Source organism: Brienomyrus brachyistius, chromosome 1, assembly GCF_023856365.1.
Source record: "Brienomyrus brachyistius isolate T26 chromosome 1, BBRACH_0.4, whole genome shotgun sequence".
NCBI classification, from domain to species: Eukaryota; Metazoa; Chordata; class Actinopteri; order Osteoglossiformes; family Mormyridae; genus Brienomyrus; species Brienomyrus brachyistius.
Window position 1 is genome coordinate 26,165,349 of NC_064533.1, and position 258,092 is coordinate 26,423,440.

Consider the following 258,092-nt stretch of genomic DNA (forward strand, 5'->3'; position numbering starts at 1 on the left):
CTTTGATTAATGCCTTAGCTCAGTAGTTTATGAAAGACCCTCTAATTAAAACCATAAAAATTATCTCTGAAGTTATTAGTCACGGTTGAGGTACACATTTATGATCTTTTATATTGTAGTATTTTTATTTTTAATCTTTGGCATATTTGTGTGCTGCTGTCTGTCTGTGTAATAACCCGTAAATGGGCGTTGTTACTTTGTGCATTAAGTAACAGTGAAATGCTATTGGTCAGTTTCATAATCGCTTTCCACTGCCTTAAGATTTCAATGCACCAACAATGCACTGGACTCATTTGCTATTGACGTGGGTGCTGGACAGGAAAATCACAACTACATCACGCTTGGCACTGGGTGTAAAATATGGCCCACTGTATTTTTAATAACATATCTAATCAGAGGTAATGATTCTGACAAATGAAAGAATTAAAGTTTATTATTATGATTATTATTATTAGAGAGAAAGAAACACTACATATGTACATTAGATTTCATTAGATTTTTTACATCTAAATTATTTATCCCTAAATGGAAGATGAAATAATAGCTAGCATTGAAATATATATGATCCATTTCTATCTCTATTTAAAATTTCCATAATTTCTCATGAAAACCTCAAGTTCATGTTTTACGTAAATGTTACATCAGATCACAGGATAATTACTGGTATTTAAATTACAGAAGTTTCCATTACGATAGTTGGAGCTCACTGTGAATTTATGAATGATGGTGAATATCAGTACTTTAAGGTTATGAATTATGACTGGTGTTCAACCACAGTGATGCAAAAAAGGCAGGACCAGAGCTGTCAAGATTAGAGAGTGCAGCTGGTCTGTAGCATCCATCCATTTTCTAAAAGTGCTTATTCAGTGCTGGGCTGCAGTAGAGGCCTGGACTCCATCCCAGGAAGCATAAGGCATGAGGCAAGGGATGCTCTGGACAGGACATCGGCTCATAACAGGGCGCACATACATAATTTAGAGACACAAATGCTTCCAAAGCATGTCTTTGATGTCTTTTGAGTATGGGAGGGAACCCACATGATCACAAGGAGAACATAAGCAGCAAGCTAGACAGATGCAGAGTCGCTATCCACTGAGCCAGGACATACAAAGGGGTGTATCCTACGATCCCATCCTGACTCAAAACAACATACTTTCATCTTAATTAGTTACATAGAATTATAAAATAGCGATGTATAGTATCATATGATCATTTTAAAATATTCACCATTGTGTAAATTGTTCAACAATAAAACTAAAGATTACTTAATCACAAGTGTGAGGATTGTAAAGTCATTTCCTAGAAACTCAATCTCTCTCTCAGGAAAATAAAAATCATCCGTCATCTTCCAACAACTTATCCAGCATTGGGTCACGGAGAAACATAAATCAATGTATAAAACATGCATCCATTTTTATGTGCACATGTGCAGTTTTCTTGAGCATCAACACCAAACAGTATTTACAGTGAGTGTTATGTAACCACCCTAGGCTGTGCAGGACCACAGATTTCGGTTGTGTCTTTGACGTTCCTCGCAATAGTTAAAGTCTGCTATAATCGTTTTTCTTAGTATTTCATTAATATTCCATAATATTCTGTTTCTCAGGATTCTATTTATGTACTGCATATTTTTTTTGTTCACACTATGGGAACTGTCTTTGCACCTTGTCTGTGTTGCACCGGGTTTATCTGTGCTCTCTGTACCCTGCACACAAGATTTTCCCTCTGGGATCGATAAAGTTCATCCAATTCTAATCTAAATCAATCTACTTCTATGTCTTATCAAAATGGGCAAGAATGCAATTTGACTTTAGAAATTTATTGTTGGTGTTTGGTGCGATAAAGAGATAGATATAACTCTAAATAGCAACACTGATCACTGGTTAGATCAGCTGTCTTTTTTACAGTGTGAGCTACTTTAACAGGGAAATTAATCTGGGGACCTACAGAGTCGTTACAGTATCTTCTGCAGAACAGAGAATGGGGGATGGGAGGTGGGATCTTGGAATGTCTTGGCAATCGGCCTGTTGTTTACGATCAACTAATTGGCGCCCAGTCAATTAGCTGAATCTTCCAGCCAAAATGGCATAAGAGTACCTGACAGTAGCAGATACTAGTGGGACTGGTACACCAGCTAGGTAAATTTGCTAACTATCATTAATGAAGAATACCGTACCACCGCAGAAAAACATGGATAAGGACACTGAAACCTGATATTCTTTACCAGATCTTGATGCAGGATGCAAGAAAACTGGACATTATAATACACTGAAGCTTTCATAAAATATTTTAACAGTCTATGTCATTACAACGTAACTCAATGGGGTCAAATATTAGCATCGAAGTGATGAAAAATGCAAAAATGAACATCCCTTTACATTTCCAGAATGACACACATTACAGTACATACTCTCACCTTAGTAACATTTTTAAATGTATCTTTTACTGCTCTAAGTATGAGGAATATTCCATGTCTTGTTCAAAGCACCACACAATAGGAGTGGCCATTTCTTGGCCCAGAGAGGCCAAGGCCATCTCAAAGGCTGCGTGGGTTTCAGTGTGTAGTGGCCAAGGTACGGCCCACAGATCTGTATGCCTGATGCTTCCAGAGGGCTGAGTTCGGCCAAACTCCAGGCTCAGAGGTACGGCCCACAGATCTGTATGCCTGATGTTTCCAGAGGGCTCAGAGGTACGGCATACCCTGCTGAACACAGACCTAGCATCTGCACCAGCGGGTCACCTAGCATTCAGTAAACCAAGCTGAACAGGTACACGTTACAACTAGCCAAAGCTACTTTCACAAAAGCTTTCAGAATCAATTTAAATGTGTTAAATTATAAACAAATCATTGACAACCAATACACTCAGTATCCACTTTGTAAGGTACCTCTATACAGGATCAGATAGGAGTGCTTTTTCTCAGCAGAATCTCGGTTGGAGAGATTGTATACTCAAGTTGGAGAGTTGTGCATTCACAGGTATCCTATTTCCTGTTACCGTTAACGAGTCTGGCTGTTCTCCTCCGACCTCATTAACAAGGTGTTTTCAAAGAAAGCGGCGTGAAAATCACACAGCCTGGCTGCTGCAGTGCTTAGCCACACAATAGCGAGCAGGTGTACCTAATGCACAGGCCACTGAGTGCATGTCTGCATATTCATAAATAAACGTAATACAAAAAATCTCAAAATGCAATGAACACCTTTGGAACGACATCATTTTACATTTGGCATGTAAAGTTTCTCCCTCCAAAGAGTTCACCTATTCCAAAGAAATAAGGGCTCCCTTATGAGAAGTACAGCATTCCTGCACCAAAAAAAGACCATACTGGCTAATTTCCATGGCAAATATTTAATTTCCTATAATAATGCAAATGCATGTGGCTTCAGACATAAAAAAAAACTTAATTCAATGACCTTGTACTTCTGTAGGCATCTTTCATTGTTATGATTTCATATGCAATGCATTTGTTACAGTATACAGATAATCTGGGTGGATTGTGGAGTATATTATTTGACATTCTGTAACACCATAAACATAAACAACATCTATGTGAATCGATCCCCATATCTGATCAGCGATCAATGTAATTCTCTTTGGTCTTCCATTCTGTTCACCTGAATCTGCAAATTAACGATGCAGAAAAAAGTGAATGTAACAGTAGAATGAGTTGGAATGGGAAGAGACAGCAATGTTTCTTGCAGCCTAAAAGCTGTGCCCTTTACAAAACGAAACATTTTATGTTACGTGTACCGTAGTACAAACCTGCACCTCTCAGAAACTAAAGCAAGCTGCTTCTTATCATAGTCTCAAGTCTGTTTCATCGCTACATAGAATTACCTGGCAATATTTACTTCAATATTTTATTAAAATAAAAAAAAAACAACCTAAATCCCTGTAAAGTCTGGATTCATTTCCACACACAGTGCATGTTACCTCTAGTAAGCATCTCAGTGCATTTGTTAAATGTGTTCATCACATTCAGGCAGATTCCTTAACATGGCTTAAAAAAACACACACAACTATTTAAGCAGATGGGCCTTGAACGGGTAAAACGAAGCTATACACATTTTAAAAACACACTTCCACATTAAAGTTAAGCCTCCTTTTAGTGGAGATTTCTCACAGACTTCAGTGGATTAATTTCTGTGTAGAAATGAGAAAATACCCCTAGAAAATGAACAGGAGAACCACTCTGAACACAGTCTGCCTTCAAACTATGTGACTATTAAGCAATTGAATAGATACCTATTCATTAAGGCTTATAAAAAGAAAGAGAACGACGAAACAAAGAACATAAACCACGAGACCAGAGCAGGACAGCTGTAGTCGTGACCCTTGTGCAGTCTCCTAATTCAGAAAACCAGGTGTAGTAGGACTAGTTAGGTAGCAACACCCCCAAGTCCCTGCAGATGGATGAGCTTTTCATGAACGGTGCGCCGCAGGTGAAGCGATTCTATAGTAGGGACGTTTCTTCCCATACAGCAAAACATAAAAACTGACCTGGGAACCAACTTGGGTTTTACAAATTCCCCTCCCCCAACTGCTCAGTCCCACACTTGTGTAAAGTAAAGTAAAAAAAAAAAAAAAAAAAGGTCCATTCACAAGATAAGAGAAATGAAATCGAACAAATATCTAAATAACAACAGGAGGCAGGCTGACAATAGATCTAATCATATAAAAAGATTTTCAAGTATCGTGTCGCTAAACCTCAGACTGAAATGGCTCCCTGAGTTAATCTACTTTCTTGTCCATGGTGCTCTTGTTGGTTTCCTCTGTTGTGTCCAGCAACGCGGGCCTTCCCTGGCCCTCGTCCTCTTCATCCTCCTCGTCCTCGTCTTCTTCATCCCGCTTGAGATCCTCGGTGCCGTCATCGGCCGCAGAGGCGGTGCAGAGGACGTAGCACATGAGGCTGATGACAGCCATGGGAAGCCCAAACAGGAAGCAGCCCAGGATGGGGGAACTATGGAACACAGACTGAAGAAGGAGGAAGAGAAGAGATCTATGCCCCAAACAATACTACTTATACAAACCTCACATTACACTATAAAGCTATACTACAAATATATACTATATGTAAAAGTTAATGAGGGTGGGTGACCTATCTTTGAGTGTTAACCTGGATATATCAGCTAATGACTGGTGATGTTTAATGCTTTTAGGGTGGGACCCCACAGACTGATATTCCCCACTTTTAGGTAACACCTTGGGGGTGTGGCTTTGAATTAAGAAGTAGCCCTGATTGGGCACTGTCCTGACAACCCATCAGGTATCTATTCATTAACTATGATAAGTAGATTGGTTTGTCTTTATAAACAACTGATTGCACTACTGAAAACACACATTATTGATGGCCTGGTGCTGAAAAAGAACGTAAGCAGTTAGAGTTTGGACTCAATCTTCATTATTTCAGTTGTACTGCACTATCAATGAAGCAAAGGTATCAATCATCTGAGAAGGCGGAGTGCTCTCTGAAACTGCGGCCACCTTTACAGCGAACTCTACGCACTACAGGAAGCTCATGATAAAAGCAACTAGGTAACAACAAAAAAAGGGCAGAGAATGTGCAACTGTGCCTTCGTGTCAGACGTAATTTTTCCCATGCGGACGAATCTCACAGCATGTTGTTCACATACCTGCACAGTGGATTTGGCATCGTACGCTAGTCTCTTTACTCTCTGAATCACTCCATCTCCCCCGTGTCCCTGTTCAGAACAAAGGTTTGTGTTACACATTTGTAAAAACTTCTCAAAATGCTGCGCAGCACACAGTGAGCCTGTTAAATGTCCCTTCATATTTTCATGGTAAATTTACTTCTACCAGAAAAACATCCACAGCGAATCAGGAATATGCGACCGTACAGTGTACTGCGAATGCTGCCAGACAAACACGTTTCCGTGTCATAAATTCACCAGGCTAATGGTTTTGTCATAGCATTTAATTCTGAAATGAGCTTCCAGTGAAATGAACCTTCTACATCCGTAGGCCCAGGACAGAACTGAAAATAAACCATAGCTCAGGATAGAAACTAACAGTTATTGACAACGTTACTGTAACCTTGCAGCACACTTATGACACCTTGAATCAATGGCAGAAATCCGGGAAGATGTTACTTATACATAACTGCAGTACACTGTACTGTAAGTCAAAATCCATTACATTAATGCTTATCGAAAATCACCGCCACTGCTCATTAGATAGGCAGTTACAGAAAAGGGGATGGACTGATGGATGGATGGATGCCGACCTCAGCAGTCCCATCCAGCACACTGTTGATGAAGTGGAGCAGCTCCTCCAGTGTGCTGACAGGCTTCTTGGGGAGGAAGTACTGCTCACTGGTGGCATTCAGCATGATGATGGAGGGAACCGAGATCTCACTGGCCAATAGGAAAATACAGGCTAATCATTAACCATTCCACCATTCTATTATAAGCATTGCTTATTTAATACATTTTTCACAGAAACTGATTTAAGTACAAATTCAAATGGATTTGATTCATAGATTAATTTGATAGGCAAATGAGAGCTGGACACAGACTCACCCCATAATAAGGCTGTTAATATACTCGTTACCATCCATGTGTCCAAACTGAACATCCCTGGAAAAGAAAAGCCCCATTTAATTACAGGTAACCCCTGAAAGGAGCATGGACATAGACAGAACCAAATAACTGTGAGAAAGTTCTGTTTGACAGTTATCAGCCTGGGAATCCAGCAGTATGAAGTGACTGATTTAGCTAAATAAATAGTGTAGATACTGAGACTTATTCATGATTCACACCAGAGAAATATAGTTACTATACTAATTTGAAACCTAAGACTTTCAATACAGCTAATATTTACTTAGCCAATCTCACATTTACATAAATTTTAACTTCTTATTCTTGTCACCATTTAAGTCATTGTAAAATACCGCACGATAGTTACAAGGCCGCTGGATTGCTAAAGGTGCCATTTGCATGCCTAGAATTATGTACTACACATTTTGCAAGACAAACAAAACCACGTTATTATAATCCACTTTAAATGAACACAGGCGTTCCACAGAAAGCCACCACTGCCAAACTGCAGCTTTATGTACCGTATCTCCAGGCATAACTCAAAGGACCCAGAAAACCAAAAAAAGCTGTAAATCAGAATTACAGTGTGCGTCTGTACGTTTGCCAGCATCGAGACCAGCAAACTTCAGATATTCTGAGCAGGTCTTTGATTGCACTTTCATGCAAGTAGCCAATCTGCGAATTTACTTTCTGCAGAGCTCACTTGGTACTGGAACCAAAGAGCTCTTTCCTTTATCACGATTAAATCAGTGATCCAAAACCAAAAACAAATTATACTCAGTTCAGTAGTAAACAATTTATTTTGTATCATATCTTGTTCTTTTTACTGCATTATTCTGTAAAATGAGGTGTTATAGGAGCCCATCTGTCATGTTATTGCAGAAATACCAGCAGTATATTTTTGGCTGGATTTCAACATGTGAAACACACTCTATTGCAAAGACAAGAACATGACCTTGGACAGGTGAAATACTACCTGTTTCAGAAGTTATAAGCTTACATTTAGAATATGAATGGGGGTGGAGGTATTCCTTAACTGCGCTATAAATTTCTCTCTATATTTAATGGCATGCTACCGTTCAAGATCGGGAACGACATTACAGTGAATGCTGTTATCACTACCCCCATCATTTGAAGAGAGCTACCCTAGGGTAGGTCACATGGAAAATATACCATATTGCGGCTCTTCATGCCCCTGCGCAGTCAGGAATCACCTTAAACACAGTGTTCACCCTGCCATCCCTCCACGGATTGTTTAAATAAATAGAGAGACTCTAATGGTAGACATTCTGACACATCAGGTGTGTGACATGCAGGTGACATTCCCTGCAATGGTGGACAGTTTGTAAATCTCTGACATCCAGGAAATTTGGACAGAGCACCCAGTTCTGAGAGCTGTGTTTCAGGTATATGGCAATCATGGGGGGGGGGGGGGGGGGTCCAGGCTTTGGATCTCAGATGGGAAGCTTCAGTAAGGCCAGGTTCCTGAAACACAGCTCTCCGAATTGGGCGGTCTGTCCAAGTTTCCTGGGTGTCAGGAAATGTGCATCACCAAACATCACATACTTAAGTCTGACACAAGCGTGTCAACGGTGTGATCTACAGGCAGTGCTGCAACAAATATTCAAGATATTCAAAAAAAAGTTTAATAGCAAATAAAGATTTGAGAATTTCATACGCAGTTCATATTCTGACCATAACATGGCTCCAGTATAGCTCTTCTCGCAATTAACACACACAAAACATAGTAAGTAAACATAAAAGATGGCAGGTACGAGTCAAGATGGTCCTCGAGAAGATCCGATACGCTCCATAGCATGGGAGCAATTTCAAAATGTCGGTAAGGGTATTATTGTGCAAATAAACAAATATTCAAGAAAAAAATAATCAGCCAAATATACAAATATTAAAATATCCCCAAATTGCAGCCCAGTCTTCTCTTTGCACTGGGTAAACTGGCCAGATGACACAATAGAGGACAAACTGGGCAACAGTGGCAGACCCTTCAATGTGGCTGTAATACCTTATTTCAGCTGAACTGTGGACTTCAGCAGTGCAACTACAATACTTCAATCTAGAATGCTTGCTGTGTGATTCTATTACATCACAATTTACTCATATTTTAAAAACTTAAAATACAGGCACCAACACTGTTCATCTGATGTTCAAACTCTATATATAATTAAACACAAGCAGGGAGAACATAAAAAGACAGTGTTTCTTTTCAAAGCCCTTTTCATGTGTCTGCTCCAGAGAAGAGCCCATTTAAAAAAAATAATTATGCCAATACTTCGTTGTGACCTAGTTGGCAGTACTGAAAATGGTAGGCAGCAAGATCATTAAAACTGAAAATGTTCCAGACTGATGTATAAAGACCGTATCCCTAGCAGGTCAATCAGAAAACAATCAGTGAGACTCACCTGTTGTAATGATCTCGGTATTCAGTTGCTACTCTTTGAACCAGATTCTTTAACCTTTTAATGGAAAATGGATCAATTAAAAATAAAACAACCGAGGCTATAATGAATTGGTATCCATCAAGCAGCTCTGTTCCTGTAGATATCGTAAATTCTAATAGCTTTTTTTGCAAATTGAAAACAAGAGTGAAATCTGAAGGAACCTATTACCTGATGCTGTCTTCAGTTGGGTTCTTCTCATCAATGATCACTATTGCCACCAACTTGCCTGTCGTAAAACGTTTGACTTAAAACAATCAACGTAATGTCAAAACTATTTATGATTATGACAATACAGTACCACTGTTATCTTCTTTATTACTCCGCTAATAAATTACCATATTGATAAAAATTGTCCATTCAATCTGAGCATCTATTAGAATGCTACACAACTTAATATTTACAAAACTAACGGGTTTTGACATCGAGTTTATTAAAACTATAGCTGTTGCCAAAACAGCGGACTGTGGACTTAGCCGTAAGGTTTTGGACCCTGTCACCACAATCTAGAAATGTCTCAAATGGACCCACATGGAATAATTGCCCAGTTACCCAAAGTATAGTGTGCAGGACAGCCAGGCAGGAAACAGCTGACTGAATGAACTTTATTACCCATAATTATTCCCTCATTCCAGTGAATATTAGGCTCCATTACTGCAGCATTATGGAATAAAGCAACCCACAGTCGATGCTCTCCTGTGTCCCTACTCTCTGGTCTGCTTGGAACTCTTGCCCAATCCATACCTTTAATCTTACCATTGGGCACAGTGATGGAAGTGCAGCTTCCCTTTATAAGCTCATGAAAAACATAACATCAGGTGTTGGTGTGATTGATGGGGTTACTAGTTACAACAATAACAACCAAAGCTAAACATTTATGAATTAGGCCTCATCGCACGACATTTAAGCACCAGACTCAAGTCGTTGGCAGTTTTCCAACTTGTCCATCAACACAAACTTGGCAGACGCACCGAACGCCGTCCTGAAGTTCATCAAGTTCTTACAAGGGCCTAAGCCAGCCCACGACAGTATGAGACTGGGCTCAAAGGCTTCCTTTGCACAGTACTGGACGAGCTCCTTCGACTGTAAGGTGTGTAGCTGTGTTGGCATGTCAGTGCAGCCGAAGTACCTGTATCTCCAAGATCATAGAGGGTGTATCCATCGATGGGCAGGTAACTCAGAAAGCGCTCCCTGGATACCCAGGATGAGAGGCTCCCATCCGCATATTCTGAGAAAAGGAGATGCACCAATATCTGAACTTATTACCATAGGAACACAGAAGACCCAAGCGAAAAACTTCACAGATTCACCGTAAGTCAGCAAATCATCAAAGACCCCAAACAGACCACACGTGGCATACGAAACTTACAGGAACCACAACTAGTACATACTGTAGATATTTTTAAATATACATATGTATATATGCATACGTAGACATACACGCACACTCTTCATTCTGGGTATGCAATTACTCTCAACCACAGTCTTGTGTCTTCCCTCAAGATGGAAAATGTTCACGAAAAGTTTAACCCTAGGATAAATAAGCAGAACAGAGCACCAAAATGTTCTACAATTTTAGAATACATGAATAGTCAAAGAAACCACACTTGACCAAAATGTTCAAACCATACAACAGGAAGAGTCTACATTCTCCAGTCTGGGGGGGAGGGGAGAGAAAAAAAAAAAATATATAAAAAAAAAAAAAAAATTCACTGGGCTAGATGTGCTTGGTTTTCATGTCGCAACCTGCTTCAGAGACACGTTTACTTGTAAACATTAGGCTACTGGCAAATTTAACATTTCCATTGAGAAGCACTGTAACAAGCAACTGCTTGACAGCAAGCCTCCGTAGAAGTCATTTACTGCGGTTATAAAGTACACATGAATCTATGCTAAACATAACCAGTCACCAAAAAGGCCCAGGGCAGACTACTGTAATCCACTCTGGTGCATTTCCAACACTGACCCCTGTCCAACTCACACAAGTTTCACCGCGTCATTGCCGGGAACAAGCTACAGATCACAACCATAGACACAATTACCAAATTCATGCACTGAACTGTCAGCAGGATATTACCATTCAGGCTATGGTAACTACCCTTGTTTACTGACAAACAATTATCATCTGAAACAACTTAAGATGTTGGCAAAAATCTGATTCAATAAGACTAATTATGTTTTATTCATCCTTTATTTTATTTATCCTTCATTTTACCAGGAAGATTCCACTGAGATACAATCTCTTCTTCCAGGAAGTCCAGGCCAAGATGACAGTAAATAAGAAAAATAAAAGTTTCATATACATACATACAGAGATGATTAATATGAACACAGACGAAAACACATATAAATACTCAAACTATACATAGAATAAAATTAATTAATATAAAACAATGGCACTGTTCTTTAAGCTCAAAGTTTAAAAGGTTTTTAAACACATTCAGAGAAGGCAAGGAGTTTAAATATATTTTCTAATATGTTCCACTCATGTGGTGCATAACAACAAAAGCGGATTTCCTCAGTTTTGTTGCGCGTGGTTGGAGGCTGAAGGAGAAGTTTCACTGATGAGCGGGTGCTGTATGTATTACTGGGGAGTGTCAGAAAAGTACATATGTACTGAGGTGATTTGCCCATTAAAACCTTTGCAATAAAAACCAGTCAATGCATTTTCCTTCTAAGATGTAATGATGTCCACTCCACCATCTCATATAGCTTACAGTGATGTGTTCTTGCTGTTGCACCAGATATAAACCTCAATGCTGCATGATATATAACATCTACTGTAGTTTCTTCAAATAAGATGAAGGTGCATGCATATATATTACATCTCCATAATCTAATACTGATAAGAAGGTGCTCTGTACTAGTCTTTTTCTAGCAATGAAGGAAAAACATTTCTTTAAATGTAAATAGAAGCCTAGTTTTGGCCGAAGTTTTTTTTTTAACAAGCTCTTTATATGGACTCCAAAAGATAATGTGTTGTCAAGCCAGATACCGAGATATTTGTAAGACGACACCCTCTCTAGATGAGTGCCATCTAGTGTTAACACAGAATAATCAAGGGCAGAACATGAATGTGTAAATACCATAAATTTAGTTTTCTTGGCATTTAACACCAGTTTTAACTTGATGAGAGACATCTGTAATAAAATTAAAATCAGACAGTAATGAATCTATTGTTTCTCACAGTGACAAAGCAGTGGTGTGAAGAACTGCGTCATCAGTATATGATTGTATTTTTGCTGGTTCTAATCATAAACTAATATTGTTTATATAAATAGAGAATAAAGCAGGCCCTAAAATAGAACCTTGAAGCACACCAGTTTTTGCTATTTGTGAGGTAGAGTTATAGTTATCTACAGCTACACACTGTGTTCTCCCAATCAAGTACTTGGAGAACCAATTCAATACAGTGTCACTAAATCATATACTCTGTAATCTTTGCAGAAGATGAGCATGATCAACAGTGTCAGATGCTTTTGTTAGATCTATAAAAAGAGCAGCGCATGATTTTTTTGTTATCCAAAGCAGTAATTATATGATTTGTAACAGAAGTTATTGCAGTTATGGTACTATGGCCCTGTCTAAAACCAGACTGGGTATGACATTAAATATTATCATCAGATAAAAATGGAAGGACAATGGCTGACTTCCAGGAGCTAGGGATTAACCCACTACAGAGACTGCGATTAAAAACAGAGGCAATAGGACCGGCAATCAGATCTGCCGCTGTCTCATCTGGACCAGCAGCCTTTTTGCAATCCAGGTTTCATAAGGCATTGCGAACTTGGGAGGCAGGAATCATAGAAAAGTAAAGGTTCACAGAACAATTGGAATTGATAACTGCACTATACACAGAATCTACTGGAAGACTGGATTGAGTAATTATTCCTAAACGTCGACCGGTAAACTCATTAAAACCACAAACATATAGACGGATAAGACGCAAAAACACCTGAGCTGCCATCTTGGATTTTTACCAACATCGAGACATGAACCAGCATCATTCAACATCTATTTCCCAAACAGAAGCTACCTGATAAGGCTGACGGTGTGTGGCACAGTGGGTTAGATCGTGCCTGTGATCGGAAGGTTGCTGGTACAAATACCAGGGCCCCTGGGCATGGCCCTTAACCCCCAATTGCCCTAATTGTGCTGGAGGCTGGTTGACACCCGTGCTGTGACCCCACTCCAGACTTGCCCTAACCTCATTGGCTCTCACTGGGCGCCATGGAATGCCAGATATGGCAAGGAAAAAGGCCATTTCCGGAAGGAGATCAATAAAATATCACTATTGTACTCTAAAAAAAAATGTGCTTTTCTATTTTATTGGCAGCTCAAATTATGAAGCAAGCAATGGATTTTGTTAAGATAATTCAATCTGGTATTGTGGTTCTATACTATGACAAGAAAAGCATTCAGCAGAACCATGCACTTCTTCATCCTCCACCAAACTCTCAGATGGTTACCTGAAACCTGACAGCATTGACACCGGGAAAATCAGCTCCTCCCCCAAAACCACGCTGAGAAAGACATCAGGCCAAGCTCTGAACAGAAAAAAACCTAAACCCACAGAAAGGGATTATTTTACTCTATGAAACTGATTCCCTGAAGGGCTGATCTCCAGCTACCTGTCTACAGCCAGGACACAGTTCTGGGATAAGCAGGAATACTACTACCCAGCTGATGGGTTTAAATCCAGGGCGTTGGTCGGGGCAAGACACCCCAAGAAAGCTACTTCTTTGGGATTATAAAACAGGTTCAGAAATACACAGAAATAAACCCAGGAATGGCAGGACAACAGAAACACATGCAGAGTCATCTGACGGAGAGGGGAACATGAGCAGGATACGCAAACTTCACGAATGGGGAGAAGCAGTTGGATTTGAACCCATAACCCGGAGGGTATGAGGATGCTGCCGCATGTTTGGTGTTTGTGGAGTGAAAATAAGCGGGAAGGAGAAATAGCAAAGAGGAACTGCCCATAAAAAGTACCACTAAGGAACTCAACATAATTCCAGAACAGACTACAGCAAAAGTTGTTAAATTTCTCTCATCCACAAACATTTTATATACTATATATACACATATATACATATATACATATATATATATATATATATATATATATATATATGTATGTATATGTGTGTGTGTGTGTGTGTGTGTGTGTTTCATTATTATTATTATCATCATTTCATCTTACTTTCCCTGTGTTAACAGGAAAAGATGCAATCTCGAAAGACAACTGTTTAACTGTTACAGCATTAGCACAGTCCAACAAAGTTTAATATTAATACAAAGTCTAATATTATAATATTTCATTTAAACAAGGTTATCACTTGGATTCATTTCATACCCACACAACAATTAGACTTTCTTCCTGGGTGCTCTCTCTCTACAGATATGAGATAAACGGCAGAGCTTCGCCGTTGAGTCACTGAGCTCGCTCTAATTATCCTAATGAACTGCCCTGCCCACAATGAGTTTGATTTATGACTGTGAAATGATATCCTGCTTTTCCCACTATATGTTTTTTATCTTCGAAAAGTGCGCCTTAGGGGGCCCCAGTCATCAAAAGAGAGGGGGGGGGGGCAGTATGATCATGTGAGAAAATAATATACAAAACTGGATCATTATTACTACCACCTGAGGCTTCCACTGTGCAAATCTACCAACGATGCAGACACATATACTCAGTGTCATCTATTAGGGACCTCGACGTAGTAACAGGTAGGTCCCCCTCCTATCCACAGAACCACTTCAGGGGTTCACGAGCTGTGCACTCAGATAAGCTTTTCTGCACAGCACTTTCGTACCGAGCTATTATTTTTGCACTTGTGACCTTCCTGTTAGCTTTAACAAGTCTGGCCATTCTCCACTGACCTCCCTCATTAACAAGGCGTTTTCAGCTACAGAACTGCTGATGACTGATGTTCTTTTGTCAGTCACCCCATTCTCTGTCAACTCGTGACACTCTAGTGTGTGAAAATCCCAGGAATGTGGCTGCTTCCAAAATGCTGGAAGCACCAGGTCAGCAACAATTATCACACCATATTTAAACCCACTTAGACTACATGTTCTAAAGTTTAGCCGCAAAGGAAGTGAACCCCATGACCCCATTCTGTGTGCTGTACATATTCACACATGGAGCAGGCTGTTTGTGTTAATGAGCAGGGGGACCTGACACACTGCCCACTTGGTGTTCATTGGTTATTAGCTACAGATGCGAGGGCCAGTACTTTTCTCGTATTGTCATATTGAAGCACCTTAATTTGTATTTGTGTTGTGTGTCCGATCTGTATTTACTAGTGGATAGAAGGTTATGCAGAGTATGATTTTCATCGTTTAGTGTAATTAACCATGTACTGCGTGTACGACTCTCGACTGTAAATACATAGAAATGACATTAGTTATACAGCAAGAAATGAACACACACATCCCACAAGAAACTGAGACCATGAATTTGTGGATGGTGAGCGACCAGCCCATAAAGTTTAACTTTAAATGCAGAAAATGCCAGCTGACCTTAAAGTAGTGTGGGGTCGACCGCATCTAAAATTGTCTTTGCAGCATTTTTCAATTCCTGCCCATTTTCATGGTAGCTGTTCACAGAAGGTGCCTAGGAATATTGGAATATGGCCATTGTGTCATCGAGGACTGTAGGACACTTTTTTTCCCCACACAGTCTAAAGATTTCTTTGCAACCACAGAGCTTCCTGACTCACTGTTTCAGACACAGCTTCCTCGCCGGTGCAACACAGAGACTTGCATGCATGCAGGGCAGATACGAATCTTAGAGACTTAGTATGAAACTGACTCACAGGGCAGGATCCTTGCTAGTTATACATCTACTTATATGTTGGGTTAGTATGGGTTAACTGGGTTCACAGCATGCAAGCAGCCAGGGCTATATGTATGGCAAAAGCTAAGCTATGCATAAAATTTCATTTATTATTAAAAAATAACCCGAGAAGGTCAAAACTTAAATCCAAAATTCAGAAATGAAGAGGTTACCCAACCGTTATAAGAATAAGCTGTTTCACACTGGCTTTTGTTAGAAATCTGGACTTTAGTAAAAATATCTTGAACAGAATTAAATCAGTGACCAAGGGCACTGACATGTGGGGCATACAGAGTCATCTTCACTGTAACTGGGCGGAACAGGAGAGACATCCAGTGTACTGATGTACGAAAGCCAAACAAAGAATCTTGAATCATCACAGTAAAAAAAAAAAAAAAAACACAAGAAATTTTCTATTGTCTATACAGACCAGTCTGTATCTTCCCAGCCCGCCTTGGACTGTCAATGCAACCACGCTTCTCAGCTGATGGCACTAATCAGACTGCAATGCCACACGGGGCAGCTCCATGTCCATGGAAATCCACTCATTACCCTGTGGAGTACGTCTTTAACATGACAGAACAGTCAAGCCCTTACAGGATGTGGGAATTTCGCAACTGCCACGCGGTCAGCCGCAGCTCAGAACAGTTGTTCTGGTCTAGTGAAAGAAATAAAACGCTTATATAGACGCGATCAAACAGGGAGGAGAAAAACGTGTTCGACATTTCCATGCCGTTAAGCTGAGATGGCCGCTTCTCTTTGTTGAATGCACTGAAAGCAGGAGTCTTGACAGGCATAACCCCAAACTGGATGGTCATGCCGGAGGAACGAACCACGCGTCCCCGGTAACACTGCTGAAGCGCACCGCAGTCGGGAACCTAGATAGACTGAGATTTCACACCATTCATGTAGAGCTGTCACAATTACTCAAACTCGATTACTCAATTATTAAGAAGTATCGATTTAAAATTTTCCTTCTCAATTATTCGTGGAGGACGGGAGATGGCGCATACTGGATGAAGGTGAAAATAATCAGTTGTGTGGAAACATTTCACATTAAAAGTGAATGAAAATGCAATTGCCTGTCAGTATTGCAAAGAATAACTTAAATAAATATCACCACAGCACGACTGCAATGCAAGTACATCTTTGTAACCTTGTATTATTGGGTAAGTCAGTCATAGACATGTGCCATTTAACCTCTCGGAGTAGCCTAGCCTGTCTTTGTCATTCATCACTTTGACTTTAAATCACTTTGCTTAATTCACTTTCCACGGTTCCTCTATGTCAAAATAATCACTCCTAAAATAAAGGTTAGCCGTAACTTAGCTGCATCTTACATAATACAGTACATATAAATCATATATTATTTTTTGTGAACATACTGTGCGTTTTCAAATATGGTTCAATCGTACTGATGTTTTTGCAGTATTTAAGAGTTGAAAATGAACTATATAGCCAAGTAGAACTTATTATCTACCAACATAGTATGTCAAATAAGTTGGTGGAGTTGTCGTTAGTTGTGCTAACAGATACAAAACAGTCCCGATAAAATCACTCACACTTGCTCAATACTGTCTCTATCAAATATAACGTATTTCCATACAGTGGAAGAAAAATTATGGTTATGGTTCGCTTTCATCCTCTTTGTTATTTTTCTTTAATTTCTCACCAACGCATTGCATTATGAATAATTATGAATGATGAGAATGATTACGATTGTCTTGGAGAGATGCAGGAGCTCATGCAAAAGCGGTAAACTTCAGACTGATTTTGTTTTGTTTAACATGTACTAAATAATGCTGAAACACAACAATCGTTCTTGCGCAGTTTTGTGTCCTATGACGACCAAAAATGCTGTACAGTGGTCACTCATTATATCACGGTTCAGCTATCGCGCTCCCGCTATTTCGCAGAATTTTCACCTACCCGTCACAGTTCTCTGCGTATCACGTAACTTGCTTGTGGTCTGATTGTTTTCGTTTTGTCTTAAGCCCTAAGATGGTTCCCAAGCGTCCTGTATGTTCTAAGCCTTCCGGTACTAGTGAGCCTAAGCGCCAGTGGAAGACCTTGACCATTCAGGAGAAAGTAAAACTCTTGGATACGCTTCGGGAAGGAAAGCGTTACGCGGACGTCGGTTGCCATTATTAAAATGTTCTTAATTTTAAATATTTCATCACATATACAGAGAGAGAGAGAGAGAGAGAGAGAGAGAGAGAGAGAGATATGCAAATATTATATACAGTACAGGCCAAAAGTTTGGACACACCTTATTCAATATGTTGTCTTTATTTTCATGACCATTTACATTTTTATATTCTAGTTTCTTCAAAATAGCCACCCTTTGCTCTGATTACTGCTTTGCACACTCTTGGCATTCTCTCGATGAGCTTCAAGAGGTAGTCACCTGAAATGGTTTTCCAACAGTCTTGAAGGAGTTCCCAGAGGTGTTTAGCAAGGGTGCAAAGCAGTAATCAGAGCAAAGGGTGGCTATTTTGAAGAAACTAGAATATAAAACATGTTTTCAGTTATGTCACCTTTTTTTAAGTACATAACTCCACATGTGTTCATTCATAGTTTTGATGCCTTCAGTGAGAATCTACCAATGTAAATGGTCATGAAAATAAAAACAACACATTGAATGAGAAGGTGTGTTTTGGCCTGTACTGTGTGTGTGTGTATATATATATATATAAATATAAATCCTGGTTTATATATATATATATATAAAAACATATTTTAATGTTATTCATGTTCACATATGTGTGCTGTTTTAATAAGTTTACATGCGTTTAAAGTGTGTGGGAGGGAAGCTTTAAGGCTTATACTATAAAAAAAATGTTTATTTATATGGTCTTTCTATACTGTGGAATTTCACCTATTGCTGATGGGTCTGGAACGCATCTTCCGCGATAGGCAGGGGTTCACTGCAGTGCAATTTATTCATGGTTTGAACCCAACAGACTATTGAGGTCCGTGCGATATCACAATTGCATGCCCACAAAATGCCATGTCAATATTAACGCCACACATTGTGCAAGCCGAGTACCAAGAGTGGCACAGTGGTGCAACAGGTCATGCTGCCACTGCACATCCTGTGTGTGAAGCTTGCATGTTCACCCATGTGGGCGTGGCTTTTAAGCAGATTCTGCAGTTTCCCCCCACTGTCCAAAAACATGCAACTTCAGTGCCTAAACTGACCATATGTGTGACCCTGCAATAGTTGGTTGGTTGTAAACGATTACTCAATGAATTGTCTGAATAAATTAGTAGATTACGCAATTACTGATATAATCCATGGTGACCACCCTACATCAAGTACATAGGGCAATATTCATGGCGAAAGTTTATGTATGTTAATCCATATACAAAAAAAATTAATTATAAAAACTAGTAATAACCTGAGAAATAAGAAGTTAAAACACATAGACGGCAATAAAAATAAAATTCTAAAGAAGGTGCTTTACATTTTGTTAAATTTTATAACTGCCAGGAAGCTAAAGAACAAAGAGCAGTGTTTTACCATGGTTTTACCCTTCATATCATGCATATCATCTTGTCTTTATATTTGTGATAAAGATGCTATGAATATTCACATTTGTAGAAAGACCAACAGATCACAGAACTAGAACAGGCTCAGCGTTACACCAGCACATAAATGATAACTACACTTCAAGCCGAGTGATTTCGGCTTAAAATAACAGCTAAAAATATCCTACCCACTTTTCTAATGAAGCAGTATTTAAAAATGCATTTCACCAATAATACCCTGGGGGAGGGGGAGGTACAGTACAGGGAAACACAAACCTCCAGGGACAGACCGCAGGTCCGTAAACATTGTGCAAACTGCAAGCTGGCATCTTGTAAGTGACTGGAGACTCACCATCGTACACAAAGTGGCCCCCATCTTTAAAGACCAGAACAGCAGGTACCTCGTTCAAAGTCACTGTCTGGGAGGAAAACATTATAAATTATATTATATAAACATACCAACCAAAATACAAAAACACAAATTTTACTTTTTTGACTGCATTCACAGATTTTTATAAAAACTGAGCTTATCCAAATAGGGACCTCAGAAGATGTCCCCAAAAGGAGGGAAATTTCAGGTTTTACTACACTTTGGGGACAATTAGGTCCTCAAAAGTGATCTATGCAAACACACACACACACAAATACACACACAGTCACAGAAAAATATGAAATCACTCTATATTTTTAAATCCTGGTTTAATCATAATTCTGCAGGCAGAAGGCAACGCTGAGCAGCAGGTTGCTTCCAGGTTCAAAATGTCTAAGACAGCAGTAGAGAAGAATAAGGTGAAGACTGGGAACAATCAGAATCCAGCCAGGTAAAGGGTGGAAGTGACATTTTAATGCCAGAGATGAATTGGGTACTGGTGTTAAAGCAGCTGAGAACCACAGACCTACAGCACACGTACTGCCAGAGAACACAACTGGAGTGTAAGTAAATACACAGGACAAAAACTTAAAAACACCACACAATGTTTGAATTCAGTTTCAATATATTATTTATTCCAGAATTCCTGCCTTAGACGGCAGACTGCACAGAGAGATCTGCGTGTGTCATAACTGTTGGTTCTGCAGACACAGGCATACCTCAGGAAGGATGTCCTCCAAGGCTGAGAAGAAGTAGGTGTGCACAATCAGCTCTGAGGCCATTTCCGTGTACTTGTCCTAAAAATACATGAGGCCAATTGAATTAGATTCCACCCAGTAGCCATAAGACTCTACACTGAGTCTTGTACATTCTGCTCATGCTATTTTTATATTTCTGGTTAATGTATGTATATATATTGGAAATTTACTTTGGGATGAAATCCATCCATCCATCCATACATCAGGGATTGGCCCCATCCCACAGAAGAAATCAAGGCTGCAAACACTTTTCATATTTTGAAAGAATAAATTAAGGTGAATCACCATTTTAAGGTGGGGGCTAGATATGATTTTTGTTTTTTTTTCAGCTGATTTCAGGCAAAATGACTAATTACACACTTAAGTTAAAAACTAATGAACATAGCCCAATTAGAAAATGTTTTACTTTAAGGTTTTCTTCATTAGGACATCATTAGGCCCGTCGGGCCATAGACCTCATCGGTCATTACCGTAACAAGAAACATTACAACCCAGATTAAAACCATCCACAAAGCGGTAGTCTTTGCATCGGCATGCCTATACAGAACCTTCTAGAAACCAGACCTATGTGATACCTTGAGAGGTGACACCCCTCCGACGTAGACAAATAGGACATCATGTCTTCTCAGGACATGTTCAAACATCTGCTTGCTTGGTAGAGATCGGACGACTGGGCTGGATGGAGTAAAACAGACCTCAGCGTTAGAAGAGGCACAGGAAATCTGGACGTGTACTGCTGGTGCCACCCTGTGGTCTCTTCCAGGAAAAGCAGAAGAGTTGGATAATAAACTAGAGGTCTTTGGCTGTAAAATTACAGATGCTTCTCTACTTACAAACTTTCAACTTCAACATACTAATGAAGAGGACTAAGTCCAAACTGTGTTCCTTGGGCTCCCGTTTCCTGTCTGCAACATCAATTTTTTTTTCTGCGCTCCAATTCCGGTAGTATGACTTCTGGCCGCTACTCTCATACTCTCGTTAGCATCGTCAAAATATTATTTCTCATCATCATCATGTCAGTTAACTGACTCTTTTTTGATAATGAAATAATGATGATGATAAGATGATGTTGCAGAGCAAAATTATATCGCAGGCTCTAAATGTTATATTTTGTCGAGATATTACATAATGCATTGTTATTACATAATGCATTATTTCAGATGAGTAACAACATGTGATAATACCACATTATGTGATGAAAATTTGTCATGTTTTGTCAAGTTATTACATAATGTGTTGCTATAAGTCACTACCTTCGTTAGCAACCATTCGTAAATAGGATGGTAAAAAAAAAAAAAAATTCTGACCAATGTGCACTATTACAACATTTTTTTTACACCCAACAACAACACACAACGTTATGAGTGTAACATTGAAGCGTACAAAAATTTTATATGAATGAAACTGCAGCAACCAGTGATTTGCAGCCCAATGTGCAGTCGCAGTTATACCTATGTTACAATGATTTTCACTTAGTGAGCATTTCGCTTAACGACCTGGTCATTGAATCGGAACTTGGTTGCTAAATGAGGAGAGGGTGTAGTTACATATGTAGGGATACATCTTAAGAAAGCCTTCCTTTAGAGAAAAAAGAATCTTAGATAAATTCCAGTGAATGAGGAGACACAAACGTAGCTCATCAACCTCAAACACTATCCACTAAATTTCCATTTAAATGAATAATACATATTTGTCCACCTATCCCACTTCCAACTACTAATCCAGGAGACTGGGATAGGCAGTAGGCTCACTGTACAAACAGCCGAGGACACAAGCCAAGAAGAGATGCATACATTGGCTGTTCAGCAAAAGCATTTCTCTATCGAGCTAATCATAGCAGACTATTTCATTTTTATTTTTTTAATTATTGAGATTTCAAACTGAATTTGAGTGCATGCCCTTTCCTTGATGAACAAGGGTGCAATGACGGTTTAAATTTGTGCATAATTCTGTAATACTGCTGATGTGCAAAATTATAAGCTTGTCTATAATAATTCTTAAATAGCGATAATTTGTGAAAATTCACAGAGCTTGAAAAGCCTGCTGAGGTTTTGGTCCTGTCTAGCAGTAAAATTTCACACCCTTTCTGTTCGTTCATATGTAGAGCTCTCCTTCAACATTAACCTGCCCCCCTGAAACAGCAGAACTTGTTAAAACCACTTGTTAACCGCTACTGCCATATTTAAGCTGCCTCTGCTGAAATAACAGATAAGACATTTGTTGAATTAGGTAACAAAAAACTACAAGATAAAAGTGAAGGAGAAAGAGGATACGGAAAGGAATGATACATCCTGAAGGTCAGGTGACGTCTGAGATGGTAGATCAGAAGTAAGGAGACGTCTTTACCCTGCCAGCCTGTTGGCGAACTCAATAATGGCATCTTTAGTTCTGGGCCCTTTGTAGTTGTAGGATGCTTCCCCCTTTATTCTAGGTGAGAAAATAAGAGAAAATCAGGCACCTGGATGAACAAAATTAGTACTAAATGTATTCTTGACACATTACGGTTTCACCGGAGCCATAGATTGCACATCATTTCCGTTCACATGAACACTATCAAAACGAATGACATGGGGGAAAAAATAATAATAATCATCTGGACCATGCTGTTTATGGATAATTTAACGGCGTTTGCAGCCAGAGAGTTGACTCAGAAGACATTCATATAAAATTAAATGACCTTTCCCTTCATGAAGAAGCAGAGAACATAATGAAGAAACGAATTAACGTAATCGGGATCTCAGGGGGAAAAAGAAAGACGGTGGCAATGCACAAAGCACACTTCGAAAAGTGACAGGAATGCAGTTACATCACACCATTTCTCAAGGTTACATCCATATACAAAAAACACCTAACAAACAGAGAACGTAGACAGTCTCCGTCCTCTAAGGCTTTGTTACAAATCTGTCCCAGGGTGCTACTACATTAGTAGGCTGGTTTTCAGTGGACTGTGCTGGGATACTAGGCAGGATTATCTTAAGAAGATAATCTTAAATCAGTATATACTGCCCTCTATCAGCAATATATGTAATGTATAGTGTATAAATAAACAGTAGTAAAAGTTAGAAAAATAACAACATCAGCCACATGTTAAACAATACAACCTAAATGTGAATTTAGGTTATAAACGGACACCGGGAGAAGTAAATAATCTATGCAACAAAAACATAAGGTCAAGAAAAAATTAGGTCTAGGAGCCTAAAAGTAAACAAAACATAGTATTTGTAAACACAAACAACATTAGTTTGTCTTAATGCCAGCCTGGTCCCCCCTGAGCAAATAACATTAGCAGTTCAGTCCCTTAGCAACAAAGCTCAGAGGTGATTATCTCAAGCGGCAGACTGATTCGAGAAATCTACCGGGAGTTGGACAAACAGGCTGACGAAAAAAAAGATCCCTGGACTGAGACATTAACACAGTACCACATTCTGATAGAAAAATCTTTAAAGGTGTTTGAGCATTGCTCAGTAGCTCCCAAGTATGACACAATGACAGTAAAGCATCACATCTGCTGTTGTTAATGGGTATTATGCCAAACAAAAATAAATTTTATTGATACTTACAGTTTTATTGTGGGGTAACCTCTCACTCCAAAATCTGAAGCAACACCTATGAAATATTCAAATACTGTTTATTTGAAATTAATGTAAATATAGGTTGAAAGTCAGTAATGTATAAACAGTCTTCTTAATTCAGATGGTGTTACAGAATACTGGTAGATTTGCCTGTATACATGTATTTTAAAACAGTTCATCAAATCCCTGTAAATGCATGTTTCTGATCAAGACCCAGTGGATCACGGACCTTGAGTGACCATCCATAGCTCCCAAACATTCTTGTAAATCATGTAAAAGAACAGATCCATGTAAATGGATCTCAAATGTGTAACATTAATGATATCCAAACTGATTGTGTGAGACATATACTGCCTGGCAATCTATGACTGATTTAATAGTCTTTCATATTTCATATTGCACATAGTTTTTCCCCGTTGATTCTTAAAAAAGTCTAGGTCCCATGCATTGCCGAAAATCATTAGCCAGTCAGTAAAGATAAGGAAATGAGCACCACACTAATTTTCCATCACTGAGCCCTGCAGAGCGCTTAGAGAGGTCTGTGACCAAACCCTAAGCTGTCTCAATGCATTTAATTGAGTTATCATAAAGCTGAGACAGTCATCTAGGTAACTTATCAACCATGGATCTCAGTACTCAAGATCAGGAGAAGCAAACCCCTCAAAGTGAAAAAGTGCAGAGAACCAATTTCTACAAGTATTAACAACGTAGGAGTGCGAGATGCTGTTCCGGTCACAGACGGTTTACCTGTGAACGCGGTGGCGTCCATCTTTCCTACTCGTACCGGCGACCCGGACCGTTTCAGCTCTGCCCCGACGTCATGCCACACCGGCTCCAGCTTTTTACAGTAACCGCACCATGGTGCGTAGAACTGGAAGACACACTCCCTCAGATCAGGCAATACAACCACCGTCTACCCCTCAGAGTCACCTAACTCTTCGTTTCTGATTTATGCAGTCAGAATTCAATCTATTAACTGTATACTGCTTTTTTAACAGTTGTATATTTCATGAGATTTGAGCTTGCCTATATAGACAGTGCCGTACAATAGTTGCTGCAGAAATGTACTGTAATGTATGGCATTGTGACCATCCCAGCTTCTCCCAGTCTCATTCTCACACCTAAACATCAAAGCAATCGTCTTATTCTGACATACACGCAATTAGATGCAAGACCTCTCTGTTGGATTGGAACTCAGTCATAAGTCTGTAACAGTTTGTATTATTAAAATACAACTATTTGACCTGAACTATGCTGCCCTACAAAGGCAAAACGCAGTGACTATGCTGACACTGGAAATGAGAAAAACAGTGCTTTACCTTGGTTTTAGTGCCGAATTTGTAATTACTGTAATTTTCACACTTTGTTTTCTTCAAAACCGAGACCTTCCCTTATTGGAGGCTGTGGCATCTTTAGCAAAAGCATCCAGGGTTTTTCCTGGGTCTGTGGACAGGGCTGTTTCCAAATCTTCACTCTTTGGAGATCTCCACTCTTTGGAGATTTGGAAACAGCCCTGTCCACAGACCCAGGAATAAACCCTGGATGCTTTTGCTAAAGATGCCACAGCCTCCAGTAAGGGAAGGTCTGAACAGCCCGGCTAGGCGATAGTGGAAGTGGGGTTTGCACAACTTCAAATGCAGACGGTCATTAGTGTGTGCACATGGAGTACTTACATCCACCAACCAAACGTCGTCGTTTTTTATATCTTTGAACCTGAGGAAACAAAACATTTAAACCTGAGTAATACTGAGTAATACTGAGAAACTGAAGAACTTCCATTCACATTGCTTATAATGACAGATGCTCTGTATATAAAATGCTGGTACAAAATATAGGTAGTTTAATGTTCCTAATGTCTCAGAGGCAGCATAGAAACATTTGGACTTTAATTATATGGATTAGATTGCAAATCACATAAGTCATGAGTCGCATGAAGCACAACGGTTATGAACATACACAGGAAAGAAACAAATTAATTAAGAAAAACTTTCAGCAAGAGTGGTAATGTTCATAACTTCCTGCATAAATGAAATACACTAATAATGGTATAATACCAACAGAGACATGACAGAAGTGATGACAAAAACAGGAATTCACATTACTTTGCAAAACACAAAAATGTCGGCCATTAGCCCAGCGTCACTTACGTGCCAGCGAGTTCTTCGACAAATGCAAATACGGCTGTACTCAGCAAGCATACTGTAATAAGAAAGTGAAACATGGGAAACCCGCGTCAATTTCAAGTCACCAGCAATGGTAGCGATGTTACTGCTGTCACCATCTGTGCGGCCGGCTCACACTACAAACGCTCAGAGGCGAGCAAAGCAAAGCCCAGAAACAGCACGGCAATTAGATGGCACGCTTGCAAATGAGGAAAGTGAAGGTTTATTAGGGACCTACCTATGGAAAACAGAAATGCTTTCCCGCCTGCCATCTTTTCGGCTTGCGCTGCAGGGCAGGAAGCGCAGCCGTCAAGGGACGCTGCACTGCGCGTGCGCGCACCGTCGAGAAGCCCCACGTGACAGAGGAGGTGACGCTACGGCCGCCAGCCCAAAGGGCTCGTGTGCTCAGTGAAGCCATGGCCAATTAAGGCAGGGATGAAAACTTTCCACTTACATGGTGGGCAGCATTGTGTCTAAATCGTATTAAAAAAAGTGTGTTTGATGACTAGATTTATACACACTGCTTGGCTAAAAAATTCACAATATGAATTTAAATCGGCAAGAATTTAACAGCCGACTATTCAATCATTATTACAGCTCAGTAACGTTATGTAGCAATAAAATTAAATCAGCTGAGTACCTGAATCTACTGAATGTCCAGGTTATCCTATCAATTGATTTTTTTCTTCCGGGAATATTCCAGGACAATAATGCCAAGATTCATCGCTCTTGAATTGTCAAAGAGTGGTTCAGGGAGTATGAGGAATCAATTTCACACTTGAATCGATCCTGACTTTAAGCCCATTGAAAGTCTTTAAGATGTACTGAAGAAGACTTTACGGAGTGGTTCAACTCACCTATCATCAATACCAGAACTCGACGAGAAATGAATGCAAATCTGAATGAAAAAAAATGTTGAGATATTACATACTGTAAGCATGTGGAAACAATGCATTGACGAATGTACACCATCATCAAAGCTAAAGGCAGTCCAAGGAAATATTAAAGTATGTGACTTTTTTTTTTGGCCAGGCAGTGCATAATTAACTACTTCAATTTACTGTTTACATTTAACTAGAATTGATAGAAATTTAATGGCTAGATGTTTTCATTGAGTTTCAAAAAGAAGCTCAAAACAAGTTCATTACGCTAAATGACATTTAAGATATGCCAAATGACTGTTGTAGTCAGAGAGACAAAATGGAAACCTGCGATATGACCCTGAATGCTTTTCTCGCTTTAGAGTCTATTCCCACACGACACGTTGTCATTTGTGACGGATTCCACATTTGTCAGCTACCACCACAACAAAAAGTGAAACGGAGTTACCAGAACCATGAATGTCAAATTCGCAGATCTGGAGAAGAGACTATAATTTCACCGATTTATGTATTCAAGGGCCTCAGTAAAGTGCCACACCCCCCTGAATCTGCCTCAGTATCCATGCCCCTTCTGCACCACTGGTACCCATTTCTCATGTCTGCAGGATGGTCGTGAGACTGCAGACAGTTATCCTTTTAAGGATGAAGAAGAAGATAGCCTGCAGGGGTCAGTTTGGTGGAACTTTTCCTCGTCGTTCGCATTCATGCATTAAAGATGTGCTCAGTGACTCAGTCCGTGTTTGTCAAATGCATACATTGTCCTGCTTGGAATCCCTTCATAGCCTCCATGGTATTGGCAGACAGTGTTTTAGTTGGTAGTGTGTCTTGCATTTTGCATGGTGGCAATACTGTATCTCCACATCTCCAGAGTTGGGGTTTGAAGTTTCACTGCATGTGAGAATTTGCATGTCCCTCCTGGGTCTATACAGATTGCCTGTGTATTCTTTTTTTCTCCTAGAGTCCAGTTAGATGAATTCGCACCTCCATATTGCTCATAGTCTGACTCTGTGATAGACTGGCATCCCATTCAATGTATCCCTTGTCTTGGGCCCTAAATATCCTGGGTTAGGCTCCAGGCCCAGGCTGAACTGGATTACAATTTGATCCTGGACCTTGGGATTCCCAATGGTACCACAATAAATTTTGCTGACCCGTGAATTGATCCAGGGGTAATTTTTCCAGACCACTGGGAAAATACCCAGTATGCCAGATGGCCAGTGTAGTCCTGCTCCAGCTCACTGTGACCCTTTAGTAGTAGTTATAAAAGAATTATATTTTATCAATATCAGTCATTTGAAGTGTTTTGAAAGATGCAATTGAATGTTTAAAATATGAAAATCACCATGTAGCTATCTGCACACTGCATTAGTAGGATGACGCCCTAATCCATGTCAGGAGTGACACTGTAAGCTACGACGGGGTTTGAAAGCTACCATTTTAACCATTTCAAATAAAAGTACCCAGATTTCACTTAAGGACTGAGTTCTTGCTGTGTACTGATTGGTCAGTCTCCTATAATCACGCATGTGTCACTAATGTTACTGTGATGAATCTTTCAATCAAGGAAACAAACCAGTATGCACTGAACTGAACTTTTTAGCCAAGCACAGGAACCCTTCAGTTTTAAAGTCGTTTGTAAAACCTGAAATAGCTCATAGGGTCCCAGATATGGATTGGGTGGTTACCCTCTGTACTAGTCTCCCTTTTTTCGTATGGAGCGGTTTTACCACAAGATGGCAGTGTTGCAGCACATTATGAAGTTCTGCTTAAGACCTCTACAGACTACGCAGTTATGCGATCCAGTGAAGTGACCACCTTCCCCTGAACGGAAATGTTTGTGCAGTGCTTCAGATCGTCGGTATTCCTATCCTAAAGTTAGAACTGAAAATTCCACTGTATTTTTACAAAGCCACAGAAGAAGAAATGTAATGCTTAAACAACCAAAGGGGGTTTTATTATAAATTTAGGGCGTTACACATTATAGCATTTGAAAAAGGGACTCAGTATTATAAAGCATTTTATACATGACAGTTCTCAAATATCATTAAAAAAATTCCCATAGTACAAAATATAACGAATGTTGCAATGGTGACTAGGATTGATTTTGTGGTTCATTTAATTTCATTTTCCTCACAAAAATGTAATATGTACTTTGCACATAATTCTGATGATACTGTACATAAAAACAGCAATATTAGCTTGGTATGCTTGTAAATACTGTATCTAGGAAAAAATAAATAGGACGCTTCACATTACAATACATTAAATTAAATGCTAAAAATAATTTTTAACTTGTAATACTGGTAAGTTTCTTTGTGGTCCAGTCTTCCAGAAGATTATGACTGGATCACCCATAGGGACTAGTTATTCTGTCTGGTCTTCGACATGATTGGCTACAAAAAGCAGACAATATGGCAGATTACATGTTAGAGGCTCCGGTACAACTGAGAAATCCACTAGTGGCTAAAGTCCATTCACCATTTGTATGTTTCTCGTATTCGACGGTTCAAGAAATATAGAGCAATTACTCCTGGTTAGACGTTCTCAAATACGCTTTAATGATCTCCACCCTCGGTAAACTGCTCTGTCCAGTTTGTTGCCCGAGAGGAATGAAAAAGCAGGGAGCATCGGGCTGAATAATTTCGCGCACTGAAAAAGAGCAGCCCTTTCTCACGGGTAAGTGAAAGACATGACCGCTTTACTAAACAGAGCCACTGAGAGTGTGCAATCGAGCTCCACCGCCAAGTTTCTAGAGGCATAGTATCCAGGCCTCTGGATGCTGAGAAACAGGTAAGCATTTTGCTGCGATTCGCAAAACAAGCTAGCACCGCTCAGCTGAAAGTACGCTCTGACCAGTGAGCTAGTGTTTAATCCACAGCCATAAACGTTGTGCAAATTAAATAGCTAATGGTTTGTTGAAAGAAAAAGTCAAAAGTCATGCAGTCATTCTGGGTTCAGCCATGAGATCTGGCCAAGGGACTATCGAGACATGGAACCTTACGGTTAACGTTATATTATAGCTACCTCAACACTATCTACTCAAATGCCTGCTTCCGCTGTCTAAGTTCCATTTAATGCTTTCAGTCTTAGAGAAAGTAAAACAATATTTAGCCATCTATACAGCTGCTTGCCACACAGTCTAGCTAACAGCCCATGCCGTGTTTCTTTTATAGACAAAGAAATGGTCTGTCTTTTGAGACACAGAGCATGCTAAGCACTCCTACACCCCGACCGCCAACATCTTTTCCTGGGTCCTTCCTTACACAGAAGTTTCGCTTACAAAGGCATCAGCAAAGGCTTCGTTCCCATTCTATTCCCCTGACAAGCAGTGGCGGCTTTTTCAAAGACTGCAACATTCCCTTAAATGCTAATTGGGTTAATTAAACAAAGCGGCAGCAACTGCTGGACACACCAGAGATTAGCGGTGTGCTTTCCACTTCTCCTAATGCAAAAGACCTTTGTAAGAGATAACCTAGAAATTAGGTCATTCCCCTTAGAGTAAACATGAATGAATGATCTAATCTGCTTCTTCTGTAATTGTGCAAGAGTCGAGCTGGTTTAGAAAACCACACAAATTGGTTTCTGCCAGAAAACATTTACATGTAATACTAGCAGGTCCAGTTATATTTGGGTATGGTCTTCAGTATCCTGTCCATCTCATTAATGATTCTGTCTCAATGGATCATTTAGATTTCTGTCTCTCATGAATAAAAATGACAGGAACGACAAATGATGATACTGCGTCTAGGAGGACATTTGAGGTGAAGAAGCACCGCTGGTAGACGTAGTCAAAGGCCGCCGATATGATGTTGGTACTATCCGGGAAGAGTAAGTAAAGGATCCATTGAACCTTTGATTTTATGCACATACACCCATAGTAGGCAAGAAAAGTCTTGATTGAAGGTTGAAGTGCTGGTAGATACATCCATAATCCCAGCTTCAGCATTCATCCTTGAGGGTGCCAGCAGTCGCCCCTGGAGCGATCTTGAGTTGGACTCCATACAAGAAGATAAACACACAACCACGGTAGGGTTAGGCACATATGGAACTCAAAGCACCATATCCATGTTAGGCACGAGGAGAATCAGGCAAGAAGGAACCCCAGTTCAGCCCCTCCAAAGTAGTTCTGTTGTCAGTCATCCTGGGTCTCTCTCCATAAGATCAAGGCACATCTAAGCAGAGCTTGAAATGTTGACTCCAATTATGGGAAAGAGCAGACCGGTGTGCAACAGGTGTGTGTCTGAGGGGGCAAGGTCATCCGTATGTGCAACATGTCACTCCAGGATGTCCGTCTCAAAGGGAACTAGGTGGTAATAAGACAAGTTGGTGACATAAGCCTGTGTGTCGTCATCATTGCCACTGTGGTCAGGCTCAGAGGCCGGGAAGTCCCCACCATTCTCAGACCTGGATGAAGGAAGATACCGGCAATGATCATCCTGTCTACATCTGTTATTCAAAATAATTTTACTTTGTACCATCTCACTAGAGTTTTAAAGAAAATTGGGATGGTATTTTTCATAAACCCTGTCTGTTCTTAGCACTCCTGCTCTAAAACAGTTGAGGACATTAAACCGATCCTAAATACTAATAACAGCCACACACAGAACAGAATGCACAGTATGTTAAAAATACTTGTTATGACCTGACCATCGCGACACAAGTACCTTTCCTCTAAATAACTTCTTGTTTATTGGCGCCATGTACTGTAAATGTAACATATTCCCAAAGCTGCTTATCAGTTAGCACAGAAGCACTTTTTCAGTTTCATTGACTAAAGGGGGGATGAACTTTTAGGATCAGGCTTGCTGACCTGTCTTAGCTTTACAAATATTTATTGCAGATGTATTATGCCAGTTAATGAGCATGGGTTTGTAGTTAAGGTGCAGATTCTAAGAAGGATCGTCTTTAGGTTAAAGTCAAAGTTAAGACCATGCAGTGTCCTGTTTCACCTATTTTCAGGACCCTGAATGCAGTCTGACCTGTCACAAACATCTGTGTCACAAACATCCCCTTCGTCAGCCTATAAAGCAGGGGCAATAGTAGGATCTTTAGGGGGCTCAGCCCTAAGTAGGGTTCTTATTTTCAATCTGGGGCAGGGGCATCCATGACATTTTGTACGAAATGTTTACAAAAAAAAAACAGGATAACCGCTAAATCAATTTTGAAAACAACTTTTTCTGGGGGGGCTGAGAAAAAAAATAAGGTGGCTGTAGCCTCCCCAGACAGGGTTTAGAATCGCCTATGCTTTAAACTCCAAATAAATGCTTTCATCAGCAGAGAATGGAGCAGGTCCTCGTTAACAGTACATAAAGTTTCTGTGGTGTCCAATCAAAATTCACTTTTTTTAAGTAAATTTCAGTATGGCATACTACAAAAATGAGTGTATTTATACTTCAGCTATGCCACAAAAAGATAAAGATGTCGGACAAACTCACACATTTGTGACCCATCACCATGAAATTTTGTCAATTTCACCCATAAGACTCATTTCGTGGTGATGGGTCACATTTTACAATGCCTTTATTATGACGCCATTCATGCAGATAATTCAGGTGCAAATTATTGTAAGGGTTCACAACCCCTTTCCCACAACTGTATAATTGGATTAGGACACAGATGGCACTTAAATAACACCAGAGTCTTGAGAAAATCCTAATGCTTACGGAGACTCACCGATGGTCTGCCGTCTCTGCAAACAGCTGCCTCTCTCTGTCGCGATGGAGACTCTGATCATACAGAATGGTCTCCGTGTTGGCGAGACAAAACCCATTAGACCTCATGATCTCTAAAGAAAAGTGCAAGTTATTTCATCTGCAAGAAATGAACTATAATAATCCATGAAAAAGAGAAACCACAACATCATCAATCTATACAATTACAATCCTAATGCATTACTATCATTATGCATTCCTACATATTTTTGAAATAATGGAAATAGTTAATTTGGTAACACTTTACATTATGGGGCATAACTCAGTTACCATAGAAGGACATTTCAATGAACATATCATGAACAAATGAAGCCTACTTGAGTTAAAAGATGCGTCACGATTCACTGATGATAAACAAACATGAGATCAGTATTTCTTCTGTTATTCATTACATGTCCCTTCACTAGTTCCTTAGAAGTTCCTTCAGTAGTTCACAAAGGTTTACAGAATTAACAGATACAGTAACAAATATAGTAACTGCTTGGGATAAAAGATGCTTCATGATTCATTAATGATAAACAAACATGCAATCTGCATTTATCTTGTGTTATTCATGACTTGTTCCTTCAGTAGTTCACAAAGGTTTACATAATTTACAGGTATAGTAACAAATACAGTAACTGCTTGAGATAAAACATCACGATTCATTAATGATTCATTAAAATAAGTTTAGTATGTGACTAGGAATTAGTCTGTGGTTAATTAATGCATAAATAATAGCATAATGTTGTTATTTGTGCCCCGTCAAGTAAAGTATTACTGTAAATTTAATTAAATATTTAATAACTGATTTAATTGCAAAAACTTTACTACTAGAACAATTTTAGCATCAAACCAGCTCTCCAGATGCCAGAGTATTTAAAGTATAAACTATCATTTCAATGATCATGTGCTTACACTATTTCGTAAGTTATGCAATTTGAAAAATAATGTTTGCCAATAATCAGGGCACCAGATAACAGGAACTAGGTTTGTAAGCAGAAAGTTTAAAGTAGAAAACCCAAAAAGCTCTATATGCTTTGGGGAAGTACATGATCTTTAACAAAATTACAAGCTATGGTTCGTTAAGCACGCTCTGAGAAAATCATTTAGCTGCATTATAAATGCTATGCATGTTGGCTCAGTGGGTAGCACTGCTGCCTCAAACCTACAGGACTGGGGTTGAACTCTCCCTGCTGTGAGCGTGTGGAGTCTGCATGAGTTCTGCATGCTGTGCTGGTTTCATCTGGGTACTCCTTTTATCTCCCACAGTCCAAAGGCATGCAGTGTCTACTGGTGTCACATACTGTACACCCATAATAGGCAAGAAAAGTCCTGATTGAAGGTTGTCTCTAAATTGTAATACTGTCTTTGTATGAAGCAAAACTGAATCTGCAGGTACTTTTGCCGCATCATGAAAAAGACACATGGCAACATGTGGCTGCATACCAGATATGTTAACTGTGCTTGGAAAGCAGGGCTGGATCTTGTGCACATTGTCGTTCCTCAGTACCTGGTCCAGTGGAGACCGCTCAAAGAAGGTCAACACGACCTCTGACCTGGAATACTGCGTGTCACAGGAAGCATGTCTTAGTTATCGGGGGGGGGGGGGGGGGCAACATCACAACATGACAGAGATGTGTATGCATGCGTGTGGCTGCAGGGGACAGCGTTTCCATGGTGACCGCACTCATCCTAGGACACACCTTCCAGGGCATGTTGATAGTATTCTTCAGTAGCCTCTCTACTTCATTCAGCTTTGTCTCTATGTCACTGGCCTCGTTAATCTTCACAAGCCCTAGAGAGATGTAAAATTATAGCTTCAACAACACACTGCTTGCTCATAGTCCCAAAGGCCCATACTGGACATTAGGTAGGGAAACCCCATCATTTACTAGGGGTAATTTGAATAAAAACAACAAAATCCATATGTTTCTGTTCATTACTCCCTAGCCTCAGCCTAATGATGACAGATGTTCTCAGACTCCCAAAGTCATTAAACTTTAACAAATATATATACAGTATTTACCTAGCATAAGTGTAGTTATAATGCAGCATTACACTGTGTAATAATGCTTCAATTGGTGTGAACCACATCCTACTGTAAATATGGTCTTCAAACTAGGTGAGGACACCTATATAAACATGCTGGGAGCTGATCTGAAACTTCAGCCCAGGAGTCAACTCTACTATTGATCCAGCCTACCGGAAACAGGAAGTAACATCACTCTACATAGCCATAGGATTTAAACCAGCAAAACAGCTTATATCTCAAATAGCATATAAATCACATAAACAGACATGTAAATCAATAAAAAGTAATATACACTAAGTGCAGTATTAATTGATTCTACATTTGCATCATTAAAAAAAAATAATATTTCAAAAAGCATACACCAAAGTTATTAGAACTTTATTCCAAAATCATTTTGTTGGTAGATTTCTTGTTATGCTATTTTGCTGTAGCGATGATTAATCACAGAATTTTAGCCCTAATTCCTGAGACCTCGGTACAGTCAGGTTAAGGTTTTCTACATAAAATGCTGTGCTTTTAAAAGTCTTGGGCAGTGAAATGAAACTGTCACGATCGGGGAAGCAGGAACAGGGAGTCGCAGGATTACAAACAGGGGGTTTATTTGGAATCAATCCGATACAGGACAACGAGACACGTAACGTCAACGACAGGAGTGGGGAAACAAACTCTGATGTGGACTTAAATACACTGAACTAATCGGAAAAAACGCAAAACAACTGGTGAACACGGGGAATCCACACGGGGTAGAAGAGGGGGCGTGGCCACACGGGGTAGAAGAGGGGGCGTGGCCACACGGGGTAGAAGAGGGGGCGTGGTCACACGGGGTAGAAGAGGGGGCGTGGCCACACGGGGTAGAAGAGGGGGCGTGGCGCACGGGAGGATCGGACGAGTGGGGCATGACAGAAATGTTTCAATGATCTTCATGTTGGCATGAAGATCAGTCCAAAGACATGCTGAGGCTAATTGGAGTTGCTAAATTGCCCGTAGGAGTGCATGTGTGTGTGAATGGTGTGTGAGTGTGCCCTGCGATGGGCTGGCACCCCCATCCTGGGTTGTTCCCTGCCTCATGCCCATTGCTTCTGGGATACGCTCTGCAACCCCCGCGACCCAGTAGGATAAGCGGTTTGGAAAATGGATGGATGGATGGATGGATGGATGTCTGTCAAAGTATGTCAGCTTAGCCATTTCAAAACCTCTCCGAAAAACACCACGGTATTTTCACTTACCATCCTATACACCCACTTATTTTCTGATTGTGCCATTATTCCCCGTTGTTTGGCTAATCAAAATCTCATTGACTTAACTAATTAAGTTAAGTAATAAAATGAGCTGGTGGTGAAATTGAATGAATGTATGGAATGCCTGAGGTGCCCCCTGAGGAGAGGTTTGGGATCTGAAGCTGTGTACTTCTAGCTATCCAAACAGAATTCAGTGACTTTCGGAGAACCATTTTTTATTGTTTTACTTATGTGTCGTATTGTATATATGCAAGATTGTATCATCCGCGATGGAGCTAATCAATGAGTAAAACTGCAACAAAGCACAGGAAATGAACACAGCCCCATGTTATTAGGGTTGTGTATGAGCTGTAGGGCATAAGGTAGGAACAACAGATGGAAAACAGGATAAAGAACGATCTCTGGCCATGATGCATGACACCTGCCAAAAACAACAATTTCATGATGACATCACAGTCAAGCCAGGTCAGAGAATGAACTGCCATGCTGTGATGTTTATTCAACATTGATGTCAACTCACTGATTTTGAGAACAGATGATTAGATTAAGGTCATAATCGTACAATTAAAAAAAAACATATAAATATCTTACTAATGGGAATGTTATATTGGCTAATAACTACATTCCTATTGTGTGTTCACTGTGCATTAAAGTAATTTCAACCGAATACAATAAGCTTTCAGATTTAATATGGGTCATGGAGTTCGGAACTGAAGAAACAAATTACACGTCAAGCTAAATTGAAAACACGCCTGCGTGTTACAGCTGCGATCCATCATGGAATCCAGCCCGGTTTCCGTTGGCATATCTGCACGTCAGCTTTTAAATGTGACTTGTAAAGTGAAAGACAGAGAATAGCAACTCTGCCTGAAGTGGGAAGGGAGGTAATTTGGGACAAAAGAGTCTGAATCAAGAGCATCTGAGTGCAATGATGACCAGTGCAATGATGCCTGCTGTATTAAACTAAAATCTGGAAAAGACACCAGACTCTTTGTAAAATTTTCCATCTGCAGGCCTATCGCCTCCCTTTATTGCCAAGGTACTTGGAAAGAGTCCTACCAATCAGTAACAGGAACTCACAAGACGTTTTTAAAAATATCCTTCAGGTTTTATATTTTTAGGCAGCAGTGAGGCTGCCCTTGCGCAAGATTTCTCAGACCCTGGTTCTCCTTCAGTCCTCATTCTTCTCAGTCTCTCAGCAAAGCACATTTACACTAGTGTTTCCCAATTTGTTCTTCATGGACCCGCAGATGCTCCACATTTTTCCTCCCAGACAGTCCACTTTTTGGAGCAAAAATGGCAGAGAGCTAACGGGGAGCAAAAACATGGCCCCTCTGTGGGTCCCTGAGAATCGGGTTGGGAAACACTGCTTTGGACTATAATATCCTCTTGAGAAGATTAATATTTCTAAAATGAACACAACTTACTGTCTATTGGAGAATTCCGGTCAGATGTCATTTGTCACCTGCAGTGCCCATTCTGTTAATCTACATGCCACCTCTGAGACAGAACCAAGAAAGGACTGCCACTTGGAAAAGGTCTAGAGCCGGACTGATGCAACTTCCTTGCTGAACTGTGACAAAACAGAAGCCATGTTACTTCTCACAGCTGAATCGCCATGCTCTTTCGCATTCTACCTCATCTCAAGTTTGATGCCTCTCATAGGTTTTCTGATCAAATTTCAAACATTTTCACTTATAAAGATTTTCCATAATAAATCCTTGATTCTGAAACCTTATTTATGAAATTGTTTCACCGTGTATCGACTACGGTACGGCTCTTTCCTGTGGCGTCGCCATGTACTCATATCGCTATAATCACAATTACAACGGCTTCCCATCTAACAGAGAATAGACCATTAAGTGCTCATACTGGCAAGGGACCCACTCATCTTACCAGTCTCCTTTCTCCTCAAACTTGCACATGTCCTTCTAATTCCAAAACCAAACCATACACTATGGGCAATTGTACATTTATGATCTTTACCAAATGAATTGTTTTGCATTTATTTAGCTTTTGTCTAAAGTAATGCACAAATGAGAATCAGAGAGCAATTGAGGTCCCTTGCTCAAGAGGCCAAAAATGACATCACTCTACCAGCCACAGGGTTTAAACCAGCAACTATCCCACCATGGACATGAGTCCTATCATGCATAAAACTCACTGCATCTTTGGAACCGCTTTAAAAAATATCTTCTAGGTGAGTCTATTAATTGTAGCAATTCCAGTGGATTCGCCATTATTGGGAAGCAATATGATATTCTGATAATGAAAAGAAATATAGAAATCGATGCATTTGCTAAAGTGTTATAGCAATGCACACACAGAGAACCATTGATTCCAGTATGAAATCTATTTAAAATCTGCTTTTAACTTTCCCCCAGTCTGCGTCCTCCCTCTTCCCTATTTCCTCCGTACAAACCTCTGACCTAATCTTTCAGAGCTGCTTATCCAATACAGGGTCGCAGTGAGCCCAGGGCCAAAATCAAGGAAACACGGGGCAGGAGACAATCGACACCCTGCAAAAGACTCATTTAAGGGCAGAATTCTCAGGTACGCAGGTGAGAGTCATACTGTTCTGTATTATGAAAATGAGCCTATGACCTGTATACTGATACCAGCTCAACACACTATGAATCAAACACTTATGCAACTCCTCCCTTTTGGTTGTACCGTGAAACAGCTTCTTGTTTAAACAAAGAAAATTTAGGCAGGAATACAGTCTGTGGCAGTGGAAGGCATCCAATACAGGTCATGGAGAGCCGTGAACTGTGACAGATTTTCATTAACCCGCCTTTTCAGCCACAGCATCGGAGGAGGAAAGTCTTTGTACACGTTCGCGGCAAACTGATTGCAAGCTACTGTTCAGCTGGCATCCGAGGGCATAACGGCCATATTGTTCTCCGCACTGCTTCCATCTATATTGTTCTGAATTTTCAGAGAAAGGCCTACTGTTTACCAACTAGCCTATCCCGCAAATGCTGATTAATGGTTTCTGAGGCGTGCGTATGTGGTCATTGCATACATAAGTGTTTCCCAATCCAGTCCTTGGAGACCCACAGTTGGCCCATGTTTTTGCTCCCTCTGAGGTCCCTACCAGACAGTTTATGCGAGCTGGGAGGAAGCAAAAACGTGAACTGTCTGCGGATCCCCGAGGATTGTATTGGGAGACACTGGCATAGAAGAAAAATGAGGTTGGCTAACGAAACTCGGCGCATTCAGTGTTCAGGGTTACTGTACGAAGGCTGTACCGCTATCGTTCAAGGCCGTATTGCTTGCTCATGAGCAAACTCCGTCCACAGAAGTCATAATTAATAGGACTTATACTTAAGCTGTGAATTAACAGCAAGTATTTCAGTCAATCAGGGTAATCCACAGCAATCCAGGATCATCACCCAGATCTAGCTGCATTGACTGTCCTGGGCTACAGCTGAGGGTCCTGGCATTATCAGTGCCGAAAAATGTAATAGTCACACTTATTAATTCTGGCCAATGTCTGATACTCTCCCCTGATTGGTGGATAATTAGCATATTATTGTGGGATTTTCTTTCTCAGTACTAGTAGCAGTGTGGTGTGGTGTGGTGTGGCGTGGCGTGGCTAGCCATGTCAGCCTAAGGCCCCCAGAGAAGTTAATCTGTCCCTGTCTAGCAGGTCAGTCATGATTCTCTCATTCCCTCTACTGACACGAATCTGTGCGATATACTGTACTTCCTAAGCCTTGCCCTGGCTTCTCTCCCATAGTGGTGCCATTGTTCATTTCCTCCAGATTGACTCATGTCCAATCCCAACAGCACCTCACTTCTTCAAGAATGACACAGCAGTAAGTCCCAACCTGGCGAAGACATTGTGCCCAAATCAAACTTCTTCCCAGCAATGAATCAGGCCTAAACGGGAAGTGCATTTCAGGGCAGAATTGCTGAGTGCTTGACTAGGCTCAATAAAGCTTAACTGACCCATTTTACATAATTGACAATATAACAAGAGCAGTTATATCAGTTTGGTTCAAATCATCATGTGACATTACAAAACCCAATAGAGCAACTTCTGGCAGCTCGACCTGCCGTGTTTCCCAGAAAATAAGACAGTGTCTTATATTGCTCTAAAACAGGTTAGGGCTTATTTTCAGGTGATGTTTTATTTTCCCATGAACGACAAACTACAGTACATTTACCGATATTCATGAACAAAATTCCACATTTATTCAAATACAGACATCATGCCATCTTCTAACCGTACATTTCCATGTAAAACATCTAAAGGTATATTTATTCATGAACAAAGATCTACTGTGTATACATTTACTCAAATATAGTCATCATGTCATCTTCTTCGGGAACATCATCGTAAATCTCCAAGCTCCAAATTCCATCCTGAATATCTCAGCTTTTTCTTTTTGCACTCATCTTGTCTGGGGGTAAAAATATTATTTCCCGTTTCCTGTTTACATATAATCGCATCTCATTCTAGTTACCATACAATCCATGGGATAGTAACTAGGGCTTAATTTTGGAGTAGGGCTTATGTTACGAGCAACCAGAACAATCATGCTAGGGTTTATTTTCCGGGAAACACGGTATATACAGTATATTCAAATAAATCAAAACGTTAAATTCTTTGGGAAAACAAACAAAAAAAGACAAGAATACAGAAAAAACATACATTTAAAAAGCCCTTTTTTTATAATTGACTTATATAATTAACATATCGCTGTCATCAATCTCCAAAAATGAATATCCAGATGGGAAAATTATTATAACATGACATCTGAAAATGCTTTAGTCAAATTTGCTTCAGGAATTTAGGGATCTGGCAGTAATCACCTCAAGGTAACAGTCGCTTTTTGCTGCCGTGGCGAATGGTAGCAGTTAGTCCACTCTCCATTAGAGAGTAACCCTAAAGGGAGAGCAATTACGCTTGTTTACACAGCTTCCCCATGTAATCTCACTGCCCGTCCAGTAATTACAGGACACATGGGGAGCACAATGAAAGCTGAAATAAAGGTGCTGAATGTTCAGATGCCCACATACCCACCAAAGGCGCTGGCGGGAAAGCGAACACCGGGGCCCCCTACAGGAATCAACAGCACGTGTTCTTAATGCAGCCCATTTGCTATCATCCACTGATGCCACGAGTCTGAATATAACCTGAATCTAAGCTGGTAATCGCTGCACGGCACAGGAGGGGAAACCAAGCAACCGACATCCAATAACCTCCAGGCAAAACGCCTAGCGTGCTAATTACTGCCTCTAATGGCCTTTTCCTGTTCTGCTAAAGAGATCTTCTCCAACTGATACAGAGCACCGATTCCGTCTGGTCATGCTCCTTAAGACCCCTCCCCCACCCTGGGCTCAGTCTAAGTTTACACCCATCTATGAGTCTGCATCCACGCCTGGCTCCCAAGCTGCGGGGGCTACCACCAAAAAGGCAAGGGGCGGTTAAATTTAGGATGTCGGATTTCTTCTTCGGGATGATGTGTCATGCTTTCCGCGTGAGCCCCCAGACGCCGTATCTCCTTGTTGTCCTGTTCTCATGGCACTGAGCAGAAACAAGAATGGACCCTCCGCCATATATACTGTATTATGGCTCAAATATACATTTATACACACACACACACTCCTCAAAGCTAATAACAGGTCTTGTGTGGGTAATAATATGGATGGGTATAAACCATAAAACTGCTCTTGTGTGGGTTATAATAATTGTGCACATAAATTTCAGATGAATGCATATTAAAAGAGAAAAATGTAATTAAAACCCACAATTAAACCCATATTAACCGTATTGTAATAAAGACTCAAAATAAAATCTTAATGTATTTACAGACTACTGTAATTCAAGACAACGTCCGGGGAGCACACTTTTACCATTACAAAATTATCTCAGGGTCTGTTTACAGAAACGGTTCAGATCACAAGTTTTACTGCTTGAAACAGCAACATTCTGGCTACAAGGACCGTAGATAAGTAGTTGACACTCAGATGGCCTCACTAACCCCCTTAACAGGCCTCATGCTGGTCAAGCATTTACATTTTATTTACTTAGCAGAAGCTTTTATCCAAAGCGACAAACACCTTTGAGAAAACAGGGTCAGACAGTCCATTGAGCAATTCAGGTTATGGGTCTTGCTCTAGGGCTAAACAGTGACATCACTCCGCAGACCCTGGGATTTGAACCGATAACCTTCCAATCACAGGCACAGCACCCTAATTGGCCGAGCCACACACATCCCAAGAACACAGAGCCATGCAAGCAGAACAGAAACTAGACAAGAGCTTCCTCACATTAGCCTCCTAACCCCGCCCCATGTTCAAAGAGTATTTTGGAACTCAGGCAGAAAGCGGCACTCTGCCTCTGCCATACCAGGCAGCTTTGCAAATCAGCTTCTCCTGACAAAACTTGCTAGGTGCCTCTCAAGCTGCTAAGTGTGTCTGCAGGGGCAGTGAGCAGCTGGTGCTGGCAGAACTGACCGCCATGAATGCAGCTGCCCCAGTGTCCGATCAAGGCCCATGAAGTAAGCCCCAAAGAGCCAGAGTACCCCCCCACCCCAACCCACCCCACCCCACCCCACAACAGAAACCCCCTGATAAGAGAATTCCAGTGTCACATGGAGTACTGCAATCCTCTATCTGCAAAAACTGTGTCACTGATGTGAAACAATGCTGTCACAATCCCAGTACAATACTTGCCGTCACATTTAAATTGGCCAGACTGGCTATAACATGCTCTTACTGGTGAAGAACCGGACACGTCCTCACTGGTTAAATATATCAGACTTGCAATTCATCACACCCAACTGGCCTCAAGAGCTGCTGTAACTTGTTTAACTAAAATATCTTTTTTTAAAACAGCCAGAAAACAGGGATTCATTTGGTACCTCTACTAATTTTTAATGCATGTTTTTTGCGGAAACCTAGGAAGGCTGGATGGAAGGCCAGTCCATCACAGGACACACGACATTCAGAGACACACCAGGAGCTTTTGAACTTATGGAAGGACGTGAGAAAATCCAGTGAAAGCCCTCAGACAAACTTTGGAATCAAACCAACAACACAACCCACAGTGTTGTTACACAGAGTCACTAAATATTAAGATGATGTCATAAACAGAGAGTCGTGTTCAAAGAGTCAACATATCTTATTATGATGTTGTCAATATGTTAATTCAATTGACTTAATCTGACAACAATTCGCCAATGGGACAACGAAGAGACTCTTTCTCCCACTACATTTACAATCATAAAAAGGAAACAATGTTAATTGTGCTGACAACCACTTAAAAATTCAACATTAAGAATTAGAACTAGTTATCTAATTAGACTTAAGCTGCATTAAGATGGTACTTGTTTAACTAAAATGTTTATGCAAATAAACATTAAAAACCCAAGTAGCTACAGAACAAGCCAGAATATCACCATCACATATCTGCAGGATGATAAGCACTTATTTTAAATGAATTTGCTTATCTAAATGTTTTATTCAGTTGTCTACATAACAAGATGATGTGTTGATTCCGTTTAAACAAGAATGCGATGGACGTATCTTTATAATTAGGGCGATAATAATGATTCTTTATTAAATGATCTTTCCAAAAAAATGGGGAAACTACGAGTTTTCCCTTTTTTACGGGATCTTGATTTTTCGTCAACACTGCAAGCACATGACTGATCGTAACGTTTTGTTTACATGCTGATTTACAATGGAACGAGGAGCGTGATTTTGGTCCAAAGAACATAACGTAGTGCAAATCTGGTAAATCTGATGTGGACATTCAAACAGTTAAATACTAAGAGAAACGTAAAGTATTGACTTGGTACTTTTTCCGGCAAACACATATTTTTGACTGACACTTCATCGTAAAGTGCGGAAATCTCAGCTTGGTCTCGGTCGATCTGTAGAAACATATACTTGGGGGACTTTATATGCCGCAGACAGTTTAAAATTTCTTTTTCTTTCAAAATTTGCCCATGGCAAAGTACAGACCTTCTATGAGGGGTGATTTTGAGAGTTGTTTTCTGTCCTCCGGGAAAGACTCCTCCAGCTTTTTCAACAGCCTGCCCAGATCAGAGTAACTCCGGTGCAAGTATAAAATGTTCCTATCTGACCACTCTGTCCGGATCTCGAAGAAGTCCTCCTCTTCCCCTCGCCGGCCGACGATCAGGCGCCGGATCCCGTTCACCCAGCAGTCCTTCACGTACATATTCACCAGCGAGGTGCCCTCAAACACGGCCGATGCCATGCCTGGACATTCAGTCCAGCATCATGATGCACCCCACCCCCTTGTAAAATGCCCTGGTGTCAGAAACGCCCCCCGGGACATTTACCCAGGACTCAGGTCCGAAAGCCCGTAAGCAAGGGCTGATCTCCAGCGTGCATAGCGAGAACCCCCCCCCCCCCAGAGGCGAGCAGGCATGCGGATGCGCAGAGCTCCTCACGGACTTCCGACGCCACGCTGTTACATTGTGAAACGTTAACGATCAGCCCAAGAAGGACGCAATATTAAAACGTGGCGCTGACGAGCACTGGGACAAAAAAAAATAAAATCGGGCCAAAAATGTACGAATTTGAGGTTTTTTTTTGCACATTTAAAGTAACGAGAATTCCAATTAATTTAACTTAATTATGTTATCAGCTCTCTGCAGTACAAATTCGAATAATAATATGCAATTCCGGGTGATTTAATCGGGCTTCAAAATATTGACTTACGTGGTTAATGAGCTTTTCTGGGTATAAGTGTTATTTGCACTATAAAAACAACGTATTTTCCTTGAGTGGTAATCCAGTGCGACGTTGTACCGTATCTCGATCCTGCCCTGTCCTGATGCATCCAAAACTGGATGCCACTATTTCAGAGCAAGGCATGTTCCGCGTTATATTAGTGTTACTGGCTACTTTCTAATTTTAAATGACGTAAAAAAATATTTCATCGTTTATTTGGTCCTAGTGTAGTTTTTATCAAGTTGTGAGCATGGCTTGATTACGATCATACAAGATCGAGAGCATCAAATGGTAAAGTCTGGTAGCGTTCTGAAGCCGTGATTTGTCTAATGTGACCTGGACTCACTCCAGCCGCTTCACTGGCATCAGGGTGCGACCTGGTGAGTCATGTCTTTCGACATATTCCGGTCTATGTAAGTCGATGCTTACTCATTTTTTCTAAATCATTCCACTTCCTCCAGAAGTACTCCACTCCACTACTCCATCCTTACAAAAGTCCCCCTGCCACCCCCTCCCCTTCTTAAAAAAATAATAATCATCTTTATAGTTAGTTTTATTAGATGTGCATTGTGGATAATTTCTCTGTATAAACATTTGAGTAATAAATGTTAAATATCTTAGATTATTCAGAAAACCATCCACATTTCATTACTGCTTATCCAGCAATAAAGGAGATTCTAGGATTTTTTTTTTAAGGTGGGGATGTAAGGGGGGCCATAATTCATTCATAAGGACCAACGTTATTTTTACCCAATGATATGTTTTACTTCCGCTAATGACAGGGTTGGGGGTCTCCAGGGACCAATCAGCTTTCAGCTGGGGCTTCGCCCCTCTATACGTTCCTGTCTAATAATGGATTGTGGTGAATCTTGAGCTTATTTCAGTATGCACAGACCATAGGGCATGAGACTTATGGATGGGGTGCCAGTTTGCCAACCTGGCACACATACAGACACACGTCCACAAAACTGCATGTTACTGGAGTGTGTGGACAATATGCAAGTAGCTCCAGTGTGGAGCAGAAATCAAACCTATGGCCCTGATACAGTAATTCAGCTACAGTATGGTCTGTATGGTTGTAGCTCACTTATGTTGTTCAAGAGTAACACTCTACTTATTTCTCAGTTACGCTGTTTATACATGTTGAAGAGAATTTTATGGTGCATTATGACTACCCAGTATGTAAGTTAAATCCTTAAGTAAACAGACGGGTTTACACAATGAAGGTCTCAGGCTATTATGGGCCTGAAATTCAGAGAATAGGGGGCACTTTTGCCAGGAGTAAATTTCATTTGCAGGTCTTTTGAGGATCTGAAAACATCACAATTCCAAACCTTGTGCATATATCGTCTATATTACGTATGGTTCCATAAAGGAATTAGAATTATCTATCTATCTATCTATCTATCTATCTATCTATCTATCTATCTATCTATCTGTGTACACTCACACATAGTGATTTTTAGCCACTAGCTATTGCTACTCATGGTTAGTCAATGCTGGTCCCACAGTTACAGAGTAAAAGCTCATTCAAATGGTTTCTACAGTATGGTCAATTCTCAAGTATTCCCTCTGCTGTGTAAAAAAAAATAAAAAATCTGAAAAATGACCACCCAGGGAATGACAGCTTTAAGGACGCAGAGTGATCATCATGCGGGGAAGAAGCAGGGCCCCTTCCTCTCTCTGCATCTTCGTTCACAATTCATTCTGCTTTTTCAAGATCCCTTTTAATACAACCCTTACATTTGTAACCTTCTTCGCATTGGCTGCCTGTATTTTTTATTCCCATAACCTGCATAGCGTGTCTTCTTTCTTATTAATGATCATGTTTAATTTAATAGCATCCACATTTACCTTTCGCATTGTCAATATCCTTCGGTAACCTCGGCTTATGTCAATACATACAGAAATATAATTCATTCCAGTAAAGGTAATAGAAGCCGACCTTGAACTTACTTTGGACCATTGTTTCTGTAAGTGGATTTATTTATGTATTTGGATCATCGGATACAAATAGTAACAATTCATTGTATTGCAGTCTACATGTAAATAGCCTGTTTGTAAAAAGCACTCAAATCTTTGCATTCACTCATTTCTGGCATTAGACAGTCGCTTCCACCCTTTACCTGACTGGTTTCTGGTCGTTCCCAGTGTCTCCTGCTTCACCTTATTCTTCTGTACTGCTGTCTTAGAAATTTTGAACCTGGAAGCAGGCTGCTGCTCAGAGTAGCCTTCTGCCTGCAGTACCAGGATTTAAAAATGCACATTTATTTAAAAATCTGAGTGGTCTCTTCATTTTTTTCCATATAAAAACCTTTTCCATATAAAGCCACATACACACAAAGATGCCTGCTGGGGAACCTTGATATGCAGTATCTGCCGCAGGACCTGGAATGCCCTTCCCGTGTTCAACATAAAACACGCATAAATCCTTACACGTATCAACACCAGTCCCTTTGAATTTAATAAATCTTCGCCATAGGTGTACAGGTGCATCCACTTGCCTGTATCATTTTTAAGCATCATCCTATAAAATAAGAAGATGCAATTTCATATGATGGATCATCGTGATATAAAAAGTCAGATCCGCCGCAGATTATGCGTAGTATGCAAATTTTGCACGACTTGCCAATATACCGTGGGTTTCAGAGCCTATAAATCAAGTGCTGAAGTACATTTATTTGGTGCTGCGGATCTGTCGTAACTCCAGCATTATACACACTGCATCCGTCTCTACATTGATCATACCAGCAAAGAACTATTACATATGTATGAGAGGAACAGATAAAAGCTGACATAACATTGCATCAACCTATTCCAGGAAATATGATTACACTGGGAGGCTGGTGAAGCTGGAGGCTGGGATAAGAAGGTAACAGGAAGTACTCTTTGGTTCACTCATGTAGATTTATGCTGTGAAAACATTGTATGGTGATTAAACGACACTATTTCATTAGAATGCTATAGTGGATGCGATTCAAGCCAGATACTGTATGAGATATAAACACCCTAATAAATGGAGGGAACTGAGCTTTTCATGCGAGGCAGAATGAAAAATGAATTCAATCAGGTCCAGAGGGGATTTGGTGCTTTTCCATTTTAAAAGATTACTAACAGTAAAAACATGTGCACACAACAGTTTAACAGTTTGTGAATTTCTCAGCAATGAGCAGCCAAGATGAGGCTGAGTATGGGAAATCAGCAAGCAAGCACTATATAAAACGATACCTGCCCAAAATGAAAGTGAACATAACCCTGCACCATTCAGCTATGTGGGCAGGATGCGCAGCAGGGCATTAATATCTAATTGGCACAAGAGCTTCTTGGTAGACAAATGAGTGATGAAATCAGAGAACGCATTAAGATGCTGTAGCACATCTACAAAGTGCAAAGACAGTAACTACACTGACACTGGCTCACTGACCTGGGACACTCATGTTGATTGTCTCTGCAGCCGACTACAGCAACGGCTGCATTTCTTGCGGCGACTCGAGGTAGGGATCCGAAGCTTATTGTACTCTTTTATCAGGCAGCATTTGAGAGCCTAAGTAGATAGTCATCACAACTTGGTTTGCTAACCTCTCTGTGCTACTGAATCTGTTTTTTATTATTAGTGTTATTTTATTATTTTATTTGAATGCTTTTTCAGACATGCTTTTCCCCCGTAGCTGTCTTAATCTGTTTTATGGAATGTGTGCTTTGTGTCTGGTGCAGTGTGGCTGGAAGCTTAAGCCAGATTTCCTGCATTGTGGAATAAAGATAAAGTGAATCTTGAATCTTGACACAAACTGAGAAAGGGGGCATATTGCCTTGGTTTCAGTGTGGATTTTGTAGCTATTTTAAAACAATTATAGTTGACACAAGATATTTTGACAGAGTTTGTGACAAAAAGCCTAGGCCTAAGAGACCTGATTTGGGTCATAAAACACGATAAGTTAAGCTATTTCAGTGTTTGGCCTTTGTATGACAGTTTATTGGATACATACTTTTACCTTCAAACAAATTTAAATTCGAGTTTGCAATTACTGGTTTTGTCAAGTTCCCATCCATCCATCCATTATCCTCCGCTTATCCGGGGTCGGGTCGCGGGGGCAGCAGTCTCAGCAGGGAAGCCCAGGTCCCAGGTCAGTTTTGTCAAGTTATTAGTCATAAACAATCTCTTATGATCATTTTTGCTGCAGGATTATTGTCTCTGTCTTACAGGTTACGGGACTCAGGTAACCAGTTTAACTAGCAAAGAGGAACAGAAATAAAAAGTTTACAGCTCATAGACTCAATACCCTGAATTTATTGGCCTTGTAAGAGACCATAACACACAAGGCACATGTGCAAGATAATAGAATTATTTAATTCTTTGTTATGTTACCTGTCGTGATCTTTTCGGCACACCTCTCACCTACACAGTCAGTCAGGGTTCTTTTAAATTTACTGTCGTAACCTTTTTTTTCCTCAGTAATGAACTGACTTCCAGAAAACTTCTCAACAAGCAATAGTCTTTTCACAGTGGAAATTCCCAGTGTTGCCAGTTTGTCATTGACTCGGTAATGGGAGGACAGAGCATCAGAGTGGGATGTTTGCCTTATGGAGTCTATTCCCTGAAATAGAAAACCTCTGAGTATTTACCACAAGTGTGTAATCAGTTCTTCTTGCCTAACTGGTGAGCAATTATACTGAAAATGATTTACAGTTTTCTACGATTTTTACTGCAGTTTTTATTTACTGGATTCAGGTAGGTGCATTGTTCTGTTGAACTACAGTATGCCTGTCCTTCACCTTAAACCAGATAACGTCATGTTAGATGTCCTTTTTCTAATTGATTATTGTAAGAGCCTTGTTTACATATATTGTATTAAAATGCAGAACAGGGAGATTATAGCACTTTTTTAGGGTAGAGGCGAAGGAGGGGGCATCATTTATACAGAGGGGCTAACCTTACCATTAGCCAAGCAGTTTATTGCTGGGGCTCTTGTCCCTGTGGCCTGCTCCAGTATGCAGCCCTGATGCAGAATGAATTCAGATGAATGATTGATTTATGCCAGGTGTGTAAGACTCTGTGAACGTCTTGAGGTATTGGGTCTGGTGTGAGACTCTGCCCTAGCAGATCTATAGCATGACTCCAATCTTAAATTATGAAGGAACTGTTACCTGTTTTTTCTTTCTCACAGCCCAAGAGGTCTTTATCTACAGAAGGAAAGAGATGAAAAACAAAGGCTGGCTTACAAGGGCTCAGGCTGCTTCCTCATGTCTTCTTCTGAGCAAAAGAAGAAAGTTGTGAATACCTGAAGCTCAGGTGCGTCGGCTTGCGGGAGCCCGGCTGCTCTCCAGGGTGCTGTACACCTCTCCATGCCATTGTTGAGTGGATGTCATTGGAAACTCCTAAGCTCGTTTTGTCACACCTTGAACCCATCGTCTTGTAAGTCCCTTATCATTCATATCATGTCAGGTGATTATTGATTCACACACACACACACACACACACACACACACACCCGCAAAGCTCTGCAGAGTTCAGTGCAGTGTTCCGGAAGGATAATTGCAGGCGAACTTCCCTCCCACCAGGAAACCTACAGGAACCGGTGTCTGAGGAAAGCGGGGAGGATCATCAAAGACTCAAGTCACCCCAGTCACAAACTGTTTAAACTACTTCCGTCAGGCAGGAGGTATTGCAGTATCCGGCCCCGAACCAGCAGGCTGAGGGGCAGCTTTTTCCATCAGGCCATCAGACTGCTGAACACTGACCACTAGTACTTCATAGACACATCATTGACACTTTTTCGACACTTTGACAATTTATGCTCTCCATACTGCACTTACTTGCCTTTTTTGCACAACATTCATCTATGGATACCAGTGTACCAGTAATGTAATGTGACAATAAAACTGATCGACTGATTGATTGATTGATTGACTGATTGATTGACACACACGCACACACACAAATTAGATAGATAGATAGATCGATCGATAGATCGATAGATCGATAGATCGATAGATAGATAGATAGATAGATAGATAGATAGATAGATAGATAGATAGATAGATAGATAGATAGATAGATAGATAGATAGATCCAGTTTATGTTTAGTTTTTGCTAAATTACCATTCTAGGCAAGACACCATCTAAAATGTAAGAACAGAAAAACAAAATTTCCCAAGTAATGGTACAGTAATACCAGAAGATGACTCCAGGGGTGCTGTAGGGTCATGGACACTCTGCCAGCTTCAGACAGCCCTTCAACACGTAGAACTATAAAAGTATACAACATAATGGGGGACCAAGGTGACATTTGGTCAGGCTGCTCAGAATTTCTTGCTACGCCCTTGGACAACACCATAAATTTTAGGTCATCGGAGATGTATAAAGGGTTATCAGCAGCAGGCAGTGCTTGAAGTGGCAAAAAGACAGGTCACTATACTACCTTTGTTATTCAGTACCTACAGATTATCAGGTGCTAATACTCTGAGGTGAAAAATGAAGAGGTGCCCATACTGTGTACTGATGGAAACCGGCTCACTTCAAATACCGGCAGCAACACTGTTAAAATGCCTATAGTATTTCTGCCATTGTCTGAAGCTTGAGGAATTCTGGAATGCCAAAGAACAGTAAGTGGGGGCTAAGAGCCTCTTTGGGCGGTCAGCGATTTCCAGCTGCATGCGGTGCTTTACTGCAAGTTAGAATGACAAACATTTTTCATTCACCAATTCTGGCTTGGACGGTGATGAGAAACTGAACATCGACCAAGAAGGAGTATGAGAAACATCAATATGGCTTGGAAATGGGACACTGGAGAGCTTACAGAGAATGCTGCAGAAGCTGCTATCAATCAACAAAATTTGTTCCATTCTGTGTTCCATTTCAGGGTACATAGTGTGTCGTAATGCAGGCCTGTAAAGGTTTTATCATAGAAGTACTGAAAGTTTTTGTTGAAGACTTGAACTAAAGAGGATTTTGTTCAACCACACTCAACCTTGAAAGTACCATGTATATTCTAAAATTTTAGGTTATGGGTTTTGTTGATAAATAAATACATACAAAGTACATTTTCTGTATTCAGTCCAGTACAGGACAGTGGGGCATTTGGACAATTTCAGTGTTCTTGGACTGAATCTGCACTGTTGCTGTGAATTTAGACAGCATCTGTATCAATGAAATATAAACTAGTGAGTTGCTGCAGGCGGTAAGGTCGGATAATTTATAATTGTTAAACTTAGTCACAGACAATAGACAGGGGTACCAGGAAAACTTATTCCTCAAGGTGAGGAGGAGCCTTCACAAAACGTCTGAAGTGACGCACATGTGGACACAGTCACATTTGCTCTTTGGACTGACAATCAGGACATGGCCTCGTTGGAAGCGCCTCGCTGGAAGTACCGATGACCAATCAGATAAAGTGGGCAGGCAACCAGTGGCATGATGGGAGTTGCTTAAATGCTGTTGGATTAAAGTAGACTTTAGTTTGTGTTATATGTGAGTCAACCACAATATGATTATTTTGCATTTTACTGATTCATGACTGTCATGAATCTGAAGATGTATTGATTTCATATGCACTTTTGTTATAGAAATAGCAACATATTCTTAATAACTGTGTCTTTCAAACGTCAATAGACGTAAATTGTGTTCCATCATGGGAACATTTTGTTGAACACAATGCTGTGCAAAAGTTTTAGGCAGTCAAGGAAACTGATGTTTAAATGATCTCCATATAGGAATAAAACTGTGAATGTGTATCAACTTAGCCATTTCAAAACTTCTCCTAAAGTCACATCAGTATTTGCAGCAACCATCCAATGTGTTTTGTGGCTTAATCACAGACACACCATGTTTGAACAATTGACACCTCATTATGTCATTTAACCAATTAAGTTAATTAACTAAGCGAGCTAGTGGTGATATTTAAGAAATACATACAGAATAGCTGGGGTGCCCCTAAGGAGAGGTTTAGGAACCAAGAGTGTGTTCATCTAGGCATCCCACAAGATATCAGTGACGTGTGTGTGTGTGTGTGTCTGTGTGTCTTTTCCTGAGCAAATAGTCACTTACTTCACAGATAAATAGCTTTAAACATTTTCTTTGGCTGCCTAAGAGTTTTGCACAGTACTGTATATCCGATAATTACTGTATAAATATTTAATTTCCCATTTCATTCCATGGCTCAGTGTTGCCACAAACCCTTATACTATAAAGGCAGGAGCCAATGGCAGTGTTATATGCTAATTTGAACGGTTTTGTTTTAATGTTTTCATTTCCATGTTTTATTTTAGCATAATGTCCTTTTTAGTACGTTTAAGTGCTTAATATTTGTCCATTCAATGTATGCAGGTGTAGGATCTACCTCCAGCAATATATCTTAAAATAGCAGAGTTTTACTGAGCTGTGCATGGTGTGGTTTGCTAGCCCTGGTGTGGTATAAAATAGAATAGTAATGCAAATTAGAGAAATATCTCCAATCAAAACCATAGAAAACTATCTAGTGTTCTGACAAAAGTGTAAAATATGTAATTAAGGAAATTCGCACATCTGTTATATGAAAGATTCATATGAGCTACAGCAAACAGGAGTATTAAGTCTTAATTTCTCCCCTTGTGCATAATTTACCTGTGTATTAAGACATACTCCATTTTGGTGAGAACAGCAGTAAAATAGAAAGAATTAGCAGTTAGTGGTGTATTTATATATGGAGATTTAGGGAAGCGATTCTGTGGAATCCCTCAGAATGGCTGTCACATCCATTGACTGGGGGGAGACCGAGTTCTACAGAAGCAGGATGGTGTACTGAGGGTGCAGTGAAAGAATCTCGGGGGGTGGGGAGGGGTGGGGGGGCAGAACAAGCGATCTTCAGAGGAAGGGCAGTGTGGGACCATGGAGGTTCGTGGGAGTTTCATAGAAATAAAAAGCAAACTGAAAGAGAAACTTGAATGTTCAACAGGGCCATGACAATCATAAGAATGGCTCAAAATATACATCCTTGGTCTAGCTGCATTTTATGGGAAGAGCACAAAAGGAAGATAAGCCCTCATTCAGGACTGACATATCGCCATTTACTCAAAGAAAAAGTCGTTCACAGACAGCATTTGTGCGAATTTTATTGGAGTTTCAGGACCCCATTAACACAATACAACCCGAAACAGAACTTTATATCCACAGTTCATTCATGTACCAGATTCTTCAGACTTCTAAATGAGGTAAACTTTCCTTGACATATTTAGGCCCACTTTGTGATACCAGCCCTCTCTCCAGCTTAGGATCCTGTTCATAGATACTTTGCCAAAGAGCACGCTGGGTGAACACACACGTTAGCCTAGCGACGCGCTGCATAGCTTCCACATTCCGCACTCCAGTGTCAATAAGGAGCTGATGAGCCAGGAATAACACAATGCTCAACACAGAGGGAGTGGTTCTCTAATTCAGTAACCAGACTATGGGTTGGCTTCTGTAGTGAAGTCAGCGTCTGCTGGAGAAAGGCTTGCACTGAAGACTCTATATGAAGGTCATACAGAGGACGGACGTGAACTTGTAATCAACAGTGGATTCTGGGACCTAATCCTCCCCTTGCAAATGGTTTTTATTTACAGTGCAAATAAATGAAAAAGACCAGAATCTTGCGACATATTTCTAAGCATAAAACCTTCCATCCATTTCCATACAGTAGATAGTCATTGTATTTCCATTTAAATATTTTGCAGATGCTTTTATCCAAAGTGATTAAGAGAACAAGCTCAGCCAGTCCCTGGAGCCATTGGAAGGTAAGGGCTTTACGTTGAAACCACCCAGCTGGCCCTAGGATTTGAACTGCTGACCTTCCAATCACAGGCTCAGCATCCTGCACCGCTGAGCCACACATGAGAAACACTCTAAACTCGAGATAGTATAAGCATTCCATTGCGTAATAAATATGTTTCCATGAAACTTTTATACATTGTAACCTCTGCCGTGCAGTGAGATTGCCCTTTGCATGGAATACCAGGGACATAGCTCAGTGAGCAGCATCTCACACTTCCCACATTCCACACTCTGTTGTGTTTGAATCCAGTCCTATTTCCGTATTCTTCCCATGCCTTTGCAATGGTTTCCTCCCACTGGGCTGCTAATGACACACGGTGCTAAATTTCCCCTAGCATGCGATCAGACACGTAAGCAAGTATCTTTCTGTCTACGGTGTGCACAATATTATAGCCTATACAGTGGTGGCATCATGGGAAATACCAGGGAGGCCTAGCCCCACCTCCCTCTAATGTGCCCCCCAAGAATAATCATCTAAATATGCTAAAAAAGATTAGCCTATTAGCCTGTGCCAACTGTGAAGACAGACTGATTCTAACGCTGGCACTGACCCTATGCCCCATGAGGCAGCGCCGCCAAGATTCAGAGTCTTTTTTGGTTGGGTGGGTCTTAAATATGAATGGAGATCAGACTGCACTTAAATAAACCTTAAAATGTTACCTCCAGTGAGTCTGCAGATTTTGTGTGGAGTAAATAGTAACAAGTCTCCTGTACCATATCAAGGTGTCATCTACATTAAATGTGACCGTGACCAAGGTCTGATCTCATTTGAATTTAAAAGTAAAATTATTACTTAACCCAATTAGGTAGATACTCACATTTTATGAGCCCAGCCCCCCAAAAATAATTGGGATGCAAAATTTACCACCAACAGCGCGATTCCCCCACAAACTGAATTAATGGATTTGAGAAATCTTACTTTATGTTGTTGCTTCTTACTCACTTTCAGGGAAATGCTTTGACAGTGCTGCCCTCTGGTGGCTGACAGGTGAAATTGTACATAAAATTTAGGTTAAGCAGAACAGACACCATCTGCACAAAAGTATTGGGATACACCTCTCAATCATTGAATTCAGATGTATCATTCAGATCCATTGCCACGGGAGTATAAAATGAAGCACCCAGCCATGCAGTCAGGTTTACAAACATTTCTGAAAGAATGGGTCGCTCTGAAGAGCTTATTGAATTCACGTGTTGAGGTGCATGGTGCATAAAAGTTGCCAATGCTCTGTTGACTGCAGAGTTCCAAACTTCCTCTGGCATTAACTCCAGCACAAAAACTGTGTATCAGGAGCTTCATGGAATGGGCTTCCATGGCCAAGCAGCTAAATGCAAGCTTCATATCACCAAGCACAATGCCGAGCATCAGATGGAGCGGTATAAAGCACACTGCCACTGGACTCTGAAGCAGTGGAAATGTCTTCTATTGAGTGATGAATCAGGCTTCTCTCTCTGACAGTCTGATGGATGAGTCTGGGTTTGGCGGATGGCAGGAGAATGTTACCTGTCTGACTGCACTGAGCCAAATGTAAAGTTTGGTGGAGGAGGGATAATGGTGTGGGGATGTTTTTCAGGGGCTGGGTTAGGCCCCTTAGTTCCAGTGAAGGTAACTCTTAATGCTTCAGCATACCAAGACATTTCGGACAATTCTATGCTTCAAACTCTGTGGGAACAATTTGGGGAAGGACCTTTTCCATTCCAATATTATTGTCCCAGAGCACAAAGCAAGGACCATTAAAAGATGATTGCATGAGTTTGGTCTGGAAGGACTTGACTGGCCATTACAGAACCATCAACATCAACCTCATCAAACACTTTTGGGATGAGCTAGAATGGAAATTGTGAGCCAGGCCTTCACATACAATATCAGTGCCTGACCTCACAAATGTTCTTCTGGCTGAATGGGCAAATATTCCCACAGACACACTCCCAAATCTTGTGGAAAGCCTTCACAGAAAAGTGGCAGCTATTATAATTGCAAAGGGGGGAACCAACTCCATATTGATGCCTATGGATTTAGAGTGGGATGTCATAAAAGTTCCTGTAGGTGTAATGGCCAGGTGTCCCTATACTGTTGCCCATACAGTGTGTTAAGCACATGTACCACAGGAGCCTAACCCAGCTATGATTTAAGTAAGTCTGAATGACTATATGACTGTTATTCATGGGGACATGCTGTTGACTGGCCTGGTACATTATAGTATTAGGTTACACTCTGATTTCAGTTACGTCTCTTGAAGAGTGTCATAAGCATTCTGTGTGCCCTAATTTTTCATTTCAAGGACTACATATACACAAAATAAGAGTTATAATAAGAGGTAAAGATGGCTTCTAGTGAAATCACATTGTTTTCTATCCTGGTTCACATGCACCAAGAGATCCAGAATTTGAGGACTTTAAAGTTTGAACTTCAGGAAAAATAAGCATAGCTTGCGTGTTACTGGTGACACCACCTGTAACATATATCCCATGTTTTTAGATGCTTCCATTCCAAGTACACAACAGAGATACAGGATTCTGTTTCATACTTTATCCTTAAGATAGGGGGACTTATACGCTGCATGTAAGTCATCCTATGCAAAATTTGCAGTGTTCACCTTGAGTTATTGAGGTTCTAACATTTCTCAGAATTGCTGCACCCATTTACAACACTAAACACTTACACCCATTGCAGTATATTTAGCTGACACTTCTGTCCAAAGCAACTTGTAACTGACAGCAAAGTCAGTCAGTCCCTGGAGGAACTGGGAGGTAAGGGCCTTGCTCAAGGGCCTAACGATGAAATCACTTTGCAGCATCTGGGATTTGACCTTGTGGTCACAGACCCAGCAAGCCGACCCATTGAGCCACACGCTGCCCCCCACTAGGCTTCAAAAGCAGGAGGAAAGTACCCCCAACCATTCCGAAATGTTCTGCTGTGTCAGGGATTTAGATTATCTACCCAGAGGTTTGTTGTAGAGACAGTCTTCTAGTACAAAGACTCTGCAGCCTCTTTTGAAGTGGAGTCTACCAGCAGAGGTCCACTAAGGGAGCCCAACTTGCGCTATGGAAGCTCCTGCTCCTTACGTATCCTGCATCACTGAATATTGACCCCTCAGCTCACTTCATTTCAGGTTAGTGCACTACAGGAAATCAATCATCTTCAAGGCCTCCCTCCCATCCGGCCTTCTTCTCCCTAAAAATGTTTCACCCTCACTTAGAGGGGAGTCACGCAAACCCACACCTGCATTCTCTGCACTTCCTGGCCTTTGCACTCAATATACATAAATAAACCATACATTTCTGCCTAGAGTTGCACCTTCATTCAAACAAGGCAGGTAAAAAGCAACTGCTGATGAAAGAGGGAGCAGGTCATGAACTGAAGTTAAAAAAAATCAGCTATCCTACAAACGCAAAGGAAAAACCTCCTAACCAAAGCTGTAAAACTGAAAAGTAGGATCCTAATGAGCCTTAATTAATGGGTGTGTCTTGCTTTTAGTGGGAAATGCTGGTCTGTCTTTTTCGTGGCCTCCTGCTTCCACAGCATTGAGAAAAAGTGAATTGAGTTGCCCCCACGTGGCTGGGCAGACCCAAAAGAGAAGAACGGACAATCCTAGAAAATACAGCACAATTCTTGAACTTTGCTCTGCTGCAGAAAACCTTCTCAACCTTCCTCTTTGTGTTTATCCCTCCAGATCTCCACAACTCTCTCACTGCTAATGATTTCACATTCAGCTTTGAAAGGAAAGAGGATAAAAGCAAGCAAGTTCTCCCAACTTGCTTCCCCTGATGGTTCTCGAGCCTCCAGAAGTGCATCATTCTCAGCCTTTCTGCTTCTAACATGAAGACCTTCAAATTTCTACAACCTTTTGTTTTATTCCAAAAGATTTGGTCCCAACCTTCTTATTCACCTCTTTCCTAAACTCTTCCTTGAATACCAGCCCCGATCCCACAGATTAAAAACAAACAAAAGATATACCTCTATAAAAAGTCACCCCGAACCCCAGTGATGTGAAATGTCAGAGCACTTTTCCTTAGTTTCTCCAAGATACCAGAACTTGCTGTCTTCAATCACTCCTCAAACTTCCTTTCTCACGTTGAACTCCTGGACTGATGTCAATCAGGATTCAAAGCCCAGGCCTCCACTGAAACGGCCCCCTTGCTGACTATGAACTCTCCACTCTGCTGGAGCATCTTCCACCATCCTTATTCTTCTGCTCTTGTCTGCTGCGTATGGCACTGTCAGCCACTAGGTTCTCCTGACAGCCTTGACAAAGGTGGGCGCAGATGCTGCACTCCGCTGCTTGGATGCAAACCTCTCGAGCTGGTCCCACATGGAAGCCTGGAAGATCTCCCTTTTGGCGCCATGAGACATAAGTCCCATAAACTGAATGCGCTTCCATATTCTATATACTGAACTCCCAAAAGAAACTATAGATTATTTTAGAAGAAATAATATTTTTTTTTGACTTATCTGTTTATTAAGATATTTTTTTAAATCAGCTGTTTAAGATCCATGTGTAAGTTTACTTGTTTGACTTTGGGGGATTTTGATTGGGCAAAAGGGGCAAAACAGGAAGCAGGAAGTAGGAAGTTTTAGTTGATGATGGTGTTCTACGATAACACACATCACAAATAAACGATTCAAAATCCCCATTTGAATCCCCGACTGATTACCTGGAAGACATTCCATCCACTTTTTATATGAACCCACAGCTCATAGTCTCATGAATAAATCATTTTGCTTCTACACTTCTCCAAGCAGCTGCAAACTAATTTGATATTCAATAATTCACCTCAACAATTATTGGGATTGTACACACCTCCCTGAGAAATAAAATTTGTGATGTTATTAAAACTGTTATTATAAAAAAAAAAAATTCTGGGAACCTTGGCAACATCCTTGATGACATCTTCAACTTCTGTTTTCATAGACCATTTCCATTCCTATGCTGCCTTTGTGCATAACATCCAAGGTATGTGCCCCTGCTCTGCGACACGCCGTCTACCCATCTCATGGCGGAACCATGACCGTCTCTCGGCTTCACTACTGCAGCTTCCTCGTAGCTACAGTGTACTGCCAGCTTATGTCGATCCACAGCCATATCAAGTTCAAAACCTTAGTGCTGGCATACAGGGCTAACAAAGGGACTGTGCTCTACGTACCCAGTCCTTCAGCATGTCTGACAGCTCCCCATCGAAAAGACTAGATGCCTGCCTTCGACAGTGGCTAGTCGGTGGTGGAACGAGCTTCCCCAACACATAAAAATGTAGAGTCCTTTGCCCTCTTCAAGAAAACTCAACACTTTGTATTGCAGTTTCTCAGAAACATCCAGAGTACCCAGTCTTTCCAACTTTGGAACTGTATGTGTTTTTATATGCCAATTTTTAGGTAGAATATCTGTGTTAATGACATAGAATGACATAGAGATATTTAGTTATGACTCTCTCTGCAATCAAAACTTGTAAAGCATAACGTATACATAATTTGTAATTATCTGTTTTAAGTGTTTATATATCTACTCAGACGGCTGCCCTTGTAACCCAAACTCAAATAAGCAGTGGAGAATGGGTGGATAGTTTCTTTTTTTAATTTTATACTACCTGTTTCAAATAAAAGTTGTTAATTCATATTAGATTTATTGGGAATCAATTAAACAAACACAAAGATGGAAATCATTATAACTACAATTGGGATTTGCATTAGTGCTTGAGGAGACAATGTCTACAAATGTCAGAAAGCATATTAAGTAGTATTTGCATGAACATTATGACTTCAAAAGTACATGTCTGGTCTATGAAGGAAGGTACTGAGATGGCAAGAATGTTGGCTTGTTTTAATTTTGATTTTGATTGCCATACACCAAAGGTTCAATAGTCATCTGGTAATCTAATCACTACGACTAATACGAAGCTACCACAATGGAGCCACAATCGTTCCTGCTAATCATATCACACGAGCATAGTCACCAGTGGAAACCTATGGAAGCCACTGCAGAATCCTAAGGCGAGAGGCTGTTGCGAGAATGTTGTTGACGTGACGGGGGTGCAGTGAAGGGGGACAGCAAGCAGAGAAGGGTTTGAGGGGGCAGCAGAGGTTTTTTTAGAACTACAACCGTAACATCTGAGGCATTTCCTACTTTCTCACATAACTCACAAACCCGTCAAGAGGTCATTTCATGGCTAAGAGATTTTCTGAATTGTGTGACAATATGTTCCAAGGAAACTCTATTCTTTTAGTGATTAAATTAGTATAATCCTCCATTTCATACTTTGTCTGCTTTGTTTTCAATTACTTGATCATTAATCTAAGAGCTTTACCCTATATATCTGTACAACTTTAGTTAATATAACTCCCCTAAATGACCTGCAAAATTATGGCATCCTTCTTCATGCTGTGCCTAATGTTGCCTGGGATACAGTTTAGGATTCTAGGCTCACCTTGACCCTCTACCCCGAAGATCGATGGATAATGACTTAATCTGACCAAACCATTTAGCATCAGTGACATGTGTAAAACATTTTTAGTTGCTCTGGATATCACGTGTCAGTAATCCTTCATGAACCCCTTGGTGAAAATAAATCCCGTCTATAAAACCTCTCCTGCTGGCGTGTAGTTGTTCAACAACAATAGTAGAGAGCTGGATTGATGCAATAAATAATCCGACACCCATAGCAAGCAAACTAATGCATAGTCATAGTCAAATGAGACTCAGATTCTTAATTCCCCCCCTCTCCCAACCTCTGACACTCAAGGCCTGAGCTGGATCTACATTTTTAGGGGCCCTACGTAACATTTTACTTGGGAGTCCCCCCTACCAAGAAAACCAATGATCATTTCATTTCCTCCGCAACGCAGGTAAATCAGAGGCCCAAAGCAACTGCCAATTCTGTCTGCAGCTGGAATTGGCCAGTAATAATATATATATTTTCCATGACTTTTGCGCCCATTGTGCCGACGGGGCCCTAAGCAGCTGCCTAGATCGCCTGTGCCTTGACTTTGCCATATTTATCATAGCACTTTTCACCTTGTTTTTAATCTATTTAATCATTTAGTTTTTAATAGTAGAACCTGATTATTCCTTCTGTTTCTGTTTTTAAACGTTCACATGGGGGAACCAGGCAAGAATTCCAATGAACTTGTATATGTGTCCATGTGCAAATAACAAATCAAATTGTAACTCGATTGAAATTCAAACAGTGACATCATTACACAACAAACAATGTAGCTGGTCATGCGTCACACAGCATCATACTGTTAACATCCCAGAGTTGATCACCACTCCAACATTCCACTGAGACGTTTGAAGACCCAGGTAGGAAACAGAACATTCAGCGTTCCAGTCCAACTATACGGCCTTCAGGGGTCAACAGTGACTTGAGAGCACCTAGTAATAAATACTCAGTAGTATGAAGTAATGAAATGTTCTGAAAATGGTGCTTGCAGTGCTCAGTCACCAAACCAAGTGTCATGGACCATGGCAGAGTTGGGGCGATGGCAAGGCATTAAACAGACCACAAGGGCTCAAAGTCAAAAACGGGATAAACAAAGACTAACTACAAATGGTGCAGGGAAAATAAGGGGTGGGCGGGCAGGCTACAAAATAACATAACATTTAACATCAGCAACAAACATCAAAAAATGAACCACTGGGGAACTGAATTGAAGCGGGGACTTAAATACTAACGGGTAATGAGACTAACACCAGACAGGTGAGACTAATTAACAAGGACTAGCAAAACAGGAAACAGGTGAAACTAATAAACTAAAACATGAAACGCAAACTAGGGAACAGAATCTAACAGTAGGAATAAGAGACAGGTAAAAACACAATCAAAGGAACAAGGGCAAAAAACCAAAAACATAAATATAAATGAAAACACAGGGACCAGAAAACATACAACTGAAACACAAGGGAACAAAATTTACAAAAACAGAGGAAATTGGATTTGAACACGTGACAAAGGGATTTTGAGGCAGCTGCATGAGCCACATCGAGCCACGTGGCTGACAGGGCACTGGGGAAAACACAAAGGCTAACAGGAGGGACAGGATGGCCAGCGACACCTGCTGGCCAAAATGGAAAGGCACACGAAAGACTGGGACAACAGGACCTGACCCTGACATCAAGACTTGCACACGTTTCTTTTAGGGAGACTAAGCATTAAACAAGACCTTCATGGATCCTCTTCTCCACGGGCGATGCGTGAAGTTTCAATCGTTCGATTATTTATAATTTTCTTTCATGAATAACGATGATGGAAGACACCAAGGCAGTTTAAAATGTGGGTAAAAATTTATAAGGAGCAGTACTGCTCACATGTTTCCTAAGAAATGAAATACAACAAAGCAGTTGGATTTAATTGGAAAGGAACATTCATTTGCAAGTGCAGAATTTTTTGTCAAATGTACCAGGTAAAATTTAAAAGGTGTATACAAAATTAATATATAAGGAAATTAACTTGTGTATACAGATTTTAGTGCATTGTGATTATATTAGTAATGCCCATATTGATTTTTATCTTAAGCATAAATGTCTAATAAAACTAAATATTAGGTGTTATACAAATTCACTGTGGTCAATTAGCGTTTAGAGCCTGAAAAAAAAACATTGGGTGCATTCCCCAGCCTAAATAGTATGACCAGGAACTCATAGTGCCCCATGGTTGCATGAAAAGCTGTTTTCCATTCAACATTTTCCTGTGTCTATCCATCCATTTTCTTATACTATTCAGTTTCGCGGGAAGTCTGGAGCCTATCCCAGGGGTTATGGGCATAAGGCAGGAAACAACCCAGGATGGGGTGCCAACCCATTGCAGGGCACACAGGCACAACTAAAGGGCAATTCGGTAACACCAATTAGCCTCAGCATGTTTTTGGACTAAAGGAGGAAACCGAAGAACCTGGTGTAAACCCCACAATGACATGGGGAGAACATGGCAACTCACATGGCACTCTGGTAGAGACTCAAACCCAGGCCCCAGAGGTGTGAGTACTAACCACTGCACCACCGTGCCACTCACCTGTGGCCATAGCAAGTTACATTCATTGCATAAATTAGGGGTAAATAAAGCATAGTTCTTTACAGTGTGGGTTCAGTAGTGGCTGGGATATTTGCATATATTCCAGAAAGTTATGAAGAGTGGTCAGATGAATTGCAATTAATTGCAAAGTCCCTCTTTGCCATGAAAATGAACTTAATCACAAAAAACTTATTTCCACTGCATTTCAGCCCTGCAAGAAAAGGACCTGCTGACATCATTGCAGTGATTCTCTTGTTAACACAGGTGAGAGTGTTGAGGCAAGAGAAGGCTGGAAATCACTCTGTCATGCTGATTGAGTTAGAATAGCAGACCAGATGCTTTAAAAGGAGGGTGATGCTTGAAATCATTGTTCTTCCTTTGTTGACCATGGTTACCTGCAAGGAAACATGTGCAGCCATTATTACTTTGCACAAAAACGGCTTCACAGGCCAGGATTTTGCTGCTAATAAGATGACACCTAAATCAACCATTTATTGGATCAACGAGAACTTCAAGGAGAGAGGTTCACTTGTTGTGAAGAAGGCTTCAGGGCTCCCAAGAAAGTCCCGCAAGCACCAGGACCATCACCTATAGTTGATTTAGCTGCAGGATTGAGGCACCACCAGTGCAAAGCTTGCTCAGGAATGGCAGCAGGCAGGTGTGAGTGCATCTGCACGCACAGTGAGGTAAAGACTTCTGGATGATGGACTGGTGTCAAGATTCAAGATTCTTTAATTGTCACATACATAGTTATGCAAAGAACAACACGCAGTGAAATGCATCCCTTTTTTCCTTATATTCTGGTCAATACGGTACTTATCTTAATATCTGCACTGCATGTTTGTCACTTTGGACAAACGTGTCTGCTAAATAAATACATGTAAATGTTAAATGCTAGAAAGAAGGGCAGCAAAGAAGCCACTTCTCTCCAAGAAAAACATCAGGGACAGACTGATATTCTGCAAAAGGTACAGGGATTGTTCTGCTGAGGACTGGAAGTCATTTTCTGTGATTAGTCCCCTTTCCGATTGTTTGGGGCATCAGGAAAAAAGATTGTCCTGAGAAGAAAAGGTGAGCGCTACCATCAGTCTTGTGTCATGCCAGTAGTAAAGCATCCTGAGACCATTCATGTGTGGGGTTGCTTCTCAGACAAGGCAGTGGGCTCACTCACAATTTTGCCTAAGAAAACAGCCATGAATAAAGAATGGTACCAAAACATGAGAAGAGCAACTTCTCCCAACCATCCAAGAGCAGTTTGATGAACAATGCCTTTTCCTGCATGATGGAGCACCGTGCCATAAGGCAAAAGTGATAACTAAGTTGCTCGGGGAACAAAACATCGACATTTTGGGTACATGGCCAGGAAACTTCCCAGCCCTTAATCCCATTTAGAACTTGTGGTCAATCCTCAAGAGGCCGGTGGACAAACAAAAACCCACAAATTCTGACAAACTCCAGGCATTGATTATGCAAGAATGGACTGCCTTTAGTCAAGATTTGCACCAGAAGTTGACTGACAGCATGCCAGGGTGAATTGCAAAGGTCTTGAAAAAGAAAAGCCAACGCAAAAAATATTATGCAAATAATTTTTGCATAAACTTAATATGATTGTCAATAAAAGCCTTTGACACTTATGAAATGCTTGTAATTATACTTCAGTATATCATAGAAACATTTGACAAAAAGATCTACAAACCCTAAAGCAGCATACTTTGTGAAAACCAGTACTTGTGTCACTCTAAAATCTTTTGGCCACGGTTGTACAACACGAGGGCACCATCCTTTACGCATTAATGCCTCAAATGAAAAATGTATTCTCTCCACCAGTGCCTCCCACAGCAGATGGATAGTTGGACAACCCTCCATGCTATGAGCTCCAAGAAATAGCCCAAGAAATGTGTATGTGTGTGTGTGTGTGTGGGGGGGGTATTCATCCAGAGCCTGCGCAGACCCAATATTATTATGTTTGTTCTGGGTCACAGTTACAGTAACATTCGAGGTTCAGAGCTCTGACTTGCAGTCACACTGGGGCAGTGATATTAGTGACCTGCCCAGGAAACAAAGAGCCCCAGAACATTGCTGAACTGGAATTCCACATTACTTTGCAACAGCAGTCTGTGGGGCTTTCAGCAGAACCCAAATCCACAAACACTATATAAAGGCACTTAAGTTCTCCCAGGGAACCTCAACCAGCTGAAGAACCCCAGAGAAGAAGGGGAGCAGAATACCTTCTCCCAAAGGCCTCCATTTTCCCTTTACCCTAACCGTTAGATTATGTATAACTTTTACATGTATTTATTTAGCAGGCACTGTTGTCCAAAGTGACAGACATGCAATGCAGATAGTACCGTATTGACCATAGTTTTTTTTTTTCCAGAAAAATTGCATCTAGAAACCCGGGTTCATCTTATATTCACGGACTAGAACTTTAATACCATTATGTACATACAACTGTAGATGGTGTAAATTATCTGCCTCCTGTCTATAGGTGGCCCCATACTTCAAGCACATTTGATGGAACTGACGTCATGCAACGTCGTATGAGCAGTGATCCCACCCACTCCAGGACTGATTATGCAGTTACTAGCACTCATTGCACCGCACTATGCAGTGTTACTGTGAATGTCGAGTAAGTTGTTGTTGTCCCTGTTGCTACTTTTACAACAATAGTGAACAACTTTAATTTTGAAAAAGAGCAAAGAGAGCAACTTTGATTTTAAAAAACTGTCATCACCTTTATTAAAATCACTCCACCGCTTGCCAGAATACGGTTGTTTTTTTGCACTCTTTATGTGGGTCTGCTGCACCGAAAGCATTCGGCACCCTCTAGTGTTGTAGAGTTTACACACCCTTTCCTCCTCTAAATGAGACATTTGCTTTTTGGGATCTTTCCTGTTTAATCCTCTTATCATCATGCACTGCTTTTAACATCGGTTGCTTGTCAACACTGAGAGAACTTATATGTTCTTGTAAAAAAAAAAATTCTTTATTAAAATAAAGTTCCATAAACTTTTTTCCAAAAATAGTTGCCAAAATGTATGTGTGTGTGTGTGTGTGTGTGTGTGTGTGTGTGTGTGAGAGAGAGAGAGAGGGGGGGGGGTCATCTAATAATAGGGGTCATCTAATATTCCGGTCAAAATGCTCTCAGACTTCCTACAATACGAACACTGGCCCAAGTCCAGCTGAAATGTGTTCTCTTAGCTAGTCATCCGTGTGGGAACCTGGGAACGTCCCCAACATTACAGGCAGAACAGGAAGTCACACAACTACAGTCTGATTAGGGGGCCTCTGAGACCAAGGCTTGCCCTCCATGCTAGGAAGTAATAAGACTCCAAAACTTTACAGTCACGCTCTTCACCAGACCTGTGCCAAATAACTGACAAGTCACAATGGTTCATGCTGACCATGATCAGGTTCCACTGTAGAATCTAGGAAGGCGTAGTAAATATGTGGATGCATATTTAGAATTTTTAGCAGCTACCAAATAACTCAAAACAAAATTCTTAATATTTAATTGACAAGAAAATTATTTAACATTTTAATTTCTAAAAAAGAAACTCTTATGCTGCATACAATAAATGTGCTCAAGCAATCATATTGTATGATAAATGGTTAATTGTTTAGTGAAGACCTGTATTGCAAATTGTTTCCCCATTAACCTACCAATCAATTCTAGGTCCTGGCACACTATGCTTAATTGTGTCACTTTTAGCTGTGCCGTAAGGGTATTGATGCTTTTTGTTTTCTAAATGAGCCTCACACCTCCTGCACTGATGTCAGTGTTTCTCTCTGTTTTCTTGATCCAAATGAACTCAATGGAGGTGCATGAAGAATCATAGCAAAGATGTGGGAAGACACATGAAAGCTGGCCTCTCCTGCAAGCAGCAGCTGTTCCTGACCATGAGGTCTCTTAAGCAACACATCAACTTGTGCGCCAGCACAACATCATACCGACGTCTTACTGTGTCCAACGCACCTGTCGCAGTGGGGCTCACGGTTTCCACCTGCGTACAACAGAGGTGAATCCATATATTTCACAGTCAGGTCAACTGAAGGAACTATATGTGGCTTGGTCTAGCATCCGGGTTGCTAAAACTAATGAAGACATGCTTCCATCCAGAGGCACCATGTCAGCAGGGTTGACTAAAACTCCAATGATCTAACATCAAAGATGTAACAGTATGTTACAAAATGCTTTATGTTTTTTCTTTCTCTAGCTAGGTTATTCAATATAGGATAAGGGTAGCAAATATGGGCCCATCCCAGGAAGTACCAGCTGCACTGCGGACTAAACACCTGTCCATCACAGGGTACCCAGGCAGAAAATTTCTGTTTACCTAAATCCATGGGACCATGGGAAACGCATACAAACTTAGACACACAAAGCCTGGGTAGGAGTCAGAGCTGGAGGTGTAAGAATCCAAGAACCCTCTTCCATTCTTTTTTCCAGTTAAAAGATTATCCTCTCCTGGAGCCGACACCTTATCGTGGTGGAGGGGTTTGCGTGTTCCAGTGATCTCAGGAGCTATGTTGTCTGGGGCTTTATACCCCTGGTAGGGTCACCCAAGGGAAACAGGTCCTGGGTGAGGAACCAGACGAAGTGCGGCTCAGAAGACCCCTCATGACGAATACAATTTTGGACTGGGGGTGGGGCTCGATGGTGAGCGCCTGGTGGCCAGGCCTACGCCCATGGGGCCTGGTCGGGCACAGCCCGAACAAGGCATGTGGGTCCCCCCTCCAATGGGAGGGGCCATAGGGGTCGGGTGCGATGTGATCTGGGCGGCGGCCAAAGGCAGGGACCTTGGCGGTCCAATCCTCAGCTGCAGAAGCTAGCTCTAGGGACATGGAATGTCACCTCTCTGATGGGGAAGGAGCCTGAGCTGGTGCACGAGGTTGTGAAGTTCAGGCTAGATATAGTCAGACTCACCTCGACGCACGGCTTGGGCTCTGGAACCAGTCTCCTTGAGGGGGGTTGGACCGTTTTCCACTCTGGAGTTGCCCACGGGGAGAGGCGCCGAGCGGGCGTGGGCATACATATTGCCACCAGGCTGGGTGCCTGTACATTGGGGTTTACCGCAGTGGACGAGAGGGTAGCCTCCCTTCGCCTTCGGGTGGGGGGACGGGTCCTGGCTGTTGTTTGTGCTTATGCGCCAAACGGCAGTTCAGAATACCCACCCTTTTTGGAGTCCATGGAAGGGGTGTTGGAGAGCTCTCCTCCTGGGGACTCTCTTGTTCTGCTGGGGGACTTCAATGCTCACGTGGGCAATGACAGTGAGACCTGGAGGGGTGTAATTGGGAGGAATGGCCCCCCCGATCTGAACCCGAGTGGTGTTTTGTTATTGGACTTCTGTGCTCATCACGGATTGTCCATAATAAACACCATGTTCAAGCACAAGGGTGTCCATATGTGCACTTGGCACCAGGACACCCTAGGCCGCAGTTCGATGACTTTGTTATCGTGTCGTCGGACTTGCGGCCGCATGTCTTGGACACTCGGGTGAAGAGAGGGGCGGAGCTGTCAACCGATCACTACCTGGTGGTGGGTTGGCTCCGCTGGTGGGGGAGGAAGCCGGCCAAGTCTGGCAGGCCCAAGCGTATAGTGAGGGTCTGCTGGGAACATCTGGCGGAATCCCCTGTCAGGGAGAGTTTCATCTCCTACCTCCGGCAGAACTTCTCCCATATCCCGGGGGAGGCAGGGGACATTGAGTCCGAATGGGCCATGTTCCGTGCCTCCATTGTGGAGGCAGCTGACCGGAGCTGCGGCCGTAAGGTGGTCGGTGCCTGTCGCGGCGGTAATCCCCGAACCTGCTGGTGGACAGCGGTGGTAAGGGATGCCGTCAAGCTGAAGAAGGAGTCCTATCGGGCCTTTTTGGTCTGTGGGATTCCAGACGCAGCTGACAGCTACCGGCAGGCCAAGCGGGATGCGGCTTTGGTGGTTGCTGAGGCAAAAACTCAGGTGTGGGAGGAGTTTGGTGAGGCCATGGAGAACGACTTCCGGACAGCTTCGAGGAGATTCTGGTCCACCATCCGGCGGCTCAGGACGGGAAAGTGGTGCAGCATCAACACTATTTATGGTGGGGATGGTGCGCTGCTGACCTCAACTCAGGACGTTTTGGGTCGGTGGAAATAATACTTCGAAGACCTCCTCAATCCCACCGACACGCCTTCCGACATGGAAGCAGAGTGTGGGGACTTGGGGGTGAACTCGCCTATCTCTGGGGTGGAGGTCGCTGAGGTGGTCAAAAAGCTCCTCGGTGGCCGGGCCCCGGGGGTGGATGAAATTCGCCCAGAGTTCCTCAAGGCTCTGGATGCTGCGGGGCTGTCCTGGTTGACACGCATCTGAGGCATCTAGTGGACATCGGGGGCAGTGCCTCTGGACTGGCAGACCGGGGTGGTGGTCCCCCTCTTTAAGAAGGGGGACCGGAGGGTGTGCTCCAACTACAGGGGAATCACACTCCTCAGCCTCCCTAGCAAGGTCTATTCGGGGGTCCTGGAGAGGAGGGTCCACCGGATTGTCGAACCTCGGATTCAGGAGGAGCAGTGTGGTTTTCGCCCTGGCCGTGGAACAGTGGACCAGCTCTATACTCTCAGCAGGGTTTTGGAGGGTTCATGGGAGTTTGCCCGACCAGTCTACATGTGTTTTGTGGACTTGGAGAAGGCATTTGACCGTGTCCCTCAGGGAGTCCTGTGGGGAGTGCTCTGGGAGTATGGGGCATCCTTTTAAGGGCGGTTCGGTCCCTGTATGACCGGTGCCAGAGTTTGGTCCGCATGGGCGGCAATAAGTCGGACTCGTTTCCGGTGAGGGTTGGACTCCGTCAGGGCTGCCCTTTGTCACCGATTCTGTTCATAGCTTTTATGGACAGAATTTCTAGGCGCAGCCAGGGCGTTGAGGGTGTCCGGTTCGTTGACCTCAGGATTAGGTCTCTGCTTTTTGCAGATGATGTGGTTCTGTTGGCATCATCGGACCGTGACCTTCAGCTCTCACTGGAGCAGTTCGCAGCCGAGTGTGAAGCAGCTGGGATGATAATCAGCACCTCCAAATCCGAGACCATGGTTCTCAGCTGGAAAAGGCTAGAATGCTCTCTCCGGGTTGGGGATAGGGTCCTCCCCCAAGTGGAGGAGTTTAAGTATCTTGGGATCTTGTTCACAATTGGGGGAACGATGGAACGGGAGATCGACAGGCGGATCGGTGCGGCGTCAGCAGTCATGCAGTTCCTACCCTCACCTATGGTCATGAGCTATGGGTAGTGACCGAAAGAACAAGATCGCGGGTGCAAGCGGCCGAAATGAGTTTCCTCCACAGGGTGGCTGGGCTCTCCCTTAGAGATAGGGTGAGGAGCTCAGTCATTCGGGAGGGACTCAGAGTAGAGCCGCTGCTCCTCCGCATCGAGAGGAGCCAGATGAGGTGGCTCGGGCATCTGATCAGGATGCCTCCGGGACGCCTCCCTGGGGAGGTATTCCGGGCATGTCCCACTGGGAGGAGGCCCCGGGGAAGACCCAGGACACGCTGGAGACACTATGTCTCTCGGCTGGCCTGGGAACGCCTCGGGATCCCCCCAGAGGAGCTGGATGAAGTGGCCGGGGAGAGGGAAGTCTGGGCCTCCCTGCTGAGACTGCTGCCCCCGCGACCCGACCCCGGATTAAGCGGAAGATGATGGATGGATGGATGGATGGATGGATGGATGGATGGATGGATGGATGGATGGAAAAGATTATTAATTATGAGTTACATGGGAAAGGTCTTAGTTCTTAACTGACCTGAGTTTTGGGGATTTCAATTATTAAATGATTTAAAAAAAATGTCAGTCCCCCTCGTTTGCCTTGTGTGGAATCCCAATGTTTTCAGCTGTTTCTAGTCTTGTTAATAGCTGTTGTGCGTTTAACTCAGCGTCAGAGTATGTTTCCCTAGTCCGATCATTAATGTCTTGACATCGTTTTCGTGGTCCCGAGTGTGGCTTCCCAAATTAAACTCTGATTTCCCAGTTCCTGTGCTGCTTCCCCGCTCCGTAACCCAGGACAGTCAGTACCACTTACTATATGAATTGTTACCTTCATTTTAGTATATTACAAAATTACTTCAATTGTATATTTAGATATCAATAGAATTGTTTTTGTTGTTTTATTTTTTTTTATGCCTGTAATCAATGGTCTCAATCAAACAGCAAGAATAATATTTTATTATAATGTCAGTTTTATTAAAAATGTATCTTTCATTGTGTTTAAATATTCAGCAAAGTTTAAGTCATTTTCAGTGTAAATCTTTTGTTCAGGTTTTCCTCTAATTTCCATAATTAGATAAACAGCAGTTAAAAGAGACAGATGTTTGTTCTTGAGTAAAATGTTTGTTTCCTTTGTACTTCTCCTTCCCATTATAAAGACCTTAATATCATCCATTCAGCCAATTCAGCCACAAAATTAATATTTTTGTATACATGACAAGGAGAAGTATGGAAATCCACTCGATACCAGGTGACACACAGGTTGACAACGTACTTGTCAATCACAAGCAAACTGAATGTGATTGAGCACATAGCTGAAATGATGAATAACACGCCTTTCCCAGCTCACCGCTGCTACCGTGACAGAATGATGTGCAAATTAAATTAATATATCTATATGTAATCGGGCTGGTTGTGGGGACATCGAACGATTAAATGGTTTTGTGACTTGAGAGACTAGAACATCGGAAATTCATATAAGAGAACAGTTTTAAAATGGTGTCTATTGAGGTTGAAGACTTGTAATTTTGAAGAAAGAATAACTGACTCTTCATCAATAACTACTATATTTAATATATCCTCGCAACAAACTTGGAGTAGGCCCCAGGAAGGACCGGGCCCAGCAATCTCATTGTAATAACCAAAAAAGTCGTCATCAATCAGTAAATCAGCAACACAAGTCGACGGCGACATCTTCTACCGTCAATAGAGTGAACCTCTTCCTCCCAAGTATGGCAAAGCACACTGGATACCGCGGCGAATCAGTAGCTCCCCAGATTATTTTCCTTAAACAAGATGCCTACAATGTAATAAAGCTTTGAGACCACTTACCTGGAAGAACATGTCAACTCCACATGGAAAGCTAGGGACTGCAATCAAACCTTGAAACTCTGTGGCTTCAATGCCACCCCCCCTCCTCCTCCCAGATCATCTGCCAGCACATCCAGGTCTCCCTTGTGACCCCCCTCCCTTCTAAAGTGTCCATCAAATACTCATCTGCAGCAACATCTGAGACAATGCGGTTATGTCTCTGAGGTGAATGTGACAATTGTATGAAGCAGTCATTGGTTTGGTAACTGATTAGCTGTGTATTGTTCTCCCAGCACAGCCCTCCTCAAGACAATAAGATGCCATATTTATCAACATAAAGTCTAATCAGCATTATTGTTAATTATACAATGCAAATTCTATAAAACCCACAAGCTTGCACAACGTACAGTCATCGATCCTTGTCTCCTGACAAGTTGCATAGTCATCACCGCTGAATCTGTCATAGCTGTCAGATCCTCTACATAAACGCTGTGTGGTGAATAAGCTGCAGCCGCTACCCTGGTCTTTGAAAGTCTTCTTAGCCAACTTTGAGTCCAAACTCATTATGGGCGGATATCATGCCCTCTCTTCCCGACGGCGACACGTTGTACGCTGAATTTTCCGAGGACGTGATCCTTAGCCGCTCATGTGTGTGACCTCTTTCATGATGTTGTACAGCTCCAGTGTCTTAACTAACACAGAATATCAGGGTGGAATTTCGAAAGTAAGCTCAATAAACCCCCTCCCTTCAAGCATGACTCATTCTTCCCGTGTTGTTTATAAAAAGAGCAACATTCAGAAATTGCAGATTTATGAATAGAACCTTAGTAAATTCCGTTTGGATCCAGAGATAATGTTCTGCATTTCCCCTTTAATTGTAAAATATACCTACTGGAATTGATGTAATTTATGGTTTTCAATGGGAAAAATCTGTGGTTTTAGATGCTTTTAAAGGTTCTTTAAACAGTGTTTGCCAAATATGGCCTAAGAAATGGGCAAAAGGAGAATGTTTATGGGGAATTATTTACATCATGAGGGATGAGGAAACATACATTTAATGAGGAACATACATTAATGAGTTCATTTAAATTAATGAGGAAACATACATTTCACCATTGAACAGATTTGTATATCAACATATTGTCACTCATATCTAATCAATTACAGCATGCGTCTTGAGCGACTTTGATCGTTGATGTTCTAATTGTTAATGGTTTAGAACAAACAGCCTCTCTTATTTATGGCAAATCACGTTATGTCAATGTAAATGTATTACAAATAAAAACATATGATGGTACCCAATGGAAGTATGGAAAATTTCCCCTAATTGTTCCTGAGGGCTGTTTTTGTCTTCTGTGGGTCCTTCTGGATTAATGTGAGTTTTTTTCTTGTTTTTTGTGTGAAAAAACAGCCGTACAAAAACACCTACAGTATCTGCACTGGGATCAGCCCCAGATGTACCTGGTAGACTGTAGCCAATGAGAGATAATGCTGGCATTTGGGAACGCTGGGGTCGAGATCAGAGGTCACTGTTTATAAATGGACCTCAAGGCTGTGCATCGTGGACTGTTCCCCTGGAGAACGACAGTGGGCTGGGGGTGGGAGTCAAAAGGCGATGCCAGGCACTGATGTCTGACTGACAAGTGCCTCCGCTCTGTTCCCGAGCCACGGAGCACCGTGGTCCCTCAGAGGGGGCTGAGAAGAGCCCTTGATGCTTCTCCTCTGCCTCTGATGATCCACACTGTCGAAGAGCGAGAGAGGGAAAGAAAGGGCGGCAGAAGGGGGGAGAGAAGGAGAGAGAGAGAGGCGCCCTTTGAAGCAAGCGTTCTTTCCCTGAAACATCTGCATCCTGGCCCTTCAAAGGCACACAGCCCCCTTCACCTGTCCAGTCAGAACAATTTATTGGATTTCTTTCTTCTTCCACCATCAGATCTTTCAACGGGAGCCTTTGGAGATGCCGGCGTTTCCTCTGCTCTGAATGTGATGAGCGGCCTGTACCGCATTTAAAGGCATTACTCTTTTCGGAAATGTTCTACCGCCACCGGGACTTTCCAGGGAACAGCGGAACTTCGGAATTCAACACAGAACTCTGACCCATAATGCAATGGGGACTGAAGGGCACCAGAGTAAGCTGCCACGGAAAGCGACTTATTTTATCTTTCACCATATCCCAGCTAATGAACCACAATAGAAGTGCATTTACACAAAATACTGAAAACATTTGTTCTTCCATTTTCAGTGTATTCAATTAATTTAAACCAACTTCAAATATAACCCTTTAAACTGTTGCTCACAGTTGCTACCATATTTATATTTATATTTCGTTTGTGCTGTACATTAGGAAAATGTACATTATTCACCTATATTTACGTGGTGAGTGATAATGTCACAATTAGTGATCCAACAAAAGACCCATTTCATTCGTACATACTGCACTTCTTTAGACAATAAGAAAATATACTCCTTTTAAATAGTGACAGAGTGCTACTGACATTTTTTTGTGTATATAGCTTATCGTAATATGCTCAAAAGACTTACTATAAACAGTAAATGTTCTTTTTCCTTTCATCAATTTGAAAACCTGGTGAAACCATGAAGAAAGGAGACAAAGACAGTCCTACACGCTCCATAGATGGGAGAAGGGTGTGATTATTATGTGGGCATGTTGGCAGCTGTACTGTAGTTCAACTTTATAAAATCCCGCGGCTTGTGTAACTGACAGTCACTTACAAGCACGTCACAACGTTAATGGATGCCATTAAACATCAAGATGCTGCTCCAGTTCCTGCAAAATAACCGAATAAAATACTACCAGGCATTTCATAATAAGAGCTTCAGTTCAGCTTTCCCTTGTAGCCAATAGTCACAAATTTGTTTGCAGCAGCACTGCTTATGATTAATGGCGAGCAGCAGAATTTAATTGGATATTCGATTAAAAATCATCGTGCACCCATAATTATACAAATGTAATTGTTGTGTCAATTTCTGTTAGTTTTGTTGTTTTTTTTAAAGGAAATTACAGTGAAATGTAATAATTTCCTGTTTATAATAAGTTTATTGTGGCAGAATCTTTCGCTAATCAGTCTCTCTTTTAGTCATAAAGTAATAAAAATGAACATTTGTGTGTTTAATTCTCTGGCATCTGTAATGTGACCACAGGCTGTTCGTTAAGACACAACTCACATTTTTGTAAAGCAAAAGACTTGTGGGAATCTTTTGTAGGTTATACTTTAGAAAAAGGAGAGAGTGGTTCAGTATAAATATCAGTGTATTGAAATGTTTTTTCGTTAAACAATGGACGATACGGATCACATGCCTTTGGTAACTATGGCAGAAAAACACTGGTTAACCGCAGAGCGACTGTGAAAGGCTCCGCAAGCTGAATGCCTGAGGAGGAAAGTGGGACTTTTTAAAATCACAAGCCAATTCTCCACTCAATGGATACAAAACATGCCTTATTCAGTTCTGTTGGGCATCACCTGGTGAGAAATACAATGAAAGCGTTAACATTTCAGAATGGAATTGCATTTTAAGCTTAGAAAGTTGCTATGCCCGTGTCTTAACAGTAGAGGGTGACAACTCATAGCGTTTGTCACATTTATGTTTAGCACCTAAATGATTATTGTATAGCAGTAACAGGCCGTGGGTTTTTCTCGGTGTACTCAGATGGTAGAACAACGAACTGAACTCAGATAAGGCTTTGATGCAGAGTAGGTGCTTTATTACTGTAGTCACTTTGGTGCGGTTTGCAGGAAATATTTGTTTGTTTGTAAATAACCAACGGTGGGCTTTTCCCATTATAACTTATTTGGACCTAAACTTATAATGTGTCAGACGTATTATTATTAGTAGCATTATTATTATTATTAGTAGCATTATTAGTATTATTCTTTCCTTCAATTGGTTTGCCAAATGGTGCTGATATTCCCATAAGAAATGCAAAGACCGCATGTTTTTTTTTAACGTTTTCTTCTTTTCTTTTGAACCACAGACAACATGAATCAAGACTTCAAGTACAACTTCAATTTTTTTTTTTATTAAAATCATACAAATTCTCTTGTCTGTTATAAAAGAGCTAAGTGGTTCTGCTGGTAAATGTTTGTGTAATGCGTTCCTGCTACAGAGTCACTTCTGCCCGAACTAAGACTAAAAGTCACGGGGTCCCAACTATAAAAGTCATTGCCCACCCCACCCCCTCGCCCCCCCCCCCCTTTCCCAATACTTCTTTAGGTCTCTGCCAAACCTAAAGACAGCAGAACTTATTTACACATTTAAAAAACAAAGACAAGAAATGCAATAACTTTAAATCAGAACTTTCGAAAACAAAACCTAAAAAAGCAAGTATTTTTACATATTTAACCACAATAATTTACCAACAGATTGACAATCCATTTGCTTTTTTTTACACAGTTACTGTTGTCTATCATTTTTGAAATTTTGCACCGTTTAACACTTTAGAGGTTTGGCAGTGTTTATCCTCTCAGACACCGTACACAGCAATAAGGCACAATACCTTATAACTATCTCACTCCTTTCTTCAGGGAACACTTTTTCAAATAACACACAGAATTCTAAGTACAATTAAAGCAAAAAAAAATCAGTACCTAATCTTTTTGATTAACATAAAGCTTCAAAAATAATACAATAGTAGTACAAGTATGATTTTTTTTTAACAGAATTTCATGCCAGTACTTGATTTAACCCCCTTACAGCTACATCCAAACAAATTCTGAAGACTCAGTACTTAAGTTGGGTGTTTTGTGTTCACTCACAGTAATGCAAAGGAGGTATTCATAAGAAACACAATTTGGATGATTTCTAACTAACGTCATACAATTTTACAGCACTCCTCTACAAGTCAAGAACTGAAAATATTACAGAAGGTTAACTGTGGAATCAACAAAATCTCAACGTGTAGACACGTCATTGCATTTTCCGTCATTGAAATGCTGTTTAACATACATAATAAATGTATGAATATATATATATATTTTTGCTTTCTGTTTCCTTAAGGGAAATCCCATTTAAACATATTGCAGAATTGCAATATATTAAGAGTGATCTGTACATGACTCTTCAAATTTCTTAACTGTTTTATTTTTTGTAATTAGGTGAACACACATGAATAGTCTTTTAAGCAAGCCTTCAGCGCTTCAAGATGGTTAGAACCAGAATTATAAGACAAGAAAGAAAATATAATGTAAAAGTGTAGTTATATATATGATTTTCCCCAAGAATGTAGAAAAGCATTATATACATGTAGATAGCTATACAGACTGTTAAAGTCTTTAAAGCATGCATTAATGTTTGATGTTGTGACGCGTTTGCAAAACTGGTGAGTGTATAATGGTCCTGTGTTTCTTGGACTTCATTCCCAAACTGAACATTTAGAAGACGGCATCACTCGGAAGACGCGATAAAATCAAACCGACCGTTCCGAAACAGGAAGCGCGGTAAACAATAACGCCAATAAAGAATATATAGTGCAGATCATTCTCTGGGGTCCCAGTTGAATGTAAGCAAACCCGTTTTTTTTTAACCTGTTTACCCGAAGTTTTCTGGACAGATACACATGGAGTTTTCACCCTTGGTCGATTGTGCCCTTGGCGGGTGCACTGCACGTGGATTACATGTTTCTATTTGAGTTTGATTAGCACATGCATTTACACCAACAGTTTACAAGAAAACAAAAGCACAGAATACTGAATGAAACGGATGGGTAGAAGACCTAAGCCCCTCCCCAACGTCATTATGATGAAACTATACAAAAGAAGGGCTTCAAAAATAGCCTTCATTCCAGAAAAGGAATATATAAGTGTAATACATCCCTGTCTCTCAGGGATGAGATGAGTACAAAATAAAATGTGTTTCAGTCTCAGTTCCTAGGTTTATATGTCAAAAGTCCTTTTTTGTTTCTTTTGTCCATTTGCCCACAGGACAGAACAGCTATTGCATGACGGCCAGGAATTTACTCTCCTCCGCGAGTGTGGTCAGGAGGGAGCTCATGTCCCCGATAGCCATGTTGTTGTGGCCAGTGGGCAAGCCGTGGAATGCCATGGAAGCATGCGGCGTCGTGAGCCTAGATGAGTTCCGAGAGAGGTTTTGCAGGACTCCGGAGCCGATGAACCCGGAAACCAGGCTGTCCTGGTCGTACCCATCATCCAGGATGGCTTCAAAGTCCAGCAGCATGTTGTCCAGGATATCGGATCCACTACCCACTGTGCTGGTCACCTGATCCTCCCCTGGGGAGGGCAGAGCTGGGCCACCTGTAGATGCCGGCTCACCAGCCATCGTCTCCAGAAGACAGTGGTCCTCGGGGATGGGGAAGGGTGGCACCTTGAGTTCCGCCGGGTCGAAGCACAGTCGATTATCCTCAAGGCCTTGCTCCAGGAAGCCGGACTGCTGCTGCACCTTGGAACAGGAGTTTGCCTCAAGGTTTTCTGGAGCCTCCAGCTTCAGCCGCGACACCTGGGTGGAGAGCGAGCCGTTTGCTCCACTCCCATTCACCATGCACTGTTGCTGGCAAAGGGCGGCACTGCTGTCACTCAAAGTGCTGCTGTAGTGCTGCAGCTGTGGCAGTTGTCTGGTGGAACCTGCATCCTCATTTAGTGGCTTATGGGCAGAGTGGATCTGGGAGGGGAGATTGATCCCTGTTGCTTGTAAGAGGCCGTCTTGCCGACTTGCAGGATGTTTCTCCTGCAAGGCAGCTTGTGCTTTGATGTACGGTTGCGGACCTTGACAGACCTGCTGTGTGGCTCCCAAAAGGCTGTGGGAAACCTTGGTCTGGATGTAGCCATATGGAAGGCCATTCTTGAGCATCTCTGGGTAGGACATGGAAGATATGTCCACCTTGCTCATGCTTACTCTGCCCGCTTGCCCCTGACCTGCCTTCATAGGTCGTCTAAGAGGTACACCCATCTCAATGCTGTTTGTATCCTGGAAGTCGGTTTGCTGCAGAGGATAAGCATCTTGATGGTCGCCGGAGCCACCTAACGGCTGTTGTTGCTGCTGCTGGACCATCATGTTACCGAACACTCTAAACTGATGGTTGCTGGCAGGCTGCTCTGATGGTGGCCAGCAGGCACACCTCTGCTGCGGTTTCGCTGGGGACCTGTCTGTGCTCCCTGAGCTGACCTCATTCCATTGGATGGGCATCCCATCACTGCCATCTACTGTCTCCCTCTGTCTTGGGCTTGGGTAAGGCGAACCCTGCGATAGGCCAGAAACTTTTTGGTGCCCGGGAAACTGAGGATCCAGGGAGTAGTCACTGAAGCCACCTTCCTGGCCATCGAACACTCCCACTCGCTCTTGAGAGCTGAGATACTGCACCAGGTCATCTGGGAACACGTCCTCATCGCTCAGGTGGAGGCCCCGGACGTCTTCTTCCATGGCTAGGGCCTCCAGCGCCTGGTTCTCACTGATGCTGGGTGGGCACGGAGACGGGCGACCATGCCGCGGATTTCCATCCAAGCCAGTGTAGCTTGGCAGGCTAGCATTCCGAGCCCCCATCCCTGGGAACTGGGGGCTGCCGAGGTTGGGCAGGGGACGTACGTTGTTGAGGCTATTGAAGCGCTGGACCCGGGGCAGGCTCAAGGGCTCCAAGGGCTGAGTCCGCACAGGGTCACTGGCCCTCCGCTCTCCATTTCCTGGGACCTCCTGGGGGAAGTAGCTTCTGCGGCCGTATCCCGCGCACCCCCCGCCGTAGCCGTTGGTGGCACCATCGCTGCGCCGGCACGGTGACACCAGCGGGGGCAGTGTATGGTGGCCTCCTTCCGGAAAGTCACCTATCAAGGCCACGCAGGTTTTCAGGCTCATCCTCTCCATACTGGGCAGAGGGGTGGGGGGCGGTCCACCTGTAGCAGCTGCGTACCTCGCCTTCAGGCGGTAGTGCTGGGCAGGGGTGAGGCTGAGAAGCCCCCCCAGACCCCCCCCAGGGCTAGTGCCGCTCCACAGCCCACCACTTCCTCCGCCTCCACACTGACTGGCCTCGCTGGAGCGCCGTGATGCGTCAGTGGAGATGGGATCGTAGGAATCAGTGGCGCTGAGGTTGTGGCGCCGCCGACGAGGACCCGTCTCGCCCTGCGAGGCCTGGCTGGAGCGGCGGCTAGAGAAGCACGGCGACGCGCCGGAAGAGCGGCGGCTGGAGCTCAGGTAGGCTGAGCTAGTGGCACTGCCCCCGCTGTCACGCCGGTCCTTCAGCAGGCTCAGCATGGTCAGCTCACCGTCGGGTAGCTCTGGGCGCAGGGGCGCCCCCCCACTTCGGCCGAGATATAAGCCTGAAAGACAAGAGGCGAGAGGGTCTCTGATTACTACAGCGCAGCAACCCTGAGGCCTTTAGCAGACCAGCTGAAGAGCATATTTCCAAAACTCAGTCTATTCTTTGTTTTTGAGATGAGGCCACCAATGATGCTGTAGAAATTTGTTCTTTAATTAGCATAATTAAAATTAAGGCTAAGATTAAAGGGGGACCATATTTTTGCTCTGGCTACTCCATGACGTGAATTGTCTGCCTCTTCACACCTGGGAGGTATTCCATAAAGCATTATTTTTTCCATTAGCCAGATAACGTAAGGCAAATGTAAGGATTGTCCAATAGGAATATTGCTTACCTCTCCTAGCATTGGACAGTTTCCATGTTTGATTTAAGTTATCCAGCTAAGTGAGAAATGCAGCTTTGTGGAACATCCCCCAGGTCCTACCTTGGATACTTTCTTATCCAAACTGAAAACCCACCTCTTCTCCCTTGATTTTAAATCTGACTGATGGTGCGATCAACCTATTTATTGTTGATGTTAATAGTATATGTTTTTATGTCTAGCATGTTTCTTGTGTTTTACAGTTTTTCTTCTGTGCGGTACATTTATAAACCCGGCTAATTGAGATGAATTTCGGGAAGATATTCAAGGAAATTGCTCGCCATTCGACTTGCCTTATGGTAAGCGTGCCTGTGGTGAGCTTACCGTTTCCTATGATGGGAGGGAGCACCGGGCCTGTGGGCGGCGGCGAGGGGGAGTGCGGGACGACGCGGGGCAGGGTGCCATTGACCTGCTTGAGCCTCTCCATTTTAACGCGCTCCATCCAGCGCAGCGGACGGCCAGCGGCACGGCAGGACTGCAGCGCCACTGCAGGGGAGCCACCGGCAGACACAGTGGAGTCCACGATGGGGGCCTCGTCATCCTCCTCCAGCTCCTCCTCCTCGTCATCCTCGTCCTCCCCGGCCCCGCCTCCTCCGTCCTCATGGACGGCGGCGCCACCCCGGCTCACAGCAAGCTGGACGGGACCGCGGGAATGGGCGCGGAGGGGGGGCTGGTCACCGCCGCATGTAGACTGACCGCCAGGGCTTGACTGAGACGCCTGTAGTGGAGGGATTGGGAAAGAAATCAATACCAGGATACCAGCCACATCCCCTCAGCATGTCACCCACCCCCTCCCAAAGGACAGCCTCACAGCACAAGAAGGATGATGAGTCAGGCATGAAGGCATGGATATGGCAAAGCAACAGGTGATAATTTTCTTACAGTATTAAGAGTGATTTTTTTTTTCCCAAATAAGACAGAAAATGCGTTATGCATTTTAATGACAATAAATTTTAGTAGTGAGTAATTGTGAAGCTACTTGCTTCATAATTTAATCTCAAAAATAAAGAAGGAACTACCTCCTATCTCTCAATGGACCAGCCAGTTGTAGATGCCAGTGATATTTTACAAAAGGCAATGTGCTTGATGGGTTCAGATAGGGTCAGAAACTTCGAGCTCAAAGGTCCAGATAACCAAAAACAGCGTTCAGAAACAGTTATTAAATCCTCCAAATGTTATGGAATGGAGTTCCGGGAGTTCAGAAAATCCAGATTGATTCAGAAGTAATGTCTGAAACAGTTTGCAATTCGACCTCGTTCAGACGACAAACATCCCAAGGCCCGAGAAACATGGCAGCCACAATGAGATCAATCTGGATTAGGCCAAACTCTACAGCCCTCATCACAGAGAGCAGGCAAAGCCATTTGTGCTGTCATCAAAGGAGACGAGGGCCAAACAATGACTTCTTTTCAGGCCAGATGCCAACTAATTGGGTTTTTTACTAAATTAAGATCAGCACTGATGAATAGAGAGGCCTGTTCTGTCACCCTAAACAGTGCTCTCCTTCACAATGCGCTGAACAAACCTTTGTCCGTCATCCGTTATTCCACGGCATGCCGCCCCAATGGCACCCCACCCATTTCTACTTTGAAATGGGGGGGTGGGGGGGGTAGGCTGTGAGGGGGGTTCAGGACCACTATAAGACAAAATGGACCAGCCATAAGAAAGGTTTTGCTATGATAGTGTATCGTGACACGTAGGGGGCCTCTTCAAGAGTCATTTGTCACTTTGAAGGCTAGACTCGGTACCTTGGGATCAGCTGATTTCCTCCCATGAACCTCTCATGTAATGAGCATGGCTGACCACCCGCCAACCCCCCCCCCCCCCCCCCCCTTTTACCTATGACCATGATTCAGAACGGGCTTTGCTGAGATGCTTTGGAGTACTGGCAGCAAAGATCTTAAGCCAAGAGAGAGATGCGGTGGATGGGAACATGGATGAGTGAGACATATGGGGGAAAAGAGAGACACCCTCCTCACCTGATTACCCACTGTCCTTGGGAAATGAGAGCGAGTAATGCACGAGGCATTGGGTAGAAGAAACATTCAGTTATTAAGAAGGTTCGAGGCTAAGCAGTCACGTGACGTTTGGATTCAGCAATGTTGCCACCTTCATGCAGGTGGCTATCGGGGTTGTGAGGGGTGTGGGTGGTATGGGGGGGCATAAAATCTAAACTAAACAAACAGTCTAAAAAATACAGTTTATTTGTAGATTTCAAATCGCAACACTTAATCAGTAACCAGTATCGTTTGTCTCACTTAAAGATAATGTTTTTGTTTTTGAAGACATGGCATTATTTCTGGCTATTGATAATAAAGTCTCGGTTGGCATTGAATTATTCATATTTTTCTCTGTCATTGTTCACTACTGGATTCTTGATGATGCTCTATAAATTAATGATGCCCACTCCCCAGTTCCATGACCCAGGCTCGGGGTTATGCTGAAACCAGACATCGAACCTCGGCTAAACATACAAGTCGATGTATAATAACAACTGTGTCCAAACCGAAAGGGGTTACGGACTCATTACCACCGGGGCACGAGTGCACATACCATGGGCTTCTCGGTTTTTATGGACTTGACCTGAAGGCACTCATCCTGCTTGAGGGAACGCCCGTATTCCCGCTGCTCTGGGTAGCCCCCTGGGCCTGGCTGCTGGGGTTCCCTGGGCTGGGCTGGGGGCCGGGGATGCGCGTCGCCACGCTGCTTCTTAGTGACGTGAGCCTCAGGCCCATGCACGGTCTTTACGTGCTTGCGTAGCGAGCTGGGGTCCGTGTAGCGCTTGGTGCAGCCCGGGATCTTGCAGACATATGGTTTCTACAGGGGGAAGGGAAGGTTGGGGAGGGGGGGTGGATGAGAGCTGATTTACTTACAGTTAAGCAACACCCAGTAGCACGGTTTTGGACTAACTGAGAAAACACATGCAACTCACAGGGAGAATATTCACAATATTGCACAGTAAGGGAGGCAGGTATTATAAGCATACTCTGGAACTGCAGGCTAGTGTTTGTCTGTATGTATCACTTAGCACGTGCTGAATGTTTGATGTAAAGGGAACAGGCACTTTGACGAGCATCTAAATGGGCCTTCAACATGTATCCTTTGTCTACACTCAACAAAATCGGGCAGGGAGTCTACAGACCTCATTAGAGTGCGTGCGGTTCTGGTGCTTGGCCCGGTCTGAGGCGTTGGAGAAGGCCTTGTTGCAGCCTTCATGCTCACAGACGTACGGCTTCTCGCCCGTGTGCGAGCGCAGATGGGTCTTCAGGTTCTCCAGGCGTGAATAGGCCTTGGTGCAGCCTTCAAACTGCAGGAAAGGGCGGAACACACACGGCGGGTAAGTTGGCTCCACCCCACACAGAGAACAGAACACAGGGTCAGCATCTATCACCACTCAGAACATACACTTGTTGGCCACTAACAGTCCCTACACTACAAATTGCACGTTCCTTACTCAGGAGATGCTGAAGCATATTATACTAACCAGCTAGCTAGCTACAGTACAATCTTCTGACTCTACTCACTAGCTATTTATTTAGTTTTTGAAACATCTGAGGGCGGGGGGAGGGGAACCCTCAGAAGCAACAAACCCACCCCTGATGGAAGATTCGTGCAATTTCTAGAAATCTGCCAAGCTGAAGACGCAAAACTCGTGCAGCTGAGAAACTAAATTAAATGTCAGCTTCTCTGGTTTGGTTTACACTCATGCTGACGAATGACACCACAGGCTATGGAAATCGCTCAGCACGACAGGCGGCAAGGAAAGCTTCAAAATCAATATGTCTTCTCATCGATTTTCACTGTGTTGTATCTACAAGAAAAGACGAGCATGATTTGGGCCCATTTCTACATAGGTATCCATCTTTAGAGGATGGACACACATCCCACTTCAGGCTGGAAGGAGCTTCTGTTTTGCTTTCATGCGCGAGGCCAAAGGGGCACCGGCCCCTGCTGAAAGCTGATTGGCCCTTTCACTTGTCATTCACTAATTCACGACATTTCATTGGCTAATGACAACGTTGTCCCCTCTGTATGAATCATGGCCCCTCTTTGCTTTGCAGGCCTGATCAGCCTGAATCTGATCTAGGATCAGGCGGCGGGCGCACTCTCACCGTGCACTTGTGTGGCTTCTCGCCCGTGTGCCTCCGCATGTGCACCACCAGCATGTACTGGGCCTTGAAGGGCTTCTGCTCCCGCGAACACTCCTCCCAGCGGCACACAAACTCCTTCTTCTCCCCGTGGATGTGGTCGTTGTTGATGTGCTGCAAGAGGGGGGCGGCAGCTCAGGTCAGGACCCGAAACTAGCCTCAGATGGACCCCCAAAAACATTCTGGCAACTCTGACAGGCAATGTGGTCTCTCTGGGTACTGTGTGGGCCTGTTAGATTTCAGCAGAATGGTGGGTCATGTGACCAAAGTCAGCTCAGATTCACAATACAAAAAATGATTAGTAATATATTTGACAGAGTGTTAAAGAGATGACAAACCATCCTAGTTGTATAGGAATAATGATGGTCTAAGATGGGAAAGTTAGGTGACCCAGCCCCTGTAATCCCTATAAAGAGAGGACCCATCCAGAGTAATGTCCTGTTACTCTGAACCCTGACACTATGCCACATTGTTTCTGTTTGTTGTGGTTTTCCAACCAATCCCTTGGGCGTATTTTACATCCCGATGAACCATATACTTTGATAATTGATGTAATTACATAAAGTTACCACAAGAGGGCCTTCAGAGACGCCGAAGGAAAACTATGGAATTAAAAAAAACACACAATGGGTCTGAAGGCCCGCGCACATAATAAGGCAAGAAATCTCAGTCTGAGAAATCTGACGGGCCTCATGACCCTGAGCAGGATCAGTGGTTAGAAGATGGATGGAGGAATGGATGGATGGAGGTCTGACGGACCTTTCCACACTTGAAAGGTTGATGATACATGGGAGGGACTTTATCTTTTCTCAAACCAGAAAAAAAGACAACACCAGTCAAATGGTTGCATCTGTGTAAAGTCTGTATAATATTCCTCCCGTACGAACTGCTCAAAACTCAGCAGAGATAGATGAGTGCGGCAGACCGAGGAAGACTTTGCCACCATAGAGTCATAAGGTGTGTTTTATATTAAGGGTCAATGCACGAAAAGCTGTCCATTGTATGTTTCTAAATGCATGGTTGTGGAGGCAAAGGACCTGCCAATGCACAGCAAAGTGCTTTTAAAAATGTAAAATGTGTGGCTAGGAATGCAGTAATCCGCTTCTACCACAGTTAAGACGTTTGCCTTACACAGTTGTTCCTAAAGACATTATTTTCACATTTACATTTATTCCCCCAATGACCAAACATTTCTGTTTAGTTTCCGTTAAATTTAAATTGTGTTGTATGTCTGGAATTTTAAGTGATATTAGTTAATTAAAGATTATAATAGAACAATAATTTTACTACTGTGATTTGCCTGGCTGGCAATATTTGTGAGGTTACAGAGAATTTAAAAAGCACCCTTCTGACCAATCATATTTGAGAATTCATCAGTACTGTGGTATAACAGGGTTTAATGCTTCAATATAGCTTTAATATAATTAAATAAATGTGGACTATATGCTAGTTTGCTTTTCCAGATCATTTCCTGTTGGCCGGAATGAAATCTTTCCTCAGGATTCTCCATAATTAACAAATCCTCAAGGCGTTTCCGAGAGCATGGCACTGAGCAAATTTGACAAAGCCACAAACACGAATGCCCTCCGTCGTCTCCTTCTCCCACAGCTGTCACTCTTTCCACCCTCCTTTCATTTGACCAAACAAAGCAGCAACGTTGGAGAGGAACAGAGCAAGAACCGGCAGTTACCCGATCTCAGATATAACCCCGTCGTTTCCAATTGGCTGCCACCCTGCCCTTGACAAGCACTGACAGTTGTGCTGCTGCGGCAACTTCCAGTTGGAGGTGTTAAGGGGCAGCCAGGGGGATAGGGAGCATGTGAGGAGGGTTAGGGTGGGGATAAGGGACAAACAACTGTCCCAATAACATCTCTCACTGGTCTTTTACATTACTCCCTCACTTCTTCTCTAGATAAAACGCTGACTAGCAAAGGGGTTAATGGGTAATGCTGGCAGGTGTGTTTATGGGTGGAGGGTTCGGGGAGGGGGGTGAGGGTTCCCCGGGGGGGGGATGAGAGGGCGAAAAGGATGAACATAGACAGAATCCCCCGCGGGACATAGTCAACATCTGGCCAGAAAGTCTACTGTGCCCGAAAGTGTCGTTCGTAGAGCAATCTGAACACAAAGAAAACAGACACGATATCCTGAATCGACAGGAATGTGTATTATTGTATTTTTGTTTGGGAGGGGCAAGAGAGAAAGAGGACATTCCATTCCCTGTCCCTCTTCGTGCCATCACGCCACAGGGATAGCAGTTCCAGGCCTCCCCGTGGAAAACGAGCACTCCTATTGGTCAGGTCTGACTGCTGGGTGTTCAGGCTAATCAGTGGATCCGACATGCTCTGCCATCAGGGCACATACAATTCACTTATTATGGGATGGGAACGTGTCATGCGGTGTTTGTGGGGATGATCCTTAATCATATCTCAAGTAACCTGGGCTTTATATATCCTGAGTTATTATGTTTGCTATTTGCACTAGAGCATGTACATTTGAAAGCTTCTTTTCATATATTCCATCATGCTCTCCTTTGAGACACACGCACAGTTGAGAGTGAAGCCTGGGGTGCAAGTGCTGAGTCAGCCGCTGTGCTTTGGGGTGGGGGGTGTCAAGGGCCTTGTTAAAGGACCCAAAAGACGTGTGACTATTCAGCCGAGGGATTCAAACCAGCAACCTTCTGATCACCGACACAGTGGCCTATCATACTGAGCCACATACCACAGTATAATATGTGTGTGTATATATATATACATAGTTAGAAACATTTCCTTGAATAAATTCAATTATATATATATATATATATATATATATATATATATATATATATGTGTGTGTGTGTGTGTGTGTGTGTGTGTGTGTGTGTGTGTGTGTGTGTGTGAACAATCTTTTAATGTACTCCTCCACCATCACACTTTAGCTACACAAAGCACCAAAAAATGAGGGCACCTCTCCCTATACGCTAATGCCGGTCAGTAAGGAAAAGTCCTGAAACAGGTGCTGTCCTGACCCACAGAGCGTAAGACCTGAATCTGCACGCTCCCCTCCTCTCCCCCCATGGACACAGGCTCTTTGTTATCACCCCACCTAGATCTTATTATCTCCAAATGCACCCCCCAACAAATCGATGGTGATGACCCCACACTCTCTAAAAGCGCTGGTCTCTCAGAGGGAGTCCTCCCTCTCTCTCTCCCTCTCACTCTGGGATTCCCTGTGGCGCACATGGCCCAGGAGACACCGGTGCTGGTGCTTGTTCTGCCCACATGCTTTACCTTGGGCAGTGATACGGAGCACCAGGTCATGTACGAATGCACACATGAATGGATGCAGCCTGCATACACTGATCGGGCTACTCATGCAAGGGTGCATATAATGCGGTAAAATGATGTGTTCAGGACACACACACACACACACACACACACACACATACACACACACAGGCACATTTCAGGCTGTACATGCACCCATGTTTGATGTATTGCCTTATTTAACTATTTAGCAATTTTTTCGCCTTATCTCCTTCTTATTATTTTCTCACATCCTCTCCTTATCGAACATTTTTTTTCCTTAAAATACCCCCCCCCCCACACACACACACAGACACACACATTCAAATGCACATTGCATGGGGTGGGGTGGGGGGTAGGCCTGTTTACACGGCAACTCCACAAAAGCCGCAGGACCCTAGAACAACGTTTAGCTTTATCAAGCAGCAACTAATAAAGCACATCCCCCTTTGTGATGTCAATCGCTGAAGTGTTCTGTACAAGAAAGAGGAAGAATAGACTGATGGGGGGGAAAGGTTGGGGGCGGGGGACTGGCGGCTGGCAAGGGGGAGGTGGCGTGGGGGGGGGGGTGCAGAGGCTGTGTGGGGGTGGGGGTGTCTGGAACTGGCATGTGTAATTCAGCAAAGCCTTTTCATCTTGGAATAAGATACTCCAGACAGATAACGCCTAATCCTTCCCCCGATCAAAAAAAATCTGCATTTTACCAATTAAAACGCCCGCCAGAAGCAAAGGGAGGGTGGTGGTGGGGGGGGCAATTCTAGACTTTGCCCAAGTTTATCTCCCTACAACATGAGGGAGGGATACAGTCATAGCTTTGTTTTATATTTTTCTGGTAGCGAGGGGTGGGGGTGGGGGGGCACCATTTTATCTCCCTCCAGGAGTGGGGGGGGGGGGTTACTGCACAGCATAGCCTTAGCAGGTCGCACCGGAATGGCGTGGGGGCATTACACGGTAGCAATGGCCGCCCATGGAGGTGCCGAACTCAATGTGGTGCTTATATCTATCACCCACCCCGAGACAGCTACGGTAGAAAGAAAAATACAAAAAATAGAAGTGGCAGGGCCAGAGGGGGAAGCAAAGCAGATATAAAAAAAATTAAATAAACGAACAAACGAACAAAAAAAAAAAAGAAAAACTGACAGGCGCCCCCTTTTTGCCAACTGGGTAGAAAAGATAAGTGAGTTAAATTGTGAAGATATGATTCTTATCTTATCGGCCGAACCAAAAGCATTAAATATGAACGATAAAGGAACACTTCTCAGTGTCGGGGAAAGGCCTGCCTTTGACACTGAAAAAGAACCTTCTAGAAGCACGGCAGGATCCGGGTTCAAACAGGCTGTTCATGGAGACCCCCCATTTTAGCCTTCCTTTTATAAACACTTTGCTTTGTGATTACTTCAAGACCAAAGATATCAGTTAAAATTTATTTTGAATGAGGAGCACTTGTTTTATTTTTTTATATATTTTGTATTTAGTATAACTGAACTCCACATGTATTTATGTTATATATTTCTATTCAATTCTGTTCCATAAATACAGAATTATAGCACGATATTCATTTTCAGACCATAAACGTTAAATCTCTGATCTGCTGTTATGTGCTTGTTTTATTTCTCCTTTCACCACTGGTCTAGTTTGAAATGAGCAGAAGAGGCTGATACATTTGTTTAACCATTTAATATATGGAAATTTGCCCCCACACTGAATATCTTTGAAGAGAACCACTGTGGTCCCAATACGGCATTTATCCTATTACTGGGGACCACAGAGATAAGACCGTTTTCACTCCGCACGGGCAAATTAGAGAGGAGAGCCTCTGTGGGTGAATATTTCTATAAGCATGTCAACCGTATCAGCGTGAGGATATAAAAAGGAAAAATAAAACAATGACAAAAAGAATATATACATATACACTTAGAGGCACACAGTAGGGCCGTGGATCCCCTGGCAGATTCAGGGGGGTCTGCACTTGTGATCCGGAATATGTAGAATTATAAAAATTATATAATAGAGGTGGGGGGGGGGGGGACGGACAATGGCCACCTGGTCTTAAAAATCAGTGCAGATGAGGGACACGGAAGCCTGACCCCCAGCAGGAGCTGACTTTCCCCTTCCCATCGGCCCAACCCCCCTTGCTCATTTTGGGGTTGTCTGGGTGGGTTGGGGGCGGGCAGTGAGGCCCCCCGGCGGAAACAAGGGCAAGAAGTTGTCAAGATTTCCCAACCTTTCAGCGAAGCCCTTCAAAATGCGGACGGCAGCCTATTCCACGGCGGGGATATCAATTATAGATAGGGGGAGAGGCGGCCGGCGGCGGATCGGGGTGTCAGGCGGCAGATAGACAGCCGTGGAGAGCCTGGGATCTTTCCATCAGATGTGTGGGAATGGGGTGGGCGTGGGGGGGGGTGTGCTGATGGGATAGACGCAGTTAAAAGGAAGGGCTGGGGATCGCTTAAATACATTCCCAGAAGTCGCAGTCAGGAAGTCTTCACCAACCGGGCACCCTTTTATGGACCGTCCTGCCATAATATGTATAAGATCTCATCCACACAAACATCTCTGGGTTCAAAAAACTACAGGCCGTTTGGCTCCAATCCTGAATCATTGAGGGAATATCAGTTAAATCTAAAACTTAAGAACAGAAATGTTGGGTCGTCTACACAAGTTTCAAAATGATCAAATGAATGTGAAAGTCTTACACAGAAAAATCAGTGATAAACCCAAGATTGCTGCTTTCTCCATAAGGGCCGAAAACTCACTGGATTTACGGACATCGGATTTACTGGACGGCGATAACATTGGATTCCAGAAGCGTTGCTTGACAGCAAATAATCAGTAAGCAACACTGCCCCGATGCATGCACAATGAGCCGGAAATCAGCAGCTATCAAAAGCCGGCCAGTAGTGGTTAGATGGAAATGAGGACAAGTGATTTTTCCTTTAGTTACAGGCCCCATTTTTCTAATTCAATGAAAATTCCTTAGCGTTGAACATCAAGTTGGGATGTAACTTTTTTGATGCTGAGTTAGCGTTTCACTTTTTAAAAAAAATTCTTTTTAAGCTTTACTTTAGTTTTATTAGCTAGTAAAAAAATGTTGACTGGTAACCCTATGTCGAGCTCTGCTTTATAGATTGAAGGTTTGATCCAAGTTTCTTCCAATCTTATTCTATCTAAGAGTTCAATCCCGCTGTAACAGCCAAATGAAACAGATGCAGACCCCAAATCAGATGAAGCATGGTGTGCATATCAACATTGGCAGAATTTTTACATTAACTAACTAAACTCTGCTGAACACCTCATCAACTGCCCGTAGCATAACAGGACCAAAGATGGCTAACTATGGAGAGCATATAGGTGAGGGATATCATAAACTTCCACGAGGTTCCCTGAGGCGTTAACCCACCAGCTAACTCTGCAGCCAAATGCAGTGTCGTGCTACATGCTTCAACGTAGCGTAAGAATTTTAATGTCATAGCAAAACTTCACACACCATCACAGTAAATAGGTAAGAAATACTGGCACGTTTCCAGAAGTCACCATCAAGTATGATGTATATGTCCTGCAAAATGTATTAATGTGTCCCATTAGGTGAAACGAAAATTCTAAATTGTTCGTGCTGAGAATCACACCGCACGTCATATGCTGAGGGCACGTGAGTGTGAATTCCCAGTTAGCAGAGGTAGCCCTTCTGGCTAAACCGCTTCACCCGTAGCTGGTAGACGAGGACGTAACATGATCCTACGGAGGGGCGGAAGGGCAAAGCACGGGGTCAGCCTGGTCAGGCGTGAGAGCTTGGGTCAGCCACCTGGGGGGGACCTGGCGGGAAGCCGGTCGGGGTGGGTGGGGGGGTTGCTGATACCCAGGAGCCTGGCCGCTTTGCTAGCAGCTTCCAACAAAGGAAATTACAGTCCTCTCAGCGGGTGGGGGGGGGGGGGGGACCGCCGGAGAACTGAGCAGCGACTCCATAGATTAACTGTGCCCCAATGGCCCAAGGAGAAAGCTCTCTGGATCGAGAAGAATCAGAGCCTTCAGATGAACCCCCTCAGCAACAAGCGTTAGTGGCTGAATAAGAGATTATTTCACTCCCTTTTATCACTCGTCAAACCTCTCGGAAAACTCTTTCCTAGTTTTTCAGCTTTGGTCCTGTGTTCACCTTCTGGATAATTCCTATTCTGCCCATGAACCCAAAAAAGCATTAAATAAAGGTGCATAATAAATATTGCAATGGATGCATTCAATATGCATTCCAACAAAGGCATTGTGCTGTGCCATGACGAGAGATACAACAGTGCGGCACTGAAGATTCTAGGTTTAGTCAACTAAAAAATCCATACATTTTCTGTATCTGCTTGTCATGTAACCACTGTTACGTTTAAAACGTAAACTAATAGAAAAAGATCTTTTGAAGACTAGACAGCTGCAGAAGATAACATTTCATGTGCTAAATATCCCTAAATTTGTAGATGCGTCCAATCAGCAACTCAAGTTTATTAGAACAGCTGATAATTGTGTTTGGATATCCAACAATCTATACATACATCGATCTGCTATCCTTACCATTTGACCAGAGCTATGTCACACACAAACATACTTCTTGAGATGAGGTGTGACAGAAACTTGAGTACCAAGATGTTCTAAGAGTTCTGACTTTGTAGCCCAACATGTAACATGACTCAGATGCCACGAAAGCACTATGATCTCATGAAGTTTCTGGGCTAAGCTGAAGACGTCATCTACATGTATCTGCATGTGATGGGCCTTGATTGACTCTGACGGTGTCGTCCCCTGTACAGCATCACCACGATGTATGGGCGGTCCTCACTTAGGGCGTAATGCCATCGTCCTCGCGTCTTATCAGACCAACAAATCAGAACACCGGAGGAAATCCTATACTCTCCATTGGCTATTTTTAAAAAGAACCTGTAAGTATCAGGAATAAATTCCATTTGAGGTTATTCTCTTCTGAGTGTATGTGTTCAGGAACTTGTACACGCACTTCCATGCATGACCAAACATGTTAAAATAAATAAATTTAAAAAAATAATAAATTCTTTATTTGTTTAATTGTTATTTTTGCCGACCCCACCTTCTCCACAGTTTGGGGGTCATAGCAGAGGGTCAGCTAATGTGTGGCACCCCCAGAGTTGGGGGTTGAGGACCTTGTTCAACGGCCCATGGACATGTGACTTTCCTGCTGAAGGTGGGGCTTGAACCGGTGACCTTCTGATCACAGGCACAGAGACTTAGCCCGGGTACACAGGGGCACACAAAGACATGGCTGGACCCCAGAAAAATTCTACCGAATGGCCCCCCCATTTCTCCAGACCAAAGCTACCATTATCTATGCTCATGCACTCAAGGGCTCCCCCTAGTGTTCCCCTTTCTTCCCCCATATGGGTGTAGATGCACTCAGGTGAGCGCAGACCTGTACAAACTCACATGCACCAGCTGCTCCTGGGTATCAAACTCCCTACAGCACCCCTCCCAGTGGCAGTTGGTCTCGTAGACCACCTCGGGCTCCTGCTTCCCCTCCTCCTTATCACCCTCCTCCTTCACCAGGGTCACTCCCTCCGTCTGCTCCTAAAACATCAAGACACAATCAAGTCAACTCAAGTGGGCTGTATTGCCATACCATCCATATACACATATGCAGTCACATGACATAGCCTCACCCCCCACCCTTGGACCATAGTACAACTTACAGACAGCAAGTTATGAGGGAGGGTTTTCACAGTATTTAAAGTGCAAAACATAGGCAAATTTGAAACAGGGGGGCGGGACACTTGTGTTTATATACATAGTGCTATGTTTACGTACGCGAATAAAAATATATAGTAGCTCATACAGATATTAGCTAAAAATGAAGAATGTGTTATGCCGGGACAGTAGGGCGGGGGGGCTACACAGGAGTTCAAAGCAACAGAGGAAAGAGTTCCCAGGAGAAACCTCCCAGACAGGAATCCCCAGGACTTTACAAGCTAGCTATCCAATACATTCAATCCTTAATTTAACTCCCTTATTCTTTATTTACGACTTTTACCCAAACAATCTTTACACGTTTTCCTACAGGGGGACCTGCGCTAAAGCTTCCCTCGTTAAAAATGTGAAGGGGGGATTCCGACAACCGACAAACTGTTTCTGATCATCCCCACCATCAACACACCGGAGGAACATTCCGACACGATACCGATTCGAAAAAAAAAAAAAAAAAAAAAAAAAGATACCCAGAGCTCCATTTGCCAAAAATACGAAATCGTTTTTATCAACATTCCAACGTGTATGACCCTAATCCCTTGACGGGAAGAGAAAGATGCAGTTGTTTAAAGGAAAAAAAAAAACGGGCATGGCCTACTGGAATTAAGATGCCTTTCAGAGACCTCTGAGTCCCAGTAAACTCTGGCCTTGTGTTAAACCTGATCCGTGCCCACGAGAGGCCCGGGGATTTAAGGAATCTCCTTCCCCTTCCATCTGCTGGTTGTTCCATTATCCCAAGCGTATTTCACTGTCAACTTAAAATGTCTGGGGTGCCGGGGAAGGGGGGAGGAGGAGGAGGAGGAGGAGGAGGAGGAGGAGGAGGAGGAGGCTTCCCCTGCATTCACAGCTGTGATTCATAAAAGTCCTCCCTCGGTTGAGCGGAAAAGTGGATGTCAGCGCGGGACAGGGCTGGCTGTTCAGGGACATGTACCAGTTTGCGGCTCCGTGCCGTGGCCATGGGAACATAATCCCAAACTGGGCTCTTTTATTTGAACTCACTAGGGCTGAAGCATGCAGAAACGCGTACGCATGCTGTCACATACACGCAGAGTCACGCAGCTATAATTGCAAGCTGCCAGCTGTGTGCAAGTCCAGCAGACACTCACAAATGAGGACAGTTTTTCTCAATAAGTACAAGCCCTGCATTTCCGTCAGGGAGCGTACCCCCCTCCCCACCCCCCACAGCAGGGGCCTCCCCCTGCCGAAAAGTAAGATGTTCACGGGCTGTCCCATACATTTGTTTCACATTAGCGTGGCATGCCATGTGGCTACAAAGGTCGTGGAACGCATGACTACAAGGTATTTGGGGAGGGGGGGGGCAGACTTGAAAATGGTGGGGAGGAGTGGGGGGGGGGGCAGACCCATCCAGAAGAATGCTGGCGGGCAGCTGCTCCTCCATACGGACGTGGTCACACGGACATGCTAAGCCCTTTAGCAACACATATTGCCTGACTGCTTTTATTTCTGCGTTACTTGGTAAGTTTTAACAAAACCCTACTTTCAGAGACTTTGAAAACAGTGAAACTCTTTAGAAGCTGTATTCTCACTGAACGGCACAATTAAAGGGTAAATCAATAGTCTGGCAGAACATGGGACAAATGAAAACTTGTATGTGTGTGCGTGTGTGTGTGTGTCTACCAATTGTCCCTCACAATGTAATAAAAGCCTGTTATTTTGCCAAAGATCTGTGAATGCAATCAAAAAAGGAAAAAAGCCAGAAGTCTCGTAGTTTTTTAGTTACTTATGGGTAAAGGTTAGGGCTGGGTGGGGGGTTAAGGTCGTCATGTTGGGATTAAGAGTTTTCCCCATAGGAATGAATGGAGAGTCCCCACAAAGATATAATTACATACCTATGTGTGTGCTTTGACCTCAGGAGGAACACTTAAAGTAACTAAGTGTGTGTGTGGGGGGAGGGGGGTAACTTCTGGGGGGGCCCAGGGGGCTTCTGGGGGGCTGGGGCTGGCATCCTCACCTGTACGCTCCCCCCCCCAGGACTGGGCGGCTCCTCGTTCGGCTTGATCCTGGAGCGCTTGTGATGCATGGGGTCTCCGGTGCTGCTCACGGCCGACTCGCTGGTGGGTTTGCTCTGCGAGAGTCACACATGGCGAGTTGCAATCACTGCAGCCGCACTGCATAGTGTGACATGACCTTCTCACGCTGTCAGACGCTGTGTCGTCACTGCTGTTACATTTCACTGTTACATCAGACATCACATCTGTCGCAATCAGACTTAACTTTATTGGCCAGGTACCCCTGCATGTACTAGGAATTTGTCTTGGCAATATAGGTTCATACATTCACAAACAACATAGAACATAAATTAAGTAAAATAATACAAGAAAGAGAAATAACATAGTCAGTAAATCGACATTTACAAAATGAGAAGTTTAAGTCCAACTAGAGTTTAAATTCTTCATAATCACTGTTATATTATAGGAAAAAAAATCCCAATAGCTGGATATATGAACAAGAGCTACCAAAATGCAGACATTCCTCAACACTGAGATCATTAAGGTGAAAATAGTTTTGATTCAATTTAATGATATCAATTACAGGATATAATAATAATAAATAATAATTAAATAATAATAATAATAATAATAATTAAATTATTATTATTTATTATTATTATTATTATTATTATTATAGTTTTGATTCAATTTAATGATATCAATTACAGGATATGAGATTTAAATAATTATATTAAACATCGTTGCACCGCAAAGAACATATCAGTTGAAAGTGGCAGTCAAAATTTATACCACACTTTTGTCTTATGATATTTGAAAACCACTTTATATGGCGTAACTGGCCAATAGGCAGGGATTGACATAACTGGTATGCAAGCACATTCACTTTTAAAATGACATGTGCGGCAATCGATTGTTGAATGCGTACGTATTTTATGTGCATTTGCGCCGATATGACAAGAAATTATCGTGCATTTTAACCTCTATACCACGAATGAAGTACGAATTAGCATATAAAGGTCAAAATGCATAATAATTTCTTGCCATATGAGCGCAAATGCACATAAAATACATGCGCATTCACACTGTTACAACAACCGATGCCGGAACATAAATCGCTTTTAAATGTGAATGCGTACTTATGTACCAGTTACGTCAATCCCTGCCAATAGGATATGAAATAATTAAGGAGCTATGCTTGAGGTTAAGAGTTTTCCGTTTTAAGTCCCCCAAGTGGACCTAAAGAAGGCCTGATGTTTCCCGGTCACGTCCTGCAGTAGCTGAGCTGAATATGGCAGGGCTGTCGACAGAGAGGCAGAATTTAATAATGCAACTCCTTTGCTCACACAAATCCTTGCTTTACTAACACGACTCCTTTACTAACACGACCCCATAGCTAATGCTCCATCTTTATCAACGTTACTCCTTTGCTAATGTAACTCCTTTATTAATACGACTCCTAATATTGCAACTCCTTGGGTAACATTACTCCTTTTCTAATGCGACTTCTTTCCTGATGCAACTGCTGTATTCTGTAGTTCCCCCAATAATGGAACTCCAAACAACAGCTGACTAAAGCAACGTTTTGACTGGTGTTTTGGCCTCAGATTTGAACCCTCTACCGCAGAGATTGAAATGCTAACTCAGACTCAGCTTCAGCAACAATAGCGGCAACTATTAGCATGCTAGTAATTAAATGCAAACTTTACAAGGGGAGTACTGGGAATTTAACACACCTCACGCTTAATCTGCATAAATCTAAAAACCAATCCAAGAACTGTAAAAAGATGAACTACCCTGAACACAGCAGGACTGCTTGCTGTGAGTGCCGTGCGGTTCAACCACCAGATCAATTTAGTGAAGTCTAGGAATCGAACCGAGGGACGTCAGGGGCATATGGAAAAAAATAAAAAACGTTTCATTTTCCGCACGAGTATATTTTCATCCGAGGGCCGCTTCTTTGGGAGCGTGTCGCTCCCCTGGAACTCCCTGGCTTGGAGGGAAAACTCCCCACAGCCGGCCAAGATATCCAAGAAGAGAAAAATCCCCCAGGGAGAGTTTTGGGGCAAAAGAAAATAAATGTCTGGAAGAAGTAAAGTGATTTCTTGGCCTCTCATTGTGCTTCGCCTGCCAAACAGCAGTCAGGGAGCAGAGCATCCTCATCTCTTCCAAACATTTACTTGCAGTGCTATTTCAGTCTGGCAGCCAAAAAATGCACACGTCCACCTCTGACGCAACTCTCAAGCGGACAACATTGTTGGAAGACACATTCTGTCACTACGGTGACCCTTGCAGCCTCTGATCAGCAATACCTGCGACCGTGGTTTATAATTTTACACCTTTCCCAAAGCCGGATATTTACCGAAGCAGTTGATATAAGAAGTTGAGACCTGGATCGGTGACAATTTTGTTGACTAGTACCACATCCCTAACTGGCAAACTAGAAAACCAAGTAAAAGGTCCCCAGAAGTCAATGTACTGTCTGGACAAATACAAAGACCTCACACTGATAATTAAGCAGGGTCTTGCTTAAATCCATGCATGCATCTTCTAACCAATTATCTCATTATCCACACTGAGCCTGGAGCCTGTCCCAGGTGGCAGAAAGGGAGAGAGGAGACACCCGGGACAGGATGCCGGCCCATCACAGGGTACATATTCGCACACAAGAAGGGAAATTTCAGTTTGGAAAGTGCACAAGAACAGGAATATCATTTGAACACACAAATCTGGAACAATGCTAAACGTGCTGTTCGTTAGTGTGGCAGTCGGCATAATCTGGTAACGTTTATTCTTCGTTGATTTCAAGGATGGCCGACAGTAACATGTGGCATGAATCCCCCACAGTCTATCTTTAAGATGAGTGTTCAGGTGTTTCAATTAATTTCTTTAATTATACTTTTATCCCCAAGAAATTGATGGACGCCCCGTATTTCACTCCCATTAAACTGAGTGTTGCTGTCTATAGCATCAGCAGCCAAAAAAATGGATGTTTCTTTCCGGGTTGCTGGACAGTGCCGAGCGATCGTTTCGAGAAGAAGGATCGTGCGCAAATATACAGCTTCGAGCATAATGTCCTGCTTGGTTACGGCACGGACAAAAAAAAAAATAAAAATAAAGAGAAACACGGCAAAAATAGTGTACGTTTTTATGCCGTAGGACCACAAAAATCCCGAATAGAAGAGAGCGGAGACCTGGACAAAAATAAATAAATAAGCCTCGGCCAGTTTTGCTGTAATTCAGCCGCAGCGTGTCATGAAAAATGGGTCCGGCAAACACAGTTAAATCCATCAATTCTAGACCAGATTATTTCTCATTCTTGTGATTAATGGTGTCAGAAGTGGGATTCTGTGTTAATAAGGCCTTTGTTGCTCCTTGGGGTAGTCTTTTAAGGGGAAAAAATACTAGCTGAAATGGAGTAGGGGTATTAAAAAGAGGAGATATCCGTATCTGTGTCACCGTTCTGTCTGTGTCTGTATTCGAATAGCTATTTGTCAAACTAGGACTGGGAGCTGCTCATAACCAATTTGCTGTAAAATCTATGTTACATATATTTACAGCCGTTTTTATATGGTCTTATGTCTTTGGATTTTTTTCACCTCAGGGCTGAGTTGTGACTCTGCTTGCGAGTAAGGAATCTGAGAGCACTTTGGGAGATTTCTATGATAACGAGTTCCTTTCTAATTAGCTATAATCAACAAACAAACAGAGGCAAAACAGAATAATGTTTGTAGCTACATGGCTGAGACTGTGGCGGTACAATGAAACCCAGTGTTAATAACGACATTTGGGTGACGTTAAAATCAGCAATACAAGAAGAGAAGAAAACTTCTAAAATGGTATTTGGAGTAGCATGTGGACTGTGTTCACACCACCAGTATTAGCTGAAGCTGATGTGATGCTGTAGACAAGGTTCACTGGCCTACACCCCCCACTCCACCCCCTACTGTCTGGGGGGCATTTGGTGCCCCCTCACTCTGAAAATTGCCCAGATTGCCCTAGCCAGACTCTGCTACTGCATACCACTGTTGTTTTAGGGGTTGCTGTCATTATGTAATAGGCGAAGCAAGCGGTACATCACCTGTGAGGAATCAGTGGGGGCCGCATTTCTCTCCACGGACCCTAACCCGGGGGGCACCATGCCCGGGATTGGCCGCTGGGCAGCGAAAGCGGGGGCTGGGTGGATAAGGGGGGGGCTGTGGCCAAACGCAGAGCCAACGATGCTAGGCTGGCGTCCAATCAGCTGCGGGTGCATCTGCAGTGTCATGGGCGTTGGGGGGTAAGCGAAACTCAGGGCGGGGCTGTGAAGAGACCAGGGGAAACCATTAATGGAGGGGGTGGGGGGCAATACAGAGACATGGGCTGAAATAAAATAATATCTAATAAAAATGTATGCTTTAAAAATGATAGATTAGTATAAGTTATCATTTAAATTTTACAACACAAACATGCAAAGGAATTGAAGTGCTACAATAAAACTAAAGTGGCCCAGTCATATGCACTCGAATAGGAAATATGTTAAAAACAGAAATGGAGATTATTTAGAAATATGAATTGCTTTCATTTCCTATTATTACCTCTTCATATTATGAATATTATAACAGTATGAAGTGCTGTAATTCAAATCCCGTCAACTGTAATTTTAAACAAGGAAGAATGTATAAGAAATCCCATTTTCCTTGCACAATCCTCATTGTCTCTTACGTTGTTCTTTACACACTCATCTCAGCATTTCACCACACAAAACTACAGCATTGTGACCCTGCTTGTTTTCAATACCCTCTGTATTAATCACATGTGAAGGACGGTGGGAAACTTTTTCCCGATCTCCCCTTTAATTCCGGAATCCGTACACGGTTCAGGAACACACTCCCACGAACAAGAAGAGCAAGGCGTGTTTCACAGTTATTAATTACTGGTATTTTCATGCCCTGGCAGGTCGTGTAAGTTATGGATGAACACGCTGTACCTTGACGACTGGCTCCAACGACACCATAGACCACGTCGAAGCATTTATTACAATTTCCACAGCGAGGAAAAAAAAAGAAACAGGGAAAGACATGGAGAATATATAGATCATTCTGAATCATTCACAGTCCCTAGAGTCAGTCTCACGTAGGACGAATCTGCAATATAAGGACATTGAAAGGTAGGGAGTCCCTGGAGAACGACGTCCATCTCATTACTGCCTAAAAAACCATGTGCGTGGGGATGGACTCCATCTTTTATATATAACAGCTAATGAGAATCACAGTGGACCCTCTTTACTGCTGAAATGTTAATCTAGATAAAGACGATGCAAGTTAATTCTTGGGTGTAACTTTGCTCCATTCTGGTCTATTTTCTTTGGCCTGCCCCACATGGGAATCAGACTTAGCGATTAACCTGCAGACTCGGCAGTCAATCTGCCGTAACGTTTGGCTCAATTGGGTTGGGGTTCCGACACCCCCCAAAGAATCAATAAGGAAACGGGGAGAGGAGGCCTTCAGTCAATGGAGGATTGTCTCAATCATTTCGCGGTGTTCCTCTTCCTCAAGGTGTAGCAGCTACAAGGAGTTTTACACAGCACCAGCAGTCCATAACCTTAAGAGGTGCGGGGGTGTCTAACTTCTGCAGTGGCTTCCCGACCCAAACCCTGGGATCATCACTGGGACATCAGGCTCCATTAATTCTCAGATCTGACGGTGGCTAAGCTGGTCCATATGTTTGGAGATCTTATTATAGTGGAGGAGTGGAAATCAATGGGATGGGGTGTTCGGGGCCCAGGCGCTTGTCATATCACTCATTTGCGGGGGCCGCATTGGGTAGCCCATCTAGCCATTGTCACCTGCAGTCCAAGCTTGTCTGGTGATTGATCAGCCTCTTTTTCAACACTTTCGATCACAGGGCGATCACTTCTTGGGTAATGCTGCGGGAAGGGGGGCCGGCTGCTCCTTGTGGTAGGCTGCCATCTACCATGACCTTCCAAAGCCGGTTCACATAAATCATCTAATATTTAAGTGTTGCGGGGGGGGCATTGAACAAGCAAGTCAATATTTGTCTCTGAAATATGAGTATGTTCTGTAATTTTACACGTGAAATATGTTAAAGAACAAGTCAGGAGAAGATCCCCTTACCCTGTGGAGTTAGTGTGAGCACCTCTAACTGTATAAATCGCCTGAGTTATTACCATTAGGAGTCTACTGTGTCAATTCTGCTGTGTTGAAAAGCTATTAAACAGGACCATATAGCCAATTTTGAATCTATTGATGTCCATAGTATTAAAAACATGGGCAGTGTAAGCCTAGTCTCTTTCTCAAACACCACTACCAGGACACAAATGCTAATATTTAATTTATGTGTCCAGAAGAGCCAGGGTATCTGCACATGGTATTCAACAGTTTGTTAACAAGACTAAGCTATCTGTGGTAAAGAGTAAATAAAGTCAAGTATCTGTTATGATACTGGCTCCCATTGTTATGGTTTATGCCAAATTTAAACAAGTATTTGTTTCGTAGAAGTATCGTTCTGAAGAGCACATTCAAGATTAAGGACATGAAACCTTTATGTACTAATCTACTCTGAAAGTGATGCACATAACACTGTCAGGTGTATAAAATGAAAATAGCTAGACAATGGCTGATAGAAAACTAGCCGATGTCCTCACTGTCCCTTTACACCAGCGAGAGTAAACAGCTCTTAAACCAAAAGACTAGATAAATCTGCCATCATGTATTGTGTAGTTGAAGCATATAAAATGGTTGATGTGCTAGCTATGAAAGAAGTACTAGGTCAAATATGACCTATGTTCTGTTAGTTAAAATGGCTTCGCAGTTTGAAAATAATAATATTTCAACCATGTAAGAACGCAATAACAATTGTTATATCCATCCATCCATTTTCCAAACCGCTTATCCTACTGGGTCGCGGGGGGGTCCGGAGCCTATCCCGGAAGCAATGGGCATGAGGCAGGGAACAACCCAGGATGGGGGGCCAGCCCATCGCAGCAATTGTTATATAAAATTAGCTATATGCTAGTTCTCGAATCTGAGCTGACCTGCCACGCTCTCCCCTGGATAAAGTACATGGAAAGCCTGGGATATTACAAAATATTACAAAACTGCTGAAGCTATTAAAATGCCCTTCATAGCGTCTCCATGATAGCAGCCAGCTCTCGCTCTTTTGGGAAGGAAGCTCGCCAGCTTTGGCAGTGCACATCTGAGTCCATGGTGTGGGAATAATGAACCCCGTTTTGTGCTTGGTGTCAAGGTGCTGCCCTGAAAACAGCCACGAAGGGCCCAGGCAGCGACAGGCTGAAGCGAAGGAGTGACCATTCGTCATACTCCCTCCCTGGCGAAGGAAGCCTGAGATGAATGTGCTATCAGCGCCTCCCTCTGTACAACGCTGGAACAGGTGTCACCCATGTGTCACCAGCCCAGTGCTTTTGCTTCCATTAACTTTTCTTGGATGCCTGACATATATCTTGCACGGGCTTTGAGTAACTCTTGGGCCTGACTCCCGAGACATTTCAATGCACATGGTCATGTACATATTCCTCACCGCCGTCTCCAAAACCTCAAGATTTCCGGCCAGGCATCGGAAACTGCTGGTGCTCAGATTGGTTTCACAGCCAAGATCTTCAGCCAGTAGCTGTTCAGCACGTCCATATTCCATCCAGCTAGCTTCCATAAGTTATACAGTCCCAAACAAGGGCTACTCTGTCTGGAATGATTATTGGAATCTCCAGTGCATTTAATTTGTTATCTTAGTGTGTCTGGGAATTCTCACCCTGACCTGTAGCACACGTTTTCCCACAGATTAGGTAAAGGCTGCTCTTTTATTTTAATGAAGACTGTTTGTGGACCTGGAAGAATTATGGAAACAACAGAGCAAATTCTCTCCTTGTTGTTCTTATGATTCCTCCCACAGCCCGAAGCCATGCAGTTAAGCCAACTGCCGTCTCTAAACTGCCCTCAGTTTGTCTCCAGTGATGGACTGGCAGTGTCCACTGCCTTGTGCCCTGTGCTGCCTGGAATAAGATCCAGGTCATTGAAGACTACTGAAGGTATGTAGTAGCACTAAAAGCCGAAATTAATGTCAGGCTATCTCAGAATCTATGGCAGGAGCAGAAAGCTCAAATCTTTATCTCTGCATCTTCGGTCAGGCTGGATGTGCAATTATTAAAATCCTAAGATGTGTGTTTATTCCTTTGCAAAAGTACTTTAATGTCCAGTTGCCCACAGCATATGCAACTCAACCCAGAGCTTGACAATGATGCATCCGCTATTGGGCAACAGAGATTTGTCAGAGATGTGGCGCTCCAGGTCTCATCCCCGACCACGGAGTGGGCTCCCTTTTCATCTGTCACATTATCAGCCGCCCCCCCCATTCCCCCGCCCCACACACAGACACACACACACATTCACCCTCACCCCCAAAACGCCCCCATCCCACATGAAATATCATGCCAGTGTCCAGTTAAGGTAAGTTCTCCACGCTTGATGGAGAGGACATTAATCAGAAGATGCATATCAGATTGGGGGGGGGGGGATTTGTTCACATGCTTTCTACCTAATAGAGGATTTCATGTTCACTGAGAGACCTTCCATTTATTGTTCAACAGGCCGTTCATTCATCATCGCGCTCTCAATGAGTCCACACTCGTTCTCTTTTCCTATTCTTCGCTGTCATTCTTTCAACCCTGCTCTCTCCCTCCTTACCGCCCCCCCCCCTCCCCCCGATTCCCGTTATTTATATTTCTCCCGCTCGCTTTCAGCCGCTCGCCTTGCTTTTTCCCTCCCACCGTCTTTTGTTTCCCACCACTTTTCCGGAGCGCGGGTGCGACAGCTGCTTCCTCGGTCTGTAGACTTTTTGATAGAAAAAGATACTAAAAAAAAACTTTCCTTGGTCAAGATGTGGAGAAATGGTAAACATGTTGAGGTGACTCTGGCCCATGAGACACGACGGTTAGCTTCGCACCGTAAACATGACGGTCATGGAGTTCTCCCAGATGGAGAACTGCTGGTCTGAGATGTAAGATCCATTCCTTATTCACATCCTTATCTATCCTGTCTTCTTTATTCACTCAGTACCACAGAAAACAATGAGACTTTCTGTACTAAAAACTAACCTTCTCTTCCCTGTAAAAAAGTGTATTAGCATATGCAGCCTTGCTGCTACAAATACTTCTAAAATTTCAATTGTACTTGCAATTTAAAAGTAATTCTCTGCCATAATAATATGACGTGTCGAGTGAACTTTGCTCATTGTGTTTGTTTCTGTTTCTTTTTCACCATTTATTAAATGTTTAGACGTTAGCAATGAGAAAGGAAGGGCGACCGAGAAGAGGAGCCAGCTGAACTGGACAGGACAAATAAAACCTTAAAGATTTCATATGATATAAAAAACAAATTAGATGTTTTAAGATCATGGTCGTAGATCCTGTGCCTGCTGAGGAACGATGAGATGGGACCAGCATCACACAGAGGCCTTGGCATGCAATACTTCCTTAAATTACTCACAAGGTTTAATTGCTTAGTTTCCAGACATCCATCTAGCCTGCCCCGAGAATGACGGCATAATGTAGGGAACACCATTAGACAGTCTATCACAGGGTAAGCTCACACACACACACTCAGGTTTGTAATTATATATTTGTGGGGACTCTTCGTTCATTTACATGGGGAAAACTCACCAATGGGCACATCATTTCTTATAACTGCAGGTCTTTGGATTGCAGGAGGAACCCAGAATAATCCTATGCAACCTATTGAGAACGTATTCCGAACCCACAGCCAGGATGCGTGAGGCCACACAGTCACCAGTGACACATAGCAATTCAAAACAAGTACTTCAAGCTTAATACAGCAAGTCTCCTTCCATACTTTGGCAAAAAACAGCTTTCAACTGGTTTTAAAGGAAAAGTCCAATAACTATTTAAATGTGGAATAGATATCAAGGTTCTGGTCCAGGACAGCAAGTAGGATGCATCACAAGAAACAGGAATTCTCCAGATTATATATCTCTGCTGGACATAATTGTTCATACTCTGTGTTCTTAAGTCCTTAGAGCAACAGCATTAAAATTAAATCCTGCCTATGCTAACTTTGGAGATGTCCACAGACGACAAAAAAAGGGTTAGGCTTAGAGTTAGCTGACAGCTGATTGGTCCCTGGGGTGCCGCCTTCCCTGTCACTCACTAATTCAAAACATATCATGGCATATTGAAAGGGTTTGGCCCTCTGTATGACTTATGCCTCTTATTCCGGCTACCTTTAAAAATCCTAGAATCACAATCATTTTACACAGTGACTTTGACTTTACCTTATGGCCCCAGCCGACAGGTGGCCATAGGAGCCACCAGTGGAAGAGCTGGAGCGGGAACTACTAAGGATGCTGCTTATCAGGGAGTTGGGCGAGGTGCGAATCACGGCCTGGAGGTCGAAGCTGTGGTCCGACAGTGGGGAACTGGGCAGTGTGCGCTTTCGGCTGGGCCTCGCCGGGAGCCTGGGGCTGGGGAACCGGGAACCTGGATGGAGGGAGAGAAAAAGAGGAGGGCCACAGCTGTTAAAACTTGACAATATGCAGATACCCTCCTGCACGACCCCCAGCATAACCGCGGCTATAATGATGTCAAAAGTGTTTTCATCAGCCTCAGTCAAAGCGATCACCAGTCATGCTATTCACAGTGCTTCGTATCCAGCTGAGCTGAAATAATTTTGTGAAACAATAGACAAATATTACAAGGAAAGCAATTACTGCTATTTCCACAATATGGAATTCAGCTGACAGCCTACAATCCATTACTTGCCTGTTTTCCCTTCCCTTATTATTTATTTTATTACATTGCTTACCCAACACTTCTTTTTCAAACTTTACTTGCTATTTAGCCCAGCTATGCAGCTGGGTCTTTTACTGTAGCTATTCAGTAGCCCCTTACTTTGTAACAGACAGTCCACTGAGCCTTAATCACAAAACCTTCAGGTATAAGCTGTGGCCTCGGGTATCCCCACACCTTCACTAGCATCCCTGTAACTTTCCTTGTATCCATATACAGTAAAACCACGAACTACGAGCATAATTCGTTCTGGAAACGTGCTCGTAATCCAAAGCACTCGTATATCAAAGCGAATTGTCCAATTAGAAATAATGGAAACTCAGATGATTCGTTCCACAACTCAAAAATATTCATATAAAAATGATTAGTACAAAATATTTAGTAAACATACATAAAACTAATTAAACTGCAAAAACCTTTGAAAAGAATCAAGGATGGTGTGAGGGAAATAAGAGAGAGGAGAAGAGGAGGGTTATTTTGTAGGATGACTTTCACTATAACTAACGGAATCACATCTGTTGGCTCACTGGTATCTTTTTGTGTGACTTTAACAAGGAATCTATCCAACGACAGCCATTTTTGCCTACTTTTCGATTTCACAGAATGTGGACATTGCATTGTCATTGCTTGCACTGTTACACACTTATTCGGGTGGCTCTTTTCTACTAAATTTTGACTATACGAGTGAGGCACGCTGACTGAGACCGAGCATGGGAAACAATTATCCACAATCCTGCAGCGAGAGAGAAGAACCATCGGCTCAGTCGTGATCACGTGACGCTAGACAGACAAAGCGTATACATAATACTCGTATTGCAAGACCTTGCTCGTTTATCAAGTGAAAATGTATTTAAAAATTTTGCTTGTCTTGCAAAACACTCAGTAATCAAGTAGCTCGCTATCCGAGGTTTGACTGTACTTCCCTGCATTTCTGAATACCTTTCCTGGTATTCCTGTACCATTCCTGGTATCCATGTACCTTCACTCATATTCCTGTAACTTCCCTTGTGTCTAAGTACTTGCATACCTTCCCTGCTATTCTTATATCTTCCCCTTTTCCTGGTAGCTCCTTGATTATCCCTATTAATTTTCTGGTATCCCTGTACCACTCCTGGTATCTTCATACTTATCTTGGTATTCCCATACATTCCTGGGTATCCCCGTACCATTCCTGCCATTCCCATACCTGCCTGGGTATCCCTGTACCATTCCTGGCATCCCCATACCTGCCTGGGTATCCCCGTACCATTCCTGCCATTCCCATACCTGCCATTCCCATACCTGCCTGAGTATCCCCGTACCATTCCTGCCATTCCCATACCTGCCTGGGTATCCCCGTACCATTCCTGCCATTCCCATACCCGCCTGAGTATCCCTGTACCATTCCTGGCATCCCCATACCTGCCTGGGTATCCCCGTACCATTCCTGGCATTCCCATACCTGCCATTCCCATACCTGCCTGAGTATCCCCGTACCATTCCTGCCATTCCCATACCTGCCATTCCCATACCTGCCTGAGTATCCCCGTACCATTCCTGGCATCCCCATACCTGCCTGGGTATCCCCGTACCATTCCTGGCATCCCCATACCTGCCTGGGTATCCCCATACCATTCCTGCCATTCCCATACCTGCCTGAGTATCCCCGTACCATTCCTGGCATCCCCATACCTGCCTGGGTATCCCCGTACCATTCCTGGCATCCCCATACCTGCCTGAGTATCCCCGTACCATTCGTGGTATCCCTGTACCTTCCTGGGTATCCCTATATCATTCCTGGTAAACCTATAACTTCCTGGGTATCCTCGTAACATTCATCGTATTCCCATACCTTCCTGGGTATCCCAATACCATTTGTGGTATCCCCATACCTTCCTGGGTATCCCAATACCATTTGTGGTATCCCCATACCTTCCTGGGTATCCCCGTACCATTCCTGGCATCCCCATACCTTCCTGGGTATTCTCATACCATTTTTAGTACCCCTGTATCTTCACTGTTATCACATACATATACATTTCTGGTTCCCTCATACCTTCACTATTATCCATGTACCCCCCCTGGAACCTTCAATGGCATCCATGTACCTCCACTGGGATGCCGGGACATTCTGGGATATCTCTGTGTCTTCTCATACTTTCCCTAATATCCGCATATCTTCCTGGTTTTCCCATACCTTCGCTGGTAACCCATGTCCCCTGGGTATCTTGGACCAACCTGGTTATCCCTGTAACTTCATTGGTGTACCTTACTGAATATTCCTACACATTCCTTTGTATTCCCAAACCTTCCTGACTATCCCATACATTCCCTGTTATCCCTGTACCCCATAAAATATCCATCACTAGGTGTTCTCTGCTTACCTCTGTTGCACAGGTGTCTGTCTATAAATTAGTTCCTCTTCCAGACCCGTTTAAAATGTTTTTCAAGCAGAAACCCTGACATTTGAGCACCGGATGCAACAAATCTCAATGGAAGACACAAAGTCCCACCCTTCACTCCCTATCTCTTCACCCCGGCCTTTTGCAGGTACTTTCAAGGTCTGCCCATTCATCACCCAAGACGGAAGAATTGCCTAATTTGGTGACAATGGCCCTCAAGCCTGGCAGCCTCGTTGAAGAGGAGAGATGTGAGGCCCCTGGCTACTTTTTTTGCTCCGCAATGGGAAGAGGACAAGCTGTGGAAAACATCGGGCATAGGGGCTCCTTGGGGAACAACAAAGGGGGGGGACAGCTCTCCAAACTCCCATCAAAGCTCTCTGCTGGCGACATCCCCCCACTTCATGGGGTGTCTGACTGAATTTAGCTTATTTTACATGGTAAACGGTTTACCCAACATACCCACATCTCTCTCCAGGCCTCGCAAATGAAAGATTTCAGAAGGAATCTATTTAGGCCGACGTCATGTATCAAAATGCTGCTCAAGGGAACCGGTAGCAGGAGGAGTGTGTGAGAACGTGAATCCGTTTAATCTCGGGCGTGAGTATATATATATATATATATATATATATATATAAAAAAAACATCGCCCCGTTATATCTTTATATCCTTAATATTCCATAGCCCATGTTATCACTATGTTCAATAAACCTGTCCCCTCCAACATAATCAGCTGTGTGCCTGTAGTATATGGATTTTTTTTACATTTCACTAGAATGCAGGAACCAAATTTAAATTAAAAGAAAAAAACAGACAGGATGCCTAAAGTGACAATGACGGCCATGCATGGAGTAAAAAATGGCTTTTGCTATCTTTTCATTGCAAGATGTCATAAACAAAATAAAAGTACAGAAAAGAAGTTTTTTTAAGAGTGGGTGTGTTCTATGTGTGAAGTGACACAATGGTTTTGTGACTAAGAGCCTTTTTTTCAGCAAACAAAACCAGATTGTGCCAATTTCCCCCCCCCCCCCCCGCCACCAACCCCGGCTTGTCTGACACATCCAGCGATTACAGGCCTGCCATTCAGATGTAAATCGGCTGTGTGCATGTGTGTGTGCGTGACACGCAGGAGGCTGCGGGCAGGCGGCTGCGGCGTTTAATGCACCGTGCCACAGGAGAGCAGGATCGGCCCGCATTGCTGTACCTCCCCATGAAAGACGGTCTCCTCATCTCCTACGTGTTTATGCGCCTTTCAGAACAAAGGCACACACTGCAATGCACATAATTACACACGTCGGTATGAACATGCATCCAATGCCCAGTTCACCTGAGTCGGGACATAGAAGATCCCCATGTTCAGTTAACTGTTTTGGTTACATTTTATATCAATTTTATATCCCATCAGAACTGCAACAGATACAAATGTTACACATTCTATCCATTTCCCAGAATCACTTATACAGTACAGCTTCAGACTGGAGGCTGTTCCAGAAAGCTCCAGAGAACACCCTGGATGAAAGTCCATTACAGGGCATACAGCGCACACGCATTAGAGGAAATATCAGTGTCAGTCCAATATCAGTATCAGTTTGAAACTGACTGAAATATCAGTATCAGTCCAATATCAGTGTCAGTCCAATATCAGTATCAGTCTGATGACTTGAGAAGTAAACTGGAGTACCTTGAGGATACCCAAGCCTACAGTAGAGAAAATGTAAAATTCACATGCACAAATCTGAATTTCAATTGTGGTGGTATATCAACTGCAACCCACATTGAGAATTGTATGATCCATCCATCCATCCATTTTCCAAACCGCTTATCCTACTGGGTCGCGGGGGGTCCGGAGCCTATCCCAGAAGCAATGGGCACAAAGCAGGGAACAACCTAGGACAGGGAGCCAGCCCATCGCAGAGCACACTCACACACCATTCACTCACACATGCACACCTACGGGCAATTTAGCAACTCCAATTAGCCTCAGCATGTATTTGGACTGTGGGGGGAAACCGGAGTACCCGGAGGAAACCCCACGACGACATGGGGAGAACATGCAAACTCCACACACAATGTGACCCAGGCGGAGACTCGAACCTGGGTCCCAGAGGTGTGAGGCAACAGTGCTAACCACTGCACCACCATGCCGCCCGTGAATTGTATGATATATTCATATTAATATGTACTTATGGCTAAGCCTGTGATTGGAGGGTTGCCGATTCAAACCCAGCCTCGGCACATCTGCGGGTCCTTGAGCATGGTCCTTAACCCCCACCTCCCTGGGCACTGCTGTGGGTGGCTGCCCCTTGACGGCCAGCTTGCTCTCACCTACAGAGAGCAAGTTGGGGGAGGCATAAAAAGAGTTTCCCCACAGGAACCAATAAAGTATCCATAATAATAATAATAATAATAATTGTTATTATTATTGTTGTTGTTGTTGTTATAAGGGTGGCATTGTGGCCTCACACCACCAGGGCTGGGGGTTCAAATTCCGCCTCTGCTCTGTGTTTGCGCAGTTTTCTTGTTCCACAACCCCCACAGTGCAGAGGCATGTTGTTAGCCTAACTAGCCTCTCTACATTGCCTGTAGTGTATGATTATTTGCCCTGCGATAGACAGGTAGCCTTAGCCTTGTGCTTGATACTGCCTGGGACGGGCTCCAGATCCGTATGTCACTCTGACCATAATACGTGAAAAAATGCCTGTAAAATGTTTCTCGGGTAAAGCTCAGAGATCCTGCAGATAAAAAAGCAGAAATGATCTTCCATACGATCTCTGCTACATAGTTGACTGTCAGCTTTATCCTGCCAGGTGTGAGTTCTGCAGTAACACCCCCACCCCCGCCTGATTGGACCACAGGTCCTGCACTTTGCATTGGGAACGCCCCCTTTCCCCACCTGAGACAGACGTACTCCACTTGTAGGGAATTAGGGGGAGGGGCCCTGGGAGGTACCGCGCGGCAGGCGGGCCCCGTGGGATCTCTGTTTATTAATGCGCCGCCGCATGATAAATTGGCAAAAGGGATGGGGGGGGGGGGTATGAGAGAGGATAAGGCGCTCTCAGTGCTAAGGGTGTCCCTCTCGTTTTCCCTCTGATTTATAGACGAGATGGATGGTTAGGCAGGAGGGTCATTAATTCAAGCGGACAGGGGAGCACACAGACAGGCGAGACGAGGGCAGCTAGGAACGGAGCCCCTGCCCATTCGGACAAGGAAACCCCACGTTTCGCGGCCTGACTGGCAACAGAACAGATAACCGCTGCGACGTTATTAATTAGCCCGACTAATGTGCCCGTTAATGTCGACAAGATCAGTGCATTCCAGGTCGTAACCGTTTTGGCCCGAAATTTATTGAGTCAGCATACGACTCCCTATCCTAGGCGGCTGGCTATCAACATGATGCCATCAATAACACAATTAAGAGCTGAGTGTTCAAGTAAAACAAAAGCAACCCCTGTTGGCCTGGCCCCTTAACTCCTAATTTATAAATGAAACACCTGGTGTTTCAGGTGTAAATCGCATATAAATCAACAACACTGCTTCAAAACTAGGCAGGACTGAGGGACTGTAGCTAGCTAAAGTAATATAGTTATTTTCACTCATAGCAAAAAAGTTTCTGTCCTTTTTGGAGTGAAGGGCTTTATGATATGTAATATAAAATACTATAATGCCCAGAACATATTAATTTTAAGGTATAAGAGAAGACAAAAGAGGTCAGTGAAATGTATTCAAAAATTATCACATTGGTGTGATTCAATCAAAAGCCCTTGTGCTTCTTAAGGTTACGGGATTTAATTCTTAAATTAGAGCCATGGCACAATTCTGTCCCTTAAGCGTTATGCTTGTTAGCACTTGAGGCTTCCAGAAGTTTTCTGTTTAAAGGGCATGTTAAACTATGCCTGAAGACGCAATCGAATCCCTTTGGTCAGTCGGTTGACTTTCAGTTGGCATCTGTCCTCTAAAAATCACTAACGATCCCACCTCATTAACGGAATCCTGACATTCCCGCTGATGATTTTACGCACATCTTACGGCTAGCTTGTCATCTTTATAATGCCACTTACGAGATATTGCCAGTAAAGGCTAAGAGGACTGCTGGCAATTATTTGTTCTAAGAACGTTTACGGAATGTTATGATTAAGGTATGGGAATGTTCAAAGTGTCCAGCTTTCCTGATGTTCCTGGAACATTATCCCACTAATACAACTACTATTACAACTAAGAGTAATAATACAAAAAGTAATGTAAGGCATATAGGGGAGTATAGCGGGTAATACTGTTATCTAAAGGTAATAGGTTCAAGGCTGGATGGTGTAGTATATGCATATAGCACTTAAAAATATATATATCATTTTATATCTCTGTCAACATTACTTGCATTAAAAGTATTTTGAGGTAATGATGTGCTGATCTTGCTGACACTGACAGAACCTTTATTTAAGTGTGAATTGTGGATATAACGTTACATTAATGTTAAAGTACAAATGTTCGCTGCCAACTTTGAGAAGACCTTTCTCATAATGTTGGCAAAAATTTTCAGAACATTTCCTTTAAGCCGAGAGCCTTCAGAAAACTCTGCTGAAGATTGATTTGCTTTTGGTACCTGTACAGTCATTAAACTGCTTACTCAGTTTTGATTAAATCTTCCTAACAAATTCTGTAGTGAGAGGACCCAGTCTGTGAACTTTCGATTTTATTTGTTGTGCACGTTAACTGAAAAACAATCCTACATTATACTAAATCTTCGATAAAACAAATAGAAAACATAATTTTTCATAATTTCAGCTTCTGTGTTCATATGACTTGATATGGAATCGATGTTAGAGAAAAAGGTAGCTTGTGCGTAACGTCAATCTAAATTGGCAGACATTGACCACAGCACTATCACTGACTGGCTTTAAAGACTAGGGGTCTGGATGCTGGGGGGAGGGGGAATGTCATGTGACCAGCACATTTATTAAAATGGCAAACGCACCCAGACCCTGATGCTGTACCCAGGATTGGCCCTTGCTGTTACCTGACGTCTTGTCTCCAATCCCTTGAGAGTGTCTTACAGTCAGATCTCTGCTTCCCTTATGTAAGTCTGGTATACAGTACATCAGAGGACAGTAGTCTATTTACACAATAAATTTGCACGACAGTGAACAATTGTTTTCCTTTTTGTACTACTTCAGGTTATTGGTCTGTTCTGTGCATCTTAGTACAGTTTTCCTTGCACTTCGCAGTCATTTGCACACCATACAATTTATTTGGTTAAGACGTATTTGCACTGTTTTCTGTAAATTTTTCATTTCTGTTGTGTTCTTTAGTTATGGATATATTGATTGGTAGAGTGGTTTTTGGTAAGCATCTTGTAATATTGTGCTGTATTTCATATTGGTACTAAACCAAAACCGGTTCTGGTTTGTTTGTACTTACTGGTAACGGTGTTTAGAGTCCTCAGCATGTTACTTATACATTACGGAAGGGTGGAAAGGTGAATCAGTTGGTGGTGCTGTAGCTTCACACCTCCACTGTATTGGGCTCAATTTGTACCCCTAGGTCTTACATGCAGTTAGTGTCTTTAAATTGCCCACAGTCTGTGAGTGTGAGGCCGGTTGTGGACTGAGAAGCCATTCAAGCTGCTCTCTTTCTCATGCACCATGTTACCTGGGATAGTCTCCTAGGCTCTCTACAACCCTGTAGCAGATTAGGGCGCTGTGCCTATGATCAGAAGGTTGTCGGTTCAAATTCCAGGGTCAGCTGAGTGATGTCACCATTTGGCAAGACCCTTAACCGCAATATCTCCAGGGATTAACTGACCCTACTTTCTCAAAAAATAAAAATGTATATTGCATTCAGGGGTTAAATCAGACAGGAGGGGGAGACCTGTCAGGTACAGAGTGGGAGGGGGGCATGAATAAACCGCTCTATACATTAGTTTATTAGTTATCATATGTGTTTATGATAACAGTCTTAGAGATGCAGTATGTTCATTAGTTCTGCATGTTGTGTTATCACTTTAAGGCTATACTAAATAAACTAAAAAATTTATCGTAATGCAATTTTTAATTTCAATTGGATAATTAACATATTGTGTAGTTAAATAGTATGCCTACTTGAATTATTTAGAAACATAATGTGCAAATGCACATGAAAAATTTTAAATGCACCAAAATGACTTTTATTGTTGCTTGTTCATTCAAGTCCAAGTGAAAATCCATTAAGATATCAAGTTATTAGCAGATCTTCTTATATGTCTTACCTCTAGCAGTCTAGATCACGGGTGTCAAACTCCAGTCCCAGAGGGCCGGAGCCCTGCAAGTTTTTGGGTTTCCCCGTCATTTAACACACCTGATTCAGCTCCTTCTGCTAATTACCCCACAGCTTTTGAGCTGCATCATTTGTAGTGGAAGAGGGAAAGAGCTAAGCTATACAGGACTCCGCCCCCCAGGGCTGGAGCTTCACAGCCCTGGTCTAGATAGAACATGATGTTTTGGCAACAGTACAGTAAATAAAATAAGTCAAAATACAAAACCACGAGAAAGAAAGGCACTAAAATATCTAATTTACTCAACAAATGAATGTCTGGTCAAAGCTACTAATAAAAATTAACACTGAAGCTGTTATTTAGCACAAAACTCACCTTTTACGTGTTCACTTTGAATCTTTCACTAGATTTTGGGACATTAAGAAAAAAAGATTAACACTGAAGGAAGTCGAACTGCACTCCAGCAAGGTGTGATTTGCTCTACCTGGCTCCGTCTATATTTAAACCCTGGTTGCACTGGATAAAAGTGTCTGCTAAATTAATAAGCACATACCGAAGATGGATGATATTCATGAACAAGACAGAATCTTTCTTGAAAGTAACGCAGGAACAAACAGTGAACTCCAGTTGGCCAGCTCTTAACTATTAATACGGGAAAAATATCTATAGAGGCCCTTGTGGTTATTTGAAGTGCATATGTTACCATGAAGAGGGAGACAAAATCTCTGATTAAAACCAAAAAGACAGAAATAATGGATCATTAAAACGTAAACAGTCAGGAGTGGTCTCTCATTCCATAATTAAGCTCCATCTTTATAATTACACTGATGTCAAGCCCAAGATACAATGAACTGGCCCAGTTATTAACAAAAGCCTCTTGATGCCCAGTTATCATTTAAAAAAATATATATATCCATATATCATGAAAAGGTGCTTTAAAGTGTTAATTTCCCAGCCGTGGAACACACATTGTTAAACGGCGATGAGTTATTACCAGACACGATCACAGACGATTTGAATTAAAAAAGCCAACATCTCCATTTAAATTTGCCCCTAATTGTTTTGTTTCAGTCTATTAATCTAAAACACTGACACAGAAGAAAGGATTTCTACAGTGATGGATGGTGGGACACTCCAATTCCCACTTAATAGCAATTAATTTTCTGATACTTGCGCAAGTTTGGATAGTTTTAATTAGTTTGTACAGAGTAAAAGGGTAACTTCACCCCTGATTTCTATGAAGGCGGCGACTGGCTGACTAAATACGTTCTCATCAAAGCGTGGGGGGGGGTGGGGCGGGTGTATCTGGCCGACCTTCCAAAGATTCACTGAGCATTTAATTTCCTATTTACACTTTAAAATACCTCATTTGCATAGCCCCACTGCATACGTTCCCTGGTAGGGCAGTTTAAGACAATAGCAATTCTAAATGTGACCATTCTGTGGCGTCTAAATTAGTTTGCGTCTGACGTATTAATGTTTGATTGAAATTTAGCAAGGGTCTGAGAGAGGTGTGACATTTTGGTTGTGATGGGATTTTTGGTATATATAGTTGATTTAAATAAGCACGCATATAACACAAAAAGAAGCATTCAAACTCCTGTGCTATCCTGTCCTTTTTTGCTGGTTTATGGAGATACCTGACACTTGCTGGCATTTCAAACACCCAGACATTTGATGGCCAGTGATTTATCTCTCAATCGGATCACTGCTGAGTTCAATGCAGCAGTAGTAGATATTGTAGTAGAAAACTCCTGTATGGGTGAAATCACCTCACAGGTACATATTATGTCAAATCGATATTCTTTAAAAAAATAAAAATAAATAAATAAATCTGTGGGAAAGTTTGAGTAAATATCTGATTAATGAAATTAATGAATGAAAAATTAATGCAAAAATTTTAACAAAGGTTTGGGTTTGAAATCTAGTGTTTGTTTATGTACAATTAAACTAAGCCTGATTTCCTTCAATACATGTGATGTGACAGAATAAATCATATAATAAGAATCAGAGGATAAATTAAATAATGGTTATGGTTAAATAACATGATGTAATAAGTAACGTCGATATTGACGAGTGGCCATGGCCTATGGATTCCACTTTAACCCTGGGTTAGAATTTAAAGGTGGTGTGCGCTTACCCTCCAGGTAGTCCATGTGGAGGGCCCCTGCTCCTGTCCCGGCCGTCGACACCACAGAGGGGATGAGGTCTGCGTACGAGCTGCACTGACTCCTCAATAGCGCCATCTGATGATAGTACTCTGCCGTGCTCAGACCAGTAGGGGGCACTGGGGAGGGACAGGGCATGTCAGGGAGGAAAAGAACACGGGGGTCAATTGCCTGAAAATGTAATGGCACATGCTAGGTGAAAGTCCACCTTTTCAGCGTCTGCACCGTGTGCCAGTGGGTGCATAGCCAGACACTCTGGGTAACCCTATATAATGCATAATCAGGGGTCCTTGTAAAGTGCTGTGGCCCCTGAGTATCATAGGGTACTGATGCCCCCACTGCACTGTACTGGTGATACCAGTTTGCATGTACAACTCTACAAAGAAACAAAAATATCTGCACTGACATTCCTCAGCTTTAAAATGAGCTCAGCTCGGCCTTTTTCTCCTTTAAACAGAGGAGACTTTTCCCACTTCCTGTATAGGTTTCCCTTTCCTTTCATCTCACTTTCTTTCTGGCGTGTGTGTGTGTGTGTGTGTGTGTGTGTGTGTGCCCCACCGGTGCCTGCGCCGTCCGCCGCGTCCGCAGCCGGGGAGGAATGCCGGTGTTATCGTGGGGGAGCAGAGCAGCTCAAACCGCTCTCCACCGCGCTACTTAAAGCCCAATAAAACAAAAGCCCAGATCTGCCCAGATCTGCATGCATAAAGAAACAGGCCCCATCTCTCCCCCCCCCAGCTCGCTCCATCTCTATGCCCTCCCCCCCTTCCTTAGTAATAGAGAACTAAGTCCTTGAACCGCCTCCTATAAATAAACATCTGGCATCGTGCGTCGGTATGCAAATATCTTTCCCAAGCAAAAAAAATAAAAATAAAAATACACGTCAAAAAAAAGGAGAGAAAGAAAAAAGAGACAAAGTGCTTTTGGAGGCAAATGGGAAATCAGTTTAGCCCCATAAAATGTTATGGCTAATTCCTGCCTTTTTTTTTAAGAAAGAACAAATATGGGATGATGAAAAGATCCTTTATGAAGCCTGAACGGGGTGCAGGCAATATGCATCTCTGATTGGTTCTGTAAACATAAGGAGAAATTCCAAATTAATTCGATCCGGGTATTATGCTTTTTCTGATGGGGGGGATTTCTTAATTGTCTTCATTTTTACCAGTTTAGTGCTGCTTATGGATTGAACTATAATGTGCCTCTTTTTTTTCAGGCTGGGGTGGTGGGGGTGTCCTAACATCAATGTTTTAGCAGCAATCAGCGAGCCACCCCCTCCAGGAGGCGGGTCGAGGAACCCAAAAGGAGCTTTAAGGCAAGGTGGGGCACGGGGCCTCAGCCCTACGGGGCGTTCCACCACAGATGCGGGGGGGGACGACAATTCTGACAGGGAAGAAAGAGAGAGAAAGAGAGTGAGACAGAGAGGTATTCCTGCCCTCCCAAATCCCTTGCATACTGGGCATGAGCCCAACTCATGCCATCCTCAGAATCAAATCAGCTTTCCATTCATTTACTTATTTGGCCTAAAAATCAAAGCAGATTAAACTAGAAGGAGAGGAAAAAACAACAACAGCAACTGACATCTGTGGACTAACACTGCGGCAGGTTTGGGGACGGCTATTTCCTTCCTCATTTATTTATACAAGAGAGACAAAACCTATCCATGCTACCCGAGTTGCTGCCAGTTACATCATGAAGATGGGTAGCGCGTGCTCAGGTGTGTCTAGCCTAGCCCCAGGGGAGGCTGGGAATTGTAGTATCTAAGCCGCATAACTTCCCCCCCTGTTCGTTAAAATTTTAATAACCTTGTGATGCTTAACGGGAAACGTTCTGCTTGAGGATGGGTGTGCCCTCCTGACCAAAGTGACACACTCAGTGGCACACACCTTCTAACGCACTACAAACTTTTCTCCACCAAAACTTTCATGGTGATATAATGCTCAAAATAGTAACCCAGTCACTTGGCATTCCAAAAAAAGGCCAGATTCACTTAATTGAAAAACAGGGCAATAATCATGCATAGATTACATACCATCCAAAGTGACACACAGTTTTCAGAGAAAGCAGTATCAGGCAATAGATGGGGTTAAGGGCCTTCCTCAAGTCATTCTGCGAGGATTTAAGTCAGCAACCTTCCAATGACACGCACAGTGATCTAAGTCTCTCAGCCTCTCACAAACCCTGCGATGGGTAATATAGAAGCCTTACACTGATTGATCATTTTACGCTTAGTGAGACAGAAATCTACATTAGTTATCACCTATTTAACAACAGAACAATATTTTCTCTGTCATGGTGAATTATCACTTTTCAACGGCTAGTAACAGAGCAACAGCCCTCACAATGTAATATGACTTTTATGCTACTGTGATTTTAGGAAAGTTAAACCAAAAATGTTTTCACAGCAGATTAAACATTTTAATCCTTGTGTGCATAGTGGTTGGTGTCAGAATTCCGTTTTTGGTGCAATGTTTTCCTTTTACATTTATTTCTTTGGCAGACAGCATTGTCCAAAGCGACACAGAAGGGTAGATCAGGGAATGGTGTTACATGCCATCAGTGGTGGGGCTTTTGCAAGTAAACCACTCTGGCAGCCGTGGGATTTGAACCAGCAACCTTCTCGTTGAGTCACACCCCACTCTGACTTTACTCTGCTACCCATTTAAAAAAAACTTTAATTGTCCACCCCCAGGGGCGGCATGGTGGCGCAGTGGTTAGCACTGTTGCCTCACACATCTGGGACCCGGGTTCAAGTCTCTGCCTGGGTTACATGTGTGTGGAGTTTGCATGTTCTCCCCATGTCGTCGTGGGGTTTCCTCCAGGTACTCCGGTTTCCCCCCACAGTCCAAAAACATGCTGAGGCTAATTGGAGTTGCTAAATTGCCCGTAGGTGTGCATGTGTGAGTGAATGGTGTGTGAATGTGCCCTGTGTTGGGCTGGCCCCCTATCCTGGGTTGTTCCCTGCCTCGTGCCCATTGCTTCCGGGATAGGCTCCGGACCCCCCGCGACCCAGTAGGATAAGCGGTTTGGAAAATGGATGGATGGATGGATGGATGTCCGCCCCCATCACTGACAATATAGAAACTTGTCAACAGAGCCCATAAAACTTGAATAGAGTCCAAAATGTTAACTTCAACCTGGAGGTGGGTCAAAGCCTGGTGAGTCTCTTCCTGTACGTAGACGAGGGCTACAAAGAGAGAGTGCAGAGGAGTGTGTCGCCGAAAGATACGTTATTTATTTTACAGCAGCAGGACAGAGAAACAGAAAGGAGCTAAATAATTTCGCATTGCCACTGTTCCCATGGGCCGGGCGGCGGTGGCGGGCGGCGGCGCGGCTGTAATTCATCCCGCCGCGGCTCTCGTCCTTCGTTTATAATCTATCTCCCCGGACATGTTTACCTTACCATTTCTTATTCATACATTTCTTCGGGGTTTGGCAGGACTGTGTCTGTGTGCCATTCGGCCCACTTTGAAGAATAACCCGCAAGCCATCGCTTTAGCTGGGGGGGGGGGGCTGATCTGAATGGAGGGCTTTCTGGGGACAGGGGTGTGTGTGTGTGTGTGGGGGGGGGGGGGGGGGTGGGGGTTGAATCGCTTCATTAGATCAGGTTCTATGAAGCTATGAAGCTGCGCCAGAGGAACCCCCCCCATGCTTCAACAAGGACCACCTCACCCCACTTGGCCTACAGCCACCCCCACCTCTTCCCCTTCAATCTGAAAAATTCACCTAACAACAACTGGTGTGGGCCCGTCCCGGCCCGGGACACAAAGCAGGGGCCCGAGTGCAGCCATTACGGGTCCTCTGCCTCCATGGGGCCACTTCTGGGGCGTTTCCAGACACTTAAAATACTTCCTGAGAGTTTTGTCCCCACTGTTTGTATTAGCTCACTTCTGCAAAGGCATTGCCCTATATAAGGAGAATCTGCCCTTTCTGCACAGTATAAACATATTAATTACATCTGGGAGGCGGGGGGCAGCGAGGCGGATATAGACGACTATATGTTATATTTTAAACAAGAGCTGTTGTACGTTTCACAGCTGCTTATCCCTTTAAATCTCTTAGCGGTGGAATGCAGTCTTAAAATGGAAGGTCGAACCTCTGGAACAGGGAAAAAAAAATTCCATTTTAATAATGGAGTCCCAGCGGCTTGGGTGGTGTTCATCATCTGGATTTATTCCTGAGCTCTCGGTTAAACGCCCCTGCTCGTATGATGCTCTCCTTGTCCCTTCCAGCAGAAAGTTTCCTCCCTGTGCTTATTCAAGGTGTAAACACACATGCCCGGATAAAAATGTAGCACTGGATCCAACTTAGATGTACTCCTACATGGTAGGAGATGTTTGAAGCATTAGCCAGTCAGTCCCAATATTCCAAATGTTTTTTAGGCCTAGAGAAATCCACGTAAATTAATAAAACTATAGAATCATCGAGATGAAGTATTTTTTTTCTCAACACAGACTTGCGTGAATTAACACTGATACAGCACAAGCTCACAATCACATTAAATGTGCGGCTCATCAGATGGGCAAATTTTATTGGTTGACATCTTAGGAGATGAACAATCACGGCTTGGTTTAGATCAGACTGCAGAGAGCCGCTGGGGAACTAGCCCAGGTGAGGTGGGGGCTCCCACATAATTGAGTAATCATAGCTCCCAGTCTCAATTAAGTCTGCCGGCAGAGAGCTCATTTGGCAAAGGGGCCGCCAAGGCTTGTTTAAGCAAACGAAATCCCCTGGCCCCCTCTGATCGATTGCTCAAGCCAGGCCTCCCCGGGGCTCCCCTGGCCCCCACCCCAACCTCTACTCGTGACCCCTGAAGCTGGCTTCTCTTGAACCCTGTCTGGATCATGTCCGGCCATGGCCTCAAGAGACCTTGACGGAGAAGTGAAGGCCATGACCAGTGACCTCAGAAATAACACATGTGCTCCTCGGGCTTCCCCACACATGAGGGGTGAAAGGCTGTGGTCTGCCTTTGATCCTTCAGAACCTGCTTCTGACTGTCCCTCTTCTGCCTGCCGAATGTGCAGTTCGTTATTTGTGCATTTGCTTGACATTCCAGGACCTCTGTAACTTAAAACCAATTATTAATCATATTAGGTTTGACCAAATATCTGAACTAAAACTGAACTGTCTCAAGCTGGTAAGGGGACTCTTGGAAAATGCCGTGGGCTCAAGTAGGAACCCTGGAGCACTCACCGTCAGCTTGGCTCAGTCCCCGGGGTGCGGCGATCATTGAGAGCGAGGGACTGCCGTGCAAGGTGCGAATGTAGTCCATGTAGGGGTTGATGTATGGGTGTGGCGGATTGAACGGAGACTCCGCACCCACTGAGGGGTTCCGGTGGGGTGAGATTCGGATGAGCGAGATGTCTGAGAACGCTGGGCTTCCAGCCAGTGCAGGTGGCCTAGAATAACAAACAGAATAATACACCAAATGATTCTGCTTATATGTAGTTAGTTTTGTGTGTCACTTACCCAGTGCAACACACAATTTTTACCGATTTAAAAAGCTGGATTTTACTGGAGGTTTTCATTCACATTAACTCTCGGCAGTATGACAGCTAAGCCTCTCCCCAGACATCTACAAGTAACGTTGGGGTTCGAAGGGCAATTCCTGGTATCCATTAAAATGTACTATTCCAGCTTCGCTTCGAGTTTGGCCTTGGCCGACTCTGGAACAACTTGAAATCATGTGACCTACCACACGCTATGATTTGAAAGTGGCTAATGTACTTTTCAGAAAACTGTAGTCTAGAACCGCAGAAGGCCTGGAACACAGTGATGAGAGATACAAATGTGCAAAGAACAAGACCATATTTTCTGGCTACAGGGGGTTTTGGGGCCCGAAGTCTAATCATGTCACTCTCTATCCTGCCTCAGAATAGAGATTCCCAAGGAGATTTATAGCTCCACTTTTAAGTCCGAAACTTTTTCCAGAGATCAAAGGGTGATTCTATCACTATGTCTTTTAGGGAACAGGCTGATGTGATTTTCATAGCTACCCATCATTTTCTAATGTAAGATATATTAACTATACATGGGTATGTGTGTTAGGCAGTGAAAGCAGGCAATAATGATCTATTGTACCAGATCCATTGTACGAAAATTATATCAAACTGGGCCTTTACTTAGGGCTGTAGTCTCTCTGCAAGGCCATATAGAAATCAGTTTGTCTTCAATAGTTTTCAGACTGCTACAGTTAAAGAAAAAAGTTTTAAAACCTGTGCTATTTTAATCATATGACAAGCCAAAACACGCTTATAATGATGACCTGGTGGATAAAAATGTTCTCAAAAGGCGTTGAGAAATCCCAGGTGTACTCAATCGATTAAAACGTAATGGATGCTAGGCCAAGCCAATCGATCTGCTCCTAGCCTCATCGGTAAGAGGCAAAATCACTCAGCAGGGAGCCAGTGCAAGAGAGAGAAAGTTCAAGCATGAATTTGGCTTGAAGTGACCTTGAGTGAGACCTCGGGGACAGCAATGGCCCAATTATGCCCCCAGCTCTTCCCTAGAGGTGCCACGATGCCCCACTTCCATCTCAGCCCCACAATTAAACATCCCCACACGTAATGTGGAACCAAGACAGCAAACTGCACACACGCAAAAAATGTACAGAACCTTTCAGCAGTTGTTCATTAAAGTCTTCCTTGATCCCTAAGAGTTTCACCCCATTTTTTTTTGTTTACTGGAAGCCCCAAGATTCAGCTTCTCTTCACTTTTACAGACGCACACTGCAAAACCTTTCCCCCTAAATAAGCTGAAAAGCAGATCCCCCCAGTGTGCTTTTACGCGTCGTGCCCGTGGGAATCTGCTGTGGCTGTCATTCCGGTCCACCCAAGGTTTTCCGGGTCAGCGGGTGGTCCATTGAGTCAGAATGTGGGAGATGAGGCACCAGCATCCCCTAAGGCCGGAATTCTGGGCCCAAATTCCTAGGTTTAGTACCCATCATTACTACAGTACATATAAAATGCAAGATTTTCACTCGTTCCCGCTTCCCCTTCCATATATGAATGAACTGCATTTTAAGCACACTGGCATCCAAAGACACAGTTAAAATTCAAGTTAAAATTTGCATACCTGCAATGTGAGAAGCTAAGAGCAAGAAGAGAGTATGATTTCATGTTAAAAGGATTCAAGCATAAAGGGATTATCTGAAAAAGAAAACACTGATGACTGATGATGTTGATTGAAACCTTGTTTTCAAACTTCATCTAGGAAAGCGGTAAGAACAGGAATATTAGTGACTGGCACCAGACACCAATCAAGTTTTGTGCTACATTAAAATTTCATCTGAATTCTTGATACATTCATAAACATTTATACAAAGGTAACTGTTTAAAACACTGCGGCGGTAGATTAAACTGACGAGCAAACCTAGTTTCGTAAATGCAGACTTTCTTTTGGGCTTGCAATATATAGCATTTTTATGAGAATATGCCTCAGTCTTACGGTAATATACAGGAAACATTCCAAACACTGGCACGTTTGAGACGGCATTTCATCCCCAGTGTCTCAGAGGACCCCAAAACCACTGATGCACATTAATCCACATCACAGACGAGGGGAGCCCAGGCTGGGAAGGTTCTGTATCGGTTACAGCTGATTTAAGGGTTGTGCCAAATCATGCCCCGGGGAGCTCCATCCCTTCTGGTTCACTGGGATCCGCAGCAGGCGGGAACAAGCTCCGCCCATCATGTTTACAATCCCACCTCCCCTCCTGAACAGCTATATCCCAAGGTCGCGATCTAAAGGAAAACATAACATGTCCTTTTGGCCATATGGAAGCGATTTACTGCAGAACGGCCCTTCCTGTTGGCTTTAGTGCTACGGCGTTTCTCCAGCTCTTAAAGACGACACGTGATCGCATGAAACCGTCTGCGGGGCTCCGACTGCATTGTGATTTTTGATGGGAGGAAATTATACGTCTATGCCTTTAGCTAAATATACAACAATGGGCACTTTCTGGTGCAACAGAAGAAAAAAAATGACTCGCGACATAAACATGTGCAGATTTTGCACATGCCCGAAGAATCATCTTAAAGCATATTAAGAGCTCCAGTAAAAGCGAGTGTCTTGATAACTTTAAGACCTGACACCTGTGATCTCTGAGGAGCCAGAAGGAGAAGAACCAAAAGTAGAAATGTATATCTGGAATGAAGATCCAAACACTGACAATAATTTCAGGTGGGGAACCATCCAAACATCCAAATCCCCATGCCCTCTAAGATACAGAAGCGGAGCGGGATTTTGCTCTGATCGGCAGGAGCTGAAGGTTCACAGTGCACAAACACACACACAAATCATATTATTCCAAAAAAATATTTACTTGTGTGATTTCACTGAAGAATCTGAAGAGCAAATTTCCAAAACACTCCGTTTTTGTTATTTTTGTTGTAAGATCACCAATGACCTAAAGTCAGGTTTGGGGAACCTAAACTCTCTCAGTCCTCGTGTATTCTAAAGAAGAACTCGCATCACATTTTCAAAACTCAGTAGGTCCACAGAAATTTTCCTCAAAAACTCACCCTGTTTACTAAGTGAGTTTTTGCTATTTGCTCATTTATTCAGGTTAGTTAAAGGATTATATATGCATGTAAAGTGTTCTGGGGTAAAAGGTAGAGAAAGGCACTTTGTAAAAATGAGCAGAATTAAGTGGAAGACAACAGTGAGTAGCACTGTTGTCTCAGAGGGGTCGGGGATTCAAACCCGTTGTGTGTGGGGTTTGCATGTTCTCCCCATTTTGGGTTGGTACTCTGGTTTCATCCCACACTACTAAAGCACGCAGTTAGGGTGACTGGTGTATGTTTTCTATGAAGGATTGCAATTCTGTCCATGGTGCCCCCAGTCTTGTGCCCTGTGTTGTCCAGGACAGGCTCCAGGCCCATGCATCCCTGTAAGCGGTCCGCAGATGGATGGAATGATGAAAACAATGTATCAGACTGACATCTCCTGAGTTTTACAGTGACAGGTCTGATCCCTTAGCTGCTCCGGCTACCTGCCGCTTTGGGTACGAAACATGGGCCTGAGCCAGGGGCCCGAGTCAGGCAGACTGGCAGGACCGCTGGCCTGCCCTCGCCACTCCCAGTCAGGAGAGAACAGCCTCTTGCCGGAAGATGCAGCGGCGCTTTAAGCTTCCTCTGTTTCTGAGATCAAAGATAGAGAGAGGGAGAGGTGTGTGTGGGGGGGGGGGGGGCGTGGGCGGATTGGGGGAGCTGCCTGAGTGAAGGAGTGTTTCAGCGGATCTGTGTGAAAAGAACGTGTTTGTGTGTATGACAGTGTGTCTGCATATGAGTGTGTTTCTCAGCCAACTGCCTGAAAGTCTCAATAGAATCATCTACGGCCCTCAGGCTCGGCGACGAAGGGAGAACGAGGCATTTCCACGGTCTTTCCATAGCATCCGGATTCCTCCCTGATGGATGCCTCGCACAATGGCTGCTGTCAAACCTCGATTTGCCTGGACACACTACAGGTCAAAGCCCTTAACCCTCTGGGGTAGAGTGCATCATCGGCGATCTTTTTTGTGTATTTCAGTTCATAACTCGCTGAAATCACAAATGAAATCCATAACCTGTCTTATTTTCAAAACGACCATTGTCGGAAGTATTAAAGTTTTTGAAATGAGGTTAAATGGGCAAAAAAGTAAACCATGTCACCTTACTTTGTTTTACCTGCATCGGGGGCGTGTACTGCCGGCCTCACCTGAAGATCGCTATTCACATTCTAAATGGGCGCATTACCGCGTATTCAAATCGCATTCACATGGTAATTTGATGAACAATGCAATGGTGAAACGCGATCTAGATACATCCCCATCAGCACCATAAAAGGTGGGGGATGTGGCCAGGTGTGAATGGCTCATGCATACACAGGAAAGTCGCTACATATTCAATGGGAGGAGCCAGAAATAGTAACATGAGTTAGGTTTTTCTTATTTATTTTTCCAACTGAATGTTGTAACTACACCATTTAGTCATCTTCATGTACCCAAGACTTTGGTGATCAGATATCTGGGATCAAAACAAGCGGCCACCATTGCTTACTATGCACTTTTATAATGTTTCTGCAAGTGTTCCAAACTGCATTTTGCAATGTCTATACTTTCATGTCAAATTACAAACTTCACATGAATCTGACATATTTACAAAGTACACAAAGATTAAGATGAGTTTAATGCCAAAACAAATATATGAGAAATTGTTTATTTGCCATGAATTAAATTTATGATACTGAATGAAATGTGTGATCATGCCCCAGTAAGTGAACGTGTATTCCCTGCCCCTAGACCCCAGAGGGTTAGGGTGCCCTAGACAACCTTCACCGCCGGCGCCCCCCCCTCCCCCCCATCAGAGACACAGTGATATCAGTTCACTAAGTCGGTGCCCCCTCACTAGATGCCACCTATGTTAACTGCCACTGCTTGAGTGTGAGATCAACACTGCTGCAGATGGTCTGAGCTGAGAACCAGCCACAGCGAACAATCAGAAGCAGAGAGGTACACATTAAACAGCCCCTTGCAAAAGAAGGTTTAACGTTCCACTCTGTTCACAGGCAGACATAAAATGGCCTGATTATAAAGTTAACCGGGCTTAGCCACTAATTCTGACGCTTTCCAGATAATATGGATCTCGTTCATTTTAAAATTAGTTTTTAATTTTCCTTAGCTGTGCGCACAGACATTATTAGAGTGGTGGTCAGAGTCAGCGTAACAGAAATTTTTTATAAGGAGTGTGTGCGTCTTGTGTATTTTCAACTCGAGCAAATTAAAATAGCGAAAAGCAAAATCAGGGGCCTGTATCACAAAATTAGCAAGATAGCAAATTTAAGTTACCTGAGTTTAACTAGACTTTATCTTTGTTCACTTGCATTTAGCCCAGACTACCTTAAATCCGACAAGTTATCTTGCTAGCCCAAAAATCCAGCTTTGTAATACAGACACCAGGACAGGAAAATGAAAAAATAAAAAAATAAATAAATAAATGTAAATCTCGAATGATTCTCACTTTTTAAATTTTTTATTCTGTCCAATGGTGAGGCAGAGCTGTCTGGGGAAAGTAACGACACAGAAATGGAAGCATATTGTGATGCTTCTGCTTCGCAGGCTTTTCGCTCCAACGATAATTTGAATTAACTGTCACGTCGAGTATTTATTGTTCAAAGTCCGTGTGTGCTATAAAACAAAACCAATCCTTTCCAACCCTCAGATAAGGTTTTATCGCCAATCGTGTTCTTGCAGGGAAAATAATTCAAATGGAGGCTGCTTGATATTTGTGCCTGCCTTCACAATTTACAACAACATGGGGACTTTACATAATCATTTCATAATTAATTTATTTCAACGCGGACGTGATGAGTAAAAAAAAAGCTGTTTCAAACAGAACATTTCAATATGAAAATGGCAAACATCAAACAAGCAGATAAACAATCTATCCAATTAAGCAGTGCTGCAGTAATCGGCTCAGACATATTTCTTCTCGCTGCATGGTTCTCCATATGCAAACGTACGAGCGCATTCACGTGTTGATGGAAATGTGTGTAGGTGTAATTACCGCCGGCGAAAGACGCAGTTCATCCTGGGTATTCCCACAAGACAATCCAGGGGCGCCATACAGTCCGAATGGTGAGTGTGTACGCTTCTAAAGCATATGCTAGAGAGTGGGTTCGCAAAACGGGTAATCCCTAATTCCGGTGCATATGCCTTACGCTTAAAGAGGCTGAGCACTGGGTCATCCCATTCCCCTAATCGGAGCGGTGCTGCTGTAATTTCAGATTTCTCCAGCTGTGCTCCGATAATTTAACTTTTCTTCTTTTCTGGATAAAATCAGAGGCATCTGATCACAGAAATCCTTCATCAGACTCTGTAAATTCCTTGGCGGATCGAGGTCAAGGCTTCAGAGTGCTAGGTTAACAAAATCTCAGGCTGCACAAATAGTGACATATGCAATATGCTGCCACATCGTTATCAATATCTGTATCTTTGCATGATCTGTCTCTGTACCTGTATTCCTGTACAATACCAGAAGTGGGTGTAGTTTATGCCAGAATTCCTGTCAAATTTTCTAACATAATATTCCCTGGTAATGCAATTGTTGTATCTTAACTAAGTTTTACGAACTATCTGCCCCCCCAACCAGGGGATATTAAATTTGAAAGATTCAGTTTTGCATTAGAGATAGAAACTTTTTACAGTAAAGCTAAATAGGACATCCTTCAGTTGAAGGGAATAGTTTTAAACTCCAGTGATGCAGCATTCACGTTTGTTGATTTTAACGTTATTGCAGTTTGCTAAGAAAATATGACTTAGTACTGCACAACAGTAATTACATAACAGCAATACAAGAAAAAATGTATTTTTTCCCCATATTTAGACTTTTTGTAATGGAAGTAATTTAACACATACAGCTAAAAATCACAGGTTTAGGGTTTGCATGGAGTTCGAAAGAAATCTGCCTATGACACTGACACCCCCCCCCCAGGGACGGATTATGGACCGGGCCAGCAGGGCCGCTGCCCAGGGGCCCTTGGGGTGCAGGGGGCCCGTGGGGCCCCTACCCCAAAACAATTTGCAACGCTTATCAACAATGTATTTTCGTTTGTCTATTTTAGAGGGCCTACATTCTTTGATCCTCTGCCTACAAGGGCCCCTGACCCTATAGGGAGGGCGTTTGGCTGCCAAGGGCCCTTGAATTGTGGTGGTTGTGGTGGTGGTGCTGGTGGTGGTGGTGGGGGGGGGGCCTCGCGAACATTTTGCCCAGGGGCCCACACAACCCATAATCCATCCCTGCCCCCCCCCCATCTGAGCTTCCTAGAGTGACACCCAAGAAGGGTCAACTCTCAGCCCCCTGTCTGCTGTGCACTATCGCTACATCCTATAAAACACATTTACCTAAAACTGCCACCAAAAATCTTTAGCATATTTTTTTAACAAGTGCCAAGCTGCCTGTGTGTTTCCACTAACAGAGCTTACATGCATGAATTAGTATTAATTAATTGAATTAGTATTAACGTTGGACCAGGTTAATTAGGTTATATCGGCATCTGCTTAGCATACCACAGTGGACACGTACAACCTGCTCTAGGGCAGACCATGTTTTCATAGACAAGCCAGTGACTGCGGCAGCCCAGGCAGCGAAACGTCGGGGCCCGGGGTGTCAGTTGCGCAGCTTAACTCCTTTGGCCCTTCCAGGGATTTTCCACTGGACGTGGCATGTGAACTGTGTTTGAGCCTGACACACATGCAGGTTCCCCGGTGTGTCACTGCTGAATGGTGAGGACACGGGGAAAAAGATACAAAAAGACAAACTGGTAGAATGGTAGCTCTTCGAAAAACTTCCAGGATCTGAAAAGGATGCCTCCACTGCAGTGTCCCCCCCCCCCCCCCCCTCCCCTTGATAAACTTGTTCCCTCTCGAGGTAGACAGCACCTCCGCAGATAACATACAGCAGTCTCTCGGGTCCTGCTCGCTGCGGCTGGAGATCATCCAAGGTTTACGGAGCGGCTGAATACCGAGCCGATCCAGCTGCGCTCCGGCTTTACCGTTCAATCGGCCTCTGTTCCAAAACATGGCGAAATACAAAACAACCCGCAAAATAAATAAAACGGTACGCATGAACGCCTCGACGCCTAAGAAAGCAACATTTCACTGCGCAGCTCACCGCATGGCATGGCCCTTTTAGCAAGGAAATGCAGCGCGGGGCTCTGCAGAGGCTGCCTGTGAAATTATTTCCGCCAAGCAATTAAGTGTCATTTCGACGATGCAGATAAGCATGTCCGGGAAATCAGACCGGGAATGGGGGTGGAGGGCTGCGTGAAAACATGAGAATGAAATTAGCCTAAATGAGACTGTACTTTGGCAATTTAACAGAGTATCGGAAACACGACCATTCCTTATGGTAAACACGTGTCCAGATAAACAGCTAGACTGGATTTTCACTTCTTTCTTTCATTTAAATCTAAGCATGAGGGGCTAAAAGTAATAAAAAAGAAAACAACAATAAATAGTAATTACACAGTTTAAAAATGTGAAGCGGTGTATCGTCTATTTAATTTGAATATATTATTGCTCTACTAATGCTATTCTTCGTAGCGGCTGCGATTAATCAGTTTGCATCACTTGTTACAGCGCTAGTTAGCTCCCGGCAATGGGGACACATTTATAGCAAGGAACTATGTACAAAAGAGTTAAACTTCTAATGGACAAAGAAAGGATACAGTATCATCTAGCTCAACCTCTTGTGAAGTCACTAGTTTTTTTGCTGTTGTGTCACCTGCAGCTAGGTAGAGAATTAGCTTCCGAGTTCGGGGCGCCTTGGTGAGCACCTTGGTGACCCTCTCTGGTCTTTAGCGAACCTCTGAAGGTTGAGTCAAGCGTAGCGTGAACAACATACATCACAGGTGTTGGAGATAAAAGGAACGGGGGTCACCCTCTTGGGAATGGAACAACCATATAAACCAGCTTAAGAGTCCTGATCGAGAACCGCCCCCCGATCATATTCCATTATTAATCTCACCATGTAGCGAAACAAGTTCCTGTAAATGCTGTGAGCAGAATTAGCTAGCTCCAAGCACCAACATCCCCCAAAAGGAGCACCCCAAACACTGCAGCCGAGGCATTCACAAAAATGTGTCCAACTGAAGTTCTTTGACTTTTTTAGCCCTTAGCTTTATAGTTTTCAAAAGAAATCATCTCTCCAATCAGTTTTTAATTCGAAACATTTGCGTTATTTGAATATGATGAAAGAACATGATGTCCTTGATTTGATTCAGAATGCCTTAGCAGCAGAAAAGGTAGTAGACGACACACACAGAAAGCACAATGCATTTCGACTTAAAAAAAAATAGATCAGGTTTTCTTTTCCTAATATCTGAGTGGTATAGATGAGAAAATGAGGCTAGATAGTGTTAAGTCACAGGCTGCGAGTAACAAGACTTAGCCTACTTTATTACTGCTATTTCATCCATCTTGTTGAACTAATAAAATGTCATATTTCTTTCCTTGATATTAATCACAAAATCAGTGCACGACAGGGGCTTTGGCGCAGGGCAGGCTGTTCACTGTTTTCGTAATCACACCAGATTGGTGTTGGAGAGTAAGGAGATGTTGGTTTTACAAAACCACTGATGGAGGTGAATGCTGTAGTTTGGAGATGGAAAGACTACCAGCCATCGGTATAGGAATAAAAACACAAACGGGCCGAGGACTGAGCCTTGTAGCAGATTCTCTTTCTTTTAAAGCCATGACTTATACCTTGGTATTTGGTTTCTCCTTTGTATAGTTCAATATGGCTCTGTTCGTAACAGGGGTAGCAGGGTATCCAACCATAAAATCTAGCCATAAAAACTCACTCCTCAAACCTGTCAATCTAGGCAGAAACAACGTTTGACACACTAATATATAAGGACAGTAAGACAGGAAAATATACTGACAGATGTGAAGACACACAAATCATTAAATACATCATCAATCAAGCTAGTTTGCTAAGCTTGCTAAGCTATTTTTAAATTACATCAATTCAGAGGAGGTAAATCAACTCTTTAATAGGATCAAATTGAGTGTGTCCATGGTGCAGAATCCTCTGGCATTTTTTGTTCCACATTTTAACTTAGCTGAGATTGGTAGCATGTTGCATCGCTCCCCCTTGGATGTATTCAGTAAGAACTGTACAGAAGGACCCCATCTTGATGCCAGAGGTATCATGGGAAAAGGGGGAGGGGTTAAAGTAATACCTATTACACTGTTTCGGCGTTTGTCTTAATCTGGACTCTTCTGTGTCTCAGCAAAAAAAGATGTATTGTGCGTGCATGTGGTACGCCTACACTACTGGTCAAAAGTTGAGGCAGACCATGGGATTTTACTATTTTTCCATTTATTTCATAAACTGCAGATTTTCTACTCTTGTTAAGCACTGGAAAGTTGTGTGAACACCTATAAATGAGAAAGTTTAGTCAAATAAAACAAGTTTCCTTTATAACATGGAAAGAGTATGTAACAGTGCATGTCTGACATCATATTAACTGGTTGTGTGATGATGGCATAGTCAAATTCTAGGCTGTCCTTTAATTTTAACGCACTAGTTAACTGTTTCATCCCATGAAACAGAGCAGTATTTAATGTCCCTTGTAGAAAGGATGCCTTGAATTTTCTCTGCTGTTATAACTGCTAGAGGAGGTTACTTTGATGAATGAAAGATATTACATTTTACTTCTAATAAAGATATGGTGAACATATTTTAAATGTATTTGTTAGCAAAGAATATGGAGTATATTTTTTATAAATGTTGAGTATCATGCAAAATATAAAATGCTGAGTGGCATGCAAATGTAAAAAATCTCAGTGTGTGCAAAAACGTTTGACTGGTAGCGTACATAGACACTTCCAACTAGACAGCCCAGTCTTTTTTTATTTTCAAATCATTATCATATAAACTGATATGTTGTATAAAATTATGTATACAACTAGTGGGGTTTCCATTGACCTAGAATTTGAATATGCTAAGTGAAAAATCATTAATGGAAACACTTGAATTTCAAAAAAATATATAATGCCACAAAGTTTCAGCATTTACCTGATTTGGTTTTTGTAGTAATTTGACAGAAACAGGATATGCGAATTAGCAGATATGTAGGACATGACGTCGAGCTTCTACCTCATGCAAAGCCCACTCCATGTTGGAGTACAAGGCATGGATTTTTATCTCACAGCATGATAAATGGCATGTATTATTCGCATGACATCCATTAATGGAAACAGAGCGTATTGGCAATTTCACTTTGTCAACTTACAGAAAATTCACTTATCATTTGTACAAAAACTTCAATGGAAACATAGCTACTACAGTCTCATATCTCCACTGCTGGCGATTAAAATTCTCAGCCCGGCAGTGTGTGTGAAGTTTGCATGTTCTTGCCATGTTAGTCCAGGTTTCCTGTGTGTATTCTGGATTCCTCCAGCTGATCAAAAACACCCAGTTAGGCGAGTAGAGGCTCTGTCTTGTGCATGGTGTGTGCGGACGTTACATGGGATCCGTGGCAACCTGTCCAGGGTGTCCCCTGCCTTGTTCCCTGTGTTTCCTGGGACCGACTCTTGATTCCCTGTGATCCTGTACTGGATAAGGCGTATGATGGATGCAAGGATAAAACCACATACATTTTGAATCGCCAATGCCTCTCGTGTTGTAGATAAAAATGCCTTGTCTCTCGAGTTAAATAATATCATCAATAGATAATAAAATCAGATAAGAATTGTCACAGGAAAAACACAAAAGGCTATTCTCGACACCACCGGGACTGTGTCTGGAAACCAAAACAGGATGAGCAAAGTCACTAAAAATGATTTTGGAAAGTGCAAGAATGCAAAGATGAGGAGACAAAGAATTAATCTTGCAAATGGAAATTCACCTCTCAAGGAAGTTTCACAAACGTAGCCATTTAATGTTTTAATGCACGGGTGGAATCTCCCCCGCCCCCCCATATACCCAAAACTCGAAGAGAAGTCAAAGAGGAATACAGAAAAGTTTTTTGGCGAAGACCAGAGAAGATTTATGACCTGGTTCTCTTAATCGTGTTACTTGCTGTAACTGTTCCCCTGAGTGGGTTTGGGGGCCAGGAATAATGGAAAGTACACACTTCCTCCTCCTGCTCTGCCCCCCCCACCCCCCCACTATACCTGCAGAGGCCAGTGGCCACAGACATTTACAAGTACAGCTAAAAATGTTGGGTGCACTCCCCGCTTTCATATGGTGAGAACAACCCTTTCTTTACCTTACTTTACCTGTCTTTAAATACATCTTATAGCGGAAAAAAATTAAATACAGAATGTTAGAAATACTAAGCACCTGTTATTTAAATTAAATTTGTTAAACCTTCTGTAACATGAGGAAGTAAGCCAGTATATCTGAAGATGAGGTATTGTTTAAAAAGTAAGAGTTAATTTATAATACTGCTGGAATAATATGGTGTAAGTCATCATTAGAGAGACTTTTACAATGGTGAGAAATTCATGGAAAGTAGATATCTTCCAGAAATACAGAAATACAAAGAAAAAACATCTTATAAAATCTTTGTAGACAGATATATAGATGTGTATACAAGTACATTTAAAAAGGTGCTTTTACAAATGCATATCTTTTGATTACTGAAAATACAAGGATATATTAAAAAAACTAACTGGTGCAACACATTCAAGATTTTGTCAAGCACTTATTTACCCTGCTCAGAGCGTCATGTTTGCATTTGCGTTTAAATAAGACTTTTTAGTTCAATCCTATTTTTCTGTGGCATCCTAAATCACACACCCTGTGACTGAACTGTACTCTAAATGGCACACAGTGTCGTTAGTTGGTGGGCAGTGTTTTCGGTGGGGAGGCATTTAGTAGCATAATTAGCAGGAGGAGTAGCTGGCTGATCTGACAGCTCTACACTGAGCCCAGGGCCCTGTGCCCTGCAGCAGGGAACCGGCAGAGAGGCCTGGGAGCACAGATCACAACTCGTTTGCATGTTAGCACCATTAATGTAGCCAGACACTTTAATAATTTTTCTGTTGATATTATGCAAGGTGTATAAATGTTTAAAAGCCAAACTGAAAGACAAATGTTTACATTTAACCTGATGCCAAGTAAAAAGTGAAAGATCAAAAACTGGCAAACATATTTGATATGACATAAGTTTGGGTGTCATTCTATAAGGCAGCAGATAAAATGCTTGGTTAAATTAAAACTGCTACCAAATATTGTTCACTTGGTACCAAGCTTCAAATATATCTTTTTTTATCTTATTTTACATCAGTCAAAAAGGGAAACAGTGAAACTAAAAATGTTCTATGGAGGTGTTTAAGGAAAGATAAATGACTATGAACCAAACCTTTTCCACATTTTATAACAACATGAATAACTAATGATCAAGGAGTGACTGGCAAGTAATATTCTTTTGCCAAAATGACATTTACTGAACATTTTTATTATTATTTCTTTTTAAATCGTGACATAATCGATTTTTCTATTCTGACAGCTCGATTAACTTATTAACCTAAGGGAGATTAGCAAGTTGCCACCTTTTGGCTTCACACACACACACACACACACACACACGCACACACACACACACACACACACACAGAGTTGCTGTTGGTTGCTACTTTCTCTGGTTTTCACTGGTTATTCTACCCCCTTTTGATAGATGAGAGGCCGAGCTATAGAAATGGTGATGTAATGCACATTATTCTAGAATTGTGATGTAAATAATCATTGTTTTTAGATTTAGAAACACAAATGAAAATAATAAAAAAAAAAGAAATCTAACACATTTCAGAAAAAACTTAGAGAAAAAATGTTTCCATAAAATAAACTTCAGTATTATATACAAGTTTTTTTTCATCGAATGTATAAAATAGTAAAAAACATTTATTCCTTGAAGTTAATATAGAAATTTTATTCCTGTTATTATGATACAAATGCATTGTGTTCTGGCTGCAGGATTTAACTATGAGTCTGCTCTCCATTTCATAATATTTCATCATTTGGTTCAGTAAATATTTTATACCAACTTTAAAATGGTATTTTTATACAATCTAAATTAAACAGCACATTTTTATAAGTGTGCAATTATAAAGGAGACCCAGAAGGATTTTTTTTTCTATTATTCTGTGGTGTCAAAGTCTTTATTGAGACCAAGATCTGGTCAAAATTTGTACGTTTCTCCCAATCTGAATAAACAGAAGTGAGGAATCTTCAAAGGGAAGCTTCTGATGCAGCGTTCGGGAACCCTGAACTGACCCAGACCCGCAGGATGGGGGGGGCAGTACTGACACACGCAGAAAAACAGCATCCATGTGTTTGACCAAACGTCGCAAGTTGTCAACTGAATGTGACAAGCGCTTGTCTGTGTTCTTTCCCTACACCGTATATACTTACATATGACGCCTCGCTTCTGCTTAACTTCTACTTCAGGTACACTGTAACTTAAAACAATGAATTACACAACCAAAAGTCCCATAATGGAAACTGTACCAAACAAACAAAATAAAAAATTAAGTAAACAGAAAAACCGAAAAATTTTAAATGAATGCTGCCTGTACATAATCTGCTAATTATGCTCATTCTTGCCGTACAATGTACTGACGTAACGCTTTCCGATTTACATTATTTTGTTCTGGGGAATTTAGCCAGTCACCCATTATGAGAAAAATAAATGTGACTCTCATGTGTCTATATGTCACTGAAGAGTATTGCTGCATTAAACCTGCGCTTTTTAACCTGCGTTCCACTGACCAAATGTTCTCACCTCATCCTCACTGGCAGCTTAGGGACCTGACAGCTTTTGGAGGTGGGGGGGGGGGGGGGGTCTTTTCAAAGAGGATATAACCCTCCAGCTGTGCTGGAATCTTCAGACACTCTCCACACCAAAAAAAAAAAAAAACGAAACCAAACCCCCCCCCTCCAATTCCCCGATCCTTCCATCACTGACAACAAGTGAAGGTATTCCGCACAAACTATCAGGGATCGTCGGGCGATTTACGGGGGGAAAGTTGACTTACCGACAGGGGCTATGATGTTCAGAGTATTACAGGAGAGAGAGAGAGAGAGAAAAGGTTTACCTTGGCCCTCATTTATAGTTCTGCCTGAGTATTTATCTCTATTCTCTCTAAATCCCGAAATTGCTTAGGAAAAAGAGAGCGAGAGAGAGAGAGAGCGAGAGAGAGAGAGAGAGAAAGAGAGATACTTGCTTTCGCATGTTTCAAAGCCTGAGCTCTAACTTTTTTTTCCTTGTGGAAATTGAAGAGGCTTTATGTCAAATACAGCTAAAGTCTGCCTCACCATATCAAACGACGCTGTGCGAAAATTACTGTGCCGATGATAAGACCTCTAGATAGAGGCGGGGGGGGGCGGGGGGGGGGTGTAAGGGGGGGCGACTACTGAAAGGAAGTGACTCTACTCAATTTATACTGCAAAATTGGTATGACTGAATATTTTTCATTCAGGTGACTGATACCATCGGCGGGCCTGCAATGCAGATAAATAAAGGGGCCTTCTGTCAAAAATAAACACCATTAATCACAGCGCCTTGTGACCGCCTGTCCTTTGACAGCCGGGAAAGAAAACGCATTAAAACCAGGAGCGGCTGGGGTGTAGGGGTGGGGGGTGGGGGTGTTTTACAAGTGGTGGGTGACCCATGCGACCGCTCGGTGCTGCTTGCGGAATGTGCCGGAGAGCCAGCCGTCTGCATGGCCCCAGCTCCACATCCCTCGGGCTGCTTTGTGACTGCCGGCTCATTCGGTGTTCGGAACGACGATCTGAGGTGATCTGGGAAGGCCGACGTTCCCACTGATCACATTTAATCACAGTAAGATCTTTAAAACAATCCCTTCTTATAAAGCAGCAGCAAAGCACTTACACATATCACGAGAGAGTTTCACAGATAGAATTGCATAATTAAAGGACTATTAAAGTGTACCCTGACTTTTCCTATTGGTTTATTGTTCATGCATACCTTTGAAATAGATCTCCCTTTTAAAATTGGTAAAAAAAAAATATCTCCACTTGGTAACTTATTTCACAGATTAGACAACTTTTTCTAAACAACTGAGTCTTTTTCTGTAACTATAGATTGTGCGTAAATAAAAATGTTTACTTCCTCATGGAGAGGAATCCTGGATACTTTTCTTCTATATGTATTACTTTACTGCCCTGAAAGAAGAGTTCTTGAAAAACAACATTTTGTCTTTTCAAGAGTATTGGGATACAGATCTTTAAAAACTATATTTTTGATCAATTTTGATCAGTGTAAGAACGATGGAGAATTAGGTAGGGTCTATTTGTGACCTTGTAATGGATAGATGGATGATAGATTGGATGAATGGATGGATGGATGGGTGGATATGTTACAACAGCAAATCACTATAAATGCACCATTGATTCTCATGAGCTTTCAGAAATCAAAGAACCAGCAGAACATGGGGAAAAGTGTCAGGTGTTTCCCCATGCATGTGCGTGTGTGCATGTGTGTCAGGTCATGCTCCAGACAAATTGGGCGTTTGAGCTCAGAGATTCCACGCTAAAGCAACAGCATCCACCACCTGGTGAGGCTACAGCAGCTTATCTCGCTCAAACCTCCAGAGCCCGAAAGCAGGCAGCCGGGCCCTTGCCAGAGTGTGGGGAGAGTGGGGGGGTTCCCTAGGCCGCGGGGCACAGAGACATCGGAACAAAAGCCCACTACGCGTAAAGGGCGCTATGGCGTTTAGCGGGAATGCGCAGGATGCGTGAAGAAACAAAGACCACGGACTGCTCTTCAAACAAGACCCCTAACAAGTGTACGTATCAAGGCTTTCTGCTAGTCATCTGCCTTTGTGTCAAGAGTCTTGTGGCGCCAGGCCTGAGCGGCGAGCGCAAAGCCTGCCATCTGGATGGGGCGGCATGTGAAGGAAGCCACCGTCACCGGGGCGATAAGGCCCCCGTCTTTATGCTAAGCGGCGGGAGGACTGTGTGTGCACGGCAATCGGCTTCCTGACAACAGTTTATGTAAATAGCATAGCTACACAGAATACACCTACTAAAAGAATTCGTCATAGGCCAGAGTTGGGGGGAGGGTGACAGTACTCAAAAACATTGCACGACATTTATGTTATGGAGTTTATTGTCAACAACATAACTCTCAGGTAAATGCATCACTTAACAATCTAAATAATGAGACACTTTAATTTTATTTTCTCCCAGCAAAATAAAAAGGTTGCAGTAGCAGTGTGTAGCTCAGTGGGTTAAGGCCCCTGTGGTCAGAAGGCTGTGGGCTCGAATATCAGACCCGGCAGAGTCTCCAAGTGCGGCCCTTAACCCCCAGTGACCTCAGCTTACTCACAGACGTACGTCAATAAATAACATGGAAATGTAGCAAATAAGATAAGAGGACATGCATATTTAAACACTATTCTTTAAGAGCAACAGGACAAGCGTGATGATGATACGACTTCCTCTCTGACTGAGCCTGTAGAGAGCAGACTGCAGTACAGCCCTGCAGAACATCTCAGCATCAAGGTGCAGCAAAGGCTGGACCTGGAAATTCATTTTACAAACTCAGGGCCTTTCCTATGCCTGTCTGAAGAACCTAAGCCGGATCATTACACGCTTCTCTTCTCCACGTCATGTCTGCCTCTTTTACGAGGCAATAACCTAACTATGAGCTTTTTTCTTAACCACAGCTACTCTTAAACGACTTTTGGGCAACTTCGTACGTTTACAGGTTTATAAGAGACTGAAACAGGGCGGCTAGTCAAGGCCTGAGAAACAGGCCAGCAGTACTTCCTCTGATAAGGAACCACAGCCATCAGCAGGTGGACCCAATAAAGCAGTTACTGGGACTGAGACATGATCCTATTGGTCAGCTGAGTCACATGGTTGATGAACCTTATCAAAGCGGCAGGGTGGAGAGAGACAGTGGGACTTTAATGGTCCAACAGAAGACATCTGAAGGTAACTGTATCTGTAGCTATCATCAAAGATATTCTCTTAAAACACAAATAAACAAAACAGAATATAAGTAATATAAAAATATGATTTTTTTTCTTTAATATTTATTTAGCAATTTTATTCATTATTCTTGCAATTTTTTTGTAGTCATGTACCCAAGAGAATCTCACCAGAAATAATTCTGGTTATTCCAGTATACTTGTATAGTACTGCACAGATTTGGTACTATGACTGTATATTAAAGATTTTAATTTCTATCAGCACTCCAGCTACTTCAAGCAGCCAAAGTGGTTAACATGTTAACTCTGAATGGGGGTCTAGAGCACATTGTGTCACTCTTGTTTAGAATGGCCTCTGGCATTCTGGGTAAACGGGGTAAACTCCACCACGAGCAGGATAATTGACTCCAGACGGATTCCTACATTTGTGCGCGTCCGTCGCTGGGCGACTGGGACCAGTGGCACCACCAGAGAGGGCTTTTGTTTCCAATGCAGGCCGGCTGTCGGCGAAGGAGCCGGGGATGAAAGGAGACATCCCCCCCCATACCCCTCCACCCACACCCCCAAAGCCGGTCCTGCACAATGAAGTTGGCAGCCGAAGACAAGGGTACCGATCAAAGACCCTCAGAGCCGCTGCGTAATTGGTGCATTGCCGAGCATTTTTTCTTTCTAGGGACGAAACATTTCTCCTTCTAAGAGGAGCAGCCGAGACCCGAGTATGACCACGCATGCCCCCCCCCCCCCCCCCAAGTAGCTGAGAGCTGAAGCATCAGCCAGAATCCCTGCAAATGGCCTCAGTCAGCAGCCTGGACTTCCAAGATGCTTGAATAAAGGTTAAAGAGCTGCTCCTGTGGCTAAAAGAACCAGCACAAGCTGTTGGACCCTTGAGTTGTGATTTTGATTCTAACTGCTTTTATGAACAAGCAGCAATGCAAAAAGATAATAATAAGAGGGGGAGGAGGAGGAAGAAGAAGAAGAACAGGAACCCTACTGATATAATTCCAATTGCTGAATAAAATCTGAGTCTCTCCTCTCCCTCACTGGTTACATGACTGCTGAACCTAAGCTAAACTCCCAGTTTTCCTGCCGCCGTCAGTTTACATGACCTCACAGTCATGCCCCAATGGAGCCCTCCCCTCCTCAGAACCGGGAGGTCATCCTCCTGCTCTCCAAGCCTCCTTCCACCTCCCCTGCCTCATACATGCCCTCCTGCAGTTAAGAGAAGGGTTAGCATTAAGATAAAGACTCGCAGTATATTACAGTAATTGTGTCTTGTTTCTATCTATCTATCTATCTATCTATCTATCTATCTATCTATCTATCTATCTATCTATCTATCACGGGCAGTTCTAGGATTTCTTTAAGGTGGGCGGGGCATAGGAGAGGCCTTATCATTGGCCAATCATATGTTTTGAATCAGTGAATGACAGGGGAGGAGGCACTCTAGGGGCCAGTCAGTTTTCAGCCATTTCCAGTGCCCCTGTGGCCCCGCCCCTATATAAACCACTTCTATATATCTATATATATCTATCTATCATCACCATCTCCTCTGTCTGATGTTCCACATGTATGTAGAGGGTTCAAAGTATTTACCTTTGCCTTGCCAGCGTGATTTTTTTCTTAAAGGGAGGATGGCACCAGGTTTCGTCTCGTCATGCAAGTTTAACAACCATTAGCATCGTGCTACGCTGCCATTGTCACAATGCTAAAGGAAACCAACTCCAGTTTAAACCAATGAGCCCCGTTAGCATCATTTGGATAGCGACGGATGCGACAGTGCGTGGTGCAGCTAGCACGTCTCTGGAACATTATTATTACAGAACTGTGAGTCTAGGCTCCCCGCCATTAGCGTTCAGGAACACAGGGCCCTGTCGTGTATGTAGCCGACCGATTTTCCTGCCCAGTAATTGCCCTTTCCTCCAGCCTAATAGGGGCCGCGTCCAAAAAAACAAAGGACAGTTAATTTGCGATTTCCTGCGCTCATTCGGAGGCAAATTAAGTGTCAAACAGCTAATATGAAGCATATTTCATTTTACGGGCTTTTAATTTAATTCCGAACGCCGCACGCCATTCGTAGCGGTGGAGCGGCTCTCCTCTGAACAAAAGTCAGCATAATAAATAAACATGTTTCAATTAGACTTCTCCGCATAATAGGATGTGATTTTTTTTCTCTTTTTTTTCTCGCTTGGCCGCTCGGATTGCCGCTTCCGAAGGCATCAATATCAGCGCGGAGAACGAGGTCGCAATCACTGTTTTCTCCGGACGTAAATGCCCAGTTTTTGCTCTAATGTGCGGAGCCATTGCAGCCGGGACCCAGATTGATTGCAGCGCCGCGGGTCAGAAAGGACCGTAATTACGAGTCATAATGAGGGACCGCGCTTTGCGAAGTGCAGCGATAATATCACATGTGTACTTAGGCATATATTTAAGGGCGTTAATAACGATTAATCCAGCTCACCGGGGAGAATGTCTTAAAACAATTTGATTTTTCTCTGTATACCCCACCAGCCACCCCCATCTCCCCGACTGACGCCACATCCCACAGACAGACCCATGAAAACCTGACAGCACTTTCCAGCTGTTGCAGAGACTCTAGCTTTGAGTGAGTCTCGTTTAGGATCCCAACCCAGATTAAGAAGGAAATTTGCCCTAAACTGAGCTTCGAATCTCCCCATAGTCTCTCTCGGCACTGATACATCATAAAATAGAATATTTGGACAAGATTCTAAGTACTATTAACGGAATTCCCCTCTGATAAAATAACGCATATAATGCATATAATAAGACATAAGTCTGTACTAGATCAAGTTTGCTTTACATGCAGTCAGCTCCTAAGCAAACACGTAAGCTGCATCTTATGCAGATTCTATCTCTGCTGCATCACTTGCGTATGTAAACACTAAAGGTCTGTTTGTCTACAACTGTGTAATTTGCGGCTGATTGCTATCTCTTGTCACCACTAAACCGCTCATAGTATGTGAATCGTGCTTGAGGCTGTGGATGGTGTGTGTGCCCTGCAATGGAGCTGCCATCCCATCCTGGGCGTTCTCTTACCCGGCGCCGCCTCAAATTGCCCCCAGAAAGACGGATGCCTGGCTGGATGTGTGGATGGGTGGATTGTCAGTTGCTGTACTTACCGTCTTGTATTTATTGCCTTTGTGTTTAGTTGGCACTATGGCCTGCAGGAAGCAAGTAAGTGAGGATTTCATTTTACTACATACAGATTACAGCAAAACCTTGAAGCATTGAAACCTTTAATTCTGTTATAACACTTAGTAATGGACCTGTGTAATCATATTCTTTCACCTTTACAGGTAAAGGTCTGGTGGCAAAACAGTAATGTGCCCGTTACTGGAGTTTGGTGGCACGTCTAATATGAGCAAAACACAGTGGTGTCACACACCTGCCTACGCACAGGCAAGACTTTGTGGGGCTGCATTTACTGTTATCATACACAGCACTATATATACAGTATATATAAACTCCTGTGTCCACCCCCCTGTTTTGTACTGTCTTGTGTTTTTGCATCTCCCCCAGGCATTGTGGTCGTATGGTGCACTGTGGACTTATTTAATGCCACTTTATAACTGTATGAGGATGGTGTGACAATAAATACCACTTTATTATTATTATTATTATTATTATTATTATTATTATCACCGTCTGTTTCACTGGGGCCTTGGGGTAACACAATTTCCTGCCACTGTATACCTGTATATGGTTGGTGTGACAATAAAGACCACTTTATTATTATTATTATTATTATTATTATTATCACCGTCTGTTTCACTGGGGCCTTGGGGTAACACTATTTCCTGCCACTGTATACCTGTATATGGTTGGTGTGACAATGAGGCCCACTGGACTTGACTTAAGTGACAGATGAGCAGGAACGTTACTCACCATTAAGCAGATCCCTTCAGCACTCATAACCAAGGCGGACTCAGCACGCACTGCGAGCCGCTCGCACATCAGGCAGTTAACATCGCGGGGCTTCGTGCCATAACGGCTCCGCTGTCGGGCCGGGAATCGAGGCGTACAGCGTAATAGTCTGAGGAAAGAGCAGCGCCTGGCCAACACGACTTCAACTTTAATTTAATTCATGGGCTGCCTGCCGCCGTCCTGCCTGTAAATTTCCGCGAGGCTCTCGTGGCCGATAACGGCGCGGGCTGTTTGTTTAAGACGTGTCCCTCTCCCGTGTTTGGCCCATTATCTGCGCATAAGCGGGGTGTTAAATTATATTTGCCATTTTGTTTGCAGTGACACCGGGCATCAATCAACCCCCTTTTTATTTTCTCCAGCTCCGCACCCCCCGTCCCTTTAACACAAAGCCCCAAACCCAACTGATGCCCCCTCCTCCCCGCCCCCACCCCTGCACGCAGCCAGAGATGCGGGGACCCGCATAAAAAATTCATTACGGTTAGCAGCGGTCGGGAGGAGAGATATGACACTGAGCTGGAGGACATAATGATGAAGAATATCGAACATAATGTGGCCAAAGTAGCTGCTCCATCCAATTTGTCCCTCGTAAGCGGTGATCGCTCTCTTCCCCCCTCGGATTTCCTGCAAGGGCAGCCGAGCAGGAGCCTGCAGGTCCTCACAGTGGGTGCAGACGGTGTCCACAACCGCACTAAGGCAAAACACTGTAACTGCATCTTGTATCAAAATTGAGTTATGATCGAAATCGGGACTCTTAATCTCTGTTTAATCTCGTGGCAAAATATCTTACTTCCACCGTGCTTGGTTTTGAATAAGTACATTATCATTAACCTACCTACTACACATCCGGGTGGAGAGTCAACTCTGCATCCCTTTTTCTCAGTTTCAGTGTCAGCGTAGTTGCTGTTATTTTTGCCTTTGTAGGGAAGTAAGGATCTGCAGGCCATGGGATTCCTGCTAACTGGGAGGGGCCCCCGGAGACCCAGAGGCACACGTGACATCTACAGGGTTGATGGGTACGTGAGTCGAGCTTTTCCATCATTAGGCTGATGTCAGCAGGTGAGAAAAACGTGATTTCTCAGATGGTTCACACACAGCCATCAGCGAGTCAGCTCTGCCCTGGTCTTTCCTCTTTTATTATTTTTTTGCAGAAGCTTTCGTCCAAATCGACATATAAGTGAGGATCAGAAGGCAGGGTCAGCCAGTCTCTGAAGTAATCAGGATTAAGGGCCTCGCTCAAGGGCACGACAGTAAAATCACTCTGCCGACCCCAGGACTTGAACCTGCAAGTTAACTGATTTTAGGCACAAAGCTACCCCATTAACTGCAGACATATTTGATATATTTTCAAATCCAGATGCCACCTGCCTCGTATATCTATTTCCTTGTTTAGACCCCAGCCTGATCGTGACCCAGAACTGAATAAGCTGTAATGTAACATACCAGATGGACGTTCACTATAATGTTTGCAGATGACAAGTTATTGAAAAGCACATATTGTCTGAGCATCCTGCATCCCAGCACTAGACTGAAATGGTGGATTATTCCTTCTGTAACTGACAGTCTAACTGGTTTGTTCCATACCTAGAGTGAAGCCAGGACAGTAGTAAGGATATATAAATATTAAATCCACTAGCCATCCATCAGTCCTCCTTCATCCAGTCTCTTGTCCTGCTCGCAGTAAAGCAGCCATTTTGAAAATTGTAGATCATTGATTAATTTCCTCTTTGTTCAAGAATTTGGCAAATGAAATAAAGCTTTGGCTACGAGAATTAGTCAAAATGCCATCCTCTGTCCTGTGTCCGTTTAACCAGACAAACACCGTGACTCGGAACACCCTGGAAACTTGTTTGCATGAACGGAGACCGTAGCACCAGCCACAGTCTGGGCTGACATCAACTCTGGGGTCAGCACTCTCCTCTGATGCCATTTGAGAACGCTTCCGAAAGGGGGTATCTGCAAGGTTTTGGCTCACAAATTCCACCAGTCCTTGCCGAGAAAATGGAGCAGGCAGAGTGACACAAATACTGAGTGTGAAGATTCTGCCGCCTCGGAGTGGACAAATTTAGGAGCACAGTCCCCGCAGATCCTGTAACTCCTGAAACGCCTTCGGGGGGGGAGGTGTGTTTCCGTAAAGAAAAGTACATCTGCTTTTCTTCAGGAACCTAAACTGTTAGAACACTGTTGTTCTGTTCTGTTGGAATTTGGTTTCAGGCTTTTTCTAGGGCAGGGTGAGGGATCTATGGCTTAAGCGGCAGTCACATAACAACGGGCTCCCACATCAGGCTGAGAGATGCAGCAGCCATGGAGACGGTGGTACTCACACGTGTAGTGGAGGGATGGGTGATGGCTCGTATATGTAGCGGCCCTGGGCATGGCGGTCGTCGATGGGCACCGGCGGGTGGAAGGCGGGGAAGAACTGAGGAGGGGCTGCCGACAGAGACAGAGGAAAAGGTCAGATACAGCTACGGCACTGCACTTTGTGCAGTTATTAATGTGATACCACAGTAGAGTCAAAGAGACATAGCCGGTTATACCAGGTGTCAGTTTTCTGGGCTCATCCTTCCCCCATCAGGAGTCGAGGGTCAAGAGGGACTTTATTGTCACAGCATCCATATTCAGTATGTATTCATATTCAGTACTTATTCAGTAATGTTCCCTAGACTATTGTGCTCCATAAATACAATAAGTACAAAGACAGACAGGACAAGTGCAGAAAAACAAGGTATGACAAAACTGACCTGCTGACCCTGCTGTGTCACCATGTAAATCCATCCACGAGCGACTAAAATTCATGACTACCTACTATTCTATTCTAGTACTTGCATTGAACGTAAAATACAGTGTACATTATGGATACTTATAGGTATATGAATTCACTGAGGTACGGTCAGACGGGCATTAGTACCTGGACCCAGGACAAAATTACTGTGAACGGGCCCCCATGATGTGCAACATCTCCCATACGGGCTCCCGCCATGGCCCGGGCCTGGGACAACGTCCACAAACTACGGGCCTGCGGTCAAATAACAGGCACTTAGCCTGGCCGGATTTTACCTTCTCGCTATTCGTGAGACTGGCTCCAAGTGCCGACAGTGAACAGACTCATATGACCCAGGTATGGAACGGGGCGGATGTGGCAGCAGTGACGAGGGATGAGAACAAGAGGGAAACAGATGCAGAGAGACGAAGTGATTATCTGCTTGTGGTAAAGGCTACAGGTGCTTCATGGCGATATGTACTTTTGATGCTGGACTCAGCCTTTCATAATGATTAGGAGTAAAACAGAATAAAACTGAATCACTGCACAACCTCCAGCATTTCTCAGCGTACCCTTAAGGAAAGCAGGGTGAGACAGTCCCTGGGACAACTGGAGGTTACTCAAGGGCCCAATGGTGAAATCACTCTGTAAATCCAGGGATTTGAACTAACGACCTTCTGATCACAAGTGTTTTTTCATTACATTTTCATTTTTTATTGCAGCAGTGTTTTGACACAAGGTCCCTGAACAATTGACTTCCTCCGGTGGCACAGCGCGAGAGGGATTAATCGCTGATCGATATCTTCGACAGGATCCGCCCTGGCTCGCTGGCCCCATCAAAATGTCAGAAGGGGGGACTCCCTCTTGCAGAAATCGGTACACAACTGGCACTTAATTACCTGCATGGTATCAGAATCACAGCGAATGTCCAAAAAAAGGATATGAATACAAATACTTAGCAAGCGCCAGTTTGAAGGTTGATCGGCCATAAAATCGCTTTGTGTTTTCAGGCAGGTATTGTGGCGACTGCATACAAGTGTGATAAAAGCAGGAGGCTCATCCATTACAGAGATAAAACAAAAATATTAGCATACCATTCATATTATTAGTAGCAGAGCTTTCGTTATTAATCTTGTTTTTTTTTTTTCTTTTGACATCATTGGCCAGATCGTCTGGCCGATGTCACCGACTTAAAGGGGGTGTTAGTACAATCTCTTAAGAATTTATGGCACATCCCCCCATCTGACCCCCCATTCCAGATGTTCATGGGGGAGGGGGATCACAGGAGTCTAGGATCATGATTTCATGGCAGAGTCTAATTCCCTGACCGGTGTTATAGACGCAAAAATACCGCAGTTTCACATTTCCAGGCATGTCGTTTCTAGCCTCAAATGGATTTACACGTCCCTGGAGTACATAACGGAGGCCATGGTTATCGATCAGTGGACCAGGTTTATGCACTTTAGTGGAGAGTGTGGGGTCTAACAGTATTTTGGAGCTGCTGAGTCCTCGTGAATCTGGGTCAGGGAGAAAGTCCAAGAGGAAGCAGAGACACAGAGAGCGGGAAACAACAGAGGCAGTGTTTCCCGCATGGGTATCCGGACGGGCAGGGCCGAGATCACTCAGGGGGAGGGGGGCTTCCGACCGAGCGTCTTCGTGTCTTTGCGTGTAAACAGCTGGCTCCCTCTGTGCCAGTGCCCAACAGCTGCCAGACAGAGAGGTGCCCGACATCTGCAATCACTTCGCCTCCTTTCCTGGGGCCAGATGCCGGTTTCCCTGCCGCTGGAAAGCACTGACGTTTTTATGGGTTCGCCCATGTTCGTCTGTTTTACTTCACGACTCATAGCTGAACGCTGGCAGGATCTCTTCTCCAAACAGACCGTGCAACAGTGCAGGAAAAAAAAAAAATTAATGGGTTATGTAGCAGGAAGGCTGGCGAGCACAGCGGCTCCTGGAGTGTGCTACCTCTGGCCTACTCTGGCAAGTCTAGCTCTAAAAAAAACATATTTATATTCCACGGTATATATACTTGAAAAAACATTCTATTATAATTCCATCATTAGTCAGAAGTCTGGAGGAAAAAAAACATTTGGTTTCTGTTATTAATGAATCATTAATTTTAAATAGTCTTAATTACAAGTCAGAGCACAGCTAGGATAGCCATATATGTTGCCAGTGACTTTATAAATGTCTTAGTTAATAAACACTATTGTGTTTTTTTTCCATGGACCTGGCAAAGACATTCCACTTAGCACACCATAAATCAGTTGTTTGGAGATTAATAAACACCGGCTTTGTCAAAGCCATCTGGGTTTCAAAGAACCCGGCGTGTTTGAGATAATTAAAGTCTCATTTTCTGTCAGTTATTAAAGGTGTTCCACAGGGTTCAGTCTCAGGCCCTGTTTGTAGACTGGGAATCAATTTGCATACAATAAATACTCTGAGTGCTTAGATGATGTTGTGAGTTGGGGGGGGGGGGCTTTTCAACTTTCCTTGTTTTATGTAATTAGTCACAAAGAAGTGCAGGTGGAAGGAGCTCTAGTAAAATAGAAGTGGAATAACAGGTATAATAAGAAAAGTAAAGGTAATATACTCTTCGTAGACTACAAATATGTCATGAAAGCTTTTTTGGTATAGTTTTGTCGTATCATAAGACTGGCAGTGGAAGCTGAATTGCCTGTACTGACAAAAACAACCAAACCGCAGCAGTGACATGCCTTCAGGGCACAGCCGGAACGCCACTCCAGGTACCCTCTGAAGTCTGTCCAATAAATAACGGGGTTAACTCTGAGAGCCCAGGGTTAATCCCACCGGTGCACCATCGCGATCGATGGATTCCTGCTGATCTGGATTAGGCGGTTGGCTCAGTGACAGGAAGTAGCGACAGCAGCTACGGCGGGCGGACGTGACACATTGTAGAATGCGATGTTCCAGCTGCAACGGCCAAGACGCTCCTGTCCTCTGATCAAAGGCTTCCAGCATGAAGTGGCCAGGAGCAGAAGAAGACCTGCATACCCTCCTGATCTCTCCACTCCCATCTTCGCCATCACTAAACTGAAACTGTAGAATTCTTCCCCTCAATGTATTATTTACAATTTTTCTGCAGGCAACAATACCGCCATCCGATGAAACAACATAGCTTAACAACTGTGCCGACACGGTGACTTTTCCCAAAAGTCCCTGTGCGTTTCAGGCCGCCGCGAAGGCCCAGCAGTACACTTATCCGGTCTGTTTGCCGTTTACCATGGTATCGGCTGACTGATGGGTCTTCACAGTGGCCTCTGAGTGCTGGGTACCAAACTGTCAGCAGGCTAGCGTGGGTAAACATGAGGCTGGGGATGGAGGTATGGCTACCCGATTAAACATCGACCCAGGCTGTACATGCAGGTGGGTACCACAGAGAGCATTCCTTTCACACTGATTCTAGACTGTGATAACAGGCAATTTCTCAAGTTTGAATAGCACTATCTTGGCCCTTCATATATGCTCTGATCTTATCGACTGTATGAGGGAAGCTCATAAACAAGCCGAACAACAAAACAAAACTTATCCTGGGATGGACAACTAAGGAAGAGAATAAGCACAACTCTTCTGGAGAGAGATTTCAAACTGCGGATGCTCTGCAGCTCCCGCAATGCCTCCCTGCATATGATATGAAATGTGCTCCGCCTCGTCCACGTCCAGGATTACTCCGATCCACCGGCTTTTCATCCCCGTGGAGAGTCCAGACATGCCACGAATTTCTGTTAGACTCCTCCCCGAGGATCCGTCAGTGTCTAATGCATCAGGGCTGATAAGAACAGGCTTATTTCAAGTCCCAGGCAGAAGCTTGATTTCCAAGGCTCCCTCAAGAGGTAAATAAACTCCAGCACCTTTCCCTGAACGAGCTGGATGCTTCACGTGGAAGGCAAACACCGCGGGCCATTGAGGGAAAGCCAAATAGAACACAAGGGAAGTGTACAGCCAAAACGTTCCACAGAGTGGTCCATAAAACAGCAGGATCACTCTCTGCCTTATTCACTTTGGGCACACATCGACAGAGTATGGCGAGGAGAGGACCAACAGTTTAGACCGTGTCATACCACCCTTTCTCTCCTGCCCTGCAAACCTCCCCAATAAATTCAAACATACAACACAGGGCACAATCATATTGTCCCAGCTTGAATCACTAAACTACCAGGATCTTTGGAGTATGTTGAATAAAAATTTGAGAGGGAAAAAAGCACTAGACCGAATTTGAATAGTCTCCTACGTCTGTACAGGGAAAAAAAAAATCACTGTAGTGCTTTTAAACTACATTCCACATCAATCTAGAAAAATCATGACATGCTTCACCTCCATCCGGCCTACTCAGAGGGGACTAGTTCTCACCATTTTGTTAACCTTCCTCCCTGCAGGAAAACCAGGTCCTGCTGGCATACGGTCAATCTCAGTTAGCTTAGAGCGGCCATCAGCATCTCACTCACACTGCGAGACAGTTCAGTGCAGAAAGATCCTCGAGTTTGTGAGCTCTACGCTTTAAGGACACAACAAATGTTTCAGAAAGCGATGGGACAGTGACAGACGATTTTTAGAGCTTTAGTAATCATCGCCTGCAGGAGTTCAGTTAATAAAAAACTGCATAAAACCATCAACAAGAGGTGGTGCGTAGCTCAGCAGGTTAGGACATTGTGCCTGAGATTGGAAGGTCATCATAATGTTTGAATTCCAGTTTCAGCAGAGCAGTTTTACTGTTGGGCCCTTCAGCAAGGCCCTAGTGCTCCAGGGACTGTCTGACCATGCCATCTTTAAATAAAATATACATCGCTTTGGATAAAAGTGTCTGCTAAATGAATATAGAATGTATAAATATTCCCTGAAAATTAAAACTGAATGATGTAGAGTTTGGGACCAACAAGTTTTTGGTTAGCTGGGAGGAAAAGTTTCCTGGTTTTACTCACGGTCTGTTTCACCAGGACCTCATCACAAGTGAAGAAAGCAGGAATCCACCTCATGCCAGCGAAAGGGACTCCGCCAGAAGCATAAATATTTACACTGCGGGGAAGTGTGCTCGGATTTACACTGCAAGGACATGGAATATGAGTTTACAAACTGCTTGAGGAAACTCAAACATCCCAGGCCGTGTCCTCTGCTTTATGTCTTCATTGTGATCTCACTCAGACACAGCCAAAATTAGCACTTGGAACGAAACAAAGTAAGAGATTCTAGCTAAATGTGTTCTTCATCTAGTCGTGGACCACAGAACGTGGGGGCGGTGGGGGGGGAGGCTTTTGGAGCATCATTAAGAACACAGTGATGAACAAAGATTATTAATAAAAGCCTGAGTGATATCTATGTTTTTTAAAGCAAAAAGTTAAACGTGAGCTTTTCGAAGGCGAAACCGAGAAATGGGCATGACCCTGTGCCCCTCCCCTCCCCACCCCCCACAATGGCCCTCCCTTGTTCTGATGCGTTTCACTGTCCCTGGATCTACTTGCAATCGGCAAATGGTTTGTGAGAGATCGCCAATGAGGGAAATCAGCGACGGTCATGTGACCAGGAGCAAAGCACTCTGGGGAAGACTTAGCTGTACCACAGCGCGAATCTACATCCTCTACAGCCAAAGCGAGCTTATATGTCACGATTCCCCAGTCTTCCAGAAAAGCTGGAAAGACGTGATGTGTCAGCTCGGAATGTGCCTGTCGTCTCGTACTCCAAGGGGACAAGCTATGGCTGGTCTGGGCTCCATACTCCCCACCCCCTGCCCCTAGAACCACCCTCCACCTCCCTCTCTCCCTCAGCCAAAATTCCCTCCCAAACTGGGCAAGAGTGATTACTACTGACAGCTATAACACCAATGAGTGGCGGCACTGAGAAGTGAGACAGGAAACCTGACAGACGAAAAACAAAGATGTTTCTGTTTACAAAGTAAAGGCCACTGGTGATGGGCTATCATTCTGTTATCTGTCCCCTTCCTAACTGGCCTTTTTACAAGCTTGTTTAAACCCATAATTTTCAGACCAGGAATGCTTAATTGAAGCTTCAGCATGATTTTATACTTCCTGTAGTGAATTATAAGTCACAAAAGGAGAGGAATATATAGCATTTTTATTCACAGATTCTCCCCCAGCACTATATTGAATAAGCGGTTACAGGAGATGGATGGATGGATGGATGGATGGATGGATGGACTGTTCACAAACTGTTCTCAGGAGTTGTATATGTTCAGACAGTGGACGTACTTTAAAGGTTAATTCCTCATTATGAATCACTCAATCAACAAAGTGTCATCATTCCTTACTATACATTAACACACAATGAAGCTTTATGATAAATTAATTATTAAAATGGGAAATTTTTGTATGTGGTATGTGGCTCAGAAGAGGGGCTTTGACTTGGTTTGAGAAATGTACAGAAATCCAATAAATCCTAACAAATCCAGCACAAATCATTTGCATATAATACCAATTGAACTTATTCTCTTGGAAGTACTTTCACCCATAGTCACCAGCAAAACCATTGATAGGTTTTGTTGGTCAGGCTCAATAAAAAAAAAAAAGGAACTTCACTAGAGGCCACATTCCTTACCAAACAATAATCAACTCTCTGCATGATTATAACCAGCAACAATTACATTTTTATAATATGTCATAAACCATAATAATACATGTCACCCGGGGGATGGATCTACACACTGTTAACCACTCATACTCTGGCTGAAGAAAGAGAAAGGGATTTCTTATGCATGGGCTGGACGTCCTCCACCGTTCCTCAAGCCTGTCTGGCCAAGACTATGAGATCTTACTACAAACCTTCATCTACCATGTTTCAGGAACATGGGAAACCACAGTGTAAACAAACTTGGTGCTGAAAGACTGACTGACACTCTAAAAACATGAAGGAGAACTAGAATGTCACATTAAAAACGAGTTATCCAAAAAACAGCAGCTGGAGAGGTCAGTTAAATATATAGGATGCTGTAACCCAACCTTGCTCCATCCGTAAGCACTTATTGGGGTCGTGTTGGGTTGGTAGCCTGGAACTTATCCCAGGATACAAAGGGAACTATAATTATTCTCAAAATATCTCCACAACAGAGGAAAATAACCGACTTCAGTACTTCTGTAATACTACGTTAAATCTATAATCTATAAAGTCCATGTAGGGTGCAGTTTTCATCATGCAGTCATCAGTTTTTGGACTCTTTTGAAAACACTCCACTGGCTTTCATAACGGCTCCATGATTAAGAGAGATAAATAATCTGAAATCATTAACACATGATTGCAAGGAGAGCCTAATGAAGGGGTAATTAGACACAAACTTTGACCAGGCTCGTTAATTTTAAACACAAACAATTAGGAAGCACTCCCAGTTAATAAAAAAAAAATGATCACCGTGCCGGTTTTAAATTTGGCATCCTTAATGATTTTGAAACAAAGCTTAAGGCGAAGGTGTTTTATTACGTGTTTTAAAGGGAGCCTGTCCTGTTACCACACTGTGTCACAACAGGTTAGAGTTTCACATATCAATACAAGTCATTCACCCCTTTTTTGTATGGCAAAAACATTCTACAGCTGAAAACACGCCCCTTTAAGTAATCAAGACATGCACGTTTACTTAACAAATGATCTGTTACAATAATCATTTGTACAGTAACATGCTGTTCTCTGGTGGTGCTGTGGCTGTAATCCAGCCTTGTTTGGGGCGATGTATGACAATGTAAATACGCTACATGCAGCCAAAGCAACGGAGCACCCGAGCAGCACTGCAAATGCACCTCAGCGGATTAGGATGCTGGGCCTTTGATCAGAAGGGCGTCGGATCAAATCCCGGAGGTGGTGGCGTTATAGATGGCAACAATTTCACTATTGGGCCCCTGAGCAAGATCCTTAACCCCTAATCGCTCCAGAGACTGGATGACCCTTCTTTGGATAATAGCAGCAGCCAAATAAATACATTTTAAAAAGTGAATAAAAACGGACTGAGAGAGCAGCTGAACAGACAGCGTTCTGGTGCTTCGGGTGGGTATGGACTATGGGGGGTGCTGTTTGCCCTGAAGTCTGTTTCCTGGGCCTGGAGGAGATGCATGACTCTCTTTCATTTAGGAAAGAGGAAACTAAAAAAAGAAGACAACACCTGTGTCACCTGGGCTGCGGCTGCCCCTCCAGCGCGGTTTCACAGGCGGCGATTCCCCGGGCGGCCTGCACAAGGGCCTGTAAATCCCCGAACAGCCCCGGCTGCCACCGAGGCCTCAGACCTCAAGCTGTTTCGACAAGTAAATAACACATCTGACGACTGTTCAGCCGAGCGCGTTGGGAGTAACAGTTGACTTTTGTGTGTTTTGCTTAATTACAATCCCAAATTGTTTTGTGTTTGATGGCCTAATTAACACTGTATAAATTAGCCTAATTCACTTGTTGTAGCGCCGCGCTCTGTGCGAAACCCGGGCGTTTTTAAATTACAACGTTGAAAAATATCCTCTGTGTTACTGGTGAAAAAAAAGCCTGTGATGAGACTGGTTTGTCAGTTGACTTCAGACTCGCTGACAGTCATTGCTGAGCATCATTCAGCCACAATACATGCCCTCCTTTCAAGTACTACTCTCACACTTCCCAAAAATTACCATTTCAGTGAAAAAGTGGGAGGGTGCGGATATCCCAGGGGGTGAGGAAAAGTCAAGGGACAGCCAATCACTTGCATTCTCCTACTAATTATTAATAATCAGAGGTGATTCCGGGATTTTTTTAAGGTGGGGCCGTAATTCATACAGAGAGTACAGCCTTATCATTAGCCAACGATATGCTTCAAATTGGTGAGTGACAGGGGAGGGGGCACTGGTGTCATGGTAACCCCATCTCAGTATACATCCCTTCTAATGATATAAAGCAACCTTCAATCCATCCTTTCATTTTCCAGCTGTTTTTCCAGTGCACAAGTGTGGTGAGCTATCCAAGCAAGCACAGTACACAAGATTAGATGCAACCTGGACGGGATGCCAGTACATCACTGGGCACACAAGCGTGCACATTAACATTATATGGTCACTTTATTAGCAATTTAAAGCTTGAGCCCAGTAAGCATGAGATTGAAGCATTACCCAATAACCCATCCTGAAGGTTCTAAGCATACCTAACTATGGCCACCCCCTGGAACATCCATCCCCCCCCCCCCCCCCCCCCGCCGCCCCCACCACACACTCATAGTCTCTTTCTTCATTCACAAAAACATGGCAATTCCTGCACATTCTTTTATAATGTGCACCACAGGGAAGATTGATTTCACTTGGCGTTGCTCCGCCCATCATAAAACAAGCGGCACGGAGTATAGCGTTTTAGCATCTCAGGCGATTATGACATCACCAGCGGTGATTAACGGGGGCGTACGCGATCCAATCGGGGCATCGGTCCCGTCGGTCGGGACACATCAGTGTCGTTTTCCTAAGAATAACAGAGCCACAAGGGAAATGGATTTGGCAGGGGGAGGAGGCACAAGGGAGGGTGTTATGGAAACTATTTACCCCGAGTGGCATTAAAAAAAGCCCCCCCCCACAAACCCCAACTCACCCTCCCTGGTGGCTAATAGCAGCCCAGCATCTGCAAGACATTTATGAAGTGGAGTCGATCTTAACAAATTAATGGCCGGTGGTGACCAGGAACACAGGTCTCTCTGTTAAACCCACAAACTGTACACTCCCTATACTCACACCCCGCCCCGCCTGGAGGCCGCACCCCTACGCCTGGCATCACATCCAGTGCACCACGGGAGTTTCACTGAATTGAAACTTTATTTGTCATTTGCAGAGGTATAGAAGTACAAGTACAGTAAAAGCTCTTGAATCTGACATTCAAGTAACACTAATGTACACTATAAATAGAAAATACAAAGAAAACAATTGCACAATACATATGTCAAGTAAAGCACTTTAGTCATCTTACCTCTTGTTCCACTGCCTTTTACTTTGCGATCTCTTGTGTTGTATCGAATATCAAAATTAAAATAACATCACAAAAGTCATTCATGTATGTGTACAAATTATTAAAGTATAAGAACAGTGTTTCGATTAAATGCTTTTCGAGAGTTCAGTTATCCAGAAAATATAACTATCCAGCAGTCCCTTACCCCTCGGTCAAGGTTTAAAGACAACAAATAAGAAGAGGACTATGACGTATTGAAAGAAAGATCCACTCAGGAATACTGTATCACTGAAGACCTCCTTGTGCACAGTAAACAGTCAGTTCCACTACACAATGAAAATCTTACTCCTTCCGCAGAACACAAATTAACACAAAACATCTGTTCTTATCAAGTGACCGGGGAGACGGGCAACAGGACATTACTGCTTTTAATGGCTGGTTTTTATTATTTTAGTTATGTTTTATTGTATTTTATCATTATATCTTTTTGGGCTAATTTTAATATTAACACTTTAAACGTAAGGGGTTTGAGGAACGCTTTAAAACGTTAAACAAATGGATAAAAAATAAACAAGGTGCTTGAGTGATGGATAAATAAGCAGCCTTGAGTGTCAGAAGTAGCTGAATGGGGGGAGGGGGGTGATTTAAGAGCCTGATGGAGGCTGAGCTCCTGAGGACCAAACCGGCGTAAATAGCCTCCACCATGGGCTCCTGCCTTAGGATGGCGGCCCATTCACCAGCAAAGTCATGTGGTCTCTGGCACAGAGGCAGGAACACCCCCCTTAGATACTGACATACATATTTGCTTATTTATATTCTCCACATCTACTAATTTCCATGCTAAATACATTTAAAGCTTAACTTTCGTGAAAACTCCAGCCTAGTTTCCTGAAGCTGTATGCTATTTAACTTAACTTCCATCAATACTCTTCCTCCACACCAGTCCCTGCAGCCCAAATTCAACACGTGAGACACAGATTTGCCAAGTATTTCGTACCAGTGCGAATTTGCACATGTTTTTTTTTCCCCTCTAAAGAATACAAGGCAATGGTATCATTCAAAAACCATAAACCACCCATCCAACTCCCATAACTGCTTATACAGCTTATGCAGTACTGGACAGCAATCAGTCTGGAGCGAATCCCAGGCAGCAAAGAATACAAAACAGGGGACACAATCAGGGACAACTCTAGGCTTTGTTATGGTGGGGGACATAACAGGGGCCATAATTCATACAGAGGGGTCAACCTTAACATTAGCCAATTAAATGTTTAGAATAGGTGAGTGACAGGGGATGGGGACAGCCCAATCAGCTTTGAGGTGGGGCTAGTGCCCCTATGGCCCCACCCCTGGACGCACTGGATTGGATAGCAGTTGCAGCTCACACACTCACACACACATACACTGAGGGAGATGTGGAGTAATGATTCTTCTAACTGCCCGCTTGTGGAGTGCAGGAAAAACTAGACTTTAATTATTCAGAGAACCAACAAACTCCATACATCGGGCAGGGGTGGGATCAAAACCTACAACCCTAGAGGTATAAGGCAGTATTATAACATAATAGAATAGTCAAAAGTTTATATAAGTTGGCTTACGATTTAATTTCTGGCAGGGTTAACTAGACAGACTAGTTGGCAATGATTATAGGTAAATGCATATAACATGCATGTGCTTGTGCCGTACATCACCAGACAGCCAATGAGAGGGTGGTACCATTTTGCGCATGACTGTACAGCCTATGAGAGGGTTTTGCCTCCTCACACGTTTTCACACAGCCAATGAGAGAGTTTTGCCTCCTCGCAGGTTATCACACAGCCAATGAGAGGGTTTTGCCTCCTCGCACGTCATCACACAGCCAATGAGAAGCATTGGCTCTTTTGTCTACTAATGCGCAGCCCACATGAACCACATAACTCTTATGAACAAGGGGGCATATGGGGAGGGGGGCATAATTGTCGGTTTTTGAACTTTTTGTTTAAAGAAACATAGATAAAATTCTTTAATTAATAAAGTTTTATTGGCTTACAGTTATTTGCAGGTAATTTTTTCATTCTTGCTCATCACTGCAAGACTACTGTACAGTCAACGAGAGGATTTAGCCTCATATGTGTTCTCACACAGCCAATGAGAGTCGTCTGCATCTTCGTATGTTTCTGCACAGCCAATGAGAGGCTTTTGCTTCTTTGAATGTTAATGCACACCAATGAGAAGGTTTTGCCTCCTTGTGTGTTATCACACAGCCAATGGGAGGCTTTTTACTCTTTGTATATTACTACACAGCCACTGAGAGGCTTCTGCCTCTTCATGTATTACTGCACAACCAATGAAAGGATTTTACCTCTCAGTATGTTATGGCACCGCCAATGAGAGCATTCTGCGTCCTATAAGTAGGCAGTTGAAGCCCCGGGCATTACCCAGGCGGCAGTGCATGACGCGGTACCTGCCCCTACATGGCGCCGACTCGCTGGCATCGCCGTGAGCGTGTATCACTTTGTACCCAGACGACAGTACTGCTGCGCGTGTGCCCTGTGTACACACGATAAAAAAAAAAACATACCTCATCTTACAGACGCTCTACATTTCACAGATGCTTTTGTCAAGTACCTACAGGGATGTAAATGGGGGTGGGGGGGGTGAGAAAAGGCGGTCGTGGCTTATCGAGGTCGCTTACAGCGACGCGGAGGACGTGGAATGATGGACGGGCATATTAAAGATACTGTAATGACGGATTAAGGGATTTACGGTGAAAGGCATCCCCGCCAATTTGTAATTTTCCTCCGGGCTACAGCAGTGAAAGATAACCGGCATCAACAAGTACGTCTTGAGTTCAAATAGCTCTTACAGGTCGACTTACATTCTTAACGCTCGGGAAATGCTCCAGACTTAACGTTCAAACACACTAATTCGATAACAGCAGTGCCCTAACTGCATCAGCGAACAAGTCAAGATCGTCAAAAACGTTGTTGCATTCTGCGTTATTCAGAGGCGAGAAACGCAAGTAATACAAACAGTTAAGGCATTAAATTTAGCCTGTCGTACATGTGCCAAGTAAAGTAAACAGACTCTGGGGTTGATAGATATACTTTCAGGTGCTCATTCGGCGGCGTGTTTGGCGTAAGACTGCGGCTGTCCGTTCCCATTCTGAATAAAGATATCGCCGCTGTTTTGATTGCGGTGACGGTGAGATACCAGCATGGGAGAGGCTGCCATCAGCGTGGTTACAGCATGCAGGCAGATGGAGATGAGCCGAGATGATTGACAGGCCAGGAATTACAATAGAAAAGACTTTTTAAAGCGAGAAAACAAGTGCAGAAGTATCTAAATTCGCAGGTACGCGCACGGCCCTTTGAGTGCTGTACCCTGTAGGTATGAAAGTGCCCCCCAACCCCGCCCCCAACGCGTGCACCCCCACATGCTTCTTGACTTCAAAGACCCCAGCGGTACAGAAAAGCCACGCGGCAGCAGGAAGCCCTGACAGCTCATTGTGAGCCGGAGGTCCTGAGCCTTACGCTGAAGGCCCAGGGGACTGAATGCACAACACGACCCCCCCTCGGTTTACAGGCAGGGAGGTTGATGCCATACCCCTGGGGCCGGCTAGAGGGGTCCACACCTCCCTGTACCCCATGAGAGAACACCTTTACAATCCCATGATACTAAGTAACAGACTCTAGTTATAGTGAAAATGATTCATTTAGCTGCAGGTCTACCTGGAATAGCTACATTTAGCAAACGTCAGTAAGTAAAATATAGTGCAAAATGTACATATATATTAGTGTTAAAGTTAAAGCTAGAATAAATAAAGTCACTTGGATCTGAATAATTATAAATGAATTCCCAGGCATAAGTGATTATTATAATGAAAAGGTTGAGAACTTCACACAGCTGGTTGCTGCAGATGCTCAGTCAGCCAAACTTTTTCAAAAGTTTTTCAAAGCAAATATGAGCGATGCGATTCAACTGGCTTCACCTTTTTGGTGATTTTGATATCCCCCTAGGGATGGATTAATTGGAGGCACTAGGCTGAGATCAGCATGGACACTCAGGTGATGGCAATTGAGGGACCATTCTATCTTTCCTGAGGCAGGGAGTTTACCCCGATGTTTATGTGAATTTATTAACCATCCTCTGACCTTTTGCGGAAGTAGCAAGCTGCTCTAAAACATCCAGGACAGGTGGAGGTTGACTTCCCCGGGGGGGGGGGGGACTCCATTGGGTCCCAAGTCCATAGACTAGTTTTGTACATCCCACGCACAAGGACAAGTTGTAATCCATTTACACAGCATCCTGTCAACAAATTCTACTCAAATAGCCCTGGAAGACTTACAAGTGTGGAGAGGGTGCTGTGGGATGGGGGGACAATTCAACAGGGGTTCGGCTGAGGTGCGGGGGAGAGGGGGGGGGGACGTTGTGTCGCTCCCTTCCACCGGGGCCCAGAGTCCCACCCGGGCTGGGAGACAAAACCGAGCCGGTGTAAACCGTAAAGAGGATTAACCCTGCTGAGCGGGATGGGGAGGGGGGTTCATGGAGACCTGAGCAGAGAACGGAGAAGCTGCAGCGAGATCCCTCTCCCAGAAGGCCAGCTCTGACTGAGTCACATCAAAGTGCCCTGACTCAAAAAAAAAGAGGGGGGGGGGGGTATGGCAGGGAGAGGGGAGGGGGGGCAGGTGAATGGGGATGGGGGGTGCAGGAGAGGGGGGGGAATCCCTTATCTCCTCCAGAGAGGATGCTGCTCTGCTGCACAAGATTGTCTAGAGCTGCCACCTGTCCCAGGCATCTTTGAAGGCAACGCTAAGCCTGTGATGGATCTGACCTCCTTCAGCTCCCATTCTTTCATGTCTCTCTTCATTTTCTACTCTGTTACTCCCCCCCCCTCCCCCACTTCAGCTCTATCCCAGGCTCCTCTCCTCCTGGCTTGTTCCCTCCACCTCTACCTCAGTCTCTCCAGTCCCATCCCAGTCCGACCGACACTCGGGAATGCCGCGTTAGAACCCCCGCTTCCCGTCACTGGCCTCTATTGTACATTTAACTCCACCACTCCCCCCCCAGCCAGGAGATAGTTTGAGGTGTAGAAGGGTGTTTAGGACAATTCTGTTTTAATCATTAGCCATTTTGGACCAGGAGTATCGTCGATGGGTTCTGAATTTAACTTGCCTCCCTGTAGTAGGGTCAAAAAAAGATCACTCAGTTAAATATAAATGAAATTAAATGACCTTCACGACATGGACAGCATCATTTAACAATTCTGTAGGACAATGCTCCTCTACAAATTTAGCTTCTGTGTCACCACACAAATAAAACAGGCAGTTTCCACAGAGAGATTTAATCTGTTTAGCAGATATCTGTCCAAAGCAACATACAATTAAGAAATCTGGGTCAGTCCCTGGAGTAATTAGGCCATTAGGGTCTTGACACCAATGGTGACATGACTTTGCAGAGCTTGGGCTTGAACCAGCCACCTTCCAATCACAGGCACAGAACCCTATCCTACCAAGCAGCACATGTAATTGACATCGGTAGGTTTGCCATGCGAAAACACTGAAATGGAGCGATTTTTCGGTGACAAGTAACCAGAATGTTTTGGTGATGAATCGGCGAGCTCTATTACCAAAGCCTCTGCATGAGAATCAGGCACACTGAGAGATGGATTGGGATGAGAAGTCCCCAGCCTCTCGCCCTCCCCTCTACTCCCCCAGCGCTGAGGCACGCAGCAGACGGCGGGGAGGGGTGGCGGTCGGTCGTCCCCCCGGCGAGGGAAGCGCATGCAAGACGGCGTTTATTCTCCCTGATGAAAGGAAGCGCGGTGAAGACGTGCTTTTCCACATCGCCCGCGGCAACCCCACAGCAACACTGCCCCAGCAACACTGCCCCGGCAACACTGCCCCGGCAATGCTCAAGGAGGGGCTGAGGACGATTCTCTCCTCATACCTCTCAAGGCAAATCAGCTCTCATCCTCAAACCCTTGGCACACCTTCCCTCCACCTTTGGAGGCCACAGGGGGTCAGAGTCAGGGGAGAAGTGGAGCAATGGCGCCACAGGGGGGGGCACTGGTGAGAGCTAGCTCCCCAAATGATTGCCCCAAACCGAATCCCCCTAAGATGCTAAAAAGTATTAGCTTATTAGCCTGCTCCACCCATGAAAATCTTGTCACTGGTCATCAGATTTATTCTTGTAGGGACACTGGTGTTTGGGGGATGGGTGCAAGTGGGATCTCTGGTATGCGTCCCGTCTGATGCCTGCCAGAGGATATGCCTCTGAGAGTTTGTTAGCCTCATTCGTTAGCTTCATTCATTAGCGACTCTTCACATGTTTGGTTTAGCAGAGCGGGATTGCTGGGCTTAAAGGTCAGCCTAATAACAGCTGAAGTGAATCTAACTGCCGGGATGAAAGTGGCGCAGCCCAGCCGAGCAGCTAACTGCTAAAACAGTCTGATGAGCAAAACTCCATGTAGTTCATTCATACAAACACATGCTAGTGAGCGAACCTCAATGTAGCCCATTCGTACAAACACACATTGGTAAGCAAACCTCAATGTAGCCCATTCGTACAAACACATGCTGGTGAGCGAACCTCCATGTAGCCCATTCGTACAAACACACGTTAGTGAGCAAACCTCCATGTAGCCCATTCGTACAAACACATGCTGGTGAGCAAACCTCCATGTAGCCCATTCGCACAAACACACGCTGGTGAGCGAACCTCCATGTAGCCCATTCGTACAAACACAGGCAGGCAGTTTCTGGGAAGCCATAATTCCACAAATACCGGACCCCCCAAAGTCCAGGTGAAGGTTGCAGACCTTCACCAGAACCCTCACCATGTCCTGAAGGGCAAATCTGAAATTTTAGGAATCGCTTCTCCACATTGCTGGGGCTTCGCTGCATTGTCACCCCATGTTTCTTCAATCAAAATATTCATAAACTGCTTTTAAATGAACTGTTTGGTAACGGCATCTCTGACATGTCATTGCTAATATTGGCAGGTGTGGAAGACACAGAAGATTCCAGGATCTTTTAAGGTGGGGAGCATAAGACCAAGTCATAATTCATACGTAGGGGCCAAGAGAATCATTAGTCAATGATATGTTTTGAATCACATATTTGAGTGACAGGGATAACAGGGGAAGGAGTACAGAGTCAATCAGCTGGGGACAATGCAGCCTCTGGCCCCGCCCCATATACACTCTTAACAGATAAATACAACATCTACTAATCAGAGCACATCGCTTACAGATTCAGGGACCTAACGACACGTTCACACGTCCGAAGAATCCAGGTCTCAGAAACTCCTTCATCCACTCTCCCGCCTCCTTATCCACTCTGAGCCGCATGTATTAGCGTCAGCGCTAAGCAGGATATTAACTCTTATCCTCTGTTTGCAGAATAAAAGCTCTTAATTCTTAGTCATCGTAACGATTTAGCAAACTCTTTTAAAGCAGCTTTTATTCCCCCCTTAATGCCTCCTACTCTATGCGTTAGAGTGGGTGTAAAAATCAAGGTAAACAAGGTGTCGCTCCACAAGCTTCAATGTGAAAGGGAACAGAGACAAAATGAGAGATTTGCAAACAGCGGGCCTTGCCAAAAATCTACCGCCCTCCCCAGCCCCACCCCATGTATTGCCATGGTGACGCAGCGGCCAGGTGTGGCGCAGGATGCAGGTGCCATGGCGTTTAGCCGCGTTACGCACTGACAACGCAGCGGGGGAAGAGTAATGGGATTTTGGTGGCCTTGCGCCGGGGCCCCCACAGCCTGCTAGCGCAGCACAATGGCAGGCAGCCCCACTTCCATCACACTCGCACACCTGGGAGAAATTTAGGAGGTGACTGGAGGGTGGAGGTGCCGGAGCTGGGGGGGTTGCCACGGGGAAGGAGGTGTTTGTGAAGCCAGCGAAGGAGGTCAACATTCTTCACACCTCAAAGGATTCTGGAATCGGATGGTGGGGGCTCTTTTTTCAAAAGCTTCGATTTTTTTAGGGAGGGAAGGTCTTGTGACCTCGCAAGGCTGAGGAACTCTGACCCGAATGACCCCCCCCCCCACCACCACCACATCACCCCCCATTCTGTCTTTGTCCGTTTAACGCCTACAACTGAAAACAGACGACGGGCTCCCCTCTGCTCTCACCAGGAATCTCATAAACTGCACCCTTGGTTATTCTATGCCCCAAGGACGGGGCCAAACTCTCAGGGAAGCTTCTGGAACCTTCCATCAGCTGCGCACATCGCTTCTAGCTTCCTGCGCCTGTGCTGAGCTACCGGAGGCTCCGACTGGGGGGGAAGACAGTCGGAGAGGCTGTACGAGTGCCTCCCAAACAATCCATCTTTTCCCCGACCAGCCCAAACTCCCCCTCCCCAACTGCAACCCTACCACTTCACACTTACGAAGAAAGCTAGTCTTTGTGATCTCGTTTTATTTTGCTGTGTTTCTTAACCCCTCCATCTCAGAGAGTGACTTTTTAATTTGACCCCCAAAGCCCTCTAACCTTTCACTTGGTAACTCTTGGTCACCCCTATGCAGCAGTGCCCCCTCGTCACAGTCAGCCACGGGGACATGCCTGATCAGATGTGGCAGACCTGCTGAGCTGGCCCAGCTCCATAATTGCCCATAATGCTCGGCTCACGACCCAAGGCTCTAAAGACACAACCCGCTTGCGAGTAACCTTTTCAGAACCGGTGGCCGGCGATGCGGAGCGCTGGCTAACGAGCTAGCTGACGAGCTAGCTAAACATGCAGTGCTGCGGTAAATGGCTTTCATTACCTCCGGCGGATTAAAAAACACTGTCAGGCCCAATTCGCGGCCAACTCAGTGAAACTAAACAAGCCATCACATCCAATCCCCCCCCCCCCCCCCCCGCCATAACTGTTTCTCTGTCTTTCCAACTGTATCATTAATAGTCCAGGTGATTTGTCGTGGGGGAGTGGGGTGTTTTTTATACCCGCCCCGATGAGATGCCCACACAACATCACAAGGAATTAAGGAGTGTCGGCCACAAACTCTACCCCTAACTTCCCTGTGGTGGGTTATGGTGGGGGCCTTACTCAGCTGTTGCTCTGCCGCTTTCATGCCCTTCAAACTTTAACCAGTCCCTGAATGCAGCCCCCATCCCCCCCAGCCCTTGGCATCACCTGGCCGGGCAGGATGCTGGGTAAAGCTGTGCAAAGACAAATGACAATAAGAGTAATAAATTGTAAACGCCTCTGTAGCAATGTTCCTGCCACGTCCTTGAGTCCCGCAATCCACCTGCGTGGTGCGTGCAGAGGGGCCGCCGAGAAGGCGGGGGACTAGGGGGCAGCACCTCCCCTGACTCACAAGGACCTGGCCCCAGTGATGGATGCTGATACAGTAGCAAGACGTCGCTCGAAAGACCTTGGTAACGACTGTCATTAACAATAATGATAATAATAATCATTTATTCTGAAAACAGTCCTCCCTTCCATGCTTCCAGCAGCCTGCCAGAGCACCCACCCAGGACACTCACGGTAATGGGACTCGAGGTACTGTGGGTCCGCGAAGAAGGCACCCCGGTAGGGCAGTGCGTGCTCGGGCAGGTGGGGCAGCGAGCTGTGCGTTTCCTTCTTCACCAGAGGGGGGCGCTCTTCGGTGGACGTGGATGGCTCCTCACCCAGCTTGGCGCCCGCCATGGCGTTGCGGCGCTCCCGGTGGCAGGGGGGGCCCGGACTCTCATCTTCTGCAGATAAAAAGGGAGGAGGGTCACTTATATTAGCATGTCACATCTGCACGGCGCATCTGTGCTATATACCAACACTGCACTATTGTTCGACATCATAAACTGGGAAGAACATCAATGTCAGACACCTGCGTTGCAAATCTAGACCCAAACAGCCAAAAATGATCTGCAGTTGAGTGAACTGATAGCATTATTATACATACAACAGTCAGGTAAACAGATAGCATACAGGGTGCCCCCCCCCACCACTGCTTTGTACCCTGTACCCCTGCTCTAGGTTTCCTGTACAACAGATGCAGCATGCAGTGCCAGTGACTCAGAAGGAAGCACTGTAGGCTCACACATGCAAAGCCAGTGTGATTCCTCAGCTCAGTCTGTGCATGTGGAATTTGTTTGTTTATATGTCATTTGTATGGGGGGGGGGGGATGGTGCGATCAGAAAGTCCCTGGTTCAAATCCGCAGAGTCAGCAGTCAATCAGCAGACTGAGCAAGGCCCTTACCCTCCCAGGTCTATCAGACCCCGCCTTCTCAAAAACCTATGTCGCTATGTCCCGTAACTAAGGCGGTAGAGAGTGGAAACTTCACAGAGGGTGCAATACAGCAAAGATGCTGCCCCATGCAGAGCGCACCAATCACAGAAGCCCAGCGACTAGAGGGCGTCACCACACTAAATGAGCACCTGCCGCTCGTATCTGCAAACGCAGACCCAGGCAACAGAACTAAATTCACCAGTGCCAATTTTAATCCGCCTGACTGCCGTGAACCGCCGGTTAACTGGATTTCCACAACCAATTACCCCCAGATTGTTTATTTCACAAGCATTCGGGTTGGGGGGAGGGGAGAAAAAGATGCCCTTGAGAAAAGCTGTGTTCAGAAATTTGGGGGGGGGGGGGGGGGTGGCTAAATGTGATCCCGACATTCAGCTCGCACCAAGTGGATGCTAACGAGCAGTAGCCACATGCTAACCCGACCACGGTTGAATGGAGTTCCACTCCCCCATTCAGTAAACCCTCGTGCCAGGCTCCTGCCGGGTGGGCAAGCAAGTTGGGCCACATTGCCATCTTTAATTTGGGGGGGGGGGGGAATCGTGCTGCGGGTTCCCATGCACACCTGCAGCCGCAAGCATGGTGAGTAATCTGTAAAATCCAGCAGGGTTTGGACCCCTGTATTAAGCCGTGCCAGCTTACGGCCGATCGCTAGAGGGAGGGGCGCGCTTCTCGACATCAGGCGAAAGGAAATTCCCGAGCGCCGGATCTTTCCGCAGGCTTACGGCTGTTAAGTGGCCCCCACGGGTCATATCGATGTCCCCGGTCCACACCCCCCTCTTCTATCATAGAATTATCTCTGCTCAGGTGTTACAGGAGCAGTGCAGATCTCCTGGGGTTTCGCCCGCATGCCGTGTGTCTGTGTGGATGAAAGCGAGGTAGGATTAGCTGCTGAGCCACAGTGGCAAGGCCGCACCCTAGCCAGTGTTAACAGGACTGTAACACCGCTGGAGAGATGCTTACAAGCCAGATCAGAAGAGCATCTCCCAACGGCCAGAAGCCCTTCTTAGGGTCCAAGTTCATATACATCTTCTGAGCTGATCCACAGAATGAAAATTGTGTAATCTAGTCTGAAAGGGTTGCAGAATGTCTTTTCATTGACTTTTTGTCATAAGGGTCAACTGAAACACTGTATTTAACTGTGACAATAAAAATCCATGGCTCTCATACACTAAATGTTGTTTCACTTCACTATGTTGCATTCCAATGGCTACAATAAAACCCACCAATTCAGGCCCTCATCTCGGCCCTCATACAATTTTACAATAACCAAGGCTAAAATATGATGTAATTCTGTAGCACCAGTGAAAATAATCCTAATATCAAAACTCAACACCTTTAACACAGATTACCACAATATTATATAATCCACCCATCCATTCATTTCTCCATACAGCTAATCTAATAGAGGGTCACAGTATTATTATTTAATATGATCTTTAGATCATATAATGAAGTCTTCGATTTCTATTTTGGTCCAAAGCCTTTCCTTATAGTATATTTAAGCACCGATATGTCAGAATAAAGAATATAAAGAGTCAGAAGAAAATAACATGCACTATATAGAGCAAAAAGCTACGCTGTCACATAAAAATCGATCCAAAGGTCTTTTTCAGACATCTGACTCTTGTGGAGCCGTTACATAAGAATCCGTAAGAAATCCCTAATTATGGCAAGGCAGCAATCTTCTCAAAGACAGCACAGGGGGTGATATCTAAATGTCATTGACGAAAAGCTGCGTCTCCCTCCGTTAAAAAATGATGGCGGCGGTTACGTTATAAGTATTTAATCCAATACTGCACACCCTGTGATCTTATTAAGGGAATAATAGCACTTATACTGTAAATCTGGATTAATAGGTCTACTCTCACAAACCGCAATATTAACATAAAGGGATTTCACATCGTATTCCTTGCACGGATTTAAGGAAGTCGGCGGCTGCAGCGGCAACTGCAGAGGAAGATAGGCTTTGTAACTTCAGCAGATCCGACGGGCTCATTCTCCGAGAAGAGGAGACCAGACACGCTCCATCTGCAGAATTCCTCAAGTGCACAAGAGCGGGAGCATGACTTTCCATTCAATAGCCCGAGTATGGGTCAAGTTTGTTTATAAAACGAGGGCCATTCTCAAACAATTTGTCTATATGGACTTCCTTGAATGTTCAAGAACCTTTCTTTAAGCGTTCCTATCTTCAGAAAATCCCCCTACTCCAGCCCCCCATGTTGCCTAGCTCTCCACCTCTAAGGAGACATCTCTACCCTGGAGTTCTTTTTAAAACAAATAATACATCCCTGAATCCCCCTTTTCCTGTCAAAGGAAGCACTCGGCATTCAGGCCACGGGATCCTGAAAAGCCGTCCCATCTTGTTCCCCCGTCAACAAGTTTTTTTCTTCCTGACGAGAGTCCATTCGGACCGGGGTTAGCACCGAGGGGACCAGCATTACTCCCAGGAAAAGCTCACTCGCCATGGCAACGGCAGTGGGCCCCGTGGTAAGAAGGTATGCGAGAGGTCCAGCTGGCAGGAGGAGACAGCCAACTGTAGCCAAGGGCCAGGAGAAAGTGGTCACTTCACTGAGCTCAGAGCCTAAGGTACGCAGCAAGCATGAGCGATGGACTCCACACCTTCTGCGTGCCTTGAGGCTCCACCACATGGTCCAAACCAGCAGGCGAAGCATTGGTTTGATTTGGTTTCCATGACATTTCCTAACCACAACAAAGCAGAAGGCAAGAGGTATGATCTAGGTATTATCTGATCTTTGCAATTGCGTGATACGTTTTTCATTTCCTAAAATCTCTACTGTACTTTTACAAGCTGACACAAGCTGACCCAAAACCTGTTTCATAAGCATTATTTGCGCTGAGCTCATGATGACAAGTATATTCTTTTTAATTCAATTTCTCCTGCATTTTTTTGTCCTTTCTCATGGTTCTTGGTAATGGAATCTGAAGAACCACAGGAGAGAGACAAATTTAAGGCAACATGGAGCCTGAAGTGGTGCCTGCATGTCTCTCCTGGCCATCAGGCAGAAGGTCTGTCTCTTGTTTACTCCTGCTGCCTGGCCTTGCCCTTCTTATTTCACGTCCACCCACCCACCACCCCAGAGTAAAGGGAAAGCCCTCAGATCTGCAGTCACGCTCTCAGCACTCCCCCGGCAGTCACGTTTTTTGGTTTCTCCCAGGGTCACTGCAATCAGCTCCCCCCAACGTGACACTGACCCTCCCCCCATCACCCCCCCATTCACTATTCAGCCCTTGCTCTCTCGCTATAGAAGCCCATAGGCAAGTAATTGTTAACGGGAGCCCCAGTCACCCCATCATGCCCCCATCCCGTTACGCCCAGCATCCTACAGGAGGACTTATTTGGTTTCACTCCAACTTCCAATGGTGCCATAAACCTCAAGAAGAGTTGAGTAAACAACTGCTCAAATCATCAGGCAAACAAAGACCCCCCCCCCCCCAAATGTTGACTTTAGCAAGTGTCTGTTCTTCTTCTGCCACAGGAAGAAGCCACCGCTTAACCTTTCGATCTTGTTTGGCTAGTCTTTGTTCTTCTGATTTACTTTACTCCACCTTCCTCTCCAAGCTCTTTCAGTTCCTCTTAATTTCAACTCTTACACGTCGTTGTTTGCGTGTCCCCCATGTGTTCTCTGACCATCGGAGTCTCAAAAGAACAAACAAAAAAACTTTTCCTGTTCCACTGCCTCCTTGCCAATCAAGGCGTTACTCCCCCAGCAGTGCTGAACTGGGGCTGAACTTCTGCTCCAAAGTCAAACAAGCAAAGCAGCGGATGAAAAATTGAACTCAGCAGCATCTTGGCAACTCTAGCTATCAACCTCATGAAGCCTTATGACTTCTCTTTCTTCCTTTATTTTTTTATTCCTCTTTCATTTCAACCTTTTTTCCCATGGTTGCCCGAACCAGTGCTTCACCAGTTTACAGGTCTATTCAGCCCCCACACAAAAGCTTCAGCCTAGACCTTGACCGAACCAAGAGAAACATGCTCCAAAAAAAAAACGCCCTGGTCTCTCTATGGTGATTGAATTTCTTAACATCTTTTCAAAAAGCAGTTAAATGCCTGGAGGCGAGAGGAAGAAACAGCCTAATGGTGGATTGGGAGAACTGAACAAATTTCAGAGCCCTTTCCTGCTTGCTTTTGAGGTTGAAAGCGAGCTCTTGCCTTTCAAGTTTCAAAGTCCTTCTTCCTCCCGCAGTGTCACAGAAGGATTTGAAAAGAAGGTAATTGTGCTCACTGCCGTCCTGATCAGAGCGCACGTCCCGGCTCTAGTATTTCAGAATCTTTCTCTCGCCGTATAATGGAGCTCGGGTCCTCTTCCCCGGCTCCCCACCCCCCGCCCCCAAGCCCACACTCATTAAATTCTAATGCCTAGGTTTTTTTGCTTGTTTTTTTTCCCCTCTTCCTTGAGGTCCGGGTCTCCGTTGTAGAAAACCGTCTGGGTTTCTCTTAAAAAAAAAAATAGATTGGTACTGAACCGCAGACAAAGTTAGTCTGAGAAAGACAAAACAGGTAAGCATAAAAACAACAAAAATGGACGGTAAGACACATCAACGTGTGGTGGAACCAGGAGTGCAGCTTGAAATTCTAGGCTTCCTGATAAAATGTCACCTTGGGCCCCCCAAGCCCAATTTTACATATAATTCTAGATATTCTCTAAAATGCTAGCCCCCTCGATTTTGCCGGGGTATCAATGCCCCTACTGCACCCAAAACATCCAAAACCTCTCATCGCGTACAAGATGATGACCCTCTGTGACACCTGGGTCCAGACCTTTAAGGTCCTTGGCTCCTCTCGCTGATGGCTTTTTGAAAAACTTTTACCAAAGTTAACAATATGGTTCCTGCTGGCCACTACATTTGGCTGGTATTCCAAGCCTTTTATCATAAAGCATCATTACATGTTATCACCATCCCTGGGTCCATTTACTGCCAGGGCATGATGAAGGTATCGATTGAAAAATGATTTTAGTATGAAAAGCTCATGGAGGATGCGCCACTTCAAAAAAGCTCCTCCTCCTGGGTAATCATTTCCAAAATTCTTTTTACTGCTGACCAAGACTCCAATTAGCAGACACCAAATTCCACTTCCATGGCCAGAGTATATTAATAAGATGATGTTACAGTTAACTTGGGAGAGTCAAGGGCTGGTACCCAATTACAACTAAGGGTACCACACTCTCAGTGCTTTCAAGAAATGGGGAGATCATCTATCAACCGACTACCACAGGCCTTTCTCAGCAGAAGAAAACCTTGAGGGGCAGGACAATGGAGTATGTCAGCTAAGCTCAGTTGTACCTAACTTAGTCTATGGGACATACCTGCCAATCAACGAATTATGAATGAATCTGCAAAGCATTCATCTTCTATATCGCTTGTCCTATACTGGATTGTGGAGTAGCATCAGATGCAAATTTGGGAATAACCCAGGATGGGCACCAACCCATCTCAGGGCACCAACCCATCTCAGGGCACCAACCCATCTCAGGGCACCAATCCATCTCAGGGCACCAACCCATCTCAAGGCAAACACACAATTCACACACATGTTGATACCTACGGACAATTTGGGCACTTTTCCACCATACTTTCGTCACTTTCCCTTTTCCATTGACTTCTGATCGAGTACCAAAACCAAAAGTTCCAGTACCTAAAGTACCAAGACAGCTGGGGTACTTTTTTGGTACTCTTTGCTGGAATTTGCAAAGGCTTTCTTTGTCGATTAGTTATACAAATAGCCAGCTTTTGAAACACGATACAAATAGTGTCATAAAAACTCAGAAAACAGCTATAATTGAAGAAAACGAAGTAGGCCTAATAATAATGGACACATGGAGAAATGAAGAGACCCAAGCTTTAATTGTGAAGAGACCCAAGCTATAATTGTGCCCTTTGGCAACTCCAGTTTACCTTATCATGTTTTTGGAGTGTGGGGGGAGGGAACTGAGGAAATCTGGTAAAATAATTTGTCTTAGAAATGAGTATTTGCATTGCATTACTGTAATCAGACAGTCAATGAAAAATTCAGAGCATCAACCATTAAACCTAATAATCCTCCAGACAGAGCTGATTTAGTGGCTAAAAAACTGACCACAACATTTTCGATTCCACAGACGGATAACTGTAGTTGCACTCTCCAGCAGGGCAGAGAAATGACAATACCCCACAGTGCAGTATGATGCAACCTGATTTGAAATATTTGATTAATTTAAGCACTTCAATCAAGCATAATACATCAAGAACTCAGCTGGAAGGATACATGGGAATAAATGAACAGCAGTTAGAAATCTAGCTTTCCCACGTTTTTCATGTTTATATTTATATCACTGCAAAATTGTGTGCAATTTAATGCACTTTGCACAACAGCATCTGTTAAACAAACATTCATGCCTTGAACGCAATTTAGCGAGATCTTTTTTCTAGCCTCAAAGCGAATACTGTACCGCAGCCCAAATCTAAATACCGCCCCTAGCTTATCTCAGAACCACCCCCCATCCTCAAAGTCACTCAGGCCAAGAAAACTTCCTGTAGTACCACTAATGATGGGCAGTTACAAAACTTATTGAAGGAAAAACATGCCACTGAGTCATTTCCTGTTCAAAATTAAGATTTTGAAGCCTCCCCCCCCCCCCCCCCCCCCCAAACACACTCCTCAAATGCAGTATGGTTCTGTTCCCACTCATGGCTTCGTGATCTGCTCATTGTGGCTTAGAAATGCAAAGTTCTGGAACAGATTGGTGATGAGGGGGTGGGTTCTGCCTAACCATGAGTTACTACTGACCACTCCATGGCATGTGAGTGATCCTCTCTTCAGTGTGGTGCCATGTGACAAAACACAAACAGCCACAGGCTAACTGGAGTGTATAGCATATGTTGTCTGGCCCTGATCACTGCTGGATAGCACTGAGGAGACAAACGTCACGTAAGAGAGGCAACTAGACATGACAAAATGGGTAAAATTATGGGGGAAAATTGTGACTTCAATAAATGATAATAAATAATACCTTAGCACTGAATCGTAACTTGAACTTAGGGATGGGCCAATCCACAATTTTTTTCAGTTCCGATCTAATTCCAATACACAACTGTCGATATAGATTCCAATATATATATATATATATATATATATATATATATATACACACACACAAAATTTAAGCTAGTAAATACAGATGAAAGATGAATGCCAAGAAATCTTTAATTAGGCTACTAGAGACATACATAACGTACTGTTCCATTTCGTTTGTACATCTTGTTTTAAGCATTTTTGGGGCATTTGTAGTTCAGTATGATTATGTTCCAAGCGAGTATATGCATGTGGCAAATGCTTAAAATCCCCCACAATTTTTCTCCCACTTGCAACAGTGTTACTTACGCTTTGTTGCGATAGCAGCCCGAAATACAACAACTAAATAAGTATCGAACATGGATCGGTCACATATGGCCGATACCCAATCTGTCAAATAGGTCTGGATCGGCGCCAACACCATTCTGAATATCAGAGCAGTGCATCTCTACTTTAGGTTACTACAACCATTCTGAAAAAAATTCTCAACATCAAAAGGAAAGAATCAAGCATTACATGATTTGAATCAAGGTATCATCTGAAAGAAGCACAGGATGAAATAATTGATGTAGATCTCGAATCTGAATCTTCGCTTCAAGACTTGACACCTAAGAAGAACTTTGTTGACATCAAAAGAGATGGTAAACACCATTTAAATGGTGACGCCTTCTTCTCTTCCGGAACATCCCTGGCGCCTGCAAGCCTTATTACAAGGTTGTGCAATTAATCGTGTTGCATTATTTACAACAAACAAGCACAGCCACCTGTCAAACTGATTCATGCAAATGTATCTAGCAGCGAGCCATTCTAACATCCTCCTGCCAAAGAGAATTTGATTAAACCCGATTTAAAAATCATCTCTTCATTTGCCTTTGGATAGCTATCCATGCAAAAGTACATAAAAATAAACGCACATAAACTCATGCACATGCACACAAGTGTCACTGAAATCAGACGGACCATGAAGAAAGACTTCTTATAAACTCCACAATACGGATGCTTGCTTTGCGCAGAAGTTTACAACTTTATAGAAAGTCTTCACTCCCATGACTTTGAAAACTTGCTTTTCTTGGGCCGTGCATTTTCAAAGCCAACCTCGATTTGAATACCGCCAGTTAGGAACCCCGACGTGCTCCTGAGTGATAGTTTAGGTAATTGAAGTGAGAACCGTTCAGCTGTTTGAGACGACTCTCTTTCTTCATCGGCTACCGATTGTCAGGCCCTGATTTCCCTTGCAGCCTGGAGCTCCCTCTCCTTAATATTCATTTGAGCAAATTCAACGCCCTCCCTCAGCACATCTCAATTTGCCTCCATGGAGCTGACCTGCCCCTCCACCTATGACATCCTACCCCTCCTCCCCAGCCACTTAAAAGAAATTGAGGCTTGTAAGCACAGACCCTACCTTCCCGGGTGTTATGTCGCTTCAAGTCCGGATTTGAAGTACTAGTTGTGCGGGTGGTGTGGACCCAAAGAAATAGCAGCTCCTTCAACCCATCCCTCATGTCTTTAAACACTCATCGCTCATCATCAGCATGAATGGGGTAAGCTGCATTTCAGGAGTGTCTAGGAATGGAGTACCTGCTCTGTGATTTGGCGGATGAGGATGCTCAGAGTCCTCAGCGTGAGTAGGCTCTCTCATAGGAGGCATGGCAGACTCGCCCTGGAAGTGCGGATCGCAATACCGAAAACTTGCAGTTCATTTTCAGGAAAAATTTCAACTGGAGCAGCAAAGAAGTCTGGCTGTTTGCAGAGACCCTGTTCAGATGTCCTCATGGTCACGCTCTGCCAGCTCTCTACGACAACACCCACCCCCCCACTCCCTCCTCGACATGCTGCGGCCTGGGCCGGGGTCTGCACGACGGAGATTAGAACCCACTTGCCAAACAAATGGACAACCGGCCAAAACAAAGAGACGAACAAGGACACCCAGAGCTATGGCAAACAAACATGCTGCACTGGTGAACAGGCTAGACAACTAAAGGTAGTGCTACCTTTTAAATCTCAGTTAAGCCACAATAACATGTTTCAAGCAACTGGGCATGTAGCTAAACTTAAATGCTCCACACAATTTTTGCTTTCTTTTTCAGGTCCTAATATTCATTTTAATTTCCCTATTCATTTTCGGCTGCTCGTTTCGTCCAGGATTTCAGAAGCGTTTTGGGTGGAGGAGTCCTCCATTAGGGCAGTTAGCCGCCAATTACTAAGGAAGGGATAATTTGGCACTTCAAAGACAACGACATGCATTCCCAAGAGAGGCCAAAATCACCCCCCACCCCCCAACCCCCGCCTCTTCGTTTAATAGCATGCTAAGTCCTATCTGTGGCTAGCAGGCTAAATTAACTTTTGACATTTGATATCAGTAGAATGAGCGGGATCAGCCGTTTAGCTGGAACAGGATTACCCTCTCGCCACTCACCCCCCTGGAGAAAGAGCGGGGATTCGGCCCTTGCCCGGACTCAGTAATTTGCCCAGTGCTAAGCAGTTTATCAGAAGCAGGGGAAACGTCACAGACCAAACCAGCAAGCTGCTCGGGAACTGGGCTTTAGCATTTCAAGTCATCCAGCAGTTGACCACTCACTTATGATTTGGTCGGAAGTACGAGTCGGGAATGATGTCACACCCGAGTTAACCATGTTCTAGTACAGCAAGTCGGAAAGCCATTTAGCAATACCAGGGACGTGTGTCAAAAAGCAAGATTTCTTGCTTAGCTGGATAACTGAAACAGGTCCCTGTTCTAGCCCGTTTAATTGTTAGCCATTGTTAGCTACATCAATTGATAACACATTTGGTGGTATTTTGCACATAAAAACACCATGGCATTAGTGCTTGGACAGTTCTGTGTGTACAACGGATTTAATGAGCCAAAAATAAGAAGTAAGTGCTAAGAACCAGTATAAAATTATAGTTTTAACTTCTGCTGATAAAGGGTGCAGCCATCTTGAATTCTGGGGTAAGAGTTGTGTAGATTCTTCCGACTTTTATGAAAAGAAATTCTGACTTCAGGGGGCAGTCCAGTTGAATTTCCAACTAGTAACTCAGAATTTCCGAGTTACGAGTTCATTTGGAATGCAGAATATTTTTCTACCCTCTGTCTATGTACTAAGCAAAGATTCATAAAAGGTAATCTGCCACACTTATGTAATTTATACCACTGTTTTCCAGCTGGTGGGTCATGACACACATTGGGATCATTTTCATTCGGTTTGTGGAGTGTGTAGCTGAAACAAAATGTCTTAGGTGAAAGCAGAAAAGACATTGACTGATATCATTGCCTTTTATTTCTATTGTCTTACTATTATCCATCCATCCATTTTCTAAACTGCTTGCAATGGGCACGAGGCAGGGAACAACCCAGGATGGGGGGCCAGCCCATCGCAGGGCACACTCACACACCTTTCACTCACACATGCACTCCTACGGGCAATTTAGCAACTCCAATTAGCCTCAACATGTTTTTGGACTGTGTGAAACCCCACAATGACATGGGGAGAATATGCAAACTCCACACACATGACAGTGCTAACCACTGCACCACCATACTATTATACTTTATTTATTTTTATTGGTTACATTTTATTATTGTTTTTAATATTATTTATTCCTATTTATCCTTCATGTTATTTTTCTTTGTTTTACGTATTTCCTTTTGGCCACACTTGAAAAAGTATTTCACTGTGCAAATGTACAGTGCATGTTTGTGTATGTGACAAACAAAACTTGAAACCCTTTTTCATCCAGTCATCCTTCCAGGAGCATATACAGGGGTGGGGCCACTGCCCCCAGCTGAAAGTTGATTGACCCCCCTCCCCTGTCACTCACCAAATGAAAACATATCATTGGCTAATGATAAAGTTGGCCCCTTTGTGTGAATTATGATTCCTGTTATGTTATGCTGAAAAAACCCTGGAATAGACTCACTCATCCTGTACTGGATCACAATGAGCTAGAAGTCAGTATGTGAAAGAACAGTGCACAGGGCAGGGAACCCCCAAGATGGGAAGCTAGCCATTTTCCCTTATTTTCTACCTTGGTCCATAGTTTCTTGTGGTAAATTTCACTGGAAAAAGTATAGCCACCACAGCAACAAAAGACAGGGAATTCATACTGCCTGCCTTACTAGGTTTGACAAATGCTCCAGTTTCGAAACACCCATTCTATTAAATGACCATATTTCAGGTTTAACCAAAATCAAGCTGGAGCAGAAACCATGGTTAGTTCACTCCCAGCGTACAATATCTTGACGCCTTTGACGTTACAAACCATACACTGCACTCATAAATGTGTCAATTAGCTGCTTAAACTTACAAGCCCAGTAATGCGAAGCCCAAATTGCCGCAATAATAATTTGAAAAAGAATCTGAACAGACTGGCATGTGAATCAGATAAAACATGACAGCATCTCGGTACTTCGCCAGTTGACAAATAAACTGTTTCAAACTAATATCAGTGGGAGAAAGACAGTGCCACGTGCGATCATTAGTAATGAAACGGCACTGTGGCGCTAACTCTTGTTAGTTTAAACATGCCATGCTGTTAAACCTGAAAACCTGACAAATGCTGCTCAAAGTTTATAAATGTGCTCGGTTAGCCTGGACTGAATCGCTTAACCACCCAAAAAGGCGTCAGCTGGCTATTAATGCAGTATAATTTAGCCTCCAGACAGGCCTAAGACATTCCCAGGCCCTGCTCATTACAGTGAACTCAGACAGAGAAACCAGATGAGATTAGAGGGCCACGCTGGCCACCGGCTTCCTATTTATAGCCTTACAAAAGTGCAGGGAGACGGAAGTGCTGCAGACGGGCAAGAGATCCAGCCTCGCTTAACGGATTCGAGCTCCGGGGGCAGATTGACACATTATCAGCTGTTACGTTGCAAAAGCAGGATAATCTCATAGCAGAGGCCAGAGAAGGGTTAAACAGACACAGCATTACAGCTTTGCCGGGGTATGGCGGTGGGGGGGGGGAGATAAAAGTCATAAAGTCAGAGAGACAGAGGGGATCAGCCGCATCGGCGCAGAGCAGACTCAATATGCAGCCTAACCTCTGACCTTTGACCCCAACCTCTAACTTTCTGACATCTAATGAAGACAGCCTGCGTTTTGTTCACTGAAGAAAGTCTAATATGAGCAAAAGAAGTCCTCTTGCCCACACAACAGCATGCCACTGGTGCAGGGGGCTGGGTCAGTACCAAGCGGTTCTGGATTCCCGGTTTAAGAGATCGGAAGATCTCACAATAACCAATTCCGAGGAAGAAGCAAGGAGAGGCTGGAATGCATAGGGCCACCTCAAGCTACACATGGTCAAGGCATGGAGCAGCAGAATCATGGACCATGGTAAAGCGGGGGTCACTCCCTCACTTTGGAACATCATTAAGAATGCATGATGAACAAATATGATAAAATTATCTGCAAAAATGTATGTAAATCAATAAAACTTTATTATTAAAAATCCAAAATTCTATCTGTGTGTGTGTTTTTTATTAAGCAAATCTTAGTTTTTCAAAAGCAAACCGACTTTATGGCCCCCCATGGCCCCCATTTGTTGAGAAGTGTCCATGAGTAAAACAGTACAATGAATAAGAAGACATGAGGGAAGTTTTCATAGTGAAACCTCTGAGTTCACCAGCAGTATTTCGGGGGGAGGGTATGGACCTGCGTTGTCTGTGGTCCTCCTTCCGCGCAGCTGGGTCTGAGGTTCTCCTGCGCCTGCTCCCATCATTCCCCTCCCTCCCCTGTGTCCTTTCTCGCTCTCCTCTCCTTTTCTCTCTCACTGAAAGAATTCCCTCCTGTGAGCCGAATCGCTCCGTAATAAGATTTGCCGCTCCGCGACCTGTCCTGCCTCTTGGAACGACGGAATCCTCCTCCCCCCGCAGATCCGATGGATCCCAGCCATATAATTCCAATCACTTCTAATCAGCGCGCCGCCCTGCCCACGTAAAATCCCATTTTTCGGCATTCTTCATGCCAGGCACTTGCCATGCATGTCTGGTTTTTTTCCGTCCCTGAAAATAAAAAAGTCAGACCGGACATGTGTTTCCGTAAGTGGTTATGGCCTTATTTTAACATCGTCTGATGCTTGATCAGCATGGTTGCTTGGAGGTTAGCTCTGTAGCCACCCACCTCAGAGGCTGTGGGCCCCCGGTTCTCTGTGTGTACGTGGAGTTTGCATGTCCTGACCGTGATTACATGGGTGTCCACTGTGGAGTCCAATTCCTGCAGTCCAGAAACATGCAACTACACAAACTGGAGTCTGTGAATTGACCTAAGCTTGTAACTCCGTGTATTTTGCGTGTGTGTATCTCTGCGTCCCTAATCTTCCTGGGAAAGACTTCAGGCTGACCACAACCCTGTCCTGCATAAGGATTTAAGAAAGATGGATGTACAGACAAACTGCCCCATGTCTGATGTAACTTTAGAGATATCTGGAATCGATTAGAAGACCGTCATGTCAAATTCGAGAAGTTTCAGCATCATACCGTCTTTTCAAAAAGAGATGCTTGTCATGCAGTCGTGGGGGACCATTCAAATGAAACTCCACCTTCAGGTCATTGTTGTTCCAGAGACAAATATGTCACCACAAAACAAGCAGATTGCAGAAGATGTTTGACCATTTTATGGGTGATCGCTCCTTCCCGGCTTCCTGTAGCTGTTCCATTGCCGAAATGGTGGCAAGAAACATGAGCTTGGATTAAAAGAGAGCTGATTCACACAGGTATAAGGGTATAAGGACATAACAGCTGTAGCCTTCAGCAAGGAACTTACTTCTTGCTTACATCAATATCAAATTCTGCTGATGGATATGCAACACTGCAAGTATGAACTGCTTTTCATTAAATAAAAACAAACCATAACCACTGCGATGGGGAGAGAGAAAACTCTATTTTCATAACTCATATCTAATACATCTACTAGCCTGATACCTCTTTACATTGCCTGAATGTTATGTTGTACTTCTGGCCCTTAAATAATCTTATTAGGTTCTTGTCTTGTTAGATGTTGAGTAACTCCTGCTCCAATACTGCATAAACTTGTATCTGGGCATTCATTGGAAGCTCAGCCTAGCTGCACTTATGCCTAATAGACTCCTTCACAGCATGTATGTCTACAATGTGTTATTTGTCAGTAACTAGGCCATCTTTTGCCTAGGATCCAAAGTTGATAATGTGCCCTGTTTAACACACAAGCATCAACAGACTGGTCTCTGCAACAAGTATGGGAAAGACTAGGAATGATTAGGTTTAATTTTCCCCCTGTATTTAAGCACATGTCTTAAAATGACCAGAGTTATAATATATTTGCCGGTTCTCAATTTTATTTGGTCACACAAATGTCATTCCAGCCTCAAGCTGCCAACAGTACTCTGGTCAAACCAGAGCTAAAACTGCCTCTTGTTCACCTTGAACCCATTTACCCAATTGCCCCAAGTGACTGGGAGGACTGTCATGGTCCCCTTAACCAAAGAGAGACCAGTACCTGGGACACCTTCCAGCAGACAGGCAGGAGTCCATCTGGTGCTGCCCCAAGCCAGGACAAGAGGAACCATTCAGGAGGTGGCCGTGTGACGTGTGTGCTCCCCGACTGCGCTCGCAGTCATGTCATGGCGTCCCCAAAACCACAGAAGACAACGCCCACTAACCAGCTGTCTAAATGGAGTGCGCTCTCACACCTTCCCATAATGAAGCAACTTTTCATTCGCAGTAGCCTAAATTTCATACCCAGAATCCTTTGGAAAAAGTATGTGTGCATGCACACATGGATGCAGGCGCACAATTCCAAATGGAAATACCCGCTATTACAAACAAACAGAATAGCATCCTAAAATAAAATATTCATGGCACAAAAACAAATGGACTGAAGCATCAAAAGGACTGAAAAAACTGCCATCAAAGTGCACATGTTCTGTTTTATACCCATTAACTTTGCGTTAATTCGTCTTTTCTAAATATGACTTCATCAGTGGTTTCAAACGGTAACTAAGATACTCTACTCTGCCCTCTCGCGTGTTGTAATGGAGAAGTGATTTTTTTTTTCCTCTTTTCCTTTTTCCCTCCCCCTCCCTCCGTATCTGACAGGCACGAGGTGTTCTTTGGTAAGATTTCTTCTCTTGCCCCAGGGCTGCAGACGAAACATCATTAGGCTCAGAGCTTCGAGCAGGACCAGGAGAAAACGGCTGAAAACGAGACTTCAGAAAGAGGAAGACAAGTCAAGTCCGGGGCCTAGTCGTGAGCTCACCACAATGAAGGCCGAGATAACGGCAGGCACCAGCCCGACAAAAACACCCTGTGAAGAAGAGCCCCAATAGTGGTGAGTCAGCTGGGGAACAGTCTACTCTATCAGAGTACAAAACAAAAAACAAAAAAAAAAACATCAATATTTCGAGTGAGAGGCCCGTACGGAAAAGCCCACTACAGAGATGTGTTTATTCTACATCAAATCTAAGGTGGACGGGTCTCCTTTTGATGTTCTTAGCTTTTGTGCAGAAGAATGATATGATTGTGAGTTTACTGTGCACTGGGGCTATGAGTATTAACAATCATGCTGAGGTCAAGACTGACAGGACATCCAGAGTACAGCTTCTACTTCTATTTCTGAATTGAATGCAATGGTATTCAAACATGTCTACATATACATTGATAATTACATAACCGTATTAAGTCACTTTTAATGGAGTGATGTTTGCAGTGATTTTTCTATACATGTAGGACATTCTGAAGCCTAAGGGTTCACTGAAGATTGTACTGGAACCTAAATATGTTTGCGGGGCCATGATGAGCTGAGCTGACCACCTTGATTGTTTTAGAGAGTGCAGATTGTTCCCTTGTTGGGAATTAGGAAATTATTATTTGAAATATCTGAAATATAAAGGAATTTAGCCTTTTGAATTTCAAATAGCTGCAGCCAAGTGAAGATTTTCTAACACATTCTCCCAAAAAATGTTATTAAGTTGCTACTCCACGGTAGACATATTGCTCTGCAGCCTGCCAACAATCACAATTCTTCTGGCACTTCAAACCAGAGTTATTTACAGGAGCCCAGGGAGAGCTTGTTGCGGTCAGTGAGAGCACAGCATAAACAGCTCTTCGACTTCTGTTTCGACTCCGTCACGAGAAATCGGCGGCACGGTTTGCGCTCTTTGATCCTTGCTCATCTTTCACACTTTAAGAGCAAAGAGGTGGGGGTTGTTTGACGGGGAGTGGGACAGAGCGGCAGGTATGGATGGGTGCAGGCAGGGCCAAGGGCCAGAACCAGCACCCTTGAGATGTCTTGGGGCATTCCTCGCACACAGCCCGCATACACGGACCCGCTGCTTCACGGCTGATGGGGGGAGAGGGGTGATGGGATTTCGTAACCCCCCCCCCCCGGGGATGTGTGGACGTGCCTCTCGGTACCAAAACAAAAACGCACGTCAAGGGCATGTACAAGCACATCGCGGTGTTTTGGAGAACCCGACTTTGCGGTCCTGCCATTCAGTCTGCATGGTGCTACAAGAGTGCAGAGAACTATTCTTTACATGTCGTAGTGCTCAAAGGCGTGGGGCATGGGGGGGGGGGGGCACAGGAGGGGTGACAGAAATAACACACCAGTCATTCCTCTGTCAGGGTCAGGACAACTAGCCTTTGTTCTTCACGGCGGGGGGCACGACTGATGCCCGCTGACAAATGGACGGAGCGGGAGCCATAATCCCACACTGTTTTCCTGTTCCTCTGCCTAATAGTTTTACGAGAGTCTGCACACCGCAGGCAGGACTAGTCAGGCAGTGGGAACGGGGGGGTGGGGAGCTGGGCTTTACACTGCTGATTCACCTCGGGGTAATGAGGCCCAGACTGTGGTACATTTTCCAAAAGCATCTGCACCTTCCTTAATGGTCAGGATAAAATCGAAGGAGAATAACTTGTCAATTCTTCGCAGTTAAATCTGGGAAAACGTCTTCAGAAAGTGCAATAAAGTGAGAGAAAATTGGAACAACCTCTTAAAAAATAACTTTAATATGTACAGTTAATTTTAAATGTGTTTCTATAATTGTTTATATAATTGTGAAATATAATCCCATCCAGGGTGTGTTCCAGCCTTGTGCTCTGCACTGCCTGGGATCGGCTCTTCAACACATGTGATTGATATATGATTGGAAGGTAAATTCATGCATAGAATTATGTATTCAATATTCAAACTAAAACTACACAACTTATATAAAATAATTAATAACTGCGACACAAATCTAACATTTATTCACTAATGGTCAAAATCTATTGAATTTCATTATATGAAATTCCAGAATTTTAGTAGTTGCTCGACAATGTATTTCAGTGTAAAAGAAATTAGAATGGACCCAAGGGTTCCGGAATGTAACATACTGCACCTCATGTCAGTTGCAGAGAGGGTATCGTCTTGCTACTCAAGCACATGAACGTGATCAAAGCTGGAATCAGTCCAAGCCACAGGTCGACCACTTTGTTTTGGTTGTTTGTAAGCGAGGAGGTGAACAGAACATCCTGTTAAATAAACCTAGTGGCTCCGTTACGCTAACAAGCATTTAAGTGCGTCACAAATCCTGAGATTTAAACTTCATGAAGGACTCAATTAACAACTAACTTAAGCACGAATATTAAAAGGGCTATGAACACGTCTATGAATAATATATGGATGAGTTTATAATAAGGAAAAAATGTAAATGTAGTGCAGTATAACAATAAACAAATGTCACCAGCTTCATTTATAAATCATATTACTAGTCTCAGGAAAATGGATTAAATGAAGCTGGCAGCAGATTACTATGTTTGCCTGCGATTGCTCCAGAGGGTCCCTGCTGTTGTACCATTGACAAAGTCACTCTACTAAAATCACTGCTTTGAAATTTCTGAAATAGTCAGCATATAAAAAGGCACATGCTTCGGCTAAAAATCTCCTCACAGCAAACTGAAGTTGACAAGCTGGATCAGAGCTTGGAGCTCCTAATGAACTTCTCCAGCCCTGCCCTGGCGCTAGAGGCCGACCCTTATCTCTATAAGCCGGACCCCTCCCAGCTGTCCAATTAGACCCGAGACTGTTTGCAGTCGTTACCCGGGATACCAGGTGGTGGAACATCTTACCTTGGGAATGGCAGTGAGAGAATAATCTTGCCCCCCCACACACACACACAGGCCCAGGTGGGTCACCAGACTATGGGGGCTACCCTGCTGATGCAGGAAATTACCTTCAGGGGCTGTCCCTTGTCCCTACACGCATGAGATGTCATGCGTGCTGTGTAACACCCCCCACCTCACCGATAAATAATTTTTTTTTGAATTACTCTAAATTCCTCTCCCAACAATGCCTGTTAACTTCTGCAGCCTGAGCTGGTATGATTCTATGATACTAGCCCGGCTGTTCAGCTGAACCCGCACCCCCCCACTCCTCGTCAAATGTGACTCGCCAACACTAAGGCACACCCCCCATGGGTGGTGATGAACCCAACTGGGTTACTAATAGACCCCCTCCCCTTAGCAAGGCAGAGGTTTCACTACAGTCATATTCAGAGGTGTGGCTATAGGGCCCCCTGCTGAAAGCTGATTGGCCCCCAGAGTTCTCCCTCTCCTGTCACTCAACAATTCAAAACATATCATTGGCTAATGTCGGCACCCTTGTATGAAATTTGACCCCTCTTTGCCCCCCATTTTAAAAAAATCCTAGAATCACTAAAGTCAGTTTGTTTACATGCACAGCTAAGTCAAGCTATGCTCGACTACGCCATTTAATCAGACTACTGTCCTTGTCCAAGTATACATGCACAGGCGGGAAATCGATTTATTGACCAAAGTATGTCCACAATAGGTGGCAATATAGCTCCTTTCAGCTTGTTAGTATTGGGCTTTTTCTGGTTGACCTACTACGTTACAGGCATAAAAACAATAAATTAAATTAATACCAATGGGTGCGTTGGCAAATAAAGAGATCCAAGCTTTAACTGCGATCTGGGTGGAAGAACAGATACCACAAGATCAGGACAACATAACAAGAAATAAAGTATTTTGTATAAAATACTACAACAGCACGGTATAGGAAAATTTTCAAATATTGCAATGTGATTTTGTTGTAATAAATACTGGGGTAGAAGAAGTTCAACATACATTTCTCACGAACCCATCTAGGAGTGATTTAAACAGCAAGGATTTCATATGACAGAGTAAAAATGTTTTATTGAGACTTAAACTCCCTATATTATGAAATCTATACAAAATTGAAGGTAAGTGAAAAACTGATCTTAATCTAGCTGACTAGCGATGTAAGAATTGGATGTGCATAACATACGATGTAGGTATTAATATCGCACATCACCCAGCCACATAATATACTAGAGCCATTTTTCAAATTCAGTACAAGCTACCCTGCCTTGCGTTGTGATAATGTTTGGCACCAGTACCAGTTTTTATACCAGTGGAAAACCAATACCCTGAAATACATTACTTTTGGTACCTTCTTGAAGTACCAAAAGTATGGTACCTGGAGCGGTTGAAAAAACGCCCTTTAGTTGAGCAGTGAAACATCTTTACAGTACTATACATTTTGTACATGCTGTATGTCCTCTGCTATACTCCATGCTTCTTCTGTCACTTCCAGGACAAACCTCAGCGGTGGGGGGATAGTTGAACATGCGCAGAGCACCTAGGCCGGTTTGAGTCCATTTTAACGTATACATGCAGGAGTAAATTGTCTCCCAATCGCATTATCTAGGTGTCTTAGACCGATTTAGTATAATTTCAGTTGGACGGACATGTTTACATGTACTTTAAAAGTCTGGTTTTAGTCTGACTAATACAATAATTCGATTTGTGCATGTAAACGTAGTGACTGTCGCTCTCTCTGTTGCCCACGCATATGTAGAGACACAAACATGGCCAAAGACTATAGCCCCTCCCACCGTATACCTCACATTATCCACACACGTCCGTCTTTATTAATTTGCCTTAGCAGGTTTTTCCTTAAACACAAATCACTGCTGAAGTGTTTTCCTTTTCCCCTTTTTTTTGAGGAAATACAAACTGGCGATAAAAGGTAGGTGATGGCAAAAAAATAAAAGAAGAAGAAAAAGCAGGCAGAAGCAGTCGATTATGAGTCCCATCAAGTGATCAATGATTTCATTAATAAGATGGATCGTGCGGCTGTCATCTCGATGACGGCGGCTGAGGGATGCTCCCGGGAACCTGCTCCATTTCCCGGCCGGCCCAAGCATGGCAGCCCCTCCCATTGTGGGGGGGGGGGGTCGTGAAGATGGCGCGGGGGGTAGGAGAGTGGAGAAAAGTGAAAATCCATTTTGAGCCCAATTTTCAATTAGGATCCACAAGCTGTTATCACAGGTGTTGCAGAATGGGGGCCGTAAGAGAAAATGTCTCCTATCCATTTCAGAAATGGAAGCTTATCGAGGCACCACAAAGATGGCTGGGACAGGCCTATCTGTAAATTACTTTCCGCCCCTCAGTGTTAACGGGAACTTTATATCTGTCAGCTGACATTCTTCCTCAACTCAACGGCGATCATTTAAATGCCCGCCAAAGAGGAAGGTGGCCTCGCTCTTTATGTGCAATCAGGCTTCTCTCCGATCGAACGGCTTTCTGAAAATCCAGCCCCCACCCCCACGTTTCATTTATATTTGATTCCGCTTGTAAACGTCTCACCGGGGCAAAACCCTTTGCCCTTTCACGCTAAACCAGCTTTTCTCTTAAGCCTCTGGCCCTTAAAAGCCGGACCTAGAAACAGAAAGGAATAAAACAGGTCATTCCGATATCCTTCATGTGCCGTAAAGTTCATGAACACCCCACATATTTAGTGCATATATTTCCCTGCGATTTCTCAAATGCAACCTATGTTTGTATGCGTTCGTATGAATGCTCTCTCTCTATCTCTCTCTCTCTCTTTCTGTCTCATACTTTCTTCCTCTTTTTCTCTCCATCTCCCGTCCTTAGCTCACTCCAGATCATCCATCTAATTAATTCAGTCCAACCACCCAGATCAAAAAAAAATAAAAAATCCAACCAACCAACCAGAAACTTTCCTCTCATTCACATCTATCAGAGCTCAGTCTTTCTCTCTCTTTTTTTGGTCCTTTCTTTTTTTTTTAGCAAATTATCCCATGACGATGGGATTTATTCAGTCAAAGAGCAGAGACGCTTTTTTTTTTTTTCAGCCACGAAGCAACAAAAGAATCAGGAGACTTTGTGGTCCACCTGCCTGGCCAATGATGACGATGGAGAGGCACCCCCCCCCGCCCACCCCCCAAAAAGAAACCAATCAAACTATTGTTGTGGCACAGTCAGACCTTTTCAACTGTCAAGCCAGGAGAGCAGGCGATGAGATGAAAGGACCACAGGATGAAGCTACCATTTAGTCAACCATGTGGGAACGCTCCCCTAAGACTCAGTAATTGCACTGGAACTCAGTGAGGGGGATGGGGGGGGGGGGGGGTTGGTGGTGTTGGTGGAGAGAGTTCCAAAGTACCAGACAGTGAACCCTGTTTCTGAAATCTCTACATTTCTGTCTCATCTTTTCCGGAACTGGCTGGAGCCAGTTTTGCCGATCAGCAGTAACGCAACACAGTGTGAGTGTGTCAGGGTGGATTCCGACGCCACGCCCCCTTAAAGCATAACTTTGTGACAGTGGTGGGGGTTCGTGTAGTGTAGGCTGCTGGGGCCATCATTAAAAAGGGGCGATGAGAGTTTGGGGGTTTGGGGGGGGGGAGTAGTAGGGGACCAGGAGAGCAGGTGCCGTAAAGATCTCAGCCTGGCCTGAAATGACACGATGTTTAGCCGGTTTCACCAAACAAGACAAAGCTCAGCTGGTAGAAACAATCAGGCTGGAACAGGAACACGTTTCGGAGGGTAAAAAAATAAAACAACACATTCCAGTATTATGACATAAACGCAAATGCGGTTGCTAAGGCCGCCAACACCGTGCAGCTCCGCGGAGGATCAGACCTTCGCTTTCACTACCGATAATGTTACGCTAATTCCTCCCCCGCCAGATACCCGCAGCTGCAATCCAGCAGAGCAGATCCCCGGGAGTTTTTTTAAGGGGGGAGAAAAAAAATATGGTGGGTTTGGCAGACTTTGCTCCCCCTCCTAGGTTTTGTTGCACTAATGAGCATGACAAATCCCGCTTGGCAAAAGTTTGTAACGCACTGTTTACATTTTTGGAAAGTGCAGGCGAGGTCTTCAGGTGTTACAGAGATCCGCGGGTACTTCATCATTCCGTATCCCCCACTTTACCTCAAATGTTTACGTTTTATAGGACATTCTTCATTTTGCTTTCTTCGTGAAACTTAAGAAGGTTTTATTTTGGCTTAATATCTTCCCACAGTCTTCCTGTGACTCTTCCTCAGCCAAGTGTGTGTTTTGGTCCCTTTAAGGATTCCTGCTGCCATTCTGACACTGGGGAGTTTTGAATTTTCAGCCCAACCCCCACCCTCTTTACATCTATCAAAATCCCAAAACCCAGAACAATCAAGACTACTAAGGCCCCGCCCACATACCCTGCGATCTAATAGGGTGGGATGCCAGACCCAGAAGGAGGGAGGGCAGGGGGAGGAGAGCTGCCACATCACTACCAGGAGGCTATAGACACATGACAGTCATAAATACACACACACACAACCACAGATTCACACACATAACCACTCATACACACACTATCATACCCAACCACACATACACACATCCACACACACACAGATACACACATACAAACATGTACACACAACCACATATATAGACACAAATATGTCCTACAACACACGCACACACATATGCACACTTCATCATGCATACAGACAGCTGCATTCAGGGAAACTAAAGGTTTCAGTTTTCCCTAATAAAACCAAAGATCTCAGACTAATTACTTGTTTGTATTGCACACAGGCATTTAAAACCTCCTCTTGTATTTTTAAACAAAAAAAAAACCTTTAGATACTGAGTAGTACAGAGATTCAGCAAAGCTTTTGGAATATTTTTACTTTTTTCTTGCTACTTTTGGAACACAGATGTCAGAAAAGATATAAATGTATAAACAAAAATAAGCATAGTCAGATGTGCTTAATATTCTCCAGAAGAAAGAGTGTTTAGTAGCTTGTGTTCATATTCCCGGGGGAAAAGAGGATATTCGGGGAAAGCTGGCTCTATAAGCTCCAAATTCTGTTTCCTCAGTTCCACGGTAAAATAATGTATTTGTACACTCACTGCCATTTTTTATTCTGCTCCTTGCTACTGTCATTTAAGCTGCCCAGTGGCATCCATCACCACTGCAGACGCTGACCTCACTAAGTATAGAAAATCGCGTATTCCAGGTCTAAACTCAAGAACCAATCAAATGGCAGTATCAGGTAGGAGGCAGGCCTTAACACTAGCTTTGGATGCTAGCTTTCCACCCTTCAGTCTAAATTTTCTGAAAAAACTTGCCTGAATATTTTTGTGGGTTTCTCAGTGGCCATAACTCTGCATGTTATCCTTTCTGAAGCATAAAATAATCCCATGAAACAAGCATTTTAAGACGCCCTACTACATCTTATTCATGTCTTACAAAAATAGGCCTGATTCTGCAGCTAGCTAGCTGGCAAATTCCATTCAGCAAATTAGCTTCTTAGAAAGTTCTGTCTAGCACGTTAGCTAGCTGAAAGCCAACATCCCAGCTAATAAAAGGTTAAAAACAACACACAAACAGTATATTATTTAACAGACAAATATTCTCATGGCTTTTCATTTGAGTATGTAAGCACTTGGAGACCTGCTGTTCATCATGTACAGATCACAGGTTTACGTTAGTTTTCACTTAAAAAAATTGCTAAAGACACAACATTATCTGAAAGCATTAAGTATTGATATGTCAGACAGGAAACTGAAACAAATTTGTTGCTAAAAAAGCTCTAGCTATATGACACCCATTCATATGATTCCATGTGAGATTGCAGCAGTTGGCAGTGATGAAATATACAAATATAAACATAAGACAAAGAAAGGTAACAGTCCCTCTGGTCATGGTGAGCTAGATCAGTCCTGCTAATGAGACGATTCTGAATGAACCCATAGCTGGTAGAGAAAGAGCAGGAAACATAGGCCAAGTCAGTGTGTGTGCATGTGTATGTGTGTGTGGATAATGTTTATATTACATTGTTGGGACCAAATGTTCCCCACAATGTAATAAAAACCTGTTATTTCGATGTTGAGGGGACTGTTTCTCAGGTGCCCAAAAATACCCGTGAATGCGATCAAAAAAGTAAAAACGCCAAAAGTCAAATTTTTTGTTTGGTTAGGGCTGGGAAGGGGTTAAGGTCAGTAAGGTTGTCAAGTTGAGATTAGAGTTTTCCCCATAGGAATGAATGGAAAGTCCCCACAAAGATATAATTACAAAGCTGAGTGTGTTTGTGCGTGTGTGTGTGTGTGTGTATGTGTGTTAAAGGAGAGCATGATGAGTTATGCAAAAAGAAGCATTCCAAAGTATCTGTACTTGTACTTGTGCAAATGCTCAATGCAGGGGTGCTGCTAGAGACTTTGGACCCTATGAAAGCATATCACACTGGGCCCCCAACCCAGACCAAGCCAAGTATCCTTTTTAGGGCCCCTGGGCAGGGGTACACCTTGAATGCCAGTCCAACACTCAATGACAATTTAAAGACACCAACTTGCCTAACCACCTTTTGGAACAGAGTGAAGAAACCCACGCAATAAATGGAGAACACGTCAACTGTGCAGGTGTGAAGCCTCAGTACTGGCAAGTGAGTCAAGCTTTAATCATGTCGCGTCTTAAAATCTCCGCATGAAGCCATGATGGCGATTAAAACAAAACAGAGTTCAGAAAAAGCAATAGAGAGTGGAATTACGATGTAATCGCAAAAAAAAAAGTTATTTAATAAAAATTCGTAGCATGCTAGATTGTTCATTTAAAGTATATAATTATGTTTAATCAGTGATCAAAGCACCTTCATTGCATTTTCACCGCACCCCTAACCGTCTACCCGCTGCGGGCTGCAGTGGTGCATCATGTGCCACGCTGGAGAGGCAGGTCCATACAGACCTGTGATCAGGCTTGGCCGCACATCGAAGCGGACGATAGAGAATGCTATTTAAAATCGCAGCGATTGCTGGTGCACTTGACACTCTTATCGGGGGTCTTTCAAGCAGCCCCCAGGACCTGCTTTGTGAAAGTGGCATATCGCTTAACAGTAATAACCATGAGAGGTTCGCGCAGTCGTAGTGTTTATGCCGAATGATATAAGGGTTACAGACTACATATGCAAAAGAAGGCGAATCACGTTACTGGGCCTTTCCTGATTGGCTCCCCCTGTCCCTCATTCAGGCCTGAAATGTTCTGTTCTTTGTCAGCTCAGGTAATACAATAGAGGCCGTTTTATTCATCTCCATGGGGAAATTGGGTCATTTTTACATATCTTGCGCTTCATGAGAGACACAGGCACAAATATATACAGATAACGTCAGGGCATGGGTTAGCCAGCATCACAAATGTGGGATCGGAACCCACAACCTTCCAGGCACAGGACACAGATTCTTCACCCACCCCAGGCAAACCAATGAAACTCCAGACATTACTGAGCCTTTCGTTACACTCTGGCCAAAACTCGCCAGACTCCTGTTTTCATCCTCCAAAATTGCTTTTTCTGTTTTTCGTATCTCTCTGCTGTCTCCATATGGTTCCATTCACTGCTCTGACTGGAGTAATTCTCGTTAAAGGTACAACACTCGAGCTTTAGAAGTACCTCAGACTGCACAGTAATGACAATCCACAATGGACTCCAATTGACTTTATAACTCAAATTAAGAAAAGCTTCTTTTTTTCCAATGTAGAGCATACTTGTTTAATGAAACATAGCTAGTTATCTAAAGGAAATTCATTTATTAGAAATTCTAATAACATGTAGTAAATGGGTTCCATAAATTATTCTTTCCGAACTTTTTTAGAATGATGGCATATTAGCCATCTGGCAAAGCGTGATGAGTGAGTACACTGTGTGTGTTTAGGAAGCTTCAAGACTTCTGCATGCTCCCTCCCAAACAACACTCCTCCCACCTTCTTATCTTATGGGTCATGTATCACCCCCCAAACATCCCATAATAACTGAGGAGCTGTGCATGCTAGAAGAAGGAACCCGTTAACCCTCTGTACACCACCTAATGCTTTCACGCTGGGACTGGGGACAGCAACACCTGTCCTACAACACAGCAGTAACCAAGGGCGACACCCCCTCTCCCTGCTGACGCGCGCAACTCCGCTGTTCCTGCTCGCGACTTTTGCAAATGTGCACAGCTGCAGTTTCGGGCATGATAATTTCTTCTACTGTTTTGTTTGGATTTTCTGGCTGCCGGCGAGGTTTTGCACAAAAAATGTATCTCGAACGCAACAGTTCTGCAGATGTGCCGGTACAGGGGGGAGGGGGGTAAAGCGATGGCCACTGGGACGCTCCAGGAATTACGAAGACACGCTCGTTTCTGTTCTGGCATACAACTGAAAAGCAAGACATTGCATGTCAAAATTTAGCGACATGAATCAACGCTATAAAACTCGCCTTTGGCCACACGTGCCCGTCGGATGAATCTGCTGGGATCTGTTTGTCTTTGAATCTCAGCCCGAACTTGTCTCTTAAGTTCTGCTACCAAAAGAGTCTGTGCCACCTATCGTACCATACAATTCAAATAAATAGTTAAATAAACAGCTAAATAAATAGCTAAAATCAACGCTATTCCACTCATAAATACACCATTTAAAAAGCATCCGAACTTTCTGCACAAATATCTCTTGAATTGACTTATATTGCATGCCGAAGTGATAACGGGGCTTATTAATGATGTAAATTAACATGATCGTGCGATTTTTAAATCAACGTCAAAAGATAATTTAGTGTACAGGTAGATCTCTGGCATAATACTAATCTTATCGATGGGAAAAAACAAAGCAGCACAGGATCAGAAGAGAAGAGAGAGAGGCCTACAGCGGACAGGTGTCCCTTCTCACCATTGGATGTCGTGCTGGAGGCCACTGCCTTCTCGCTGATGTCACCTCGGTTGGAGGAACCCTTGGTTGCCACGATGGTCTCCACCCTCTTCTTCTTCTCAGCTGCGGAACTGGCCTGGGACGGGGCTTCCATGACGACTTCTCATTCCTCAAAGTCTCCTGCCGGAACAGTGCAACAGGAGAACAGATGAGGCCTGAGAATCTGAGAGGACGCCCCACCCCCACGCCCCCAGCTGTTTCCTCTCACATGCCCCCCCCCCCCCCCCCCCCCATACTCCTACAAGGAGACGGCGGCGGTCACACCCATCCAGTGCCTCAGCTGCGTCATCACGGATTCTGGAAAGGCAAAGTGCATGAGCACAGAGCCGTCGTTAATTGGCCGGCTACCATCAGCAATGCGTTTATGAAGAAAACAGCCACAGAACACAGTAGTCTGAGTGTGTTAAGTCTTTCACGGGTCCAGGGTCTACTGACATATGTCAAAAACACACAGTGTACGAATTTTCCAGTTAAGAAAAACACACCAACTAAACACACCGACTGTGTAATTATATCTACTCAAGTGACTATAACCACAACTGAATATTTTCAAGAGTTTTTCTTTAAACTAGAAATGAAAATTGAAAATAACCATTCATTACTGCAGATCCTGTCATTTGGCCAGCAATTCCCCGGGGTCCGCGTAAGCGTGCTGTGGCTTATGAATATAGCCTTACAACATGGCCGAGTTAGAGCTCACAGTATTTATTTAAATGCTCAACCAGACAGGAATGGGCATTCCCAAGTCTCAACAAAGCCCCAGGTTAAAGCCACCCAGTTTAAGGCGCTAATGGACGCTAATCAACAACTTTATATTACTCAGGTTTCTCCTGCTATGTAGCAGAAGACTCCACTCGCCAGAACACAGGTTACGTGATTAATGAAGCGCGCGCAGCGTACAAGCCGACCCAAAGGAGGAACTCATGGAACGTTCTATTACCTGTTAACGAAATTTCTCATTTGGCCTTACTAGAATGTACCACAGTTTGGTAAATAAATGGGAGGGAGTTACTGAAATATCAGTTATGTCCATATATCTACTATATTATTATGAAACTCAATACCAGTACCTATATTTCTCAGATTTTAAAAAAGTAGTCCTCAAAAATGTTTGTTTTATACATAATATCAGACTTAGAATTATAATCAAATGATAACAATAACCTATGGCAAGTCTAAAAAAAAAATTCTCATTATTTTTATTCGATAGACTTAATACGTCTAACTTTCAGATAAAACCAGCTCTTTTGCTACCAGTGTTCCAGAATATAGATTTTACAATCAAGCTGAATGACTAAAAGCAATTTTGTGGCCCCAGTTTGAGGGAGTTTTCCAGTACTAAGTGCCTGTATCAACTGTACTTCCTATCTTTGCCCCCAGCTGGGTGGGCCATCTAGCCTCTCACCAGTCAGAAGGGGCCCTGGCCCACGACCCCGGCGGTCGGCCGGTCTGATTTCCGTATTCAGATTCACCCTACTGACTGTTTTGACAGCTAAGCAGTGGTTTTTTCCCCCTGGGGTGAGATTTGTAGTCTTAATATTTATGGAGCCCTTTTCATCTTCACAAAGCAGAAACTCCAGTCTGTGATGTCAGTAATTCATACTTTTACTGGACATGGGTTTCAGGCACTTCTAAAGGGTCCGTGAGTGCAAACTCGCAGCAGATCGATCAGTGCATCACTGACCCCCCGAGTCAGCTTCTCCAGGGAGAAAGGAGCCAAGCAAGAAATCAGCACAAGTCATCCGGAAAACGAAGCCTCAACAGCACTCTCGATCCCAAGGTCGCTGTTGGCCCTGATGTCACCAACAGTATGTTTTTTTGTTTCTCTCTCTCCTCTTCCAGGGCTCCAGGGATACATGCAGAGGATGTTCTGGAACACCCCAAAGAATTTCCATCAGGGTCCCTCCAGGCGTGTGCAATTTGGGGGGCAGAAAATGTGAAAAATTAAGAGAGTTCTATCCTACAACACATTACCGTCAAACAGAAAGTGAGTCTACCCCATTGCCCCAGTGCAGATGTCTCTTACAAAAACACTACACATTGTTTGTGATCTTTTTATCCATCATTTCTCTGCTGCCTACAATTCCCTTCAGGCTGCTTCCAACGCAACTGCCAACACGTGCAAGTAATTCCGCTAAAAGGCGCAGGGGAGCCACAAGAGAAGCGGAGGAGAACAGAACGGGGCGCCGTTCTCCCGCCCGTATAAACACGGGTCCAGTCATTACGATCCTGTGTCAGCACGAGGCCTGACCCAAGCCAGGCAGAGACAGCAGACCACAGGCAGTCAAACTCCTCAGAGCAGGAGATGGATCCAGCCGGTTTCTCGGGCCAAAATCGATTCTGCTTCCCTGGTTTTGCGAGCCAGCTGACTGCACACCCCACTGCCATCAGGCCACAACCAATAGCAATCCATAAGTGCGAGACGCCAAGGGACAGTGAGAAGCAAGAACAGTCTATGATCGCCTAGTTCATTTTTCCATTCTTCCTCTTAAAACACATGCTACCACCATTTTCACAACTTGAAAAAGAATGTACAAAATTTTTTTCTCCCCCATTAAGGAGGCAGACCTCAGCCAACTAGCATGTGAACCACACGTGCGCGAGTGCACGCACGTTGTGCTCATGTGACAGTACGTGTTCACACCCCCAGCCCTCGTTACCCCTCTCCCCAGGTGAAGCTATAAAGGGTTGAAGTAGCAATATATGTAGAGGGAGGGGGGAGGCGGGAAAAAGTGGATGGTGGAGGGGGTGGCACAAACATTCCTTTGGTACAGCAAATATTCACAGCCCTGAGCTACTCAAGCATGGCTGACCCCCTTTTGTGTTTCTCAAAGCAAGGCCACATTTTCAGAGCTGCAATTAAATCCAGGCGCTTTCTCTACTTAATCCCCCACCCCACCAAACCCCTGCCCTAAGCCATCCTGCAGGTGTATACTTTCTGAGCCCCCCCCCCGGAAAACTTGCATTTTCATGCCCGCAATTCCACAACAATTCCAGAACCTTCAATGTAATTCCAGCCCATAGATACTGTTACACGCGGCTACCATTGCTTATCCTCTCCTCTGCTGTCTCATGTTCCTCCCTCAATTCATTAAACAAAAAAACTATTTCAATTTGAGTTTAAGAGCATTATTACACTGCAACCAAATTCTAATTTGTAAAACAAAAATCAGCATTTGCATCTGAAATATGTGCGTTGAAATTTACAAAATATACGATTTGGAAAAATTTAATGGGGTTTTTTTGTTCATATTACATATGAAATTTAAAAAATCGTACCTCAGAGGTATTCACTGCAAACAACACGAGGCTGATGAGAACAGGGTCTTCTCAGAGTGAAAGTGAAACGAACCAGGTTTTTACATACTTCATTTTGATCCGCACGTAATAACGTTCCCCATTTTAAGCACATTACACAAATCAATTTTGCATAAATTATACGCTTTGCAGACAAAAGCCTTAAAGTTTAAAGTCAGTTACTGATGGAGCATATCAAAGTCAAAAAAAAAAAAGACGAAAGGAAACTTTCGCTCACCTCTAAAACGACCATCAAACGCTGGAGTTTGTTTATTCGTTTCACCTTTTTTGTTGAAATTAGCATTTAACTCATTCAGCAGATGGTCCTATCCAAAGCAACATACATGTTTCGTGAAAGCAGGGTCAGGCGGGTCCCAGGTGCAATTGGAGGTTATGGGCCTTACTCAAGGGTCCAACAGCACAGCACTGAGTCACCTACAGGAAAGCTGGAGGTTTTACAACAACTTATTTATTTAACAGATGCTTTAGTCCCAAGTGACAAACAACTGAAAGCAGGGTCAGACAGTCCCTGGAGTAACTGGGGTTAAAGGCCTTGCTCAGGGGCCCATTGCTGACTCTGCCAACCCTGGGATTTGAACTGGTGACCTTCTGATCATAGGCAAAGCATATCAAGCCGCTAAGACACACACTGCCCTATTTTTAGGATAAAATCTAAATTCTATTTTTTTAGAACGTAAATACATCTGAATCAGATATACAATTCCACACTAAATAAAATCTGTTTTAAATTAAACAAATAAGTCAAAATAAATTGAAATTCCAGCGTATATACATTAGAGGAACTAGTGTCTAAGGGTCTTGAATACATGTGTATATATATATGTACATATACATGTCTTTGTGCTTGTCTGTTTCGACCCCCTCCCATGGAAAAACAGGGAGGTGATGAAACACTACTGTAGTTGTGCTCATTTCATGGGGGTGGGGGGTGCCAAAGCAGAGAGCATTCCTGGGGGATCCTGGGCAGGCAACGCAGTCGCATTCATCATCATTACATCAGCGGCTGCGCAGATTCACCAAATGACGCTTATCAGTGGCCGTGGGAGCAAGCTAAAGAGAGCAGGCCGTGGGGGGGGGGGGGGGGGGGGCATGGAAAGCCAAAAATGCAAGGCCCTGTGACTGGCTCTAATTTGGCTTTTTATCCGTTTAGATTTCAAGGAAATTACTCCAGGTGGCTCTGGAAGAGGGCAGGGGGTTGAGGGGGTGAGGGGCTTTTCTGTGGAACTACTGCTACTGTTGTTCACTGTGGGGAGGAGGGGTGTGATGGCATGTAGGTAACGTTGGGAAGCGAGAAAAACACTTTTTATCAGTCCTCTCGAAGTCCAAGCATCATGGGAATTTAACCAATAAGATGACAAATTCTGTCTTCGGGAAACGTGATTGCTCTGGGAGACCAATGCGCACGCTGGGGGTGAGACGTACATCTGCGGAGGAGAGACCGGAAAATGCCAAGACAGACAGAGCGAGGCTGGATTCCTCGACAAGGGGGTCCACTCTCTCCCCCTAGGGGGCATCCTTTGGGACCATACGTACATAGCTTTCCTAGTCCTGCCTGCCTAGAGTCTATCCATCTCTCCTTCCACAGTCCTTCTAGGTATCACACCTTTCACAGATGTTCTGGTAACCTTCCGGAATGTTCACTGTTCTCTGAGGAAAGCATTGGACTGCCTCTCTAAAACTGGACAGAATACTGAATTTGTCCCGAGTGTATTACTGCACATAAGAATGTGCTGTGATGTTTTGGCATCCCACCTAGGGCCTGATCCCCTGTGCCCTGGGTTCACTGTGAGCCTGGATGGAAGGACGATAAGCGATTACATGCAGTTGGACACAACAGGCTGCATGGTATTGAGCTAGAGACTTATTATCCACTCCGCCCTGGTCTTCCTGTTAACGAGGGTGTTTACTCTCTTAGCCTTCCAGTCCTCATCTATGTGTTAGATGTGGAAAATGCAAATCTCAGTGCATCTCAGTCCAACTTCTCAACTGGTTTCGCCCTAAGACCCACATTATTCCTTGGTTATTATGTCACAAACTTTTTATTTTATTTTGAACCAAATGTATATAGTGCAGCAACAGTAGCACAATGCCTTCATTCACTGTTAAAACACAAATGAAGACTGACTTCCATCCCTTTTGCATACCTGCTAATCCTATGCAGGCTCACGGGGGTCCTGAGTCTATCACAGAAGTTATGGGAACAAAGCAGGGCACACCCCAGGACAGGGCGCCAACCCACAACAGAACACTGCAAAAAAAATTCAAAATTTTTTTTTTTTACCACACACTTCGCAACCCACTTTTGGGTCTCAACCCACCAGCTGAGAAACCGTGATTGAGGGATTCTCATACCGAAGCCTCGGCTGCAGAAAATGTAGAAGTAGGAGGGAGAGGCGGCGATGACCAACCTTAGTAGGACTAAGAACTGCAGAAACCAGGATATCCTGAGGGATCGAACCAACAACCCAATGCATACCCGCACAGGGGGGCTGTGAGTGGGACCAAACCTGCCTTTTTGCCCCTGCATGAACCATAGGCTTTGTTCTTCAAGGAGAATCCCCTCAAACCCTCCAGCATGCTGCTCATCCCCCCTTCAGCCCTAACATTAGAACCTTGCAGGTTCTCTTGGTACTCCACAGAGAGAAATATTTCAAAGAAATCATAAAATGTTTTCGTGGGGGGGGGGGGGGGGGGGGTGACAATCAGAGGGGAAATCCTCCTTTGCTCTTTTTCAAGGGCAAGTGTGTGATTGTGTAGCACCAACCCTTCAGAAGAGCTGCACTGCCTCTAATAAGATTATCCTTGTGTGGGTCTGCATTTCCCAGACCTTTCCACTTAAGATGCTTTGAGAACCGGTGTGGGACCGGGTGTATTTTACAGCGGAATGAGGCGAGAACATCTTACATTCCTGGGTAACAAACAGACATGATGTAATCTTAATGCTTACAAAACTCATTTGGTTGTGCTGCCCTGCAGATAACGTAAAAATATATATAAATATACAAAACTCGCATGTCAATAACCCTCCAGAGTCCTCGCAAGTCTTCACGGTTAACCCGTCGAGGGTTGTTTTGTTCCTGCGCCTTTTGTTTGTCGCTTGTTTACTTGGAGGCCCCCGAATTAAAACGCTGAGGCGATGAAAACGCTTGCTGCCGTCTTCCATCCCATCCCGTCACCCCAGATTATATTGTCTTCCAGGGCTTTCAAAATTCAGACGTAAAAAAAAAAAAAAAAAAACGTCTGGATTCACTTGACACTGAGAATTTAGGCAGAATAATAATTAACACCTCGATAAATTAACCCCCGAAGAAAAAACTAGGGGGGAGGTAGCCAATCAGGAGCAGAAAAATCACTTCCAATGAGAACATGACACCTCTATCAGAGGATAAAGGAAATGGGAAGAATTCTAGAAACGTTTTTTTTTCTTTTCCTTTTTCTAAATGTCACTTGGGAAACCGCATTAATTCCGCCAGTTCTCAGTGGGGGGGCTGTCACCCCTTCAGGCATCTGCCCTCTGATCACTGTAGTATCAGCAGTAGAGTGCGAAGATAACATGTGATCAATTTCTGTTAATGAGTTAATCTGGGTACAATCCTAGTGTAAACACGGGGGTCACGCTTCAAGAAGCTCCCGTTCGGTCTACGTGGCGCTGTCCAACAGGTTAAACGAAAAACCAACAAATAATCTAATATCCATCGAACGAACGTGTGTAAATACATGAAATGGTCGATGATTTGCGTTTCCGAAAGCATAATGGTCCAGAAGGTCACGTGACCACGCGAAAATCTATAATTAGACCTAAATTTACAGAATTTACAGAATACACAATTACACAATTAAATAACTGCATATTTTAATATTTTTTTCAAATGCAAATAATTTAAATCGTATTTACATGGAAAATGGATGATTTATGAAAAATAATTTATACACCATTTATCCCTTAATTTGAAGCTTAATATTTATTTCTAATGGTTCATTACTCTAATAAAACTAATAAAACTAAATACCTGTAAAAATCTATCAAATAATAAGATATACAAAACTTGCGTTTTTTTGCTGTGTATATTAACTCTAAGATATACTCAACAGAAGTGCCAGCAGAACTAGACATCGATTTTTTTTTTGGAAAGCCAATCCATGAAATTGTCCAACATGAATGCATTTTCCCGGCTCTTTCTGCCATACAACAAGGCTGAAAATAAATCTATGGGTTCAATTACGTCTCTTGAGCACGCTTGCCAATTTATTTTGCATAAAATGATGCACTAATAAATATATTTTTTAATTCCCCTAAACCTCCTTACTCTCCACCTGTCAATGCTGTATTGTCCAAACACAGTAGTCATTCAAAAAGTATTTGCTTGTGTCAATAATACTGCAATAACTTTGTTTTACTTTTCCAAAGCGTGAAAAGTCACCAATGCACCCCCCTCCCCCTGCCATAATGGGGTTAAGTGACCAGGAGACACATGAATCACAAAGCAAACTCGCAAACCCAGTCGGGATCTTCCTTACATGTTTGGGGGGGGCGGATCCACGGAGACCCTGGTGCGCAGGCAGCGCGGAAAACTCCCAGCAGGGACGCATATTGAAAGAGCTGAGGCATCCTGCGCGCGAGCGCGCGCGTGTGTGTGTGTGTGTGTGTGTGTGTGTGTGTGTGATGCGCGCGCGTGTGTGTGTCTGTGTGTGCGAGCGCGCATCCCTTTGTGCCCATATGCGCACAGCCTCAATAAAAGCAGGAACACAAGATGAATCGGAACTGAGGAATTCCTTTACTGATGAAAAACTCACGCAAGCAACACTCGGAGCCGACGGAAAAACGGGCGGGAGAAAGTTACTTCCCGGGCTGGCGTGGACTTGGCGCGGCTTGGCAGGGTGGTGTCTTTGTGCGCCGGTCAGCCGAATCGGGTTGCCGGACCCAGCCCTCCGTAAAAAAAAGCCCGGGAATACTCTTAAAAAAAAGACAAGCTACATCTCCCACATGTTGGGGAAAAATGAATCTGTCACCACATCTCAGACATCAGCTACTTACAGCCAAAAGCGTTTTGCTAAAAGCGCTTCAGTAAATATTATCTCCCTTAAAACTCCATATGGTCATAAATATGATTTGCAAGCTGTTTTTTTATGATGAATGTAAAAAGGGGAGGAGAGTGATCATTTTTCTAATATGGTGATAGCAGAATCTGTTAAAAATATACCAAAAAAACTTTTTCGTTCAGTTTTTAAAATAGTAAACAAATTTAAAAAATGGTTAGTGCATGGGACTCATACAGCAATGTGTTTTATATATTCTTTTATATTTATGTTTACTTTGCTTTTCACAGATCCTGTTCTGAAGAAGGAAGTATGGAATATGATGAGATGGTGGATGAACAGCTATATTCGTTTAAACATTTATGCAGTATTTTTGCATGAGATTTGAACCCACACCCATCTGTTTATAAACCCATTGACATGACGTCATGATCTCTGCTTTAACATTTAACCCACAATACGGATGGAGCCTGAGGCAGCTCCATGGTTAACGGAAGTTGCATTCTCCCTGAAGACTCCCGTCAGAGTGATAATCCGGGTAAGGGTTTTGGCCCCGGTCACATGCGTTTGGAGGGCTTCTCACTGTCACTCACGCAAACAAGAAGAAGACGAGGAGCTGTGATTAATGACGGGCAAGTCTCACCAGTGCTACATTAAATAGCTATGGGGCAACAATAATGTGAAATAACAAACACAACAGGCAATCACGCAGGCAAAGCAGTCCCTATTACCGGCCCCATTAGGACGGCTAAGTGAGAAATTATTCCAGCCAAGCACCATGCCGATTTATCAAACCTCTTACCCCTTCTCCCTCAAGAATCCTTAATGTTTACTTAAAGACTCCTGGAGATACCCTTCGCCACAAAGTTATTATGTCTTGTTAATTCCCACCCGGGATCTCATCACCCCCCACAAACCTGATTGGGAGGGGGGCGCAGGGCAAATAGGGTCAGGATATAGTTCCCCTGCTGTTTGATGCAGTTTCGGCAGGGGAGGGGGTGTAAAGACAAGCTGTCATAGTTATACTGCTCTTGACATGGGCATAATTCCAAGATGAAGCGATTTGTTGAAACGTATGTTTTAGTGCAAGCATGGGCGATGGGAGCACATTTACACACGGGGAGAGATTTATGCATGTCACGATTAAGGGGTGGGTTTTCAGCTGTACCTACAGTCTATGCATGAAAATCTGGATAAAAGTACCGACTGCAAACACAAAACCGAGACCCACAATGTCCCGAAGTTCGTAAAAATTCTCTAAGCGGCCAAAAACCGCATCTTCTACCTGAAGGAATGTTAAAGTCAGCCATCTTGGGAGGGTGTAGTTTTAATAGGTGCATCAAGGGACTATAGAAATTGGCTTTGCAATTGAACATATTTCAGCCACCGAATCCTCTGTTCCTTATACTAAGTCTCTCGGCAGACTAGAAGCCTTATAAATCTTCAAAGAGGTGTCTGTGGTCTCCAAAGCATTGGAAACTCACACGTAGCGCCCCTATTCCATTCATCACCCCTCCCTGCTCACCCATCCACTAGTTACCCACTGTTGTACATGCCCTCCTGCAAACTCCAGCTCTGACCCATCTCTAACAACTATATCCCTTCACCTATCATAACTTCCATGACTCTCCTCTTCAGCACACTGTCTGCCCTTCAAACCTTACATCTTCATGCCCCTGTCTATCTGTCAGGTCTGCAAAGCCAAGTCCTGCTCATTCCACACCTTTTAGACCCTTGCTGGCCAAAGAAACATGGGAGAGTAGAGTCTGGGCTTCACAGTCATGCTGGGTCCCAGCAGATCTGTCTGGGAGACCAGCACCAAGAAAGAACCCGACTCCTGTGAACAATCCACAAGTCAGAGTTTATCTTTAGCTGATCTCGGCCCAGCTGGTGGTTTAGTGAGCAAGAACCTGAATTGCCATCAAAAATACTCATTCAAATGTCTTCAAGGAAACTAGTGCCATTCCCTTGGTATTTTCATGGTCCTTAAATATATTTCCAGATCTAGGAATGCTTGCAGCTGTAAACCGCTGTAATAAATGCTTTTTTAAGAAAAAGAATAGCAGTAATCATCTTAATATGGGTGGCATGTTGGCTTGGTGAATAGCACAGTTACCTCTAGGGTTGGGAGTTTGACTCCCACTGCCCAGCTGTATGTGTGTAGTTAGCATGGATTTCCACTGGATACTCTGTTCCCATGTACTGGACTCTCTAAATCACCGTGACTGTGCGTGTGTGTGCACCCTGCAATGGACTGGCATCCCATCTACTCTCTACTGGGTGGGAGATGGGCTCTTATGGTTTACTGTGACCCTATACCGAATCTCCAATATGACTGGATCTTAGTACTTTAAATTATTTCAAAAAACATATTAAAGCCTAAAGTTTTATTCAGTCACTAATACATACCGTGTATAATGCTCAGTAAGTCACAGTAATATAAAGAAACAATAAATACATAACGCAATTACAATAATAATGACATCATTTGCCATCTAACTATGTCAGATTGAAAGGGTTCAACAGTTTAAGAGTCTTAGTAAAGGCCTACACATGAAATTAGGCTGCATTTTACATTCCTGTGGGTTTTTCTTTATTTTTTTAACTTTGGCCTCAAGACAGGCCTCAGGAAGACTCGTGTTGTTACATGTAAAAATGTGGTGCCTCGAACAAATGACCTGTTTCCAGAAACTGCATCGTGAAAAAAATATACATACCAGCATCACAGAGCCCATTGAGAACGGCCCACAGACATCAGTAGGTGGCCAGATGTTTGGGCTACATTGCCAGTTATCCAAGTGGCTACGGGGAAGTTAATCGTAAAATGTCCTGACGACAACCACCGTTTTAACCGACGGCTGCTGACTTCCGACACAGCAAACAAATTCACACCCAACAAACATGGTTGTGAAAATGAAACGAAAACACATTGATCACCTGGAAACCTTCTTCCATTTCAACTTAGTAAGGTATTCCAAGATTCAGAGCCATTTCCTCCATGCAATTAGTGCACGATTATGGTGCCAGTATATAGCATGTCGGGACCAAGACAAAGTCAAGGTAGATATGAATCATATACCATGGTCGGGTCAAACAGAAATCATGTTTGATCTCTGACATTTTTTCATACTGTTGGTGTCTGGAGGTTTGATGCACAGGGGAGCAGCTTTCTGTGCAGTAGATGCAACCCAGGACAACTGCTGGGGGGGGGCAGGCTTCTGTGTAGCAGTAGTAATGCCACAGTCTCCAGTTCCTCATCAGCTTGGTCGTGAGCTGTGACAGCCCCCTGCAAAGAGACCCCCTCACCCCCTCCCCAGGCATATTAAGCAGGTACAAGTGACACACATGCCTGTAAAAAGCCCCCACAAGCACACACTAAACATTCTAAAAAGATGCTGCGTATAAATACTCCCATTTCTGTTTTAACAAGTTTAAGTGGCTTATTGCCCAAGGTAAACTGGTTAGTATTGATCTCTAACCCAGATGGATGGGTTAACCAATAAAGTGTCCCGGTCATATGCATACATTAGGGTGCTAATTGCAATCCAGCCTATTTCAATAAATTTTGTGTTAAATTAGTCATGCAACAGCCCAGCCCTAGTTAATAACCTCTTTGTCCACTCACCCTCCCACTGGCTGATCCTCTATACAATTTCAAAAACTCATATTTAAAATGTTAATTAAAATATATACTTAATTACTGAACCAATCTTTTGTTTGGCGCGATCATCATAATTACAAAGAAAAAGTGACATTAAATTACATGATCTTATCTTTCAAAATTTCCGATCAGTAACTGTATTCCAGTTCGCAGTTCCCAACTCAGATAACCTTGTTCTGATTCGCAGCCGCATTCCGATTTGCGACGCCTGCTTAAATTCCCTATTGACGGGATTGTACGTAGCCACAGTTTATACCCCAAATCAGCTCCGCAAAGACACCCTTACTCTCAGAGAGTGCCGTCATCTTGTCTCCCTCTACCTCAAAGTTTTTGCCTTCACCCAGGATCACCCTCCCACCCTGCCCCCCACTCAGGCCCCTTGGCTGGGGGATGACAGAGGCAGGAGAGAATCCCGTTCCGACTGTAGTCGTGGGAGAGCAGGTAGAGTCATAAGAAATAATGGGAAAAGACAGGGATTTAACAAGCCACACAAAGCCACACTTTATAAATAATTCCAAAAGCTAAGAGGTTCCTCTGCAGTTCCATGCGTCAGATACCCCGTACACCCCCCCACCCATGCCAAACAACATTCTGGATCCTTCTGGAAGGGGACAGCCCGTACTCCCCCACCGATTAAAAAAATAGGTGGCCCACCGCACTCCTGCGTTAATTCACCCCTCTAATCTACCTGCTGTTTATTTATTGTCTCACTTTCGCTTGTTTTGCCTTTCATTTGTTTTTTGTTCAAGTATCTTTAAAGAAAGAAAAAAAAGCAGTCGGGAAGCAGATGGAGAATTGAGATGCCTAGCATCTCTGGGGGTATAATTCAACCTCTTTCCTCCCCACCCCCCCGTATCGAGTTTAGATACACCCTTGCTTAAAATGCAGGGCGACAACAGAGCACATCCAGAGACCTGCCGCGTGGAGCTCCTTATGGGGGGCGCTTTGGGAGGCAAACGTGGGGGGGTACAGGCAGGGCTCAGAAGTAAGAGCGACCCCCCGTACCAGCAGTCTATCCTCCTCTTCCTCGCTCCCTGAAGCAGATGTGCGCAGGACCCGTGCTCTGGTGGGAGCTGTAGTCACCCTGCCCCCGCCACCACCGGGCCCCTCTGGGCTACACTGCACCAGCAGTGACTAATGTCCTGCTCGCACCATGTCGATGAGTTTGGGCTGAGAGCTGGGGAAAACGCTAGGGTAAATTTTTTTTTTACTACAATACCTCTGACAAATGGAGGCCTTCGCATCGGCCACTCGCCAGGGGAGAGGTGACGGCGGCTGCAGCGACCCGCTCCGCGGCCCACAGCGGGATTCCGCCGCGCGCCACACACAGGGGCCACTTCTGCCTAAATATCAGGAATTCTTAAGAAGTCGAGGCCTGCTTCTTCGCAAATGAGATACATCTGAGAGGAAAGTCAGGGAGCCAGCAGGGAAAAGGAAGGATCACGCAGAACGACAGTCTTTTCTTTTGCTTGCCAATTCAGGAGTAACCTGGGCGTGCCTACGACTTGTATCTTTATAAGTGATGTACCAAAATAAAAATATAAATACACACACACATTTGTCTAATTATAGATCCAAAAATGGATAAATGCATAGCGATAAATGAACAAGTAAGCATTAGTATATATCGAGTCCTTTAAAAACCTCAGGAAATAGGTGTTCTTTAAAACCGCAGAAGTCGCACGCCCCCCCTCCGAGTGGACTACTGGAGTCTTTAAAAGTTCTCTTAGGCCAGCCCGCCCCCCTGCACCCCCACGGCCTGTAAGTAACAGGGCTTTGTCTGGGGAACAGAGGGGTGAAATCCCAGCTCTGAGCTCCCCGCGGAGCATTGTTAACACAGGCCCGCTCTCCGCGAACCGTCCCCTTAAAACAGCACGCTTTGCATCAGAAAAAAGGAAGAAAAAAAACGATTACTCTTCAAATGGCCGGCGCTGACAAAGAGGGGTCCTCGGGTCCCGCCGGAAATGTGCTCCAGCAGGAGCCTCCTCTTTGTTTTCACGCCATGAGACACCTTATTTTCCCCTACAAAATGGAACGTCGTTAGCGTTCGCCCACGGGGGGGTGCAGGCCGTGGGCCGCTGGGGGCGGAGATCTGCCCGGTTTTAGGGTTGTTGAGCGGGGGTGGGGGGTTTGGGGGTGGGGGGTCAGGCTTCCTCTCTAAATGTTTGCAGAGAGGAGGGGAAACACAGCAGAAAGGTTAGCCGCACATTGACCCCCACGATTTTAAAATCGACATTTAAATGCCACCTCCCCAAATTCCCAAAACGATCCACTCTCCACACACAACTTTCCAAGACGGAACAGTTCCTGACCACTTCAGCCAGCTGGAAGTAATTACAATGGAATACAAATATTAATAAAAACGAAGAAACACAATGAAACAATGTACTGCCTGTCATCAAGGGGTGACGGTAATTTTGCTGGGTTTTAAACAAATAAATCTATATTATACTTATAATAACTGTTAGGATACGTTTCTTTGCACTATTACATAATATAATCTTACTTATAATTTTATACTAACAGTCCAAATTCAAAATAACGCATTTATTTTTACCGTTTCTTAGAGCCACAAAAAACACGTATGTATATTGTAATGTGCATCTACAGTGAGGTAACTCTACAAAAAAAAGAGAAAGTTGGGGAAGACATAAAGACAATGTCCCCGCAGGTATCAATAAAGTATCAATTATTATATTATTAGTAATAAATTTATATAATTTATAATAAATTCTTTATAGAAAGTCACATATCGCAGACTGACGACACAATCGGAACGTAAGGAAAGGCACTATCAGGACGTGACGGTCGGTCTGAAAACACACTGACGGGGGTCTAACTTTGAGGACCCCCCCCAGTCGCACTCACCTTGCCCGTCAGGTGTCACATTGAGAGCTCAGAGGCGCACAAACGGGTCCGACCCGAGCGGCTCACACAGTTTCGCTGGGAGGAATCGTGCGTGCACCCCCGCTCCCCCCCCCCCCGACCCCCTCCACCTCCTCACCCCCATAGCTACCGTCCTTCATCTCCACTCCGGATCACTTCCATCAGGTCCCAGAACTAATTGCCTGGTCCGGTGGGTAGTTCCAGTTTCCAGGAGGGAGCCAGAGAAAACAAGCCACCACTTTTGGGAAAAGCTGGTAAAGGCAACCCACCCCCCACCCCCCACCCCCCACCCCCCCCCAACCCGTGCTGCTGGTTTCTTGTAACTAACAAACGAAAATGATAACCACGATAAGTCTGTAGACGTTTTGACGAGTGTACAACTCTTCTCATCAGCTACCCCTATCTACACCCCCCCCCCAGCCCAGCCCAACCCTTAACCATTGGTGCCTCTCCCAAGACAGCAGCTCTCAAAGGTGCCTTTAACAGCCTGGGGGGGTGGGCGAGTCCCACTCTAGAGCAGCCTTACAAGGGCAGGAGGTACAGGAGTATGGTGGAGGGGGGGGGGGGAACACATAGCATATTTAATCCACTAACGGCAATGGGGCGGCCGTACCATGCCCTAAAGGGCTAGTCGGGCGCTGGGATTAGCGGTGGGGGGGGACCTCAGCTTCCATCACCCCCCCCCACCCCCACGCAAATGCGACGAGACACCTCCCCATCGCCATGACTCCCTCCCACACCGCATGCCCCCCCAATCACTCCATCTTGCTTCCCAATCTGTCCCGTTTTTGATGTCGATATATCAAAGTTACAAATCATCAAAGTGTAACATTTCATTTCTTCGCCCCCTTTTCCTCGACTGTGGCGCCGTTTCGATAGGGGGGCAGGTCCCGTGCCAGGCCGCTTGGAGAGAGGGAGCGCCAGGCCTCAGCCTGTCCCTAATGTTCACCATGCAGCTCGTTCACTGGGCCTCCATGCTGACAAGTAAAACTACAGCTGGGTGTGTAAATGGCATATAAAACCTGGTGCCTTATTTTTATTAAAAAATACCAACTGGTTTGCAGGACTAGACACCGAACCTGTGTGTGTGTGTATGTGTGTGTGTGCACACACGTGTCGGTGCATATGTGTATGTCTGTGTGTTTGTTACATTCCATGTTAATGACATAGCTATCCAAATCCGTCACATTAGATGCGGTGAATGCAGGATTACTCGGAAAGTTCCCCTGTCCAAAAGGAATTGTGGATCCTTGCCATGTCTTGCCGATTATGATCGTCCCACCTTTTTTTGTTTTTTAAACTCATGATGTCTCCATGACGGCACCATGGCGACGGAACATTCCATGCCCGGTAACATTCCATGCCCGGTAACATTCCACGCCCGGTAACATTCCACGTCCGGTAACATTCCATGTCCGGTAACATTCCATGCCCGGTAACATTCCATGCCCAGCGACATTCTCATATAGGGTGTCACCAAAAAGATAATTAAAAAGGTAGCCCCCGCTATGAGCACGTGAGCCACATGAGTAGCAGCCAGGCCCGGCCCCCGCTGTCGATCGCACGCCGCCACAACTCACTGACGCATGGCCCGCTCGACCGGGCTGCCCTCGCGGGATGTGGCTGCCCCCGACCCTTTCTGCACCGCCACACAGAATGCAAACACCCCACGCTAAGGTGACGGAGATTAAGTTTCACTGCCGCTCCTATCTAACTAACTGTTTTATTGTGAAACTTTCCCCCTTGCTTTCTACACCACTGTGATTTAAGGTAATCTGTGTGTGTGTGTGTGTGTGTGTGTGTGTGTGTGTGTGTGTGTGTGTGTGTGTGTTTGCAGAGGCAAGCATCTGGAATAAAAAAAAAAACAATTGTACTCACAAAAAACTGAGAGAAACACAAGAACACTCTGAAATTTTTGATTAACACATCTCTCATCCTTCCAGAATTTTTGGATTCCCTCCTAAGGTTGACTAAGTCGGCCTTTTCAGGCAAAGTACGCCTCCATCTTCATATCTGACACCCCTTCTTGGCGGAAACTGTGTTGTGGTCACTAAGAAACAGGGCAGCTACTCATCATGATGGATGCATCCATCAGATATCATTTATATTTAATGTGATGGAATTAATAAGCAATTCCGCCCACGTCCACACAAGCCTGCTTATTTAAATCATACTCCATAGCAATATAATCAACGGTAATGAGCGTATCATTCCCAGCGCCGGCTACACACTCTTACGGCCAATTTTGTGTAATTCAGAACATGTCCCATTCATAGAGGTAAATTTCCACAATTCATAAAAATCACGCCATTAAAAAAGACGATACACCCAATTTCTTTTATATGGAAAATCTCACAGATCCGCTCAAACACAGAGAAATGTGAAATGAATATTTTAAGTTACAAAGAGCAGTTAAATTGTGAGCAACTTCTGAAGATTCACTGGGATAAGAACTCCAGACTTTCGTTTAAAATTTAGCAAATAAAACAGCAAACAGGTGTTGCGGGGGCTTAATCACTGCTAACAGACTTTTTCTAACATAAGTTCTATATGATTTATAGGTTAGAATGACAAGCGCCGTGACCAGACGCGTTTAAGTTAATCACCGTCCATTTTTAATGAAAAATGTGTTATCATTAACTGGTTCAAGAATGCATCTGAAATTAAATGCACTTACGTAAATGTATTACTGTAATTAAAATACACTTTATATACGCTGCGCAAAAAAAATATGGTTTCAGTATAAAAATAAAAAGAACGTTAAAATATGTGTGGTCTTTTTTTAATTCTGTGTACTTAAATATTTTAAAGCCGACTTCCATTTGCGAGTAAGGTGCATGAAAGCAACGTAAGTAGCCTAATTTACATAGATTTGGTAAAAAGTGGATTTGTGTTAAATTGTTCTTTAGAAGTGTAATTCATTGCAATTTTAAAACGTACTCATCTACTTCTTTAAAACAAAAAAAAAACAATTAAAAATGTGAGAAATATTTTGCAACAATTGTGCAATCTGAATATTAAAAAATGAGGTTTAATTTTAAAATTCTCCACACGTTCAAGTCATAAAAGGTTCCGTGACGCCTACCGCACGTCTGGTTTAACTCGGAAAATAAGCATCCCAAAGATTGTGCCTTTTAAAAACAAATTATTCGCCAAATGCTGTTTGTTGGAATTTAACTTTTTTATTACTCTGCGCTTTTGGCCTTTGTTCCAGGTCATTATTACCCATCGCTAAAGGGGGCCGACAGGCCTGACCCGCGGCTGCGAGCCCCCTCTTCTCACGGTCCGTATCGTGGGGATGAAACCCGAGAAATAAACGGTCAAACAGCTACCAACACTCAATCCGACAAACTACATACAATGCTGAACAGCTGGCGTAGAGCAGAAGGACATTTTTAAAACAAATATCTACACATGGAGCGCAAGGCTGCCAAATGACAGGGCAAAGAAAAAATACTCATAATACTTATTAATGCACCTTATTTAAAAGGCTAATATAACCTATAATAAAAGTAAGTAAACCGATAAGAATATAAATTAATCTGTACCGGTTACCTCATGGGATTAAACTATATATAATTTATAACTATTGTCAACTTTATTTGAAAACGTATACAAAGTTTCCCTTAAAAACTAGCATCTTTGCATCCTCCTTATCAAAATCTTATCAATCACCTTCGCTACTCACTTCTGTTGAAAAGTTAAACGATGCAAAAGCAGCCAGTTCGGACTCCCGCCGCTTCTCTACGCGTATAAATCTGGACTTTCGTTTACAAATCAATAAAAAAAAACTTGGGCCCTAAATGAACGCCATCAGTGCTGGCAATTAATCGATAACAGTCACGACTTAGGGAGAAATGGAGCAGAAATATGATCACATGTAGATTTCCCCCCTTTTGCACGTCTTCGGGCCAAATTCCAGTAAGTTGCTTTTTTCACCCTGTTGTGGCGCGACCACTATTTTAACCACATGTCCCTGCCTTTCCAATAATGAAGCAAGTCCGATCGACCCGAAATCACCATTATTAGTTAAACCCGGTATATTCTTCATTTGACCACTTTTTCCCCACTTCGGGGTAAATCGTTTCGCCGCTTTACAGAAGCATAGAATAGGCATGGAAACCAACCGCGGGCACTTTTTAAAAAGTTAAACAAACAACATTAACTTTGCATTAACAAAAAGTTAGTGTTTTCTCGCCCCGTTAGCAATCACCCTAAGAATAATGAGCGTAGTTTTAAATAAGTGTTAATTATTCTGGATAAGTGTAGTTTAGTGTTTGAAGAGCGTTAGTTATTTTTCAGAGTCGCGCCCGAGTCATGCGGGGGTTTGTGCCCCATTTGCACGCCTGAAAAGTTGATTTCGGTTATTTTAAAGTGACAGTGTGCAGCCGCTTTATGAAACTTTTCTAACGTGCCAGGACGCGTGTGGCTCCCGGAGCGACACCCATCGTGTTCTTGCAACTTACGTGATCGGAGAGCCTTTTCTTTATTATTTCTTGTGTGCTTCTTCCTTCCTTCTTTCTTTCCTTCTCGTCGTTCACGTCTTCTTTCTCTTACTTTATTGTTAATAATAGTTTTTTTTCCCTGCGTGCCGAAAACGTGCCTAAAGGATTGCGCTCTTCTGGCGAAGTTCACTTCTAAAATCTGTCCCGAAACCGCTCGGCGAAAGAAGTTTTTTTTTCCTCCTTCTTTTTGCCTCTTATTCTCCACCTTCCCGCTTGGAAAGCTGGACTCAGCATACACTAAAAACGGCACGGATCCTGCCGACGCACCTTAGGGCTAAAAACATATATGTGCGCTAATATATAGTATGGCTGGAGTGTTGATACTGTATTTAGTGTGTTTTTAGTTGAGAAGGAGTACGGCAGCCCCAGCTGCGCTTTCCTTAGCATGACTCCTCCCTTCGGATCGATCCCTCACTCGCTCCCTCCCTCTAGCAGTCTCTTCCCTCTTCTCTTCTTTCCTCCCTCCCTCTCTCCGTCCCCCCCCCCCTCTGATCCTACTGCTCCACAGCAATCACCGCATAGTTTTGTGAGGCGGCCGTAATCACATTGGCGAGCCCAGCGGTTTGACTTGAGGAGCGGGGCAAGAGAGAGCAGATTTCCCCGGGAAAAAAAATCACAAAACGATTATTCGTCTTATTGTTTGTGACATTCAGAATAAGCTGGGAGGAATTAAGCCGCATAAAATTAATGCGCGCAGCTGACTAGCTGTTGTCTTAAGTTATCCAAGAGCTCTTTTACTTGTTTAAAAATTTCTTGGCAATAATTATTTACGCAAATTTTACAAATTACACCGAAAAAATGAAAATAGAAATAAAGATGCGTATTAGCTATGTTTTGGGACTTTCTGCAGTATATTTAATTATACTTGTTTTTTATTTCTTTTTTGTTTTTGCTTAGTGTTTTTTTCTGGACAAAGCAAAACGTGAGAGGGCAGATAGGAGCCCGATTGAGACATACACGCTTATGGAGAAGGTACACTTTGCAGAATCTCCTGTGTCACTCTGGATGTGCGACTTAAGAAGCTGTCACAGCGACATCAAGCACCTGTTAAGTGACAATTGATGGAGTTGCGTCCTTGTCAAAGAGCTGCTCTTTTGTTGCCTTGCGGGGTTCTCTCCTACTATAGGAGTTCATGTTTCCGATCCTCCTTCACGTTTTTGTTTGCCAGCGATTGAAACATCCATTATTACATCAATTATGGCTAATTCATCTTTTTAAAAACTGCAAAAAAAAAATCTTTTTTAAAGAATGTAAAATTTATCTTCAATAGGAAGATACATTGATAAGAAATGTGGACAAAGTACGTTAATTTGCATATAAGTATTTGTTAATTGAAACGAACAGTTTCTTAAGTAAACTCATATTGTTACCTGACAAATATTTGTAATTGTGCTTGTCCCGCTGAGGATTCAGCAAATAAACCCTGGAAATCACTTGACAATCCCCTTTATTCACTTAAGCCCCTTTGAAATCTGATTCATGAACGCAATCGCTTTACCAGTAGCTCTGGGCTGTTATCAATAATTTTAATCGGCCTTCCAAAGGAAAACAGTTGTGGTTTTATCCGTTTATACAGCAACTATATGTACACAGTCATAATGTACAATGTCAGGTCAAAGCTTGTTAAACAGTCACGTTCCAACATGATCAAGTTTCAATTCAGTTTAAATAGACTATATAACCCTTACGGCATTGTAATGGTAGGTTAACTTTCAATGGAACAGTGCTGATATTCAACATGAAACAAAATATTCGTGAATAAATATACACGTTCACTTTTTAGTCCTGATTTAGTATGACGATAGATCCCGGTTGACGCTGTAAGGCATTTACACGAAGGAGAACATTGTCACCTATTTTCACCTTTGTTCTTAGGGAAGGCCGGGACAATATTTCTGTACTTATACATTACGACCGTCTGGAAGAAGGCTGAATGACCCCTGTATAAAACATCCGAAAAGCAAATTAAAAATAAGAGATCAGGAAACCTCTCGACACGCATCTCAGCCCATAGCCTGTATAAAAGGACCAAACCCTGTGTCGTCTACAGGCGTGGGGATTCGAAAACACCTTAGTTTTACTGCAGTCGTATGGTATAAAATGCGGGAGTTTGGGGCCTTTCTAAACATCTCGGGATCACGAAAGGAGTGCGAATACAGCCTAAACCGGAGGGTAGGTATGTATGGAGCTCGCATCCAACCCGCGATGAACAGCTGGAAAACGTTGGTGACTTAGCAGGACCAAGATCGACAAGATGACCCGTTTCCTTTACAGGAGAAGTGGTTACATCACAGTTAGTATGCTTAAAAAATTCAAAGGACCTCAAGGCAAAAAACAGTGCTGGGTAAACTTTTTTTTATGGTAACTTTAAAAAGCTGTTAAGAAGACTTATGTAGTAGAGTGTCTTTATTCAACGGCATATTCGTAAATTATTAAAGTTGTTTACATGTAAAAAAAAATAATAAGTGCAGCGTACATATTGTAACATTTAATGTACCGATTGTAAATCGAAATGGTCTCAATAAGTAATCAAAAGCGGGCGATTCATACATATATGTATAATATATGAATAAATATCGCAAACCCTTCTGATATCTGTAAGTAAAAAAAAAAAAAAAACCTAAGTGTTCGTTTCAGTTAGATTTTTTGCGGTGGCTGTTTTTTAATTTTACTGTACTCCTTTTCCCAAAAGCACATTATTATTATTTTTATTATTATTATTGTTGTTGTTGTTATTATTATTATTATGCTTTTTCAAAAGAGAGAAAGAGGAAAATCGGTTTATTTTTCCATCCATCCATCCATCCATCCATCCATCCATCTATCCATAACACTTATGGTGGGTCCCAGTGAGCATTACTTCCAGGCAGTAATGGGCAGCGGATGCCCTCCCCTGGACAGGATACCAGTCCACCGTCTTTCTCACAATACAGGCATATTTAGAGGCACCAGTTCATCTAGAGTACTTTTTTGAATAGCAGGAGGAGACCGGAGTACCTGGAGAACATCCAAGCAAATTATTATCATTTGACTTTACATTATCTGTAAGTGAAACGCTGCTGCCTTAATTTGGCTCTAGCAGGTAGAGTTGTGACGTTCGCGAACGAACCGATTCTTTTGAACGGCTCATAAACATGAACGATGGGAGCCGAGTCGCGGCTGGGGGGAGCCGTTCTTTCTGTCGTTCTTTTTTTCCTATGCGTGTTTCACACAGATGCACACAAATTAGCTCCTCGGCGAGACAGAACAGTTATAGGGGGAGGGGCGCACCCAGCGCAGGGGTGCTCCTGCCTAACAGCATGATGATAGTTGTGCACGCATCCTTCACGTGAGTGCTCCAGTGGAAATACACCCTGCATGCCTCTGTCATTGGGTAGGAGCGGAGCCATTACTTGTGCACGCTGCCGTGATAACAATGTTCTTGTGTGGAAGTGTTTGTAGTAAAAGCTGTTTTACACAGAAATTCATTGCAGCCGGCTTTGTTTTTGATGTTTATTTGTGAGTAGGTATTGTATGAATAACATAAGTCAACTTAGCTTTACGCATACACACACTTAAGGTAAATCCAAAATAGTGATGTCACTGTCTAAGCAGAGGGATGTTGTGCAACCCTATGGAATATAGTCCACACGTGACAAATGAGGTAATAATCAATATTTCAGAATAATTCAAACTCAGATATTGGTGTGTGATATCTGAGTTTTAATTATTTGACTACAAATCTCACCTCATCATTCCTACCAGTGATTATTTCCAGGATAAACTGAGATGCCCCCAAGCTGGCTTCTTAAAACTGACTAAATATTTTAAAAGAGCCAAAAGAGCCGTTCTATTGAACGGCTCTTTGAAAGGAACGGATCGCCAAGATCCGGATCCCCTCAAAGAGCCATAAATCCCATCACTACTAGCAGGTTTTAACCTAGTCGGTGTCTTTTTGAGCGAACACTTCACGTGATTCCACATTTCCTCCCATTTTCTAAAGACAACCAGCTCAGGTGAGCTGGGCCCCGTCAGTGGGCCAATGTGTGCGAGAGATGGGCATGTCTGATTTAGCGCTCCGCGTCCTGATTGGATAATGAATGTCCTGCTGAGTCAGCGACAGCTTTTCCGCGAATCACGCAGAGACGATTTTCATACCTGAAACTTTAACAGGCAACATGCAGCTGCGATTATAATTGAAATCCAAGAATCTGTAAATACTGTGTTGTGTAAACACTCTGCAATGGAAATAATCCTACACTGTGTAAGGGGTATAAATGTTTTAGTAAATACCATATTGCGTAAATACTCCTACACTGTGTATGGGGTATAGATGTTTTTCTGAATACTATACTGTGTAAATATTCCTACACTGTGTAAGGGGTATAAATGTTTTTGCAAATATTGAATGGTGTAAATACTCCTACACTATGTATGGTATGTAAATGTTTTATAAAGATATCTAAATCATGTGCTCTGTAAATCTTGTATATAATGTATAAATGTCTATGTTGTGTTTTTTACACACTATTTGTAACTGTAGTGTTATACAAATACTTAATACAGTATCTGTAAATGCTAACTGCAAATATTGCAAATTCTGTATTGTGTAAATATTTTAATACAGTATCTAAATACTGTAACTGTACGTGCTGTATATGTTAATACTAGACTGTCTAAACACTGTATCTGTAAATGCAGTTGTGTAAAAGCTTAAATACAGTTAGTTACTGGCAGTACTCTACTGTGTAAATACTGTATGTGTATAAGCGGTGTTCAGTACTAGACTGTGTGAACTTTTGTATCAATAAAAGTTGTGTCTCCATCTATTTTACAGAATATAGCTACTCTACACTTAATCATCATATTTTGACCGCTGTGATTTATTACGAGCCAGGTGCTAATTTAGTGGCTTAGTAATTTTTCAAAGTGTTCTTACAGTTGCAGGGAATATTAAACGAGAACACAAAATACAAAAAAAATGCACATAATTTAAATAAGAAACTGTAGAATCGGAAAGTTTGACCAGAAACAGAAACAAATTTGCAATTATCTTAGTCGGTCAGGTAGCAACATTTTATGCAGTTGTTTCTATATCTATCAGACATATGATACACATAGGAGTTAAATACGCTACCCTACAGAAGGTTCTGAAATATTCATGCAAGTTTTAGAGATTTAGGGACTGTGCAGCATCCTGGTAGAAATTTAAGGGGAATTTTTCCACTCCCCACACTTCCTTCACTGTGGATGGCCCGTAACAGCCCCCTCTAGTGGTCAAGCAGAGGCTGATGTCGGTAACTGGCCTGTGATCTTGTGGCCGAGGTGCTCCTGAATGTCCCACATGCTGCTATCGTGTGACGCCCTCTAGGGGCACGTCATAAGACAGCAGTCCATGGCTGGGTCCAATGTTTGACTCAAACTGCTAGTGGAAGCCCAAACCTGCTTGAATTCACTGCTGGATAATAATCTCAATTTCACTTGGTTGTCCACTTTTGTCCCTCTCTCTCATTGTAGAGGCAGTTCAGCAGAATTGGGGGGGGGGGGGGTCACCATGCTCTCTTTTCAAGGGACAAGACTGTGGGGGGGTAATTAAACAGGAGGGTAGGTATGTATGCCAGACAACACTGACTGACTATCTGCTCTTCTGTTGAAATTCCATTGTGGGGTGGTGCAGGGGGGTGCTCTGTATCTACCAAAATAAATTCTCTTCAAATAACTCTGGAATCTTGCAGTCAACAAATGTTAAGGTGCACTTTCATACTGAGTTTCTTCCATTCGGTAATTCACATTTATATGACATCTGAAACTAAAAATAGCGGAAGGAAGTAAGGGAAGTTGTTGATCACGTAGTACAAGAAAGGAATGCTATTCATAAAAGACCAATGAAGAGCAAAGCGCCAAAACTCACTCAGTCTGTAGGCCAAATCTTTGAGAAAAATTCTGTTGCATTACACGATGACTGAGAGCGTTTTGGTCCCAGGACTGTAACATATGATGAAGTAGCCTGACATTAGGTCATTGGTGGTCTCATCTAAAATAAATAAATAAACTACGTGAGTGTTGGAAATTTGCTCTTCAACTGATTAACACCCTTAGAAAAAGGTGTCAAAGAAAGAAAAGTTTAGGGCAAAATGTCATAAATGAATTGAGACAAACCATACTGATATGGTTGGCATATCATTATGCCATAAAGAGAGGCTTCAGAGTCTAGCATCAGTCAATGGGGCAAATCATTTTGGTCAAAGAAGATCATATACAAGTAGACAATCATATACAAGAACTCCAGTTTGGCCATGTGATGTCATGGCACCACATTTGCTAAATGCAGTTTGTCATTTGTTTAAGCAGAAAAAATGAGCCTTTTTCATGTAATGTTATGCACGAGAAGATCCAATGGATCCTTGGGGGTGTGTGGTTCAGTGGCTCAGGACTCTCCGCCTGTGATCGGAAGGTTACCAGTTTGAATAGTGGGGCCAGCAGACTGATTGCACCATTGGACCCTTAACTTCCAGCTACAGGGGCATTGGAGACCAGCTCGCCCTGCTCAGTCACTCCCAACCTCGCTGTCACCTGTACATTTGTCTGTGTGTCTCATGGAGAGCATGGGGTAGGCAAAAAGACAATTTCCACATTGGAATTAATCTATTATCCCTGTTCTATATTCCATCATGACAACTCTTAAGACCTTTTTGGACATAATCTTTGGAAATCAGCCTGCCAAGTTGTCAATCAATAGTTATGTGTTTACTGTGTTTATTATGTGTTTACTGCGTTTATTATGTGTTTACTGCGTATTGGTGCAGAAGACCAAATATCCGAAACTCACTCATAATCCATTTGTTGTTGTTTTTCAGATGAGATCGCGAATGACCTAATGTCAGGCTTCCTCATCATATGTGACAATACTTGGAACCAGGACTAATTCAGTCCTCATTTAATCCAACAAAGAACTTTTGTTACGTTTCCACAGAAATTCTTTCAATAACATAACCCATGGGCCGTGTGAGTCTTGACAATTTGCTCTTCATTGGACTTAATGAACGGAAACAAAAATATTTGTTTAGCCTATTCCTCATTCTACCTGTAGCCTGGATATAATATCACGTACTACTGGGGATGTAGCATGGAGATATGACAAGAGACTTTACATGCTACTTCTCACCACTTAATTGCCCGGGACAACACCGGGAATATCTCTGCTGTTTATGTTCATGTTCTCCAGGATGCTCAGTGATAAAGGCCTTGTTATGAGTCGTTTGCAGGAAAGAGGAGGACTGTTAGGGTGGGGTGCAGTGTTTTTAGGGGTTGGGGGGCGGGGGGGATTGGGAGGGAGTTAGAAGCTCCCAAAAGTATTTCATCAAAGGAAACCAGGATCCCGGGGATTGAGATTTTGCCTGCGGGCGAGTTTGCCTGCAGTCTCCCAAGAACACACTCCGAAGTTGGACTTTGAGAGGCAAAGCACACATCAAAAGCACCTCTGGAGCTAAAGTGTTTCTGGAGGAGATAGAAGGGGGTACGGGTCCCTCTTTGGCCCCTTCTAAGCCCCTGATCTCACCCCAATTAAGAGAGAACTGCTGTTTCTTCCAGACCTGTGCTCTGCAGTCGCGGAGGTACATCTGCACGCAGACACACACAAACACATGCACACACACTCACACACACACACACAAATTTGTAACTATATCTTTGTGGGGACTCTATTTCCATGGGGAAAGCTCTAAACACAATCTTAACCCCTACCTGAAAAATGGTCCCCACAACGTCAAAAGAACTGCTTTTTATTACATTGTAGGGAACATTTCGTCCCCACAATGTAATAAAAACCTGATCCATACACACACACATTCACACTCACACACAAGGTGACCCTAATTAGTTTAGAGAGGACTGCCAATCACTGCATTTGGTGGCAGTTCTGGATAAACGCCAAAAGGCTTGAGCTGAATTAATGGGGTACTGTTGCTTTAAATGTATTTTTTCTCCTAGTTAATGTGTTTATTTTGTTTTCGGGGGTAACATAATGTTTGAATAAATTGGTTTGAACGTCGCACAAACGAGGACATGAGCAACTGTCAGCTGATCCTCTTGTTGCCACGGCACTGCTGCTTTTCATCTCAGTTTCTATTTTTCCGTTTCTTCAAATGTCAACTGTGATTTATTTTTAGTTGTGGACAAACTGGAACCACTTCAATACTCAGTTTTGAAATTGTTTACATTTTTCTTCTGTTTCAGATCCAGCATAAATTTGAGTGAAATGCCTTCTCTGTTTCAAAACTTTTTTGCAAGAACATTTGTATGTATCAAAATATATCCAAAACCTTTGGATATATCCAAGATAAATAGTTGGGCATTTTTCAAAAGTAGACCCTGATAACAATGTCATTTTTGCCACAGTAACAGGATCTATTGAAGTGACACAGTAAATATCCTGTTTCAAGAAATGCATTGCTTTCATCCGCTAGGAAATACCTGGTTTGCTCAAGCATAACAATTCAGTCAGTAATACTTTCTCTCGCCATAACTAATCATGATGATTTGGAATCAACCACCACTAAAGAAACAGCCCCACAGTAATGAATTTAGCAGGAAATAACAAGTTATTAAGCTATTAAGATGATGGAAATGAAGGCTACACATAAGTCAGAGAGATGGATAGGCTACTTTGCCAGATGTTGTGCAGTGCAGTGTCAACAAATCTCTCTGCATATGTAATTAGATATTATACATAATATTTATAAGGCAGGCAAACAAATGATCGTTCGTTCAATCGTTTAATGTCACAGACCCCACGGCTTCACTCTGCGGGCCACGCCAACTTCGACAGCTGGAGGGGGGGACCTTCATGAAAACGTGCCACGACACACCTCTAGTGCAATTTCTCCTGACATCCAATGGAAGACACCAAAGGTGTGTGGTCAAGGAGTCTACAAAGGGCTCCCGGACACACGTTGAAATCCCCACGTGGTCTGTGGCGTTGGTCCGTTGCGATAAGGGTCCCCTTTCTCCTCCCAGCTGAGGTGTATCGGGCGTCAGCGAGGGGGCCATTAGTGCCCGTGACTGATAACAAACCATTTCTGCCCTTATACCAGAAAGAGGTATATTTAGAGGCCGTCTGAAATAATAAACGCAAACTATATCCACTTTGGCTATTTAAGCAATTTCCCATGATAACATCCCGGGGGATTTCACGCGGATTCCAAACGACGACATAATGAAACCTAGATGCCGGCACTGCTTATCGCGGTGGATTAAAAGGAAGTAATAGAATGGAGGGGGCTGGAGCCTTGTGTGGTATGAATATATTATCTAACAGCCTCCAATGGGAAAGCATATTAATTCCACTTAAATGCAAGACCTTTCCCAGCCTATCTGCTGCCCCTGGCTCCTCTGAAGTTTTTTCCTTTTTTTTCCAAGTTGAAATAATCACAGCACTCCGCAGAAGTCATTATGCGTGCGTCTATCTCTGTGTACGTACGTGAGCGTGCCGGTCGGTTTAATCCCCATCTCCGCTGCCCCTGATTGGACTGTGGCTTCCCAGGCCCCCAGACAAAACCACCGGCGGCAGTTATCAATATTCAGATTTGTATTTCATGTGTGGACATCTTCTTTGTCCCTGTCAGAATGTGGGTCACTTTTTTTCCTGCTTGAATTAAACTTTTTCACCACCCCCCCCCCCCCAGTCACCATGGGAAATCTTATTACATGCTGCTGCCGATGTTGAACTAAGTAGTGAAGTAAGAGTTTGAGTCGAAAGGATTTAGGAAGTTTTCAGACGTCGCCGCATAGACATTCTGCCCCCTGAAGTGATGCAATTAGTTGTACTTCTTGTTGTGGTTCCCACTGCTAAGGTTATTATCGCAAAAGATTGGTATGCTTTGGGGTCAGGGTTTGTCAACAAACTGCTCAAACATTTAAAACATTTAAAAATCACTTCCTAAAACATGATATCAAAAATACACACAGGTATGGACACGGAATCACTGAATTACGTTTGTATAGATGCATATTTCGTTTCCATTTATATTTACTTAGCAGAAAGTTTTTATTCAAAGCAACATACATTTATTGTGAAAGCAGAGTCAGACATTCCCTGGACCAACTGGTGAGTTAAGGGCCTGGTACAGTTGCCCAGTGGGGCATCAGTCTACCAGTCGTAGGTCTACATACTAACCAGATAAACTACACACTCCCCTGTTATGGAATTCTGACATGGAATTTTAATACCTGGAATTCTGGCTTGGAATGGACTTCTGATGAGGAATTCCACCATAATATTCTTTTTCTAGCTGTTAGGTACCTCTGTGAAGTATTTCAAGAAAAAAACAATAAGGTTCCATAGCACTTTGTGCTTTGGACCCTTAAATACCCCCAAAGTTTGAAATTGCAACGTCTATGCTTGGAAAACGGGGAAATAGTGGGATGCATCTTGTGATTCTGCCACTGTTAGCGGTGATACCGCTACCTGGTTACAAATGAATGACCCATCTCATCGTTTCATTCTCTGCAAAGACGGAAGAAAAAGGGGCACTGGGAGGGAACCAGTCATGTGACATTAGAAGGAAACGTAATCGTAGGACCACATGTTAGTCATCTATCTCTGGAAGCCAAAGGTTCGTGTGTGTGTGTGCATGGGGGGGCCATGTCTTTGCTCTGCCTTAGGAGGGAGAGTCAGGTGTCAGTGGTCTGTGCTGCTGACGAGTGACACCTGTTCCTTGTTACCTGTATAATATGCAGGGCTCTAAGTCCCATTTTGTTTCAGTTGATGTCACCTGTAGCACATCCTGGGCAGTCCTGACAGCCGGAGCACAGTAGGGGTACAGATACCCTGGCAGATCCCGTGGGGGGCAGCACTTTACAAGGACCCTTGAATGTGCAAAACTGTGAAATTATATAATGCAAGTTTTAACTTTGAACTTAAAAATAAAACACAACCATTATCATGAATATCAAATAAATGAGTATGACATAAGGATGTACAAATGTTCAACAAATCTGACCCACCATTCCCCCATTATGAATGGACTGATCCAAATGCATCAGCTGAGTGAAAAACTGAAACTGAGAGTAAGGCCGTCGCAGGAGTCAACGCAATGGAGTAGAAATTGCGTTGAGAGTCAACCGTGCATTTTGGTTTATTCCAATTCCAGCTGAGCGTGTTGGTCTTCTTGTCTTCCGAAACACTTCCTGTATTTTTAATGTTAGGGCCTCTGCTGTGTTGGCCCTTTGCTCCCCTTAACCCAGTTATTTCCGAAGAGGAATATCAGTAATTCTATCTCATCTATGCATCATGCTGGATCTGTTCACCTCTGCCACCAGTGCATGGGCAAAAATACATACGAATGTGTTTTGATAAAATCAAAAGAAACTACAAAATGCAGCCACCAAGCAAAGCATCAAAATAAACTGCAGTATTTTGTAAGTAGAGAAATGCATTTCATGTACTTCTCTTATATATCAGACTGCATCTTCTTTATATCATTCATAATTGATTCAAATGGCTAAACATAAGAACATTTCTGCACTGCTTAACAAGACATAATACAAATGTAAAACCAAACAAAAAATGTAATTCTAAAGTGTCTATTCACTATTCACGAGACACTCATAGGTAAGTCAATCAAATGAAAAAGTAATGATAACTCAGAAAGATGTTTTTTTTTTGTAATTCAAATGACAAAACCTGCTTCCTTCTTGGCACCGCAGATGCAAATAACTAAAAAAAAATTTTTTATGAAAAATCACAAACACAAATTTAAGCCCTTCGCTCAATAACATCTTGGTTCAACACAAGTGATCAGCTATTGGCTCTATTTACCATTCATTAAAATGCCTGAAAATAACAACATACCTGTAATGTTACGACATCTGTATCCGCAAATGTTTCGCCCACATTATGTCATCATGCATACATTACGGGGAAAGTATTTCTGGTATTTTACAAAATACAAAAACATTGAGCATCAAAGTATTTTGATACAAGTGACATAATCATTTTATGCAAGTCAAATATATATTAAAAAATATAATTTTGTATTTAAAACATGTATATCAGAAATACTGCCCATTCCTGAGTATGGAGATGTGGAGTTAACCCTCAGACCACTCTTTTGGTCTCTTCTCCAAAGAAATCTGCGTTTCATGTGTTAATGTAACATACGCCCCAACTGCTACTGGATCAAAATTATATCTAAGCAGCTTTTTATTTTGGAATTCGAGCTTGCAATCTTCAAAATGGAATACATTTTTTAAGTTACATTATAAGAAAAAATGCTGCTTATCACTGCACTCAAGTAAACCAACCTGGTGCAGCTGGCAGTGTCGTTTGGCACGTTCCCATGGCACAACAGATGTCATTCAGCCTGTAAATCCAAGGTAAATATCTGTTACTCTGAGCCTGCTTTTGTTCCACGGATTACTGCTTGGGGTCATTTTACTAATTACTGCATTTTTGCCTTGATGACCTTTTATGGTACTTTGGATCTGCTGGATACAGTCAGTTCTGTTAATGAGTGGTTAATGAGTGTCAGGTGTAGAGATTATCTGGAGATTAGCTCTTTTCCCATATTCCCACTTTGGTGACCGGGGTCTGCACAACATCGCCCCCTGGAGGCCTGCCGTGACATTACAGGTATGTCTGGCCTGGTTTTCTCGGCAGTTTTGCCGCTGCAGTGAGGTAACATTTTCCGAGCTCACTTTGATTCTCGCATAAGCGGCGTTTTGCTCGCCGCCTTAAACAAGGGCAGCCTGTCAGCCCGATCAGCCAGAGACGTCGGATGCGACAGTAAACGCAGATACAGAGAGCGGCTTGGCTCAAAGAGGGATGCCGTTTGAGTCGGATATTAACACGGCGAGAGGTTCAACTGAGAACAAGGAGAACATCACACTGAGCTGGGGGGCGGGGGTGGGGGGCTTTCAGTTGTCACATACAAAGATCTCAATGATCTGAAATATCAGCACTCCAGAAGATTCAGCTCCACCCACTGGCCAAGTTGGCGACAGCTTCTTAATGCTTTTCCGTATTTTTATCTATTTAAAATTTTGCATTTTATTTAGCAGTCACTTTAATCCAAACATTTTGTAGTCCTTTGGTTTTTGAGAAAGCAGGACCTGGAGCAATTGGAAAATTAAGGGCCTTGCTCAGGTGCCCAACAGGGACATGACTGTGCCAATGCTGGGATTTGCACCTTTGAACATAGGCACAGCGTCCTAGCATGCTGAAGCACACACTACCCCCGCACATTTGAAAAAGGTCAAAACAATCAAAATACTATATATGTCATGTGAAATTATTGCAAATTTCTTGTTACAGGGCAGGGGGAGTGATGGGGGTTTTCCTTCCTGGGCCTGTCTCTGTGCATGGTGACTGTCCCCTGCTTTGTTCCCTGTAGCTCCTGGTATCAGTCCCAGCCTCACAGGCACCCTGCCTTGGATAATTATCTTTATAAATACAATAGCAATTATAAATGCAGCAATACTTTTCAAAGCAGAAAAAAAAAATATTTTTTAATTTGAATTTTTAATGGAAGTACTATTCAGACTAGCCTGGGATATGCTCCAGGCCCCCTTGCATCCCTGACATGGGTAAGCAGTTAAAAGATGGATGGATGGATGGATGGATGGATGGATGGATTTTATTTGCCCCTCAAATGCTTTTCATTAGTTTGGTTAAATAACCAATTCAATCTTATTTTTTGAAAACTGAAAAGTCATCAATTTGGATTAGTAAGGAGTTACCCATGACTTTCAGTGATTGACTGAGATAAACCAGGTGTCTTTCCAGTGGATTTCTATGATTGGTTGAAATAACCAGGTTTCTTTCTAGTGAGCTGCTGTGACTGCCTGAGATTAACCAGGAATCTTTCCAGTGAGTTTCTGTGATTGGCTGAGATAGGCCAGATGTCTTTCCACTCAGTTGCTGGCATTGGCTGAGATAAACTAGGTATCCTTCCAGTAAGTTACTGCGATTGGCTGAGAGAGACCAGGTGTCCTTACAGCTGCTCGTATCTGTTCTACTTTTCCTGCAATGGTGGCCTGTTTTTCCTAGGGGGTATTGTGGGATAGGCGTGCTCCGTTACCCTGGCCTCTGTCAAGACACAGTCTCTAAGGTGCAGGCCCAAAAAAGCTGGAGATCCGGGCCCTGCGGGTCACGGGGACTCCCCCTCCCCCCGGCCCAGGCCAGGCGGCCCAGGTGGGCACCCCATTATTCAGCACAGAACCTTAGAGTGGGGGCCACTGGAGCCTCCTGGAGATGGATGGGCCATCCTGTGACACAGGTGCTGCTCCAGATCCGGGCTGCCCTCCCATGGCCCAAAACAAAGAAGCATGCAGTGTCCAGAGAGGCTGGCAATCGCAGTGCAGAGCCCTTCGGCAGCTGAGCTGCGATTTCAGTGAGTCTGGCGCCAGCATCGCCCCATATAGCCTCATTTCACTCTCTTCCGCTTTTTCCGGAATTCTCTTTCTCTCGCTTTCTCGGACTGGGCCCAGTTCTCCCTCAGGTTTGGGTCAGATTCGACTTATAGAGAGCTGGGTTAGGTTCTGATATCCCCCGATTCTCATGCGTGTTTGTGTTACCATTCACACAAAAGCAGGAATGGCTGAGCCTGTCAGAGGAAGCTTACGGAGGAGCAGAAGATGTCATATTATAGGGGGAAAATTACCTTAAAAACGACCTTCTTAAACATTACAAGATAATGCCATTGGCCATAATTTATGCTTCTTTGTGCTAATAGTTCACAGGTAATTAGCAGGTGAATTTTGAGTGGGTTTTTTCCGATACAAATGACTACTTAATGGTATGTTTGTAAATGTCTGCTTTAGACTGGAAGATTTTAACAATCTTTAGACTGCTTTAGACTGGAAGTATGAATATTCACATTATGCATTCATCCATCTATCCTTCCATCCATCCATCCTTACAGGGTCACAGTAAGGGTGTAGGTTTGCTATCAACACTGGTAGGGACTATATCAGCCCTGTACCTCCCCCCCCAGTGATAGAGACCCACCCTATGCCCTTGGATGAGCCTGGATCCTATCCAAGGAAGGGCAGGGTACAACGCAGGGGGACAACTGGTCCATTATATTCGTATAACGAATGAATTACAAGCATGAAATAGTAATGTTTTGGGCTTTAATCTGCTCCTATTTAAATACACCAACTGGCCATTTGTTAGACATTGAGGAAACTTGTAATTTTATTTCTCATGCTAATTTGCGAAAAGTGTTCCCTTATAGCTGAAAATAGAAACCAACAAATGTACGACAATGATATAAGCCAAGGAAATCATTATTGGCCAGATATTCTGTTTAAAGATCATTTAGAGATATTTTTGAATGATGTATAGAAATAATTCAATGATGAACAGATGTCATACTGATAGGAATATTTTAATTTTGGAAGACATCTGTGTATTACGATACTGTATATTATTTACAAATGTCTAAAATTGAATTACAGATATCGTAATGATTTACTTGTATATTTAAATATTTAAAGATATGACTAAATCATTTTAAAATAAATAAAAATCAGTTACATGCTGAAACCCATTTGTAGATAACTTTAAATTGTTTAAATATATCTGGAAATCTCTGCCTATCTGTTTAACAATCTCTTGAATGCATTTCAACTCTTTTATGTCTTTAAATGGACAGGAGATGGTTTTTAGATTATTTTTAAACAGTTTAACGCTGCCCAGAATAGTTAGATATCTTCAGCTTCTTTGCAGATATATCTTTGTTACACAAGTCAAAACAATTATGCCGATACTTCATGGCGATACAATGCAAAGAAGTACAGTTGCTCACATCTAAAACATCCATAATGTGAAAATGTATTAAAATAAAATTACATGGAAACAAGATATGTTTAATCCACTTAAAAACGTTTCCTTTTGTTTTATTAAAAGTTTATTCAGCCCCAGGACAAACTGGGAAAATGTAAAACACAGTCCATATATAAGTGTAACCACTAGGTGGAGCCATCTCAATAGTGTTTATAAGATTAGAGAAATACTTTTTTCAAAGGTGCCATTGCCGGTCTTCGTATATCTGTTATTACGGGGCAAAATAAGATAAAAAAAAAAAAAAAAAAAAAAAAAAACATATCTTAATGTATCCTTTTTTCTTGCAAGTGAGTCATCCAACCAAGCCTGTCAAAAAAACAGTATTTCAATCAGCCAATGAGAATTTCCTATAGTAAAAAAATAACAGGCTTAAATGTAAAACAATGGAGTAATGTCAAAACAGTGACAGAGCTACAACCATTTGCTGTAACCTTAATTACGTACTACGCGCACAGACTGTTGTTTTGCATTTGTCAGCTTTTTGTCTTAGATAATAATATGCAATTACTTTTAAATAGGGCTCCTGTGCTTGGCAAGCAATTATTCCATTATTATGCTATAAAGGACTTTATAGCTGTGAGTAAATAAATAGTGCTTGTAAGGGGTTTTGGTCACCTTCTTGTTGCATGAAAACAGTTATTAGTAATTTTGCACTTTTTTTGCCCAGCCTTGCTATGCTGCTGCATTCCAGTGAAAGCTGAGATATAGACGAAATCCATCTGCAGGCAGAAACAAGCAAATCCTGACACTGGAAGAACACGACCTGGGAAATTACTCTGAAATCCAAGGTACCAGCCTTAGGCTACCAGGTACACTGCAGGTTATTAGGTACCACCCTTAGGCGACCAGTTACACTGCAGTTTATTAGGTACCAGCCTTAGGCCACCAGTTACAATGTATTTTATTAGGTACAACCCTTAGGCGATCAGTTACACTGCAGTTTATTAGATACCGGCCTTAGGCCACCAGTTACACTGCAGTTTATTAGGTACCAGCCTTAGGCCACCAGGTACACTGCAGTTTATTAGGTACCACCCTTAGGCGACCAATTACACTGCAGTTTATTAAGTACCACCCTTAGGCGACCAGTTACACTGCAGTTTATTAGGTACCAGCCTTAGGCCACCAGTTACATTTTATTTTATTAGGTACCACCCTTAGGCGACCAGTTACACTGCAGTTTATAGGTACCGGCCTTAGGCCACCAGTTACACTGCAGTTTATTAGGTACCAGGTACACTGCAGTTTATTAGGTACCACCCTTAGGCGACCATGTACACTGCAGTTTATTAGGTACCAGCCTTAGGCCACCAGTTACACTGCAGTTTATTAGGTACCAGCCTTAGGCCACCAGTTACATTGTATTTTATTAGGTACCACTCTTAGGCGACCAGTTACACTGCAGTTTATTAGGTACCGGCCTTAGGCCACCAGTTACACTGCAGTTTATTAGGTACCACCCTTAGGCGACCAGTAACACTGCAGTTTATAGGTACCGGCCTTAGGCCACCAGTTACACTGCAGTTTATTAGGTACCAGGTACACTGCAGTTTATTAGGTACCACCCTTAGGCGACCAGTTACACTGCAGTTTGTTAGGTACCACCCTTAGGCGACCAGTTACACTCCAGTGTATTAGATACCACCCTTAGGCGACCAGTTACACTGCAGTTTGTTAGGTACCACCCTTAGGTGACCAGTTACACTCCAGTTTATTAGATACCACCCTTAGGCGACCAGTTACACTGCAGTTTATTAAGTACCACCCTTAGGCGACCAGTTACACTGCAGTTTATTAGGTACCAGCCTTAGGCCACCAGTTACATTGTATTTTATTAGGTACCACCCTTAGGCGACCAGTTACACTGCAGTTTATAGGTACCGGCCTTAGGCCACCAGTTACACTGCAGTTTATTAGGTACCAGGTACACTGCAGTTTATTAGGTACCACCCTTAGGCGACCAATTACACTGCAGTTTATTAAGTACCACCCTTAGGCGACCAGTTACACTGCAGTTTATTAGGTACCAGCCTTAGGCCACCAGTTACATTGTATTTTATTAGGTACCACCCTTAGGCGACCAGTTACACTGCAGTTTATTAGGTACCAGCCTTAGGCCACCATGTACACTGCAGTTTATTAGGTACCAGCCTTAGGCAACCAGTTACACTGCAATTTATTAGGTACCGGCCTTAGGCCACCAGTTACACTGCAGTTTATTAGGTACCACTCTTAGGCGACCAGTTACACTGCAGTTTATTAGGTACCACCCTTAGGCGACCAGTTACACTGCAGTTTATAGGTACTGGCCTTAGGCCACCAGTTACACTGCAGTTTATTAGGTACCGGCCTTAGGCCACCAGTTACACTGCAATTTGTTAGGTACCACCCTTGGGCGACCAGTCACACCCCAGTTTATTAGATACCACCCTTAGGCGACCAGTTACACTGCAGTTTGTTAGGTACCACCCTTAGGTGACCAGTTACACTGCAGTTTATTAAGTACCACCCTTAGGCGACCAGTTACACTGCAGTTTATTAGGTACCAGCCTTAGGCCACCAGTTACATTGTATTTTATTAGGTACCACCCTTAGGCGACCAGTTACACTGCAGTTTATAGGTACCGGCCTTAGGCCACCAGTTACACTGCAGTTTATTAGGTACCAGGTACACTGCAGTTTATTAGGTACCACCCTTGGGCGACCAGTCACACTCCAGTTTATTAGATACCACCCTTAGGCGACTAGTTACACTCCAGTTTATTAGGTACCACCCTTATGCAACCAGTTGAGTAACTCTCTGCTAACCAGATGCAGTGGTTTCAGCATCTCAGAAACAGCTCCTCCCTGGGGACTTACATGCAGTGTCTGCAGTTTATAGAGAACGGTGCCATAAACAAAACACCCTCAGATATCTGTGGCCGAAAACACCCTGCTAATACAAGAGGCACATCAGGTTTAAGCTAGTGCAAAATAAACCAACTCAGTACAACAGCTGAGTCTAGAAAGGCTTCTCTGAATGCACAGCTTGTGCAAGAACACGGTAAGTGGCACTGGATGTAAAACTTGGTCCTGCGAACACCTGCCAATTAAAATAGCCTCTGTGTGTGTATAGCTTCAAAACTACATAAGTGAAAAGGAGGCATCACGAGGGGTGAGGGCACAACCTTCTAACTACTAGGTCATTAGCTCAAGTCCTGGGGAGGGACTTTCCACAAAACCCTCACACAAGGTAAGGGAGCCTTCAAAGCTTCCCGGATTCTTTTAAAAAAGCATAAATGAGCTCATCTGTTCCATCCATCTTCCAAGCCCTTATGGTATACAGGGTCATTGTAAGACTGGAGTCCATCCCAGGTAGCATGAGGCTCCAGGCTGGGGCCACCCTGGGGCCACGCTGGACAGAATGCCATAGCTTACCAGTATTTTTATGCAAGTGTTGGATAAAACTGTGCACTAATAATGAAAAATATATGCCTGTATTTATATATAAAACAATAGAGGCAGCAGCTTTGTTCACTGGACAGGGGTGTTGGTAAGTTGCAATGTCACTGTGCCAAATGGGAAGACAAGAAAACAGTGCCCTCTTGTGGTATGACTTGAGAGGAAAACATGTTGCTTTGTTGTGACTGCCTGCTCTTGTTTACAGTTCATCATAACCGCAGGTCAAAGAAAAAAGTGAAAGTTGGTGGAGGCATTCTTGGTGAATTCTAAGTTTGTTTATTTTACTTTTTTTTTTTTATTTTGCGGTCGTTTTTAACTCATTAAAAGCAATCAAATATTGGTATTCAGTTATCCCTGCTCTTCCAAAATGTCAAAAAATAAGGGTAGGAAAAAAAATACTTTATTTTTCTGGGGGGAGATTGTTCAAATCATCCAGCATTGTACAGCAGCAAATGTAAATCAACGATCTAAAACACAGACACTGTGTTTTCACAACAATTCCAAAAAGCACTTTTGCTGTGCAAGGTGAAAGTGAAGCCATGGCCTGCCCAGGACGGCGCAGGGCAGTCCGGACATCAGCCCATCAGGGGCACAGAGGGCACATTACAGACAAAGCTTCATATGAAATGCACGCCTTCAGAGAGTGGAAACCATAGAAACCTGGGGAGAATTTGCAGAAACAAACATGTGCACACTGGCAGGGTTGGCAGTAAATCAATAGTGGAGACCTAGATCTGTTTGCTATTCTGAGAAGGCATCACGCCACCTTCTGGTAACCTAGATGAAGTGTCTCCTCATGCTTCCCGTTTGCTCCATGTTTAGCTCTGTTGGCTTACTGTTGTTTTGTGTTCTCATTCTTGCAGAATTTTGTAATAATATGGCTATAAAATTTCCATGTAAGATTGCAGAAAATTTGAGTACTTTTTGAAAATCAGGGTATGACAACATCATCAATTCATAATCAGTTTTGTTTGCAAAAAACAACATGCATGTTCAGCGTGTTATGGAGCATTTTGAACAAACGGTGCAGGACAGGGATCAACACCATGGCAAATTCTGATTTATCAAAATGCAGTTATTCTCACACATTATATTTTGATGCAGACACGGACACAGAAAAATGTGTCTGTGTATGGACAAGTTGAATTGTACAAAAACAATTTATGGGATAACGGATAAAAGTGGTGGTACGGAGGTGCAGTGATTAGCGCTGTTTCCTTTAGTGACTTGGGTCTGATTCTCTGTCACAGTGTCATGTGTGTGGAGTTTGCATGTTCTCCCCATGTTGCTGTGGGTATTTCTCTAGGTACTCCAGTCCCTAACCCCCACCCCCCAGTCCAAAAACATGCAGAGGTAGGTTAATTAGACTTGATAAATCACCCATAGGCAATTTGAGAGGTAGCTCTCATGCATGTGTGACTGAATGGAATGTGCTCTGTGATGGGGGTCGGTACCCCATTCTGGGTAGTTCCTTGCCTTACACCCTCTGGGATAGGCTCCAGACCCCCCCACAAACCCTGAAGCAGTTACAGAAAATGGACGTGTAGGGCAAAAATAAATAATAGATAGGTAATAGTGCAATGAATCTGTTTAGAAACATTACAATTTACATAAGGAATATCTGACTCCATGTCAAGGTGTCACGCTTCCCATTTCAAAAGAAACACTTTCATTTCCATTTTCCCACCGTTTTATATCAGAGTCAGATGTGAGAATGTCAGAAAGCACGTAGAGTGTGAATTGTGCCACAGGTCTTTGGGGTCCCCTGGGGGCAGGTCGACTATGACAACGTGAAAGTGCAACAGGTTTGCACTCAGGACCGGAGAGCTAATTCTATAAAGAAAAGTATCTGGGGAGTTACATGTTTGATATAATAAGATTATACTGGGGGGGGGGGGGGTAGCAACAATAAAAGTTATCAATCAAGTAGGGGGGGGGGATAATGTAAGATGGTCATTTTAAGGGAATTCCCCCAAAACATTTTCTCTCATATGGGAGAATCTGGCCAATTGTAACATTGGAAACAGGAACCAAGTCTCAGTGCTCTTGACCAAAAGGTCATGTGCCCAAGCAATTCTGAAAAGTGAGGGAAAAACTTAGTGCGCTAATACCTCTTTATAGCAGCTCGCCCCTGACGAGCAGACGACTCAAATCCCTGGCATCAAATCGCTCGCAAAAAACAAGAGACAGCTAAAGAAGCCGGATGCAAGTTTCTGTGTGAGCCCTTATCTCAGTGCTGCAGCAGCCGTACTATAAATCAGATTGATTTAGTCAGAGATTATATTAAAATACACGTAGCAGTATTGCATGGCACCTCATGAAAACCCTTCAAACATCTTCCTTAATATTAGCAATTAAGTTTCATGTAAGAATTATTTTGTCTTCTTATCAAGTTACTCACAGCAGCAGTGTTTGCCACCAGTCCAACTGCTCATTTGTGTGACCCCAAGGTTTGGGGGGGAGGGGGGTTTGAGGGGGGGGGGGGGCTGTTGTTCATAATCGGTCACTACAAAAGGGCGAAGTGATTTTTTATTTTTTAGTGTGGCCACAGGAACTACAAGCCTGCCCTGGTTACTCCATGAGCCTGTGTAGGATAAGTACTCTGAGATTACTATGACTGTGGTGTGTTGGTAAAGTTGACTGAGTCACTGCATGGCTCCAGGACTCCAGTCTGGGCTTCATTAAGCAGGATGCCCACGTTCAGGCGAATGTGTGATCATGCATGGGGACGATCAGTGGTTTATGCTACCAAGCAGATAAGATGCTCTTTTTTCAGATTATTTCTATTCTAATCCGGATCTCCTTGGCCGTCTAAAACATGAATGTGACTACAGGCTGGAAAGTTAATGACCCAAATCTGTAATTAAACATCCAAGCCCCAGGGAGATTTGCCTCTTCCATTCCTGAGGCAGATATTTAACCCAATAAAATAATAATAACTTCTTGTGGATCAAAGTGGTCCAAATGGACATGAATTGTAAGCTCTGTAACTTTGGTAACTCTCTTCTAACCAGGTACCATGATGCAATTCATCATGTGCCAGTGAGGCAGCCAGTGGCGACAGCTTGGAGCAAAACGGCCCTGGTCTTCACATGTCCAGTGTAGAATGGCGACATGCATTAACATGTCACACATACAATCTGTCAGAGTTCGGTAATTCAGGTCCAGACCGGGATTTTGTTTCAACCAACCAGTTGAGCATAAAGAGTCATATTCAAGTAGTTGGTTGAAACATAATCCCGGTCTGGACTTTCACTCTCTGGACCTGAATTACCTAACTCTGCAATCTGTCGTAGAAATTCTGACATATGCGAGCACATCAGCAATTGTGTCTAACTGCCTCAAAGTAGGCTAAAATTAAACTTACCTTGGTGATGGTTGAGACATACAGTTTCTGTTTTTTGTCCATCCATCGGCTGGGATTCTAGGATTTAGCTAATGATAAAATGCCCTATGCATCCTGGATAGGCTCTAGGTCTCCACTGAAACCCAGATAATCAGCTGAAGGCTGGCTGGCTGGCAGGCTGGATGATTTTTCCAGTTGTTACTATGTTTCAGATTTGCCCCCTCTAGTGGATACAGCATGAAACTAGTTATTAATGTCCTTGCATCTGTGATGGCCACACATGTATATAGTGATTGTCGCAAAAATAAATGCAGCACAAATGAAGAATAATAATGATATTGTAGCACCGGAGCATGTTGAGACATTGTAAATAGCCCCTTGTGTTATTGCTAATACCCCGTGTTTCTGACTGTGGAGTGTGTGTTTGCCCATGTCTTGTGCGAAGCCTGTCCAATCTTTGCATATCTCTAACTCTTCTACAAATTATCGACTGTGTGTGTATTGTACAGTCCAGCATCTGACCTCCGTGTGTTTCGCGAATATGTATGATTGAGGTGCTTGGTCAGTGCATGTGTCAGTCTTTTTAAGGGGCTATAGTACAAGAGTGTTGTTCTCCTCTAAATAAAGCCTCTTCCTTTTGGCTGCTGCAGCGATGTCTTGGTCGGACCAAATGCCAGAGTATTCATGTCTGGTCTGTGTGTAGCAGTCATGGGGAAAGATAAAGACGAGATTCTGTTAAGCAGGGCGTAGCTAGAAATTCGGGCCCCCTTGACAAAATGTCACCTTGCCACACCTGCCTCCCCCCCACCACCCTTAGCTTCGGTTGGCATTTCCAAAAGAAGATTTTCGGGCCCTGATTAAGTGCTGGGCCCCCTGAATCTGCCAGTTTTTCCATACCAATGCTCCACTTGTTAAGTTCCAAGTACAGAAAGAAGACCTTAGAATGTGTAGTTTTGGAACATTACTGTAATGTTTGAGCCAGACAAGGCAGGTAAGAGAAGAAATAATGTTTTTTTAAACGAAAAGCATGGTAATGCATGCAGGCTTACTGCATGGCATTGTGACATTTCTGTGGAGCACACATTGTATGGAAATATTTCGCACACAGCTGATATGACCAAAGTTCCTGTTTCCTGTTTTGTTTTTGGAGATGGGGGGTGGGGGGGGGGGTCGGTTTGGGGGAGGGGTGTACGTGTACAAGTTACAAAGAAGGTATACACGTGTGGTGAAACCTTCGTGCAACAACTTGAAACGGCTTCGTTAACCTCAAAAACATCGTGCTTTTTTCCGTGTCTAGCCCTGTGACATGCTGTACCACAGTCTGTTGAAATTTATGCAAAACTTCACCTTTTAGTTAATGGTTTTCAATTTGGTCTCGACCGTGTCCTTCTGGAACTTTTATTAAGTTTATTTAATACAAAATAAGAAAAAAGATTAATAAACAGACGTTTTTGGTACGTTTGGCTGTGTGCTGCACGAATTATGTTTAGTTTTCTGTATCTGTTAATGCATATATAACCTTCGGCTTTTCATATTAGTAAGACTTGCGTGTGGGAGTATGTGTGCAGCTTTACTACAATTTGGGTAATTCTAGAACATGATTTGGCAGCAGTGATTTCATGTGCAGAAGGGGAAGTGAAACTGATTTGCAGCATATAACCTGCTATCAGCTGGGGGCCTCTGGTTTCAGGGAGAGATGAACAGATGTCATTTACAGCTGTGGCTTCTGAGACAAAAGCACATTAAAAACATTAGATTAAAAATATGTCTGCAGCAATAGGGGGAAATAATTTTAAGTGTAGGCAGAATGGCACCTCACAGGTTTCCTTCTGTTCGAATATCTAAAAGATGCAGTAATATGGAGACTATTCCACAGGCTAGTAGGAAGTTCACCCGACGTCATAACAAGAGGAGGGCATGGAAGTCTTGGAAGAATCCAGTGCATGCATGAACATTTCTATCCCACAGGACCGGCGCAGTTTTGAGATATTGGAGGTACAGGGAGACAGTGCTACCATCAGTGTTGGGCATTTCAGGTCCAGAAGCTACAGATCCAGACCAAGATTTTGTTTCTACCTACCAGTTGAGTACTCCATGACTGTGACTCTTTAAGCTGGTTGGTAGAAACAAAATCTTAGTCTGGATTTGTAGCTTCGAGACCTGAAATGCCCAACACTGACTACTCTCTGAACCACGCACTCTGATAGACTAGCTACCCTAGCTTGTATGCACAAGCATTTCTAACATTAATAAAGTTTATCTAATCTAATCTAAGGTGGAACAAACTGAGCAGCTGAAAATTTTCCCTCCACCACGTGAGAAGTTTCACTCCAGATGTTTCTCATGCATGGCGACCGAACCACATTCCGTCTCAGCTTTTAAGAAATGCCTCAAGACCCATCAGATCCAAGAACACCTCTACAAGCCTAACGCCACTCCTGAATACTCTTAGTGTTGCACATTCTGGTCAGTGAATAATTGTTTTTTTAGGTTCTTGCATCGTTTTGTAAGATGTTGTGTAGCTCCTGCTCCTATCCTGCTTACACTTGTATCTGGACATTCTCTGGAAGCTCAGGCTAGCTGCGCTCACACTACATCTAGCCAACTCCACAACAGTACATATGTTTGTACCGTTCATTGGCCTCACTTCTACATTGCTTTGGACAAAATCATCTGATAAATAAAAGTGAATGTAAATAAGTGAAATGTAATTTGTGTCTTGGACTTATTGGTTAATGGACTGGAGTCAAGCAGATGAGCATCAGTGGAGTGAAAGTGACCGTGACATGGGTTTCCCATCCCACTGATCTGGGATTTGCATGTTCCAGGATGGCAATCCTCAGCAAAAGGTTACAATCCATTGGGTGTAGCAGACGCCCTGAGTATTGAGGGGAGGGGGAACAGGGTCCCCCTCAGGCCTCTTCGAGTCCAGGGCCTAGTAAAACATACCTGTTACAATTACTTACCCCCCATGACGTTGGTGTGCAGACAACCTGTAGCCAGACCCCTGTGGGTGGCATTGGTCCAAATTGTTGACTGGGGAGTGGGGGGGAAGGGTGTTGTGGCACTGCTTAGATGGGGCCCGGTCCCCCTCACGCTACCGACTCTGGATGATCACTTGAGAACGCGTGGCAGTCCCGGGAGGCCCTGCTTCTTTGAAAGAGCCAGTGACGTGCCGTGTGGTTTCACATTCATACCTGTTTGCGACCACAGTTTGTACGTTACGGCTAGAATGATGCTATTCAATGTTCCCGTAAGCAAAAGCCACAGCAACTGCAAAAAGATTCTAGTGAAAACATGTTATGTTGCTGTGGAGACTCCATGCTTGCGATCGGTTTTTACCTTGATTTTCAGACACTGGAGGAAGGTTTGCACCATAGAAGTGAAGTGGAGGACGGTGTATTTGTATACGTTTCTCACATTTGCACTTATGATATTTTTTTTATTTGCATGAATTGCTATCCTTAACAAAATGGAGCCCAGCCTGTGTGTCATGTGATTAGCACTAGACTGACACACCATTTTTGTGTAAGGGGTCACTGGAATTACAAGACTAGCTTCGTTCATTTTTTTCATGAATGTTTCATGAACAACCAAGGGTTTTTGGAAATAGTTCGTGTTTATTGTTTTATTGGTTTATTTACAAGTACAGATATTTTTTCAACAATTTGAAAACAATGAGTGCTCCACAACTCTATGTATATGGTAGCATGAGACCATGAGAAACTCATATAAACAAAGTATTTACAACCATTTAATATAACTCTCGAAGGATGTGCTTTCTCAGACATAAACTGGCAGAGAGCTGGCTAGGACATCATCTCTTGAAAGGATAAACCTTTATATTTACCACCACACTAAAGTTCCACTTCATTGTCACCCATCCATGAATTGTGGATGCTAATAACATCAGGAATGTGGAATCATATTTACCCTCATGCTGCATAGATCTATGTAAATCTATATAATAATCCATGTTTGCTATATCCAGAATGACAGATGATCTGCCTGTTCCTCTTGGAGAAAAAAAGTCCTCCAAATACTAGCCATTTACAGGGTTCTGCATAGTAAATCATGGTATTGTGTCCCAGGGTACAGGCATTTCAGGATATGGAAACTACGGGGAGGTTTACAGGGAGAGTGCTGGGGTGGTCTCAGTGTCCGACATGACAGAGGGGCGTTTTGGCACACTCTGCACTTTGATCAGCTTGCCCTGGCCAAGGCCAATGGTACATGTACGCATCAGACCAAGGAGATCTTTGCGGAAGCGCACACCAATGAAGGCGTAGAGGAAGGGGTTGAGACAACTATGGGTATAGGCCAGACTTTTAAGCACCTGGCTAGTAATATCAAATTGACGGAGCATCTTGCAGTCAGTCATGGTCATATTGGCCGCCTGGCTGGCCTCAACCACCAATGCGCCATTGTACGGTAACTGGGATAGGACAAATACTGCCACCACTGCAAAGATCACTCGCAGGGCCTTGTGCTTCTCAAAGTTCTTTGCCTGCAGTAGGGTGCGGATGATCACCGAATAGCAAAAGCACATGACCAGGAAGGGCAGGCAGAAACCCATGCAGATCTGCAGGGACAGAACTAAGATCTTGGTGATGTTCTTTTCATTGGCCCAGTACACCATGGAGCAGGTGGGTTTTTCCTTCTCTGTTTTAACTTGGGCGAAAAGGAATTCAGGGATAGCTAAAAGGCCAGATAGTATCCAGACACCAAGGCAAATAAGCTTGCTGTAGAAAAGCCTCTTCATCTTGAAATTCTGGGCCTTGGTTGCTCGTACGATGGCTATGTATCGGTCAATGCTGATACAGGTAAGAAGCAGCATGCTGCTGAAGAAGTTGATCTTGTAGATGGCTGACACGATCTTGCATAAAGCCAGGCCAAAGGTCCACCCAGTGCTAGCATCAGTAGCCCAGAATGGCAACGTCCCCAGGAAGAGGAGATCGGCAATGGCCAAGTTGAGCAGATAGACGTCTGTCATGGTCTTCAGGCGATTGCGGACATGAACGTAGATCCACACCACCATCAAATTCCCAACGGCTCCCAGGACAAAAATCAGCCAGTAAAGCGGGGGCTCATAGTAGCCCCTGAACATCCGAACGGAATCTCTTTCACATAGCCCAGTATCTTCCATGTCAAGGTCATCGTTAGTCTGCAATAGAATATAGAATAGTGATATTTTATTCATCCCCATGGGAAAATTGTGTTCGCTTATCTGATCTTATCTGACACTCAATGAGACACATAGATGCATACACAGGTGAACGAAAGTTACAGGTTTAGCACACAAGGTCTGCCAGTGTGCAGAACTCCTACAGATTGGTGTTTAAAGCCCTTGATCAAGGGCCCAATGGTGGTATTACTCTACCAGCTAAGGGAACCGAACAGGTGACCTTCCACTGCTGGGAGTCCTATCCCACATGGCAACAGAATTTATAACAAGCCTCCTAAATGCAGTTTTTAATGAAGGTCTCTGTATATCTTTATCAAAACAGAGTGTTTTTGAAGAACATTCCGTGATATCACTCATTCATCAGCTGTCCAGAGGTAAGAAAAATGCAGTAATAAGATAATATGCCTGCCTAAAAATGTTATTAGTCAACAACTCTTTGGGATGCATCAGGCACAGTGAAGTTCATAACAGGAAAACAACTTCTTTAATATCAAACCTTGATGTTGAGTGACATCCTAATCTAGTCCTGACTATCGCAGGTGCTCCATCATCAAGTCAGACCGCAGCTCCTAACCACTTCCGCTCTTGCCCGATATGCGACAGTGTGAGACTGCGGCACCGAAGCTACCCATGTTCTCTCATTATGTGTGTCAATAAGGTAGCACACGAGCTTAAGCTCCATAGATGTGGAACACAGATTAGCTGCAGGTTTCTGTGCTGGGCAATGCAAACTACGGCCCATGGACATCAGTTTTTAGAAACAGCTTTATAGTTACACCAGTCACTTTGAGAGAATGCATGCATATTAGGTGGAGGTATGGAAAGCACTAATAATGCATGTGGTTTCAGAGCACAAACGAAACACTCTTTAGCGTGTAACTAAAGCAGTATGACTGGCCATATGTAATACCAACCAGCCTTTAGGGGGCAGTGCTGCATTGGCATTTCTGCATGTACCTGGAGAGCTTAACTCCACCCAGGAGAAGGTCTCTCCTCTCCTAAATGCATACATGACCAGACAGACAATATATGAATATTTCTGCATGTTTCCTGCTCAGGACTAGATTATTCTCCTCACTTTTAAAAAAATATTTCCTGTTTTATTTTTGTGTGATATTCACCCACATGGCTTCAGCTAAAATTATCCCACAAACCAAGTAATTAGAATTGCTCACAAAAAATACCTACAAAGTCAGTTGATGACAGATCATAAAATGCTGTAACTTCATCAATTCCACTCGCCATCATCTCCTTGGGATGAAACACTGAAGGAAAATAATAAAAGAGATACATATTACATCACTATTGCAAGACTTGCTTAATAACATAATAGATACTCCATGCTAAGGGCATCAATTCTGTCTGGTTTAGTGTGATGAATTACCTTATATGTGCAAACAGGGGAGCTACAGTACTTAAGCCCCCCCCCCCCCCCCCCCCCCGAACCCCCTACCCCAGATAAAAACACCAGGCACTACAGAACATTTCATGGCTATTGGTGCATTTGTGTGACTAAAATATGCATCAAAAAGCAATATGCATGCCCATGCATTAGCACTTGTCTGTGCAAATGCTTGACGTGAAGAATTAAAACACAGTTACTGTCTGACTTTACCAGACCTTATTACAAGATGATAATTGCAACAAAAACTGTACTTCTATATAAAACTCACAATGCTACATACCGTAGGTTTGCACTGTTAGATTTTACTTACGAAAAGTAACGTATCGATACTAAATAAAGGTAAGAATGATCATTATGACATTAGGTTTGTGATAATTCCATTCAGATGAAAATTCCCATTAAGATCATTCCTATTAAGCTTCCACCTTAAATTGAGCAGTGACCAAGCAGAATAAAAATTGAAATTGGACCAAAAGTTCTAGACAAAATAAGTCATGCAAACATGACTGAAGATTATTTACATTCCTTCTGTATGCTTAAGACAATGCATGATGCATGATTTGATAGCAGAGCTCAGGTGACAAATATAAATAGCTAAAAAATAAGTAACTAAAAGAAAATATAAGTAATAATGCAACTAAGCACACAGTCACACACAGGTGCAGTTCATCATATGGCAGCGACAAACGCACAACACAGAAGTGTGACAGTAAAGAACAAAATGATCGGTCGTTGCCTCACCAAGAAAGCGAAGCCTGTCCTTTCCTCTCGGCTGAGCACAATATGTGGTGACTTTCACATGCCGGCTCACTTTTATAGTCATCTCTAACCACTCAGCTACGGAAACCGCTGCTTGCGATGGAGTCTCTTGTACGCAACTCTTTAAAAGTCTATCTTTTGGCAAAGCTACAAATTTCTAGACATTTGCACTCCACAAGCAAGCACTATCTAAAAATCAATGCAGTAGTACGCATTGGTATCAGATAATACTAGAATTGCATTTATATCATAAAAAAATGAAGTCCCAACCAGCAGATTGATTCAGCTTAGCATGTGTTGCTCAATTTGACTGCACTCAAGTGAGATACATTTGAAGCCCGTTGGAGTGATAACTAAAAGTAAAATCTTCAAGCAGGAGCACCTTTAAATACACAACATTGAGGGACAGTCGTCCGGCAGTACCATTTCCATTATATTCAACTATTGTTTTTAAAGAAATCAGGGCCAAGAAGTCCCTGGAGCAATTAGGGGCCAAAGGCCTTGCTCAGGGGCCACATGGAGAAATTACTCAGCCAACCCAAGGATTTGAAACAGTGACCTTCTGATTACAGGCACAGAGGTTTATACCACCAAGCCACAAAGCACCCCCCCCGAAGAGGAGTTTCATGGTGGTCTCAACAATGCAACATCTACCTGTTCCATTTTCTGGATTGTGGGGGTGCAGACCTAGCAATTATAAGAACTGGGAAAGAAATGTGATGGGGAACTTCTGCCACCCTGCATTTATGGGGGTGTCACAGCTTTCACATTTTAATTGTTTAGCAGATGCTTTTATCCAAAGTGACAAAACTGAGATAGCAGGGTCAGCCGGTCCCTGGAGGGTCTTGCTTGAGGGCCCAACAGTGATGTCAGTCAGCTAACTCTAGGATTTGAACTGGTGACCTTTCGATCACAGGAACAGCATTCTAACCCACTAAGCCACACACCACTCCCTTGCAGACTAATATCCGTTAACACTCTCTGTGCCAAGACGGAACAAAGTTGCTGAAATGAACACACAACAGGCTTCTCTTTGGATCTGGAGATTCTCTTGTACCCCTGCGGGGGGATCATTCTAGTATCAGCTTCTCTGACTATGTTTCTGCGCAAAAACATCATGCTCTGACGCACGAATCTTTGTCGGATGTTTTAGGTGATTTCCCAGTCATTCTTCCTGACTTCAGTTAGTCCATTTTCACTCGCCCCCCCCCCCCCCCCCCCCATTTCCTAGTTATTAATGTTTACTGATATTTGTGTCCACTGGAGCCCAAAGCAGCACGTCATTGGCTGCTTATAGAGGATTTTCACACTCACGCTCCATCTTCTCATTGTAGTACATTGTGGGTATTTCAAGTTTGCTAAAATGGCTAGATGGAGATGCACTGAGCATGTGAAAAAAATCTCAATATAATTAGGAACTCATGAGAATTTATCATAGCACATATGCAGGGCTAACACCTTCATGAATTTAAATAAACCCTTACTCACAGTTCCCTTTAACACATTCATTCATTCATTCATGCTCATAAGTCGAGACCTCAGTATTTTTTTTCTGTAACTCGAATAACAATGATCCATTACAGGGCACACATAGGAAAGGCTAACACTTTTAACCTTGGTATTTAAAAAATCCAAAGTGAAAAACAATTGTGAAATCAGAGTCAGGTAGACCCTGAAGCAAATGAGGGTTAGGGGTCTTGGTCCAGGGCCCAACACTAAATCCAAGGATCTGACCCTGGGATTTGAACCAACATCCTTCCAATGACAGGTACAGTAGTCCAACTTGCTGAACCATACATCGCCCCCTTGGATAAGTGAGCATTCACCAGTGTATTTTATGATGTGCTTGTTGAGATATTTCATGGAATAAAAATAAAAATTTAAATTAGTCGTTAGTTGGCTGAGTTACCAAGAAAATGCCAAAAAAACTAAGTACAAGTCCAAGAAAATTCTTCATGCGAAGAACTTCTTAAATTGCTCTTCCAGGTAGAGGAAAGTGTCTATAGGCATTTCGGGATGTAACAGGTGGAGATAACTGTCATGATGCATACGATGGCAAGGATAAGCGTGAGATGCCTATGACAATAATATGAATGTAGCTAATCACCTAATGATGTAGACAATTCTTGGATTGTTCCTCAGCAGCATGTAACATACCTGCAGGTCAAAAGAGGATTGATTTTCAGTTAAGGGTGAAGATCACAGAAGCGCCTCATGATTAGAGTATCAGCATTAAAGTGGCTAAGACACTGATCTAAGTGACATTGAACATGGTATGAGAGATCTGTCGAGAACGGACAGACTTGTTAAAGCCACAAAGCCAAAGTGCTAAAACAACAGCTCAGTTCAGCAGTGGTTTTCAAAAAGCCTCCAAATGCACAACTCGTCACACCTTGAAGGAATTCCAGCTCCAACCTGCTGCTAGTCAGGTATTCCAACATAAAGTGGCCATGGAGTGTATTTATCGTCACTGTTATTTACTGGTTGCTTGGTGCATGGGGGCTTCCTAGGTGTCGTCGTGACGACACACTTCTACTGTTTAATCTGCCAGTGCGTCTGAATCTCAGAAGCAAAACATTAAAACTCTTGGGTCATTTTGGGTAGTTTTGGTTGTTCCTGAAGCCTCCTAAATGACGCATTCTAAAGCAGCCATGTGTGACTATCAGTTAAGTTCCTCTTTCAAGGCCCATAGCCCTAATGTCCATTTCTGACCCAGTATGTCACTTTGGATAAGTAGATAATTAAGTAAATTAATAAATGTTAACAGATTTAAGTTATAAATTTCCATCTGCAAAATCAAGCCTCGTGCTCATTTTCCTCCTCCCACTTCTCTCTCAGCATCTCTGTGAAGCACGGGTTTGGTAAAACTTAATGAATGTGACATGGTTGCTATGACAACGGTTTCAAATGGGGGTCAAGGCGAACGTAAGTAAGAGAGGAAGCAAAGGCCTCTGGCAGGTGAAGGGATCAATCACTGAAACCGCAACATAACACAGGAAGAGGCCCACCTTTCAGAGGCCGGGCTGGAGGACCTGAGAACAGCTACATGTCGAGCGGTTTAAAGCCTGGAAGATGGAAAACATGTTAATTGTGGCTGTAAGCCGGCTATGGTAGTTGAAAAGGCCAAGACTTTCTCTCAGCTCTGTTATACTGAACTCTGATATATTGATGGAAATGCATCCAATGTGCCAACTCAGCTGAGACGATGTCATGCGAGTGTGTGTGCCTCTAGAAGGTAATCTCCCTCTGGAATCTAAGGCACTTTTACCAGGGAATTCCAACCAAGCTAACAAAAACACAATAATTACTGTCATAGAAGTGTTTATGCTACAGATATGTGATCATGCTCTGTATTAGATGGAGATCAAGGGATTCAGACAGGATTTAGCATGATGTAGTATTATTTTTCATTTTCTTTTTTTTTTATTTTTACAATGCGCAAATATGCAACTGGCAGATTAAGCAGGCCCAGCACTTCATTGGGGCAAAATCCACCAAGCGAGACCCCTCCTTCCTCCCTCAGTCAGCAAAAACCTATGGGCAGCCCAGAATATCTAGCTGTGCCCCTGATTTCGAGAAGACCATTATTAGCCTGATACCACTCCATGTTGCCTCAATGTTCTTAACTGTGGCTCTTTCTGCTCGTTGAATATTTTGTTCCTGCTTCACTTGGAAGATGTTGTGTAGCTCTCAATCCAGTACAGCTTGCACTAGTGGCTGGGCATTCATCGGAAGCTCAATCTGGCTGCAATTATGCCTAGTTGACCCCTTGACAGCAATATGTTTAAAGTGTGCTATCTGTATGACTATACATGCTAAATAAAATAAATGTTAAGGTAGTGAATCTGAGAAAGACTGACTGCATGATAAACTCAGTAAACTACTGTCAGATATCAATACCATGGGCAAGCTAATTACTCATTTTTACCTATTATTACCTATTAAATAAGGTGCAACACAATTGCCATTGCTCAACATATTGATATCAAAATAAAGATATTGAATTGACATTTGATATGGATCCTCTGGTATGGGTATTCCATACCAGCTTCATAGCTTCAGCGCAGGCACTTCTCAGAGCACTTTCTCTGAAATCACGTTGTTAAACCAGAGGTGAAGATCTGCCACAGAGCGGTTTTCAGTGATGGGGGAATGCATTACTGAGAACATCGGTTGAGAGGAAGAAGACATAGAGCAGACGTGTTTCCTGAGATAGTATGTGAACGTAGACTGAGATTTTTAGCTCTTTCGGTTCAGGCGCAAACCGCCTTGCCAAATTCTTTCGGTTTCAGCCTTTGCTCACTGGTGTCCACACCACATGGTACACAGCTGCCCTGCTCTCTCTGGAAGCAGGAATCCTGAAGAAGATATGGGCATCCTGACATGAGGGCCTCTTTTTGTTTTGAACTATAAAGTGAAACAGTCGCCGCAGCTCAATGACTCATGAGTATAGGGTGACACAGCAGACTTTCAAAATCAATCACATGCTCATTCTGTGCCAACCAGGGCCAGTTCTAGCTGCTGGGAGAACAGGCAGTTACCTAGTGACCCCAAATCGCAAAGAAAGTGAAATGATCAATTCAATTCGATTTCAATTCAATTTTATTTATATAGCGCTTTTAACAACAGTCGTTGTCACAAAGCACTTTACATTTAACCGGCCAGAACCCCAAGCAAGCCTGAGGCAACAGTGGGAAGGAAAAACTCTCTCTAACAGGAAGAAACCTTGAGTATTTTTCCAGGTGGACTAGGAACTCGGAAGGGCAACCCATCCTCCTCTGGGTGTCTGGGGATCATGAAACTGCATTTATACTGAGATTCATTAGAGTTCATATAGTTTTAAAGTCCCAGTTTGTTTCATGTTGTTATCTCCAGGAGTCCAGGTGCGGGTTCACACGGTGTAGTGTCGGCTCGGTATCAGCTCGGAAAAGAGAAGATGGAGAAGAGTTATTGCCCTACACCTTGGTGGGGGGCTTTGTCTAGGGTCCCTGAAAACATAGAGCTGGCCCCGGTGCGAAGGACCAGGTATTAAAGTTGTTTTCAAGTATCTTCCATGATCACTTCGCTAGTGCAGGGCTTTGGTAAATATAGAACCTAAACCAGCAAACACAGGGAACAGTGCAGGGAGCATCTTGGTTGGGAAGTCAGTACATAACAGGGTACAGACCAGGGGCCTCATGTATAAACGGTGCGTGCGCACGAAAATGTTGCATGCGTCTATTTCCATGCTCATGTCGAGATGTATAAAAAAGGAACTTGGCGTACCAAGTGCCGTATTTATCTTAACTGTTATTTACTGGTTGCTTGTTGCATGGGGGCTTCTTAGGTGTCGTCGTGACGACACACTTCTACTGTTTAATCTGCCAGTGCGTGTGAATTTCAGAAGCAAAACAGAAAATCCATGAAAACTCTTGGGTCCTTTTGGGTAGTTTTTGTTGTTCCTGAAGCCTCCCAAATGACGCATTCTAAAGCAGCCATGAGTTAGTTCCTCTTTCTGTCTATTGTAGTCCAGGAAGCTGCTCAGTACTCTATTGATGCAAAGTAGCAACTCACTTTGCAAGAAGCTCAGAAAAGACAACTGCCCATCTGTGCTCATCAATGGCAGCACCCTGTTCTGAGTTATTCCCTGCCTTATCACTGTAGCTTTCAGGATAGACTCTATGACCCTGTATAGGACAAGCAAGCACTGAAAAGAAATGGTGCGTACACACGAAAATGTCGAGATGTATAAAAACGAAACTTGGCGTACCGCTACGCACATTCTCACGGCAGCTCCAGACATGACGTACGCACGTTTCTGCTCGGTTTTGTAACGGACAGCACCCAGTGGGAAGTCATTGCTGCTGTGGTTTCCCTTTTTAAACTCACAAACATGACGTTGACTTTATCCAATACACCGGCATTAATTGTATATTGTTTACAAATGCACGGCACCTGATTTTAATCAATTTGTAACAATAGAATGGTGCAGAAAATGACCAAACAGTCATTTCGGCAGCTCTTGCGTTATTGGAAGACATAGCTTATGGGAGAATTAGAAGAGAGCCCGTATTCAGGGATCGTGGTGATTTATTGGCCCATGATGATGACTGGCTTCTATGTCGATTCAGATTTCCAAGAGCAATCCTTTTGGAGCTGTGTGCTGATCTGGGACCAGCATTACAAAGGCAGACAAGGAGGAATTGCACTATACCTGCTCCTTTACAAGTTCTGTCCACTCTCGGGTTCTTAGCCACAGGTGCTTTTCAGCGAGAACTTGCGGACCGATTGAATATTTCTCAGTCAACATCAAGTCGCACCATGCCAGCTGTATGGGACGGCGTAATCCGCTTGTCACACAAATATATAAAATTTCCTTACGCTGTGGTTGAACAGGCAAACATTAAAGCGCAATTTGCAGCGATGTCCTGTTTTCCCAATGTAATCGGAATCATCGACTGCACGCACATTGCTATAAAGGCACCTTCAGAGAACGAATTTGCTTATGTAAATAGAAATCACTTTCACTCTATTAATGTACAAATTATGTGTGATTTGAACATGCGTCTCATTAATGTTGTGGATAGATGGCCTGGGTCAACCCATGATTCGTTCATTCTCAGAAGCAGTAGTGTTGGAAACAAACTTGAACATGGGGTAGTATGTTGGCCGGCTGCTTGGTAAGAAGATTTTTCCCATTTTATAATTTGGCCCAATATTATAAGCTTTGTTTGATTTAACCATTTGACAGTTCCTTAGGGGACAGTGGGTTCCCACTGCAGTCGAGGCTGATATAATGATGCCCCCCATTGTCGGGCTCGGGCGCTGGAAGAGCGCACTGTAGGGCAGCTTAAAGGCCGCTGATGCTGCCTGGACAAGACCAGTGGGGTGCCGCTATACAGTCCGTAAAAAGTGTTGCATTGTACACGCATGTAGCGTGCTGCATAATCTGCCACAAAATTGTAACTTGCCTGTATCTGAAGAGCTTAGGCAAGATGAACCCTAATATCACTTTTCTTTTCTCGATTTCCGTTAACATGACCTCCACTTCGCAAAAGAAGAAATACTTCTTTTTACCACGTGGTTTATCCATTGTTCTTTAAGAAAAAAATAGAACAAAGTGGGTATTTATACAGATTTACATATGCAAATATACATAATTATGGGTAGGTCGGGGTTGGTGGCTGTGGGCATGTTCACGTACATAAAATCTCACGTTAATTGGGATTTATAATGTGCTTAGGCAGTTTTGTGCATCTGGATTTTTTCTTGCGTACGCACATTTCTAGTTTTGTCGGTACGCCATGTTTTAGTGTGAAATCTACGCACGTCGATATACATGAGGCCCCAGGCCTGGACTGGTCATCTGGCAAACCAGGTATTTTTCCAAGTGGACTAGCAAAATTGATTGTGAGAGGATCCTCTCCTCCCGATTAGCAAAATTATTTCATTGTATGTATGTGAGATACGCCTGGCTGGGTAGAAGTCTGGGACTGATTTTTAAGCCCAGTCGAGTCCTGGTCCAGACAGAATAATGGCAGCATTGCCTATAGAAACACCAATTGACTTAACTGCATGTCATAATAAAAATAAATGTATTCATCGCTGTCAGCAAACGACAAGACAACATACTGTAGATAGATGTTATCAGGAAATAGGGACTTTGCACTATTGTGCAACCCCTCTTCTGCATACAGAAGAACCTCAGTTTGTCAGCAAATGGACCAATGTGGGCTCTGGTCCACGCTAACTCAACTGTTTCCCACAATTGTACTCAACTGGCTGGTTGGGGAAACTCTACTCTGAACAACTTGTGTTTTTTCTGTATCCTATATACAATGAGACAATACGGAATTTGCCCTAGGGGACCCCCAATGGTAAGATTGGCTCAGATGCGAAAACAAATCCCATGTTATTTTTCAGTACAGAACAATCCCATAAAATACAGGAAGAGTGAGGACTCCAGGTTTATCATTTTGTGAAAGGAGGTTTGCTGGGGGCCCTTTGTAGCAGTGGCTCCTGGCCTAGGTAAGCCCATGCATGAATGTGCCCCAGTCCTTAGTGCTTTGCAACCATAGATTCGATTTTTCTATTTTTTTTTGCTGAAAGGATGTAAATCTAAAAAGTCCCCCTTCATATCACAATGAGTTGTTTGTGTGTCTTTCACCACCACTGTTGGACTGGAATATCACTTGACCATGGATTTGCACTTTACATCATCCTTAGACATGAGGTGTTTTACACTGAAGTTGTATATTGAGCCTTGCGTTTTTGAGTCTTATCAAATATGTGAGGCTTTGCTTTCAGCATTGCAATTCGATGGCAATATCTTGGGGGAATCCCCCCCTCCCCAAATGGGAACCCAAAAATCTAAGTTCCATGTATTGTCCTAGTACATCTATGCTAATTCTGCCTCAGCTGAGATAGATTTGCGTGAATTCAGTGCTCACTAAGATTAATAAGACCCCAGCCTGACAGTAAGCATTGACAAATTCTGCACACATATGCAGTGGTAGTTCCCACGGTTTCTTGACAACCGTCCCTACAGAACAGCAAAAGCAAGCAGGGGACGTGTCATTTCGTGTGCTATGCCGTTGGTGCGCCGTTGCTCTTTGCTTATAATAGTAGTAGGAGCCGTTACTAGTGCAGCAGGATGACTAATCACAATAGTCTGTGACCTTGGGAACAAAATGCACAGCAATGTCCAGTATCATCGAAAGGTTGTCTGAGACTGAGGTGAGGGTTAGACCAGGAAAAAAACAGCAGACTGCTGAAACTCTCACTTCCTACCACAGAATTAAGATTTATGTCAACAATTTTACAGCAATGGTGAGAAAACCTTTTACACATTTTGGTGAAAGTATGCTTTGCTTTTCAAGCACAGCTTAACGGATAGGTAAATTGGCTTTTTTTTTTCATAGTTTTGAGCTTGCATGAGCTTGAGCTGAGCTTTAACTTAAGTGAAGTGTAACTGCATTATTTAGCAAATGCATTTAGTCAAAATGGCATGTAATTAAGAAAGCGGGGGTCAGCCAGTACCTGGAGTAACTGTGTTTAAGGGTCTTTCTCAGGGGGGCGACCCTCAATGAACCACGTGACTTATAATCTGCAGAACCATACTCTTCCATAACTTCATATAAAAATGTGAGGTACAGCAACACATAGTTGCAGCATATTTTGTAAGAAGTTGTAGAAACCTTGGAATTTTTCAGTGGGGATACCCTTCAGCTGGGGATTCCTAATGAGTGTCAGTTCTCAAAACCATTTTGTTTTTGATACATGCCAGTTCTGCACTTTCTGAAGTTTCCTGTTGTCTGAATAGTTCGTGGGTTGTGCAGTGGTCGAGTGGGTACCGCTCCTGACTCACACCTCCAAGGGCAGAGGTTTCAAATCTGGCCTCCAGCATATTCTCCTAGTGTTGTGTGAGTTGCACAAATGTGCTGTAATGATTCAAAGGGCCCAGGTGTAGATGGGGACCCTGGACTTTTAGCCTTGCCCCTGGTTGATGAGTGTGATTGTGCCTTTATGTTCATTGTGCTGAGTACAGGTTCAGAGCCAATGAAATGCAGTTAGCATCTAACCAGGTGCAAATACAGTACAGGCCAAAAGTTTGGACACACCTTCTCATTCAATGTGTTGTCTTTATTTTCATGACCATTTACATTGGTAGATTCTCACTTAAGGCATCAAAACTATGAATGAACACGTGGAGTTATGTACTTAACAAAAAAAGGTGACATAACTGAAAACATGTTTTATATTCTAGTTTCTTCAAAATAGCCACCCTTTGCTCTGATTACTGCTTTGCACACTTGCTAAACACCTCTGGGAACTCCTTCAAGACTGTTGGAAAACCATTTCAGGTGACTACCTCTTGAAGCTCATCGAGAGAATGCCAAGAGTGTGCAAAGCAGTAATCAAAAATGGTCATGAAAATAAAGACAACACATTGAATGAGAAGGTGTGTCCAAACTTTTGGCCTGTACTGTATATTAAACACAAATACAATCAATTCTAAATATAAAATTTGGTTATGTGCAAAATTATACAATAAGTATAGGTGCATACAGGAAGTATGATTGTGCGATAAAATATGATTAAAAAAAAAACATTGAAAAGTGTGAGATATACAATGTGTGTATGTGTCCTGTCCTACGCCCTATGCTGCCTATCCAGCACCCCCCCGACCACACACACACACACACACACACACACACACACACACACACACACACACACAAAACTCTACTCAGGATAAGTGTTTTGAAGATGCATGGAAAACCTGTGCCTGACAATATGGGATTAAAGAAACATTTAGAGACTTCAAGAGGTAACTACTGGCAACATGTAATACGGGAGAATGACAACAGCAGGAAACAGCTGGGAACCGGCAGCATGAAATGAAGAAAAAAGTGAAAACAGGGTGCAGCTGAAAACCAGACAGCATAGCGTACCACAGAATGAGTGTCATTCGCAAGGCAAAGTCCATGAAAGGTGATGGGTGCAGATAGGAGCAAGGGTGGCAGAAATACCTGGATGCCCATCGTCATGCCACATGACCACAGTGAGCTGTAAACGCGGATCAGTAACCCGACAGCCTGGAGAGCTCAGCTCCGGCACACGTACGACCTTCCTGAGTGTCATGTAGATACACGTGTCGGCTTCTCCCCCAGCCCCGCTCTATCTAAGCCAGGTTCTACTGTGCACATCACTTTTACATCCACAGTCTGTGACAGAAGCTGGGGGGCGGAGAGGGGGGGGGGGGTAAAGATGACAATGGTGCCTGGTGTTACTGTATGGGGCATCACAAACAGACAATGGCCCCGAGCATTATTGCATGCTGAATCACAAACAGACAATGGCCCCGGGCATTATTGCATGGTGAATCACAAACAGACAATGGCCCCGGGCTTTATTGCATGCTGAATCACAAACAGACAATGGCCCCAGGCATTATTACATGCTGAATCACAAACAGACAATGGCCCCGGGCATTATTGCATGCTGAATCACAAACAGACAATGGCCCCGGGCATTATTGCATGCTGAATCACAAACAGACAATGGCCCCGGGCATTATTGCATGGTGAATCACAAACAGACAATGGCCCCGGGCATTATTGCATGCTGCATTACAGTTACATTTACGCCCTTAGCCAGAGCGACTTACATAAGTGCTTTGAGACACTGCGATGAATTTTTCCGATACTAGCTCAATAAGGACCCAGGCTATGAATACCATCTATCTGAATACTCTGTTGAGAAAGTGCAAAATTATTATTATTTATTTATTTTATTTTTTTATATACACACACACAAGGAAAAGAGCTGAGTAAGAATACAGAAGTACTACTTCAGGTATTTATGAAAAAGGAATGTTTTCAGTTGTCGCTTGAAGACTGTAAAGGATTCAGCTGTTCGGACATCAAGGGGGAGTTCATTCCACCAACTAGGTGCAGGAACAGAGTAGAGCCGAGATGTGTGTCGTCCTTGTGCCTTTAGGGGTGGTGGGACCAGTCGAGCAGTGCTGGAGGATCGGAGAGATCGTGGTGCAGTGCAGGGTGTGATGAGGTCTTTTAGGTAGGATGGTGCCAGACCATTTTTGGCTTTGTATGCGAGCATCAGTGTTTTGAATCTGATGCGGGCAGCTACAGGAAGCCAGTGGAGAGAGCGCAGCAAAGGAGTGGCGTGGGAGAACTTGCGAAGGTTGAAAAGAAGTCGAACAGCTGCATTCTGAATCAGTTGGAGGGGACAGATGGCGTGCAGTGGTAAACCCACTAGAAGCGAGTTGCAGTAGTCAAGGTGTGAGATGACGAGGGACTGGACGAGTATCTGGGTAGCCTGAGTGGAAAGAAGTGGACGTATCCTCCTGATATTAAGGAGGAGAAACCGACAAGAGCGAGAAAGACTGGCGATATGTGAGGAAAAGGACAATCGATCATCCATGGTAACTCCAAGGTTTCTAGCAGAAACCGAAGGACGGATCAGGGAGTTGTCGAAAGAGATCGCAAGATCCTGGAGGGGGGATGAGTCAGCCGGGATGTAAAGCAGCTCAGTTTTACTAGTGTTGAGTTTTAGCTGGTGAGTGGTCATCCAAGATGAAATGTCTGCCAAGCATGTAGAGATCTTAGTGGAGACATGAGTGTCTGAGGGAGGGAAGGAGAGGATGAGTTGAGTGTCATCGGCATAGCAGTGGTAGGAGGAGCCATGTGAGGATATAACTTTGCCAAGAGATTTAGTATAGAGGGAGAATAGGGGAGGGCCAAGAACCGAGCCCTGAGGGACACCGGTGAAAAGACAATGTGGGGTAGATGTGGATTCATTCCATTTCACTTGGTTTGTTCGGCCTTCTAGGTAGGAAGCCAGCCAGCGCCAGGCCAAGCCACCAATGCCAAGACTCCTAAGGATGGACAGAAGAGTCTTGTGGTTGACCGTGTCAAATGCTGATGATAGGTCAAGAAGGATGAGGACAGATGACAGTTTGGCTGATCTGGCAGCATGTAGCTTCTCAGTGACTGCTAAGAGGGCAGTCTCTGTAGAGTGAGCTGCTTTGAAGCCAGACTGATTAGGATCCTGGAGGTTGTTCTGAGAGAGATAGAGAGAAAGCTGGTTGTAGACTGTACGTTCGAGGATTTTTGAAAGGAAGGAAAGAAGCGATACTGGTCGGTAGTTGCAAGTGTCCGAGGGATTTAGAGTGGGTTTTTTTAAGATGGGAATGACCTTGGCTATTTTGAATGCTGTTGGTACATGACCGGAAGTTATGGAACATCTGCATCACAAACAGACAATGGCCCCGGGCATTTTTGCATGCTGCATCACAAACAGACAACAGCCCCGAGCATTATTGCATGTTGAATCACAAACAGACAATGGCCCCGGGCATTAGTGCATACACATGCGCACCAGTTCTTGCTATCTCTTGGTGCTTCACATGATATTTGACGATGTGGGCAGCCACTATATGGAGAACATATTTGGGCAGGACAAAAATAAACACACACACACAAGCTAGCCAGTTGACAAGTTTGTCTCTGGCTATACGTTTTTCCTTCTGGCCTCTATGACACGTTCACATCGCGTTACGTTAGACAGCCAATCACTAGTCACTTTAGATCTTCACACAAGTACGTTGCATGCTTATTAGCTCACAGATGCTGAGATTTACTGTTTGGGTATTGGAATTTGGCACCAAAAGATTATTAATTTTTCAGGTCTTAGGAGGATCGGAGTGTTTTGGTTGGTACTACAAAAATATGCAATTTATTGGGCACACTGTGATGCCCGGCTCGTCCGCTCCTCGTGTGTGCCACGCCCCCTGATTACCCACGTGTACTTCCCTGATCGTCTCCATCTGTGTC

General features: G+C 43.4%; 4 protein-coding genes across 4 annotated transcripts; all 4 read right to left on the minus strand.

Annotated features, from left to right (window-relative positions):
- Positions 1-3,329: 3,329 nt before the first annotated feature.
- On the minus strand, positions 3,330-26,596 carry LOC125705662 (protein disulfide-isomerase TMX3-like). The gene is made up of 16 exons (XM_048971942.1): positions 26,489-26,596; positions 26,236-26,287; positions 25,762-25,801; positions 24,836-24,959; positions 24,077-24,122; positions 22,863-22,943; positions 21,092-21,191; positions 20,478-20,555; positions 19,741-19,807; positions 10,143-10,241; positions 9,185-9,242; positions 8,978-9,031; positions 6,540-6,596; positions 6,245-6,374; positions 5,634-5,702; positions 3,330-4,974 (listed from the first exon to the last, which is right to left on the minus strand). Exons 1-16 carry the CDS (start codon positions 26,520-26,522, stop codon positions 4,732-4,734), a joined length of 1,332 nt encoding a protein of 443 aa, XP_048827899.1. The 5' UTR covers positions 26,523-26,596; the 3' UTR covers positions 3,330-4,731.
- Positions 26,597-29,057: 2,461 nt separating this feature from the next.
- On the minus strand, positions 29,058-44,533 carry pxdc1b (PX domain containing 1b). Its single transcript, XM_048972113.1, has 5 exons — positions 44,075-44,533; positions 34,528-34,619; positions 34,271-34,388; positions 32,805-32,916; positions 29,058-31,535 (listed from the first exon to the last, which is right to left on the minus strand). The coding sequence occupies exons 1-5, from the start codon at positions 44,328-44,330 to the stop codon at positions 31,406-31,408; spliced, it is 708 nt and encodes a 235-aa protein (XP_048828070.1). The 5' UTR covers positions 44,331-44,533; the 3' UTR covers positions 29,058-31,405.
- Positions 44,534-76,634: 32,101 nt separating this feature from the next.
- gli3 (GLI family zinc finger 3) lies at positions 76,635-215,212 on the minus strand. Its single transcript, XM_048971884.1, has 15 exons — positions 214,755-215,212; positions 195,348-195,506; positions 167,529-167,738; positions 147,724-147,829; positions 123,208-123,413; positions 117,993-118,139; positions 106,717-106,921; positions 100,496-100,715; positions 96,417-96,530; positions 94,130-94,270; positions 85,374-85,523; positions 84,404-84,568; positions 83,815-84,078; positions 81,586-81,979; positions 76,635-80,901 (listed from the first exon to the last, which is right to left on the minus strand). Exons 2-15 carry the CDS (start codon positions 195,478-195,480, stop codon positions 78,572-78,574), a joined length of 4,785 nt encoding a protein of 1,594 aa, XP_048827841.1. The 5' UTR covers positions 195,481-195,506; positions 214,755-215,212; the 3' UTR covers positions 76,635-78,571.
- A 25,794-nt stretch (positions 215,213-241,006) lies between these two features.
- Positions 241,007-244,809, minus strand: LOC125705797 (C-C chemokine receptor type 9-like). Its single transcript, XM_048972058.1, has 3 exons — positions 244,738-244,809; positions 243,780-243,856; positions 241,007-242,570 (listed from the first exon to the last, which is right to left on the minus strand). Exons 2-3 carry the CDS (start codon positions 243,837-243,839, stop codon positions 241,536-241,538), a joined length of 1,095 nt encoding a protein of 364 aa, XP_048828015.1. The 5' UTR covers positions 243,840-243,856; positions 244,738-244,809; the 3' UTR covers positions 241,007-241,535.
- Between the last annotated feature and the right edge of the window lie 13,283 nt (positions 244,810-258,092).

What these genes read in the sequence shown, in the direction of transcription:
- LOC125705662 (XM_048971942.1), bottom strand. Translation starts at nt 26,522, where the DNA reads ATGGCAGGCGGGAAAGCATTTCTGTTTTCCATAG. An exon ending in AGCATTTCTGTTTTCCATAG is followed by an intron (nt 26,288 to 26,488) that starts GTAGGTCCCTAA and finishes TTCTTATTACAG; the next exon opens with TATGCTTGCTGAGTACAGCC. An exon ending in GTCGAAGAACTCGCTGGCAC is followed by an intron (nt 25,802 to 26,235) that starts GTAAGTGACGCT and finishes TTGTTTCCTCAG; the next exon opens with GTTCAAAGATATAAAAAACG.
- pxdc1b (XM_048972113.1), bottom strand. Translation starts at nt 44,330, where the DNA reads ATGGCATCGGCCGTGTTTGAGGGCACCTCGCTGGTGAATATGTACGTG. An exon ending in AAAATCACCCCTCATAGAAG is followed by an intron (nt 34,620 to 44,074) that starts GTCTGTACTTTG and finishes ACATCTCTCTAG; the next exon opens with GGCTTGTGAAGATTAACGAG. An exon ending in CTATCAACATGCCCTGGAAG is followed by an intron (nt 34,389 to 34,527) that starts GTGTGTCCTAGG and finishes TGTGACACGCAG; the next exon opens with TATTCCAGGTCAGAGGTCGT.
- gli3 (XM_048971884.1), bottom strand. Translation starts at nt 195,480, where the DNA reads ATGGAAGCCCCGTCCCAGGCCAGTTCCGCAGCTGAGAAGAAGAAGAGG. An exon ending in CCCATCCCTCCACTACACGT is followed by an intron (nt 123,414 to 147,723) that starts GTGAGTACCACC and finishes TTGTTATTCTAG; the next exon opens with GCCACCTGCACTGGCTGGAA. An exon ending in CCCTCCCATCATAGGAAACG is followed by an intron (nt 80,902 to 81,585) that starts GTAAGCTCACCA and finishes CTTGTCTTTCAG; the next exon opens with GCTTATATCTCGGCCGAAGT.
- LOC125705797 (XM_048972058.1), bottom strand. Translation starts at nt 243,839, where the DNA reads ATGATGGCGAGTGGAATTGATGAAGTTACAGCATTTTATGATCTGTCA. An exon ending in ATCTGTCATCAACTGACTTT is followed by an intron (nt 242,571 to 243,779) that starts GTAGGTATTTTT and finishes ATTCTATTGCAG; the next exon opens with ACTAACGATGACCTTGACAT.